The following is a 288,358-nucleotide window of genomic DNA, read 5'->3' on the forward strand; positions in this document are numbered from 1 at the left end:
GGGAGGTGCTGCTTATTATCCAAGTAAGATAAGAGAAGAAGCTACTTGGAACATAAAATAATATAAAAATACAAAATGAGGGAGATTAGAAGTAAAGGGATATCTGTCTGGAAACAAATGGGTAATGGCAAGCTCTTCTAGCATCAGGGTTTGGGGCAACTGACACGGAGGGAGAAGAAGAAAGCCCATCCTGAGGGCTGAATTCTCCGAACCAAAGCTGTTTTGTGAGAGAGGCTTAGGGACAACAGCGTGGGATAGTTTGCTCCTCGCGTCTCAGAGTCTAACCCCAGGAAATTCCAACTCGGGTCCAGCATGGTACCATGTCCAACACAAGATGGACACAATAGCAGTAATAGCCAAGGAGGTGTCTACGGGCAATGTCACAGAAGCTGCACACTAGCTTGGGGGAGGTAGAGAGGCAGAACCTTCCTGGACCCCAAGGCTTGGGTCAGGAGATAGATGCCACAGAGAACAGGGACTTCACAGAGTAAAGCGGGGACAAAGCCTTCAGCATCGGTGACCATAAATAGTTGGATGACACCCAGAAGATCACAGGTGTTATGAACATCTGAAAAGACATCCACACAAAACTGCCAGCTCTCTGGATTACACGGAGATTTACAGAAGCTCTTGGACCCTCCCCATTTCTACTTTCTTCCCTGCCACCTCCAGGACCATGAAGATCCAATGAACTCATGCCTGCACCCAGACACCGTCTTGGGGAAGAAGGAAACAGGGGCCTTTGAATGAAGAGAGAAGCAGTGTTGTTAAAGGGCTTGAGTTTAAATAATCAACTCCAACACTGCTGGGTTTGGCAGAAAGCGTAAATTCAAAATAAATTGAGTTGCTTCTAATTGGCAAGTTTAAGAATTCTTTTCTTTTTTCTTTTTTTTTTCTTTTTGCTTTGTTTTAGGGCTGTATCCAATGCATATGGAAGTTCCCAGGCTAGGGGTGGATCAGAGCTACAGCAGCTGGCCTACACCACAGCCACAGCAATGCCAGATCCGAGCCACATCTTCAACCTGCACCACAGTTCACTGCAATGCTGGATCCTTAACCCACTGAGCAAGGCCAGGGATCAAACTGCATCCTCACGGATACTAGTCAGATTCATGTCCACCGAGCCACGACAGGAACCACCAAGGATTATTTTTTTCTACCATCGTTAGCAATGTGGATGCAAAAGCAAAATCAGATCCGTTACTGTCAAAGAAAATAATGTTATCTTGCCCTTCAGTGTTGCATACAAATTGTTAATTTTCTGCTGTTATTTATCTATTCATTCTTTTATTCATCCCACAAACCTTTGCAGAGAACTTACTTTCTGTCAGGCACCGAGAGATAGGTGAATAAGGTTTTTTCCAAGCTCAAGAAGTTTCGAGTTTTGAGGGGGAGGTACCACCCAAAGTTCTAGGGCAGAGTAGGGAGCACTGTAATAGAAGCCAGCCCAGAAGAAAAGCAAAGGGCACTCAGCCCAGCCTGGGCAGAAGAGTAGGGGAGATTTGCTGGAGGAGTTGGTGCCTAACCTGTCTTTGGGATGAGTGGGAGTTGGCCATGTGGAAAAGGACAGATAGGAATGGCAACATCCATTGCTGTGTTCATTCATTCATTCATTCATTCATTTAACTAATATTTATTGGGTGCCTAGTAAATTCAAAAACTGATCTAAGCAATGAGGATACAGCAGGGGAAAAAACAGATGAAATCTCTGCCTTTGTGAAACACATTCTAGTGGAAGGAGAGGGGGGGAAATACCCAACAAAATAAATATGTAATATAGTATCAAATATTGATAAATGCAAAGAATAACAGTTGAATAAAGAGGCTCTAGTGGAAGGTGAGAAAGGGATCAGAGAATATTCTGAATAGGGTGAGAGGGGGAAGATTCTGATGAGGGGAGATTTGAATGGAGCTCCATTTGAAATCAGAGCCTTTGAGGCAGAGGGACAAACCAGGGCAAAAGTCCCAGGTCTGGAGTTTCTTTGACAAACGAAGGAACAAAGTGGCTTCAGCAGAGAGGGAAGGGAAGAGGGATAGGAAATTAGGCTGGGAAGGTATCCAGGGCCAGTTGCAGGCCATAATTAAGAGTCTGGATTTTGTCCTGAATGTGAAGCATGAGATAGTAAGGAGCATTTGGGGACTTACGAATAACTCAATATGACTATAATGTGAAGTACAAAGTAGAGCTCATAAAGGAATGAGCCAGAGAGGTAGGCTGGAAGCCGAACACAAAAGACCGAGCCAAAATAGAGCTTTACTCAGCCAAGAAAGTTGGGATCTATCTTGACTGCAGTGGAAGCACTGAATTGACATGATCACATGACGGTTTTGGAAAAACAACTTGTGGGCATTTTGGAGCATGGATTAGAACAAGACGGTAGCATAAGAGAGAGGGAACACAATAAAGGCCTGGAAAACCAGTCAAGGAGGCTGGTGTGGTCATCCAGGTGAGAGCTGAGACTGCAGGTGCACAAAACTGGGGGTGAAGAAGTGGAGTGGGGTCCAAAGCCAGAGGTGTGGAACCAAAGCTTGATTGTATTTGGGAGGGGAGGGGGGAGGAGGAGGGCGGCTCTCTTCTCCCTCCAAGTGAGCTTGTCCATGCCCATGAACTTCAACACCATCCGTAGGATAATAACTCCCAGACTTGTTATTCCCTGCCCACATCTCAGTCAACTGAGGTCCAGAAGGTACCAGAACTTCTACTTACAGTTATTACAGCATATCCTTTGTAATTTTTTGGTGTTTTATTTCATAATGTACATTATTTTTTGGCCATGCTAAAGTTCCCAGGTCAGGGAACAAAGCCAAGCCCTTAACTTCTAAGCCATCAAGGAACTTCCTCATATATACATTCTAAATTAATATGGAAAATTGATAACAATAGCCAATGCTTAATGAACACTGCTATGAACCGGACCCTGTTCTAAGCACTATCCATTATTAGCTCCTATAGTTGTCCCAACAACCAGATGAGGTTCCTATTATTGTTATAATACTTATTTTGCAAATAAAAAGACTGAGGCACAGATGTTATAAACACCACAAGACCCTGGAGCTCATAGTGCCAGTGGCAGACAGAGATGGGCAGCATTTATCCTCTTTCGGAAAAGGATTCCTCCTGCAGCTGTGAGGAGGTAATCAGCTGACAGCCTCCATTCATTCATTCCTATGGAGCCCTTAGCTGTTTTCTCAATGTGGCACCAGCCATGAGCAAGGTGGTGGCACAAGGGCCTGGCATTTCCCCCCAAAGTGGCATAGTGCTAATGGGCTCGCATCTCCAGCGCTCTCCCCTCTGGGCTAAGAGAGACAGAACCAATCTGCTTCACAGGCTAGCACCTTCCTCTGCCCAGGCCTGCTCATTCCCTTTCCTTTCACAAGGCTCCTCCTCCATAAACCTTGTGGTCCTAACTTCATCTCAGCTTCTGCTTCCCAGGAGACCCAAGAGACACAGGCAGAGCCAGGACCTGAAGCCTAGGCAGTGTAGATGAGCCATGTACCCTCACACCCTGTCCCCTCTCTCGTCTTTGCAGCTGCCACACCGTGCTGACATTTTTGGTTTCTGAGTCTGATAACGTATGTGGCAAATATATGCAACATAAAATTTGCCATTTTAATCATTTTGAAGTGTGTAATTCAGCGGCATTCATTATATTTACATTATTGCACAACCATCCCCATGCTCTTTTTCCAAAACCTTTTTTTCATTCCAAACAGAAACTCTATACCCATTAAACAATAATTTGAGTCTGCTTTGCAAACACTAAAGGTAAACTGAGCTGTCAGGACAGCAATTCTATCTCCTCACCTCTATCCATAGCTCCCAGTAGTAGTGGGCATTTACTAGGCATTGAAGATATCACATATCAAACTGGGGAATTTAAAAGAAAACTCCTACTGAGATAATCTGGGATGACTTCCATTTCTACTGAGATAATCTGGGATGACTTCCTGGAAGAGGTGACATTTTATTGGAATCTTAATTAGGTGGAAAGGCAGGATGCACATCCCAAGTGAAGGGAACAGGAGGCGAAGACAAACTTTGCTGGTAGTCAACCCAAAGTCAGTGCTGCTCTATCACAACAGCAATTTTATTTAGGCTAGCAAAGTGCACAACTAAGAAATATACACACTTCTCCCAGCCTCTCACATCAAGATGGCCATTTGACAGTTGTAGCCAATGAGATGCAAGCAAAAGACTAATGGTGATTTCTGGGAAAAGTTCACACTGCTGAAATGAGTGCTGTTAATTCCTCTTTTTTCCTCCCCTCCACTTCTTGTCTGGAATATAGATATAGTGGCTGGAGCAATTCCAACCATCTTGCAACTATTAGAGAGGTGATAAGAAAATTGTGGGGTCCTTAGTCCTGACATTGTTGAGTCACTAAATTAGCAACTCTAGACTTATGTGTGAATGAGAGAGAGACTCCTAACCAAAAAACTTGGTTGAGATTTTTTTGTTATTTGCAGTCAATATAGGTTTTACTTGATACAATGATTAAAGGCATAGGGCCTTGTACCTGAAACTGGTGTATCAGAGTCACTGTGTTGAGGAAAAATGTCTAAAAGACACAAATTAACTCACTGAACACCTACAATGGCTTGGAAATGTCAGCCTGGAAGTTTTAGGGGTGCTCTGGCTGTTGCAGAAGAGGGGGTGAAGGAAATCCCTCTAAGAGTGATTAGGATAAAGCCCACAAAGAGGCAAATAAAAGAATGTGGAAAATAAATGGACTCCTTTGGCCTGGTCAAACATTTGTTTTGAAAATAGGATTCATCTACACTGTAGCCAGGAAATGTAGAGCTAGAAATTACAAAGGGTGATCTGGTCTTAGATCAGAAGTTAAAGAATGAAGAGGGAAGAAAAAGATACATTTATAGGTAATATTTTTCACAAATTATTGAAATAAATATTGAAATAAAAACAATAGAATAAAAATACATGAAGACGATAATATATATACCAGAGGACAATGGAAGTAAAGCATTCTGAGGTCCCTGCCTCTAGACACATTGTAAAGAAACCACAGAAAACCAAAGAGAACATCTTAAATGTGGTTCCTTGGTGGTTGAGGGAAAATTCTTCCTTACTGAAGAATCTCAGCTAATAAATGCAGAAGGAAAGATATACTATTAAAAAGTCCCCATTCTCTAACTTCCTAATGAAATAATGGATCTAGTCAACAATCATCAATGGCTGCAAAAAAAATCATTAAGTGAAAAACTGATGGGAAGCATTATAATGGATCAATAAGCCTGAAACACCTGAACGCACAGATCAATCTTAACATCAGTAGAAGTTGAACAACCGGGTATTATATGGCTCCTGATGTGATGGTACAGGAAATGTTCAGCAGCCACCTATGAAATAGTGTTGCCTCCCCCCACTCCCACCCCCCAAAAAAAACCCCAACAAAACACTTGAATCTGAATCTCATCAAGCCTCTAGGTCTAACCAGCAGTTGACAGGAAATATGGAGGGCAACATCACAAAGAGATGATCAGCCAAACCCAGAATGTAGAGAAATTCTACAAGACAAATAACCCAGAGTATTCTTTAGGGTCCCGGCAGGAAACAGACGGCATGCTCAAATTAGGTAATTTGAGGAGAACTTAATAAAAGGACTATGTACAAAGATTTGGGAAGGAGATAGGAAAACCAAGAGGGAACAAGGGCTAGCACAGAACCCCGGAGCTAATTACAGCTCTAGAGACATCCCTACTCTAGGGAGAGAGGGCAGAAGGAGGGAGAAGATACTGTACCAGAGGTACATGGGGATGGAGAGGGGAGGAAAGGAGAGAAGGATTGAGAGAGAAAGAGGAGAGAGAAAAAACTACATGAAGATGGCCTCATGACAAGGACTCTGACTGTTGAAAGATACAACAAGAGAGCCAAGAAATACTGTACACCTATGGTTGGAATAGTGGTCATGGAAGTTCCCACTGTGGCTCATGGGAAATGAACCCAACTAGTACCCATAAGGATGTGGGTTTGATCTCTGGCCTTGCTCAGTGGGTTAAGGAACCAGCCTCGCCGTGAGCTGTGGTATAAGTCACAGATGAGGTGGCTTAGGCCGATTCAACCCCTAGCCCAGGAACTTCCATATGTCACAGGTATAGCCCTAAAACAAAAAGAAAAAAAAAAAAAAAAAAGAATAGTGGTTGCATTCTATTTGGAATAAAATAGAAGCAGGAGTAAGAAGACTTAATTTGCACAAAAGTAAACTTAAGACTCTATTATTTTAGGAGTTCCCGTTGTGGCTCAGTGGTTAATGAATCCAACTAGGGACCATGAGGTTGCAGGTTTGATTCCTGGCCTCACTCACTGGCGCTGCCATGAGCTGTGGTGTAGGTCACAGACAAGGCTGGGATCCTGGGTTGCTGTGGCTGTGGCATAGGTAGGCCAGCGGCTGCAGCTCCTATTAGCCCTCTAGCCTGGGAACCTCCATATGCCGCAGGTGTGGCCCTAAAAAGACAAAATAAATAAATAAATAAAATAAAAAATAAAAAAACCCTGAAACATGTGCTACATGAAAAAAAAGACTCTATTATTTTAACTACTAGTATTTCAGCTTGGATGAGTATTCATGCATAAGGTATATTTTAAATCCAGGACCAAGACAACAGATTCCAATTGAGGTTGGTACACCCACTGCTCATTCTGTCTCCACTGTAGGCTGCGTCTTTGAAAACTACAATGGCCTTGCAGTTAAACTGTTTGAAACCCTTCAGTTGCCCTTCAATGAAGGGTTTCAACATGAATCATAAGGCATTCCAGGATATATCAATTTCTTCCTCCTCCAGTCCTTCTTCCCTTGAATGGCTCCACCCCAGCGTCACTGGACATCCTTAGAATGCTACCCACTTTCTTCCTAGTAGACATTCACATATGTGGTTCCTATGGTCTATAAATTGTTTAGAGTTCAGTTGCAGGAATCAGAATCCATTCTAGTTAGCTTAAGCAGAGGGGATTTCTTATAGGGTACTGAGTGGCAGCAGAAACAAAGGCAAGCCTAGGGTAATTTCTGTTGTGGCTCAGCAGGTTAAGAACCTGGCTAGTATCCACGAGGATGTGGGTTCAATCCCTGGCCTTGCTCAGTGGGTTAAGGATCCAGCATTGCTGCAAGCTGCAGCATAGGATCTGGCGTTGCTATGACTGGGGTGTGGGGTGTAGGGTGGCAGCTGCAGCTCCAATTGGATCACTAGCCTGGGAACTTCCATGTGCCACAGGTGTGGCCCTAAAAATAAATAAGTAGAAAGTAAAAAAAAAAAAATTTAAAAAGAAACAGTGGCAAACTTGGAAAATAAAACTCTAAGAACAACCTCAAGAGCTGTGGGCAACTCTGGCCACCAGAGGAATTTTTGCCACTTCTGTCATTTAGGAGTCTTGCAGACAAACTGGGAATTTGCCCCTGCAGCCAAAGTCCACCAGGATCAGGAAAACTTTTAAAACAGCAAACCATCACAATCTAGAAACTAAAATGAGCAGGAAGTCACCACAATCAACAGGTGCCTCCGGAAAGCCAGACCTCCTGTTTACTTGCCAGCAAAAGCCCCAGAAGCACAGGGGCGAGGTCACCTTGTTACTTTCATCTTCCATATCCTAGATGAAAGCATCTGACTGCTGGAACTAATTTGCATCCAGAACTTGTGCTACAAAGTATACTGGGAGATGAAGTTTTTTTAGCTTTCCAGTCTACACAGGCTAGAAGAGTTTGGAGCAGAGGCTGAGTGCCAATGGATCACATCTGCCATAGCCTGAAACATTTTGTTCTTCTTTCCCTGGCCCAGTATTATTCATCCTTAAGGTTTTGGATTAGATTTCACTTACTTAAGAAGGCATTCCCTGCTCCCTAGTCTATTCACATGCCCCACCTCATTCTTACCCCTTGCTGAAAATATGCATGTTGTTTTGTGATTTTCCAACACCAGGAATACATTTACCATACTCCTGGTCCAAGAACTTGTCTGTCTTTGCTGCTAGGCTCCATGATAACTGTGACTATATCTATCTTGTATCTTTATTCTTTTGTGTGTGTGTGTGTGTGTCTTTTTTCTTTTTAGGGCCACACCGATGGCATATGGAGGTTCCCAGGCTAGGGGTTGAATTGAAGCTGTAGTTGCTGGACTACACCACAGTCACAGCAACACCAGATCCTTAACCCCCTGAGTGAGTCCAGGGATCAAACCTGCATTCTCATGAATGCTAGTCAAGTTCCTTTCCGCTGAGCTATAATGGGAACTCCTTGTATCTTTATTCTTATATCCTTAACAGTTTTCCCAGTGCATGGAACATTGTAGTCTCTTTACATTAAATGAAGGAGTGTATTGAATGAATAAATAAATGAATGTACAAAGGAGAGGCTTGGGATAATTACTGTGGAACAGTTTGTAATAAGGCATGTAGAGACATCAAATGGAAGAAAGTCCTCTGACATGAGCGGGGGTTTGTCTCTTTTGATTTCTTTTGCAGGAGTGGCTATGCTGACAAATATCAATATGGTAGGTCTGGATATCACCTGGAAAAATCCATCACACTCTAAATAATTATCTTTAGCAGCCTTGAATAGAACCAGATTCTCCTAAGAAAACAGCACTTCCCACTCACTGGTGTCCATCTCCAATTAGGAACAGGGTCTCCAGAGCACATGACTTTGAGGAGGCTGGAGAGGATGAGATGCTCAGGAGCCTAAGTTTCCCTCTGCCCAGTCCTTAGAACAGACAATCTCAGAGAAGGGACATTTCCATGGAGCTCCTGCACAGGTCTGTATACAGACTCACTTTTCCAAGGATTCGACCTGACAACTTGTTCACCTGGAGGATTGAATCTGTGTGAAAGCCTAGCCATAATACGGCAACGATTTCCTCCTCTGAAGAAAGAGTCTGACTGGCAGCCTTGTGTTTGGCACCTTCGTGCTAAGGTTCTGGCACATCATCAGTCTGCCGGAAGCTCCTTTCCTCTACACAGAGGGACCAGTGACACTGGACGGGCCAAAGTCTTGTCTCAAATAAATTGCCGGCCCCATTTCAGGATTTCCCTCTGCCTCTTGCTCCAAAGAACTAACTTTACCACTGAAATTATTTATGCAGTGAGTTCAGTGACAGACCAGAGGGAGGAAAGCCCAGGGGAGGAACAGGCTAGTTAAGGGGCAGCCACATGCTATGGAGTTGGTTTTGACCACTGTTGTCTAGGGTCACAGTTCCTCTGAAGATATACTACCACGGTCAGCAGAACTCAAGTTTACCACGTTGAGGGTGCACTGGAAAGAGGTGTTAATAACAAATCCATGGAGTTCCTGCTGTGGCTCAGCAGGTCAAGAACCTGACTAGAATCCGTGAGGATGTGGGTTTGATCCCTGGCCTTGCTCAGTGGGTTAAGGATCTGGCATTGCCATGAGTCATGGTGTAGGTCACAGATGTGGTTTGGATATGGCATTGCTGTGGCTGTGGAGTACGCTGGCAGCTGCAGCTCTGATTTGATGAACTTTCATATGCCAGGGTGTGGCCCTAAGAAAAAAATCCATAATGCATGTGTGGTTTGTGTGTGTATAAATATGTAATATAGCTACTTTTGAAATATCAGTGAACTGTGGTCATGAGCCTGTAGGTTGTTGAGAGTTCACTTGTGCCTCACTGTTCCTTGATCTCAGGACGGATCCCTTCAGCCCTAAATCCAGCCTACCCACGAATCCTCCTTCCTCACTGACAAATCTATGAAAAGTTTTATTTTTTTTCTTTCAGTGATTTCTTGCTTTGGAACAGTTATTAAGAGGCAGCACTCTGAAGTCCGACTTTCTCAGTTTAAATTCCAATGCCACCATTTGCTGCTGTGTGCCCTAGGAAAATTAACCTAATTTTTCTCTGTCTCAGCTTCCACTCTGTAAAATGGAGATTAAAATATCTCTAACTATGTGGGATTGCAATGGGAATTAAATAGCATTTAAAACAATGCTTGGCATATTGTAACTTTTCAATGATATACATTATCCTTCTTGTAATTATTGCTGTTAATATTCATTTGTAGCACTCTTTCACTGTTTAGAAGCATTGCTTTCACGAGTTTTCTGTAGTTAGTCAAATTTATGGTTTCAATGACAGCTGGATCAAAATTATTTCTCTTCCGTTCTCCATTCTAGGGCTTCAAATATACCAAGTGAGGCTAGGTTGTTCTCAGGATGAAATGGAACTGAAGAAACTGAACTTACCAACCATATGTCCATATTCCATAGAAAAGAACAATAGCATTAATTCAGTTGCCTTGGGCAGCAACCAAAAAATCGTGCACATATCTGGCTTAAGCTAGAGGGAAATGAATTAGTTCCCATAGCAGATATCCAACAGTAGGGTGGGCTTCAAGGTTGGATGATTCAAAGATCCAACGATGCCATTTTGGTTCTAGGTTCTTTCCATCTCTCCCCTCTGCCCTCCACAGCACTGGCTGCATCCTAAGTCTGGGTCCCCCTGTGTTCAGATGGTGGCTGTCAATGGAAATCAGGTCATGTCTTCTTTCCCATCCAGTAGGGAAGAAAAGGGCTATATATCCATACTGCTGTCTCCACTGGTGTCTCCACGAGCCTCTCCTCATGACTCAGATACCTCTCCATATCCACATACAAAGGAAGATGTTGCCGTGGTTCTCTTAGACCCGACAGCTGGAGGTGAGCGTGAGTGTGGAACAGATATTAGAGACTCAGTCGGTAGCTTCTGTAGGGATCATATGAAGATTTCCCATGGTACCTGGGCTTACCTACTTTTATGGTCTTTGAGTGTCAACAAGCAGGGCTGTCCTATTTATCTATTGCTGTACAACAAATGACCCCAAACTTAGTGGCCTGCAGGTACAATCATTTCATTATGTTGCATAACTTATAAGCCAGGAATCCAGACAGGGCTCAGCTGGGAGACCCTTGAACTTCACATGGCTTCAGCGGGGGCCACTCAGTGATACTTGGCTGGCAGCTAGGCTGCTCTGAGAGTCCTAGGATGTCATCACACATGATGGGCAACCTGGGGACAGGTAGGGTTTGGGCACAGCTGGCACCTCTCCCTCTCTGGGTTGTCCCAGAGCTTTTGCCTGTGGTCTCTCTGGAAGAGGAACTAGACCTTTCACACGGTGGCTCAGTTTGCTACTCAGGTGTAAGTGATGCAGAAATTGTGAAATAAAAGATGATGCCAAATGTTATGTTATCTTTGATACAGATAATAAAGACATGGGCATGCAGTTTTGTTTTGTTTTTCTTTTTCTTTTTTGGAAGCCCCGAGGCACATGCACTTCCCTGGTGAGGGATCAGACCCAAGCCAGAGTTGCGATCTACATTGTGGCTGCGGCAGTGCTGAATCCTTTAACCCACCATGCAGGGTCAGAGGGCAGAGGGATAAACGTGCGTCCTGGTGCTGCAGAGATATGGTGATCCCCACTGTGCCACAGTGGGAACTCCTGGGCATGCAATTTTAAATAATACTTTGTTTCCCTCCGTGTCCACTAAGTAGATGTGTCTTTGAAGAGGTGATGCTTGGTCGTGCTGCCCAGGGCACCAGTGAGCCCTGTACAGTGTGAGCTGGGAGCTCTCTTTCCTTCTCATCATCTCTGCCTGCTCTAGGGCAGCATCACATCTCCCTGTGGCCTCCAGCCCGATCTTCCTGCCACCAGTCTCATTCCTTCCATTTCTCTCCTGACCCCCATTGTTTTCCAGGGTGATTTTTTTTTTTTCTGAAAACCAAATCGCTCAGATCATTCCCTGAACTAAAATCAATACAGTGGTCCCCCCTTATCCTCAGGGCACACGTTCTAAGATCCCAGTGGATGCCTGAACTACTGGATAGTACTGAATCCTATATATACTATGCTTTTTCCTATACAGACATGTTTATGATAAACTTTGATGGACAAATTAGGCACAGTAAGAGATTAATAACAAAGAACAACTATGACAGCATACTGTAATAAGTTATGTAAATGTGGTCTCTTTCTGTCTCCGAAATATCTTATTGTTAAATGCAATGCCTTTTCCATTTTAACAAAGCACTTATCATACACTGTGGCTGTACCTCATGCTGTTTGAGGTGTGACAGAAAACCAGCACAGAATTCTCTTCCCTTCTTCACAATTTGATGGGCAAAAGAAGACTGGTTCTTACTGTAGATCTTAGCAACCCCTTTCCTTATTAAGGACAGTTGATCCGATAACAGAGACAACCACCAAGTCTAATGGGTGGGACACACAGGACAAAAAAACAATTCACATCCTAGGAGGAGCAGAGCAGGAGGGCTCGAGATTTCATCCTGTTATTCAGAACAATGAGTAATTCAAAATTTATGAGTTGTTTGTTTCTGAAGTTTTTAATCTTTTCAGATCACAGTTGACCACAGGTAACCGAAACCATGGAAAGTAAAACCGTGGATGGGGGTGGGGACTACTGTATTAGTTCCTTTTTTATCAACCCGATAAAATCCACTCTTGAGTATGGCTTAAACCTTCTTTCACAGCCCCCACCTGTCCAGTCTTGGGTCAAATCCCCCTGTTATCATGGGGCTGTAATTTCCAGGGGGTCAGGGGTTTACCCTCAGCACCAAGACCAGACTTGGCACAGAGTAAGTGCTTAATAAGCATTTGTGGAAGGAAGGAAAGATGGGAAGAAGAGAGGGACAGAGGGAGGGAGGAGAGGAGGCTCATCCTGACAGCACCCTCTACTCCACTGTCACAGTGTTCATTTCCAGGTGAATGTCTGGCTTCCCCAACAGACTGTAAGGTCCAAGGAGGCAGCAAAAACACTGCATTCACTAGTCCTAGCACAATGCCTGGAACAAGGTCAGTGCTCGACATTTTCTTTTCTTTTCTTTTCCTTTTCTTTTTATTTAATGGTTATTTCCCTCAACACACTTTTTTTTTCCTACTGTAATGGGGTCCCAGTTACACATACATGTATGCAAAATTTTTTCTCTCATTGTCATGCTGCATTGTAAGTATCTAGACACAGTTTTCAGTGCTACAGAGCAAGGATCTCATTGTAAATCTATTCCATGAGCAAGTTTGCATCCGTTAACCAAAGACTATGAATTAAGGATGGGAGTTCCCATCGTGGTGCAGCAGAAACGAATCCCACTAGGAACCGTGGGGTCTCCGGTTTGATCCCCGGCCTCGCTCAATGGGTTGGGGATCTGGCGTTGCCGTGAGCTGTGGTGTATGTTGCAGACGTGGCTTGGATCCCGTGTTGCTGTGGCTGTGGCAGAGGCCAGAAGCTACAGCTCCGACTGGACCTCTAGGCTGAGAACCTCCATATGCTGTGGATGTGGCCCTAAAATAGCAAAAAAATAAATAAAAAATAATAATTAAAAAAAAGGATGTGATAATGGTTAGGGCCCATACACCAAGGGGTGACAGCCTGAAGGAAAGGCCAGAGTTGAGGGGTGTAAAGGGGCAGGATGTGATGAGACTTTGAAGAGTGATGCCCATGGAGTCGACCTTGGGACCCCATCTCGTGGGATTCTGCTGGGTGCTTCTCTTTAAGCCTCTGGCCCTGGATGGTGTGGGTCCTTTGCTCAGTCCCTGAGAGCCCTATTCAATTTTTTTAGATTTGGCATAAATATCCAAGCCTGCCAGTGTTTTTCCGAGAGAGTGAGTGTTTTGAAGTGATGCGGGTGCACTGCCTTGCCTCAACTTCCTGGAATGTGACCTCATTCCTTCCCCAGGTCGGTCGCCTCATTAAGCAGCCTGCCCGGTCCTGCTCCAGCAGGCAGCCTGCCAGGCATGCACTTGGCACAGGAGTCCCAGTTCAGGGGCTGAGGCCACCTTTACTGTTTCAGAGCTTGGGCTTCAAAATCAAACAGACCAGGTTTTGAATCCCTGAATCATCACTTACTAGCTGCATGGTCTCGAGCAAGTTATTTATCTGTCTGAGCCTTGACCCCACCATCTGTAAAGTGGAGCTAATAATAGAGCCTACACCACATTCAATAAATGTTGAGTACTCTTTTCCAACTCAAGGACTTCTCTTGTCCTCTGGTAGGTCCTGCATTTCTCTGGGATGCAGCAGGGGTGACGAGAAATCAGGAGAAGGGAAATTAGCATGTATCAAGCTCCTAGAATGTACGAGGTACTGGGATGGCATGTCCGCCAAGCCACATGGCAGCCCATGTTGTCGTGTTAACATTAACCCCATTTTCCTGTGGATGGAATGCAGACTATAGAGTAGACGAACCTGGGCTGGAATCCAGGTTCTGAAATTCACTTGCTATGTGAGTCTGGGCAAGGCCCTTCCCCCCTTGGTGAGCCTCAGGTCCTCACCAGTAGCGGCTGCTCATACCTGAGAGGTTTGCCGTGCGGATGGTATGAGGTAACACTGTAAAAGCACGGAGCCAGGGGATGATCCATAAAGACGAGTTCCTTCATTCCAGTGGGGCCCCTGGTTGAGAGCAGGGCTTGCGTGGAGTTCATGAAGACACGCCAGGAAGAGGCACCCCAGACAGGGCATCAGGATTCTAGGGAAACACTCTTCTCTTACTCCCTAGAGAACAAAGCTACTATAAACACCGCTGGGACCTCTGTTAGGCTGACAAAAAGACTCAGATAGCTGGCCACCTCCTGACCTTTCTGGCCCTAGGGCTTGGGAGGGGTGATAATGATACTGTAGGAAAGAGTTCAAAGAGCAGTTCTAAAGGTCAGCACACCCGGCTTTAACTCTGGTTCTGCCACTTATCAGCCATGTGACTTTGGTTAAGTCCTCCTAATCCCTCTGAGCCTCCATTCCACATCCAAATGGGGATTATATCACCTGTCTTAGTTATCTCCTGTGGCATGACAAACCATCCCCAAATGTAATGGCTTACAAGAGCAATTACGACCTCTCAAAGAATTGTGCTGAGTTGGTTCAGCTGTTTGGGGTCCCACACAGTTGCAGTCAGATGGCAGCTGGGGCTGGAGTCATCTGAAAGCTGGATGAGGCTGGATGCCCAAGGTAGCTTTGTCATTCACATGTCTGGCACATGGGTTGTGGGGAGGGGGGGTGGCGTGCTGGAACAGCGGGGCTGCTGGTTGGGCACCTCTCTTGCTTTTTGGCCTCTCCACATGGCTCACAGCACAGTGGTCTTAAGGTAGTCAGATATCTCACATGAGCAAGAATTCCCCAGAGCAAGCACACCAAGAGGTCAAGGCAGAAAGGGAAAGGAGCTTCTCACCTAGGCTTGGAAGTCCCTCCACATCGCTTCCTCTGCTTTCTATTGGTTGTAAGTGGGACACATGGTCAGCCCAGATACAAAAGGAAAAGAGAGGGGTGTCACCAAATTTAACCCATCGCCACACATATCCCACCCTCACAGGGCTGTTGTGAAGACATGGAAAGATGACATGCATGAAAGCCCTTAGTATAAATTGTTAGAGACATGAGGTTATTGTTTCCAAGCCATCCCTTCCTCTCTGCCCTAAATCAGGGCCTCGTCCTTTTTACTCTGCACTAGGAGCCTCCAGAGCCATGTCTCTGACTCCTGTGTTCCCCCACCAAAAGCATCCTTCATAAATGCCAGCCTCAGTGATTTTTCCAAATCTAAAATGCATCTATGTCTATCCCCTAGTGGAAACTGGCATTAGAGGCCAAGGCCCTCCATGATGTGGCCCAATGTGGCCTTGGCTGTCCTCCAGACACCACAGCCAAATAGTCTGTTCCCCTCTTCAATATTTCAGTGCCTTGGCTGACACCACTCTTTCTCCCCACAACTCCTTTCTCTTTCTACCTCTGCCCAGACTCCCATCTTTCTGGTTACAATTGCTCATATTTTTAGGGCTCCCTTTGAAGTCATCTTTGCCAAGAAGACCACCTCAACTCTTTCCTTCAACTACTGTCTCCGTACATCTGTTGGATGAAAACACCCCTTCTGTGAGCGCCCGTAAAGCTGGTACTCACTGTAAACTGGCCTTCTTGCCATTCCCCAAGTGGGCCAAGCATGGTCCTAACTTAGCACCTTTGCAAGTGCTGTTGCCTCTGCCTGGGATGCTCATCTCCTAAATATTCTCAAAATAATTGGTTTCCTCACCTTATTCAGGTCTCCATTCAAATTGCACCTTCTCAGAAGTCTGCCCGGACAGCTTATCTAAAAGAGCAGGACTTCCATCACTCTTCATTCCTTCAACCTGCTTCTTTCTTCTCAAGGTACTTATCATCTGTTGCAGAGTCTCTGCAGTGATGTGCTGGAGTTGGCTCGCACCAGTTTGCAAAAGGTAATTGTGCACCCCTCTCCCAAATCAGTATTTAGTGGTGCCATGTTGGTAGCTTGACATTACCCATGGGAAGAGAATTTACACCAAGAAAATCACCAAATGCAAATTACGGTATTCTCTCTTTTTTTTCCCTGGAGAACCTCTTGTTAAACATCTACCTGTGCACTACTGTGTTTATATATATGTGTGTGTGTGTGTGTGTGTGTGTGTGTGTGTATCTTTACTGTTTATTTCCCCAACTATATTAGAATTTCCATAAAGGTAGAGTCTTTATTAATTCCGTATTCCCAACATCTATTGCAGTGCCTGATACAACATGCATAGTTAATAATGTTTGTTGGATGAATGAACGGATGCACAAACCAACTAATGAGTTACGCTAATCACACTGAATTGTTAAGTCAAGGTGACCCTTGAAAACAGATATTGACCTTTCTTCATCTTTTGCACCCAGCACAGAGCCTGGCCCACAGAAGGAGGTCAGAAAATGTAAGAAAAATTGAATGCACTCTCAAAGAGCTGTATCCAGCTGCATGCTGATGAGCACCAAAAAACCAGATTGGACAATCGCTTGAATATTTTCCGTTATGTGCCAAAGACAGAAACCTGCACTCACGCAGGCAGGGAAAAAGCACTAACTTGGAAGGTAGAAGCTGAGGTTTCTTTCTCTCTCTCTCTCTCTTTTTTTTTTTTTTGTCTGGCTGCACCCACCAAATGTAGACATTCCCAAGTCAGAGATCAAACCCACGACAGAGCAGCAACCCAAGCCACTGCAGTGACAACACCAGATCCTTAACCCACTGTGCCACAAGGGAACTCTGAGATTTCTAATCCCAGTGCAGCTCTGCTTGCTGTCTGATCTTGGGCAAGTCACTTCCCAATCTGGACCATAGTTTTCCTACCAGTACAATAAAGCAATTGGGAAGAATGACGGGTCCCTTCTAATTCACAAACTATAGTTGAGTTTGTGTCTGGAGCTGCCCCAGGAAAGGCTACTCTAAAATAGCGTAGGTGTGGGTAGGAGCTTGTTGATCTGGCAGAACTGCTTAGAAATAAGCTCCTCCCACTTGTCTCTGCCTCATGAGGGTGGCACCTGATTTGAGCCTTCCCTGCAAATAATGATAGAGCTTTGGCCAGTCTGCCAAAGCTGGACCTGGATGGGAAGGCCTATGCAGCAGGGAGGAGCACCTTGGTAACCTTGGCTTATTTGTGACAAACAAGTTGGCTGCGTTGATCAGCCAGTACCTTGTTTCCTGTTGTTATTTTGCTATAGGGAGGTGACCCTGGCAGCTGAAAGAGCTCTGGTTTGGAGAGCAGAAATGAGCACTTACTGAGCACTTATGGTGTACCAGGTGTTTCTCCAAGCTAAGGGTTGGCAAACTAAACCCATGGGCCAAATACTGTTTTTGTGTGACTGCTTGTTTTTGCACAGTCCATGAGCTAAGAATGTATATTACGTTTTAAAATAATTCTATAAATATCTTCATAACCGCCTTGAATTTTGCTCCTTAGTCCACAAAATCTAAAATATATATCATCTAGGCTTTTACAAAGACAGTTTGCTAACCCCTGCTCAAAGTTTTAATGTGAGGAGTTCCCATTGTGGTTCAGTAGGTTTAGAACCCGACTAGTATGCATGAATATGTGTGTTTGATCCCAGGCCTTGCTCAGTGGGTTAAGGATCTGGCATTGCCATGACCTGTGGTAAAGGTCACAGACGCAGCTTGGATCCTGCATTGCTATGGCTGTGGCTGTAGCCCCTATTTGACCCCTAGCCTGGGAACGTCCATGTGCCATAGGTGCAGCCAGCTGCCCTCACCCTCCCCCAAAAAATAGGAAAAAAAAAGTTTTAATATGGATGAACTCTTAATCTTCAAAAAAACCTTGGGAAGTAGATTGCTATTATCCCCAGTTTACGGATGAGAAAACAGAGGCATACTGAAAGTCAAATAGCTGGTAAATGCTCAGCCTAAAAGTAGAGAGTTAAGTTTTATTTGGGGACCTTACTGAGGACTATAGCTTGAGAAACAGCCTCTCAGATAGCTCTGAGGAACTGCTCCAAAGAGGCAAGGGAAGAGCCAGGATACAGAGGAGTTTTTGCTGGGAAAACAACAACAACGAACATGTAGTTGAACATTAAAAGGTTACAGCTAATCATAGAAAACAGATATCTCAGATTAATGATTTTAGTGGTTTTTCTATGTATGGGAAGATATAAGCATCTGCGCTCACTGCACTTTTCCTTAGATATGCATCTTAACTATGTAGGGCCAGTATTTAGGGCACAGAATGCTTCCTGTGTTTTTCCATCCTGAATTCCCTTCAGAGTGCATAGGGTGGTGGTGGCTGCAGTAGCTAATGGCTTGATGGCAGGGAACATTCACTGCTTACTGGAACGGCAGGGGACATTCCCTTTCCACATGGTGAAGTCAGGATTTGAACCCAAGCAGCTGGTTTTCAAGTTTCTTCTTAAAACCAAACTGCCTGATATTTTCACTAACTGGCTATGTGACCTTGAAGAAGTCATCTCATTGCCTCTGTTAAATGAGATGAAGGCAATGAACTCTATCAGAGACTCTAAATTGGGAGTGCGAGAGTCTTTGAAATGAATTAGCTTGAGGGACTCTGTGACACCCACTAGAAACTGCAAAGTTTAGTGTTTGTGCACGGTTGCATTTATTTGAGGTGAGAATCCACCACTTTCCTCAGAAATGGATTCCAATAACTCAAAATAGATTAAAACTATTGGACTAGCTTTCTTGGAAAATTGTCTCCAGCTTTAACATTTTTTGGTGTTATCAATTGGGGTTGTCATTTTTGTTCCTCAAATGTTATTTCTTCAAGTTGTCTTTTCTCCCCAGATGTTATTTATTTCAGTTGCCTTTTTTAATGCAAATATTATCTACTGGGTTCCATTCTTCTCCTTGGTTCCAAAGTTCTACATGGTCATCATTAATGATCGTGAGAAAAACACAAACTTCAGGAGTTCCCGTCGTGGCGCAGTGGTTAACGAATCCGACTAGGAACCATGAGGTTGCGGGTTCGGTCCCTGCCCTTGCTCAGTGGGTTAACGATCCGGCGTTGCCGTGAGCTGTGGTGTAGGTTGCAGACGCGGTTCGGATCCCGCGTTGCTGTGGTTCTGGCGTAGGCCGGTGGCTACAGCTCCGATTCAACCCCTAGCCTGGGAACCTCCATATGCCGCGGGAGCGGCCCAAGAAATAGCAACAACAACAACAACAAAACAACAACAAAAAAGACAAAAGACAAAAAAAAAAAAAACAAAAAAAAAAACAAAAAAAAAACAAAAAAAAAAACCCACAAACTTCAGGGCAAGTTGGGTTTTTCCACTTATGTATTCTGCAACTCTAGGTGCAAAATTCATGCTAGTGGGGAGAAGAGGAACTATGCTTTATAACCCTTGATTGTAATTATTCATATGTTTCTATGGTATTTATTCAACACATTTGTATTGAGCCCCCATTAGGCAGCCATTACTATGTGGACTGTGAGTTTCTGAGAGTCACCTAACCCCTGACTTGTCTTTTATCCTCTCAGCCTGGTACAGGGATGGTATATAGTGGGCACTCAGAAAGGGTTTGGAATGAATTAATGATGCCTGGCTGACTGGCTGAGACGATGGTGAATGGACATAGGGGAAACCAGTCATGTGGGTGGGAAAAGGAGATGCAGGATTTCCAGAAGCTTGGTTCCATTGGCTCCTGGTGGTGTTCTAATCAGCAGCCTCCATGCTGTTGGAGAAGCTGATGAGGGCAGACCTCATTTTCCCATTAGTCATGGTTCGAAAGGTTATAGCTGAAGTTGAGCTGACAGAGCCAGGGCTTCCCACATGAATCCAAAGAAATGAGTCCAATCTCTTGCAACCTACTTAGGCAAGGGGAACAATGAGGGCTTTCTGGCCCTTTGTCCTGGACCCATGCAGCCTTGCGTTGGAGAACAATGAGGTCTCCTCTCTCCCGCCCATGCATTCTCCTTAGACTTCTGAACTTTTCCTCTCTCCCTTTCCCCCTTGCCTCTACTTCCGTCCCCAGTGTGTCTAATGACTCACAACAGCTGTACCAGGCTGAGAGGATAAAAGACAAATAGCCCTAACCCCTGACTCTCAGAAACTCCCAGTCCACATAGTAATGGCTGCCTAATGGGGGCTCAATGCAAATATGTTGAACAAATACCATAGAAACATAGGAATAATTAGAACCTGCTCAGCACAAACAGACCCAGTGCCTGGAAGAAGATATTTGCAAATGATATACCTGATAAGGGGTTATACTCAAAATATACAAAGAAATTCAACATCAACAACAAAACCCCAAACCTGATTTAAAAACTGGCAAAGGACCTAAATAGACATTTTGCTAAAGCAGACATACAGATGGCCAACAGACACATGATAAAATGCTCAACATTGCTAATCATCAGGGGAATGCAAATCAAAACCACTCTGAGATATCACTTCTCACCTGCCACAATGGATATCCTCAAACAGATGACAAGTGTTGGTAAGGATGCGAGGAAAAGGGAACTCTTTTCTAATCATGGAGGCTGCTGATTAGAACACCACCAGGAGCCAATGGAACCAATGAACTCTTTTCTACTTCACTGTTAGAATTTTAAAGTGGTACAGCCACTGTGGAAACTATGTGAAATTATCTCAAAAAGTTAAACATAGAACTGTATTTACCCAAAGAAAATAAAAATACTAATTTGAAAAAGATGCATATATTCCAACGTCATTATAGCATTATTTACAACAGCCAAGCTATAGAAGTAACCTGAGTGTCCATCAATAGATAATGGATAAATAAGATATGTTATACATATATATATAATGCTATGTGTATAATGGACTATTAGCCATGAAAAAGAATGAAATCTCGCCATTAGCAACAACATAGATGGACCTAGAGGGTATTATACTAAGTGAAATTAAGTCACACAGAGAAAGACAAATCTTCATAATCTCACTTGTATGTGGAATCTAAAAAATAAAACAATATGAAAATAGGAGTTCCCATTGTGGATGAGCAGTTAAGGACCTAATGTAGTCTTGGTGAGGATGCAGGTTCAATCCCTGGCCTCGCTCAGTGGGTTAAAGATCTATGTCATCATAAGCTATGGTGTAGGTTGCAGATGCAGCTCAGATCCGATGTTGCTGTGGTGTAGGCCTCAACTACAGTTCTGATTCAGCCCCTAGCTTGGGACTTCCATATGCCACAGGTGTGGCTGGGGGGCTGGGGGAGGGTAGGTGAAACAGGTGAATAAGATATAAACCTCTAATTATATAATAAGTCATGAGGAAGTAATATACAGCATAAAAAATATGGTCAATAATACTATAATAACTCTGTGTGGGCACAGGTGATTACTAGACCTATGGTGATTATTTCATAATGTATGCAAATGTCAAATCATCATGCAGTACCTCTGAAACTAACATAATATTGTATGTCAACTATAATTTCATTTGAAAAATTAACAAAAGAATAGCCACAGAAGCAGAGAAGAGCAAAAGTGCAAACAATACAGGAGAGGGCTGGGTACTGGCTCTTATAGAAAGGGCAACACAGGAGCAAAAGAAAGTGTCTACTGGCAGGAAAACTGATGGGTTCTGTCCTGCTATCTAGCTTTGGACACTAACCTGCACTAGGCTGGACTTTCTTCATCTGCACAGTACTAATAATGCCTTTCCTGCTTCCCTAAAAGGGTGAGTTGCATCAAGAAGTCAGAGAACAAAATTCTAGGTTGTTGGATAAAATTGAAGCCATGTCATTACTGGGATTATTGAGAGATGATTTTGATGCTTTGGTTCAACAACTGCAGAAGGAAAAAAAGGTTGGGATGTAGTGTGAACTTGTACTCTAAGGGTGGTGGAGTGGAAAACCTGTGGGTTCAGGAAACATCCATGGTCTGTAGCAGCCTGGTGAAACAAAAAGAGCATAAGCTCACAACCAGACAAGATAAACGTGAATTTCGGCCCTACCGCTTACTGTCTCTGTATTCTTAGGCAACTGCCCTTTTGCCTGAGTTTCCTTAAGTGAGACTAACAGAACCAACCTCGTTTAGATGTGGCCTGCAAGGATAAAGATATAACACACATTGAGAAGCTGACCTATAATAGGTTATTAATACATTGCAGATATTAGAAGTATTGCCCAGAAACCATCCGTTCCTAGGAAAGAGGAAATTGGTAGCCAGGTAAGGGACAGTTTGGATACACTCACCTTCCTAGGCAAAGGAATAGAGGTGAGACAACAGGCACAACCCCCCTCCACAGCTTCCTGGGGACCCTCTGCTGGCATCTCCAGAGCCTTCTCAGTTACATAACATCATTTGCTTAACTGAGTCACTGGTGGAAACAACATTTCAACCCAGGGTGTGAGGTCAGCACAGGAGGAAGGATGAGGGAATGGGGGTGTCTCACCCAGACACACGCAAGGGAAGAGGCAGGGGAGAGGAGGAGAACTGGGGAGCAGGAGAGCAGGCTTCAAATGAACACCTGAGGAACCACTGAGTGGCAGGTGGAAATCACTTACTCCTTAGTGCCCTGAGAAGAGAAATTCGGATCCGTTTGGGAAGATTACAGAGGTACAGACTTTTCTTAAATATTATGATGAACTTTCTTATAAACTTGCTCAGGACTGGAATGAGCTGTCTTGTGGGGGAAGGATGGATCCCAGGTAATGCTTAAGCACATGTTTAGGGGAGTTCCAGTCGTGCCTCAGCAGTTAGCGAACCTGGCCAGTATCCTTGAGGATGTGGGTTTGATCCCAGGTCTTGCTCAGTGGGTTAAGGATCCAGTGTTGCCATGAACTGTGGTGTAGGCCACAGACATGGCTCGGATCCAGCGTTGCTATGACTGCAGCGTAGGCCTGCAGCTATAGCTCCGATTAGACCCCTAGCCTGGGAACTTCCGTATACTGTGAGTGTGGCCGTAAAAAGGCATAAGACCAAAACAACAAAAACAGCAACAACAAACCCCACCTGTTTAGGATTTGGAGAAGAGATTCCTCTCTTGGGTGGGAGACTGGGATAAATGACCTTGAGACCCGCCCTTTTTTAAAAAATAATTCTAAGGAGCATCACTTAGATCAGGACTGCCCAGAGAAGCATGTTAGTTTGGGAGTGGCAGTAACACATTTGAGATCTCACACTACCTGCTCCCTCCGACACAGCTGGAAGTGCCAAGAAACAGCATACACCCCCACACCCTTCTACAGGGTATCACACATCAGCTGGCCAGCTCTGAGAAAGGAAGCACCATGACTCATAGATGTGGGGTTCAAGAAACGTAGCTGCCTAGGGAATGTTGTGACAAGATTTCCCCATCTCCCCTCATCTGTTGCCAAATCTCTCCGGAAACCGTTGGGCCCAAGAACCAGTGAGATAGACTACAAAGTTACTGAGTGTTTTGTTGGCCTTTCCCCAGACCTAAAGACCTGAGCGACCCTAAAGACCTGGGGAAAGGAGCCAACTACCCCCTTAGGAAGAGACCAGAATGAGAGGGGAGCCGTTTATGGTTTGCCATTTTTTGTGGCAAAGGAGATCATGACAACAAGATCAGGAAGAGGCGCTACTGAAACAAAACCATGACACACACTTCTCAGGTGAGACTGCCGGCTGATGAACAATGAAAACCAAGCAGAACCATAGATGTCACAGCCAACCTCTCCTAAAAAACGGAGTTAAGTCCCACCTAGATGAGCATGTGCAAACAGAGAAACATGTTGTCTTTCCAGAAAAGTGAAAAGATCAGACATTCCATTCCCTAGGCAGCCGGGACTGAAAACACAACCCGGTCTGCCATCCCAGCATCTTGGAACTGCTCTCACTCATTCAAGACTCCTCGATGAGAGACCAAACTGCGTCATGGGAAAGTGTGGATGATCCTGTCACCAACCGGGGTTCAAATCCCTCCTCTACTGATTCTTCACTGAGTGACCTTAAGCCTTAGCTTCCTCATCAGGTGAATGGGGACAAGACTATTTTGTCGAGCTATTGGGATTACAGGGAATTTATTGATAAAGCACCTGGTATAACACTGGTGATCCCAAATGTCAGTTCATATTAATAAGAGAAATTATGGAAATAGCAAGGGGCAGGGGGGAGAGACAAGTGGAAGCAAAAACAGAAATTTACCCACAAATCCTGCCTCCAAAACTTAATATAAGGGATTAACTTGATTTAAAATTTCTGATTATAAACATTTTCATAACAGCAAACAAGAAAATACAGGGAGTATTTCCATCTCCTGGCTCTCTCAAATTCTAATAGTTTGTAATACTTATGTTATATTTTCAAAGAAATGAAACACTAAAGGTACCTCTTGTTTACTCGATTCTCTGCACCCTTGTGCTCAGACCCCTGGCCGACTTTCTATGCTTTCTATAGCTTGTTTCTTGGGGCCTCGGTCCTCTATCCAGCACTAATGACCATCACAGCCACTTCTTTCTGTGCATTTTCTGCATTCTGGCTGAAGGATCACCTGCGTCCTCCAGGACTCCAAGATCCCTCTGTGAAAGAAGGGAAACCCTGACCAGCCTTCAGGCACTGTCTGCTGTGTCCAAGGCTGCCCCTTATAGAGCCTGAAGCTGACTGTGATCAGGCCAGAAATAAGAGCATCCACTCTTCCCACCATGGCGCCCTGCAGCTTTGCAGACATTATACCACTGAATCCTCACAACATCTCTAGGAGGTAACCATTACCCCTGTTCTACAAAAAAAGGGAAACTAAAGTGAAGAACCTGCCCATAGCCTGGCAGCCCCGAATTTAAATGCAGGCTGTTTCCTTCAACAAAGCAGAGACATCAGCAACCCCTCCCACTCCAATGTGGGAGGAACTGGTGGTTAGTGGTGTGAGTCCTAGCATGTTCAGGTCTGAGCTCACTGCTGCACTCTGCACACTTAGCTCTTTTTTTTTTGCTCTTCACAAAACTAGATATTTCTAAAAAAAAAAAAAAAATACTCATACAAGTAAGGGAAAGAAAATAACAAAAGACAAGCCAAGGATCAGGAGATGCTCACCTCCTTACTCCTTTAGTCCTCGTCCATCTTCATTAATTCGCATGTACATCTGCAGTCAGGAGACCTGATTCTAGGCCTGGCCTCTCCACTTATAAGCATGTGACCATGAACAGGTCCTTCTTTTCCCCTCTCCAGGCCAATGTTTCCACATCAGTTAAATAGGGGTAATAGTATCTTCTCTGCCTATCCCCTCCTACCCCAGGGTGTTGTAGGTATTTCAAGAGAAAATGGGAGTAAAAAAGCTACAAAGTACTATTTGCCTCTAGGTATGCTCCATACTCCTGCATCCGGTGGGCGTAGGGGAATGATAAGTGTTCTTGGGCAGCTCCCGTCCCTAGCAGTGAGCTTTTTGGACCTAATCATCAGCCATCCCCACAATCACCAACTTTGTGCTTATACGATCTCAAAGCATCTTCACATTCTTGAGATGGAAGATAATGATCGCTAAGATGAATTCTACTTAGTGTATGCCAAACACTAGGTTGGGTATTTTCTTTTCTTTATCTTGAATCATTAAAATAATTAGGGATGATAAGTAGTTCATTTTTATGAACCAAACACACTTCTATTTTTGTTTTGTTTTGGTGAATGCCATCCTTAAATATAAAACTGATGTGTAGGTATTGGTCTAGCACCAGGGAAAATCAGGCAATCAACACCAGTTTGGTAAACAGAGCTCAAGAATTGACGACGAAGTTCAACTGGGGAAAAGCATGCTCCTGATAACAAGGTGGGAAATCATCTTTTCCAGATGTGGGGGAAATGTAGGCATTATTATCCCCATTTTATAATTAAAGAAATCGAGACTCAGGGAGGTGAAATAACACACAGGCAATAAGTGATGTAAAACCAGAATTTGAGGCAAAGTTTCACTAGCTTCAAAGCTCATTTTCTTGCAACCATCCCACACTGCTTGCCTCCAGAATCACTGTCTGCTCTTACCCTCATCACACTACAACCTTCCTTCTTACAGGTAATACAAGTCTGGGATCATGCATAAAAGTGAAAATAAGACTTGGGTATAATCACCCAGTATTCCTTGAAATTGGGTGTTTGGAAGGCAGGTTATAGTGGGGAGAGAGGTTTGTGGCTGGGGTAGGTGATGAGAATGGGACTAGAAGAAAAGTATTGAAATGGTCAACATGAAAACTCCTAGGAGCATATATTGATACTGCAATATTCTGGGCACAATGCAATGTCAATTAACCCAGTAAATATTACTGAACACCTATTATATGCTGGGACTGGGGCTACAGTGCTCAGATGTGGTTCCTGTCCTTGAGAGACCCTTGAGAAGCCTGAGTTCATGGAAGGCTTTTGTTAAATAATTAAAAATTAAAATAAAAAAGAGATAAAGCTAACAGGTGATATTTTGCAGACCTAGGCAAGTCACAGACAAAGGGAGAATCATAGTTGGGGCTGCTTTTAATAAACTCTTCTTTTTATTTTTATGCCTGTTGGGGAAAGGCAGCCGGAAACATACACTTTAAGAAAGCTTGTGTGTGGGAGAGGGGTTGGTCATCTTTACTTCTCTCCAACTTCCATAGAAAATATCGAGGACGGGCTCCTTTTATTCCCCTCATCACAATACATAACATGGCTTGAAGACCCAGAGGTTGGGAGACCTCAGGGCTCTAGCCCAAGTAAGGTCCAGGCATTGGGGCTGTTCTGAGCTAAGCAGACACCTCTGTATACATTCCTCAACTCTGAGACCCCCTTCCCCATCAGCTTTCCTTCTGCCAGCCTGAAATTCCTATTGGGATATCAAGAGGTGGCTCTCAGTTACAGAGGACTCAGCTACCTAGTCAGCTGGGAGGGTAAGAAGATGGATAGATATTTGATAACTAAAAAGGCAACCCATCATTTTCGCAGTGTCTTACAGTTTACAGAACTTTGGCTTGTACCATCTCATCTATTTAGGTTTGACCCTCAGAATGATTTATGGAAGAGAGAATCACTGTTATCTCTATTTTAGAGGGGAGGTCAGAAGCCCAGAAAAGTTGGTGTTGTCGGTCTGGCGTTAGGAATTAGGACCAATCAGGGAAGGCTTCTTGGAAGTGACACATGAACTGAGCAGAAAAACACAAAATTATGCACTAAATAGGTGAAGAAAGGGAGAGTCCAGGTAGACGACCTTACAGAGGTTTGAAAACATGATGAAGACTAGAGAGACGAGATGAAATAAGATGACAAAGGTGGTGACCATGACAACAGCTAACACCTATCTATGCTTACTAAGCTCAGATACTGTTAGAACACTGTACTAAGAGGTTTATTTACATTAACTGTCACACCTACCTTCTTAGGTAGGTACTTATCCCATTTTACAGATGAGGATAGGAAACTAAGGCACAGAGAAGTTAAGTGGTTAACTTCAGAACTATGCTCAAGATCCTATTCAATCTTGTGTGCATTTTATCCTAAGAGCCAAGGGCACCTCCCACTCTGTGCTTGAAAGGTTCTCAGCAAAGAGGAGATGGATACAGATTTGTGATTTAGAAAACCTTCTCTCATTCAGGGTGGACTGGATGTAGGAGAGGGGAAAGCCGAATAGGCTCCTGGGTCAAGAACCTGAACAGTGTCAGTGGAGGGTAGACAGCAGAGTTCTTGTGGGTAAGAAATTGCCCCCTACATGTCTCTGCTTTCTCCACCTGTAAAGGCAGAATAATATATATCCACCTACCCCCCTCGGGGCAATTGCTGGAAAATTAATGGGGCAGAGACCTGGCTGGCTTTCATGTGTTAAACAACACCCTTGAACCACTGCTGGTGTTCTTTAAATGCTGAACATATAAAATGTGTTTGATGGAGGAGTTGGGAATAATTATAACTTGCTAATTGTTGTTAATTTTACCACAGCTTTGAAACCCTGGACTTTCTCAATGATTCAAAAAAGAGATGGCAACTCCTCCAGCCCATTGAAGTAGCCACTCAGAGACAGACAAGCAATTTCCCACAGGCTCCACATCCTTTCATTATTTGCAGTGGTTCAAGCTACTTATATGGGACACAGTGAAAGAAAAGCAGTGATTTGCTCTTTCAGACTCAAATTGTATAAGAACACCTCATATAGTCTTGCTGGTTCTTTTAAAGAAGTTGTTCCTTTTCATCTCCCTATTCCAAGTACATGCTTAAGTATATACTATGGGTTTGCATGTGTGAAGGAGAGGGAAAAAGTGTTTAACAGATTTCTAATACATCAGCCACCAGGACCTATGATATGGTAAGAGAACTGCTCCCTAAACTTTTTTTCAGATTCTGCACCACTCCGTTTCCATAAGCATTATTCAAAGTCTCAGAATAGCCAGGCAGAGTCCCAAAGACGCCTCCGAGGACTCTAAGGAAACTGATGGCTGGGCAACTTTAAGTCTCTAAGCCTCAACTACATCACCTATAAAATGGGTCTGATAGAGCATACCTGTCAAAACCTGACATGAGGATGAGATAATGTTTATGAACTGTAAACTATATAAATCTGTCCTATTAAGGGAACTGGGGAAAGAAGCGAGGGAGTAAAGGAATTTAAAGCAGGGACAGGAGCTGGGAAAGGGAGACAGAAAAAGAAGGGTGTGTGTGTGCAAAAGCTCGACAGTCCCGCGGCATACTTCTCAGTACAGTTTCTGAGAATTCCAGCCCCAGAGAACTGCCGGCCGGGCTTCTAAGATTCTTAGCTAGAGGCGGTCCCAGGAAGGGTCCCTCCGCAGGTGCGGCCGGGCGGGCCGGGGGCGGGTCCCCGCCGCCCACAGGTGAGTATCGGTTTTCCTTTCCTGGCTTTCGGTCGGGAGGAGACAGGCAGCCTCCACTCCCCTGATCCTATCGCTGGCGGCGCAAGGCGGGCCGGGCCTTTCGTGGGACGGGACAGGACGGGGACCGGGGTGGGGGTGGTAGTGGTGCGGGATGTGTCACCCAAATACCAGCGAGTGAGTCGGCGGCCGAACCAGCCGGGCAGGTCCGGCGGAGTATAAGAGCTGAAGGGAGCGGCGGGCGGCAGACGCCTGGAAACCATCCCAGACAGCGGAGCCCGAGCCCAGCGGAGTCCCCAGCCCTCTCCAGTCCGCTCCGGGTTCGCGCTTCTCCGCCCCACCATGGCCCGGGGCCCGGGCCTCGCGCTGCTATCGCTGTCGCTGCTGCCGCCGCTCCTGCTGCTGGTGGCGGTGATCGGCCACGCAGCCGCGCAGGACAACTGTACGTGCCCCACCAACAAGATGACCATGTGCGAAAGGAGCGGCCCGGGCGGCCGCTGCCAGTGCCGCGCGCTCGGCTCAGGCCTGCTGGTCGACTGCTCCACGCTCACGTCCAAGTGTCTGCTGCTCAAGGCGCGCATGAGCGCGTCCAAGAGCGGCCGCGCGCTGGTGCGTCCGAGCGAGCACGCGCTCGTGGACAACGACGGCCTGTACGACCCGGATTGCGACCAGCAGGGCAGCTTCAAGGCGCGCCAGTGCAACCAGACGTCCGTGTGCTGGTGCGTGAACTCGGTGGGCGTGCGCCGCACCGACAAGGGCGACCAGAGCCTGCGCTGCGACGAGCTGGTGCGCACCCACCACATCCTCATCGACCTGCGCCACCGCCCGGACACCCGCGCCTTCAACCACTCGGACCTGGACGCCGAGCTGCGGCGGCTCTTCCGGGAGCGCTACCTGCTGCACCCCAAGTTCGTGGCTGCAGTGCATTACGAGCACCCCACCATTCAGATTGAGCTGCAGCAGAACGCGTCGCAGAAGGCCGCCGGCGACGTGGACATCGCCGATGCAGCCTACTACTTCGAGAGGGACGTCAAGGGCGAGTCGGTGTTCCCTGGCCGCGGCGGCCTAGACGTGCGCGTGCGCGGAGAGCCCCTGCTGCTGGAGCGGACGCTCATCTACTACCTGGACGAGAAGCCCCCCCAGTTCTCCATGAAGCGCCTCACCAGCGGCCTCATCGCCGTCATCGTCGTGGTCGCGGTGGCCCTCGTCGCCGGCGTGGTTGTCCTGGTGGTTACCAACCGGAGGAAGTCTGGGAAATACAAGAAGGTGGAGGTCAAGGAACTGGGGGAGATGAGAAAGGAACCGAGCTTGTAGGTACCGGTGGGGCTGGGGTCCGGTGGGGTATCAGATTTCAGCAAGGACCCAGACCCAAATGAGTCATGCTTCTTGCTTGATTCTTGGCCCCAAGGGGACATTTCTCCTCCCAAGCCCCTGCCCCCCACCCACATGGCTACCAAATGTTAATAGATCCTATTCTCAGGGTCACCTCTCTTTCTGACTGCTCTCCTGAAAGAAGCATTTCTAAAAACCCTTCCTTTTCAGTCCAACCAGAAACCTTATTGGAAGACTAAGGGAAGTTTGGCATAGGGTTATGTATAAGAATCTAGTGTCTGTATGACAACCCAGCATCGTTTACAAGTGACGCAATCGATGTTGAAGGCTTACATGCGTTTAGGTGGGAAACAGTGCTTTTACTGACTTGGGTTTAAGTTATTTGATTAGCTCCACTTGTATCGTGACCTTCCTGATGAGGAGTTTGCTAATTGGGCCTGTATAGTATCCTTATTTACCATCGTTTGTATTACCGACCACACATATTCGTGTCACTGGGAAAGAAGCCTGTTTCAGCTGTTTCCTTTTAGATGTCTTTGTTGGAAGGCAGACTGTGGCCCAGAAACTCAGCATCTGTTCTTCAGCTTGCCCTTCTTACAGCTGCTATTAGTAACGATTCTTTTGTAAAATGTTTGTACATAGGTTGTCTTTGATAATGCTGTTGTGATTTTTTAAAAACACGAATTTAATAAAAATATGGAAAAGACACAAACCAAAAAAGATGGAGTTTGTGAAAACTTGCTCCAAATTTATATCACTTTGGTCTCCTCTAATTTCCCAAGACTCAGATATCTTATTTCAAATTCTAATGCTTTCAGGTAGGTTGGGTCATTTCATACAGCCACTCTGGTGTTTCTGAGATCTCTTAACTGTGGTTAAGAACACAGATCTTTTCTAAGTAAGTTTATCTGGAAACCTCCCTCCGACTGCAGGAGGGTGGGTCTGAGGGAGGAGGCTAGAACTAGCAGCTATTGTTGGGAAAGTGGACCAGTCTTAGTTTATCTCTAAATAAGAATTCTTTCCTGGAGAAGGAAACCTGCACCATTTGTTTCACGAGCTGTATCTCCTTTGAATCACTGCTACACTTGGAAGTAGCTGGTACCATTCCCATTTAGCCTTTGGCAATTGACTTAATCCCAAAGTACTGTGGCTCTAAATTAAATGACTTTCCCACGCACTTACAGCCAGTCTCTAGAGGGCGCTGTGCTCTGGCTGTATGTACGCATGCCCACACGGTCTGTTTTCCTAAGATTTTATTTATCATGTGCTTTAAAAACTTTTACTTCATTTTACCTGGCAAAAATCTTGTCTCCTTCACATGTATTTTCTCGTTTTCCCTCATTCACATTCATTTATGTGAAGCGGAGTGTGTTAGAAGGTCACTGTGGGGTAGCCTGGAAGTCAACAAGTGACTGCACTTCCTGGGAAACTGCTACAACAATGGGCTTGTACACAGGAGGGTGTGGTTGGTATATCCAGCAGCAAATACCTAGATCCAGGACTTCAGTTCCTTCCCCTGGTATCCGTCTCATGTTCCTCCCCCTCCCACTTCTATTCTGCGGTCTATGCCTACCAAAGCACCAGTAAGAACTGGACGAGGGAGGCATTTCCCTTTGTGGCTCAGCGGAGATGAACCCAGCGAATAGCCAGGAGGATGTGGGTTCAATCCCTGGCCCCACTCAGTGGGTTAACGATCCCATGGTGGGATCTGGTGTTGCTGTGGCTGTGGTAAAGGCCAGCAACCATAGCTCCAATTGATTCAGCCCCTAGCCTGGGAACTTCCATATGCCTCAGGAGTGGCCCTAAAAAAAAAAAAAATTGGGTGGAGAGCGGGCCCTCAGTTGGCTTCCTTCGCAGTGCGCCTTGGGGCCATTCCTGGTGTGCACTGGTGGAATGATAACTTTATGGTCACCAAAAATCTCTGAAGTCTGTAGGCATTCCTGCTAGGGAAGAACATCAGTAGGGCTCCGAACCGCCTCTCCTCTTGGGCTAAAATGCGGCCGGGGAGAAGGCTGATGTGGGCTGCAGTGCCTGACGTTAGAATGGGAGCCTTAACAGAGAATAAGAAGCTCTCAGGCACCCCTGGTGCCGGCCACTCCCGACTCCTCCATACACTCACCTATCACTGAAGAGCCTTAGCTAAAGGGCCTTGGCAATCACCTAACCTGGCCTCTTATCTTACAGATGAAAAGGTCAGCAGCTTCTCAAAATCAATGTTTCTGTGGCTCAGCTGACAGTCTCTTGATTTCTAGCCCAGTATTCTTTTCACTACATCTCACTGCCATTGTTTCAAGAGTCATTTTACAAAACTATCACTTGACTGCCCAGAAAACAAACAGATTAAAGATGGAGTGGGTGGCTGAACAAAGGAAAAAGTCGGGAAAAACCCATTCCTTCGTCAGAATGTCACTTCTGGATAATTTCTAAATTTCTGTGTTATTTCCGGACTACAAGTCCTCGAACTTTATTACAGTTAATAGTTCTAAAAACACTTTCACACGTATCATCTCTGAGGCCTTTGCTTACGGGTACTCACCCCAGTGTGGACAAACCTGATTTTAAATCCTGCTTTACTGGACAACTACGTCACCTAACTCCCCAATTTCCTCAGATGCTGAAAACTACAAATCTCTGACTCTCACAAAAATTAAAGAATGTAATTAATAGGAGTGCCTAGAACGGTCTGGCCACTGAAGGTTCAGTCTATTTTAAATTTTCTTCTCTCCTATGGATTGTATCTATTTCACATGTCCGAAAACTGAGGGAGGCCCAGTGACTTTTTTGTTGTTTTTGTTTGTTTGTTGTTTTTTAGGGCTGCTTCTAAGGTATATGGAGATTCCCAGGCTAGGAGTCGAATCAGAGCTACGGCTGCCGGCCTACGCCACAGCCATAGCAATGCCAGATCCAAGCTGCGTCTGTGACCTACACCACAGCTCACAGCAATGCCAGATCCTTAGCCCACTGAGCAAGGCCAGGGATCGAACCCGCAACCTCATGGTTCCTAGTCAGATTCGTTTCCACTGCACCATGACAGGTACTCCCCGAGTGACTTCCGCTCACACATCCTCAATTGTGCCAGAGCCAGAGCTGAGAACCTTTGTTACAACTTTCTAGCCCAGGTTCCTCCTGCTCCCCAACCCCCACCCCATACACCAAGCAGATTGAGGCACCTTTCTTATTCACTTCTGCCAAGGAAGAGCCTCTTGTACTCTGTTCTGAAACTCACTCGCCCCTGACGCCTGCCCAGCATAGGACTATCCAGAACTGGCTGTCTCCAGGGGTTTGCCACCACTTCCAGATTTCTACCCTGCCCCCAACTTACCATTTATTGTTTTGAGAGCAGGCCTGGGGCTGCCCTTGGGAGGAATGTGAAGCGCAGGTGTGACTCACCCAGCAGGTCCCAGCTTGTCTTCGGAGTTCTGTGGGAGGCTCATCTGATTTCCTTGTTTCGGTCACCCGGGCGGGCTTTCTCCACTCTTGCTATTTCCTTAACTGGAGCAATTCCTTAAATCACCTAATTTCTCCCTGGTTACATATTTTTGGCTTCACTTTTTTTCAAATGGAATCACAGAATGTTAGAGTTGGAAAGAGGATCACTTAGCCCAAGACTCCATTCTACAGATGAAGAAATTGAGGCCCGGAGAGGAGAATGGATTTACCCAATTCTGGCAGCTAGTGGCCGAGCTGCCCTACAGCTCCAGTACCCTGACTTCTATTTTGTCTAATGTCTGCTCTGCTTGTCCTAGTTAGACTCCTGTTTATTTTCTCTCTCTCTCTTTTTTTTTTTTACTAACAAGTAGCTGCAGCTGTGGCACACGGATGTCCCGGGCCAGGGGTTGAGCCACAGCCCCTGTAGAAGCAAGCCAAGTAGTTATGCTGTGAGCCACATGGAAAGTCCTCCTGCTTATTTTCACTCAACCATTTCTGTTTAAATTGTGGAGTTCTCTGGTGGCTCAGCTGGCTAAGAGTCTGGCGTTGTCAGTACTGAGGCTCAGTTCACTGCTTTAGCATGGGTTCAGCCCCTGGGCAGGGAACTTCTGTATGACTCAGGTGAAGCCAAATAACAATGACAACCCCCCCCCCAAAAAAAACCCCACAAATAAATTGTTGTGGTTGTCCTTTTGCTTCTCAATATCATTTAAATGGGAGACTCTTTGGTTAAGTGTAAAATGTGCGGGCCTTGAAATTACCTGGCCTTTCAGATCCCTGTTTTTTATTTGTCAGATATGTCTTATCTAATATGCTTGGTTTTAAAGCTTAGACATAAGGTATGACACTATTGAGTATGTATTTAGTAAATGACCACTTTTGTTAGAATGATAGCAAGGCTCCCAAGACCCACAGGAAAAGAGATAACTAGTTATGTTTGAAGTCTCTCCAATGCAAAGCAAATAGCACTTCTAGTCTACTTCCTTAAGGGGACACCTCTGTCCCTAGGTGTCTGCTATTAGGGGGATGAAAGCAACCCTTTGAAGCTACCTGTTCACAAAGATGAAGCCACAGTCCACCTGGTTTGTATACAATGGCTGCCAAAGCCAAGTGAGACGCTCACCTTTAACTTTGATGTGAGAAAAAAATTGCACATCTTTATTTTCAAATCGCATCATTACTGAGTCTCTACAAGAGTCTTTTGTTTTATTTTAGCATAATCTTTTACCCAAATCAGTATGGGTGGCTATATTATTATTTCTGCAACAGATGAAAAAGCTAAGACAATGAAAGTTAAATTGCTTGCCTAGGATTATGCAAGTGGCATATTTGGGTTTAGAACCCAGGCGAATTGGCCCTTAAATCCAAATTCTTAACCAATGTACTATAGTACCTCCTTGAATTTGTAAATCAGCAAGCCAGAGTATACCTGTTTCTGTTACAACAAACTACCACAGATGTAGTGGCTTGAACAATACACATTTATTATCTTATAGTTCTCTAGGTCAGAAGCCTGACACAGGTCTCACTGGGCTAAAATTAAGATATGTGCAGTGCTGCAGTCCTTTTTGGGGGTGCTAGGGGAAATTTTGTTTCCTGTTCATTCAGATTATTGGTGGAATTCAGTTCCTTCTCAGTTATGAGACCCAGGCCTTTGCTTTCTCACTGGCTGTAAACCAAGTACTTCTCCCAGTTTGCAGAGACAGCTCGCATTTCTTAGCTCATAGCTTCATCTTTGAAGCCAGCAATGGTAAGTAGAGCCTTCACATTCCATCTCTCTCTGTTGTCCCATCCCTATCTGGCCCAGCCTGGGTAGTGGTCACTAGTGAGGATTCGTGTGACTAGGTTGGGTCACCCACATAATCCAGGATAAGGCTATTCCCTCTCAACCTTAATCATATCTGCAAAGTCCCTTTTGCCATGAAACATAGTCACAAATCCTAGAGATTAAGTTGTGAGCACCTTGCAGGGGAGGGCATTAATCTGTCAACCTTACAGAGACTGCTCCTCCCCTACCCAAATCCCTGCTCTTAATCATCACACTGTACCGCCTCTGTGAAATTGCAGGCCAGAGTGCATTTTTGCATTTAGTTACGAAAGAGTTACAAAAGAGTTCTTTTCTCCAAGACCCTCTCCTCTATCCCTTTTTGAACAAAAAGGATAGAAAATGCAAAGAAGAAAATGGACTCTTGGGAGAATTATTCCCATATCCCACACAGGGTCATGCAGGGTGCCCGGTGCCTCGTAGGTATTCAGCAAATGTGTGTTGAATTGAAATACCAGAGGCTGCCATTTATTGAACACACATGATGTGCTAAATGCTGTCCTACCAACTTTACCCTACTTATCTCATTCGTTTCACAACAACCCCCCTGAACATAAGGAATGTTCCATTGTTCCTTTTTTACTGATGAGGAAACCAAGGCATTAATAAAGGACTTGCTAGAAATCACATAGCTGGTTAGGAATATAGCTAGAACTTAAATCCAGGGCTACCCTCCTCAGAGTCTGTGTTTTATCACTATAGTCTACAACACTGCAGGGTAAAGAACCACGTTCCATGCCAAATAGTGATAATACGTGTTGGGAAGCAAATTTATTTTCGGGGACCTAGATGGAATCCCTCGAAGGACCACTTGGGAACTAAACAGATTTCTTTTATGATCAAGAGTGAATCCTGGTGGACATCTTTCAGTTGTAATTTCCCTCCTGGAACTATTCTCTGTCATGGCTAAATACCATTAGAGGCTTCATGATTTCTCTTTATGATGAAGACTAGGAAGGAATTGTTGGAGGGTGGAGGTGAGTACTGGGGCCTACTTTCATTCACTGTTAGGGAATTACACTGAACACAGGAGAGCTGGGTTTCCTGGCTCCAGTACAAGACAGGTATCCTCAATTTCAGCGGACATTCTCAGGTCCAGGCTGTACAAGAGGAGGAGAAAGGTAAGATGGGAAAGAGAAATGTCTCAGAACGAGTCTGAACAGCTCAGCTGACCAATACATCCTCGGAAGGATAAGGACAAGAGTTCCTTGACTAGATCAATTTAACTCTTTAGAAGCCTTATGTCCTCGTGGTTCCCACACTGGATGTGACTCAGCCCCTTTGCTGGTCCCACTACTCTCAACTCCCCTGTTAGTACTCTTGGAAGAAGTGTTCTGACCACCCAAATACTTTGATGGGAAACATTATCCTACATTATCAAAACACAACTTGATATAGAAGGTGTCAGTTCAACTAGGTCAGCAGATGAATCATGATGTCTTGGTTCTCTTTTTAGCTGTGTGACCTTGAATGTGGTAGTTTACCTCTCTGGTCCTCACATTTACAAAATGGAGCTAATAATACACATTCCCTCTAGTTCCTAGCACTCTTGTCTTCCAATCTCACCTCATTGGGACTAAAGTAAGTGTGACCACGGGACCAGTTTGACCAGTCCTGGGTATAGTTGGAATGCAGAGCTCCTGAGTGACTACAGGTGTTACCCTGAAGCTGCCGCAAGTTGGACAACATGTGTTCTTAAGGATGCTGAGGGTTTATAATTTCTCATTCCTTAAACAATTTTTTTTGTTTTATTTTATGCCAGATATTTTACTTGTTTGGGGATATGTGATGCATTGAATAGACATGGTTTCTCTGGTGTGTGTGTGTGTGTGTGTGTTTATTTGCTTACCTGGTACCCCCACAACTTTCTCAATGAGGAGACACACTCTTCATGTGAGTCTTGGTGAAAGGCTAGATGGTCCTGCTCCTGACTGATGGAATATGGGCGTGTGACCCGGCTCAGCCAATTGATCTTTCCTGCCTGGGCCACTGATCTAGAGGACAGGAAGCCATACATTAGTCACAGCAGTGTTAGCTTTGCCAACAATACACCTGCTGCACAGGTGTCCACTGTCCAGTGGCAGCAGCACCTGTGGGCCATCCCAATCAGACTGCCACATTGCTTGAGCTGGGCCATGTTTCTACTGCCTACCCAACCTAATTTCCAGACCATTGCCTGAATCTGGTTCTCTAGCCTTCCCATTGATTCTGTGTATTTATCCTAAGTCTTCCAAAAAATTCCTTTTATGCTTAAGTGTAGCTGGAGTCTGTTTCTGTTGCTTACAACCAGCAATCTGACTAGAGTCCCAACCTTTGTGGAACTGAAATGCTAGTTGCAGAGACAATCATTAAGTACATAAACATAAAGGTAAGGACACAACTGAAAAAAAAAAAAAGAGAGAGAGAGATAAGTTATTCGAAGACAAAGAGCCTATGCGGAACTTCTGACCGAGTCTTAGGGGGAGTGACATCCTTAAGGACTTGATGCGGGAGCTGAGACTCGAGGTATGAATGGTGGGAGCAAAAGCTCAGATCAAGTGTCCACCCCTTATAGCTATTGTCCACTAGCTACCTGCTGTTTGGGGACAACCGTCTGGAGAAAAGAAGAGGGTTGGGGTTTACAGTTTGAGACTAATCTGTGAGAGTGTTGAGGGAACATAAGTGGCTGAGATTTCCTGGGTGCAACTTCTGGTGAAGCTCCATGTCAGTATATGATCTTGGATCAAGTTTTTTAACCTCCCCATGCCTTAAGTTCCTCACTTGCCAAATGGGGACAATAACGTACCTGCCTCTTCCTGGGGCTGGTGAGATAAGTAACTACATTCGTACACGAAAAGCACTTAACTAGTGCCTGGTGCATAGAGAGCGCTCAAAAAAATGTTAGCTCTTGTTAATTCTGTGTACTACACTTGAATACACAGTGTCTAATGCAAGCTCCATGGAGGGAAGAGCTGTTCCCTTTTCGTCGCCTCTGCACAGTTCATGCAACATGGCAGGTGCTCAATAATTAATGCTAATTAAATGATTAGACAGATAAGGTGGGTATAGATATCTCCCAGAAAGGCTAGCTCTGGCCTGGGAGTTTAAACGGAGCCAAATCTGTCCCTTTGACATCTAGGATTAACTGTTTAAGGAGGTAAATTTCATGCCCGTACCCCTATCTCACCACTGGAAATAATGTTCAGAAGCAAAAGGAAGAAAAAGAAAGGTACTTAGAACTCCAAAAAGGGTTTTTTAAGGAAAAGCAATGTGGAACACATTTAAATAATTTATGAGTAGAACTAATACAAAACAATAAGCAGGGAAAACACAGTCAGCACAATATAATATGCAAAAAGTTAATAGCTTTACTGTATAGAGAACTGTGACAAATTGATTAGAAAAGCAATTATCTCATCAAGGTCTCAGGTAGGTACCTTTGTGCAAATTAGAAAGGGTACCCCCCTCTGGGCAGAAAAATTAGAAAAAGGCACCCTATCTGGTTGGACCCAGTCTTGTGGTGCAGCCTTGCCAAGAACAGAAGTAGATAGTTATCTTTGTAAGGAGAAAAGTGTGCCCTTCCTCAGCTGACAATGCAAAGGCAGGCGATTAGACTCAGACTTGATTTTGGCCACCACACACCTTGACCTTGGTGTAGCACATACAAAACAACTTTACAAGGTGGCCTGTCTTCAGCAGCAAATGGACAAAGGTCATGAAGAGGAAGTAGAAATGATAATATATATCTAGTGAGTTCCCTGGTGGCTCAGCAGGTTAAAGAGCCAGCATTGTCACTACTGTGACTCAGGTCACCGCTGTGGTGCAGGTTTGATCCCTGGCCCAGGAACTTCTGTATGCCACAGGTGTGACCAAAAAAATAAACTAAAAAAAAAGAAAAAACTTGACATTAAAAATGTATATATAAGAGTTCCCATTGTGGCTCAGCAGTTAACAAAACCGATTAATATCCATGAGGATGTGGGCTGGATCCCTGGCTTCACTCAGTGGGTTAAGGATCCTGTGTTGCAGTGAGCTATGGTATAGGTCGCAGACAGGGCTTGGATCCTGCACTGCTGTGGCTGTGGTGCAGGCCGGCAGCTGCAGTTCCGATTTGACCCCTACCCCAGGAAGCTCCATATGCCGCAGGTGCCCTAAAAAGACAAATAAATAAATATGTATATCTAACATCACCCAATGTGTTACTAAAATGAAATAAACATTTTTCCTCTATAAAATTAATGAAACTGGGATTACTGCTGCTGAGGGAGGTGTTAATTGGCATGCTTTTCTGGAAAACAAGTTGACAATACCTTAGAAATGTTTATTTTCTTTGACTTCCTAATTCCATGTCAAGGAATTGATTTTTAAGGAAATGAACAGTGATGTAAACCAGTGTTCACATATAAAACACGTTCCCTGCAGCAATTTTATAATAGCAAAGTGCTGAGAGCAATCTAAATATCTAACCACAGTGGAATAGTTATACCCATCCACAACTCCCTGAAACCCAGTGTATTTCAGAACTCAACATTTTTGAATTTTTTTCCCTTTTTAGGGCCGCACCTGTGGCATACGGATGTTCTCGGATCAAATCGAAACATTACCTGCTAGCCTATACTACAGCCACAGCAGCCAGATCCAAGCCACATCTATGATCCACACCGCAGCTTGCAGCATTGCTAGATCCTTTACCCACTGAGCCAGGCCAGGGATCTAACCTGCATCCTCAGAGATACTAGTTCTTAACCGACTGAGACACAGTGAGAACCTCAGAGAATTTTTGAATAATAGAAAAATAGTTCGGTGCATATATTATTTAGCACTCTCAATGAGGTTTGGAGCAACGTCACTAACAATCAAGATTTCTGCCATGAAGCTTATTAATAGGCACACTAATTGGTGTAAATAGATCATAAATAGACATAGGCCACTTCAGGTCAGTTTTGCCATCAAATGAGTTGGCATGAAACTTTCAAAACAGTTTTCAGTTTTCAGAGCATTCTGAATTTGTGGATAAGGGATTGTGGATCTGTATAAATAATGGTGTAATTTTTAAGGACTTTTTAATGTGGAAAATGTTCCCAATATACTGTTAAGTGAAGGGGGTAGAGAGAGTACCGAAATGACATAATGACCCCACTCTATTTTAGAAAAGAAAAATGGGAATAAATTTGTTAATCTAAATGCAAAATTTATTGTTTTAAATGCAAATTGCTCATCACTGTTTTTGTTTTGCACTAATCTTCAAGTGCAGTGGTATCATTTTTATCAGTGCAGAAATCAATCATTACCCCATTTGGTTTTCTTTGAATAGTCTGCTGGGGCAGGAGAAGGGGAACCTCTCCAGGGTCATGGCCACCTTCCATTGGGCAAAGCAAAGGATAAGGCTGTGCGTATACAAAGGGAGGCCCTTTGCTTGGGGGACGAGAGAAGGAACCTAAATTGCTTTGCATAAAGAAGTAGGAGGAAAGTTTTTGGAGTTGGGTGGAAGCTGGTGGGTGAGGGTGGTGTGGGGACAGTGAGGAGGCAGGGAGGGAAGGTCATTCAGTGGGGGTTGAACCCTGTATTGGTTTCCTGGGCCACCATAACTACACACAACAAATGTAGAAGCTTAAAACAACAGGAAATAATTTCTCACAGTTTCAGAGGCTAGAGTCTAAAATCAAGGTGTCAGCAGAACCATAATCTCTCTAGGAAAGCATCCTTTCCTGCATCCTCCAGCTTTCTGGTGGTTGCAGGCAATCCTTGGGGTTACTCGGCCTGTGGCAGCATAATTCCAATCTGCCTCCTTCATTCATCTAACTGTCTTTCCTCTGTGTGTGTCTATGTCCAAATTTCTCTTTTCTTATAAGACACCAGTTATTGGATTAGGATAATTTTTAACTTCGGATGACCTCATTTTAACTTGATTGCATTTCCAAATAGGGTCACATTTACAGGTTCCAGATGAACATGAATTTGTGGGAGATATTATTCAACTCCATCTAGACCTCTAAGTACATGATTTGGTTACAAAAAGGAAATTCTAATGTTACACTTATTTTTTCAAAAATTTTTTACTAAAGTATACTCCATTTACAATGTTCAATTTCTGCTGTACAGTGAAGTGACCCAGCCATATATATATATATATATATATATATATATATATGTACATTCTTTTTTTATGTATTGTCTTTCATCATTTTCTAACCCATGAGACTATACACAGTTCCCTGCACTATACAGTAGAATCCCATTACTTGTCTGTTCTAAATGTAATAGTTTGCATCTACCAACCCCAAACTCCCCGTCCATCCGTTTCTCTCTCCTCACCTCCTGGCAAACACAAACCTGCTCTCCATGTCCATGATCTGTTTCTGTTTTGTGGTCATTTGTGCCATATTTTAAATTCCACATATAAGTGATATCATACGGTATCTGTCTTTCTCTTTCTGACTTACTTTACTTTGAATGAGAATCTCTAGTTCCATCCATGTTGCTGCAAATGGCATAATTTTGTCCATTTTGTGGCTGAGTAGTATTCCATTGTGTATATGTACATCTTAATCTATCCTTCTATTGATGGACATTTGGGTTGTTTCATTGTCTTGGATACTGTGAATAGTGCTGCAATGTATCTTTTTGAATGAAAGTTTTGTCTGGATCTATGCTCAAGAGTGGGATGGCTGGGTCATATGGTAGTTCTATATTTAGTTTTCTGTTTTCCATAGTGGTTGTACCAATTTACCTGCCTACCAACAGTGTAGGAGGGTTCCCTTTTTTCCACATCCTTTCTAGCATTTGTTATTTGTTGACTTGTTAATGATGGCCATTCTGACTGGTGTGAGGTGGTACCTTATAGTAGTTTTGATTTGTTCTCTAACAGTTAGTGATGTTGAACATTTTTCCATGTGCCTGCTGGCCATCACATTTCTTTTTTTTTTCTTTTTCTTTTTTGTCTTTTTAGGGCCACATCTGCAACGTATGGAAGTTCCCAGGCTAGGGGTCGAATTGGAGCTACAGCTGCCAGCCTGTGTCACAGCTGCTGCAACGCAGGATCCGAGCTGAATCTGCAACATACACCACAGCTCACAGCAATGCGGGATTCCTGATTCACTGAGCAAGGCCAGGGATCAAACCCACATCCTCATGGATACTAGTCAGATGTATTTCTGCTGCGCCACAACAGGAACCCCCCCCATCACCTTTCTTTTAAAGTTTTTGCCTATGGAATGAATGAATGAATGAGTGAGTGAATGAATGACAAATATGAAACTGATAGAGATTTCCTGCTGTCTTTACCACCAAATTTTCAGGATAAATCAGCTATGCAAGTGTGGAAATAAAGGAAAGCCATGTCTTTGTTTCTGTGGGATAAAAACGGGGTACCCATGAGAGGTGGAATGAAGAATCTCTGAGAAGGCACTCTGAGAAGGTAAAGCAGGAATCCCTCTGGGGACAAAAGCCAGTGCCTGAACTGACATCTACAGATACACACAGAAATAAAACACAAAGTTTCATCAATGGGGATGCTGGGGCTTTCTATTTTCTCCAACTATACTTTTACATATTTTCCAAATTTTCTATGAGATTATACAATTTGCTTCAATAATCAGGGAAAAAACAAAAGTTATTTAAAAGAAGGACAGTTCAAGGTGATGCAGTATTTAGATTTGAATCCCGATGTTCAGAAAATGATTAAAGAACTGGCAAACTAAGTTCTTCCTTTCTTTGGTCTAATAAGACCGCTAAGTACTATTAAAGCAATAATCTTCATTCTCCCTGAGTATAATTATCTTCTTCAAATTATTCCCTTTGATCAGCCTGGGACTTTTCAAAAATTATTATTATAATTTTATTAAGAAATTTCTAAGTGAAAGCAATTACTAGCTTTTTTTTTTTTTTTTTTTTTTTTTTTTGTCTTTTTGTCTTTTGTTGTTGTTGCTATTTCTTGGGCCGCTCCCGCGGCATATGGAGGTTCCCAGGCTAGGGGTCCAATCGGAGCTGTAGCCGCCAGCCTACGCCAGAGCCACAGCAACTCGGGATCCGAGCCGCGTCTGCAACCTACACCACAGCTCACGGCAACGCCAGATCGTTAACCCACTGAGCAAGGGCAGGGACCGAACCTGCAACCTCATGGTTCCTAGTCGGATTCGTTAACCACTGCACCGCGACGGGAACTCCAATTACTAGCTTTTATACTAAAAACGAATCAGGACATATTACAATTGTCTAGTAGACACACACACACACACACACACACACACACCAGCCATGACTTAAACTTGGTCATAATCTCTTTTACCACACTTTTTCAAAACAAATGAAGATTCAAAGTTGTGAATGCATATACACTAGCTACCTGCTTCTTTGCATAACAATGCTAGAAACCAGAAGATAGCAAATTTTTCTGTCTTCAAAGGTCTTACATTTCAGCACAGTGGTGGTGCTGGAATAGGGGAATAGGTTAAATGGGTAATTTATGATCATGTGGGATAAGAGTTATGAGAAGGAAATGTCAGGTTCTGAGAACATCCATCAGGTAGAACTGACATAATCTGTGGTAGAGGTGAGGATCGGCTTAGGGAAGGTCTATCTGCTTGAGAAAGTTATGTTTGAACTGAGACTTGAGGATAAATAGGAATTTTTCAGGTTCATTCAAGGAAGAAAGCAAACATGCAATACTTGATTGTATCAGTAAGAACTATTTCAGCTGCAAGTGTTAGCGGCTCAACACAAACTAGTCCAGCAGAAAAAATCTGTTGACTCATGTTGCTGGAAAGTGAAGAAAAGGTGTTAGCTTCAGGCATGGCTGGATCCAAGGGCTCAAATAATGTCAGGTTTCTGTTTCTTTTTATCCTTATTCTGCTTATGGCTTAGCTTCATTTTCTAGGCCAACTTCCTCCTCATCTGGGGCAAGAGGGCTTCCAGCATCTCCAGTCTCAGATTATTCCAGTTTAAGAGCCACACAAAGTTTTTTTCTCCTTCAATTTTTTTTTTTTATAGAATTGAGGATTTATTTTTGCTTTTTAGAACCGCACTCACAGCATATGGAATTTCCCAGGTTAGGGTTGAATTAGAGCTGCAGCTGCCAGCCTACACTGCAGCCATAGATATGCAGGATCCGAGCTATGTCTGCGACCTATACCACAGCTCAGGGCAACACCAGGTCCTTGACCCACTGAGGGAAGCCAGGGATTGTATTCATATCCTCACAGAAACTAGTTGGGTTTGTTTCTGCTGCGTCACCACAGAAACTCCTTCTCCTTAAACTTACATTGGAAATAGTTTTTGTAGATGTTAACTAAGCTAAGGATCTTGAGAGAGCATCTTGACTTAGGGTGGGCCCTCAATCCAATGGCTGGTGTCCTTGTAAGAAGAGGGGGCACAGAAATACAGAGGAGTTTGCATCGTGGCACAGCAGAAACGAATCCAACTAGGAACCATGCAGGTTCAATCCTTGGCCTTGCTCGGTGGGTTAAGGATCCGGCATTGCCGTGATCTGTGGTGTAGGTCATAGATGCACCTGGGATCCTGTGTTGCTGTGGCTGTGGCTGGCAGCTGTAGCTCCAATTCAACACCTAGCCTGGGAACCTCCATGTGTGGAGGGTGTGGCCCTAAAAAGCAAAAAAAAAAAAAAAAAAATATATATATATATATATATAGAGAGAGAGAGAGAGAGAGAGAGAGAGAGAAGATGGTGATATGAAGAGAGAAACACAGATTGAAGTCATACATCTACAGGCCAAAGGGCTCATTTGTATGGGAGCATATCAGTGGTTTCATCCTGGGATTTGGAGTCAGGAGGCAACCTGGATCTCAGAGCCACTATTTACAATCTCTTAGCAGGAACGACGTAAGCACAACATGCTCCTGATAGACAGAAAAGCTGGGCAACTCACCGGGCCTGCTGCAGATGCAAGCAGGCCTTGCCAGAGTAGGTGATTTCTGCTATGTGTTTTGAAGAATGAATTAGCCAGGAGATAGTAGAAAAGGCATTTTTAGCAGGTGCCAGTGGTACCCACTCACATCTCCCTGGATGTTGGTGCCTGGCCTATATTTCTGTACATGCTGGTTCTACTTGCAACAACTAGGATCTGAATGACCTCCTTTGCTTGAGGCTTCTGGACCCCCAGGAGCATATGCAAGAGGCCGGAACTGCCAGCAAGCTCATATCTCCCAGGACAGCCCTCAACCAATGACTGGCTGGAGGTGGTAGATACATAGCCAAGCAACTTCATCCTCCAGTTGAGAAAAATCTCTGTTACAGTCTCCCCACACTCATCAGAGGGACTCCACTCCATTTGACCCCATTAATAACTAGTTAATGCATCATTTATTGGCTTCCTTCCCTTCCCCGTCTCAATTTTCTCAATTTTCTGCCTCTCAGCTGATGCTTCCTGGGATCATCTTGTAAATAAATTACTTGAATTTGATTCCTTGTATCAGGGTATCCTTCTGAGGGAATCCCAAATTAGACAACATTTTATACAGAAAGAACAGGATGTGCAAGAGCATGGGAATGTAAACATGGGCATCTCACAACAAATTGAAAGAATTATCCTAATTATTTGGGAATCTGATGCCTGGTCTATTGATCCAATGGGTCAAGAATTATCCAGTGCTGGGAGTTCCCGTCATGGCGCAGTGGTTAACGAATCTGACTAGGAACCATGAGGTTGCGGGTTCGGTCCCTGCCCTTGCTCAGTGGGTTAACGATCTGGCATTGCCATGAGCTGTGGTGTAGGTCCCAGACGCGGCTCAGATCCCACGTTGCTGTGGCCCTGGCGAAGGCCATTGGCTCCGGCGTAGGCCAGTGGCTCCAGCTCCGATTCGACCCCTAGCCTGGGAACCTCCATATGCCACGGGAGCGGCCCAAAGAAATAGCGAAAAGACAAAAAAAAAAAAAAAAAAAAAAAAAAAAAAAAAAAAAAAAAAAAAAAAAAACTATCCAGTGCTGAGATATAAATGGGTACCATGTTGTAATGGCCCCTCTTTTACTTAGGGGGTTGTTGGAGTTCAGAAAAATAGCTAGGGATTGTTCATTTTCCCTGGAACCCTCAGACCTACACAGTGCCTGGTACATAGCGTTCACTCCATAACTATTTTTTGAAGTAATGAACTTGTTTATTGTGTTGAAAATAGGGTTTGCACATTCCACTGCTTATTATACAACACACATTCAATAAATATTTGTTCGAACAGAACTGAAGGAGGGTGGAAAGCCAAAGAAAAGCCTTTCTTGAATAGGCATTGTGCCACCTGGTGGTGATTTTGAAGTGGGGGGACTTTGCAGACACCGGTTGTGTGTCCAAGAATTTAGGGGGACTTTGGTTTTAGTTAGGGCACAAGGTTGTAAGCTGAGTTATTTGTAAGAGCAAAACAAAATAGTTTAAATGTCCACTTCAGGGGAATAATAAATGATGCAATATCATTTCCACAGAACACCATGTCGTGATTGAAATGGATTAAGTTGATCATTGCATTCGATACAGAAATTTCTCCAAGACAGTGATAAACTGGAAGTCACAGAGAATACATATAATAGGATGTTATCATGCCAAAAAAAAAAAAACCCTCCAAAATTTACACTCCATATCTTTGGCTGAGAGGCAAACTCAGCAACAGATTGAGTGGGGTGATAAGATGATTTTTAAGTCCCTTCCATTTCTGAGATTCTGTAATTTTAAGATGACAAGTCAAAGTTTATAGCTCCTTTAAAAAATATGCTGCTTTGACCCAAGAAAACTGTAAAGCTTTATAAAGCGACATAAAAGAAAGACCTGGATAAATGGAGACACATGTCAGTTTCCTAGATTGAGAGTCAACACTGCAAACACATACATTTCCTCAAAATAAATCTAAGTTTAGAAACAACAGCAACAACAAAATCAAAATCTCAATGCACTTTTGGTGGGGAGGACTTGAAAAATGTTCTAAAGTTCATCTTAAAGGTCAAACGTGGAGTTCCTGCCGCGGCACAGTGGGGTAATGATCTGTTATTGCTGCAGCTGTGGTGTAGCTTGCAGCTGCAGCACATATTCAATCCCTGGCTCAGGAACTTCCATATGCTGCAGGGGCAGCCAGCCAAAAAAAAAAAAAAAAAAAAAAAAAAAAAAGGTCAAATGTGTAAGAAGAGCCAGAAAATACTTGAAAATAAAAGCTATATTTTAAAGTTATAATACATAATTGGAATCATATACTATTGCCAGAACAGACAAAGGAACGAAAGAGAAAGTCTGGAAACAGATATGGGTATTTAGTGGGATAATTTAGTACAAAACAAAACACATTTCAACTGAGTCAGGAAAGGATTGGCTATTCAATAAATTTTGGGAACAGCAGTTTGTCTCAGTGGTCCTTGTCATGGCAAGAGCATATACACTTGTTTTTTTGTAAAAGCTCCACTGGCCTACTCAGAAAATATTTTAGGTTATATTTTCCTGTCCTACTTTATACCAAAATAAATCCCTAATAGACTAAACACTTAAGAAAGAACAAAGTCATTAAACGCTAGAGGAAAATATTGGTAAATATACGATCTTGGAATTGAGACAGACTGTAAACATGACCTCAAAGGGAAAAACCCCAATGAAAAGATGTAAGATCTTTTCTGTCTATATCAAAATTTCGTCTATGTCAAAAGTTTTAAAATTATGTATATACGCAAACAAAATTGAAAGACAAATGTCAAGCTGGGGAAAAGATTGCTACATGGATGACGAGGCAATTCTTAAATACATAAAATATTTTTACAAGTCAATATGATAAAAATAAATGTTTTATAGAAAAATGGGGGAGCTCCCATTGTGGCACAGTGGAGACGAATCCGACTAGTAACCATGAGGTTTTGGGTTTGATCCCTGGCCTTGCTCAGTGGGTTAAGGATCCAGAGTTGCTGTGAGGTGTAGTGTAGGTGGCAGATGTGGCTCAGATCCTGAGTTGCTGTGGCTGTGGTGTAGGCCACTTGCTATAGCTCCAATGCAACCCCTAGCCTGGAAACCCCCATATGCCGTGGGTGTGGCCCTAAAAAAATAAAGAAAGAAAGAAAAATGGTTGAGGTATGAACAGACAATTTGCCAAAGAAATAAAAGAGTATATAAGCATGAAAAAGTGTTTACACTGTTAGGAATCCAAGGAATGCACATTAAAACAACTTTAAGAAATGTTTTATCTATCAAATCTTTAAATATTTAAAGTAACTTTATTTTGCATTTCAAGAGGGTTAACATATCAAAATAACAGTGATTATCTTTGGGTAATGAGGTCAATGGTACCTTTTTTTTTAAAATTTTCTGTGCTATTAACATTTTACTTGCGTAATAAAGAAGTGATAGTTTACCTGACTCTTTAAAAAGTACTCCACTGGAGCACTTATCTCCAGGGAGTGAGCAAGGATGCATCTAAGGCTTCTTCTTGGAATCCTCTTCAGCTGGAATCCTCTCAGCGCCCAGCTTCATGAAGTGGTAAAGGTAGCTTCTGTTTCTATAAGGGGAATGAGACAGAGGCAGGGAGACCAGTCAGAAAGCTAGCTGGCTCAATGACAATCGGGTGGAAATTTATAAAAATAATACCCTGGAATTCGGTGTGACCACTCTCTTCAGGCCGGGGGAAAAAAAAAAAAAAAGGAATTCTCCTAGTGGTGCCGCAGAAACGTATCTGACTAGTATCCATGAGGATGTATATGTGGGTTTGAACCCTGGCCTCGCTCAGTGGGTGGGGGATCTGGTGTCATCGTGAGCTGTGATGTAGGTCGAAGACGAGGTTCTGATCCCATGTTGCTCTGGCTGTGGTGTAGGCTGGCAGGTGTAGCTCCAGTTCGAACTCTAGCCTGGGAACTTCCATATGGCTCAAGGGCAGCGCTAACAAGCTAAAAAATGAAAATTCAAAAATTAAAAAAAATGAAATGACACATCTGTTCATGTTTGTGGAAAGAAGGGCTGGGATGGCAGGAGAAGAAGGTAAAGAAGTCAAACATGGTAGAAGAAAATACTGAGCTAATGTTTGTTGGAGTGGAATAGGCAAATGGAGATGTGGCAGTTGTCTACACTGGGGGGATTTCAGATGCAGAGCCAGCCAGACCCAGCTTCTGGAGTAGTCATCGCTCACACTTATTCAAGAAAAAGCAAAGACCACTTTAGTCAAGGTACTGCCCATTCCTTGCAGCCTCTCAAATATGTGACCTTAGTCAAATCGTGTGCCCATCTCACCTGGCTCTCAACCCAAATCTAGATCAGCAGAGCATACGTACTGTTGAACTTCTGTCTACACTTAGTTCTAAAACAAGTCATGCCTCATAATTCTTGTGAGTTACTCTCCTTTAACTCAGTATTCGGTTTCCGGCACTTCTCCAGGAGGTGAGAATGAAAGTCTTCCTGTTTCAAAGCAAATGCCACTTCCAGAGAAAACTGAGTGGCCTTAAGTTGGGTTCCCTGGAAACAGACTCTGAGAGAGGACTTTGCCACAGAGTTGCTGGGGGTGGGCAGGGGTGTCCGCAGGGCCAACAATAAGGGAGGAAGGGAAAGAGGACTGGGCAGAGGGTGAAGTGGGGCTTCTTCACCCAATGGAGAGCTCTGGAGCTGGGATGGCCCTGCAGGGTTGTCCTCAACGGACACACAAAGATCAGGCCTTTGCACCCCCGGATCAATTGGTCATTGCATGCGTGCTATTCCTGGGGAGAAGATGTATTTCCTGAACGAGGCAGCTGTCTTCATTCTAGAGAAATCTCCAGAGAGGAAGGCCACTGCATTGCACTGGCAGACCCTAGAAGGAAAGGAAAGCCCAAGGGAAGTGGGCTTGCTGGAATGACATATTTTGTGGAGCCGGGAGACCAGAATGAAGGTTATGTTCCATGAGAAGCCCAACGGACAGATCATCTACAAGAACAACACAAGGAATGCACTGGTGAGAGGCGTACCAGCATCACTAAGAAGTTCAGAGGGGGGCTAAGAGAAGGAACCACAGAGCTGGGCTTGATGATCATGGGCCAGAGGATGGCAGCCTGAAGTAATAGAAGCCAGGTGGTGGTTTTAAGCACCTGGAAGCTATAATTACTAGAACAGCTGATAAGGTCAAAGGGGCAGCCCAGGGGGCTTGATCCACAGGGGGTTGTGAAGGTATTTCCTTCCAGGGGTCGTTTCCCCAGACTCTGAGGAGTGCGTAATTGAGAGTATGTACTGGGCAGCTGGAGCAAGCTCCACATTAGGTCCTTGGCCTTGAGTTCTCATATGGGGACACCAACGAAAGCCTCTGAAACTGTCCTTTCCCTACCAGGTCAATAAGTCAAAACCGATATTTCGCCCAAGGCAATGCAGAGGTGATGGTGGAGTTAATGCTACCATGAAAACCTCTTTAGGTTCTTTAAAAGGTTGTCCCATCATATTTCTATTTAGTTTGCCCAACTGGCCCCTTCAGAAGCCAGGAGAATGGCTTATTGACTGTGGCAGACCTAACCATGTAGCAGCCATGATCAATGCATTGTGTCACCTCTGTGATCCATTGTAGCGCAGCCCAAAAGGACTGAGCATCCCCCAGAACAGCACACCTGTTACACTGATGGCATCATGCTAACAGGCAGGATGAGCAAGAGGTGCCTAATACACTGGAAATCTTGGTAAGACGTGCTCTTCAGAGGGTGGGAGAAAAACCCATGAAGATTCAGGGAAATGTCACTTCAGTTTTTAGGGAGCCTGTAGTCAGGGATCTACCAGGATAGTTCCCCCAGAAGAAAAGGCACATTACAAAATAGAGACAAGCAGGATAAGAGAGAAAAATTGCTTAAAAACCCTCTTAAAGTGATACCTAAAATTGTCCATAGTGTTTACATTCTTCAAGATGTTCTTCATGGTGCACAGAATATAAATATAACAAACTAATTTTGGAATTACAGGATCATACCGCTCTCTGATATCCTATTTATGTACTTGTTGGTTTCTTTCCTCACGTGATTACAAGCTTCATGAAAGTAAGTTCTCTGTCTTATTATTCTCTGCTGTATCCCTAGCACTTAGTATGCGCCTCGTGCTCTCTCTCTCTCTCTCTTTTTTTTTTTTTGGCTGCGATGAAGAGCACTACACACATTGTTTTGGGGCCGGCTACTTTCAACTGACTTCCGGATGCTTCAGGTTCCTTAATGTTCCTTAGTTCCTTAATGTTCCTTAGTGTTCCTTAAAACGTGTCTCGTGAAAGTAGAGAGTTCTCTGGCTCCAGAGATGACAACTATTAGTGCAACTTCAGAACCAATACACCGTAGCTTTTGGCAGCCCTTCCTTTTGGCCAGCACTGCCTTGGAACCTACAGCGGGCACAGCGTTGCCTGGATCACCCTTTCCAGGACCAGGTCAGCTTCCAAGACACGAGTAAGTCAAGATGGTTCTAGGCCAGCAATCCAGCCCACGGCCATGTCCCCCCGCCGACCACGCGGAGGCACTAGAGCGCCACAGTTCAGGCCTGATCCCGAGCCCGTGGAGAGGACGACTCTGGGCGGGTGTATTGACTGCCCGGTGTGGGCGGAGCAAGAGGGGCTCAGGTCTGATCCCAGGGCAGGAAGTGAAGGGGCGGGGCTTCTTCGGTGGGGTGTGCGCCTGCGCCTAGGTCGGGTCGGCGGAGTCCTTGCTTTGGCGCCTGCTACGGTCTGTCCTGGTGGGGACGCCTTTGCCTCGTCTTTACGAGTTTGGCCGGGCCCAGGGGAGGGGGCCGAGTACGGGAGTTGGGGTGCGGAGATCCTTGAAGGGGGCGCTGGGGTGAGGAGCCGGGACCCGGAATGCGGGGTTGGGGTGGCGAGGCCTGGGGTGCGGGAGGGACGCGGGGTGCCGGGGTGGGAGTGGAGGGAAGGACGAGTGTGAAAGAGCCGGTAGGAGTAAAGCCTCATGCTCCCGCCGGGTCCCCTCTTGGGGTGAAGTGCCGGACCCCAGGATGCTCCGGGGTTGCAAGTTGGCAGGTGGCTGCATTTTCAGGCAAGGCTACCTCCGTCTCCTCCCAGACGTTCCTTATTAGCGGCCCCTTTTGAAAGTTGTGTTTTGTATTAACGCAGTATCTTGCGCCTGACAGTGACACCTTCACCCAGGGAAAACCGCTTCCAACCCCTTAAGGCATCATGAGACTTAGTCTCTCTCTTTTACCTCCTCCCTCTTAAAAGTAGAGAAAAGTTTTCCTGCTTAAACCCTACAAGGAAAGATAGAAAACTCCCTGTCTAAACAGTTGCAGGAAATTTAAATAATTCTTTCATGTCTACAAAAAACTTTTTTTATGCGCTTTAAATGTTGTCACTTGCCTGGGTAAAGTAGAGCAACAGTTGTGTTGTGCCATGCAGTCGTCAATGAGAAATTTTAATCCAGGGAGATGAAAATACTTCATTGGGAATTCATGGATTGATCAGCTGTGGTGACTCCAACCAGTGCTGTGTACTCCTCTCTATAAGGTCATATCCCTCATCCTCAGCCATGGTGTCTGGGTGCCGTCTGACATTTGGAAGCTTAAGAACCAAGTCTCTTTGTGGCCTTCCAATTTATTATTATTATTATTTTTAAGCCTTCCATCATGTGTGTACTTTGCTTGAATGATTATTTAAAAGCGCATGTCCCATTTTTGCCAATCTGACAGCTGTTTCCATAGAAACCAGAGAAAAAATAGTCATTTTCAGCAGAGTTGTTAAAACTGTCTTCCAGGCTTCAGCTGTGAGTGCCAGTGAGTGCCTTACTTGCTCACTCTGAGATGGTACTTAAAGAATTAGGGATCTGAAATGTTCTTAAAGGCTAACAATCCAAATTGTTTAATTTTCTCACATTATTAATTTAGTCATCCTAGAAGTCTGCCAGCTATGTTTGTTGACCTCCAGTTCTTTGAAGAGGATGTGTCAGGCCTGGTTCTCTCTTGCTCTGTGTAGTTGAGTGATTGGCTCTTTGAAGATGTATAAATAGATTTTTTCTCCCATTCTTTACCCTTTCTTAAGGATAAAGCAGGGATTACAAAATATCAGGCACTATTTCTGTTCTCACTGACACTTGTTGATGGTATAAATGAACAGATTTTTACTTACATACGTAATACATATAGTGTTTGGGGCTTCTGCTTCTACCTTCTGTGTCAGTATACTTTTAAAAAATAATACATAAGCCATGAGGGATGAGCAGGAGTTTGCTTGTCATATGAGCGGAGATAAGCAGTGTAAATAGTTGTGCACAGACAGAGATGGAGCTTTCCTTCTCTGAGAGGTGTAAGTAAATCAGTGAGTCTGGAGCTTAGAAATGGGTGAAGGAGGAGTGGGAGGTGTTATTATTTTGAGGGGCCTGGTCTACATTATGCAGGCATTTATTGAATCTTTTGGAAACCAATGGAAATTACAAATATAGTTGCCTTTATTGGTTTGGGGCTTACAAAAGTAAGAACACATCCTGTAAAAATTTAAACAGCATAGAAATATATAAGATGGAAATACTAAATCCCTTAAAGCTGTCATCCTGCCACCCAAAATAACCACTGTGAATAGTTTGGTGAATATTCCTTTAGATTTACCTATATTTGTATATGTATGCTAGCATAATTTAGTATTGCTATTTTTGCAAATTGGGCAAAGCTTTTAGTCTCTTGGTTTCTGTGGTATGGTGTGTAGTATAGGCACTGGTGGAATATTTAGTGAATGAGTGAATAATGTAATTCAGAGATCAAAAACTGAATGGAGTCTGTGTGTCAGTAGGCGTAAACATTGCAGTCTAGGCCTATCCTCTAATTTGAGGCTGTGGAGTGCACTTATGAAAAGGGAGTGTGGTTGGATAAGTGTCCAAAGCTTGTTTACTTCAGTGAAAGAGTGTATTTGTGTCATTTGTACAGTTTTGACTTCTAGTAGAAGACATTCTATATTTGCCTTAAGTACACTTTCCTATTTGAAATAAATCTTTAAACAGTTTTTCTTTTGGAGGGCCCATCGTGGCTCAGTGGTAATGAACCCGACTAGGGTTCCATGAGGATGAGGGTTTGATCCCTGGTCTCACCCAGTGGGTTAAGGATCCTGTGTTGCTGTGAGCTGTGGTGTAGGCCAGCAGCTACAGCTCTAATTGGACCTCTAGCCTGGCAACTTCCATAGCCACAGGTGTGGCTCTTAAAAAAAACAAATTTTTTTTTCTACATTTGCCCAAATGCCATAAAAAAAATAGTAATTGCCTTTCTGAACTATTCTGCTATTCATTTAAAAAAAACAAATTTTTTTTCTACATTTGCCCAAATGCCATAAAAAAAATAGTAATTGCCTTTCTGAACTATTCTGCTATTCATTTAAAAAAAACAAATTTTTTTTTCTACATTTGCCCAAATGCCATAAAAAAATAGTAATTGCCTTTCTGAACTATTCTGCTATTCATGGATAACCTTTAATTTTTAAAATTTCATAGTACTTAGCAGTTAATGAGAAACTGTATTTTAGTATCCCCTAATAGTCTTACTAAAGTGCTTTTTTTTCCCCACTCAACTTGCAGTCAAGGATTGAATTTTATGCTGCTTCTGTAACTCACATGCCACCCAGCCAATGAAAAAATCTTACTGGCTGCTCAAATACTAATTTTAAAATGATTTCCAGGCTTAAAATATTTTATCACTTTTCAGCTGTGTTCAAGAAAGGAAAAGAAAACTAGAAAGTATCTTGTTAATAAAGTCAACTGTTATATATCAGCTTGGACTCTACTGATTTAAACTTGGCAGTAATTTTAAAAGGGTTAACTAAGAGCTAATGTTTACTTAGCACGTCCTTTATTCACATTATACATTAAAAATGCAAGGGCAGAATTATAAAGTATATTAAAAATTGAGTAATTTTCAAATAGTTTGATGTATAAATAATACTATTTGTGAAAACTGATGTTCTGAAGCATCTTTCCAGGTAATATTGTATTAGTCGAGGTTGCATTAGGTTTATGTATTTGCCCCCTTTATTATGAAGCTTTTGAACTACTCAGAAAACAGAAAAAATGTTTAATGAGCACATATAGAACCACCACGTAGGTACAAAGATTAACATTTTACTGTATTTATGTACTATGTGTATATACTTTTATTATAAAATTTGAAAGTTTTATTCATCATGAAGAGTTCAGCAGGTATTTCATGTGTAAGATATTCACGTACATAACCACATCATATCGTTTAATAAAATAAGTGATAACCTATAACCTAAAGGCAAATTCATATTCAAATTATTACGCTAGTCCCAGTTGTCTTCTAAAGCTAATTTTTTTCTTTCACACTAGGATCTAACCTAAGTTCAGAAATTAAGTTAAGTTGTCTCATTTTAGTATAATCTTAAAAATAGCATAATGTATAGTTGATATACAATAAATTGGACACACTTAAACTGTACATATGTTTTGTCGTAGGTGTATATCTGTGAAAACAACTCCACAGTCACAGTAGTGAATATTTTACTTGTCCCTCAAACTTTGTAATCTCTTATATTTACCTCTCTATCCTCTGATTTCTCCATAACTATAAATTAGTTTGCATTTTCTGTAGTTTATATTATAGAGCTGGAATCATGGAGTATGTTTTTGGGAGGGAGAGTAGTGTTTTTCCTGTACTTTTTTTTTTTTTTTCCTGTGTATGGGTCTGACTTCTATCATTGGCTAATACAGAAATCAAATTGTTTTTGTGTATTGCTCTTGTATTCTGCCACATTAAACTCATTCTAAGGGTTTTTTTTTTTGTAGATTTTTTTGGATTTTATCAATATACAATCATGTTACCTAGGAGTAAACACCCTTTTACTTCTTTATTTCTTGTCTGAATGCCATTTATTTCTTTAGTCATGTATGCGTTTATTTAATTCTATTGCACTGACTATAATCTCCAGTAAAATGTTGAATAGAAGTAGTGGGAGCAGACATCCTTTTCTTGGTCCTGATCTCAGGAGGAAAGTATAGTCTTTCATCAATAAATATGCTGCTGGCTACAGGTTTCTGTAGACGTACTAGTTTACTGAGAGTTTTTAAATCGGGGATGGATGTTGGATTTTATCAAAAATTTTTTTGTGTCTTTTGTGCTGATCATGTTGTGTTCTCTTTTTTGAGGTAATTAACTTTTAGGGTGAGTTACATTGATTAATTTATGAATTTTGATTCAACTTTGCATTCCTGGGACAAACCTAACTCTGTCATGATGTGTTGTCTTTTTAATATATTGAATTAGATTTCCTAAAATATTATGAAGATTTTTTTGTATTGATGTTCATGAGAGATACTACTCTATAGTCTTCTTGTAGTTTTTTTTTTTGAATCTGTCTTTGGCTTCGAGGTAATGCTGGTCTTATGAAATGAATTGCAAACTATTCCTTTTTAATTTCCCAGAAGGGTTTGTGTAGAGTTATTAATAATTCTTCTTTAAATGTTTGGTAGAATTCCCCAGTGAAGTCTTTTGGTTCTGAAGCTTTCCTTGTGGGAAGGTTTTTAACTACAGATTCACTTTCAAAGATTGGGTATTCAGTTTATGTCTACTTGAGTAAGCTCTGATAATTTGTATCTTTCAAGGAATGTATCCATTTAATCTAAGGTGTCAGGTTTAAGATTTTCTCTTTCATTGGTTTTTGAGAAATTTGATATACCTTGGAGTGGTTTCCTTTATGTTTCCTGAGGATATGATTTGTTAAACTTCTTAAATTTGTGGGTTTACAGGTTTTATCAGATTTGGAAAAATTTTGGTCATTATTTTTTCAAGTTTTTTTTTTTTTTTTTCTTTTAGGATCCAATTGCGTATATATTAGGTCACTTGAATTATCCCACATGTCATTAATAGTCTGCATTTTTTTTTTTTTTCTTTTTCGACTGCACCCGTGCCATATGGAACTTCTGGGTCAGGGATGGAATCCTAGCTGGAACTGTGACCTGTGCTACACCTGCAGCAACAGAGGATCCTTAACCCACTGCGCTGGGCTGGGGATCAAACCTGTGCCTTCTCAGGGACAAGCCAGATCATTAACTCACTACACTACAGGGGAGCTCTGCTCTACGCATTTTTTTTTTTTTTTTTTTTTGCTCTATGCATTTTTTAAAGGCTGTTTTCTCTGTGCATTTCATATTAGATGGTATTTATTGATTTCTCAAGTTCAAAGTCTTTATTTCTGCAATGTCTAATCTGGTACTAGTGCTAGTCTCATCCAGTGTAATTTTCATCTAAGACATTGTAGTTTTCTTATATAGAAGTTTAGTGAAGCCCTTTTGAAAAAATATATTCCATGTCACTATATAACATGCTCAGACTTTCCTTTAACTTCTTAAAAATATGCAATATAATAACTATTCAACTATTCACTATATCTTGTCTGCTAATACTGTCTCCTGTGTTATTTAGGAGTTAGTTTGTAATGATTGATGTTTCTCATAATCATGGATCACACATATTATTTAGGAGTTAGTTTATAATGATGGATGTTTCTCATAAGCATGGATCACTATCCTGCTTCTTGCATGCCTAGAAATTTTAAGTTATAAATTGTACTTTGTTATGTGGTAGGTATTTTTATATTCTTATACATGTTCTTGAGCTTTTTTTCTAGAATGTGCTTAAGTTACTTAGAAACAATTTGATCTTTCTGAGTGTTGCTTTTAATCTTTGTTAGGTAGGAGTAGAGCAGCTTTTAATCTAGGACTCATTTTTCCCTAATGTTGAGGCAGAACCCTCTGAGTACTCTACCCAGTGCCCTGTGAATTAAAAGGTTTTCCCATTGAAGGGTGGAAGCAGGCGCTCTACGCTGCACTGTGTGAGCCCTGCACATTGTTCCTGACCTGCATTGAAGGTGTTCTTTCTCAGCTTCAGGAGTAATCTTAGACACGTTTGCCCTGATCACGATTTAGCTCAATACCAGAGGTGGGTTTTCTGCACATCTCTGGAGTTGTTTCTCTGTGCAACTCTCCTTCCACCTGTCCTCTGCTCTGAGCTCTTGCCACTGTGGTCTACTTGAATTCCCAGCTTTATCTCTTTGATTTAGGGGAACCTGGGCTGTGCTAGTTTTCTCTTTTTGGCATAGTGGCCTGGAAGCTCTCTCCAGGTAGTAGCAAGCTGGGGCAGCCGTAGTGCTCGCCTTACCTGTTTCCCACCTCTCAGGGATGACTGTTCTTCATTGCCTAAGGTCCAGAATGTCAAAACCGTTGTTGTACTTGCTGTTTTATTTTTAAATTGAAGTATGGTTGATTAAAAATATTCTGTTAGTTTCATGTATAGCAAAATGATTCAGTTTTTTTAATGTGTATGTGTGTATATATATATGCCATAGAGGGAACTTCCTATTTGTAGACTTTTCGATGATAGCCATCCAGACCACTGTGGGATGGTGGGGTGGTACCTTATTATGGTTTTGACTTCCTTTTCTCTAATAATTAACCATGTTGAGCATCTTTTCATGTGTCTGTTGGCCATCTGTGTATCTTTGGGAAAATGTCTATTTAGGTCTTCATATTCTGTTTTTCAGTTGTTTTTGTCGTGTGACTAAGCATGGTCCCTCTTACTCCATCTTGCCCCAAATCAGAAGTGCCAGTATTATATTTGGAAGGAACAAAGTTTTTATTTTAAAAAAATACATTTTGTCAGATTTTACTGTTCCCTTAAATACTCTTTCCCCCATTACTGCCAATTACTGAAACTTAATGCTGTTTCTGTTTAATCCATTTCTTATTCCCCAGATAATTTAGCTGTTAAAATAAAAATAGACTCCCCCAACTAAAAACGAAAGCTGGAAAGAAGAAAAAAAAATCCAAGTTTTCAAAGTACATGTTGTTGAGTAAAAAAAAGTAAAGTAAAACTTCTTTGGTTTTTATTGCAAAGAGGCGTTGCTACAAGGGTAGTAAGTGGAAACCCAAGGTAATTTAGAGATGTGCTAAAGGAAGAACAGCGTTTTTGTAGGTGTTTTTTCCCAGTTTGGTAAATAAAGTGTTTTGCTTAGATATTTATAGTTTATATTTTGTGTTGCAGATAATCAAGCGTAACAAAGATGAGCTTCCTCTGTGGACTGCAGTCTGCTGCTAGAAACTGTGTTTTCTTCCAATTTAATTTACTGACCAACTGGAGAAAATGTAACACACTAGCTATAACCCTACTGGACTGTCATCAAGTGAAAATTAACCATATAGTGAATAAATCTCAAGGCCTGAGAATTAATCAGGGTGATCGATTGGCTTTTCTGCCTGAAAACTTTGATTTCTATCGGACTTTTATTGACAGAAGAGCAGGATGCCTCTTGGACACCAGAAGTAAGGGAATTTGGATGATTACCCGCAAACGACCTGCATGGAATGACTCTTTTTCAAGACAGCTAAGGATGAAAGGTGTTCCAGTAGTTCCTACTCCTTCAGTATCTCGCCTTCTAAACTGTTTACCCACAAGAGATGTAAGGAGTTTCCACACTTCTCCGCGGTTTCACGCTGCTCCAGTTCCTCTCTTGTTAATGATTCTTAAACCAGTGCAGAAACTACTTGCAATCATTGTGGGCAGGTAAAATGCTTTGTGAAAAATAAACTTATATTTAAAAATATCAGTGAAAGTACACTTTTAAAGAAAACTTACTAGATTTTTCTCCCATAATTTAGCTCAGAATTAAGTTTCTAAACCATTAGTTCTACCTAGTTTTGTTATGTATGGTTTAATAATCTTGAAATCATTTATCACATATAGTACAGAAATGTGATTTTTAAAAAATTATTCTCATATATCTTTTTTTTTTAAAATCTTCTCCCTAGCATTATTTATTTATTTATTTTTGTCTTTTTGCTATTTCTTGGGCCGCTCCCGCGGCATATGGAGGTTCCCAGGCTAGTGGTTGAATCGGAGCTTAGCCACCGGCCTCCGCCAGAGCCACAGCAACGCGGGATCTGAGCGGCGTCTGCAACGTACACCACAGCTCAAGGCAACGCCGGATCCTTAATCCACTGAGCAAGGGCAGGGACCGAACCCACAACCTCATGGTTCCTAGTCAGATTCGTTAACCACTGCGCCACGACGGGAACTCCTCTTCTCATATATCTTGTGTAGACACTATTGAAAATATCTTATTTATGATTACAAGAATCAGAAATGTTTCTTATAGCTCATATGTAAGAAAGTACTTAGAAACTTTAGTTCATGGAATTTGAGGCAGTGGGTCATAAATCGAAAAACTTTGCTTAAGAAAGGGCTCATTCCTAGCCAAGGTAACTCTTAATTAGTATTTATTTATTTTTCTATTCTGTTTCTAGCAAATCTTTATTTTCCCTTGGTGAGCCTTTATAATAATGTTTTTGCAGCTAAATAATACTTCATATTTTATTTAAACCTCCCTTTCATAATTAAGCCTGTTTTCTCTTTTTTGCTCTGTGAACATTTAAGAAAGGTAAAGTTAAGCGTTGTTTCCTTATAAAGCTTTCTTATGTTTGATAACTATGAAGTGCCTTCTTACTTCCATACTAACCAACCCAATTTTCTTTTTCTGAAAAATCAAGAACCTGATTGTGTTCTTTATGATTAGGCACTGGCACTGAGAAAATATGCAGCAAATTTAACTGGAATTTAAGTAACGATTGTCAAAGAAGGGTGAACTAGTTAAACTAGTAAAACAGTGAAAAACAGCAGTAAAAACAGATTTTATTCAGAACTTTTGCAGTAGGACAAGAGAGACCTCAGTAAAGAATCAAAGTCAGTTCTGAATACAGCATGGGCTGGCAGGCAGGGTGAGGCTTGGTGGAGGGAAGATTACAGAGAGGAAAAATCAGGAGCAAGGGAGATTCTACCTAAGCTGACCTACCAGGGTTCTCCCTGAAGGCAGAAGGTGATCAGACCACCCTGGGGATAATGAATGATAAGGAACAGATTAGCTGTCAAGAGTGATCAGATATAGAGGATGGGAGATGCTGGCTGAATCGACCTAGCAGAATTCTTGCTAAAATTGAACCATGCAGGTTATGAACCCAGGAGTCCAGAAGTCAAGGCGTACTTGAAAAAGAGGTCAGGGGAGTCTTGAGTAGAGTTTGGTGGAGGAGAAAATCTTTGTCACACCTCAGCCCAAATTCTTGGGCCATTAGCTTTTTTTAATTCTTGTAAATCACTTATTTTTAACTTTCTGTTGTTGTTCCTAATTGTAAACCACCTAGACTTTTCTTTTAGGATATGTTTTCATACATTTTATTTATTTTTTGTCTTTTTTTTAATGGCTGAACCTGTGTCATATGGAAATTCCCAGGCTAGGGGTTGATTCGGAGTTATAGCCGAATAGTTAGTTATAATGAGCTGCATCTGCGACCCACACCGCAGCTCATAGCAACGCCAGATCCTTAACCCACTGAGTGAGGCCAGAGATTGAACCTGTGTCCTCATGGATCCTAGTCAGATTTGTTTCCGCTAAGCCACGACAGGAACTCCTGTTTTCATACATTTTAAACAAGGAATATCATAAACTTTTAAATTGGAAAGAAGCATACTTCATAGTTTAGTCTTTTTAGGTTGAAACACTTTAAAGGCATATGAGATGTGTCACTTAACAAATGACTTGAAGTTATTTTATGAAATAAATTTTGTCAAGAGAGTGATATATATGTTTTAAATTTTTGTTGCAATTTCATAGATGAACTCATGGGGAAAAATTTTTGTCCCAGTGCTGAAAACGCTGCTGGTTGTCAAAATGTCTCTGACCCTGATAAGCAGCAGAGAGTATATTTGTATTGCTGCCTGGCAGAATTGGACCCCCTCAGATGTTATCTAGAAAATCTCTCATTTCCTTATCTCCAGTGCTTATGCTCTTATTACCTCTCCTTTGCCATGTTCTTGAGGGGTTCGTGGAGTTTCTCTACTGAGCAATATTTATTTCTAAAATGATTGCTGAGATAGTTTCCCTTGTACCTTGCTGAAGTACTAGCAGATTGTGCCAGATGTCTGATGTCTGATGAGCAGCGGGGAAGTGCTGGTGAAAGGTACAGATTTATTCTGCCATAATCCCCTCAGATGTTTATTCAGGCAGTTTATCCCTACAGCACATTGCCTTCCTTGCTTGGTTTTCCTCATGACCTCTGTGACCTTGGGCAAGTTGTGTAACTTCTCAATGTTAACTCCGTTACAGAAGGTAAAATTATTAGGAAGATTAAATGAGATGACATGTATAGCAATTAAAAGAGTACTCTGAATGGGGTAAGCAGTCAATAAATGTTAACTAGTGGTAGTTGCAGTCAAATAGCTTCTCATTTAGCAGTTACCTTTAAAATAACAGAAAATTCCAATGAGCATTAGCATTTGTAACTATCGCTGTGTATAACTGATTAATTTTCCATCATTTAGCTAAGAATTTTATAAACTGAAAAAACCATCTATACAAAGGAATATAACAATTTAGATATTTGAGCAGAAACACTGTTGGTGTGTGCTTTAAGTTTCGGTGATATGTACTGATTCTATTATCAGAACTTTGAATTTTTCTTTTTGCTCTAGGGGCATAAGGAAATGGTGGCGGGCCCTTCCTCCTAACAAGAAGGAACTATTTAAAGAAAGTGTGAGGAAGAATAAATGGAAGCTACTCCTTGGTTTGAGTAGTTTTGGATTGCTCTTTGTAGTGTTTTATTTTACTCACCTGGAAGTGAGTCCAGTCACAGGAAGGAGCAAACTACTATTATTGGGGAAAGAACATTTCAGACTTTTATCAGAACTGGAATATGAAGCAGTAAGTAGTAAGAATTGTTTTTAATTAGATTGCTTGATGTAATACTCAAAGCAGGAAAGTTTCTCAACTATGGAGAGATAAACTACTTTTTAATTTTAATCTCTGATAGGAAATTAGCATTTTTTTCCAAAAGGCCTCAGACCTTGCATACTTAGTATTCCTACTGCCTCCAATGCCTTTCCTCTCGTTCACCCAGCTAACTCCTGCTAAACGCATGTCACTTTGAATGTTGCTTTCTCAGGAAAGCCTGCCTTGATTATCCTGACTGGGTTAGGCTGGGTGGCTACATCCGACTCTAGGGGGTATCTGTCATAGACTGAATTATGAGTAAGTCACTTGTAGTTGTGCTCAGTGCTTGGCCGTATTGGGCTTAGGTCTCTTACTTTTATTTTCTGTTTGCATATTGTACTTTTCTTTTAAAACACTTACCATTAGGCTGACATAATTATTTGCATAATTATTTACTTCCTGATCTGTCTCCTTGCGACACTAGCTTCATGGGGTCGGAGACCCTGTCTGTTTTGTTTATCATTTTATCTTAAGTACTGGCACACTGTACAAAGTAATGCTTAGCATATATTTTTTTTGAATACACGTATCTGTAATTTGAATTTTTGTACCTTGAAAATAAAGTAGAATAAGATGGTTTTTTTCCCCCTCGGACTTCACTTTTGGCAGTTGATTATATTTTTTGAATGCAAAGTAAAGTTGGAATTCAAAAGCTATAACTCCTTAGAAAGTATAAACTCAAAACATTTTTTTACCAGTAGTGAGTTCCTAGAGGACAAATCACCATTCTATCTCTTATGCTTAGCACATATACGATATAGACAAACCTCATTATATTATGCTTCGCTTTATTACACTTTGCAGATACTGCATTTTTAAAAATTGGAGGTTTGTGGCAATCCTCCATTGAGCAAGTCTGTTGACACCATTTTTCCCACAGCATATGCTTACTGCAATTCATATCTCTTTGTCACATTTTGATAATTCTTGCAATAAATAGTTCAAACTTTTCATTATTTTTGCATTTGTTACAGTGATCTATCATCTGTGATCTTTTACTCTTGCAAAAGAGATTATGACTCACTCAAGGCTTAGATGATGGTTAGCATTTTTTTAGCTAGGATTCTTTAAATATGTACACTTTTTTTTTAGACAGTGCTATTGAACACAATAGACTGCATAGTATAAATATACCTTTTATATGCACTGGGAAACCAAAAAATTCATGTGGCTTTACTTTATTGAGATCCTCACTTTATTGTGGTGGTCTGGAACTAAACTCAAAACATCCCTAAGGTCTGTCTGTGTATGTTCAATGAATGTTTGTTGAATTGAAGTCTTATGTAGCCTCACTTGACAGCTTTGTCCTGGTTAGGTCTTTATATCAGTCTTTATATATTTTTACTTTAATTAGGCTTCTGAGTTTGTCAGCGGAGAGTTAATTACCATGAAAACAAAAACAACAATGGTTTTTCACTAAAAAGTTTAATAAAGACAAAACCAAATTCTTACATACAGAGTTTATACAGAGATTTGAGATGTTTCTTAGAATAGTCTAGTTGGAAGCAAGTTTGAGGAAAGTGTTAAGATTTAGAAAGGCCTGCTATTAAATTAGTGCAGCCTCTACCATTTATATCACTAAGAAACTTAAAAAAATTATATGCATGTAGATGTATGTATTCTTTTTTCTTGTTTTTTAAACTACAAATGTAACCTGCTTGATATGAAAATTCAAACACATGTTCTTATAGGATTATTATAAAGTACTATAATTACATATATTGTTTGTTATAAGTACTTCAGTGGTTTTGTTTTAGACACTTTACATTGGTGACTTGTGCTTTTAAAAATGCTAATCAAGATAAAGATTTTTAAATTCATATTCCACAAGATCATCTATCTTTAATGCATCTCAAGGAAGAAGGTGACAAATGTCCTGATTCATATGTGAAAGAAATTATACATTTTATGGAAATTTGATATTTTCAGAATATCTTTAATTTTCTAAGTATACTTGAAAGAGTGTCATGAATATAGCTTCAGAAAAAGTGTCTTCATGTGGTGGTGAGTTTTAATTGGCATGGTATAGAGAAAATGTTATGCCCATTAGTTCTAAAATTTCAGTAATTTCCTTTCAATCCATGTGAATAAACACTTTAAAATTAATGAAGTGTCCTTTTTTGGTAGATGTTTAACATTTTTATGTTAGCATGTTATGAAAGTAATTTTCTTTTGTATTTTAGTTTCTTACATGAAATCTTCATTTCTCTAGTCAATGTTTTTGTTTTCTTAAATAGGAAAGTAGAAATCATATTTAAGCATTTCATTTGTTTATGGGCTACTAGAAAAGAAGAATGACATTTTTATTTCAACCAATGCATATGAAAAATCTTAGTTATTAGAATTTATTCCATTTGCAAGAAACCAGATCGCTTTTGCATGAATAATTCAAATTTGAAAAAAATTGAGTTATTTAATATATGCAGGTTTTTACATAATTAAAAATCAAAATGTTCAACAATAAGTAGCCATATAACTCTCCTTAAAGCAAAAGAAACATTTTGTAGAGCTAACACTCTCTTAAAGACTACTTTTCTTTTTAATCTTTCAGTGGATGGAAGAATTTAAAAATGACATGCTAACTGAGAAAGACGCCCGATACCTGACTGTTAAAGAAGTGGTTCATCATTTAATTGAATGCAATAAAGATATTCCAGGGATCTCTGAGATCAATTGGGTTATTCATGTGGTTGATTCCCCAGATATAAATGCCTTTGTGCTTCCAGTAAGTCAGTGTTCCCCAGTCTAATTTTTAATTGTTACATTTAAAGTCCTTGCCTCTTATGGTGTTCTAATTGTTAATATTATTTTCTTCATGATGCAGAATGGACAAGTGTTTCTCTTCACTGGGCTTTTAAATAGTGTGACTGATATTCATCAGCTTTCCTTCCTTATGGGCCATGAAATAGCACATGCAGTACTCGGGCATGCTGTAAGTACCTCAAATAAATGTTCAGTTAGAATACTGCTTGGAAGTTATTTAGCAAGTTAAATCGTTTAGAGAACTAAATTTTTTCAGGTTTTTTTAATGAAAGAATTTTGGTTTTTAGCAGTTGATTTATTCTGTTACATGAAAAAGTATCATTGGCTAATTTTGAGAATTTTTATGGTCTTTAGTATTTGATACTGAATAATTAGTGTTTCTCTTAAATACTGTTTTTATCACCTGTCTCTTTTGCTAAAAAGTAATTATTCTCAACCTCTAATTATTTCAAATTAGATTTTAAACATTTCATAATTATTAACGTACTTGTAATCTAGTCAGAACATTAACTGTAAGAAAGTGATGTTACTATTTAAGTGGTAGATCAGTTTTCTTGCTTTTTATTCATCCTCAGAGGATAGCTTAGAGTATCTTGGAAAACGTCTAGAATAATATGCCATATAATTAATGCAGAATAATAGTAATAATACCTTGCCATTTTACAGTTTACTGAGCTTTTTAATACATACTTCTCATTTGTAATTTGATTACCATCCTCGTGGGGTAGGTATTTAATATTCCTGTGTTATATAAGAGGGTTCTCTGTTTAACAGGACCCTAAGTACCATGCTAATGTCCCAAGCTGGCAGAATTGGGACTTTAACCAAGGTCTTCTGTCTGTAAGTCCAGTGCTACCTCCTTTACCACAGCTACCTGGTTGTTGGCAGTACTCTTCTGGTAGATCATGGGGTTCAGGTTGATTTATGCTCTTGTGAATACGCATCTGTTTGATTGGTACGAATCTGGAAAAATCGTATATTTGTTTAGTCATAGTTTTATTTTTATTCATTAAAAATATGCCTGGCTCATTTGTCCACATGATTAGAGAGAGGTATATTTTCTAACTGAAAACACAAAGGTAAATAGTGAAAGGATTGTGAAATACTGTATCAGAACTGCAAGTAATATTAGCTTCAAGTGGAAATGAAAATGTTATTAATCCCTCTAAAAGTCATCTCAGATTCTCTCTACCTTAGAGTATTACTAAGGTGAAGTGGGCCAGAGTTGTGCTGTTCTGGAGCATGAATAGTAATTGTCTACTTTATTTCTTCTAAGTTACAGGAAAATTTTTTGAAATGTTTTCCTTAAGCAGATACATAGAAGAATAAATCTGAGCAGTTGAAATACATTGTTTTTCTAGAAATGGCTTCATAACTGCAAAATCAATCAATTTTAGCCACTTGTATTTAAAAGGTGTTCATTTCACCTTTTAAATGTAATGTCTGTACATTAATTTTTCTGACATCTAGATCAGTGCCTTATTTGGCCTAATGTTATCATCTCATTGCAAGAACAATAATTAGATGAGACACGAAAAGCAAATCACAGCCTTAAAAGTAGGAAATAGTTGTTAATATTTCTTTGTTAGAGATCTTAGACATTGTTAACACTGTTTTCTCTTTTGGGAGTCTCCATTTTGCTTAGGTCTAGCTTTTTTTTGTTATTTTCATTATTTATTACATGAATATAGATTTTAAAAATTTTGGGGTCTCTTAAGCTTATGTAATAGCAATTATATTGTTTATTAATTCATTATAAGAACTTTCTCTTCTGTAATGACTTCCATCATTTGGAGTTCTACTCTTTAGTGCTAAAATAATTCCGTAATTGTTTTTCATGAATCATAGTTCTTACAATGAAGTGAAGAACACTTTGCAAGGGCGGATTATATTAAGAAGTGTTCTGGATGATCATTTTCAATTGTCAGCCATGTTTCATACATTCAAGTAATGATTCCTGTATTATCAGTATCAGTGTTACAATAACATTTATTAATCAGCTTTGGTTGTGAGCAGTGAATAGTCCAGTGCATTAAACTTGTATTAAGATATTATTACTCAAAACAATTTTAAGTGAAACCTTTTTTTTGACTACCTGCTGTAAGTAGTTACAAGAAAATCATATAACTAAATTTCCTAGTCCTAGGCTGATAAAATTGTACACTTGCATAAATCCTCATAGATTAGGTCATGAAGTCCAAAAGACATTTATTTAAAATAAATTTCTGGTATTTTTCTGAATTGTTCCTTGTTTTAATTGCTTCATATGTTAGGCAGTATTTGGTCTTTGCCCAAAAGTATAAGCATAGTAAACATGTGTATTTGATTTTTTAGAAAGATTTAATGACTATTAGAAACTGTAGCTTCCTGGATTTGATTTCCTTTGTTCTTTTACTAATAGCTGTATGAATTTGGGCACCTCTTTTAACTTTGCTTCATCTTAGTTTATCTAAAAAATAGAGAACAATTGTACCTATTTTGCAAGGTTATTGTGCTTCTTAATATAAGAAACTGTAGGTTAATGAACCTATCGCTGTGTCTGAATGATGGTAATGGCTCAAGTGTGTGTTAGTTGAATGAATGAATGAATGGAATGAACGTAAATTTGTAAGAGATGGGAGAAGCAGACTGGGAGGGGATAAAGCACACAGAAGAAAAAGAACTTGTAGTTTTACTTGGTGAAGTTCAGTTAAACACATGTAATTATTTCATGTTATTACACACGATGAACTAGAAAATGTAAGCATGTACTGTCTAAATTTATTAAGTGTAATTTTCATTGTTTTGATTTTTCTCAGGCAGAAAAGGCTAGCTTGGTTCATTTACTGGATTTCCTAGGTCTGATTTTTCTCACAATGATTTGGGCCATTTGTCCTCGGGATAGTTTGGCCCTTTTGGGCCAGTGGATACAGTCTAAATTGCAAGAGGTAAGTCTGAGACAATAACTTGAATTTTCAGGGGCCTGTGGTGAGGATATTTTAATATTACTGTAAAGCAAAAAATACCGGAGGTGTTTTCACATCTTGTCATGAATCTTATTGCAAAATATCGGTACTAATTTTTAGTGTCTTAGGTTTTCTTATTTCTAGGGGATGTGAGCTTTCAAATTAGAAAATATTGGATTTCTCAAATGATGGAGCTAGATGAATTAGAAGGACTTAGCAGCTTGTGGCTACTATAATTGTTTTGTTGTTTTTCATAGTTATTGTTCTTACAGAGAGAAAACCCAGTCACAAAACCTTTCTCTCCTTCTGTTGCTTTATCTTCAAACTGTACGCTTTTGTTTCTCAGTAACAGTGGTGTACTTACTGGATGACTCTTCTTCCCCCCAAATATTTGCATTTTGATGGAGAACTCTTAAAACCTGTAAACTTTAATGGGCACAGGGTTGGCAGAAGCTGCTTGCCTACCTCACTTCCTCACTCCCAGTTAAAGTAATATTGCCTGAAAAATATTGCAAGGACAGTCTTTTTAGTGTCTGCACCTGGCACGTACAAGTTCCTAGGATAGGGGTCAGATCAGAGCTGCAGCTGCTGCCTGAACCACAGCCACAGCAGCACTGGATCCAAGCCACATCTATGAGGCAGCTTGGAGCAACACGGGATCCCTAACCCACTGAGCAAGGCCAGGAATCAAACCCGCATCGTCATGGAGACTACATTTGGTTCTTAACCCACTGAGCCACAACAGGAACTCCTGAAGGGACAGTCTTAATCGGTGTTAACTTTTCTTTAGTACTTAGATATAATGAATAGTCATCTGATAAAATATGCCGAATCCTCCATTTTTTTCAGAACAGTACACCACCGAAAGTCGTTCTTGCAGTCTTGATAATTGCTTTGTTAACTAAGATTAATTATTTTATTTTACATCTTTCATCAGATATTTCCTCTTGTCCTAGGAGGTTTGGTTATTTAGGAACAATCTGTTATTTGTTTATTCTGTGATTTGTGGAGCACCCATCAGAGTGCCATCTGGGTGCTGTTTAAATCTAACGTGTAAAATTCTTTTAGACAAATTGCTTTTGAAATTGAATAAGTCTTTTATTCAGTGTTGCCATATCATTTGGTTTCATTTATAGTGAAATAAGAGTTCTTAAAGGGAAAAAGAAGGAATGGTTACTGCTTAGGTTATATAGAATCTCATATTTAAATTTTATTTTTATCATTGATATGCTGGGAAGTCAAAGAAGGTAGTGTAGTTTTTTTCCCATTTATCAATAGATTGCTTTTTTTTTTGTAATGTAATCAGAAGATTAGATTATAAGGAAGATAACTTAAAGCTGTTTCTTCCTTGACATACATGATAATCCTGCTACATTGGTACAATTCTTTAACAGTTGAACTGAGGACCTCCCTTTGTGGCTCAGCGATTAACGAATCTGACTAAGATCCATGAGGATTCAGGTTGGACCCCTGGCCTCGCTCAGTGGGTTAAGGATCCGGCACTGCCATGAGCTGTGGTACAGGTGGCAGACGCAGCTCAGATCCCGCGTTGCTCTGGCTGTGGTGTAGGCCAGCAGCTGTAGTTCTGATTCAATTTGATTCGATCCCTAACCTGGGAAATTCCATATGACGCGGGTGTGGCCCTAAAAAAGCAAAAAAAAAAAAAAACTGAAAATGAAGTAAGGATTACTTCTGTTTGAACCCTCCCCCACCAAATCAAGGCCCCTCCCGATATTGGTGACAAGGAAATATTTCTCTTTTTGTGACTGGAGAGCAGAGGGGGATGCTGGTAGTAAAGTTATTGAGGGGGAACTGCTGAAATTTTTTTTTTTTTTGGTCGGAGAAGGGAAGAAGTAGGGGCCCTCCCTTAACTGTTTTGGTGTAATGTAACAGGCTTAATAGAGCACTACCAGGTAGGGTTTTTAGAGCTGTTAGTAATAACCATAGTAGCTAACATTTATTGAGTACTTACTATGTGTTTGGTACTAGGATAAACACTATATATTAATTTTGTACAGGGGTTAAGAATACAAGCTCTGATCAGATGGATCTGCATTTGAATTTAAACTCTCTTAGACCTAAATTCTGTAGAATTTTAGCAGATTACTTATTAGAGGTCTCAGTTTCTTTATTTGTAAATTTGGATAATAATAGTGGCTAACTCAAAACGTGGGTATGGGTTTAATGATGCATTTAAAGCAAGATTTCTCAATATAAGCATGATTGATATTTTGGACTGATGATTCGTTGTTATAGAGAGTTGTCCTCTGCATTGCAGAATGTTTAGTAGCCTCTAAATATCTAGATGCCTGTGTACATCTGGCCTCTACCCCCCAGTAGCTCTCCTCTCTTTTCCTCAACATCGGTTGTGACAATCAAAAATATCTTCAGACATTTCCAGATGTCCCTGAGGGACAAAATCACATCCACTTGAGAACCACTGACAAAGCATTTAGCACAGTACCTGCTACAAAGTAAGGACTCAATAAATAGGAGTTATTATTATTGTTTGCTCATTTTATCATCTCTGCAACTCTAGGGGTTTGGTACTCTTAATGCTTCATTTTACATATGATGCTACTGGGCTTAGGGGGGTTAAAAAATTAGCCCAGAGCTCATAGTTAATAAATGTTGGCATTTGGGCTCGAACATAAGTTTTTCTGCTTTTAAAGCCAATTTTTTAAATCAGTTATACTACCAGTAGATTTACTGGGACACCTGCAGACTGTTCATGGAGAGCAAACACACTGTTTAATAGAGTTCAACAACTTGAAACAGACATGATCTAGAAGGAAGTAGGTCATATCTGATGGCCATGTATGGTGGATTAAGTCGATTATATTATTTCTAGCCATTGCTGACATGTAGCTAGCTACCTCTGAATAATTGCTTCTCCAGTTAATAGTCCTTTTCTCAAAAATCCTGTCTATTGATCTATCGTCTACAAAGTTTTAGTACTTACTGAAAATTAGAATTTAACTGGAAAGTGTTCACATAAATACAAGTAATTAGGACAATTAAAGTTATATCTATTTGTATTTTTTTATTGAAGTTGGAAGAAAAGTCCATTTTCCTAACTAATCAATAATTAGAAAACAGAGGAAATTAAGAAATTAAGATAATATATCAAAATAAGAACATTCTGCTATATGGTTATTTCTCTAACTGAAATAAATCCTTTAGTGTCAGTGGCTATTATATAGCTATATTTTTTCAATTTTCTTTCCAAACTGCAAGATCAGAATGTTCCTTGGCCATATTAAAAGCCTGTGTCAATAAGCTTTCTTAGGGAATCCTCTACCTAGCAAGTGGAGAGTATAATTGGAAAAATAGAAATACTCTGTATGATACTGTGGACTCTCCAGAAGTTTGTAGGTGTAGTTTTTTCCTATTCTTTTTATGTTTTTAAAATATTAATCTCTAATGGAGGAAATAGAGGCTGCACTTTCTTTTATACTCTGGTGTTCTTTAACTGTTAGTCATGGAGAGCATAAAAACTATGTCCTAGATACTCCGTGAAATAAATTTTTAAAATCTCATGATGTTGCTCCTTTTGTTATGAAATAGTCTTAATGGAACTTTTCTTTCTTATTTCTTCTTAGTTTATATTTGATAGACCATATAGTAGAACGCTGGAGGCTGAAGCTGACAAAATTGGACTAGAGCTTGCTGCAAAGGTAAAATGTTTAGTAGTTGAGAATACACAGTGTCCTTCACATAGTAAAAGATAAATAGGTGTTGTCTTAAGATTTGGCATGAACGAGAATGAGAGTTGGACTGTATACGATTATTCATTAATACCTTTTTAAGTCTGTGCCTTCTGGAAGCTATTGCTATCTTTATTTTACTCCTCTCCTTTGTTTTGCTGAACTAAGGAGGCTTTTTGTATAAGTAAGATGATGTGTAGCAGTCTTTCCCCAGTTGAAGAAAGGTTCATCCTGTTGTAGCTATAATTCTGGCTGAGTCAAATTGAATTTTTACTATTTAAATAAACGGCAGAAGTGCAGTCTTATTACTGTATCTTTCAGATTATTTTTGTTGCAACAGATGGCTTATTTTTGCTAGCCATCATGGGAAGCTCTGGGCCTTTACTGTGGTTTAAGTTGGCTTTGTTCTTGTCTGCTTAACAGGTCACTTCATGCCTGCCTGCTATTTTTAATCACCTGTGATAATTGCATATTATTAGTAGGATTTACATTGGAAGTAAAACTGCATTTTAAAAATGACTGAAAACAATGCTACTTTAATATTAAATTCAAATTGTATTTGATTCTTTATTGAGTTTTCAGTAGTTATTAAAAGTCCTAACTATTGAAAATTACTATTATCTGAGTTTCTTATGAATTTTTATGGATTTAATTTTATAAATCAAGATAACATTCGCTTACAAAAGCATTATTCTTTGAATGTTATATAAGTAGAATTAAGTGAATTATCAGACTGCATAGATTAAGAGGTTCCTAAAAAATGGGCTGTTGATTGACTCTATCAAGAATTTCCTAATTTTAATGTACTACAGTCTGAAATTTTCCCTCTACTTAAGTGCATTCTGTGTTCTGATTAAGAAACTTTTGCATATTTCAATAGGCTGTTTCCTGTTTTATTTCCAAGAAGTTTTATTGTTTTGTCAAATAAAATATAAAGAAGAGGTCAAGATAATTTTTTTCCCATGTGGGTATCTAATAGACTCAGAACTGTTTATTGAAGAGTTATCTTTTCTCTGCTATACTTCAGTGTCTCTTTTCATCACTGTGGGAAGCTGTATGTAGGTCTCTTTCTGGACCCCCTGTTGTATTCCACTGGCCTGCTAGTTATCTTTCAGCCAGTACCACATTGTCATTGCAGCTAATGAATCTTAATGTCTGATATCTTGATGTCTTGATTTCTGTCCTCCGATGTTCTGCAATATTAACTGGGTTATTATTCTTGGTCCTTTGCTTTTTCATGTAGATTTCAGAATCAGTTTGTCAGATTACACATCTGTACAAAAACATGCCTGATACTTTGATTGGAATTGTATGTATCAAATATAGATCAATTAATTTGACTACTGTCAACAGTTGACTACTGTCAACAGTATTGAGTCTTCCAATCCATGAATGGTATATTTGTCAATTCATGTAGATGTTCTTTAATTTCTTTCAGTGATGTTTTGAAATTTTTTTTTTTTTTTTCTTTTTTCTTTTTGCTATTTCTTGGGCCGCTCCTGCAGCATATGGAGGTTCCCAGGTTAGGGGTCAAATCGGAGCTGTAGCCACCGGCCTACGCCAGAGCCACAGCAACGCAGGATCCGAGCCGTGTCTGCAACCTACACCACAGCTCACGGCAACGCCGGGTCCTTAACCCACTGAGCAAGGGCAGGGATCGAACCCGCAACCTCATGGTTCCTAGTCGGATTCGTTAACCACTGCGCCACGACGGGAACTCCTGAAATTTTTTCTTTGTAAAGGACTTAGACCTTTTGTTAGATTTATTGTTAAGTTTTGACATTTTTATTATAAACAGTATTATTGAAAAAATAAACTTGCTTCTATAGAAATAATTTTGATAATTGACTTTATAACCAGCAACCTTATTAAATTCACTTAATTTTGTGTAGATTGTTTTAGGTTTTACATACACGATTATGTTGTCTGTGAAAAACTACAGCTTTATTGCTTCCTTTCCATTCCATATACTTTCTTTTTTTTTTTTTTTTTCTTAACATTACGGTAATGGCCAGAAACTTCAGTACAATGTGAACGGTGGGCAGCTTTGTTTTTTTCTGATCTTAGTGGAAAAGCATTCATTATTTCATCACTAATTCTGATGTATGTTATAAGCTTTTTAAAAATCTGACTTTTGTCCTATAAGAGTTTCCCTTCTATTCTAATATGCTTAGGATATTTTTTTAAATTATGAGTCAGTATTAAATTTTATCACATGGCTTTTCTACATTTATTGATGATTATATAGTTTTACCTCTTTTAATCTGTTAATATTGGCACATTACATTCACTTTTTTTAAACATTAGGACAACTTTTTATTTTTGGAATAAATAATTTTTGTTATTAACTTTTTAATTTATTGCTAGCATTGGTCTACTAGTGCTTAGTTTGGAATGTTTCTATGTTCACAGGAGGTACTGGCTTGGAATTTTCTTATAATGTCTTACCAGGTTTTGGTATCAACATTATGCTGACCTCATAAAATGACATTTTCTTTTCAGAGTATCTTGTCATATTGCAAGCATTGATATGTTATGGTTTTCTTCAGTTTAAAATATATTCTTTTCATTGTACTTTCTTCTACGACCTATGGGTTATTTAGAAGTATATTCCTTAGGTTCTGAACATTTGATGATTTTATAGTTACCTTTTGTTTTTGATTTCTAGCGTAATTACACTCTGATAGGAGAATATATTGAATTTTGAATCCTTTCAAATTTGTTGGGATTTGCTTTATGGCTCAGCTTGTTACCACATTTGTTAAAATGGCACGCACCTGAAGGTGGATTCTGCCGTTGTGGGTGCACTGTTCTTCATATGTCAGTTCTGTCAAGCAAATTCTGTTGTTTCAGATCATCTATATCCTTGCTGAATTTTTTTCTCGTAATAAAGAAAGGTGTCTCATTTTGGTTCTGGATTTTTCTGGTTTTGCTTTTAGTTCTATTAATTTTTAATTTTTTGGCCACACCTGAGTCATGCAGAAGTTCCTGGGCCAGGGATTAAACGCATGCCATAGCAGTGACCCAAGCCACAGCTGTGACAATGCCAGATCCTTAACCCACTGAGCCACCAGGGAACTCCATTCATTTTTGTTTTGTATATTTTAATGCTATTTTTAGTATACATAGCTAGTATTGTTGGATCTTACTGGTGGCTTTATCCTTTGATCAGTATGTAATCCCTCTTTGTCTTTAGTAATGCTTCTTGCCTTAAGTTCATTTTTTCCTTTATTAGCATTGTTATGACAGCTTTCTTTTGGTTAGTGCTTGCTTAGCATATCTTATTCCATTATTTTATTGTCAGATTTTTTGTGTTCTTATGAGTTTCTTATAATTAGCACATGGTATTGTTTCATTTTGTTCTTTGCCTTTGCCCTTTTGGAAATGTTTTCAGTCTGTTTACATTTTAAATTTGCATTTCTTAATGACTGATGCTGTGGAGCATATTTTCATGTGTGTACTGGTCATTTGTGCATCTTCTTTTGTTAATTGTCTTTTTAGATACTTAACTCATTTTAAAATTGAGTTGTTTTCTTTTTTTGCTTTTTTAGGGCCGCACCTGCAGCATATGGAGGTTTCCAGGCTAGGGATCTAATCGGAGATACAGCTGCTGGCCTACACCAGAGCCACAGCAATGCCAGATCCGAGCCACATCTTCGACCTATACCATAGTTCACGGCAACACCATATCCTTAACCCACTGAGAGAGGCCAGGGATCAAACCTGCAACCTCGTGGTTCCTAGTCAGATTTGTTTCCACTGTGCCACAACAGGAACTCCCCTAAAATAGAGTTGTCTTACTCTTATATTGTAAGAGTTCATTATACATATGCTGGATACAAATCCTGTCAAACATTTGTGCACATATTTTCTCTCATTTTATAATTTGCTTAATTAGTTTTTAATAGAGTGTTTTGAAGGGTAAGTTTAAACTTTCTCCACTTTGTGTTTAATTTACTCTTCTTTTTTTTCTAGTTTTCTAAGGTAGGAGCTTGGATAATTGGTTTTAGATTTTCTTCTTTAGAATAATAATTTGAAGCTCTCAGTTTCCCACTCTGCATTATTTTAACTGGACACAAATTTTGATATGTTGTATTTTTATTTTCAGTTTAGTCAGAATATTTTCTAAAATTTCCTTTGTGATTTCTTCTTTCACCCATGTGTTGTGCAGAAGTGAATCATTTAATATCCAGGTATTTGGAGTTTGTCTAAGTGTTTACTTCTAATTAATTCTTTTGTGGTCAGAGAAATACTCTGTGAGATTTTAATTTTTTCAGATCTGTTAGGACTTGTTTTATGGTACATCATTTGATCTATTTTGGTGAATGTTCCATCACTTGAAAAAAAATGCGTATTCAGTTTTTGAGTGTATATTTTATAAATTTCAATTAAGTTAAGGTAGTGTGTAGTGTCAGTCAAATCTTTTGTATCCTGATTTGTCTGCTTGTTTCTGAGAAAGGAATTTTGAACTCTCTAACTGTATTAAAGATTGTGTATTTTTCTGTTTTAACTTCAAGTTCTGTTTGTTTCAGCCTCATGAATTTTGAAGCTATTAGATGCATACATATGTGGATTTCTTTTATCCTCTTATTGACTCGATTGGTTGTTATGAGGTATTCCTGTTTATCTCTAGCAATACTGAAAATTTTTTCTTTGGAATTGATTTTGTTTGACATTCTTTTTTTTTTTTTTTTTTTTTTTTTTTTTGTCTTTTTGCTATTTCTTTGGGCCGCTCCCGCGGCATATGGAGGTTCCCAGGCTAGGGGTCTAATCGGAGCTGTAGCCACTGGCCTACGCCAGAGCCACAGCAACGCAGTATCCGAGCCGCGTCTGCAACCTACACCACAGCTCACGGCAACGCCGGATCGTTAACCCACTGAGCAAGGGCAGGGACCGAACCCGCAACCTCATGGTTCCTAGTCGGATTCGTTAACCACTGCGCCACGACGGGAACTCCTGTTTGACATTCTTTTATTTGACATTAATATAGATATTCTGGCTCTCATGTTACTGTTCACTTTGAGTGTCATTTTTCTACTCATTTGCTTTCAAACTGGTTTTTGTATTTAAAATGCATCTTTCACAGATGGCATAAACTAGATTCTTGCTTTTTATTGTTTGACAGACTCTGCCTTTATTTTGAAGTGTATAGTCCATTTATATTGAATGTTACTGATATGGTTGTATTTAGGTCTGCCATTTGCTTTTATTTTATTTGTCTTTTGTCTTTTTAGGGTCATAACTGCAGCATATGGAAGTTCCCAGTCTAGGAGTCTAATCAGAGCTATAGTTGCTGACCTGTGCCACAGCCACACCAGATCTGAGCCTCGTCTGTGACCTACACCACATCTCATGGCAATGCTGGATCCTTAACCCACTGAGTGAGGCCAAGGATCGAACCCACAACCTCATGGTTCCTGGTCAGATTCGTTTCTGCTGTGCCATGATGGGAACCCCATTTTTTTTTTTTATTTTTGGTCACTTGCCTTTTTTTTTAAATTTGCCTTATCTATTTTTTGATTTCTCTGTTCCTCCTTTTCTGCCTTCTTTTGAGTTCATCACATTTTTCTTAAGTATTCCACTTATTGGCTTTTTAGCTATATAACTCTTTGCATTGTTTTTAATGGGTCCTCTTATAATTAAAATATGCATCTTTAACCTAATCAAACCTACTTTAGGTTAATATTGAGTAATTTCTGTTGAAATATATGAACTTTGCAGTAGTGTATTTGGCAGTCATGGATTTAAACTAAGATGGTGAAATAACCTTCCGTGTTACTTCCTTGCTCCTGAGGATTTCTTAATTTCCATTTGTGCTACTGGCTGGTCTTTGCTTGCTTTTCTACAACCACTCTCCTTGTATCTCCTACCTTAAGTGTAGTTTAGATGCTAGTCAGGGATTTGGATGGCATTTATATAGTTTTTCATTCCTTTTATAGTGCTCTCATTCTCACTGGAATTCCTCTTTTAGATTTCTCACTGCTCTAGTATCCCTGAACTATGATCTCTGGCACTTTGTTTGGTAAGGCTGTTGTTTTCTAGTAGCATTTTCTGCAGCTTTGTCAGTGGGAGATGGGCAACACCTTCAGGCCAGAAAGCAAGAATTCTTGTCTTACCTCTTATGTTGAAGTTTTGGAGGATTAAATTTTCTGCTGGCTTCTGTTTTTGTACACTTTCTATTATCTTTAAATAGTTAGATTTGTAATTGTTACATGCTAGAGGGTTCACATGATTACTTTCTTTTTCTTCCATTATTCAAAATTTAAGCTTTCCTGAAATAATATTTTTGAAGAGTGTAAAATTTTAAATTGTTAGTTTTTTTTTCCAGCGTGTTCATGACATTCTGATGTTCTCTTTTTGTTCCTGTTAAAGTTTCAACTGTCAGTCTTTTTGTTGTTCTTTTGAAGGCAGTGAGTCTTTTCTCCATGACAACTAAAATTTTCTACTTATCTTTGCTTTTCTATAGTTTGACTGTGTATCTAAGTATGCTTTTCTTTGTATTTATTGTACTTACTGTAGCTAATAATATTTCATTAGTTTGTGAAATTCTCAGGCATTATTTCTTTAACATTGCTTTTGCAACAATTTTCTCTTTTCCACTGTGGCTTTGGAATTTACATGTATGTTTTTTTTTTTTTTTTTGTCTTTTGTCTTTTTGTTGTTGTTGCTATTTCTTGGGCCACTCCCGCGGCATATGGAGGTTCCCAGGCTAGGGGTTGAATCGGAGCTGTAGCCACCGGCCTACGCCAGAGCCACAGCAACTCGGGATCCGAGCCGCGTCTGCAACCTACACCACAGCTCACGGCAACGCCGCATCGTTAACCCACTGAGCAAGGGCAGGGATTGAACCCGCAACCTCATGGTTCCTAGTCGGATTCATTAACCACTGCGCCACGACGGGAACTCCCATGTATGTTATGTTTTTATGCGTATCTTGTGTTCCCTTTTCTTTCTTTTTTTTTAAATTTTCCATCCTCATCTCTTCACTACCCACCATTTATGTTTTCCACTTCTGTCTGTGGTATACTGACCTAATTTTGAGCTGTGTCCATTCTGCCATTAAACTTACTTTTGAGCTTTTAATTTCACTTATTTTTCTAGAATTTTATTTTCTTTCATTCTTTCTTTTCTTTTTTTTTTTTTTTTGTGTGTGTGTGTGTGTGTTTTTAGGGCTGCACTCATGGCACATGGAAGTTCCCAGGCTAGAGGCCAAATAAAGCCTCAGCTGTCAGCTATGCCACAGCCACAGCAACGCCAGATCGGAGCTGTGTCTGCAACCTACACCACAGCTCATGGCAATGCTGGATCCTTAGCCCAGTGAGCAAGGCCAGATGTTGAACCCGCCTCCTCATGAATACTGGTTGGGTTCATTACTGCTAAGCCACAAGGGGAACTCCTCATTCTTCTTTATAAAGTTCAATTATTTGTGAAATTCTCCATTTTTTCATAATTTTCTTTATCTTTTCCTGAACGAGTTAATCACAATGTTTTTTAAAACATTCATGTTGGTTGTTTTTATTATCTGAGTCTATTTTTGTTGTGTTTTTGCTTTTGGTCTTATTCTTGGTCTGCTTGCTTATTTTTTAGTTAGAACTTTATATTAGATCTCTTTTATTGAAGTATATTTATTGAATATATACACACGCATACATGTGCACACACACACATATTCTTTTTCAGATTCTTTCCCATTATAGGTTATTATAAGATACTGAATATAGTTCCCTATACTATACAGTAGGACTTTTTGTTTATTTTATATATAGTAATATGCATCTCTTAATCCCAAATCCTTAATGTATCCCTCTTTCCACTTTCCCCTTTGCTAACCATCATTTCCTATGTCTCTGAGTCTATGTCTGTTTTGTAAACAAGTTCATTTGTATCATTTTTTAAGGTTCCACATGTAAATATTATCATATGATGTTTATCTTCCTCTTTCAACTTCACTTGGTATGATAGTCTCTAGGACCATCTGTGTTGTTGCAAATGGCATTATTTCATTCTTTTTTATGACTGTGTAGTATTCCATTGTATGTATGTACCACATCTTCTTTATCCATTTATCTGTTTATGGACATTTAGATTGCTTCCATGTCTTGGCTATTGAAAATAGTGCTGCAGTGCACATTTGTGTGCATGTGTCTTTTTGAATTAGTTTTATTTGGATATATGCCCAGGAGTCAGATTGCAGGAGTATTTGTTAACTCTGTTTTCAGTTTTTTAAAGGACTGTCTATACCATTCTCCATAGTGGCTGCACCAGATTACAGTCTCACCAACAATGTATGAGGGTTTTCTTTTTTCCATACCATCTTCAGTATTTATTATTTATAGATTTGTTTTTTATATTGGCTATTGTGACTGGTGTAAGGTAGTACCTCACTATAGTTTTGATTCGCATTTCTCTAATGATTAGTGATATTAAGCATCTTTTTTATGTGCTTGTTGTCTGCATATCTTCTTGGGAGAAATGTCTGTTTAGGTCTTCTGCTTGTTTTTTCGACATTGAGTTGTTTAAGTTGTTTGTATATTTTGGAAATTAATGCTTGCATATTTTTGATTGAATGCTGGGCATTTTGAATAAACAGTACTGTTGACTCTGAGTGGTAATTTCTTCCATCATATGGGATTCTCCTTGTAGTCTAGAGGACAGCTGGAATAGAATAGATCATGTCAGTCAGTCAGAGCCAGAGCTGAGTCCTTCTAAGTTTCAGTTTACCCCTACTTCATCTTTGTTCATAAGGTATTACTATCTAGATAATCCTAATGAAGGCTTGGATTATATAAGTTGCTTCTGTGTCATGGTTTCTGAGCTTCAGTTTTTATTTTCCTGGTGCCATAAGATTGTAGAAATCTTTACTCAGTTTTTCATCTACTTTTTGTTTAAAATAATGCCCTCTTGGAGTTCTTGAGTGGTTTGGTGAATTAAGGACCTGGCATTGTCACTGCTGTGGCTCAGGTCGATGATGTGGCCTCAGTTCCATCCCACGCCGGGGAATTTTCCCATGCTGTGGGCATAGCCAAAAAGAAAAAAAAAAAAAAAAAAGGTGCACAGTGAAGCTTAAGAATCAATAGATACTTTAGTGAACTGGCATCAAGTGTTGTCTCTTTATGATGTGACTGCCTTGTCAAGCTTAACTTCTAAGGTTTGGCTCTCTAGCTCTTATAAATAGTCAAAAGCTCTTCTTAGTCACCTCCTTCTGCTTGGATTTCTTGCTATTTGTGTTTGTATTCTCAGACTCTTGCTCTTAACTGCTTAAAATTTAGTAGATTTGCTGGAAGAAAGAGCAAAATGGATAATCAGATTCACCTCAGTGAGCTTTCCTTCTTTTTGGGATTTTGGCTTTTCTAGTCTTGACTGACTTGGTAACTCTCCAGTACCTTTGAACAAATATTATTTATGCTTTATCCAGATTTGCTAATCATTTTTGACAGGATCACTGGTCTGCTGTAATAAGCTACTGATTCCAGCCCTGTTAGAAGTCCCTAATTTAGTCTTTTTAATAACTACCTAATATTCTATAATATGGACAACTCATTCAATTATGTACTTCTTAATGAGCTTTTGGGTTATTTCCAAGTTTTTTTTTTTTGGCTTGTTTTTATTGCTAATAGTTCTGAAATTGGCAACCTTATACACATATCCTTATGGTCCTTAAACTTTCATAGCTATAGGGTGAGATTGCTGGCATTTTAAATTCAATTTTAAAAGGTACTCTCAATTATTCCAAACTGTTAACAGCAAATCTTAATAGTGATAAATCAGAATGCCTTTTTTTCAGTACCCATATCAGCACCATTTTCAGTCTCTTTAATTTTTGTTAATTTGAACAACAAAAAAATAGAATCTCATTGCTTTTAAAACTTGAATTTTTCCTGCTTAATAGTAAAGTTGAGCATAATGTTTCATTTTTACTGGCTGTTTTATTTCTTCTTTTGCAGATTGTTTTTTATTATGCTTTGCTGGGTAGAATTTAAAAATACATATTCTAGGTTCCCCCCTTGGAAATTCTGAATCAGTAACTAGATGATGAAGGTTGAAATCTGAATATGTTTAGGAGCTGCCCAGTGATTCTGATATCCAGGCAGATTTGCAATTACTGCTTTGATTAATCAAATTCCTGTTTTGTTTTTTGGGGTGATTTGGTAAGTTAAATTTTCTGTTTTATTAAAAAAGAGGAATGAAATTAGATAAGTTATTACAGAAATATTGATATTCCTTTTATTATTTATAATATACAAGCCATATTTATTTTGAAGAGCCTATCTGGATAAATAATGATTTTGTTTTCAAAAGTACACTAAATGTTGTGTTGTGAACTAGGTGACCTTTTGCCAGTTGTGATATTAGGGTTTGTTTAGTTCAAAGGAGAAAATGATTTTGCCACAGATGTTAAGTCATGAATTCATAGTGATACAGGTAATATCTTTGTTATGGAGCACTAGAATGTAAAAATGCCGTCTCTGAATGCGGGTATTTCTTTTCTGCTAAAGGGAAAAACAGTCTGAAAACCTCAGATGTTATATTTATACTACCATTTATTCTGTATCACCTTTTTAGATAATGCCACTATTATCTGCCATATAATACTAATTATATTCCAATACTGTGCTTAGTATTTTATGTGCATTGTCTGTCTCACTCTGTATAGTTATTCCATGAAGCAGTTGTTATCTTTACCTCTGTGTAAAAAGGAACTGAAGCCCAGATAGGTTTAAGTTTCTTTCTCATTCTCAGATACAGATGGTAACGCCAAGATTCACACTTGAGTGTTGGATTTCAGAATCATGCTCCAGTTTGCTATCCCTCTACCACAATTAACATTTCTCAGGGTCAGCTTGTCTACCTGTATGGTGTCATATCCCATGTTACTTTGCCACCTCTGTCTTGTTCTTTCTCTCAGTAGCATTTGCTACTATGAGCTGTACTCCCCTTTTAAAAAAATGTGTACGTACTTATTTGTGTGTGTAGTCGCACATTTCATTATAGCATAGAAAGTCATTTAGTGTTATAAACTCTACGTGGGAAATAAGAGCCCTCTCTGTCCCCTGCCTTCTATCCCAGAGTGAAAATCACCTTAACTTCTTTCAGCTATTTATCTCTATATTTCTATACAATAAGTTTATTTTGTAATTTCTTAACTCATTAGGTTTAGACATTATTGATTTCTTGTTAGAAAAGATGTAGTTTGTTTTCTTGCTTTTGACTTTAGAGCGTTCTTTATATAAAGTCATTTATTGGATATATGATTTCAAAATAGCTTTTCTTTATCAGTGGCTTGTCTTTTCTTTTTCTTAACAGGGATTTTTTTTTTTTTTTTTTTTTTTTTTTTTTTTTTTTTTTTTTTTTGGCAGAGCAAGGATTTTTAATTTTGATGAAATCCAGTGTAAAAAAATCTTTAAGTAAACTCTACACCAATTTTTGGGACCAGCTTCTTTCTTATATCTTGCCCCATAAATTCCAGCCATCCATGGAGGCTTAGACTCCTGTCTTCTAACACCTTAGCTCAAGCTCACCATGCTCTGCTTGGGTTCTGACTCCCTGTGTCGTGGTCAGGAAACTGCCCTCAGGCAGAGAACTTGGGAAAATCCAGAGATCACACATGTGTTTCTCTTCTTTAAGGGATCAGAGGCTTGTCCTGCCTGTTGTCCAGTACCTGAAAATGCCTTTTAGATTCTGTTTTGTTTTATAGTTATTCGTGTTGGGAAGACAGATATACTACTTGTTACTCTCATGGATAGAAGTATAAATCCCCAAATTTGTGAGTCATGATTTTCCATCCACATTTTATAAGAAGGCCTTAAGAAACTTTCCAGAAGTGGTGTATACATAGGTTGGGATGGTGGACTTCACTGTAAGATTGTAGGGCACCGAGCTAGCTCTTTCTTTGAGAACCTCCACATGGAATATATATACACATATATGAATATATCTTTTCTCTGCAGCTATTCAAGTGTCTTTGCAGGAGACTCTTGTAAATTGTCTAATGGTTGAGAGGGGAGAAGGAGGTGTGAGTTTTCCCATACATTGTGGAAAATTTTACTCAGCTCTCTATTTGAGTCTTATACCTCAGCCCTTCTTTCCTGGGTACCAGATGCTGAACTTTTCTGGAGTCCCCATAGCATGAGGTTGTCAGTCAGCTGCCAGAGAAGCAATATAGTATATTGATAGTGAGTGAGCTCTGGAACCAAATTGTCTAAGTTCGAGAGTCTGCTTTGCCAGAGAGAGTACTAGCTCTGTGATTTTGGGCAAGCCGTTTATCCTTTCTATACTTCGGTTTTCCTCATCAGTGTGATGTGAACAATAATAGGGTCTATCTCCCGGAGGTAATACAGTGAAAGTCCCCCAAAATGTGAATCTCTTAATCATTTATTTTCAAATATCTGCTTGTTTTTTCCTCTGTTTCACAAGTATCTCAAACCTGATTTATTCAATGTTAAACCCTTAATTTCTCCTCACACCTATTTCTCTTTAGTCTTCCTTTTCCCAAAATTATGCCAACTTCTATTCAGTTGCTTTTGGAAAAAGTCTGGAGTCCTCCTTAGTACTTCCTTTTTCTTTATCATTTATGTGTAATCTTTCACCAAGTCCTAGTAGTTTTCTCTAAAATATACCTCACTATGTTTCCATTTTCACTGTCAGAATCTTACACATGGACTTCTGCACCAACTGCATTATCGCTTCCATTGACTCCATACTCACCTGCATCCCATTCTCCACCCTGCCACAAATAAGAGTCAGGTCCGGTGAGCTAGGATGCTCACTTCCTCAAGTTAAGACTTGGATAGACATTGGCCAGCATTTGCTACCAGATGCTTCAGGTTCTTCACTAATCCCCTATGTCTGATTGACATATTTCTTTGTCCTTTTTTGGGAGGTGGTGGTGCTGCCCCTGTGGCATATGTAAGTTCCCAGGCTAGGGGTCAAATCAGAGCTACAGCTGCCAGTCTACACCAAAGCCACAGCAACACAGGATCTGAACCACATCTGTGACATACACCACAGCTCACAGCAACACTGGATACTTAACACACTGGGTGAGGCCAGGGGTCAAATGCTTGTCTTCATGGATACTAGTTGGGTTCATTACCACTGAGCCATGATGGTAACTCTCATATTTCTTTTTCGTATTTGTTAACAGAAGCAATTAGAAGACAGATATTTGAGGCCCAGGTGTCACTCTCTTAAACTAATGTACACAGCTCTTCTCTGACTTGTGTTGATTTTAATTTATTAGATCATCATATATTTAGTTTGTGTATACCATTTACTAGAATGTAGGGATACAGAATACTTACACAGCCTGGTGAAGATGTCGAGTGGAATGTTTTCACCATGGTGAAGGGCATGTTCAAAGGCAAGAGAAGTGATGGTCTAGTCCAGTAGTTGAAAATTCTGTATAGCTAAAATGTAGGTAGAGTTCAGGAGCACCAGTGCCAGGAAGTAAAACTGAAAGGTAGGCAGAGACTTCTCATTAGCAATTTTGAGGATTTCATACCTTGTCTCGCACAGTGGTCGAGATCTTGGACTCCAGGGTCAGATCTGTTGTTTGAACCTTATCTCCTCGACGTGACTTGTAGGTAAATCCTTTAACTTCTTCAAGTCTATTTTCTATTCTGGAAAATAGGAATAATGATAGTACCTACTTCAAAGGTTAATTTCAGTATCCTGAACTTGATACTTGTTTGTGGCTTATGTCTTCTTTTTGGACATTGATGCATCAGATTCCTTTGACTTCTTGTCATTCAGTGTTCATACCACATAACGTAAGTTCTCTTATTCCTAATTCTGTCCTTCCTAGACTGCCTTCTGATTACAGCCTGACTTCCTTTGTCCCATGCTTATGAGGGAGAGAACATGCTGACCTGAGGACGCAAATGCCCTGTGCCCCTGTAGTTTGGGCACTTAGAGTTCCTGCTGTAACTCAGTAAGCTGGCATTCTGATTTTATGTCAGTCTTGTGAGCTTGGCTAATAAGAACTATTCCTGAGAGATGGATCTATTGATCATGTGCTGTCCCATTGGATTTATGAGCTTTTAAGGCCAAGGGCTAAACAGAATATGGAAAATTCATTAAAATCAAGTTCATGAGGCTTGTTTCAAAATAGGCAGCTTGCCTTCGCTAGAGCCCTTTCTGTGTCCATTCTACTGTTGGCTGTGAGTGAGTTTATTTTGTATATTTACATTCTTAGAGGTTTAATTTTTCATTTATGAGATGTGTTTCATTGTATGGGTAATCAGAAGAATGACAACTATAGTATGAAAACTAGTAGGACTGAGATGTCCTAAGCACAGAAAAACAACTCGCTGTCCAGTTACAGCTGACAAAAGATGTCCCGGGAAGTATTTGATACTGTGGTGTGTGTATTCATTTGTCACTGTAAAAGATAATTGACCTGACGGTCATTTCCAGAAACTACCTTTGTTTATTTAAATTCACAAACAACTAAATCATACATTTTTATTTTTGAGTATCTCCTTCTTAAATATGAAAAAGAACTTAATTTTCTTTTAGTGGTCCTGAGCTGGGGAATGGTTCCTTAGTAGGACACTGTATAGGATTGGTTTTGATTGTCACAGTGACTGGGGAGGTGGAGATTTCTGGTGTTTAGTGGGCGTGGTGGGCAGCGCGGGGATGTTAAATATCCTATAGTGCCTGGAGCACCTTCCAGAGGGAGGAATTGTCCATCCCAAGTGCTTTTAAGTACCCCTCTTGAGAGAGAGAGCTGGCCGGTTTCTTCAAGTAGCCTGAATAACTATGCGGATAGCACCATCTAGTGAGGGAAACAGGTAATAAGTGAAATCTACTTTTCATTGCAGAAATGAGAGAAAATTCAAAATTCTAAACTCTCTGTAAAATAATATAGAATCACAGGCTTTTGGAGCAGAGAGGAAAATTAGAGACAACCTAATACACTTTCTCGTTTTACAGATTAGGAAGTCAGGGTCCAAAGAGGTCCAGTGATTTGTCGGATAACATACACCTAGTTAGTAGCAAGAACCAAGGCTAGAATTCAAGTCTCAGAATTTTCCAGGTTAGTAATCTAAGCCTTTGTCACAGTAAACTATCTTTATGTCCTATTTGGGCTAATATCTTAGGTTCTTTTTTAGTGCTTCATTTAAGAAAGAAAAAGTAATAAATGAGAACATCTCCAACTATAATGGAAAAAATAAAAATCATTAAAAAAACTGACAGAATACTGTAAACCAACTCTAATGGAAAAAATAAAAATCATTTAAAAAATAAATGAGAACATCTCATTTAACAGGTGTGTTATGAAGTAAACTTGCATAATGAATTATATCTCGTTTGAACCTGATTGTTTTACCTAGAGAAATGAGAATGCTTCTCTGTATTCATTTAGTCTTTTTTAGTTTCTATAATTTTAGCACTACTATTAAGTCTTATGATAAAACTTTAGGAGAGAGAAATATATATACATGACAATTTATTAAAATTATGTTGATGAACTGACATGCTGACAATCAGAAATGCAGAAAACTTTAAAATATGAAGTGAATTATAAAATAGTGGAAGATGCCTCATTTCTCCTCTTTTTAGGGTACATAAAATAAAATAGTTTTGATACATCGAAGTTTTATCCTTTTTCAGTTAGAGGGATGGGCACATAGTGAGAATGGTTTAACTGAAACCATCCCAAGAAACTATCACATTTAGTTGGAAAAGAGCAGTTTTTAATTATTGCCTGAAAAAATGTTGTTTAGACAAGAAGTGTGTTAGAAGGTAAAGTGAGCTTTAACAAGTGATGCCACCAGTGGTATTGGGAAAATGAGCCTGTACAGGTGAGAGACTGAGGTAGACCAGTTTCCTGGTTGATGATGACGACAGCGATAACAATGGTGCTAATGACACTGAGGATGGTTTTGACAACAACAGTAGTAGTTAATGATTCATTGTGTGCTGCACATGTTCCGAGTGTTTAAAATACGCTAACTCTTTTCATCTTTATAGCAAACCTGTGAAGTATAGGTATGTTATTATCCTCATTTTACTGATGAAACTGAGGGATAGAGAAAACAAGTAACTTGTCAAAGGGCTCCCAGAGAGTAAGATTTTTCACTCCCAGGATGATGATTTTTACATTCATTTCTAAAGCAAAACTTTCTATAATACTTTAATCTGGTAGAAACAAGTTTGACCTTCTGCAGTATTGCCCCTAAGAGGACCATTTTTATATCTGCTTTAGTTTGTTTAAATCTCATTTTATTTTGAGGTTTTTAAATTAACTTTTTATTAGAGTCTAGTTGATGTACAGTATTGTGTCATGTTTCTTCTGTACAGCATAGCGACCTGTCATACATGTATAAATATACATGTAAAATTTTTATTGGAGTTGATTTACAATGTTGTGTTAGTTTCAGGTGTATAGCAAAGTGAATCAGTTATACATACACATATATCTATTCCTTTTCAGAGTCTTTTATTAGTTATTATAGAATATTGAGTAGATTTCCCTGTTCTATAAAGTAGGTCCTTGTTAACTTACCTATTTTATATATAGTAGTGTGAAAATATTAATCCAAGCCTCCTAATTTATCCCTCCCTCCTAATGTTACCCCTTTGGTAGCTATAAGTTTGGTTTCTAAATCTTTGAGTCTGTTTCTGTTTTGTAAGTTCTTTTATATAGTTTTTTAATTACATTCCACATATTAGTTATCTCATATGGTATTTGTCTTTCTCTGTCTGACTTATTTAACTTAGTATGATAATTTCTGTGTCCACCCATGTTGCTGCAAATGGCATTATTTCGTTCTTTTTTGTGGCTGAGTAATATTCCATTGTATATATGTACCATTTCTTCTTTATCCATTTGTCTATTGATGGACATTTAAGTTGCTTCCATGCTTTGGCTATTGTAAACAGTGATTCAGTGGACATTGGGGTGCATGCATCTTTTTGAATTTTGGTGTTCTCTAGATAGAGGCCCAAGAGTGGGATTGCCAGATCATGTGGTAGTTCTATATTAAGTTTTTTAAGGAACCTTCATACTGTTCTCCATCTTGCATTCCCACCAACAGTGTGGGAGGGTTCCCTTTTCTCCACACCTCTCCAGCATTTATTATATGTAGATTTTGTGATGATGGACATTCCGCCTGGTGTGAGGTGATATCTCATTACAGTTTTGATTTGTATTTCTCTAATAATTAGTGATATTGAGCATCATTTCATGTGCTTTTTGGCCATCTGTCTTCTTTGGAGAAATGTTTGTTTAGATCTTCTGACAATTTTTAAAAATTTTTTTTTAGTATAAAGCTATATGAGCTATTTTTATATTTTGAGAGTAATCCCTTGTTGATCACTTCATTTGCAAATATTTTCTACCAGTCTATGGGGTGTCTTTTTGTTTTGTTTATAGTTTCCTTTGCTGTGAAAGTGCTTTTAGGTTTAATTAAGTCCCATTGGTTTATTTTTGTTTTTATTTTCATTACTCTAGGAGGTAGGTCAGAAAATATATTGCTACAATTTGTGTCATGTTTTTTGCCTATGTTTTCCTCTGAGAGTTTTATATTATCCAGTCTTATGTTTAGGTCTTTAATTCATTTTGAGTTTATTTTTGTGTATGGTGTTAGAGAGTGTTCAATATCATTCTTTTACGTGAAGCTGCCCAGTTTTTCCAGCATCACTTTTTGAAGAAACTGTCTTTTCTGCATTGTGTATTCTTGTCTCCTTTGTCGTCATAGGGTGTAGATTTATTTTTGGCCTTTTTATGCTGTTCCACTGATCTATATTTCTGTTTTTATGTTGGTATCATACTGCTTTGATGATTGTAGCTTTGTAGTGAAGTCAGGAGGCTGATTCCTCCAGTTCTTTTTTTTCCCTGAAGATTGCTGTTCAGGGTATTTTGTGTTTCCATAGACTCTCAAGCCATTATATGAAGCCACCATCACTCTAATACCAGACAAAGACACCACAAAAAAAGAAAATTATAGGCCAGTAGCACTGATGATCATAGATGGAAAAATCCTCAACAAAATATCAGCCAGTTGAATATAATGATACATCAAAAGGATTCTGTACCATGATCAAGTGGGATTTATCCCAGATGTGCAAGGATTTTTCAATATCCACAAATCAGTTAATATTATACACTACATTAACAAACTAGAGAATAAAAACTATATGATAATTTTTACAAAATTCAACATCCATTTATGATAAAAAAAAAAAAACTCTCCAGAAAGTGAGCATAGAAAGAACCTACCTCCACATAATAAAGCCCTTATATGACAAATCTACAGCTAACATCATTCTCAGTGGTGAAAAGCTGGAAGCATTTCTGCTAAGATCAGGAACAAAACAAGGACAAGACACTCTCACCATTTTATTCAACACGGTTTTGGAAATCCTAGCTATGGCAGTCAGAGAAAAAAAGAAGACATAAAAGGAATCCAAAGGGACAAGAAATAAAATTGTTACTGTTTTCAGATGATATGATACAATACCCAGAAAATCCTAAAGATGTTACCAGAAAACTCTTAGAGCTCATGAATGAATTCAGTAACGTTGCAGGATATGAAATTAATACATAGAAATCTCTTGCATTCCTATACACTAAGAATGAAAGATCAGAAAAAGAAATTAAGGAAATAATTCCATTTACGTCACATAAAAGAGAGTAAAATACCTAAGGAGGCAAAAGACCTATACTCTGAAAACTGTAAGACACTGATGAAGGAAATCAAATGAAACACAAACAGATGGATAGATATACCATGTTCTTGGATTGGAAGAGTCAGTATTGTCAAAATAACTCTACTGACTAAGGCAATCTACAGATTCAGTGCAAGCCTATAAATGACCAATGACATTTTTCACAGAACTGAAAAATTGTAAAATCTCATTTTAAAATAGCCTCAGTGTGTTCTTCTACCTGTAGGTGTCCAGTTACCCTCTGCCACAGTCCTTTGTAGTATTACCTATTTTTATCTACCACACATCTTTGTGGAATACAGGAGAGAACACCAGAATGACTGGAACAAGTGTAGGGTGTTAATACCATTCCAAAGAAAAATTTGGAGCTGCTAGTGTCAGAATTTACCTCTTGGATAAGGTGATGGCTGGTGGGAGTTTGGTTGGATAGTCTAGGTGAATGGAAATAGCAAAATTCAGAGACACTTTTCATCTTTGTACTTCTAATGATAATTTTGGCTACAGGTAGGGTCTACTAGGTATAGACCTCATTCCATATTTTTCTCTAACATTGTTTTGACGTTGGGAAAAGTTCAAATTACAAGAACAGCTCTTATACTCTTACGAATATCATATACTGCTTAGTTTCCAATTGAATAGTAGCAAATTCTTCATCAATTAATATGTCTCAGTGCAGATTCCTGCATATTGATATTATAGGCTGAATAAACTAGATCCTTATTTAGTTGTAAATTCATGACATTATCACTTACGACTAGACTGAGGCTCCTGCAATACTCATAGGCCTCTGGTTGCTCACCAGGAGAAAGGAAGAGTAAAAATCATGTCTACCATGTTCTAGATTATGGGCTGGCTACCGTGTAAGAGTTCTCACATTTAAACCCAATGATCCACTGCTTTAATTTCATTTACATTTAAATTTGAGACTCCTGGAGACTAAATTATTGGCCCAGGATGGAATTGGTCCCCTTTGGTGTAAATTGTAGCTCTGTTGCTTACTGGCTCTATTACCTTAAGCAAATTTCTTGACCTGTGGGCCTTGGTTTCTTCACCTGATCTGTAAAATGAGCATAATAATAGTATATACCTCATGAGGTTGTTGTGATATATAAATGAGTTAATACTTGGTACATAATGTCATGTAAGTGATTATTAATTAAATAAAATAAATAACTGGTATGTTGAACCCAATCTCCCTGGTTCTAAAACCCCTGGTCTTCCCATTACCTCAACATAATATCTCAAAAAGTATTCCAGGACCCAAGTATTCCAAAAAAACGTATTTTCTTATGTTTCCCTTGGACAGCTGAGGCCATTACTAGATCTGTTTATAAGAGGAAATGTCTAGAAGGTGACCATCCTTCCCTCTTGATGTACTTCCAGACACTTGATAAACACGAATTCCTTACTTTGTCGTAATTTTTATTGAGGCAAGTGAGTTATGCTTGTGATAGCCTAAATATTTATTTTTAAAATTTTGATATCACTTCTTTTTCTTATTGTGGTAGGAACATTAAACATGATATCTGCCCTCCTAACAAACTTTTACTTGTATAATGCAGTACTGTTAACCACAGGCATGATGTTGTACAGCAGATCTTCAGAATTTATTTACCTTGTGTAATCGAAAATTTATGCCTATTGAGTAGCAATTTTCCCTTTCTCCCTACCCTCAGCTCCTGGCAAGCACCATCTGCCTTCTGCTCTATGAGTTTGACTCTTTTAAATACTTCATCCATATAAGTGAAATTGTAAAGTATTTGTCGTTCTGTGACTGGCTTATTTCACTTATGACGAATGTCCTCAAGGTTTATCCACGTTGTTTTGTATGGCAGTATTTCTTTCTTTTTAAAGACTAAGTAATACTCCATTTTGTGCATATGCCACATTTCATTATCCATTTTTAATTAATGAACACACATTATCTCCACTTCTTGATGGTTGTAAATAATGTTGCCAGGAACATAGCAGTGATAATATCTCTTCAAGCTCCTGATTCAGATTCTTTAAGGTAAATATCCATATGTAATAGTTGTATTTTTAATCTTTGAGGAACCTCCATGTATTTTCTATAGTGGCTCTTCTGTTTTACATTTCCACTGATGGTGTTTTAGAGATCCAGTTTCCCCACATCCTTGTCTTGCCAACAGTTACTTTTTTTTTTTTTTTTTTGATAATAGATGAATAGATATCCTGACACATGTGAGGTGACATCTTCTTGTGGTTTTGATTTGCATTATCCTATGATTAATGCTGTTGGCCATTTTTTAATATACCTGTTGGCCATTTTTATATTGTCTTAGAAAAATGTTTATTCAGTCCTTTGCCCATTTTTAATCGGCTATTTGATTTTTGCTGTTGAGTTGTAGGATTTTCTTATATTTTTTGAATATTAACCCCTTATCAAATACATGGATTGCAGATATTTTTCCTATTCTGTAGGTTGTCTTTTACTCTGTTAAGTATTTCCTTTACTATGTGGAAGTGTTTTAGTTTGATGTAGTCCCACAAGTCTCTTTTTGTTTTTGATGCCTGTTCTTTTGATGTCAGATCCAAGAAATTGTGGCCAAGACCAATGTCATTAAACTTTCCCCATATGTTTTCTTCTAGGACTTTCATGGTTTCAAGTTTTATGTTTAAGTTTTTTATTTTGAGTTGATTTTTGTCTGTGGTATAAAAGTAAGGTCCAGTTTCATTCTTGCATGTGGATGTCTAGTTTTGCTGACACCATTTGTTGAAGTGACTATCCTTAGCCCGTTATATATTCATGGCACCCTTGTTGAATATCATTTGCCTGTGTTTGCTTGAATTTGTGTCTGTGCCGTCTATTCTGACCAGTTGTTCTATATGTCTGTCTTTATGCCAATAACATTATGTTTTAATTACTGTAGTTTTGTATTATATTTTGAAATTAGGAAGTTTGATGAGTCTACCTTTGTTTTTCTTTCTCAAGATTCGTTTGGTTATTTGGGGACTGTTGTGTATGAATTTTAAGATTTTTTTTCTATTTCTGTTAAAAATGCCTTTGGGATTTTGATAGTGATTATATTCTGTAGATTCTTTTGGGTACAGTGGGGATTTTAACAGTATTAATTCTTCCAGTCCGTGAACATGGGCTGTCTTTCCATTTATTTATATTTCCTTTAATTTCTTTTATCAGCATTTTGTACTTTTTATTATACAAATCTTGGAAGTTTATTCCTAGGTATTTTATTATTTTTGATGCTATCATATGTAGAATTATTTTCTTAATTTCCTTTTTGGATAGTTTGTTTTTGGTGTTTAGAAACACAACTGATTTTTGTATGTTTACTTTTGTATCCTGAAACATTTGTGAATTCATTCTGGCAGTTTTCTTTTGTAACATATTTAGAGTTTTCTTTTTTCTTTTTTCCTTTTTTTTCCACAGCTGCACTTGTGACATATGGAGGTTTGGCTGAGGCATACACTATAGCCATGGCACCACCAGATCCAAGCTGAATCTGGCACAACTGGATCCTTAACCCATTGAGCAATGCCAGGGATCAAACCCATATTCACACAGAGACATTGTTGAGTCCTTAACTTGCCGAGCCACAATGGGAACTCCTATTTAGGGTTTTCCACACACAAGACTATGTCATCTGCAGAGATAATTTTACTTCCTTTCTGAGTTGTATGACCTTTTTTCTCCTTCTGCCCATAATTGCACTTGCTAGGACTTCCAGTACTGTGTTGGATAGAAATGTCAAGAGTGAGCATCTTTGTCTTGTTCTTTTTTATTTTTGCTTTTTAGGGCCACACCTGCGGCATGTGGAAGTTCCCAGGCTAGGGGTTGAATTGGAGCCATAGCTGCAGGCCTGCACCACAATCACAGCAACACCAGATCTGAGCTGTGTCTGCGACCTACACCACAGCTCATGGCAAGGCCGGCTCTTTAGCCCGCTGAATGAGGCCAGGGAATGAATCTGCATCCTCATGGATCCTGGTCAGGTTTCTTAACCACTGAGCCATGAAGGGCACTCCATCTCTGTCTTGTTCTTAGAGGAAAAACTTTCACTTTTTCATTGTTAAATATGGTGTTCACTGTTGTTCTTTTTTTTTTTTTTTTCCATGTATAGCTTTTATTATGGTAAAGTAATTCCTTCTGTTCCTAGTTTGTTGTTTTGTTTGGTTTTTTTACATTAAAGTGTGTTGAATTAAAAAAATTTTTTTGCTCTAACTGATATGATCATATTAGTTTTATCCCTCATTCTGTTAGTGAAGTGTATCACATTACTTGGTCTTTCTTTGTATGTTGAACTATCCTTGCATCCCAGGGATAGAGCCCACGTGGTCATGATATGCTGTTTTTTTAATGTGCTATTGAATTTGGCTTGCTTATATTTTGTTGAGGGATTTTGCATCTATGTTCGTCAGGAATATTGGTCTATAGTTTTCTTAGTGTTTTTGTCTGGCTTTGGTATCAGGGTAATGCTGACCTTGTGAAATGAGTTTGGAAGTGTTACCTCCTGATCATTTTTTTTGGATGAATTTGAGAAGAATTCACATTAATTCTTCTTTAAATGTTTGACAGAATTAACTAATGAAACCTCCTGGTCTAGAATTTTCTTTGTTGAAAGATTTTTTTTTTTTATTACTGATTTAATCTCTTAGCAGTTTTGGATCTGTTCAGATATTCTGTTTCTTTATGATTTAGTCTCTGTAGGTTGAAAATTTCTAGGATTTATCCATTTCTTCTGATTTATCCAATTTGTTGCCATATAACTATTCACAGTGGTCTCCTAGGATCCTTTTTATTTCTATAGCTTCAATTGTAATGTCTCCTTTTCAATGTGTGATTTTGACTGTTTTTTTTCTTAGTCTAGGTAATGGTTTTTCAATTTTGCTTATCTTAAAAAATCATCTCTTAGTTCTTTGATTTTCTTCCTATAGCTTTTCTATCCTCTATTTTGTTTGTTTCTCTTATAATCATTATTCTAACTTCTCTGAACTTTGGGCATAGTTTGGCCTTTTTATACCTCCTTAAGGGGTACATTTAGGTTACTTATTTGAAATCTCTTTTAATGTAAATGTTCATTGCTATAAATTTCTCTCTTAATACTCTTTTTGCTGTAGGTTTTAGTATGCTTTGTATTTTTTTGTTTTGTAGTATCTTGCTCAAGGTATTTTATATTTTTCCTTTGATTCCCTCTTTTACCCATTGGTACTAGGAATGTGTTATTTCATTTGCACACATTTATGAATATTTAGTTTTCCTTTAGGCTGTTGATTTCAAGTTGCATTTCATTGTGGCTGGAAAAGATAGTTGTTTTGTCACCTAACATGAGTTCTATCCTGGAGAATGTTCCGTGTGCTCCTGAGAAATTTTTGAGGCTGAGTGACAGAAAGAAAAAAGATTAGAGTACCCATTGTGGCTCAGTGGGTTAAGGACCCATCATTGTGGGGTTCTATCCCTGGCCTTGCTTGTTCAGTGGGTTAAGGATCTGGGAATTCCACAAGCTGTGGTGTAGGTTGCAGATGTGGCTCAGATATGGTGTTACTGTGGCTGTGTCATAGGCCACAGCTGCAACTCTCATTCAGCCCCCAGTCTGGAAACTCCCCTATGCCACAGATGCGGACATAAAAAGAAAAAATATCCTTTCATCCCTGGGATAAATCCCACTTGATTATGGCTTATGATTTTTTTTTTAACATTTCATTGGATTTGGTTTGCTAGTATTTGTTGAGGATTTTTGCATTTATGTTCAGTGATATTGGACTGTAATTTTCTTTTTTGAGTGATATCTTTGGTTTTGGTGTCGGGGTGGGGCAGGCTTCATAGAATGATATCAAAAGTTTGTTCTTTCCTCTGCAATTTTTCGGGATAGTTTCAGAAGGATAGGTGTTAACTAGAAGGTCAGTTTTATGTTTGGTAGAATTCCCCTGTGAAGCCATCTGGTCCTAGACTTTTGTTTGTTGGGAGTTTTTAAATTATTCAATTTAGTTACTGGTAATTGGTCTGCTTTTCTGTTTCTTCTTGGTTCAGTCCTCAGAGATTGCAACTTTCTAAGAGTTTGTCTATTATATTGATATATCTTCCTAATAGTCTCTTGTGATACTTTTTATTTCTGTGGTGTCAGTTTAACTTCTCTTTTTTTCATTTATGATTTTATTGATTTGGGCCCTCTCCCTTTTTTTTTCTTAATGGGTCTGACTAAAGATTTATCAATTTCGTTTATCTTTTCAAAGAACAAAGTTTTAGTTTCATTGATCTTTTCTACTTTTTTTTTTTTTTTTTTAGTTTCTATTTCATTTATTTCTGCTCTTTTTTTTTTTGGCTTTTTGGCTTTTTGCCATTTTTTGGGCTGCTCCCGCGGCATATGGAGGTTCCCAGGTTAGGGGTCTAATCGGAGCTGTAGCCACCGGCCTACGCCAGAGCCACAGCAACGCGGGATCCGAGCCGCATCTGAAACCTACACCACAGCTCACAGCAACGCCGGATCGTTAACCCACTGAGCAAGGGTAGGGATCGAACCTGCAGCCTCATGGTTCCTAGTCGGATTTGTTAACCACTGTGCCACGATGGGAACTCCTATTTCTGCTCTATCTTTATGATTCCTTTGCTTTTACTGACTTTGGGTTTTGTTGTTCTTTCTCTAATTCCTTTAGGTGTAGGATTAAGTTGTTTATTTGAGATTTTTCTTGTTTCCTGAGATAAGCTTTTATTGCCATAAACTTCCCACAGCTTTTCCTGTGTCTGATAGGTTTTGGATTGCTGTGTTTTCATTTTCATTTGTCTCTTGGTTTTTTTTTTTTTTTTTGATGTATTCAATGATCCATTGGTTCTTTAGTAGCATATCGCTTAGACTCTCTATTAAGTAGGGAAAAATCAGTAAAACCAAAAATTTGTTCTTTGAAAAGATAAAATTAACAGACCTTGAGCTAGCTGGACTAATCAACTCAAATTACTAAACTCAGAAGTGAAGGTGGGGACCCTTACTACTGATTATACAGAAATAAAAAGGATTGTAAGAGAGTGCTACACAATTGTATACCAAACAATTGGATAACCTAGATGAAACGGACAAATTTCTAGAAAGGCAAAACCTACCAAGACTAAATCATGAAGAAATAGAAAACCTGGATAAACCTATAATTAGTAATTAGATTGAATCAGTAATCAAATATCATCCAGCAGAGAAGAGTCCTGGATCTGACAGCGTCACTGGTGAATGATTTAAAGAATCCTTTTCTAACTTCCCACAAATTTAAAGAAGCAGGAACACTTCCTAACTCATTCTGTGAATACAGTGCAACTTTAATACCAAAGCTAGACAGAGATACTGTATAAGAAAAGAAAGCTATGACTGATATCCCCTATGAACATTGATGTAAAAATTCTCAACAGAAAACCAGCAAGTAGAATTCAGCAGCATTTTGAAAGGATTATACACCATAACTAAGTAGCATTTATCCCTGGAATGCAAGAATAGTTCAACATATAGCATATTACTTTAATCAATTGCTATGTCAACAAAATGAAGGGGAAAAGCTATTTGATTATCTTAATTGACACAGGAAAAGCATTTGACAAAATTCAATACCCTTTCATGATAAGGAACACTCAGCAAAATAAGGGTAGAAAGAAATTACATCACCACAATAAAAACCACATATGAAAAACCCACAGCAGCAAAGGCTGAAAACTTTTCCTTTAGGATCAGGAATGAGGCAAGGATGCCCACTTTCACTTCTATTCAGCATAGTACTGGAAGATTCTAGCCATAGCATGAAAAAGGCATCCAAATTGGAAAGGAAGAAGTAGAATTATCTCTCTTTGCAGATGAAATGATCATATATGGAGAAAACCCTGAAGACCCTGCCAAAAAAAGGTGTTTAAACTAATAAACGATTTTAAATTTAACAAAGTAGCAGGATATGAAATCACACAAAAATCAGTTGTATTTCTATACATGAACAGTGAACAATTTGAAAAGGAAATTACCAAAATAATTCCATTTACAATAGCATCAACAAGAATAAAAGACTTGGAAATTAACCGGGGAGGAAAAAGACTTGTACAATGAAAACTACAAAAAAATTTCTGGAACAATTTAAAGAATACATAAATGAGTGGAAGAACATATTATGTTCGTGGATTGGAAAACTTAATGTTGATAAACTGTCAGCACCCAAACCAATCTACAGATTCAATGTAATCACTATCAAAATTCCAATGACTTTTTTTTTTTTTCTGCAGAAATAGTAAAACCCATTCAAAAATCCATATGCAATCTTAAGGGACCTGAATAGACAAAATAATCTTGAAAAAGAACAAAACTAGAGGACTCACACTTCCTGATTTCAAAACTTACTACAGATTTGCAGTAATCAAAAAGTGTAGTATAGACATAAAAGACAAAGATCAATGGAATAGATAAGCCCACAGTAAACCCTCACGCATATGGTCAAATGGTTTTTTTGTCAAGGGTGGAAAATGGGTAAAGGACAGTGTTTCGAGGAAATAGTGCTGGGAAAAACAGGATATCCACATACAAAAGAATGAAGTTGGAACTTTACATAACACTGTATATAAAAGTTAACTTAAAATTTAAGGACCTAAGTATAAAAGACCTAAAACAATGAGACTCTTAGGAAAACACTTAGGACAGAGCTTTACAACATTGGTTTTGGTAATGGTTTCTTAGATATGATCCAAAGGTATAGTTGACAGAAGAAAAATTAGACAAATTGGACTTCATGAAAATAATAAAAAAAAAATTGCCTCAAAAGACACCACCCACATCTCCATCCTGTTGGCAGACACTGAGGCTGAGGGTAACTTTGGTGCCACATGCAATTCTGAGGATGTGGTGCCTCAGAGACTTCCACTCCGTTCCCTGAGGACTCCTTGTGTCTCTGTTGTTCATCTCTCCGTGGTACATGTGGTCTCCTGGCTTAGAGATGCCCAGTTTTCTTTTGTAAGGAGCAGGACATTGATGTCAGACTGACTGCAATTCCAGACTCTGTGGTCCACTCAGCAGAACACTCTGAGAGGCTACGGTGGGTGAATCAGATGTTGTTCCTGCCCTCAAAAAGCTCACAAAACAGTGAAAAGAGACTGTCTATTGATCTGTTTACCAATAAGCACAATAAAGTGTTAACTAAGAAACAAACAAAAAAGACACCATCCAAAGAGTTTACTCACAGAATGGGAGGAAATATTTGCAAATCATATATCTGATAAGGAAATAATATCATTACATAGGGAACTTCTAAAACTGAACAACAACAACAAAACCTGACTCAAAAGTGGACAAAAGACTTGAATAAACATTTCTCCAGAGAAGAAATGTGAATGGCCAATGATAAGCACATGAAAAGAGGTTAACATCGCTAATCATTAGGGAAATGAAAATCAAAACTACAGTGAGATACCACCTCACACTCATTAGGATTACTAGTATCAAAATAGCATGAAATAATAAGTGCTGGCAAAGATGTGAAGGAAATGTGGAGAACTCTTGGGAGTTCCCTGGTGGTCTAGTGCTTAGGATTTGGTGCTTTCATCACTGTGGCCTGGGTTAATTCCCTAGTCTGGGAACTGAGGTCCTACATCAAGTGGTTTCATGCTGTAGCCACAAAACAAAAACAAAAACAAACAAACAAACCTACCAAAAAACCCAAAACAAGAAACCAATAGCAACAATAAAAAAAACAGAACTCTTGTACATCGCTGATGGAAATGTAAAATGGCATGGCTACTGTGTAAATTGTATGGTGGTTTTTCAAAAAATTAAAAAATAAAATTACCTATGATCCAGCATTTCCACTCATGGATATATCCCCCAGAGAATTGAAGCCTAGGTTTTGAAAAGGTATTTGTACACTCATATTCAAGCAACATTATTCACAATAGCTAATGTAGAAGCAACCCAAATGTCCATTGACTGATGGATGGATAAGAAAAATGTGTTATATACAGCCCTAAAAAGAAGGAAATTCTGTAATATGCTGTAACATGGATGAACCTTGAGGATATTATGCAGAGTAAGATAAGTCAGTCACAAAAGGACAAATAACCATGTGATTCCATTTATTTGAGGTCCTTAGAGGTAGTCAAAGTTGTAAAGACAGAATTGTAATGGTGGTTGCCAGGAGCTGTGGTGAGGGAAGAATAGTTATCGTTTAATGGGTATAGAGTTTTAGTTTTACTAGATGAAAAGAGCTATAGGTATAGGTGATGGTTATGGCACCACAATGTGAGTGTGTTCAGTACCACTGAGACACACACTTAAAAATGGTTAGGTGGTAAAATTTATGTTATGTGTATTTTACCACAATAAAAAAGAATTGTATTGCTTTAAACATTGAGTTAAATTTACTTGAATTTCAAATTATTTTTCTTTTCATTTTCCAGTATTTGAAAATGATATTAATGTTTGTGAAAAATAATGTGGCGTGGATCTTGACTACCTAGAGTAGCATATGATGTTCTTTATTTGCGTTTTTAGCTGTTGTCGTTGCACTGTTTTAAGGCCGATAGCATATTCAGACTTTTGACAGCATGTTTCAGTCAATGCAGTGTAATTTTTTTCCTTAATTGTTTTACTCAAGAGTAAAAATATTTGGGAAATTCACTTTTCTCCCAGTCGTATTTCATAGAAAAAGTTAAGAAATGTGAAAAAATTGAACAGGCATTTAGTAACACTTACTAAATCACCTTATGTATGACTTAGAAAATAGTTTACTATAAAAATAACATGCTTAAATGTAGTTCAGAAGTGAAAGTCCACCATTAAACATCTCAGTTATACTCTTAAGGCAGCTACTATTAATGGTTTCTTGGAGTTCCCATCATGGTATAGCAGAAACAAATCTGACTAGGAACCATGAGGTTGCAGGTTCGATCCCTGGCCTTGCTCAGTGGGTTAAGGATCCAGAATGAGCTGGGGTGTAGGTTGCAGACTTGGCTTGGATCTAGTGTTGCTGTGGCTGTGGTGTAGGCCGGCAGCTGTGGCTCCAGTTGGACCCCTAGCCTGGGAACCTCCATGTGCTGCCAGTGAGCCCTAAAAAGAAAAAAAAAAAAAACAAAAAGAAACAGAAAACTGTTTCTTAAATAGCTTTCCAGACATATTCTTTGCATAAATAAGTGTATGTATATGATGAAATTGTACATATGTATACAGAGATTATACACCCCCTTTTTAAAAAAGACACTAATGCTTTTGTAAGGTATTTTAACTGACTTAAATATGTTCTTCAGTAAACTGATTAAGGAAAAGTAGATAAATTGATGTGCACATTGAAAATATAACTGTCTTTATATTTATTTGAAGTCTTCTAATTATTCTAGTGGTATGGATTAAGACTATAATTTCTTTAGTATAGTTTAATAACAGATTAGATTTTAAAATCTTTTAATGAAAACAAAAAATTTTAATTTGCATGGAGGAGTTTTGCTCTTGATACATGTTCTTAATATCCATCATATTGAAAACAGTGGGTTGTCTTTGGGAGTGGGATTATTGTGAATGCTGTATAGGGCGAGGAGGGAAGGAGGGTTCTTTTGGGTTTTATAATACCATATTTAAAAAATTTTTAAAAAATAAAAGCCATGAGCATGTTCCACTTGTATTAAAATGGTAAAAAAGTATTTTAAAAACATGTAGTGACATAAAGGCAAATTTAAAATAATGTTTTCATAAATAGGCTTACTTTGTGCTTTTATTAATTTTGGCTTTAGGCTTGTGTGGACGTCAGAGCCAGTTCAGTGTTTTGGCAGCAGATGGAATTTGCCGATAGCCTCTATGGTCATGCCAAGCTGCCAGAGTGGTTATCTACACACCCTTCTCATGGCAATCGAGCTGAGTACTTGGATACACTCATACCCCAGGTGAGCTAACGCTATATAAGGCAAGACATTATTTTTACTGTCATTTAGTTTTAACACTGTTGCTTGTGCTTAGAACAAGAGCACTACCCTGTCAACTATTTTGACTGCTCTCAGTTTTCAAAGGATTTGACTGAAAAGTAAATCCTGCTAGTCCACAAGTCTTGAGGAATAGATTGGTGTGTCCAGTGTAATATTTTAAAATTTTAAATGATTTGGTGAAAGTCTAAAACTCAAGGCATATTTTTCAACAGACTGATCATATTTTTTCTGTGTGATATCACTAAAAATACCCATTAATGCTGTTAATGAATGGTGCAAAAATTGGGGGTCAACTGGATATTAATTCTAGTAGGGATTCTGGAATTTGCTTTCTTAGGAGAAAAGAAAATCTCTTTCAGATTAGTTTGCTTTCTGGTTATTTCTTTAAAAAGATAAAATAAAGCATGTACTGTGTGGCTCTTTTTTTTTTTTTTTTTTTTTCTGTAGAATTCATTAATGGATCAAGCTGAAGCAGCTTTCTCCCAAGTAGTATTCACTATCTTCTAAAAATATTTTGATTTAACATAATTCACAGTGTTTTCTGTGGTTTCCATACAGGTACAAAATGAATGTCCCACATCTATAAGCCAGGGTACATGCTTTCTTCTATATTACTTGCAGTAAATTTTCTGATTGATTATAAAAGCAGGATATTCTTTAGCAATTTAAGAATTTGTTTTGGGCTATTTGCTAAAGGATAACATAATAGATAAAAGTATATTATAAAAGTATCTTTACATATGACTTCAAATTCAGGTTAATAAACATTGAGTACATATTATAAGAAAGGAATGATGTTAAATATGGAGATATAAAAGAAGTAATACATGGTCTTGATACTTTCAGGATACTAAGATAAGTACAAAATGATTTTTAGTATAACAGGAAATATGATTTATCATATGAAACATAAGAAATATTGAGGTATACATTTTGAGGTATAATTTTGCTTCTTGTTTGGGGTAAGATTCATTTATTCATTTAAATGGTCAAAACTTATTAATATTCATTTGTTAATCTACCATTCTGTCTGCATTCTTTTGCTAGGGAATGAGCAAAGAACAAAGCAGTCTCTGTTTTCTTGGAGCTAATATTCTAGTTAGGTAATGCAAATAATAAACAAAAACAAAGATCCATACAGGAGTTCCCTGGTGGCCTTGTGTATTAAGGATCTAGCTTTGTCACTGCAGCAGCTTGGGTCACTGCTGTGGTGAGTTCAATTCCTGGCCCAGGAACTTAGGCATGATGCAGGTATGGCCAAATAAACAACAAAACCAAACATACATATAGTCTGTCAAGCAGTGATAACCACGTTGGGGGAAAACAAAGCAGGTTAAAGTCAGTAGGGAGGGCTGGGCAGCATGGCAGCTGTGCTAGTCTGTGTTGGTTTGTCAAGGAAGGCCACACTGAACAGGATCTGGAATGAAGCCAGGGAGCAAGTCTTGTGGATATCTGGGAAAAGAGTCTTTTAGGCTGAGGAAGCAACAGATGCCCTGGACTTGAAGTGAGAGTATGCTCAGTGTGTTCAAAGAATAGCCAGGAGGACTTTGAGACTGAATGGAGTAAGAGAGGGGAGCATGGTTGAGATGGAGCAGGAGCTGAACCATGAAGGGTCTTTTGTACGTTCATAAGGACTTGACTTTTGTTTCAAGTGATTTGGGAAGCTGAGAGAGGGTTTTGAGCAGAAGAGGGGCTTGATCTGACTCACGCATCTTGCAGTGATCACTGGGGCTCCTGTGTGGAGAGTAGACTGTAGCGGAGCAGAGATGGACTCGGGAGACTATTTAAGCATCTTGCAATGATCCTGATAAGAGATTCTGGAGGCAGAGCAGAAGGAGAGAACTGGTTAGATTTTGAATATGTTTTGAAAGGAATGATGATAGGATTTGTTGATAATTTGGGCATGTTTTGTGCCTTTTATGAGTAGTGGGGACAACCAGGCAAGGGTTCTTGAGACTATCATAAATGTATTCCATTTATACTCTTAATTTGAAGAAAAAACATGTCAGAAAGAAACAGCAGTGAAGTTTACTTGATATAGTCTGTAGCAATTACTCATCCTAAAAGGCAGCACAAGACTGGGACAGTATGTGTTTGGTTAGTACCTGACTTGTGTTGAAGAGCGCTGACTCCGGTCAGTGTTGTCTTAGTGCTCCTAAGCCCAGGGACCGCATACCACCCAGGGAGCCTTCACCTGTCTCCAAAGCCACAGTAGCCACATGGATTTCTCTTGGCATTTCCTTTCTTTGTAATTGTTTCCAGTGAAATTCCAAATATATATGATTTGCTTAAACTGGATAATGAATTCTACCCAACTTTTATCTGAAGCCTGTCCTAAATTCTGAGTTTTTGTTTCATCATCAGATAACTGAGGATCTTGAGAGAAGTAATAAATATGCTTTAGAGAAGTCTTTAAAATAATAATGGCGATCCCGTTGTGGCTCAGTGGAAATGAACCTGAGTAGTATTCATGAGGACGCGGGTTCAATCCCTGGCCTTGCTCAGTGTGTTAAGGATGCAGCATTGTGTTCCTGTGAGCTGCAGTGTAGGTCACAGACGTGGCTCGGATCCTGCATTGCTATGGCTGTGGTATAGGCCAGCAACTGCAGCTCTGATTCAACCCCTAGCCTGGTAACTTCCATATGCTGTGGGTGTGGCCCTAGAAAAGACTAATAATAATGATAGTATTAATATTAATGAGTTGATTAGTGCGTATGAAGAAAAATGGTTGGAGAAACAGATATGTTATTTGGAAACCAATGACAAAAGAAAAAAGAGAGATATTTTTCTTCTAAAAATAAACTATCCTAAGTTCAGAAACTTAATTTGAAAGCCTCATATAATTTCTTGTATTTTCCCCCCAAGTGATTGAATTCAATTTGAAAGTAATAAAACTCTACTACAATATTGGGAATAATTCAGTGGGTTGAAGTGAAACTGATAGTTAGTGCAGGAGTATATTGTTAATTAGAATACATAGTCATAATTCAGAGATTGGAATTCCCTACTATCATAGGTCTAATTTCTGTAATGAAAGAAGCAATTCCTCAGGCGATATATAGAGTTATGTGAGTCTGTACTACTGAAGACTAGGTTTTGGGGGTTAGATTTTATTTAAGGTTTTTTCGCACTTAAGTGAGGACAATGTTGTATTCTACTTAAAGCTCCTGTCGTTTGATGTTCTGACAGTGTGCATGAGGCGATGTCCATCTCAAAGGTAGATGGGAACATAGCACCAGAATACAGAGGTATCTACTCAGAGAAGAGGATTTCAGAGTCACCCAAAAAAGGTGATCATTTCAGGAGTAGGATTAGGTGAGCTCCCCTAGAAAGTAAGCAGAGAAAATGATCCCGGACAGCTAACAGGATCATTAGGTGGGCTCCACATTTAATTGGTAGGAGGAAGACAGATATTGAAGCAGATCAGGTTTGTAGGAGGAGAAAAGACCAAGAAAATCAGGAAAATAAGATTCTTTGGTTCTATGAGAATATGAATCTTATTAATTTTGATTTTTTAAAATTTAACTTATTGACACATTTTTTAATCTTTTATATATTAAAGATATATATTTGATTCCTCGAATATTATCACAGAAGTATATTATTTCTTACTGTAGCATATCAACATTTAAGATGTTTTAAATGTATACTTTATGCATTCAACAAATATTTATTACCTGTTATGTGCCAGATTGTAGGTATTGTAGGTGCTGTGAACAAAAGAGACAAAAAAGCCTGCCCATGTCTTCTGCAGTAAAGGATAACAGATAATGAGTAAAATAAATTAGAAGTGTACAGAATAAATCACCAATATATTGTATGTTAGTAATGAGAGGGAGGAAAATAAAGGAAGAGGTATTGTGTGTTAGCTTGGGCTGTCATAACAGAATACCATAAACTGGGTAAGCTTAAACAACAGCAATTCATTTCTTCATAGGTTTGAAGGCTAGAAGTACAAGATCAAGGTTCTGTCTTAAGCAACAGAAATTCCCTTTTCTCAATTCTGAGGGCTGGAAGTCCAATAATAAGGTCCTGGCTGATTCAGTTTCTGGGGTGTCTCTTCATGGCTGCAGACAGCTGCCTTCTCGCTGTGTCCCATGTGGTAGAGAGTGATTGCTCTAGTGTCTCGTCCTCTTCTGTTAAGGACACTATGACATCATGAGGGCCCCATCCTCATGACCTCGTCTAAACACAATTACCTCCCCAAAGCCCCATCTTTAAGTACTATCACACTGGAAATTAGAGCTTAGCATATGAATTCGGAGAGGTCACAGTTCATTCCATAGCTGATAGGTAGTGTGTGAGCAGCGGTGGTCATGCACTGGAATAGCTGTTTGAAATGGGGTTGGTCCAAGAACCTTGCACTGAGAGGATGGTATTTGAATAAGACTTGAAATGAGTGAGAGTGAGTCACATGGCTGTCTACGAGGAAGATCCTTCAGGCAGAGGGAGGAGTGAGTCCAAGTCCCTGAGGCAGGAGTGAGCCTGGTGTAGTCGAGGACCAGCAGGAAACAGGTGTATCTGGATGCAGTAAATGGAGGGGGCGGGTTTTGTTGCCCTGCAGAAAGAAAGGATTTTGGCTTCTGCTTAGATAGGGAACACCAGTGGAGGGTTTTAAGCAGAGAACTGGAAGAGAACGGGGTCTGAATTACGTTTGAAAAGAATGTGATCCACGGCTCCTACAAGGCAGTGCAATCATGTAATTTTGGAGTGTTTTAGTATAGTGTATTGTTTTGAAAATAGATTGGTTCCTTTTTGTTCTGTTTTGTTTCTAAATCAAGAAAACACCCCCAAATTAGAAAAAAGTATATGCTTTTCTAAATGTGAATTCTGAGATAAAGTGTGTATAAATGCCCAAATATAATCCTGTGATCCACTAGCATTTAAAAAGGATAAATATAGGGTTATAATAATACTGTTATTTGTAGTTAATAATATGATACGTTATAATTTTATTTACTTGAAAAAATCAGTTAAATTTAGGAAACACATAGCCCACATACTTGGTTACCATAACAACTTGGGTGATAAATTGAAGAACAGATGTTATGTCAACCTGTTGATGTTTAATAGTATGACAGATTTGAGATTATAGTGGTAATTTCAGATTTCAAATTTATATGTACCATACATTGTCCTTGAAAGAGATACCTCATTGAATTTTCTTTTTGTAAGTATTGTTACACAATACGAATAGATGTGAATAAGAGAAATTGTATGATAACCCAGGGTCGAAATTTACTTGAAAGATTTATTTTACAACTGAAAGCATTTACGCTGAATTTTTTTTATTATTTTTTCCCTCACCAACTCTGTGCCATCCTTTCCTTGGCAAAAGGGAAGGGGATGGAGGATAATGGAATATGAAAAAAAAATTTAATTTGGACTTAACTAGTTATCTGCTGTTATGTTATTGTAATTGTGATTTTTAATAGGATTTATTTTTTGATGTTCTTAGAATTTTTAATGTCAGCTTTATTTGTAAACTGTTTTTTAATTCTTGAGTTTCAAATTTACTACATTTAATTTTTAGATAGGAGAATCACTCCGTGGCAGACTGTAAATGTGTTCCTTTTAATTTCATTTTATTTCAAATTCTTTGAACTTTGAGGAGGCTGGAGGTTTTCACTCATGTGTAAATCATTCTTAAGCATTTATAATTGGACAAAGTAAATGCATAAATCATTAATATTATACATCTTATGAGTAGAAAATATGGGAGTGTTTAACATGACGTGAATGTAGTTGTTGCCAATGCACACAAACATTCACTGTTCACCTTGCAGAATTTCATTTTGTCTGTCATGAGGAGTGTTGAGGAAAAGGCAAATATCATAGCAGCTACCGTAATTGAATTGGCCTCTGAATCCTATAAAGCCGGGAAGCCTGACAGTAACATTGTCTAAAACCTTAAAAAAATATTATGGTGCATATGATGTGTATCTACTTGAGACTGAAATAAATGGGCTGTTGGAAAAAAAATCACTTTTGAGGGAAAGGGGAGAAAAGTAATGATATTTTTAGAAAAATGGAGGTGACTTTTTTCGCTTGAAGTGTCTTGGGTTCTATTTTCAAAGGAAGCTTTTCATCTAATCACAGGCTTCTTTGTCATTATTTTTGTTTTCTTTTTAAAATTTAATTATTATAGTTTGTTTCTTATGAATAAGTAATTGCTGTTTTACTTGATAATGTGGTACCTAGAAGAATTCTGATACATATCAGCAGTTTTATAATTACTTCAGTTGTCACTGGGCATAAATACAGCCATTTCTTAATACACGATTCTCATATGTTAGGAATGGTTGATTATAAAATTTTATTTGAAAACATTTTCTTATTTTATCATTTCAGGGGATACTTTTTTCTGTGTCAAGATGGCTTTAATTTTTAATTTTTTATGTTTATTTACTTAAAATTATCAGTTACTTATACTTACCTTAGACCACCTCAAAAATTAGTCAGACTCATATTTCCTGTTGTGGCTCTGCAGGGTAAGGACCTGACGTTGTCTCTGTGAGGATGTGGGTTCGATCCCTGGCTTTACTCAGTGGATTAGGGATCTGGTGTTGCCACAGGCTGCATAGGTCGCAGGTGCAGTTTGGATCTGATATTGTTGTAGCTGTGGCATAGGCCTCAGCTGCAGCTCCAATTCAACCTTGGGAACTTCCATATTTCCATATGCTGCAGGTGCAGCTGTAAAAAAAAAAAAAAAAAAAAATTAGACTCCCCATTGCAGTTTTAGAAAAGAAATGAGTTAGAGGGGGAAAGAAATATTTTTAAGGTAAAATCATGACCTATACAAATATAAAATGAACTCTATCTGAAATTTAATTTGGTTATTATTAATGAGGGAGCCAGTAATAGCTTACAACTAGCTCAGATGGTGTAAAATATACAAATATGAGCAAAACTGACAGAAGGTAATAATTGGTTGCATTCCACCAGACATAGTTCATTTCTTTTTCTGTGGACAAGTTTCATTTGCATTGCTTCAAGTTTTCTGTAACATACAGAGTGATAAAATAGCTCTAAGGCCTTGAAATGCAGATGCACTTGACGGGACACCACATTATCTTTTATGCCCGTTTCAAATTCTTTCACAGTTTTCTTTGTTTTTGTTTATTATTGCCTTCCAAGTAGATACCAATCAAATCATCCTGTCAGACTAACACATAAACATAAATTCTTGTTTTGTTATTTTTAAGTAGCTATATAGGTATTCTTCTGTTTTCTCTCTCCTTAAGTGGTAACCTACTAGTCTCATTAGTTTCTGTTAAATTTATTCTGGTGAGTTTTTTGCATTGAGGTTATTGATACTAATATTCTAGATCTTTTGAAAAGTACATGTCTGCCTTCAGAAATTACGGGAGACATTTGGAAATTGAGAGTGTATAAAGGGACTGGTTTCATTTTTCAGGAGAAATATTTAAGCTTCTCATGAGCGTTTTAGAACTAAAGATATAGATGTAAAATCAAGAATGAAGTTACAGAAATGCCAAAATGTTAGAGGAGAAAGGTTTTTTTTTTAAGAACTTTTTTTAGTTTTATTTTTGATTACAAAAAGTTTCTTTTGCTTGTTTTGTTTTCTGTTTGGGCCTTACCTGTGGCATGTGGAAGTTTCCAGGCCAGGGAAAGAACCTGAACTGCAATAGCGACCCAAGCCGCTGCAGTGACAATGTCAGATCCTTAACCTGCTATGCTACAAGGGAACTCCTACTTTTGATTACAAAATTATAAAAACAAATGTAAAGATAGAGAATAATTTTAATAATTTAATGAGCCCCCATTTTTACTTACTCAATTCAGAAGTATCAGCTTTTTTATATACATGCTTCATCTGACCTTTCTCTTATTTCTTTCCCCAGAGGTATTTTAATGCAAATTCTAGACATGAGGGCTTTTCTTCCTAATTACTATTGCATTTTAGAAAGTAGTATCATTTTCTTCCATAATCATATCATTATCATAGCTAGGAAAATTAAGTAATTCCTTAATAAAATTAAATATCCTGTGCATATTCAGATTTCTCTGTCTTATAGTCCTACGATTGGTTTTTTTTCAAAGCACAGTCTGTTAAGACTCATATATTACATTTGGTTGTTATATTCCTTCAGTTTCTGACTTTAGAATAGTACCCCTCCCCTTTGTTTTGTTTGTTTTTAAACATGCCATTGACCTGTTGAATAAATCTAGTCCCACATTCTAGATTTATCTGGTTGCTTCTTTGTGATATTGACTAACTTCTTTCCCTGTATACCTATAAATGGAAGTTAAATTTTAGCAAGAATATTTTATAGGTGGTACAACTTTGCTTCATATTGCTTCACATTAGGATTTTTTTAATCTGGCTGCTCCGCATTTAGTGATGCCACATTTGATCAGGAGTTTGGAAGGTGATGGCCTAACCGGTTACTTGCTTTGAAAACGTGGTTTTCCCCCTTATGGCCAACAAGTGGTTGTGGGATAGTGATTTGGCTCTCTGCGAAAGAGGGAGTTCTTCAGCAACCTGAGGAATGTTTTTGATTGAGGAAATATCATCCTCCTCTGTCTCAAAGGCTAAGCTGAATGTGTGTCTTCAGGAGGAGTCTATGAGCAGTGAAGAAGAAACTCAGACCAGCCAAGTCAACTCTAATGGGGTAAAAGATGTTGCAGCCACATCTTTCTTCTATTCAAGAATAGATTTAAGATGTATGTAAGAGAGATTTTATAAAAATCTAAATGATGATGAGTGCATAAGAGTTGAAAAGAAAGGAGAGATGATCATAGGTAATTGTATTTAAAAGACTATGTAGTTTCTGAGTATCCTTAACTATAAACACCACAAGGACCCTCATCTAAACTAAATCCAACAGTAATAACAACGAGAATAAGTACCCTGAACTGTCCATTTTCCCCAGTAAGATAAGCTTCAAGGGGTAAAAAAATCTAAAAAACAAAGCCAAATCTTAAGTCTCAGGTTTTTTAATTTTTACTGCTTTGGAGGGATGGCCTGAGTGATGAGGAGAACTACAGAGGTGACACCACCTGAAGCTGCCATGGGAAGGGTGATTTCCCTACGTGGAGAGTGGCAGAAGATGAAAGAACCACTTCTCAAGTGTAAGATACATCCATTTCAGAATATTGCTAAACTCGTGAATACGGCAGAAAAGCTGTAAAACTTCCACTAGAGGCTGTAAAGAGCAAAATTGATGCCCCAGAGCAAAGACTTATTGATGCTTGAAGATAGAGAGGAACATAACACAACCAAATTAAAACATTCAAAGCTAAAAAGTAATGTCTGAAAAAATGGAAGAATATTGAAGGCAAGAGGAAATCCAGGCTGCCATGTGACAGTGGTAAGGACCAGTTCATTCATTCATGTCTTCGTTTCCTTGAGTATAGTTACTATATCACATTTTTTGATTTCTCAAGATAGGTTTCTAGAAGAATCTCAGAGCATCATGCATGAAAGGCCAGATGTGAACATTCCTAGTTAAAGTTATCAAGTGTTTAATCTTTATTACAAAGGAAGGCTCTTACAGGATGCCAAAGCATAAAGAAAAAAATTTTAAATGCTTAAGAATAAGAATGACTTTGGATCTGACTTTTCAGACTTCGGAGAAGTGTAAGAGTTTAAGGGAGAAAGAAACAAAACAAACAAAAAACAATTGAACTAATACACTTTGCTATGGTATCTAGCCAAACCAACTTTTCTTTAAAACAGAAGATCCCTTAATAAACGAAACATGTAAAAAAATATATCAGTAAAGTGCACTACCAGTGCTTCTTTCCAAAATTCACTGGCATGCAAGAATTATACAAAATATATAGTTTAGTTTACGTAGGATTGTGATTATAGCTCACACCCTGCTATTCTTAGAAAATCACAGATCACTTAAGGAACTAACAAAGAATTGAGTTGAATGTACAAAAAGTAAGATTTAACTGACATTAAATGCTTGGAATTAGATGTGTATTTTCTTCTCAAATGTGCATAAATCTTTTATAACAATATTGGTCAAATAACTTTCTTGGACAAAAACTTGTGTATGTAATATAAACAATTTACGGTTCAAATTGTCAGAACACAGTAAAAATTAAAAGATGTTTGACCATAAGAAAATTACAAATGTGTATGTATAAGGCAAGAGAGAAATCCATAAATAATCAGAATAGTGATGTAGTTATATTTTCATGGGTTGCTGTCAAACCTATATATAAAGAAAATTTTATCCATTTAAATCTCTGCATGAGTAATATAGAAAAAGAGAAAAGTAATGTGCCTTGGACAGGGAAAATTCCATTAATAAAAACCAAAAATAAAGCAAAATGATAGTAGTTAGTTCTTTGGGAAATTTAGTCAATGTGAAAATCATTAGACAATAAAATATAAATATGATCAGGAGAGAAGCTACAATAATTAACACACAGGAAAACCAAACTGTTTAGGAGAATGTTAGATATTAATTACTGGGCCAGGTCAAAATCAGAAATAATTAAAGTGTGTGCATGTGTAAGTGTAGGTGTGTGAGAATTGCCAAAGTGGATGCAGCGGGAAGTAGAAATTATAACGAAAATGAACCTCCTCAGATTAATTTTTAAGGAAGGAGGTAAGGTGTAATTAAATAAATAAAAAGCATATTAGAAACCCAAAGAGTCATAACAAATTGGCAAAGAAAAGGACAACTAGTCCCAATGGGGATTAACTCTGGAGAATTTTTTCAAAAGTTCAAAGAGTTAGTGAATAATTCAAAGTTCAGTGAATAATTAATTCTAACATCAGACTATAGAAAGGAACATTGTTGATTATTCAGTGAGCAAAATGTTAATCATTTTCTAAGCAAAAATGATTTTGTTTTGACAATTTGAAAAGAACAACACCTTTAAAAGGATTTATGGACTCGTGTCATTAACCAGCAAACAAGACAGTACTGCTTAATAGTAATTACTTACTCTGAGCACGTCAGTTATCCTTAGATGCATGGGTAGCATAATAAAAGCTGTAAACACAGAGGAAGACATTTAGGACTCACCTTTAATTCCTCTCTTCTTTTCCCCTCTGACTAGAAAATTCTGTTGACCTCTTCCACCAGGCATCGGTCTCTGTTAACACTGCTGCTGCCCCAGTCAAAGCCACCATCCTCTCTCCCCTAGGTTCACTGGAGTCAGATCTCCTATTTTAATTTTCTTGTTCAATTTTTCAACTCAATCCCTAACAACCTTTTTTTTTTTTAATCCATATTTTGTCTTTTCAGGACCACACCTGTGGCATATGGAGGGTCCCAGGCTAGGGGTTGTATCAGAACTGTAGCTGCCCGCCTACGCCAGAGCCACAGCAACGTGGGATCTGAGCCGCATCTGCCACCCACACCACAGCTCATGGCAACGCCAGATCCTTAACCCACTGATCGAGGCCAAGGATCGAACCTGCGTCCTCATGGATACAGTCGGGTTCGTTAACCACTGAGCCATGATGGGAACTCCATATTTTCAATACAGTAGTTAGAATGCTCTTTTTAATGTCATTTCCATGGTTAAAATCTTTCAATGACTTCTCATTTAACTTTGAATAAAAATCCAAACTCCTTATTCAATCTTAAAATCATGTAATTTGACCACTCCCTGCCTGCTTCTCCAGCTTTTTTCACATGTTGCTCTCCTCAGGTTTTCCATGATTCCAGCTATTTTACATGGAGCTTATTTCCTCCTTACAGCTCTGCTGTTGGCTGATTTCTCTACCTGGAACATTCTTCCCTCAGCTCTTTACACAAATGTCCCCTCCTTGGGGAGGCTTTTCCTGATGCTTCAGTCTCAAATGTCTTCTCTTGCATGCAGTCATTGTCTAACACAACTTACTGGGTAATATCTTCTTGCACTTAAGTTCCCTTGTGTTCTTGTTTATTCTGTCCCCTCCTTTAGAATGTCAGGCCCTTCTTCTCTGCTGTATCCATAGTGCACAGGATCGTTTCCGAAATGCTTAGCAAATATTTGTTAAATTATTGTGTGATGGGTAATAATAGGAAAGATAAGTAATAGAATACTGGATTAAAAATAGAAAAATTGGGCAGTGCAATTGAGTAACAGTTATATTCTCTCATAGAAGTTTAGCATAAAACAAATTAATAATTCATAATGGGGAAAGGCTGCTTATAGAAAGTAGTGAAAAAAATAGCAGTAGTCTATGAAGTTTGGGGTTTTAATTCGACCCACCTACCTAACTTTGAGGGAACTACCTAATCTAACATTCAGTGTTCCGGGATAGCAGTACCTCCTGGATGTTTTAAGTATGCACTTGTATATTTGTGTGGGTGAGGTCCTGCCTCCTACCCTCTCTCCCTTATAAGACACTTGAATGATAAGTGTTCTACACTGAGCTCAAGATTTCAAAAGTGGTTCAAAGCATAACCAATTTAGATAACATGTAAAATACCTGCACAGTGCAGGGCACATAGAAAGTGAACAGTAAACATTAATTCCTTCCACTCCCAGCTAGAATCTTTAGGCTGGCTAATTCTGTATTTAACCCAGATCTTCCATGGGACTCTTAGAACTGTATATTCTTGCTATTAGAGTACGTTCCTGCTTTCTCGTAGATTGTAAACTCTTACAAGTGTTTTTCCTGTGACATTTATCATAATGACTTATTCATAGCTTGTGCTCTATAATGTTTGTTTAAAATTCAGCATGCATTTATTAAGTGCCTATTATGTGCAGTGCATGAAGTTAAACAAAGAAAAAGTAAAGGAAATGGAAAGGCGTATTCTAGCTGTACAGTGAGAAGATGTTTCTTACTTTTAAAGGGAAGAAGGCAAGGTAGATTTGAATTTATAAAAATAAAAGATGTTGACACCATGAAATATAATAAAATAAATGTGAAAGGGAAGGTGAACAAAGAATATTTTACCAACATGTGATAAAATCTTACTATGCAAAATAGGTGAAGATTTGTTGGAAATAGGATATATTTTATAACAGAATTCTGCTTGATAGGTAGAGGAGGAAAAAAAATCACACATGAAGAAGTAGTAGTAGAAAGCCTTTATGAAGTTTAGTTTTTTTAGAAATTAAGGAAATGTAGCTCAGACATCTCCAAAGTATGTTTTATCCAGAAAAGATTTACTCAGGAAACATTTTTCTGGTGCCAAAAAAATTAGGACAAACACATGTAATGCAAAAATATTAAAAACAACAACAACAACAAAAATGGGTTCTAATCTCTTTTTTCCTAGAAGGACTTTTTACTTCCATGCCAGCTTTTTAAAAAGCAAACTCTGACTTTTAAGAGCAATTTTAGATTCATAGCAAATGGAAGGTGCCACAGCATTCATACCTTAAGTGGAAGGTGCAGAGATTTTCCATATACCTCTGGCTTGCATTTGACACAGCCTCTCCTGCTGTCACAGTCTAGCACCAAGGGTACATTTGTTAGAGCAGATGAACCTACACTGTCCCATCGTTGTGACCCAAAGTCCATAGCTTACTTTACTGTTCACTCTTAGTGTTGAACATTCTGAGTTTTGATAAATGCACAATGACATGTACTTATCATTATAGTGCCACAGAGAGTATTTTCATTGTCCTGTGACTACTCTGCTCTGCATGTTCATCCCTCTTTTCCCCCTAACGTCTGACAACCATGGATCTTTTTAGTATCTCCATACTAACGCTAGGTATTGTAAGTGGAATTATAAACCATGTAGTCTTTTCAGATGGGCTTTCTCCACTCAGGAACATGCATTTAAGGTTCCTCCATGTCTTTTTATGGCATGATGACTGCTTCTTCTTAGCACCGAGTAATAGTCCATTGTCAGCTTGTCACACAGTTTATTTATCCATTCACCTACTAAATGACATCCTGGTTGCTTCTTAGTTTGGGCAAGTGCAAGTAAATAAACAAACAAGCACTGAGCAGTTTCTTGTTTCCTGCCAGTCGCTTAACCTGTTTAGGGCTCAATTTCCTTCTCTGTAAAATTTAACAGATGATTTCTAGGGATCCTAAGATTAAAAATTACGTGGTTATCTAGATAACAATCATGAAATCTTACATTATACTGACTACGAATAACTCAGATGTCAGGTGTGCCTTATGCTGATGAATTTATAAGTTGATAGAGCCTTTCTGGTGAAAACAGTTTGGTCCTATTTAATAAAAATCATTCTCTCTTTCTTACTCTTTGATCAGATCAGTCTGTTGGGGTGGGGGGTGGGGGTGGGGTTGTCCTTCAAGTAAACCAAAATAGAGGTTAAAAAAAAAAAATCTTTTTTTAAAAGTTTTCATAGCGTGATGGTTGATATAAGCCAAATATAGCAAAACAAAACTATGGAAACAATTCAGATGCCCGGTAGTAGAGAAATGCAGAGTAAATTCTGTGAGGGCAGGGATCATGACTCTTTGTTCTGATCAGTGTGTACCCAGCATCTTCTAGTGTGGCCTAAGTATGTGTTGAGTGTAAAAATTCTGAAGAAAATAACTTAAGGGAAATAGAGCTTTACTGAACATAGACTGTAGGTGAGGGCCTTCTCGTCTTCTTGTGCTTGCTGCTTTGCACCTCTCCTTGCTAAACTGCTGTGCCAGCTGTTACCTGCTGAACTCCACACTGATACCAGTGCAGGCCTTGAGCCTGTGATATAGCAGCCGTGACAGACTGGCTTCTCACGGGGGAAAGAACATCAACAAGGGTGTAAAGGAGTTAACCAAGAGTAGACCACACGTCCCAGTTTTGCCAGGACCGTCTCAGTTTCTGCCTGATGTCTCAGTGTAAATCTTCCTTTCATAGCATTTCCTTTCACTCTCAGAGCTATCCTGGTTTGGACGGTGGGTCACCATTTAGCTGAGGGTCTGACTTTCTGCTACTTCAGTGCTATATAGTTGGGCAACATTTTCTTGTATTTTCAGTTCAGTTTACTTTAACAGATATTTACTGAACACTCCGTAGATGTAAGATACACATTACATCTATTTCGAGATAAAAAGAAAAGACAAGGCCCCTGTCACCATCACCAAAGAATTTCACTTTAATGCTTTTTCCTCTCTAGTTTATTATGGTAACTCCTTAGCCTCACTCAGAGTCAGAGTTCTCCTAGAGCCAAGCTCTTGCCCTGGCCTCAACCATTGAATATGAAATACACTCTTCTGGCTTGCCTCTGGTTGCATACCCCCCTCTCTCCTGTGGGACCCAAGGAACTATACCCACTTAAGAACCTGCGCCTTCACCACATGGCACGCTAATATTTGGAATAATGGAATCCTCGCCCAAGCACTTTTGAGGCTGCTTCCGGGGCCCGCGTGGACCTCTCCCCTTGGATACATGCAAACAGGACCCCTCACAGTGCCAGGTAAGCAGGGATGGGAGGAAAAGGGAGGAGCAGCAGGCCAGTGGTGGCAGCTGGGGTAGACCCCCTGTAACCTCACACATTCCAAAATCCAGGAATTTGAGTTCCGTTCCTGGCAGTTGGGGTCATTTCAAATGTCTGTTCCTCAAAGTAGAATAGAATGTTTTCCATGTAGTCATTTTAGATGTTTAAACATATGGTTTCTGAGCTTCCATTTGCATTCTTGCCATGGACCCCACAAATATCAGGAATAGCCCACTCAGAGTAAAACTTAGAATCTGTATTATGAGTTGTGAGATCCCACAGTCTGCTCCTGCCTCCTTCCCTGCTCTGCTGCGGCTGTGCTGGCTTCTAAAACACCCAGTCACGCTCCCATCTCAGGTCCTTGCACTCACTGCTGCTGCTTGGAATTTTCTCCTAGTGCCCATGGGACTTCTCCGTCGAGTTCTTGTCCTTAAGTCTTCTCCTCTCCCTATCAAGGAGACCTTGTATTTCTAGAATTTTACTACTCACCCAAATGCCAACTGCCCCCTTCCCTGCTTTACTTAAATTTAGAAGTAGTAAAAAAACTTTTTCTCCTAAATATCTTTTTTTAAAAAAAAACCTTAGGTGTTAAGACTTTTTTCCCTTTAAAATTTAGATAATGTCGTTATATTGCTATTTCCTAACTTTTCGGGTTTAGGTATTGTCTATTTATTCTCCCCCATAGAGAATGAGAACTAAACGGTCCTTTAACCAGTATCACAGCCTCTGCTTGCACACACGCATACCCAGCTCTCCTCCTTCCCAATAGAGTTAAGTTGTGATTTTGGTTAAAAACTGTAAACATTAGTCACAGCTGAGCCATATAGTATACTGTGATTACATTTCTTTTCCCTGCAGCATGTTATTTTTCCTGGAGTTGTAAATTGTCATGATTTCCATTTGCTTACTTTTCTAGGTTATTAGCATCAGTTCCACCCTGGACTGTCCCAATTATGTGTCTTCTTTCAGTATGTTCATATGTATTTACTTTTGTTTTCTTTTCCTTGAAAAAAGTCTGAGTCTTCAACCTCCAAGAAGGCTTGTTTATCCCCAGCAGGACAGTGGACAGTCCTTGCAAATATAGTTGTTTTTGCAAATTTCTCATTATATGAACAAATCATGAAAATGTTACTATTTACTATGAATTTATATATGGCTCTCTTTCAGCTGTTTTAATAAGATACCTTTTTTTCCAGAAGTACAGAATATGTTTTTATATTTAATTATTTTGCATAGAGCATGCTAGGAATTACTGGAATAATCTTGATAAATTTATTTATTTGTATATAATTTGTATTGTATTCTTTCCTTGTAGGCTCTCAAAATTAGAGAGGTCTGTAATTGCCCACCACTTTCTGGGCCAGACCCTCGATTACTATTCAAACTCAGCATGAAGCATTTTCTTGAAGAAGCAGAGAAAGAAGACCTGAATATCACTGTTAAACAGAAAATGGATACTCTTCCCATTCAAAACCAGAAGCAAATACCATTAACATGTATAGTTGAGAAATGAACTGCCAAATGAATTAAAATTTATGAGATACAGGATATATGAAGAATGTGGCAATCCTTATCATTTTTATGTTACTTTTTTAAAATGATGTTTGAAATAAAAAAGATACTCAGGGTCAAATCATGTATATTATAAGTATTATCTAAATTCTTATACTATGTATTTATTTTTCATGAAATATTGATAACATTTTAATCTATTTTAAAATATCTTCAGTGAGGAAAATGTCAGAGAATAAATTTATATTACACATTTTATGCTGTCTTATACTTTTGATTTGAAAGGCAGACTTCTCGTGGATGAAAAATCAGAATGTGCAGTAACTGTTGTTGTCGAGAGAGTTCCAGCTGAGCCTAAACTGGGTTTCAGAGTCTGGATGGCTGTGGTGAACTGGGAAACTGACAGTCTGAAATATGCAGAAACTGGCTTGCATAAGGGTGGGATTATGTGAAAAAGAAGGAGGACCTTGGGCTACAGACTTTCCTGGTCCTCACTTACGGCCTTTGAGGGATTAAGATAAAGTTGAAGAAGCTTCATCCATAGGGAGGCACAGATAGTGCTGCTAGTGGTCCAAGCGGCAAAGTGAGAAACAAGGGGAGTGTACTCCTGGTGCACTGAAGTCTTCAGAGGAAGTCAAGTCATCTTGGCTCCCTGAAGATGTTACAGTTTGGGGATCTCTGGGGTTCTCAGGGAAGGCAGACACCCTGTTTGTTCTCACTGAGCTATCACCAGGAGAGGTGGGCAAGGCCCCCAAGCTGATCTTCCTAAGCATCAGACACTGACAAAGGGCTGGATGAAGATGAGAGAAGCACAAGATACGTCGCTGGTGAGACCCAGAAATTACTGTATTATCTGAATGTGGAAATAGGTTTTAAAATTGTATTATTACTTATATATTATTTGTACTCCCAAACTGGTGAATTCTAGTAATGTTGAGATTATATTCCTAGAGGAACATTTTTCTTGAAACACGTTATATCAAATAAATAGTTTCTTAGAGAATTAAAGGGTTAAGAACCCACCTCTTGTTGAGTTTCTTCTATGAGCTGCTCTCATTTAATTCAACAACCTTATGAAGTAGGTTTTATTTAGGCAGACCTCAGAGATAGTGTAGATTTGGTTCCAGACTATCACAGTCAAGTAAATATCACAATAAAGCAAGTCATGAACTTTTTTGCTTCCCATTGCATATATAAAAGTGATGTTTATACTGTATTGTAGTCTATAGCATTATCTAAGAAATAATGTTATTGGGAAAATGGTACCAATAGGCTTGCTCAGTGGAGGGTTGCCACAAACCTTCACTTTGTAAAAACAGGGTATCTGCGAAGTGTGATAAAGTGAAGCACAATAAAATGAGGTATGCCTATATTTTCATTTTAAAATGAAAAACAGGCTTGGGGAGGTTATATGATATATCCAGTATCTCTTACCCAGAAAGTTCACAGCTAGGTCTATCTGACTACAAATCTGTCCACTTATACATGCTAAGATAGCTGAAAGCTAATCTAGCAAAAGAAAAGGAACAAGCTCTATTCTCAGTTGCTAGTTAGCTTCCTCATGTTCCTCATGACTTTGAGACAGGTAAAAATTTCCTTAGTATAAAATCAAGGATCATGTATATTATCCGTAGGACAATCTTCCAGGTGCCCCTCTCAGACCCTTTTATCAGACTTTACATGAAAAGCCTGGAGTGAGGCAGGATGGGAGTGGAACCTCTCGCCGTGCCTGTGAAAGCCTGTGACTTTCATTGGGGATGTATCCTGACACGACTACATTTTCTTAGATAAAATATTTACCTTGCTGTTAGGAAGACAAGTTCAGAACCTCTTTCTCTTTTCCAGGGCTTGATATACATTGCTCGAAAGGAATTTCTTGATCTGCACGCAAGACCACACGTGTAAGACAGAGATTCAGATTAATTGTTCACCATGCAGTCATTTTTTCCTCCCCTCGTGATGAGAGTTCTGTCACAGGCACTCTGTACATGTAAAGTCTTGTGGAGAATGTCACCTAGAGGTAAACAGTAAAACACACCATTAGATTTCCCTGTAGATTTCCTAAGAAACTTATGTTGTGGAGACCCTAGTCTATCTTTTTCTTCCATTCCCTTTTCACATCTAATTATATTGTTTGGACTTCCTAGAAAACATATGAAAGTGGACCTGGTGTCAGTGAAGAGAAAGCCTAGAGATGATTCCTTTATTGTGCAGAGGGAAAAGATTATTTTTAAACCCATGGAATCAATAAATATGAAAGAAGTGTCACATTTCAGCTCAGGGTTTTAGGGGAAATTACATAGCAATTGGTATGCAATATGGGTATATATGCTGTAAGCTGTATATGGAAATGACTTTTGTATATTCCGAGTTTAGTCGTGTAACTTCGTTTTAGTGCTTTTTACGTGCTCGTGGAATTTAGATGTTGTTGGTTGGTTAGCTTAGCTGTAAGGAGCGTGCTACTGATAAATTCAAGGCACAGATTCAGTCTAATCGTTTTTATGATCCAGATAGTTGTAAGACTATATCCTCTAAAACTAAGCTCAAAGAAAGTAAGTATGTTTAGTGCTGTGTCCCTAATACCTAATCAATTTTTGGCATATTAGCATTTTACTGATGAGGTACACTCAACATCATCTGGTCAAAGGATCAAAAGAAAAAGAAAAGGAGAAATAATAGCACATGGTGAAATTTCTGCCTTTTGATAGCCATGGGTCCCTGGGCGAGTCACTTAGACTTTCTAACCCTCATTTCTTCATTTGTAAAATGGGAATAATACATTCTTACCTCATAGGTTAACATGATGATTAAGGGAAATCATGTCCTGAAAGCATTCAGCACAATGTCTAGAGCTCCAGACATAATAAAAATAGCTACAATTTATTGAGTTCTTACTTCGTACTAAGCACTGTGCTAAGCATTTTTCAAGCACTGTTGAATCTCACTGCAACCCTATATATGATAGATATTATATTATCCCCCATTATAGATCAAGAAACTGACGTTTAGGGGGTTAATGAAACTGACTGAAGGTTACATGGTGTATTTCTTAAGATTATTTTACTTGCAAGAACAGAAAAACCAACTCAAACTCAGTCAAGAAAATGTATTGCCTTACCTAACAGAAAAGCCCACAAATACACTAGCTTTGGACACAGTGTAGTCCAGAGGGTCACGATATCATTAGAGCAATGGCTCTTTTTCGCTGTGATTTTTCTCAGTTCTGGCTTCACTCTTCCCCAGATGGTATCAGGGTCACATTCAGGTGGGAAGAGTGACTCATCTTGAAACTCTTGAAACAAAGCCTTCAACACAAACAGTCACACTGTGGTCCTGCTTCCAGGGCTCAGAGAATCTCAGAAGCAGTCACTGTGGCAGGGGATGGGATTATCCTGACTGGCTGAGGATGCATACAGACGACAGCACCCAAATAGAGCACTACGCTGTGGTGGGGGACATGCAACCGCAGGCTTTGTTAAGCAATAAAAACCTGTTACTTTGTCCTCTTTGAGCAGGCAAAGAAACAAAACCATTCCTTAAAGATTGGTCTGAAATGGTATTTCATCTGAACAAAAACAATGTTGCATAAATTTTACATTAATATCAAAGTGAATTTGCATTGATATTATTTGCTTTACCATTTACAAGATCTTTTTTTATTTGTTTTTTGACTTGAACTTTCTCGTGTCCTCAGAACCAAGCTATGAGATTGGAAGGACAAGTGGTATTTAATCATAGGGGAGAATGCTCACATTGGGGGAATCAGGAAGTTATCCAAGCAGGCACTTCAAGTAATGGCTGAACTGGTGTTGGAAGAAAAGGATTCCTTGATTTGTAATCGTGTGCTCCACATGTGTAGAGGTCTCGTAATACCACATTCTTGGGAGAGAGAGGTAGTACTTGTATCTTTTTATCTGGAAACCCAAGCTCAAAGGTATTAACCAACTGTGCACCCAGAACTGCTCAGCAAGTAAAGGCAGAACTGAGACTCCAACCCTCATTTTCTGACCCAGAGTCTGTGCTCCTCATCTGTTTGCTGATTCAGTTGGCTAGTCTCATAAAGGAAGCAGGAATGAAAAGGATTCCTTTCCCATCCCCCTTCACTTGTAAACAGCAGGGCCAATAACCTCTCTTCCCTCACTTAAAAGCACTCATTTTAATATGCTGTGGCAGGTGGTAAAAACATCTATTTCAGGTATATTCATATACATTAAAGATAAAATTACTGATAATTGTCTTTTTTTTTTTTTTTTTTTTTGAGATCTAGAGAGTTCCTTAATCTATGGTGGGAAATACCCCTCATTTCATTGTGGAAAGGAAACCCTATCAGTGTACTCCCCCTTTACACCACACCCCCTAATTTCCATCAGAAAACCAATAGCCCTCAAAGGTAGGTCAGCAGCTCCCAGCCTTTTAATCACTAAGAACTCCTTTATACCACCTGGCTCTGTGGGTGTGGACCATTACGCCACCGAGTTGTGTCTGCCCTGAAGGGTTGGAGGTCTAGATGCATGACCAGGGTCTCCTGCTGTACTCCTGCTGTTTAAGAGTTGGGCATGCAGCACAAGTCACATTGCGGTCCTGCTTCCAGGTCTCAGAATTTTCATGACATCATCAAAGACCAATCAGGACCACCACCAGTCATCATGTGATCTCTAGTGTTACCAAATTCCAGCCAAAAGAAAGATTTGTGATTTTAATTAGCCTGAGTGGCCTAATTATATGAGAAAATATAAAATTTTTAGTTAGGTTCTTTGAAATATTAAGCATCACTGGCAGGTTTCAGTGTCATCTTCAGAGGCCACAAGGGGCCTGGGACCTCTTCCTGGGCAGCACGGGTTTATAAGCAGCTTTGCTTTTCTCTTACCAGAATATAAAAGAAAAATTAACGTGTATTAATTTTGACCAATATATCAAATTATGCCCGTATTTTTGTAGGTTAGAGATGATGGATGGCCAGCTCAAATCTTCTGCTGTGCTATATTTAAGGAAATATATTTTAAGTGTTATTTTTGCAGAGAAACAAGTAGAATTTAATTTTTTCCAAAACTCTTCTCCTCTGATGTGAGAATACCTTGAGAAAAATCAAGGGCAGCATGAGTAGTTTTACTTTTTATTTGGGAAAATGGGATGGTAACATTTGCTCTGCCTCCTTCCCAGGTTTGTTGTGGGTTTTAAATACAGTAATGAAGATCTGCTTTGTACAACATCCAAAATGCTGCACCCGGGCTTATTTTCATATTTTAGCATTGTCTTAGTCTGGGTAATAAGATTATTATTTAGAAGAAGTCATTTCCAAAAGAATGATCCATTGATGGGACACAACCCAGAATTGTTGGTGGTCCTTTCTTACCCAAGCGTGATAAAAAGGGAAAATTATTTGCAGCGTATTTTGTTTTAGTCTGATTTATGAGTGTGTATGTGTGTGTGTTTGACCTAGTTATCCTGTTAATCCTGTTATAGCTCTGGTCTAGACAGTGTCTAGACAGTTGTTCCATCAACTTCTACGTTCTGATGCCTAAATCTAGAGAAGTAAGGTCAACCTTTCCTAGAAGGAGCAGCCCATTCCCCAGATGATGGAGCGGGAGGATGGGAGCTATGTTTGCCCTGCTAAGGACAAGATGTTCCTACCTTCTTCTCCTTTTAATCTTGGCCAAGCTCTCAAAGCATGGGGTGTTCTCCCTCTTACAGATAAGGATATGGAGGTTCCCAGGACTGAGTATCGTGGTCAAGCTCACACAGGGAGTCCAGGGATTTAACTGGGTTTGTGAGACTCACGTGATTTTACTGCCTTTCACATCCTTTGCCTCACATGCAAAAAATGAAAGCCGTTGTCAGGGCATCATGGGAAACATGTATTTGGGGCCCTAACTTTGTTCTAGCACCCAGGGCTTTTCTCCAGCTCCGTAATCCCTGAAACATCCCCTGATCTTGCCTCTCAACACTCATTTCTTGCCATAAGCCAACCTGCTAATGACTTCAAGATGTTCACGACAAATGCCCAGCAGCCCTTGGGAACACAAACTGGCACACAGAGCTCAGAGAATTCAAGTCCAAGTATTGAAAGAAAGAATGAGTGAATGAAGGGAGGTATAGATGAGTCCAAACAAGCAAGTAATAGGAGTCACTTGGATGCTTGGAACAGCTTTGGGGTGAGCTTTTTTCTATGATGTAGTGAAGGGAAAGTAGCACCCATGCACCCAGGGGTATTTCTCCATCACCTCCTCCCAGTCCCAGGCTTATCGAAGCCTTGGGTCTACCGCAAACACTCCTTGGCAGGGTATAGACAAATCCCACCAGTTTTGCACCCTCTAACCACTGTCTTTCCCTGTGCTCTGCTTTATGTTTCTTCATAGGACTTTTCTCCATGAAAAGTGATAGACCTCTTGGACCCTATGGCTACCCAAGGTCATAGGGGTCACCAGCTTTGATCTGAGCTGATCGCAATGAGCCAACTACTCCTCTCAAGGGAATGAGTTTAGGAAACACTGAGGATTCAGGGGCTAAGGATGTGGGTTCAGATCCTTCCTTCCTCAGCAGCTTTGTAATGGATCAGGTCACTCTGCCTCTCTGGGCCTCAGTGCATCCTGACTGTACATTGTGAGGCTGGAAAGAGCCTTGCCACTGCCCTTGCCACATTGCATGGCAAGCCACCCTCTGCTCAGGGCCTCCTCCAGGGCAGGGATTCTGTTACAGCCTTCTGGCTTCCATCCTGGAGCCAAAGTGCTGCTCAATATGTGTTTCCTAAGTCAGTGTAAAGAATAGTAGCTAGAATTACCTTTTTAAAAATTGTAGTTAATTTACAGTGTTGTGTTAGTTTCAAGTATACAGAAAAGTGTATATTCTTTTCATATTCTTTTCCTTTATAGGTTATTCCAAGATATTGAGGATATTGAGGATATTTTCCTACGCCACACAGTAGGTCCTTGTTTATCTATTTCATATATACTAGTATTACCTTTAATGTTGTCTGGCAAATTCCTCACAGTGGGAGTCTCCATCTTTTGTGAAACAGGCTTATTTTCTTCTTAGGTTTGCTCTAAAGTTTGCCCTTAACAGCTTAGCCTCTGCAGCCAGACAGACCTGGATCTGAGGCTGGCTCATTCTGGAGTGAGTTACTTTACTCTGTGAGGCTCAATTTGCCTCCTCCGGAAAATGGGGACAGCAACAGTTGATGCTTCTGGGGGGTTGATGTGAGGACCAGATGTGTGTCCAGTACTGGGCCATTTACCGGCATAGAGGGAGTAAGTGTCAGGAGTGAGTGGCGGGTCACTGGTGCAGCCACACCCACAAGCCCTCAGCCCCCTGAGCTGGCCGACAGCAGCAGAGACGAGTTCCCACTGCTCTCCCCACCTCCTGCCTCCTTCTATCCTGGGGGATTTCTCTGGCACTGCAGGGTTTTGCTCAGCCACAAGCAGGGGTTGGGGTATTCCCCAGGGTAGCCTACAACTGGTGGGGACTCGGAGTCAGTGAATAAGTATCTCATCCTCTTGGATGATTCTGGGTTGTGACTCTTCGTTAGTGAGAAGATCCCTGTGGGACTGAGCCCCAGCTGTCCACAGCTCTAACCCACTCATCAATGTGTACTCTCTTGGCTCTCTCCCTTCCCTGCTCTCTTTGTCCACTTCCTTATGTGAACATCCTGAGAGCGATGTCAAATAAACACCTAGGGCCAAATAAACACCTACCCTGGTGCCAATCTTAGGGCTGGCTTTGGTGGGGACCCACATTGGGAAGTTAGCTATCAAATGTCATCATTATCATTATTGTTATTGCCGTTGTTGTTGAATTCCCATGACAACCCCGCTTAACAGATGATAAAACTGAAGTTCAGAGAAGTGGTAACTGGCCTATGGTTACACAGCACATAGCTCTATAATCCTTACCTCTTGGGGTTGTTTTAAAGAACAAACAACTTATACAGCTCAACAGCAAAAAAAAAATAAAAAAAAAAAATAAAAACCCAACAACCCAATTGAAAAATGGGCAAAAGACCTGAATAGACATTTCTACAAAGAAGATATACAGATGGCCAACAAGCACATGAAAAAATGCTCAACATCACTAATTATTAGAGAAATGTAAATCAAAACTGCTGTGAGATACCACCTCACACCAGTCAGAATGGCCATCATTTAACAAGTCCACAAATAACAAATGCTGGAGAGGGTGTGGAGAAGAGGGAACCCTCCTACACTGCTGGTGGGAATGTAAATTGGTACAACCACTATGGAAAACAGTATGGAGGTAACATCACAAAACTAAATATAGAACTACCATATGACCCAGAAATCCCACTCTTGGGCATATATCCATACAATACTTTCCTTAAAAAAGACACATGCACCTGCATGTTCATTGCAGCACTATTCACAATAGCCAAGACAAGACATGGAAACAACCTAATTGTCCATCAACAAATGATTGGATGAAGAAGAGGTGGTATGTATACACAATGGAATACTACTCAGCCATAAAAAAACAACAAAATAATGCCATTTGCAGCAACATGGATGGAACTAGAGACTCTCATACTAAGTGAAGAAAGTCAGAAAGAGAAAGACAAATACCACGTTATCACTTACATTTGGAATCTAACATATGGCACAAATGAAACTTTCCAAAGAAAAGAAACTCATGGACTTGGAGAACAGACTTGTGGTTGCAGAGGTGGAGGGAGTGAGATGGACTGGGAGTCTGGGGTTAACAGATGCAAACTGTTGCATTTGGAGTGGATAAGCAATGAGATCCTGCTGTATAGCATAGGGAACTATATCTAGTCACTTGTGATGGAACATGATGGAGGATAATGTAAGAAAAAGAATATGTGTATATATATATACACATATATATGTATGACTGGGTCATTTTGCCATACAGTAGAAATTGATAGAACACTGTAAATCAACTACAATGGAAAAAATAAAAATCATTTTTAAAGAAAGGAATGAATGAGTCAACTCTCAGATACAAACAGGCTTTGTAAACTGTAATGTTAGGCACAAGTTGCTTGCTTATCGTCTCTTCATAATGACACCTCTTCTAAGTGATCCTCTGATGCCCACAGTTGCCATAAACATGCCCGAGAACAATAGCTAATCATTCCTTGTTCAGATCCCATAATCAGTCCCCCAGAGCAGCCTTGGAGTTTGAATCTATTATCTGTGATTCACAGGCTCTGGATCTGGAGTGACCCTAATAGCTGCCTGTGCAGTGGGGGTTTTGACTTGGATGTCACAGTCCAGGCGTAGAGTGGGTTTTATGCATACGTGACAGTCCATCTGGGAGCAGAAGTCTGCTCAGCAGCCAGAGCAGACTGCAGAGCAACACTCAGCGGCCCCATCCAGAACACAGAAATGCAAAGGCTGGGGAGACAAACCAGTGCTGGGGAAGCCTGCTCAGAAGCACTCTAACTTTGCAGGGGCATTCAGCTTGGATTGTTCTGGAAATATGGTCACTAGAGCTTATCAAGGTCCAGTCAGTGACAAGAAGACCAGGAACCAGTGCAATTATAAGAGCCACCATTCGTTAGTGAATGGATAATGAATCACCTCTCACAAGCCAGGCCCTGGAAGCTCTTAACATGCAGGAGATGGTTTGATATCTGCAGTCATTACAGGGGGTGGAATGATCGTAGTGCTTTATATATGAATGCAGAAATCAGAGCCTGGAGAGCTTGAGTGACTTGACTCAGACCTCACAGTTTGGACTACCCCCTCTTCCAAGCTTGTGGGCCCCACATTTAACACCATCTAGAGGCATTAGTTGTGGGTAGGTTGACTGGCTGGTTGGTTGTTTTTTGTTTTGGTTTTTTACATTTTTTGTTAGAGTTAATTTATAATGTTCTGTCAATTTCTACAGCATATATATATTCTTTTTCTCATATTATCTTTCATTAGGTTCCATCCAAAGTGATTGGGTATAGGTCCTTGGGCTACACAGCAGGTTCTCATTGCTTATCCACTCCATATGTAGTAGTTAACACCTACTAACCCCAAAGCCCCAGTCCATCTCACTGCCTCCCTCTCCCCGTCAGCAACCATAAGTCTGTTCTCTGTGTCCATGAGTTTTTTTTTCTTTTCCGTAGATAGGTTCGTATGGGTGGGATGGTTTATAATGCACAAAAATACATTGTGATATGTATATTGAATAAGATAGATCTTAGACAAATTCCTTCACTTTCCACTTTTGTCTTCAACCCTACCAGTAATTGGTAAAACCGGCTTCACAGAGCAGCTATGAAAAGGAAGTAGGTTTATGCATGTAGGTGCCTGGCACATGGTAACGGATAACAACTTGCTCTTTCTCTTCTCCTTTCAAACTAATGGCTTATAGTCCTCTTACTTCCAATGACGATTTGCAAAGAAAAGTTTGGGGTCAAAATCTGACACTTGTGCCAGGCCTCAAGTGATTTAAGAGATTCTTTTGTAAAGGCAGAGACTATCAAGAGACAATTACAAGAAGGATTGTTCAACAAGGGCCTCTGTTTTCTTCTCAAGATAGCATTAAGTAGCTTTCGGACAGTTCCTGCCCTGATTTCTCTGCCCTTTGCTGGGGAGGTCTCTCCCATTGAACTATTTCAAATGTTGCAGCAGAGCTGGAGAGCTGTTCTTAGCCCCAGCCCCACTGACAATGTGAAGGGCAGATAGAATCCCGTGGTCAAGTTCAATGACCACAACTAGGCACTGACTCTCTCCCTTAAAGAGAACTGCCTCTCCCTGTTTTTACTCAAGATGTTGATAAGATGTTGATCTAGACTAAATTTCTTATTTTATTTTATTATTTTTTTTTTGTCTTTTTAGGTCCGTATCCACGGCATATGAAGGTTCCCAGGCTAGTGGGTTAAATCAAGCTGTAGCCGCTGGCCTACACCACAGCCTCAACAATACAGGATCTGAGCTGCATCTGCTACCTATACCACAGCTCACGGCAACGCCAGATCCTTAACCCACTGAACAAGGCCAGGGATACAACCTGCATCCTCGTGGACAGTAGTTGGATTTGTTTCCGCCGAACCACAATGGGAACTCCCTAGGCTAAATTTCTAGGTGAGACTTATGAAAAGTAATAATGATAAAAACAAAACAAAAAATTACAACCAAAGTTTTGTTAGGGCCCCAAATACCAAGAACAGGAGGGGACCACTTCTGGGAGAAGATGTTATGGTGAAGATGGATGACATAGAAAGAACTGTTTCACTCAGAATGGCACTGAGGCTTATAGTCACACAAGTTATACATTGCACACCTCCAGAGGGTGCCATCCACCCGGAGTACTATATGAACAACACCTGGTAGAATTATGTGACAGGGAAGCCCTACCTGTGATGCTTTTATCCTTTCTGTCAAGGACATTGTCATCAAGATAGGGCATAAATAAGGGTGAAAGGAAGTTCTAGGTGGAAGAAGAGATGGTCAGAGAAAACCTGAATACTTTTATTATTGTTTATAGTAACAGTGGGCAATAGAAATAGTTAACACTTAAGAAGTAAAACATGTCAGAAACTCTACTAAACACTTTGCATATATCATCCCATTTTACTCCCAAGTATAATATCGTTGCTGTCCAGCCTACAGTCATTCTTCCTCTTCCTTTACAGCAAAGCTTCATTTTGCTTAGGTGGCAGTGTGCCTGGCTTAATGGAATAAATCAGGATCCTCTAAGCTGATATGGCAATGCTACCCCCTAAGCCAGTGATTGGTCTGGATGTGACCAGATCTGGTCCATGAGAAATAGAGAAAAGTCTAATATTTTCCTGGGATGGCAAATATTTTTCTTCCTGATAGGAGAGAGGCCATAGAAAAGACTGACTCTTTGTTATTGGTGGTTTGCTTATTTTATTTTTTTAAACCTATGTCTTCTATCCCTGTTTTGCAAGTATGGTGTTAAGATGGAATGCTTGTTGATGTTGTGACCTTGTATGAACATAAGGGAAGGCCAAGAGAATCGTGAAGATACCAACCAGAATCCCACCATCACTGTATTGTTGAGACAATACTGGCACTGCCTCTGGCAGTGAGGTGAGATAATTAGACATCCAGACTGTTTATGTCCCTGTTAATTGAATATTCTCTTACCTGCACCCGAAAGAATTCCTACTGATAAAATATTGTTGGTTCCATTTTGCAAATTAGTTAACTTTCCAGCTAGTAAGTGGAAAGGCCACACTTCAAGCCAGGTATGCCTAGACCTGAGGTTTTCACTGCTGCTCTTCTGCCTAGGGGCACGTCTGTAATGTCCAGGGGAATTACATTCCAAGGGTACTATGCTGACCCTATCAAATCAGAAGAGCTCTCATCAGGGGAGAGCTCTGCTGGGAGGGGGAACTCTTGGTTCCTGGAAATGCTCAAGCGGAGGCAAGACTACATCTCGAACCATCAGTAACGTTGAGTATCATTTCATATATTTTTGTCTTCTTTAGAGAAATGTCTGTTTAGATCTTCTGCTCATTTTTTGATAGGGTTTATTGTTTTTTGATATAAAGCTTCATAAGACGTTTGTACATTTTAGAGATTAATCCCTTGTCAGTTGCTTCATTACTGAGTAAGTAAGCCAGACAGAGAAAGCGAATATCACTTACATGTGGAATCTATTAAAAAGTGATAACAAAAGAATTTTTTAAAAACAGAAAACAACTCATAGGTTTCAAAACTAATCTTATGGTTACCATAGGTGAAACCGTTGATGAGAAGGAAGAACTGGGAGGGTGAGAATAACATATACACACTACTGTATAAAATAGATGATTAATGAGAACCTACTGTATAGCCCAGGAAAATCTACTCAATAGTTTGTAATAACCTATGTGGGGAAAAGGAATGGGTATATTTATATATATGACTGATTCACTTTGCTGTGCACCTGAAACTAATACTAAAACTAATTGTAAATCAACTGGTTATACTCCAATAAAATTAAATTTATTTAAAAAAAGACTATCATCCATAGGGTTTGTTGGAGAGGAGAATCTGGCTCTGGGCAGGCAGAGATGAGGAGGAGGGATGGTGAGTGAGAGGCAGACGTTCTTTGAATGTGTTCTGGAGTAGAACTAAGTGGATTCAAAGACTAAGTTAAAAGATGCTGCAGCCTTGGCTAACCAGGTTTTCACTCTGAGACAACGTCTCAGGCTTCTGTGCTCAAGGAATAGGTGTGGTGGCTCTCCTCCTGGACCACCAAGGGCAATGGTGTGGTGACTGGTCAAGGTCAGGTCAGGTCTATCAGGGTTCTAGCCCTGCCATTTCTTACCTGTGAACCTCAGCTTCCCCCTTTGTCAAATGGGACAAATGGACTCGATGGACTTCACAGGGCCACTGCGAGGATTAAATGAAGTGATTGTGCATCTCCACAAATATTTATTGAGGACCTACTATGTGCCTGGCCCTGATATCTATGCCAGCTGGAAAGAACTCCCCAAATTTAAAGTGTTAAGTATTATTCTTTATTATTATTATTTAAAAAACTGTCCAATTCCTCTCTCCTTCACACCCCACCAAGGGAATAAAAAAGGACCCCATTTATCTATTTTGAAATAAATTGAGCTCTTATCCTGGAAAATAGAAGAAATGGCTCCAACAGACAGAGTTTCCAGCAAGACAAATCCCCCAATGGCCTCTCTCTGCCACCGCTCAATAATGGTGTTTGCTATAAATCAGAGAGCTTCTTTATCAAGTTCCCTGGAAGCGCTGGGGACTGATTTAGCCCTTGAGTGAGATTAATCACAAATGCTGCTTTAGAAAGAGTGATGGGTGTGAATAAGAAGGGTCAGGGGAGATCATTCCAATTCACCCCAATTGCGGCAGGTGACTGGAGTCAGCAGAACAAGGGCTCTAAGTGTTTTAACATTTCTGTTTGAGAAAAATTGTTGCATCCAAGAATAAGTTTCTACACTCCTAACCATGGCCTAGAGGGACAGGGGAAGGAACGAATGGTTTTTGTTTTTTTTTTTAAATTAAAGCACCTACAATGTGCACCAGACACCATTTACATAATCTCTTTTAATCTCCGTAATAACTCCATGAGATCAGTGGGTTATCCTAGGTTATTTTTGAGACCTACTGCAGAGAAATGCTTATACAAATGATCATGTGGCAATGATGAGAATGAGATGTAGGTCTGTATGAGTCCAAAATCTTATCCTGGAGCCTCTCGGGACCTCTGCAATAGATCCCTGGCAGCAGAGCTCCATGCAGTCACCCAGACAAAAATGGAAGTGTCTTCCTGAGACTGCTGGCCCCAGCAATGAATGATGTCTGAGACAGTCCTCCAGGACCCAGCTCTCATGGCACAGTTCTGCAATGACTTTCTCAAACATCTTCCTCTTTTTTTTTTTTCATAAGATAGAGAATGAATGAATGAATGAATGACGAGTAGGGATATACCTCCTCCCTGTTCATGCACAATGTGGCAGCCATGGAGGGTCTGGACCCACTCAGCCCCCGACCCAGTACCCCCTCCTTCAAGAGAACCTGCTGTGGGGAGCAGGGCTGACTAATGCTCCAGCTGCCACACCTTCAGACTCACTGTCACATTTCACCTGGATGGCTCCCAGCAAGTGACCAGGCAGGGCAGGGGTCTTAGCGCTGGGCTTGACCATTCCCACCTCACAGGAGGCAAATCTAGTGGACAGTCTTTGCTTGGGGACCCCCTGTTAGCCTAGCTGGAAATTTCTTCAAACTTCACTAGTTAGAAGTCCTCTCCTTCCTTCTCACTCTCCTCTCCTCTGTGTCCAACCAGCATCATGGTCGGAAGACCCCACCTGCACGTGCACATCATTCACCTGCATTTCTCCAGTGCATCTCCTGCACATCTAATCCCATCTTGGTGTCTGCTTCTTGGAAGACTCTAGTAGACACAGTGTTTCTGTGTCCCCCACCCAAATGTCTATCACTCAGAAAACGAATCAACACTGTAACATTGTCATGCAATGGACCATTAAGGTGCAGTGAAAAATGAATGAATTAGAGATAAAGGCATCAACACAGATACATCTTAAAAACGCAATATTGTGCAAAAACAAAATAAAAAGGGATACAGAGTGATACATTCTGGATGTAACATTTATATAAAGTTTTAAAACACACACAACAAAGCAATACATCATTTGTAGATGTGTACATGTATAATAAAAACATAAAAACACACTAGGGAGTGATAAGCACCAACTTCGGGAGTGAGAAAGAAGGGAGAGAAAGAAAGCAGAACCCAGTCAGCTTTTCTGTTTTAAGTTGGGTGGTTTTTACATCATTGCTCATTGCGCTTGAGTTTTTATTTGCCTAAAGTATTCCATGATAAAAAAAATTACTACATATTAAATCATACCCAACAAATTGCCTCTTTTCAAAATATATTAAAACAATTTGAAATTGGTTCTGCTTTGGAAAATCTTGGATCTATGCTGTCACATACCAGCAGTTGGGTCTTAGTCTCTTGTGGCTTTTCCTGCACTGAGTAGCCATTTCTTACTTTTTCTGCCCTTTTCTAGTCCCTTTCTTTTCCCGACCCTCACTGGACCATGAGATCTAAGAAAGAAGATTCTCACCTCCTTATTTCTAAATCCCCAGTGGTTATAACCATAGTGGGGGAGCAATACGTATTCATTATGTTTTTAGTCATCAGGAGGTGAGAAAACCAGGGACTGGGAAGAGAGAAGGCAGATAGAGCAGATGGTAGAGAATGTTCTAATAATATTTCAAAATCTGGGAAGGCAGAGCTTCTGCCCTTGTCTGCATGTGGGTGATGGGTGTGCAGTGGGGGCCTGGGGTTCAGGTCGGAGGGTCTGAGGCTTGAGTTCCTACTACTGTGCCAGCCACTGTGTTAAATGCCTCACGTGTTTTATTTTCAGTCTTTACAACTTGGAGTGTTGGGCATTGAAACCTGTTTTTAAAGATCAGAAAACTGAGGCTCAGCAAAGTTGAGAAGTGCCAGAGCCACCCATCTGCTAACTAGCAGAGCCAGGTTCACCCAAAATTCTTTCCGGTTCCAGTGGTCCCCTGTGGGGCTCTGTCTCCAGATGCTGTGTCTTGTTTTACACAAAGTAAGTGATGTGTTTTTCTGCTGTGAGTTTACTCATCCATTTATTAATGTGTTCAGGCATTTATTCACCAGTCCAATGATACAGGCACCAGAATCAAGATAGACAGCACAGACTCAGGCCCACTGTCTATCAGGGGGCACAGAGGCATGAACAGGTGTCTGTGCAGTGGCATGAGTTCCATGATGGGTGAAGGTCGGGGGGCAGAGGCAGCGCAAAAAGTGGCACATCACCCAGGGTCAAGGTGTCAAGTCTTCTTGGAGGTAATGACCTCCAGATGAGACCCAGGTGGAGCAGGTAAAGGGAAGAGAGGAGGGTGTGTGGCAGGGGAGGGAGATTGTTCCTTCAAGAAAGAAGAGCCTTGGAGTCCCCGTCGTGGCTCAGTGGAAACAAATCTGACTGGTATCCATGAGGATGTAGGTTCAATACCTGACCTTGCTCAGTGGGTTAAGGATCTAGCATTGCTGTGGCTCTGGTGTGGGTTGGTGGTACAGCTCCGATTTGACCCCTAGCCTGGGAACCTCCATATGCTATGGGTGTGGCCCTAAAAAGACAAGCAAGAAAGCAAGAAAGCAAAGAAGGAAGGAAGGAAGGAAGGAAGGAAGGAAGGAAAGAAAGGAAAGAAAGAAAGAAAGAAAGAAAGAAAGAAAGAAAGAAAGAAAGAAAGAAAGAAAAAGAAAGAAAGAAAGAAAGAAAGAAAGAAAGAAAGAAAGAAAGAAAAAGAAAGAAAGAAAGAAAGAAAAAAGAAAAAGAGCGAGCCTTGGGTGGAGGGAGGTATACTTTAGGATTTGGGACTAACATATGCGCACTATTATATATAAAATGGATAATCAACAAGGACCTACTGTATAGCACAGGGAACTCTACTCAATATTTTGTAATAACCTATAAGGGAAAAGATTCTGAAAAAGAAGATAAATAGATGATAGATAGATAGATAGATAGATAGATAGATAGACAGACAGACAGACAGACAGACAGACAGATAAAACTGAATCTCTGTGCTATATTCCTAAAATTAACACAGTATTGTAAATGGATTATAATTCAATTTCAAAAACTGAAAGAAAGAGCCTTTCCAAGTCCTGAGGAAGTGAAAGTGACAGGGCTTCAAGTGACAACCACTTGGAGATCCCCCCTTGCCTCTGCCTTCCAGGTTCAGATTCTAAGTCTCCAGGGACTTCGGCTGGACACCTGCATTGCTTCTCCTCACACTTATTCAGTCTTTGTTAGTCCAGGCCCTCAGAGGAAGCAGAAAGAAGAAATTGAGACAGAACTGAACATGCAGGAAGTCTGGAACAAGAGAGAAAATGAGGGGGAAGCCAGGAGAAGGTGGCGTGTAGCATGTGGAGCTGATGTGGCCCTGAGCGAAGGACAGAGGAAGGCAGGAGGGTGGGGTGGAAATGCCCTGGACAATCCCAAGTTTGGCAGGGCTGCCCAGGGGTCCTTGAGTCCAAATTGCCCTGCTGGGCTCTGCCACCGGCTGGGAGCAGCCAGGGACCAGGGTGGTGCACAGGCAGTTCCAAGCTTCAGAGAGCAGTTGGTGGGACCTCTGGTCAGTTATGCACCCTGAGGTTGGACACCTGAGAAGCACATTCTAGTAGCTACTTCACTGCCCTTGGTCTGCTCATCCCCAGAGTCCAGCTTCTCCCTTGGCCTCTGGTCCTGAGTGCTGATGGGGGAAAACATCTGATCAGAGGTGGTGAGGGGGCACAGGTGGAGCCATCATTCCAGCCAGGAGAGGACATACACCAGCTAAGCACTTTAGTCAAACTACTTACACCACCCCACCCCCACCCCCCATTTTCTCATCTGAGAATGTGGATACCAATGTGATGTCATAGGGTTGTTGTAGGATTAAGTGAATTTAAACACATGGCAAGTGCTCAATAAATGTTATCTGTTATGACTTTAATGGAGCCATTTTGATTCGGAGGCTATTTCAATGCATCGTTTGACGGGCTGCATCCAAACGTCAAACATTGTGTCCTGCCACTGCTGTGTCAGATAGACCTGGCCTCACTCAGCCCATCTGTCTGCAAAGCTTCTCCTGACCCCAAGGCTCGGTGTGGGGTCCTCTTCTGATCCTGCAGTCTTCCTCTCCCCTGGAACTTTCCACAATGATTGGTTGTAATTTTGTCCTTGTTGTTTCCTCCACTAAACTGAGAGCTCCTGCTGTGCCTTCAGAGCCTGGCCTGCTGGCTGGTCACTATGCTAGCAAAGCTCAGACACAGTGCCTCTCTGCACCATCATGCAGGGCATCTGCTTGAGAGGGGAGAGGGGCTGCATCCTTGCCTGTGTCTGGATGCTGAGCTGTGCACTGACAGGTGATGATTTTGCCCAGAAGAGGCACGGTGTTCCAACCCACCTTCACTCCAGCTCCCCAAGTTGGGCACCCTACCCAGAGGAAGGTCCTTTTCTTATTTGAAAAAGGTGCTGTCAGCTAAGAGCATATCTGCCAATCAGTAGGGCTTAGAATATGTCCAAAACATGGCACAGTGCCTCACGTGGTGTTAGCTCCTCCTTCCAGAAACTTCTGGAAAGTCTTTCCTGAGACCTTCTGAGTCTGTGTCTGCCTCTGTAACATGAGAAGTTGGATTAGTGTTCCTCTAAGGTCCTTTGCTGCCCTGACATTCAAGGCTTCAAGGGAGCAGGGGTTTGGATCTTGCTAAGGTCTTGAAGACAAGAGCTGACTCATCTTGGTCTGGAGTCCCCACATCCTCTCATCAGCCCATCACCTGTCCAGTTCCCTCCTCTTCTTCCAAGGAGCCTGCCTGACCAAGCCCCAATCTGCCACATTTGCTTTATACTTTATACTTTGTTAGGTGACTTCAAATTCCTTACTTCCTTTAATCCTCACAATAGCCTACTCGTATTTATATTATGACCTCATCTTATTGATGAGGGAAAGGAAACTCAGAGAGGTTGAATCATTTGCCCAAGACCACAGAGCTAGGAAAAGGCAGAGTTCAGACTTGAACACAAATCTGAAAAGTAGAATCCCTACCCACTTTTACATTGCCTATCATTTTTCTCTGCATGGTGTGTTTCATTCTTCTGTTTAGAACCTTAAGCTCAGGGGACATGCTTCCACTTCATTTTAGTCCTTCCCAAATACTTTGTGTATACAGTAGGTGCTATCTAAGTGCACCTGAGTAAAAGCCAAGATTCTTGAGATGCAATCACATCGTATGTCCACTTCTAGAGAAGCCCTGTGTAAGTACAGACCCCATGTGTGCATCACAGCCCTCAAACTGATACTCTGCGCACACTCAGGGTGGCTGGTATGGCCCCTTTAAGGAGACAACTCTGGTTAAAAAACAAGATACTCTCCTGCCTGTACCTGCTCAGCGGCAGGGCATTTGTCTACCCGATGCCCTGCTTCCCCATTTCTGCCCTGTGTTCTTCTCTGTTCTCTCCTTCCTGCAGCCCAACCTATACGTTTCCCCTCATTTAGATCTGCTCTTCCTTGACCCCTCTGGCTATGAGCTCAGTTTCTCCCAGCCACACCTTCCCGCCTTTTCCTAGCTTCAGGGCATTTGCCCAGAGTCTCCCTGATGCAGCTCCACAGATATCCTATGGGTGGAAGCTCCATAGCCCATGCCCAGCACCACCGAGATGCATGGCAAGCGTCTGTACCGACTCAAGATGCCTGTGATGCCAGAAACATACACAGATGGGTCCACCTCGCAACACAGATCTGTGTCCACTGGGCTAAGAGCAGAGACACAGGCCTGTGTTTGTGCCCATGGGGACTGACACGGGGCTCGTGTGCATACCTACCCAGATGTGCAGGTACACGCAACCACTGCCTCTCTAGAATGTGTTACCTTGTAAGGCCGAGTCTGTGGTGCTCACACTCCTCAGTATGTGGATAGAAGGGTGTGCAAACTCAGTGCCATGTGCCCTCCCATGGAGACAGACAGACAGACAGACAGACACACGCAAGGGCATGGAAGGCAGCCCTTTCCTCCCAGTTTCTTCCCCTGGGAGGATGCCAGCACAGCTCATGGCCTTTCCAAAGACTCAGATTCACCTCCTTGGGGTCAGCTTTGCCCATGTGAAGCTGTCTGGCCCTGGGAACAGAGCTGGGGCTGCTTGTCTGGGGTCCCCCAGGTGCACACACCACGGCCTGTCACCTCCACACTCAGCCACCCCTCCCACCAGGAGCTCACTGCTCCCAGCGGGGAAGGCACTAAGGCTGAAGTAATTAAATATCTCTTTTCACTTCGCCAACATTGATCTATACAGGGACACACTCTGATTCCAGAGGAACAAAGCTTTTCATTTCCCGACTGGAATGGGCTGTTCTTTGACTCGTTTCATGTGTAAGTCAGAAGAGTGAAAAGTACAACACACTCTCTCATCTTCAGAGCATGCTGTAGCTTGTAAGGCACTTTTGTACCATTTCATTTGAGCCTTATAATAAGCCTGTGGGGGTAGGTAGTATATGAAATCACCCCTTTTACTGACGAGGAAACTGAGGTGAAACCACCACAGCTGTCACTGATTTTCCACTATGTGTCAGGCACTGTTCTAAGTACTTTGCATGTTTTGATTTTCTGAAAGTGAAGTATAGTTGATTTACAATGTGTTAGTTTCAGGTTATAACACAGTGAATCAGATTCTTTCCCCTTATAGGTTATTACGTAACTGAGTACAGTTCCCTGTGCTAGACAGTAGGTCCTTGGTGGGTATCTATTTTATATATAGGACTGTGTATATGTTAATCTCGGCCTCCTAATTTATTCCCGCCTTTCCCCTTTGGTGACCATAAGTTTGTTTTCTATGTCTGTGGGTCTATTTCTATTCTACAAATGATTTCGTTTGTGTATTTTCTTTTCAGCTTCCACCTATAAATGATATCATATGCCTTTCTCTGTCTAGCTTACTTCACTTAGTAGGACAATCTCTAGGTCCACCCATGTTGCTGCAAATGGTATTATTTCATTCTTTTTTATGGCTGAGTAATAGTCCATTATATATATATATATATCTCACATTTTCTTTATCCTTTCCTCTGTTGATAGACATTAAAGTTGCTTCCATGTCTTGGCTATTATAAATGGTGCTGAAATAAATATTGGGGTACATGTATTTTTTTGAATTAGAGTTTTCTCTGGATATATACCCAGGAGGAGGATTGTAGAAATCATGTGGTAACTCTATTTTTAGATTTTTAAGGAATCTCCACACTCTTCTCTATAGTGGCTGCACCAATATACATTCCCACCAGCAGTGTATGAGGGTTCCTTTTACATATTTTGATTTTTTAAAAAATCCCTACAATAACACTTAGAGGTAGGTCTGTCTTCACACCTGTTTTATAGTTAAGGAAACTGAACACAAGGAAGTCTTATTAACAGCCTGAGGTCACTTACTTAACAACCAGTCTGAGTTCACCAGATGCTATATGAAGTTAAAGGGACTTGACACAGAATATTTGTCTTTTTGGTAAAAATCTAAAGCAATAACTTCCCCCCTTCTATTTTTTTAAGAGCTGTGAAATGAGTTTTATTTAATGCCTATTCTGACCACCAATAACCACATATATTATTTCCATGTGTAGACTCCACCCTTGAAAGATTTTACCCAGTACAAGCCCTGTATGTTTTAAGCAATAACCTGTCATATGCTATTTTATGAGACTTTTTGAAGTTTTAAGATTATCTACGGGGTAACCTGAACCTCTGAAACATTGCTACTGACAGAAATGCCTTGGGATTGAGGAAATCCCGGCTGGAGACCCTTTAGATGTGGGGGAGAGTTTCATTAAGGGTCTTCCTCTGATTGACGTGGGCCTGCCATTTACCCCTGATGTGTTTTGGGACCAGTAACATACCTGTCTGAGCCTAGGTTCAATTCCCTGCAGTGTCAGATGGGAAAAAATAGCACCCATAGCTGTAGCATCCAGGGCACAGCAGGGGGGTCATGCCCCACAACACTGTAGAGTGAGGAAGGGCGTATTTGTAATCGTCAGAAATACGATGCAGCTGGCAGGGGTATATGAATCAGTTATGGAAACTGAACTATATGTCAAAGTTCTATTTGTCCTGAGACAGGGTGAAAATCAGCACATTTCTCATCAAGATCGAAAATAAAAACAGAGAAAAATCAGAAGCCCTTTGGAATAACTCAGCCACAGAGAAAGCTCATTTTCTTCATGGGTGCTCTGTTGGGGCACCCACAGGACTACCATTGTTCATCTTGATGCTTGCCTGCCTCTGTATCCCTTGATGACTTTCTCTTTTAAGCTCCTTAGTAGTTTAGCTGGGGTCAATTGTGATTTTTGTCCTTGGTTACTGTGCTAATACGAAATCAACTTCAGAACAAATCTTGCTTTCTCCTTGGCAGTCCCTGAGAAGCTCTGCCTCTCAAAAACTTCCATCTCTTGTGTGTCTCTATCTTTTCTCTCTTCTCTCTCACCCTTTCTGCCATCTCCTGACTTAGAAATGTTTCAAGAGAATGAGCACAAGTCTCAGCCACATTAAGAGAGACAACTGGGCTCTAGATCAATCCTTTTTTGATCATCAGCCTGTATTGGCATTGGAAACTTTGAGCATCCAGTGTCAATGTATGCATATTTCCTTGTTTACAAAGTTTATTGTTGCATATGTACTAATATTTTATGTAAGACATACACGGAGATTTTTAAGATGGGGATTTTTTTAAAGTATAAGATAAAAATAATTTTAACAATTTATTAACGAGGCAGAAATACTTGCTCACACTAAAATATTACAATTTTGAACATCTTGCTTTAACAGTTTTTGAAATATTTATTTAAAAGTTTGGTCCAAAGTTTAATTTATATGCAAGGTTGAATTTAAGCATTGTCTTAGCTGTAAGGGACTGACCACAGCTAGTTTCATCATAGAAAATGTTAATGAATTGCAAACCTTTGTCTTTTTTTTTTTTTTTTAAATTCACATCTCACCTTTATTCTAGACAACTCTTTAAAGTTCTCAGCTCTGGGGTAACTAGTGAACCTCTTTTTGGTATAGAAGATATTCATCGTCTTCACCCAACTCTAGTATTTCAGATAATATCATCTATAAAGCCACTTAGCTATGCACATGTCAGCTACAGCAAACCTTGTTGAAATGGTGAAAACCAAAAATTGAATGAGGACCCTGTGGGTAACCTTTCTGCACTGTGAGACACTTAACACTTTCCTCCGGATCTCTCACAGAGTGCAGGTGACAACTAGACCAAGTAAGGCATCATGGTCCATCTGTACATTACATCTTAATAAATGTTAATATTTTATTTATGTTTAAACATCTAAGTAGAGGGCTAATATGTTCCCCCCCCCCCCCACAACTTCTTTAAAGCATTATGGGGAGGTCAACTTCCTTTTGGAGACCACTCAGAGAACAATGAGACTCAGGACTACAGATATCTACATACACAAGAGGGAGGACGAGGTATTTTAATCTGTCTTTGACACCTATCTGATAGGATCTTTGTAAGAAATAAACAAGTAAATGTTCTTTCCTTCTGTCCCCTTTTCTGCTGTTCAACCTGAGGCCAAGTGAAGGAAAGGAGATGGACTAAGGGAAGATGCTCTGACCAAAAATAAAACAATGCAATTTTGGAAAGGTTTCTGGTGCCTCGCTCCCCAACACAATGCCCCCATTAGAAGAAAGGAAATAGAAAGGAATAGAGTAAGTTCATATCCCATTATAATACAGAAGATATGCCCTCCCTTCCCTGCCTCAAACGTATGCATGTATATTACTGATAGCATACATACATAACATATGGGATATATATATATGTGTGTGTGTGTGTGTGTGTGTATATGTATGCATATATATTTCCACTGGTGCCAATATCTTCATCTGATAAGGCCTTTGCTATCCTCCCAGATCTGACTCAAGCTCCTGGATGGTAATTTGGGTTTATAAGCTTAGACTTTTTCTCCTTGACTCTTGTGATCCATCCTTGCCCTCTGTTCAAAGGGAACCCTGGACACTCGGCCTAGTTTATGCTAGTGGTAGTCTTTGCTGCTCCTTCTTAGAAGATGTGGAGATTAACTCCTCTCTCAGACTAATGTGGCCTGGATTCAGTAACTTGCGCCTAATGAATAGAATATGGCAAAAGTGGTGTTATGTTATTATGAGATTAGATTGTAAAAAGACCATGGATCCTCTCTTTCACTTGCACCCCATCCCCCACCTTAAGTTGATTGCTCTGGGAAAAGCCAGCTTTTCAGGGGGCCTTGTGTAGAGGCCCATGTGGTGAAGATTTGAGATGACCAAATAGCAGCCAGAGAGATAGCCAGGTCTCTTGCTTCATTTAGAGACATAAATGTGACTAAACCCTCTTTCATATTGATTCTCCTTCTCCAGTCAAACCTTCAGATATTATAGCCTCAGCCAAATAACTTGACAGCATCCTGGTAAGAGATCTTGAGCCAGAGCCACGCAGCTAAACTGCTTCTAGATTCACAACCCTCAGAAACTATGAGATAATTAATGCTTATTGTTTTAAGGCATTAAGCATTTGGGTAATTCATTACACAGCAATAGACAAATAATATACTGCTCAAAATCCTAGGCTCATCTTCCTTGTTCTTCCCTGGTTTTATTTTTTCCCTTCTTTAGGTTTTCCAAAACAAATGATTTTCTTTTCTCTCTCTCTTTTTGTCTTATTAGGGTCACACCCATGGCATATGGAGGTTCCCAGGCTAGAGGTTTAATCAGAGCTATAGTCAGCAGCCTATACCACAGCCACAGCAATAACAGATCCAGGCTGTGTCTGCAACCTACACCACAGCTCATGGCAACTCTGAATCCTTAACCCACTGAGCGAGGCCAGGGATTGAACCTGCGCCCTCATGGGTATTAGTCAGATTTGTTTCTGCTGAGCCATGATGGGAACTCTACAAATGATTTCTCAGTGTCTTTTTTATTTCTTATTTTAAATCACTATACAGTGACCCAGTATACATTTATACCATGTATACATTCTTTTTTCTCACATTATCATACTCCATCATAAGTGACTAGACATACTTCCCAGGGCTACACAGCAGGATCTCATTGTTAATCCATTCCAAAGGCAGCAGTCTGCATCTGTTAACCCCGAGCTCCATATATCCCTGGAAGGGGATAAATGCTCGGTATATGGTGGTTAATGTTACTTCTATTATTTATAGCCCAGCTTCCTCATCCAAAACAACATTAACTACCATATACTGAGCGTTTATCCCCTTCCAGGGATGTACACACGTACATTATCTTACCACTCATCTCTACAAGAATGTGAAGTGACCCTATGATTGTCCCCATCTAGTAAATAAATTGAGGCGCAGAACAGTTAAAAAAAACCTGGCCCAAATTGATACTTACAGTTTAATAGGTCACACTGCAAGCCACATGCTGTAAACCACTTTGCCATTCTACCTGTAGCTTGGAACTTGTTTCCTTATAGGTTACTTATAGGTTTTGGTGTAGGAGAAGCCTGGGTTCAAACCCTGTCTCCACGGCTGACCATCTGATCACTGTTCCTCTTCTCTAAAATGGGGGTAAGTGCACTTACTGCAAAGATTCTGTGAGGGATACATAAAAGAATATACAGAAAGTGTCTGCTTGTCCCACTAGACCTGTGCTGTCCAACTGAACTTTCTATGAAGATGGAAATGTTTCCTGTCTACCCAGTATTGGTAGACCCTAGCCGTGTGTAGCTACTAAGAGCCTGAAAGGTGGCTAGTACACAGGAGGACCAAATTTTGGATTGCATTTAATTTAAATCAACTTAAATTTAAAGAGCCACCTGTGGCTAGTGGCCACCGTATTGGATAGCACAGAACGGGACCAGAAGCTCCAGGTTTCTTTGTACATCATCAGAATATTATTAAGCACTTAGTACAGAGCCTGGCACCAAAGAGGCTCCTGTAATTAATTTTTCAACAGACAAATGTATACAAAAATGAGTGGCCCATTGTGGGCATTCGATGAATAGCATGTATCAGCCGGGCAGAGCCCTGATGTTCAGCGGACCCCTCCCAACTGTGTGCTTCTTGCCTTTTCTCACCTCATCCACAGCAGCCAATTATGCTCTCCTGAAGAAATGTCATTTGAGCCAAGAATTGGACAGAGACTAGATTTCAGGTGACTGAGGGAGGAGGGAGAGAAGCCCCCTGCATCTCTAATGGGCCACAGAGGACAAGACACCCCCTCCTCATCCCTCCAAGGCTGACTAGGAAGTTTGTCTGTAACAGAGATGGTTAAATTAATGATGAGGCACCATGACAGGAAGGCCAGCGCGGCCCCCTAAATGTCACCTTCGTTATTTTTCAAGCCCACACAACGGTCGGCCTTCCCAGTCAGCGACCATGTTGTTATTGTTCTGCCTCAGGGTGGAGGGATTTTTTTCCCCCTAATCCCTACGACACGAGCCATGTAAGTTCAGCAGGGGCAGGCGAGGAGATGGCACAGGCCACTTAATAAGGGTTTGGGCTGTCACTGAGCAGGAGCTATTGTGTAGACCCGGGGAGGTGGCAGGGCGAGGGTGGCCGGCTGGGGCTCCCTTTCTCTCTGCTTCCCTGTAGTATAGAGTCTGCCTTCCCAGACTCGAGATTGACGGAGGATCCTCTGAACTCTGCCCCAGCACTCGGGTGATTTTCCTGGCTGCTGCTTCTCTGCATCAATATTCGAATCTAAGCAGAACTCAGCCTGGTGAGGAGGAGTGAGTTCTGGGCTGGGGGTCCAGAGATCCAGGTAGGAGTCTGGACTCTGACATGGCTGGTGTGGGTGACTTCTGGCAATTCACTTCCCCCTCCCTGGACCTCTGTTTTCTGCTCTGTGAAATGAGAGTGCACATGGCAATCCCAAAGACCTCTTTAAACCTCTAAACTTGCAGACTTTGCAGTAGATGTAAACTAAAGTTTGAACCCTGGCTCTGCTCTTTCCTGGCTATTACTTCTCAGCTTCTCTGTGACAATGATGGTAGAACCTCATAGGGATGCTGTGAACGTTAAATGAGATGGTGAATTCCAGTGGGCTCAGTCCTGGCCGCATAACAGAATCACCTGGGATGCTTCTTAAAAATGTGGATGCTCACAGCATCAGCCCCAGAGATACTTATTACCTGTGTTGAGGTCTACGTGCTGGGATTTTGAAAATAAACTTCTCAAGTGCTTCTAAATCATACTTAAGGCTTGGTGGGGGTTTTCATATTTAGCAGAAGCTTAATGAGTATTTGGTGATTCAGTGGATAATTTTAAGATCATTTGTGTCATCCTTTTTCCCTAAATCTAGCTCTCCAGTCCCAAGTTACATGTGCCAAAAAAAGCCCCCAGCCTGCAAAATACAAATACTCATTGATTCCCCCTTTCTTCCCCTTTTCCTAAACCTCATCCTCTTCCAATGCCGTGGCTCCCCTAGCCATGCCTCCATTCCAATTCCACCCGTGCCTGCGCTGCTCTGGACCACCCATCATTATTGCACTTCTGGATGCTTTCAGTAGCCTATTAGATTATCTTTCTGCTTCCAGTATTCATTCTCAGATGAATCAGTAAAACATCCTGATTACAAGCATAGACTCTGGAGCCACACTGTCTGGCCTCTAATCCCAGCTGAGCCGTTTATTAGCTGTGTGACCTTGGATATTCTTCTTAACCTCTCTGTGCTCTGTATCCTCATTACTGCTCACTGGGGATTCCAAAGATCCCAATCTTTGTTTGAAATCAGTTCTTCTCCCTCACTTGACCCACTTACAGCATTACTTATATTGGGGGAAGGACAGAAAACTGAGAGTGTTGAGCACAATGTTGAATGATTTCCCTACCTTATGTCATTTCATCTCTACAGAGTAAGTAGGTACACACACCCATCTTACAGACAACAAAAGCAAGGCATAGAAAAGTTGTTTAACCAAAATTAGGCAGTGAGTAGAGGCAGAGCCGTTGTCCTGCCCAAGACTCTCTGACTCCAGAGTCTGTTGTGTGCCTCTGATCGAAGAAGGGCCCTCCCTTTGGGGACATTTCTCTGCATTGATTGACCTCACAGCATGGGAGGGATGCTGGGGGCACAGAGAGGGGGAGGAAGGGGACACCCACCCACAGATGCTCACCCATAGTTTCCCACCCATAGGTGCACAATTTCTGTACTACTGCCCACTGGGTGACATATATCAAATTAGAGGATATATTTGTGGCTTTTTAAAAGAAATCTTTTCAAATTTTTAACATTTTTTTCTTTTTAGGGCCACATCCGCAGCCTATGAAAATTCCCAGGCTAGGGGTTGAGTCGGAGCTGTAGCTTCCAGCCTATACCAGAGCCACAGCCACACAGATCTGAGCCGCATCTGAGACCTACACCACAGCACACAGCAATGCCGGATCCTTAACCCACTGAGCGGGGCCAGGGATCAAACCCTCGTCTTCATGGATACTTGTAGGGTTTGTTACCATTGAGCCACAACAGAAATTCCTATTTTTAAAATTTTTATTGAAATATAGTTGTTTTACAATGTTGTGTCAGTTTCAAGTATACAGCGGAAGGACAGGAGGAAATAGAACACTCAAGTAACCATACCATGATCTCTTGGCAAGAATTAAATATGAAGAATTAAGTATAATAGCATTGCTTGCTTTTCGATACCACTGTGTGGTGATACAAAAGCTGATTCCTGAGGAGCTCTGAGCAAACTTAATCGACCATAATGCGGTTGATGTTTGTGAAGCTGCAAGGTCTCACCCACAGCACACCCCCCCCCAAGACTTCCTTTTCAGTTGTATCATGTTCCACCGGGCAGCGCCTGCCTGTCTCTGCCAGGGGCTTTCTCTGACTGCCAAAGCCTGCCTTGCCTGTCCTGGTGGTGGGCTGTAATCCCAGGAATTAGGACCCCTAGCAGCAGCCCTGGCTCTATGACTGATAGCGTTGGAGTATAATGACAGCTCCTTGCTCCCTCTGGTGCAGTAACTCTGAGAGTAAATGCAACCCTTCTAAAGCTTCCCCCAGGATTAAGCTCCAGTTGTCCACAGTGGTGGCTGGTTTAATGGACCCTTCCACTGGCAGATTCCCCTTCCTTTCCTCTCTTACTCCCCCAACCCTGCAAATGTCTCCTGGGATTCCCTCACAAAGGAATTACTTGCCCTCAAATCTACATCTCAGAATCCCTTCTGCAGGAACCCAAATGCAGATGCTACTCAGAATTGTGCTAAGTGATGAGGAAACACATGAAACAGATGCATGATGTCTGAGGGGCTCAGGAAGCAGTAAGGGAGAGGAACGCACACAAACACAACTCAGGGAGTTCCCGTCGTGGCTCAGTGGTTAACGAATCCGAGTAGGAACCATGAGGTTGCTGGCCTTGCTCAGTGGGTTAAGGATCCGGCGTTGCCGGGAGCTGTGGTATAGGTTGCAGATGTGGCTCAGATCTGGTGTTGCTGTGGCTGTGGTGAAGGCCAGCGGCTGCAGCTCTGGTTAGACCCCTAGCCTGGGAACCTCCATGTGCTGCGGGAGCAGCCTTAGAAAAGGCAAAAAGACAAAAAAAAAAAAAAAAAAAAAAAAAAAAAAAAAGACAAACAAAACTCAGGATGCTACAAGTCACTTGAGGTGCAGCCTGGTCACCAGGGGCAGGCTGTCTCAGCTCTGCTTTTGAGGCAGCAGGGAAGGAGAAGGATTGGAGTTTTATAGAATACATAGCTCTCGAGAGGTGGGAAGAGAGTGTGACAAAATATTCCCTTTCCTCAGAAAGGAGGAAAGCACTGTACTATCACCAACTGGGTCTGGAGGATTGTGTCTGGGGAGCAATCTCAGAAAGGTCTGGAACAGAGGTGACAGGGCGGTAGGCTCCCCTTCAAGAGGTGAGTGGAGGGAAGATCCTGAGGTCAAGGAAGGAGGAGGCTGACACTGCAGGAGGTTGGCCCTAGGACGCCCATTGCCTCTCCCCTGGTCCTCCAGAGCCCTGGCATCTGCCTGCCCTTCACAGACACGCCTCCCACACCCTCCCCTGTCCAGCCCCTTCATCTGTCGACAGAGCTATTCTGCATGGCCTCTGCTCAAGGTGAACTCTGAGTCTAGGTCAGCGACTGCTCCAGGCATTCTGCACCAGCAGGCCTCCTGACCTTGCTGTCTCCATGTCCTCATGCCCTGGCTTGTCTGAAAGGAATTCTGGTCACCAGGCAGGCAGCTGGACCATGCATCTTGATGCTGAGGCTCCGCTGGCTGCTCCCAAACTGCAGCTGCCCCTATAGCTAGACACACACATAGCTCTGACGTTGGGCTGGAGGGGGAGTTGTGTGTCTATAGCCTGACACATCAATGGATTTACTACAGCAGCACAATTTTTAAAAAAAATTATTTTATTGAAGTATAATTTATTGCAATGTGGTATTAATTTTTGCTATACAGCAGAGTCAGCTATACTTATATATCATTCTCTTTCATATTCTTTTCCATTATGGTATATGGCAACACTTTGAGTAGTGCCTGTCCTTGTCACAGCTCCTGGAAGGAGCAGCTCACAGGGCATTTGGTCATGTCCTTTACCCACATGCTCACTGGGTCAGAGGTAGACACATAACCTAAGTCCAGAATCGTGTGGCAAAGTTAAACAGTTGGGCTGAGCCGGTGGATTTCTGTCCCCAGAGTTTGGAATTGGAAACATAAGAGTGTTGCCAGTGTGTGATGGGTCCTGGACCAGGAAGTTTGTGTCGACCAGGAGTTGGAAGAACTGGGGGGGCCACATGCAAGCTCGTGCTCAACTGTAAAAAAGCAGGGTGAGTCTGGAGGAGGAGCAGACCCGTGGAGAGGAACAGAGGGCCTCAGGCTGTGGGAGAGATGTCAGGTCTCAGTCTCCTGGGATTGGCTCTGTTTAATTCTCTCTCATAGGTTCTCCAAGGCCTCTGAGAAGCCCTGTGGTTAATGCCTTTCCCCCAGGCTGGCTTGAGTGGGTTTCTCTTTCTTGCAGTCAAGAATCTTGATGGAAACAGAGCCCCAGGGTAGCTTCACACTGACATGCAGCATCCCTGGAGGGCACCCAGAGGGAGGTGAGGCTGGACTCCCACCAGCACACCAGAGAAGCTGACCCCAGAGTGGCTTATTGCACCAGGTCTTTCCCACATCTTGGCAGCACCCCCCAGGCTATAAGGAACTGCTGAGATGCACAAAGCGAGGCATCCTGAGAGGTGGGATTCCAGGTAATTAGTGGAGATGGCCAGAGATTCATATAGGCTGAGAGGAAGGAAGAAAATCCTTTCTGAGTTGGGGTGGCATGAGCAAAGACATGAGAATATGAATACATACATTCAATTATTATTGCCGTTATTATTATAAATCTACGTATAGTCGAACGGATTTCCTTTTTCTCGGTGCCCAGCTCTAGGGGTTTTAATACGTGTACAGGTTTATATACTCATCATCACAACCAGAATACAGAACAGCTCATCATCTCAAACATTCCTTTGTGCTCCTTTGTGGTCAAACCTTGCTCCCACCTCTAACCCCTGGTAACCACTGACTATTCCCCATCACGGTACTTTTACTTTTCCCAAAATGTCATCTAAATGGGATCATACAGTATGTAAGCTTTTTTGAGACCAACTTCTTTCACTCAGCATAATGCCTTTGACATTCATCCCTGTTATTATTTGTTGTTATTGATTGCTAAATAGTATTTAATGGGAGTCCCATACTTTGTTTATCTGATCTCCATGGGTTCCTATTTTGGGTAACTATGAATAGAGCTGCCATAACATTTATGTACAGGGCTTTGTGTGAAGATTTTTTATTTCTCCATAGTAAATACCTAGGAGTGGGGCTGCTGGGTCATGTGATAATTATAGGTTTATCTTTATGAGAAAGTGCAGACCATTTTGTGGGGTGGCTGTACCATTTTGCATTTCTACTAGCAATGAATGGAAGTTCCAGTTGATCCACATCCGCATCAACACTTGGTTTTGTCATTCATTTAAATAATCCTTGGCGGTGGGAGTTCCTGTTGTGGCTCAGCAGAAACAAACCCAACTAGTATCCACGAGGGTGTGGGTTTGATCCCTGGACCCACTCAGTGGGTTAAGGATCCAGTGTGGCTGCAAGCTGTGGCACAGGTATGCAGCTGCAGCTCTGATTCGACCCCTAGCCTGGGAACTTCCATATGCTGCACCTGCAGCCCTAACAAATAAATGAATAAATAAAAAATCCTTGGTGGATCAGCGGGTTAAGGACCTGGCATTGTCACTGCAGTGGCACAGGTCACTGCTGTGGCATGGGTTTGATATCTGGCCTGGGAACTTCAGCATGCTGTGGGTGTAGCCAAAAACAAACAAAAGAAATAAACAACTCTCCGCAAATTTTAGGCATTTACTGTTGTCTGAGTATTTGTGTCCTCCCAGACTTTCTGCAAAATCCATCTGTCGAAACCCTAATGATTGTGATGTAATCCTAAGGAATATGATAGTACTGCTAGGAACTTTGGGAGGTGATTAAGTCATGAGTGATTAGGTTGTGAGGGCAGGGCTCTTCTGAATGACAGTAATTGCCTAATAAAAGAGACCCCATGTTGCTTATTTGCTATGTGGAAAATTGGAGTCTTTGTTTCTTCTCAAACCAGAATTAGAAGGAGATTCACATTCTTCCAATGCGTGGTCTAGATTTCAGGCTGCTGTCAAGTTTAGGCTGGGAAATACTGAAGAAAAAATCGACAAGAAACTCACCACTAGTTTGATGTCAGTTGAATCTCTATTCCTTTTGCTACCACGTGCTTTTCAGAGTCCTCAGAGAGCTCTCTCCTTCTTTTTTTCTGGAGTTTTTGGTTGCTTTCAGTGGGAGTAAGACAGAGTGGAAAGTGCCTTGACTCCATCTTGACTGGAACCAGAAAACACTCATTCACTTTTTTATTCACTAATTCTTTCACTCACCCACTAATATTCACTCATTTCCTTATCCTTCACTTGTGAATTCTTTTATTTATTATTACTTATTTGCTCAGAAAAAATTATGTATATTTTAATCAACATACCTGCTTTGAGCACTTACTATTAATCAGGTGCTATGTTAGTCACTGCAAATACAGACATGAAATAGATATGGCTCCTGTCTAAAAATAATCTTCAGAGTTCCAATCATGGTTCAATGAGTTAAAAACCTGATTAATATCCAGGAGGATGCTGGTTCAATCCCTGGCTTTGCTCAGTGTGTTAAGGATCTGGTGTTGCAGTGAGCTAAGGTATAGGCTGGCAGCTGCAGTTCCAATTCAACCCCTAACCTGGGAACTTCCATATGTTGCAGGTACAGTCCTAAAAAGAAAAAAAAAATGATCTTGGCCTAGAGAGAAAGGAAATTAATTAGCAGATAAATATATAGTGGAATGAGTGCTGTGATAATGTGGGGGCCCAATAAACTGCCTTAGGTGAAAGGACCCATAAGAAGGCAGCCTGGCTTCAGGAAGTTGTCTCTTAGAGACAGGTACATTTGAGGTAAGCAGGCCCTTCACTTTAAAAGGCCAGCATGTGTATAAAGCAAGGGGTTGGAAAATCAAGGGGGGCATGTTTGAAGAGGTGATATCTCTGGCCTTTGACCTTGACACTCCTAGGATTTCAGGACAGGGATGTGACTGAAGATAATCCTAGAGTAGAACATAGGGACTCCTCCAAGATAATCCTTGAGTTTAGAAAATTGGTGTTTGGTGATCTCTCCTCTTATTTTTACTCATCCTGGTGGTTCTATCTGCTTGGTATTCTATATTTGCAAAAAAATATATGCTTTGTTCCAAGGAGCCTGCCCAGTCTGTCTGAGGGCACACACTCATTGGTAAAGAGCAGGGAAGCAATAGAGCCTGCCTCTGCCGCTGCATTTGGATAATGTGTTTCGGGCTTGGGTGGGGGGATGGTAGCCTGACTCCTACTGATGTTCAGATTCAAGAGGTGCCAAGTTCTGAAATTTCTCAGTCATCTTCAATTATCTTCCATCTCCCCTTTCTCTCCTGGATCCCAACTCCCAGGAGCTCAGAGCCCCCCTTATTCATCCCCTGATATATACAGTACCTGCATCCTATGTGGCATTTTCCTTATATTTGCTCATTTATTCATTGAGTCATGTATTCATTCACACATGCATAGATGCATCCAAATGTATTCCACTCATATGCTATGCCAGATCTTGGTTTACTATCTTTTTTCCTATAAAATCTTGTTCTTCCTTCTAGTCTATTCCCATTCTTTTTCTATTTTCCTGACCATTCTTTCCTGTCTCTTTTGATGGGTTCTTTTTCTTTCTCCACTTGACAAGTGTGGATGGCTTGCCTTTGAACCATTCTTATGATCTGCTCTGACCCATCCTCCTCTGGTCCTCTTGTCCTCACAGCTGAGGCAGCTGCGCAATCTAGTGCTGAAATTGCGGAAGCACAAAAGGGTTTTACTCAGTCACTGAGCCCAGCAGCTAGGCCTTCAATTCTAATAGCTTTGACTTTTGCTTCATTTCTGAAACCCTAAGAGAGGTCTCATTACAGCAGTTTCTTACTCCCTTGAAAGTGTGTTGGGGCCTCTCTGCTCTCAGCATCTTTTCTCCACCCACAACTGGGGCTCCTCCACCTGCTGGCTCAATAGCAGGAGCAGCCCCATACCCTGGGGAATAGCATGAAACCTCCCTGGATCTAGTCTATTCTTCATGGCATGTTTGGATGGAGGAGAATTCATGAAATCAGAGTCAGATTCATCCATGCTCCAATTTAAAGTCATGCAAAGGAAAGATACATGCACCCCTATGTTCACAGCAGCACTATTCACAATAGTCAAGACATGGAAACAACCTAAATGTCCATCAACAGATGAATGGATTAAGAAGATGTGGTACATATACACAGTAGAATCTACTCAGCCATTAAAGGGCAAAATAATGCCATTTGCAGCAATATGGATGCAACTAGAGATTATCATACTAAGTGAAGTAAGTCAGAAAAAGAAAAATACCATATGATATCACTTATATGTGAAATCTAAAATGTGGCACAAATGAACCTATCTACAAAACAGAAACAGACTCACAGACATAGAGAACAGACTTGTGGTAGTCAAGGGAGAGGGGGAGGTAGTAGGATGGACTGGGAGTTTGGGGTTAGTAAATGCAAACTATTACATTTAGAATGGATGAGCAATGAAGCCCTTCTGTAAAGCACAGGGAACTATATCCTATCTCTTGGGACAGACCATGATAGAAGAGAGTATGAGAAAAAAATGTATGTGTATGTATGATTGGGTCATTATGCTGTATAGCAGAAATGGTCACAGCACTGAAAATCAACTCTAATAAAAATACATATATAAAAATAAAGTCATATAAGCCAAGTTGTTTGACTCTATAATATCAGTTTTCTCACAGTAAAATTGATTGTGAGCAAAATTCTTATCTTCTGTCATACTAATAAAATCCTGTCTTTGTTTAAATACAAAGCAACCACAAACTTCTGGGGAGTGGGAGTTAAAGTCTTGATGTAAGAGGATTGTGTTGGCAATTCCTTTCATTTCACCAGTGATAAGTTTAGGAAAGAACATGGGATGAAATTCTGGTCAATGAGGCATGAGAAGGATGTCTGCTGGGGGCTTTGGAAAAGGATTTTTTCAATGGAAAAAGCCTCAGGGGAGGAAACCCTCACCCTTCTGCCTCAGAATGCCGTCCCTCATGTGATGCTTAGAGCTGTAACAGCCATTGCATGAGGCTAAGTGATGCAAACCAAAGGACAAGACCTGCTGGGGAAGACAGCAGGGTGCAAAGATGGACAAACCTCATTCTGGATGACATTTTCAAGCTACTTAATTGAGCAACCCAGGAACTCTGCTTCTTCCGGTCTTCTATAACATAAATTTCCTTAGGCTTACAGCATTTTTAGTTGCATTTGTTTCTTCTCACAGCCAAAAAGACTTCCTGGTATGTGGCATTGTAATGCTTATCTCACAAAGTTCAACGACAGACTTTCGGCTCACTTTTTGGAGCTCAGCCCGGAATGTCACCTCTTCAAGGAAGCCTCCTCTGATTGCTCATATTAGGTCGTATCTTCTTATATATTAGTCACCAGCACCAGGTATCTTTCTATCTTTTCCTTTATTGCACTTGTCACAGTACGACTACCCAATTATTTATGCTCTCCCTCACTGATGTGTAGGCCCTGTAAAGGCAGAAGTGGTGTTTTGTTGGCTGACCACTGTGTTTCCCATGGGAACTTGCCTAGTGCCCAACATATAATCGACCCTCAATGAATCTTTGTTGAATGAAAGAATTAACACATGAACGTGTGTAGAATAGAGCTGGCATAGCAGGAAAGTCTACCTCCTACCTTCCTGCCCTTTCTGAGAATGAAAAGTTGATCAACTCTCTCCTTACTTTTCATCTTGACAAATGAGTTTGTACCCCATCATTGGCTGATATATTTCAAAACAGTTTTAAATTTACTTTGAAATGCAGCATTATTTCATCCCCTCAGGAACAGGTGCTATTTATTCCTCCCCACCTCCTCTCACTACAGTTCTTTTAGCATTCATGACAGCTAAGCAAACCCATTCTTTGATTTCTCTTCTTCTACAGACTCTAGGTGACTGATCAGTCATTACATGTGAATAATGACTTGGGAGGTTGCTAAGCCATATAGGAGTCTAGCTACCTCACCACTGAGCACTCAGCTCTTAGCTAGTGAAATGAAGTTTGGTCACAAATTCCAATCTGATGAGATGTCCAAAGAGCTGCCTTTCACTTTCCAAGAGTGGTCATGGGGCCCATGATTGCAGGGGAATATGGGGTCTGTAGGAAGAACAGCTGGAATAGCCTTGTCATCCCATAGGAGTATTTGGGGGAAACAAGCCAGCATATCATGGTGATTTATTTTTAGGGAGCATTAGCTTGCTTTGGAAGGTGAAGGAGATTGGAGAGTCAGGGCTTATTGGGAAAGAGGCCAAGCTTATCTTCTTCTTTCTCTTGTCCATTGACAAGGAACAACAATGAGGGTACCAATAATAGCAGTAATGACTGCAGCCTCAGGGGAGACTGGAAATGGAGTTGGCAGCAAGCACACATGTTTGCTTAACTATTAAGTTTAGTTTAGTTATAGATGTTTAATTATCTATTCCAATATTTCTCAAAAGATATTTTTTCAGAGCTTAAGTTTCCCAAATGCTTTGATAAAAGAGCTCATATTTAAACTGTTTGGAAAATACAGCATACACTTGACTCAGTAAACACCAAAGTCCCTGCAAAATAAAGAAATCTGATAGATTCCATTTAACCTAGAGTTCTGGTACCTATTTCACCAAGGAAACAAATTTTTTGTAACTAATATTAACAACTCCTGGAAGGAAGACATTTTGGGGAATGCCAGTCTGAGCAAAGGTGGGTTACTAAGGTATCCTCTTATAACAAATATGTACTGAGTTCATTCATTCATTCATGTATGTAATTATTTATTTGAGGAAGATCTATTGAGAGACTCCTCTGCATAATGTAATGCGCTAGGAGAAAGGGATGCAGATTTGGTCATTGCTTGCTTCCAGCTATAGTCTAGTGGACAAGACAAAGTTAAATAACACATTCCACCATGGACTGCTTAATTACAGCTGTAATGAATGCTACAACAGAGAAGCATAGGATGCATATAAATGTATGTAACAGGAGAAGGGAGGTGGTTTGGGAGGCAGTCAGGAAAGCCGTGGACTAACCATCCTGGTTTGTGCAGTGCTAGGAGTGTCCTGTGATAGGTGACTTTAACAGCTAAAATTGGCAAACCAGGATGATTGGTCACCTTAGCAGAACATGACTTCTGAGGAGCCATCTGTGGTGCTAACTATGGCAGAAAGAACTCTGGTAGAATGGAGACCTGTCTGGGGCTGCTTCACCTGCATGGGCCTGACTTTCCTTATCTGAAGAATGAAGGGGGTGATGGCTTCTGCCTCTTCACGAGTTATTGGGACTGGCAAGTGGGGTGATTGCTATGGAAGACCTTTGCCAGGTATAATGGGCATCCTAAGTGCAAGAGATTACTATTCCTTCAGGGGAACTGTAATTCATCACTCCCTGAAGGGAGGTCCCCATCCCTCCAGGAAAGGTTTTTATGAAAGTATCATGAGTGGTGCAGCTAGGTTTCTAAATCCAACAGCAAGAGGCATTTCCCACAGATACAAGAACAGGAGCACATGCAAGCTAGGTGCAGGAGGTGTAAATCACAGAGAGGCAAAAAAAAAAAAAAAAATCTGAATGTTGCAGGGAAACACTTTTATTGCATGTAAGTATTTATTACAATTGCATTGGGCAGGGCCATGCCCAGGACAGTGTCAGATCTCTGCAGCCCAGTGAACAGACTTGCACATATGTGGACTTGTGCACCTCAGGTGAGTCTCATCACCTGCTGGGGTTTCAAGGTTGTCATCTATAAAGTGGAAATGATGGTGTTTTATGATATCCTCAGAATGTGAGGAATTTTCCATGCCCAAGGAACTGTGCTGTGTTTACACATATATTTAATCCCCATGTAAAAGTAGGTTTTAGGAGTTCCTGTTGCAGTGTAGCAAAAATGAATTCCACTAGTACCCATGAGGATGCAGGTTCAATCCCTCGCCTCACTCAGTGGGTTAAAGGATCCAGCATTGCTGTGAGCTATGATGTAGGTCTCAGGCACTTCTCAGATCCCTCGTTGTTGTGGCTGTGGTGTAGGTTGGCAGCTGTAGCTCCAATTTGACCTCTAGCCTGGGAACTTCCATATGCTTCAGGTGTGGCCCTAAAAAAAAAAAAAAAAAAAAACATTAAAAAGAAGATTTTTTTTATGATCTTCCATCTTCCACATTGAAAATGTAGAAAATGGGCTAAGGGAGGTTAAGAGACTTGTCAAAGTAGGGTGACCAACTGTTCTGGTTTCCTGAGACTGTTTTGATTTTAGCACTAAAAGTCCCGTGTTTTTTGGGAACCTTCAGTCCCAGGCAGCTGGGAACAGTTGTCCTGTTAGATGGTCACACAATTAGTAAGTGGCAGAGCTTGTAAAATCTGAGGAAGAGGATTATTTGTTAAATTGCTAACAAAAATTATAACAACAAAAGCTATTTGATATAATTATACATTCTATAATAATATGGTAATAATCATTATTAAATCAACTTCCATTCCCATATAAACCAAGTGCTTCTATCCTTTTAAGAAAACCCCTCTATTTTAATAGCACTCACGAGACATTTGTGCTACTCACCAGTAACTGTAGTTTTCTTCCTTCAGGGCCCAGAGCATTTGATGTTAGATTTGACCAAAAGACTTGTTTTGGCCGATGGCATATGATTGGCAGTGATATTCATCGCTTCGGGGCAGAAACATGTCTCCCTCGTGGTGGGTGCTGGGGGTGCCTCTCCCAGACCCCTCTTGCTGGCTGGTATGCTTAACCTCCAGGTACTGTGAGAGTTGAAGCACCAACAGCTCACAGCTGCCCTTCCTTGCTCATCAGGGCTGAGGACCAGATCTGAAGCCAGACCAGCTGGTTCAAGCCCAACTCAATCAGGAATCACCGTGGGTACTTATCGTCTCTGAACCTTAGTTTCCTCATCTTTAAAAGGGACTCCTTACCTCATATGCTGATGTGAGGATTAAACAAGTAATGTATGTAAGGCTCTTATGACAGTTTGGCAGATAATAAAGCACTCTGGCTATTTTTATTTCTCCTGCTTTACTCTATCTCTAGAGAAACATGACAACATATACCCATGGAGCTAATGCTGTCATTGAAGATGGTTTTGAGCAACAGATAAGAAACAAAAGTCCAGAGATATTTAATCATTTTATTAGTGTTGGAGTTGGATTAAGAACCAATATAGGTGGAGTTTCCGTTGTGGCTCAGTGGTTAACGAATCCGACTAGGAACTATGAGGTTGTGGGTTCAATCCCTGGCCTTGCTCGGTGGGTTAAGGATCCAGCATTGCGGTGAGCTGTGGTGTAGGTTGCAGATGTGGCTCGGATCCTGCGTTGCTGTGGCTGTGGCATAGGCTGGCGGCTACAGCTCTGATTCGACGCCTAGCCTGGGAACCTCCATATGCCACGGGAGCGGCCCAAGAAATGGAAAAAAAAAAAAAAAAGAATCAATATAGGGGAATGATAATAACACTAACTAGTACTTGGGATTGGCTAGGCACTTCATAATCCCATTCAATCTTCACTATAATGTTTGGAAATTATTATAATCCCAATTTTACAGGTGTGGAAATAGAGGCAGGAGAGGTGAAAAGAGCTAGAAAGAGGTGGCATATGCACACCACCGTATATGGAACAGATAGATGGTCATGGAGACCCGCCGTATGGCACAGAAAACTCTCCTCAATATTCTGGGATAACTTATATGGGAAAAGAATCTGAAAAAGAATGGATATGTGTATATGTATAACTGAATCACATCGTTGTATGGCAGAAATTAACACTTTATTATAAGTCAACTATGTAAGTCAACTTCAATAAAACTTAAAGATTCAAAAAAAAAAAGTAGCAGAGTCAGAAGAAAATAGAATGAAACATTTTGAGGTGAACTTTTTTTGGCAACAAAAATTATAACTGATTATACGTTTAAACTATGAAAGGTATTGGTTATTTAAGAGTTCTTAAGGAAGAACAAACACATTTGTTCATTTATTTACACAATGTTACACATGATATCTCCTACTCTATACCTTGTCTTTTAAAAAATGAATTCTTTGTTTTAGAATAACTTTAAAGAGCACTTGCAAAGACAGTATAGGGAGCTCCCACATACCTATCTCCTAGCTTTTCCTCATTTTAACATCCTGCTTTGCTCTAATATATTTGTCAAAAGTATCGATACATTGTTGTTAACGGAACTCCAGACCTTTTTTTTTTTTTTTTTTTTTTCAGATTTCATCAGTTTTCCCACTAATGTTATTTGTCGAGGATCCAGTCCAGGGCTTACTGAATTTTAGGTGAAAAAAAGCCTTGGAAATGGTGGAAAAGTTTGTTTGCCAATGGAATAAGGACTTTATATTAGGACAATAGAATTATAGATGATTTTTTTTCCTGGGTTCAAAACTTTAACACTCATGCTGCATTAACTATATGGGAAATGTTATTAAAAGAAGGCTCCTGGACTTGTGGGCATTTGGCGTTGTTGAGGACAAACCAAGTTATGGATTTAGAAGTCCTTAAATTATCTACTGGCTCCATGGGGTAAGGGAGAAGGGTTTATGTGTGTGTTCCAGGAGAAGCAGGGGATAGGTAACTGAGCCATCATTGTCTCCTGGAGAGGACAGGAAGAAAGAGGGCCTGGATGCATTTAAATTTTCCCTTGCGAGTTCATAACCAGCCACTGGTAAATCTAGGAGAGTGACTCCAAAGGGATTTTTTGTTTGTTTATTTGTTTCTTTTCAGACTGAGATTCTGTGAATCTTTGAACAAATATGCATTAAGTATAATGTGCTGGGCCCTTTTCTGGCTGCTTTATTTATGCTGTTTCCTGTAATCCTCAAAATAAGATCTTCTTACACATTAAAAGAGTGAGGTCAGAGAGGCTAAGTGACTTGCCCAAGGACACACAGCTTGTCAGTGGCAGAGGAAGGATTAGAACTAGGTCTTTATGGCACTGCGGTCTTTTATGCCCCAAATTGTACTTGTTTGACATCCTCTCAAAAAAGCTCCTTTGGAGTTGGGCATCAAAAAAAGGACCCTTCTCTTTGGATGGGCATTTGGCAAGGGACCCTGAAGTGATGCCTAGAGAAGGGAGACAGAAGCTTTAGGAGGTGCAGTGAGGTTGTGTGTGTGAATGCTGTCAGCAATGTACTGCAGTACATTTCACCCTCTCCTTCCTCTTCCTCAGTTGAGTAATAATAAGGAATCTTGTGTCAGCTCTTGGTTCAAACTAGCATTATGGAGTTTTTGGCAGAAGACCAGTACTGGCAGGAAGGAGCAGGGCCCGGGCAGCCTCCAGATCCTGCCAGGGGTTCCCCTGGGACTGGTCAAGTTGGTTTTCCTGGGCCAGATGCTTGGGAAACTTCCAACTTGGCTTTGGGGGTTCACACACACATGTGCACGCACACACAGCAAAACAAAATAAATAAAGTGGAATAAAAAAGCTGGAGGCATCCCAGCGTGCCCTATTTACAAACTGCTCTAGTTCCTTCTGGGTTGTATTTGATTTTCTCCTTCACTGAGAAATGGGGAGACATCAGAATGGCTTATGTGCCAAGGAGACGACTCCCAGCCATCCCTCAGCCCCCCTCACCCCCTCAGTCCCTTTCCTATGACAGGATGCCCTCAATTACTCTCTCTGGGGGGGTCTCCATCAGAAAAGAGATGGAGCCAACCATCTGTTACCAACTCCAGTGAGCAGTTTAATTTTCGCTTGTTCCCAACGAGGAGGATTTTGTAAGAACATAAATTACCATCAGTCCTGGTTAATCAGGAGCTTGCTTTCTGAAGGGGCGGAGATAGTCAAGCCAGGGACACCTACTGACCTGGCCTTACCAGGAGGGCACCCTGAACTTTGCTGAAGAAGCCACATGAAAGGAGCAAAGACTTTCAGACAGGAAACTTCCATAGATATCATCCAATCTGACATCCCCTTTTATAAATTAGGGGCTTGAACTAAGGAACCCCCATTTCAAACTCAGTCTTTTCAAGACAACAAAGGTGGAAGGAATGACTTGACTATTTGCCCTTGGGGTTAATCTCTAAAGGCGGGACCAAAGAGCGATAATCATGATGGCAATGGCAGCCGCTACAAGAGCCACACTTTATGTGACCAGCAATTTAGAAGCAGCAGTTTAGCGTGGAGTTAACAAAATGGGCTCTAGAGCCAGGTTGCCTGGGTTCAAATCTCCATTCTGTTACTTAACCTCTGGGACCTACAGCAGATATTGTGAGTTCTTGGTGCCAATCCCTCCATATGTCCCTTGTATTCTCATTCACTCCAGCCCAACTTTCCATGGCCGGCCTCTGCACCTTTGTTGGAGGACTATCCTTGGGCCTCCAGAAGCCAGTTTTTCAATATTCATTGCATGCCCAGAATTTCCTAGGGGCAGCCTTTGACCAACAACTGAGAGATATGGGGGTATAAATGCCCCAGCTCCCTTCCCTCTTGTCCCAGATCTGCTTTGAACCATTTTCCAGCGTTCCCTGCAGGATTAAGTTCTATTCACCCACTATCGGAGCGAGCTTAATAATGCACCTGGTATGGCTGCCTTCTTTTCCCCCACTGCTCTCGTGTTTATTGCACCTCTCCACAAATTATTGGCAATCAAATCTATGTCTCAAGATCTGCATCAAGTTTATGCATTCAAGCTAAGACAATGCCTCAACTTTCTCATCTATAAAATGGTGTGAATGATAGATTCTATACCAAAGTGTTGTTAGAATTAAGTGGGTTGCAAATACAAAGAACAGTGCCTGACTCTCGGTGAAAATTCTACGGATAGCTATGTGGCTGGTAAATACTTAGCTCATTAATTATCTCATCAATTCTGTGCTGTACACACAATTACCCCCATTATATAAGTAAGATCATTCAAGCACATAGAGGTTAAGTAATTTCCCCAAAGTCATGCAGCTTAATAAGGAATAATGTCAAGATCCTAAAACAAATCCATCTTTGAAGTTCCTGCCATTCCAAACCCCTGTTTCAGGAGATTTTCCCAGATTCTATGCCATGGATCCTGAACCCACTGAGCAAGGCCAGGGATAGAACCTGCATCCTAATGGACACTATGTTGGGTTCTTAACCTGCTGAGCCACAATGGGAAGTCCTCAATGTTGTTTCAGAGGCTGAGTTCTAAAGTCGATGTTGCCTCGACCTGAATCTTTCTTACTAGCTCTGTGGTCTTAGGTGAATTATTTCGTTTCTCCGAGCCTCACTTGTTTTATTTATAAAATAGGTGTAATGTGTACCTTCCTCACAGGATTGTCATAAGTTTTTTAAAAAGCATGTGAAATGCTTGGGACAGTGGCCTGACACATCGTAAGCAGGTAGGCAATTGTTAGTTTTTACTAGGCCCTGAATAAGACATTAAGGAATAAAGGGTGAGAAGTTTGAGCTCTCAAGAAGCTCAGGATCTTGGGTTGAGGTCACTAAACTTTTTTGATCACTTGCCCCATCTGTAATGAAATGTTTGAGCAAGTTCCCCCAACAAGGGCCCATTTGCTGAAGGGAGTGAATGATGAAAGTAAGAAGAGGATGCTGGGGAAACACAGAGAAGCAGCATCTAGTCCAGTGCTGGGTGGGGCAGTGAATGTGACTGATGTAGGTCAGGGAAGGCTTCCTGGAGGAAGCAATACTTGAAATGAGTCTCAAGGGACACATAAAGTTACCCGAGTAGAGAGGTAGGAGAGGGCTTTTCAAGTAAAGGGAAGACCGAGGCCAAAGCCGACAAGTGGGTTGTGAAAGGGCCATCTGAGAAATGCTGAAAAGTTTGGAGCCTACAGCACCAAATGGGGGAGTGGGGAAACCTGGGGATTGGTAACAGATGGTTAGAAACCCAGGGATTTCTGCTGCTTGAAATCCCTCAGTGGTAACCCACTGCTCTTGGGATATAGACCAGGATTCTATATCCAAAAAAAAAAAGTCGAAGCCCCGGCCCGCCAACTCTTAACCCTGCCCCTGCCCTGCCTCTCTCTGCTTCAGCCACAGTGGCTGTCCTAGCCTGGTTCTCCTCAAGTGGATTCTGAGCCAAAGATCTGATGCAGGTGATTTCTTCTCCAAGTATCCTTGGGAGGAACCTTTATGGAAACAGAAGAAGCAAGATAGGGAATAGGAAGAAGCCAAGAAAGTGCGATTTCAGGTGTTGCAGACTGTTCCTGATCTCACAGGAATCACTGGAGGTAGGTTCTATCTCTGGAGTGAGGTATAATTTATAAGGCAGAGTTTTCTAGTTATTGATTCATTTTTTGGCTGCACCTGCAGCATGCAGAAGTTTCTGGGCCAGGGATCAAACCTGTGCCACAGCTGAAAGCAGAACCACAGCAGTGACAATGCTAGATCCTGAATCTGCTGAGCCAGGAGGGAACTTCAAGCACATTAATAATTATAAATGTCTCATATGAAATGTGTTCTGGAGAAAAACAAAGCAGGGTACAGAAGAGAGGGCATGCTGAGGGGACACCATGTTCCATAGGGTGGTCAGAGACAGGAACTTTAAGGATGGGGCTGGCAGGTACAATATGATAGGAATCTCTACTATGGGACTGTGAATTCAAGCCTCAGGCCAGGTCTGGTTGCTTGCCTTCCTTCCTTCCTTTCCTCTTTTCTTTCTTCTTTTTTTTTTTGTCTGAGCCTGTGGCATGAGGAAGTTCCTGGGCCAGAGATTGGACCCATGCCACAGCAGCCACCCAAGCCACTACAGTGACAACGCTGGATCTTTAACCCACTATGCCACAAGGGAACACCTCCATCTTTTCTTAAACTGAAGTCTCTTGACTGTATGGTAGGAACAAGATATTTGTTAAAAATATAGGTACTCGCAGTTCCCGTCATGGCGCAGTGGTTAACGAATCCGACTAGGAACCATGAGGTTGCGGGTTCGGTCCCTGCCCTTGCTCAGTGGGTTAAGGATCTGGCGTTGCCGTGAGCTGTGGTGTAGGTTGCAGACGCGGCTCGGATCCCACGTTGCTGTGGCTCTGGTCTAGGCCGGCAGCTACAGCTCCGATTAGACCCCTAGCCTGGGAACCTCCATATACCGCGGGAGCGGCCCAAGAAATGGCAAAAAGACTATATACATATATATATATATATACACATATACATATATATATATATATACACATATACATATATACATATACATACATACATATATACATATATACATATATATATACATATACACATATATATACACACATATATATACATACACACATATATATACATACATATATATATATATATGTATATATATATATACTCAAGCTTCTCCCCAAACCCACATCCTCATGGATACTAGTCAGATTAGTTACTGCTGAGCCACTGTGGGAACTCCTATAGTTGTATTTAATAATGTATAAGGTGCGTAGTAGCTAAAGCCATGGGGTAAAACAAGGTTATCAACAGCTGGTGGTGTGAGGAAAGAAAAGAAAACTGGTGACGATGGAATCCCAGCATTTAGGGCACAGGGAAAGGATGATCCAGTCATAGAAACTGAGACAAAAAAGCTAAAACCAGTAGAAGAAAAAGTTCTGCCATTGCTCAGTGAGGACTGCAGTCCTGAAGGAGGTGGATGCAGCCATTGCCAGCTATGGGGAAAGAAAACAGGGAGAAAGCAGAGAAAAAAATGAACCCTGACTTCCCTCTCCTTCTGCCCACCAGTCTCCCCTTGGATGGACCCAATCTGAAGTCAACCAACCAGGGGTCCCAAGTGATGTAATCCACAGCGTTAGACTCTCAAAGATATGAAGGCTTGTGGTCACATTTTATTTCCTCTATTAGGGAGATGAGAGTTTTGGAAAGGTAGGAGTGCTTATAAAAGTGTTGAATGACACTGAGGATCCTTCACTGGAAGTCTTTGATGCTTTGGAGAAAGAAGGTTCAGAGACAGATTTAGAGCCAAAGCTAGATTTCAAAACGGGGAGAAAGTGGGCACTGTGAAGTTAGATTATTTTTCAAGAAGATTGAGAAAGGAGCGGGTGAGGTAGAGCATGCAGAAAATACACTTTGTTCAATTTTCCCAGTGTGTCTAATTTCTCTTGGATGTCCATGCAACCTCCTAATGCTAGATAGTACCAGGCTAGGCTTTCCTTCTTTTCTCCACCTAAACTCACCATATTCATATGGCATTAAATGCCACCTATATTGGGGATGAATCCCAAATTTGTATCTTCCACTCAGGTCTCTATCCTAAACCCCAGATTCATAAGCCTCCCAGATTGAACAAGTGAAATTGGAACTTAATTTTCCCTCCTCTTCACTCTTCCATTCACTGCTTCCTCTGTCTCAATGCACAGCATCTTCATTTTTTTCTTTTTTTCTCTTGCAAAATCATAGGATCATCCATTTTTTTTTATTTTCCCACTGTACAGCAAGGGGGTCAGGTTATCCTTATATGTATACATTACAATTACAGTTTTTCCCCCACCCTTTGTTCTGTTGCAACATGAGTATCTAGACATAGTTCTCAATGCTATTCAGCAGGATCTCCTTGTAAATCTAAGTTGTGTCGTGTGTGTGTGTGTGTGTGTGTGTGTGTGTGTTTTAAATCTTGCTTTCCTACCCCAGTTTCAGTACCTCAGGAAGTCCTGTCGGCACTACCTTCCATATGCAGAATGCTGCTACTTGTCACTTTCTCTGCTGCCATCACCCTGTCCAAGCCACCATCCATGCTGCCCTTGCTTGGATCATCCTATGGCCCTTTTACATTCGTTCTGCCTTTCGTTGTCCCCCTATAGTCTGTTCTCCACCCAGCAGCAATCGCGATCCTTTGGAAATGCAGCTCAGATTGTGTCTTCCCTCTGCTCCGAACCTCTCCGCGGACACCATTTCACTCAATCAAAGCCAGAATCCTTCAGTGCCTCGCATGATCTGTTCCCTCAACCTCTCCTCTGACATCACCGCCTATGACTCTTGCCCGCATTCACTCCGCTGCCACCTCGCTGACCTCCCGGCTGGTCATACACTCTAGGAAGTGCCCACCTTGGGTTTTGGCACCATTGCGTCTGCCTGAAATGTTCTTCCGACAGGTGTTCGTGTGGTTAACGCCCTCACTTCCTTGACATTCCTTCTTCTGTGTCACCATCTCAGCGAGTACCCTGCCACCCTCTTTACAATCACAACCTATTCACACATCCCCTTCCCACGCTGCCAACCTGCCTTAAGCTCCACCCTTTAAACTCCTAAGGTTGGTTGTTAAGAGTCCTAGTTGACATCTATGTGATGTACCTCGAGTGGGCAATCCTGCACTGAGAGAAGCCCTCCAGTCTGGCTGGTGCCTGGGGAGCAAATGAAGAAGATGGGGGAAGGTGGGGAGTGTGGGGGTGCTTCTCTTGGCTGCTCAAACACTGCTTTCTCACACAGCCTACAACCTCATTATCCACAGCTTGAAGGAGCACAGGCAATGGCCTCTGGGTATAATTCCACTTGCAAAGAGGAGAGTCTGTGAGGCAGACAGGATGCAGAGGCAGAGCTGACAATCAGCAGAAGGGACCAGCCCTGCTTTCCTTAAGTCATCAACAACAAGGGAGCTGGGACCACAGTGCAGGAACCCTAGCCATGGAGCCCCAAAGGAAGCCCTTTTCATCCAGTCTCTCCTCCCACAGGATGCAGAGGGTGGTGTGATTTAGAGCTCACAGAACATGTCCACCCTCCTCCCACCACCTGGGAAAACATTCCTGTTATGAGGGCAAAGTGTCACTGGACTGGCAAGACTGATGACCTCGGCCTTTAGGGAGCTCTCAGTTGGGGCAGAGAGAGCAAGCAAATAAAGGCTTTCGATTTTATGTTCGCAGTAAGTGCTAGGATCAGGTAAGAACAGGCATTAAGGAGACACACAGAGGAAAGGGACAGCTGTTCCAGACTCAACATGTGGAAGGCTGGTGGAAGAGGTGGCCTCTAAACTGAATCTTAACTCACTCATTCATTCACTCACTCATTCGCTGAACCAGCCAGCATTGGTTGAGGATCAGCAATGCACAAAGAGGCACTTGGTCAGGGATGGAGGGTGCAGCCATGAATCAAAAAAAAATTTTTTTTCCTCTGATTTCTAGGAACTTAGAGTGTAAGAGAAAAGGCAGTTATAATAAATTTAAAGATGTAAGTTAAATCATTTTTGTTGTTTTTGTTAAAGGCCATAAAGAAAAATAGCAGAAACATTAGATGGAGTGTTTATGTGTGTCTCTCTATCATTTCCAAGGAAGGGAAATTTACATCAAGAGCTGTAGGATGCTGATGAGGCAGGGAATGGGTGGGGGAGGATGGAGGGGGGGCTGTTCCAACAGAGACCCTGAGGCAAGAAGTCCCAGGGAACCAGTGTTAAGTAGGGGCAGTCTGCAGGGGGAAGGGAAGAGGTGTCCTGGCATGGCAGGGTTTTGAGTGTGGAGTGTAGGCCTTTCCACATCTGTCCCAAACTCACCCACTCAGGACATGAGTCTCAAAGGACCGGAGGCTCAAAGCCCACAAGTTCAGATCCCCCCCTCACAGCACTGGCTCATGGTACCTCAGGTCAAATGCCACTTGTCCTTCAGGGCTGGCTCAAATAGCAGCCCCTCCATGGCTCTTCCAGAGAGCCCGCAGGCCGGCATGGCCACACTCAACTCCAAATTCCCAGTGTGGAGGTGTAGCTCATCTGTCCACCTGTCTCCCCAGTCAGGCTGTCAGGTCTCAAACACCTGGGCTGTGCAGCCTCTGTGTGTGGAACCCATGGCTTAACCTGTGGTAGGTGCTCAATAAATGTGTACACGTAGAAGGGAGGAAAACAAGAAGGGAAGAAGGGAGAAGAGAGTTTTATTTTTCTCTTTTTTCTTTCTTTCTTTCTTTTTTTTTTTAGGGCCATACCTGCTGCATATGGAGGTTCCAAGGCTAGGGGTCCAATCAGAGCTGTAGCTGCCAGCCTACACCACAGCCACAGCAATGCCAGATCCAAGCCATGGCTCACGACAATGCCGGATCCTTAACCCACTGAGTGAGGCCAGGTATTGAACCTGTGTCCTCATGGATACTAGCAGATTTGTTTTTGCTGAGCCATGACGGGAACTCCAAGAGCTAGCTTTTAAAAAGCAATGTAGATATTTAACCCTCACAAAGGATATATTCAGAAACCCTTGTAAAGCTAGATACTACTTGCACATGTCAATCCAGAACATATTATTTTTGCCAGAAACCTTTTCCTTCCTAAGAGCCATTGCTTCCCTAATTCTCATTGCTTTTCCTTCCCCTCCAGCATTGTCTGTTGGCTTTCCTTTTTAGATGTGTGATTCAGAGAAACCATTTTTTTTCAACATTTTTAGAATTCAATTCATGAGCATTACCTTGTAAACCTCAAAAGCCATGCCAAGATATGAATGCTGGGATTCTCAAACCCACTCACTCGCAAAGCAAATGGCTCTCAAAAACCAAATTAATGATGCTGCAAAATGACAAATTACTATGTGTCATGGACCTCAGGGATCCCCAGAGAACAGTGCACATGGAGGATGTGAAAGCCGGATGCTAATGGCCACTGAACTCACCTGCAAGGGGGAGGGGCCCTCTGGGAAAGGCTTGGCAACTAGTTCTTCTCTCCAGATGCTGCTCGTTCTCGCTCACACTGGGCTACAGGTTTAGCTAAGTACTCAGTTACTAAGGAAACCCAAGTTGTCATTCCTGAGCCATATGGGAATAATGGTGATTTATTTAGGAAAAGCAAGATTTGTCACTTTAAGCTTACTGTTACAAAATTGCTTTTTGATTACCTCCCTCCTTATTGCATTGTCTTGTCAGAACAAACTACGGAAACAAGTGGCAAAGTTAATAATTACGGGCTCCGTGCTTGTCACTCTCAGAGCCCAGCAAGGTCATGGCTGCTGCCTGTGTGGCAGGCAGGCTTCTTCTACAAACCTTCTTCTGGGGAAGAGGACTTCACAGATAGACAAGGGCATGCCAAGTGGCCCTTACTCTTGACTCTCCATGGCCCCAGCAGTCCTGGAACAGAGAGTCCCTAAAATCCAGCCCTCCCAGTTGGAATCCCACCCATCCTTCAAACTCCATCTCCTCTCTGGTTGCAACCGTTGGACCTTTTTTGCCCAAACAGTTGGTACCCTCAGTCAAGACAGCTAATTGAGTAATGACCAGGTGCCATGCCCAGAGCTAGACTTTTCACATGGCTTACCTCGTTCTTCCCTCAGCCACCTACGTGATGGTCATTACCACCCTTCGTTATGCATTGTCTCTCATGTTGGCTCCATTTTCTTAGACTGGCTTCTCCATGATTTTCTGGCTGCCCATATCTCTAGCTCACAATCACCGTAAAAAGGGAGAAAAGATGCTTCTTTGCTTGCCCAGGCTGGAAAATCCTAGTGAAGAATTCAGACTGGTTCACTCTGACTCAAGGACCTACCTCTTCCTGAATGAATGGAGTCAGGTCAGCAGAATCTCAGACAAAGATATCAGCTTCCATCCAGATTGATTACTTAGAACAATATCTGAAACCAGAATGGACTTCTCTTCTCATCAGAAGGGGGCTTTGGATACGAAATGACGAATGGTCATTACAGAGCCATATATATGCTTCATTATCTACTAGATATCTGACGAAAAACACCTCCCAACTGTATTTACCACTTAAACACTCTGCCTCACTGAGTGACACCCTCATTTTTACAGCCCTTCTCAAACCAAGTGGCTTAGGACGTATCCTGGATGCCCATTTCTCCCTTGTATTTATTAGACTGGTCACCAAGTCCTATTGTTCTCCTTCTAAAATCCTTCTTGATCCCCTTTCTCTCTCCTTCATCCCCACTGCTACTATCATAATTTAGAGCTGCCACCCTTTCATCTCAGGACATTTGCCACAGCTCCCAACTGGCCTCCCTGTCTTCTGTCTTGCTCCCTATAACAGTCAGGGTCCAGCTAGAAAATAGAAACTACTCTAGGTTTTTTTCTGTGTTATTTAAACAGAGTTTGGGGTTAGTAGATGCAAACTATTGCATTTGGAGTGGATAAGCAATGAGATCCTGCTGTGCAGTCTAATCACTTGTGATGGAACATGATGGAGGATAATGTGAGAAAAAGAATGTGTGTGTGTGTGTATATATACGTATACATATATATATATATGTATGTATGTATAACTGGGTCACTTTGTTGTATGGCAGCAACTGACAGAACATGGTAAATCAACTATAACAATTTTTTTTTTAAAAAGTAAAAAAATAAACAGAGGCAATGTGATCTAGGGAATAAATCCAGTGGCAAGTATTGCATGGTTGCCTTTAAGCATTCTTTTTCCAATTTTTCTAGAGGCTCTCACTGGATGGGAGGAAGCTAGGCAGGGTGCAGGCACAAAGATTCCCAATAATAGGTGGCTCTTCCATGTTGGACTGCACGAACTCCTTTTAACTTCCTGCCATAAGCCTGGTGAAACCTCCATGATGCTGGACTATGATGGTTTAGTAGCAATGCTTATTAATGCTTCTGGATGTTTGTTTGATAATGATGCACAAGGAAGGGGCCAGGTGGCTACTGTGCATAGATTCTGCATGATGCCAAGAAGAATCTATGGACCTCAAAAGGGAGACAGATTGACCCCTTCCACTGAGACTGACAACAGCAAAATCAGGAAATGAAGACACAGAACCCAAAGTCATGGACTTCTGCTGTGTGTTGGCAGTCAAGATGGAACAGATCTTCTAACTTAGGACTGTACTTGGAGTGAGTCCATAAGCAAAGCCTAGTCTCAGGGAGGGGTGTTCAGGGAGGGGTGTTCAGGCAGTGATGGGCCAGAGAGTCTTCATGGACTTTACCATTATTCTCTAGCTTGGTCTTCACAACAGTCTGTGAGCAAAATATCGTAGGAGTCACGAATTTTAATGATGGGAAACCTGAGGGTTCAGAGTAGTTCTGAAACTTGCCCAGGGTCGGTGGCTCCCCAGTGGCAGAGCGAGGTTTAAGTCTAGGTCATTCTTGACCTTTTTCTTATTGAGGAGGGTGTGGAGAGTGATGCAGGTGCCACCGTTTCTCTTTACATACATAGGTATACAATTCTCTCTACAGGCTGGAGATTTACTATTTCTCATCCTTTGATCATCTTTCAAAAGTTCTGGATTCAAAACCCCTTTCAGGAATTGCTCTACAGTTATTTGCTGGACTAAATAGATCCTACTTTTCTTTTCATTTTTTTTTTTTTTTTGGTCTTTTTGTCTTTTCAGGGCTGTACCCGCTACATATGGAAGTTCCCAGTCTAGGGGTCAAATCGGAGCTATAGTTGCTGACCTACGCCACAGCCACAACAACGCAGGATCCGAGCCGGGTCTGCCATCTACACCATAGCCCACGGCAATGCTGGATCCACTGAGCGAGGCCAGGGATCGAATCCGAAACCTCATGGTTCCTAGTCGGATTCATTTCCACTGTGCCACGATGGGAACTCCCTTACTTTTCTATTAAAGACAAAATTGTGCCCGGAGCATCAAAGCCTGATGAGTCCCCTCCCCTTCCCCAGAATGTGCCTTCTAAATATTTTCTGTCTTGCCATACACTATGTTCACATTAAAAAAGACTGTATTGAGCTTACTTACTATGTGATAAGCACGTACTGAATTCTTCATAGAAATTATTCTTTTAAACCTTATTAACAATCTTAAAAGATAGGTATTATTATCATCACCATTATTTCAGGGGGGAAAATTGAGGCACAGAATAATTGACTTGTTTGCCCAGCATCACAGACTCTGGGGCTTGGATTTGGACTCAGATCATCTGTTTACGGAGTTCAGTACTTAATCATATGTTATCCTGCCTGTCATTGTTTGATTTCTGGATTAAGGGACAAAGGAGGGAAGGAAAGAGGGCAGGGAACCATCATGCACTGGTGCTGGGCTAAACCCTGGAGGCCTGCAAGCCTTGTAGTGGTCCAGCCTTGAGACTGAAGAGAAAGCCCAGAGATGGCGATAGAGACATCAGTGGTTTATTGGACGGATCTTAAGCAAAAATTCTTGGAGCGACAGCCCCCACCATTACTTTTTTTTTTTTCCAGGGCAGTTAAGACATGAAGCTTGTGGCCACAAAACCCTTTTTCTTTTTAAAATTATCTTTATTTTTTCCATTACAGTTGGTTTACAGTATTCTGTCAATTTTCTCCTGTACAGCAAAGTGACCCAGTCACACATACATATATACAATCTTTTTCTCACATTGTCCTCCATCATGTTCCATCACACGTAACTAGAAATAGTTCCCAGTGCTATACAGCAGGATCTCATTGCTCATCCATTCCAAATGCAATAGTTTGCATCTATTAACCCCAGATTCTCTTTTTAATTTTTAGGGCTGCACCTGTGGCATATGGAAGTTCCTAGGCTTGGGGTCGAATCAAAGCCACATCTGTGACCTACACTGCAGCTCACAGCAATGCTGGATCCTTAACCCACTGAGTGAGGCCAGGGATTGAACCCACATCCTCATGGATACTAGTTGGATTATTAACCCACTGAGCCATAAACTCCTAAAAATCATTTTTTAAATGAAGAGTTTCTGTACCTTTATGGTTATCACTGACAAGATTAGAGAAATGCTATCCTTTTAGTACATTTTACATAACAATGGTTAAAAGGGGAAATATGGCTTAAATCAGGCATTTATAAACTCTTACTGCAGTAGCAGCCCTTTCTTCAGATGAGGTGCTTTGTGGCAGGCAGGACACAGCAGCAGTCCTTGCTCCTGGGGGGAGAAGGAGGCTACTACTTCTAGGGGGAATTGACATCAAGTGGGCTCATCAGTTAGTCCTGTAATTAAGAGGATTAGATAGTCATGTGAGTGAATCAGGGCCTGCTTGAGCAGGGGAGGTACAGAGAGCAAGAGAACAGCCAGCTTGGTGGCCTGACCATACTGTTGGGCACTGAGCAGGTGCCAGCTCTCTGCACCCAGAGATGACTTATATGTCATCCCACTTTATTCTTCTAAACACATGTTGCCTGAACACTCTATTTCTAAGGGAACCTAAGAAATCCTCGTGACCTTTCACTTTTCTACTAGGAGAGAAGACCTCTGATACAGCCAAGGCACATGGGGGAGCTCCTTTGGAAAGGAATCAAGACTTTAGTGGGAGGAGTAGAAGGAATATAAATTAAGTTTTGAGAAAAGGGGAAATAACCTGTCTTAAATGGCCTTTCCTTGCAGCCTGTATTAGTGAGAAACCCTGTAGAGAATAGTATTTAACTGAAGAGAATTTAATAATAGAATTGAATAGAATTAGGGGTGGGGCTAAATGAACCAGCAGGTGATGTTGATGTAGGCAGGGACTAGAAACCATGGAAAGTCATTACTTCCCTGAGGCTTTAGGATGGAAAGGAAGAAGGGCTAGAGAGCCCCAGGAAGTAGGGTCACCTGGCAGGAGCCATAGCCTCAGAAGGACACAGACACTGTCAGAACTTCAATGCTGAGAGCTGGAGGAGGCAAGGAAGAAACACCCTCTCTCTCCTGTTGCCTTTGGTTTTCTGCCACTACCTCCCACTGAACAAGCTCAACTGGAAGAGTCAAGGTAAGGAGCTCTGGTGATGTTCATCTTGCAGGTCAGCCTCCTGGTAGAAGAAAGGCAGAGAGTGGATCAGAAAGGTTGTGACTGACCAATGGAGGGTGACCAGCAGGGGGCTGGGGCCATAGGACAAGCCTAATTTGGCCTCTAATTGGGAGCGTCCCTTCACTCTTCCCCTTGCTTGGAGCACAAACAGGATCACAAAAGGGGAAATTGACATGACATTCAGGAGATCAGCTCTGTGCTTTATAAATATTCTCTTTTTGGGGATTGGACTTGGCAGGGTTTCTCCTCCTGTGAGAATGACAAGATCTAGAGGTCTAAGATTGGGATATGATCAAGGAAAAGGCCCAGAAAGCTGTTATTTGTCTGAGTTCCTGTCAGGTTCTTAAGTTGAAGAAGATTTTTCAGGCTTTTGGGGGGGGGCCTCTGGGGCTAATGTCCTGGCCAGTAGTAGACAGTATGTTTTCCTAGCAGGTGGTCTCTTGACCTTGGAACAGCGCAGAGGAGGCATGACAGGTAAGGTGAATTAGAACGCAGCATTCATTCTACCCTCCTCCTAGTGTGCTTTTCTGCACTGCAGTATTTTGGAAGGTCCATTTCAAGACTCCTGCCCCAGACTCCCCTACAAGTGGGGTTCTAAATGTCTTTGGAGTTTGGCCAGATGTGTGAGATTTAGAAGTGAAGGAGGGCTTGCTTCTGCTACTTCTGCTGGAAACTGTGATTGTAGAGTCTTGACTTTTTTTCTGCAGCAGCAGTAGCAAAGGCTCCACTGTCTATCAACCAGCTTCATGGATGCTGAGTTGCAGGGTGTCTGTGGCAGTGCAGTGGTTGGAGATTGCAATAGATATCATGTGTCTCTGCAGCTGGCAGCAGTAATAAGAGCCTCCTCATCGTGGCAGTTTCCTGATCACAGTGGCTTCCTCTATGGCCATGAAGATGGATTTATTGCTGGGTGGCTTCCAGATGGTAGAAGAGGTAGCAGGTCTTTTGGGACCTGTAGCATGGCCTTGGGTATTTATTCCTGAAAGTTCAACCTTTAGTACTCAATAATCCTCCTGGGACAGTTAATCCCTGTAATAGGCTCCATTTCTGCCTCAATTTGCTAGGGTGGTTATTTTCCTCTGAGGTTGAACCTTGAACAAAAGACGCGGCCATGGTACTAAGAATACTAGCTAACATGAAGTACTATGTGCTGAGTGCTCCGAGCACCTGACATGAATTATTTTATTCATGCGGTTCTCATGAGAACCCTGTGTTAGGTGTGTATTAATCTTCATTTTATAGGTGAGAAATCTGAGCTCCACAGGGATCCAATAACTTGCCCCACCTCACCAGATTTTAAGTGGTGAGAATAGGTATGCAATGGAGTCTACATCTCGTGCCTGGGTTGTCAAACCTTGGTTTCATGAGGCAGGAAGGATGAGGATTCTGGGATTCCAGATCTCAGGCATCGTCTCCTGTTTGGAAGATAACATTAATCCAATCCAAACAGGAAATGGAGGCTGAGAGACACAGCGTATTTGGCCTAAGGTCAGGTGGATCATAAGTGGCCAACCTGGGATTCCAGCACATCCCCTTGACTTGAAAGTCTCTGCTATTGTCCACTTCAGAGTCTGCACCTGCTGCCCCGTAATAGCCCTTTAAGACAGCTCTCCTATGTCAGTGACTCTTGTCTGCAAATTAAACACGCTAGGTACTTTCAGCTGTACCTCTGTGAGCTCCCTCTCCATCTGGATCACCCTCCTCAGTTGGTGAATGTCCCTCTTCAAGTCCGTCACCCAGGACAGATCACAGAGCTCTCTGAGTGGTCTCACAAGCACAGCAAAGCCCCCAGCATGAAGGCTCTTAATCTCGGCTGGACTCTTGAAGTTGAGAGGAGCCAGTATCTCTCCTGCCGCTGCTGTCTTCCCTCGAAAGCCTTCCCAGTGGGACCCCTTCACTTTGCCTTTGAGGAAGACGTGACATATCTATTTCCACACAAATTAAGAGTTTTTTTTTTTTTTTTTGCTGGGCCATTCCAAGCAGGCAGTTGTGTTCATTCTCCCTTCTGCTCCAGAGATGGAGTGGACTTTTGAAGAGTTATTTATGGGCAGAATGCTAATTACTTAACTCCAAATATGTAAATACTTTGAGAATAAATTCATCACAATATATTAGGCATCACATTGTAATTAAGCTCAATTAGGTATTATTAGTGGTATTAATGTCATGTTGCTCGTGCATGTTCCTAATGAATACACTAACCCAGCCTTGCTGCCACCATCCATGTGGGTGCATTATGATGATGACGATAATAGACACATAATTAGAGCATTATTGCTTTGCTTGCAAATTGCGGAGAGAAATGTCATTGTCTTTGGAATCTGAATGACTGGCCTGACTGGTTATGTGAGGTGTGCCCTGGGGACTGTGTGGTCTGGAAACAAGCTTTAACATCTTGCCATCTTAGCTTGGAGCCCTTGAAAGAGAGTGGTTTCTGGTTTTACTTTGGTGGATTAGGGTAAATCATATAACTGGGGTATGGAGTGGGGAACAACCAGGAAGGTGTTTGGTATAACAGGGTGGTGGGTTTATCATTCCAAGTCACAGTAGGGGAGAGGAGCCAGATCTGGACATAAAACAGGAGAGGGAATGATGATGAGGCCAGGTACAAATCTTCAAGGAGGCCAGGGTTCAAGAAGAGGGCAATAAAATATCCCTCAGCTCCATCTTCACTTTTTTTTTTTTTTGTCTTTGCTATTTCTTTGGGCTGTTCCCATGGCATATGGAGGTTCCCAGGCTAGGGGTCCAATCGGAGCTGTAGCCACCGGCCTATGCCAGAGCCACAGCAATATGGGATCTGAGCCGCTTCTGTAACCTACACCACAGCTCATGGCAACGCCGGATCCTTAACCTGCTGAGCAAGTCCAGGGATAGAACCCGCAACCTCATGGTTCCTAGTCGGATTTGTTAAACACTGAGCCATGACGGGAACTCCAGCTCCATCTATCCTTACAATAACCCTGTGAGGTAGGTACCAGTTCCCCAAATATGCAGAGCAGGCAACATCTCAAAGACATTAGAGTTGTCCCAGGTCAAAAAGTAACAGGATTTGAACTCAGTTTGTCTGGAAATAATTCATAAAAAGTTCAAGGTAGGACACTCTAAAAAGGTTCAAACAGATCTATGATGTGCCAAATATTTATTTACCAAACTCTTAGCAAGTACTTTCTGTGAACCCTTGCTCTGGGATAGATTTCAAAAGACTCTGCAAACACACCTAGCCAAAGTGCTTACCATCTGCCTCTAAAAGGATGAGAGAAAGATCATCTGGGCTGATGCAGAACAAAGAGAAAGATACAGTAAAATTATTTACTTATGATTTGGGGCTGGGTTGGGAGAAGGTTGATGTTACGTAGTCACGTTTTGAGTATCAGTGGAGTATCGGTGATGTTACGTAGTCAAGTTTTGAGTATCGGTCAAGTTTTGAGTATCTGTGAGTATAGTCAAGTTTTGAGTATCGGTGGAGTATCGGTGATGTTACATAGTCAAGTTTTGAGTATCAGTCAAGTTTTGAGTATCGGTGAGTATGCAGAACAAAGAGAAAGATACAGTAAAATTGTTTACTTATGATTCGGGGCTGGGTTGGGAGAAGGTTGATGTTACATAGTCAAGTTTTGAGTATCTGATTTGGAGCAAATTCATGGAACCAGCGAGATAGCTGTGGCTAGAAAGAGAAAGAATTTAGCAGGAGAGGTAGATGTGGCCAACTGTGAAATTCCTTGGGACAGACTCATAGAATGTTAAGAGTGGAAGATGTCTTAGAGATTAAGATCATTCACTGGCTTCCTTTTACTAATGAAATAGCTCACCTGAATTATTAGTTAGGGTTCAGATAGTAAAACTATTCTAGACATAGAAGAAACTAGAAGCCAATTGGGATAGAGAGGCAAATGAGAGATTCTCCAAAGCATTAACAGAAGCCAGAAGCCAGGACCATCTGGTAGGAGCTAGAACTTCAGGACTTTGGAAACTTAGAACTCTTGGAAGGTGGCAAGATCTGGAGCTATGTTGGATACACAACAGCTGCAAGACAGAGCACTTGAGGCAGAGCAAGAGAGGAGATGCCTTGACTTTTCCCCTTCTCCTGCCTCCAGTCTTTTGCAAGAGCATCTCAATGGCTGCACCTGCTGGAAAGCCAGACGTTATAGGAGCCTGGAAATTATAGTTCCTTACATAGAGAAAAGAGCAGAGAAAGGGCTAGGGAAGGGATCTGAAAGGAAAAGGACAGAACTGGGACTGGAATTCAGGTTTTCTCAATTCCAATACAGTATGTTTCACATTGAGATGAGTGCGGCTTTATTTATCATGCGTGATTCTTACTAAGAAGTAAGAGGGAAATAATGGTGGTAAAAATGATGATCTTAGAAATGCTTGACTATTTCCCATAATATTTTATGAGAACATTTGCCAAGAACTTTCTCATAAAATATTTCATTGAATCCTTATGAGTCTTATGATAGACAATATTCATTCTATTTTATAGATGAGGAAATAGAAGCTAGAAGAATCTTATAGCTTCACACCAGGTATAGTTTCAGACCAGAACTTACCCTTAGAAATATTTTACTCCAAACCCCAGGAACTCATGGAAAGGAAGGAGGAGATGCCAAAATCCAGGGGTCCCTGAATCTGCATAAGCAGAAGGCTGGAAGCAGAGCTAGCAAAGACAAATGTAGGCTGCCATTTTGCCAAAGGAAGAGCAAGGCTGACATGCTCTTGGCATTTACCTAGAGCCACTAGGGTGCTCTTAAGAACTCTCCCCCTAACCCCTGTCTCCACAATACACTGCAGTTTTCCAAAGATGTTCACAAAGAATTACATTTCATTTTCCCGACTACCCCTAGAGGTAGGGAGGTTGAGGACAAATGGTGGAAGAGAATCAGAGAAATCATAGAAGGGAATCGTGACTTGGAGCCCATCATTTATCACCCCCTCATGCAACTTATGCTTCGCAAACTTACTTCCACTCTCCAAACAAATAACATCTCCCAGCTTTGCATTTGCTCTTCCCTCCTCTGCCTAGGCTGATCTTCTCCCTCAAAGAACTTTTCCAGGTTGAGTTCCTTGGTTCCTCCTGTAACGATTTGCCCTTGCTTCTGTTGTAGTGCTGTGTGTTATTTGCTTACTTGTCGGTCTGTAGTAAACTCTAGAGACTGTGAACACTTGGTCTTAATCATTTCCCTTGAATGTGCTAAATAAATGAATGAATGGATGCATGCATAACTGAGACATAAAGCCTGTTCTCATGGATCTTCTTGCTGCCTGTCTCTTTTTCAAAGCAGCAGTTTCGCAAGCAAATGAGGAAGCTCTTGACTAAGGAGTATAACTGAGCCTGGTAGGATGGCTTTTTATAAAGCTCTAAACCATTTTTTCTTTCCCTTTTAAGAAGAGAGGTCATGCCAGGAATTAAGTTCTCTTCCTGAGACTTAAGTTTTGCTGAATTAGCAATTCCTGATCAATTAGACTAAAGAATTTTTCTCTAAACATGTCAGCCCTTGATTTTTTTTTTTTCAGCAAAGCTATGAGAGAGGGTAAGAGAGCATGTGGCAGAGGGCCGCAGGCACACATAAGAGAGTGGTAGAATTGTAGTGCCATAGTGGGAGATGGGGTGGGAATGGGCTGTAGCCAGAACTGAGTCTTCTTCCTTTTCCAAAAGGGTACAGAGCCCACCTAGTTTCTCCAGGTGGGGTCCATCCCAGAGAAGAACAAGAATAAGAGTTGAGGAGATTGTGACAGTTTCACAGTAAGAGGGAATCCAACACACATACCTTTCTCCCATTTTCTAGCTGAGGAAATAAGGTATAAAGAGACAGTGACTCAGTGTCAGAGCAGAGGCTCACTGACTCCTTATTATAGCTCTTGAGCATTTTTCCAGTACCCAGGCCACTATGCTAAGTAACATCTGTGGCTCTTGCCTCCCAGGATCATTTTCTTTCCTCTAGCACCCTGATTCTCCTTTGGGGAATTCTCTTCTCCACTAGATGCGATGTTAGTTGGTCTGTCAATCAAAGTGACTTCCCTTCCCGCTATCATCCCCAGCCAGGGGGCTAGCAAATGAGTCATACGTAGGCAATTAGAGCCTTTTTCCCTGGAATTTTTAGTGTTTTATCATAGAGATAGAAAACAGACACCTGCATCCACGAGGCAGGGATGACTTTTGTATCCTGCTTCTGAACTCCTGCGCTGAATCTTTTCCCAGGCCTGCTGCTTCAGCTTTTTCTTAGGGCCCATGAGTATTCTCATCCTTCCTTACCTGCTTAAGATACCAGAGCTTATTTTTACCGGCTGTGACCAAAGGATCCTAAATGATCCATCTTCCCATTTAGCACTCAAGAACAGCCAGAAGGCAAGAAGAGGAAGGAGGATAACCTCCCCTCGTGTGTATGGCCCTTTACTAGGGCACTTCAATAGACCTATCAAGTGACAAAATAGGACATTAAAACTGTTCTGTAGCCACATCAAAAAAGTACAAAGAAAAAGATGAAATTCTGTTATTAAATACATTTTAACTCAATATGTCTCCAAGATTATGATTTCAAAATGTAGCCAGTGTAAGACGATTTTAAAAATACTAAGTATTTGAAATCCTCTATGTATTTTACACTTTTACATTTCTGTTTGGATGCTAAATTTGCACCAGCAGCACTCGATCTGTATTATGATTTCATTAGATGGATAGTTGAAAAAGTAGATTCATACACCCAAATTGTGAATACTTGGAAGTTTTTCAGTAACTGAACAGAGTATTAGTTTTTATATTTAAATTTAATTCAACTGAAATTAAAGATTCAGTATTTCAGTCATGCCAGCCACACTTTAAGTGCTCAGAGCCACCTGTAGTTAGTGTAGACAGTGTAGAGTTTTACAGTTCCTCTTCCATTATCACAGCTAATATCTCCTTAGAGCCTCCTAACTGTGAGGGAAGAATTATTACTATTATTCATACTGTCATCATCAGTAGCAATGTCATACCCATTCTCCAGATGGGAAAATGGAGGTTCAAATAAATTTCTTAGGAGAAGAAGACTGCAAAGAGCTAGATTCAGAGCCTGAAGCCAGGACTGTGTGACTAGCTATGCCAGGCCGGGGTCTTTGGAGTCATCCACATATTAGTGGCCTTGGGTCTGAGTAAAGCTGAGGCTCTGTGACCTGGGACACACTGCTTGTCTCCTCTGAGCTATCATTTCCCTGTCGGTATAATAGGAGGGTGTACAGTTCTCTTGTGATGTACTGGGTGGGTTAAGGATCCAGCATTGACATTGCTGTGGCTGGGGTTGCTGCTGTGGTGTGGATTTAATCCTCAGCCCAGGAACTTCTGCTTGCTGCAGGCTTTGCAAAAAAAAAAAAGGTAAAATAGGAGAGTGGATTGCACCCTCATTGAGGCTGCTGGCTGCTTTAGCATCTACGTCTGAGGGTATATGGGGTGGGAAAAATAATGTAATAGAAGCTGGCGTTCATTGAGGCTTACCCCAAGCTACACACTGCTATAAGCATTTCAGTTGAATGCTTCATTTGGTCCTCACAATAGCACTCTGAGGAGGGGCCTAATTGTGCCCCCATTTAATAGGGTAAGAAACTGAAGCCAAGCAACTTGCCCAAATTCAATAGCCAGTTGGTGGCAGAAGTGAGATGAGATCCCTTGCTGCCTGGCTGCAGTGCAAGTGCCTTGTTGGAAAGCAACACAGACCCTGAAATGTAGACTCATTGAGGGCAGGGGTTCTGTTTTGTTCATTGCTGTGATCCTGGTGCCTGGCACAAGTTGGCACTCAATAAATAATTGTCGAAAGAATAAACACATGAATAGATGGGGAGAAGAAGGAGCCCGATGTTGTGCAAATTTAGTTCTTGAATGTTTTGGTCTCTGGGGCGTTTCACAAGTGCAAGTAGGTATTTGGTATTCTAAATAAACAAATTCCTGAATGCATTTATCTTTTCCGATGAAGTAGAGATAGGATTTCTGCATCTGCTTCATTTGTTTTTGTCTTCTCTCCTGCACATGCATATACCCCAAGGGCAGCCAGAGACTGTGAGAAAGCCCAGTGGAGCCCACATCTAAGTGGAAAATTGATTTCTTTTCTTTTGCTGAAACCTAGATAAAGAAAATCATAAAGGTTGTGGTGCCAGGTATTACAACCCACACAAACTGGTAATAAATTTTTTACCTGAATATTTTCTGTTATTAACACTTTTTATTTTTTTCAGACACTCTTTCCTCAGATTTTTCCTTAGCCTAGATTTTTGGCTATATATGGGCAAATACTTTGCTATGGAATAGTGCTAAACTTGGAATGGAAAAGCCTCTTTTCTTTCCTAGACTTGCCATATCCTTGCTGTGTGACCTTTGGTAAGATTTTTCACTTCTTCGGTGCTCTTTTTTCATCTCTAAAATGAACAGAAGGGCTAAAAGTCCTCTTAATTTGCCACCTTCTATAATTCTGGCTTTCCTTATAGTTGTAGAAATAAAACATTACTGCTTGTACATGGTTCTTGAATATGTCATTCACTCAAGAAACATGGAATACCTGCTCTATGCCAGGCATCATTCTAGGTATGGGGGATATAGAAATACAACAAAACAAAGCACAATCTTTGCCCTTAAGTTGTTCCCAGTCTTGATGGGGAGAATGAGAAGAAAGCAGACAAGTGTAATGCAGTGCCCTGAGCTTCTGCTGGAAGATGCCACAGGAGCACATGTCAGTGTTACCCAGTCTGGGGGTCTGGGAAGTCTTATTAGGGTAAGATAACATGTGAGCTGCTCCTGAGGGATGAGTGTGAGTTAGAAGAAACGTGAAAAGAAAGCATTTCAGGCAGAGTAACATGCACTACTGGGAGAAATGAGAGATTCCAGAATCCACAAGGGTAGTTCCGAATGGCTGGAGCACAGGGGTGTGAGGTGAGTAGCAGGAGGTGAGGTGGAGTTGGGGGAGTGGATCAGAGGCCAGATCCCCAAGGCCCAGAGGACAGAGCAGAGGTGTTTGGACTCAGCAATAGGCAAATGGGCAGCCACTGACAAGTTTTAAGTAAGGGAGTGGCATGGATGGGTTTGTATCCGAGGATGACTCCCTCGCCTGCAGTGTGGAAGAGGACCCACAGGGCATCTCAGGAAGCAAGAAGACCAGTTAGAAGTTGTAAACATAGTGTAGGGGAGTGGTGACAGGTTCTGAAGTAGGAAAGAAGCAGAGGAATTGGAGAGAAGGCAGATTTGGGAGGTAAAGCCTATGGGATGTGGGGATGCAGGCTGAAGAGGCATCATGTTTGCAGGATGGGCCGTAGATGGATGAAGGTATTTTCCACTAAGACAGGGAGTGTGAAATAGAGGTCCTATGATTCCCTAACGTTGAGAGACAGGTTCCTAGCAGCTCTGAATCTGTTCTGTTTGGGGGGTGTTTCCATTCCACTTAGCTTCAGAATATGTTCTATATTAAATACTGTCAGTGTAATTACAGAATATGATACACTGTAATTATGCTCTATAATTACATTTTCTTCCATTAGCAGCATGGCATTCCCACTCAACACAGGCCCCCGACACCCCGGACTGTTAAATGCAGGGGACTGCAGAGGCCACCTGGAGCAGATAGAGGTCTATCTCCGGCAGCCTTTGACAGGTGATACAGTGGGAGTCATAGGGAGGCCGTGCAGCATAATGGTTAAGAACATGGGTTTCGGAAGCAAGCTGCCCAGGCTTAAAGGACAACATTACCACTTCCTAGATGCGGGGCTCAGACAAATTACTTAATGTTTCTGTGCCCTGGTTTTTCGGTGTTTACAAAGAAAAGAATAGATCCTACCTCAGAGAGTTATTTTTAAGAATAAATGAGATGGGGGTTTCTGTTGTAGCTCAGTGGGTTACATCCTAACTAGTATCCATGAGGATGCAGGTGTGATCCCTGGCCTTGCTCAGTGGGTTAAGGATCCGGTATTGCCATGAGTTTCAGTGTAGGTTACAGACATGGCTTGGACCCCACATTGCTATGGCTGTGGCATAGGCTGGCAGCTGTAGCTCAGATTCCACCCCTAGTCTGGGAACTTCCATATGCCATGGGTGCAGCCCTAAAAAGTAAAAAAAAAAAAAAAAAAAAATTCCGGATTCCTTATTCTTTGATTAGCACTAGGGACCAAAAATTTATCTTCTTGAAATAAGCATGGTATGATGTGATAAATGCCATTTGGCTACTGCAGACGGGAGTGTTCCAAGGGTAAAAGGAATGTGGTGGGATGGGGGAAAGTGGCTGATGCTTCTGGCTGAGATGATCATGGAAGAGTTGGTGACTAAGCTAAACCACGGCAGGTGATAAAGGGGTCAGGAAGTGAATTAGTAGAACGCTTTTTGATTTGAAGTGGTAAGAACCTAATTCACAGTAGTTTAAGAAAAAAGAGGGAGAGAATTATTTGGCTGACATATCTGAGATGTCCAAGAGGGGAAACTGGTTCTACTCAGCTATCAATCAAGGGACTCAAATGATACAGTCTCACCTCTGTCTCTTCTACCAACTCATGGCTCCTCTTCTCCCTACTTGGCATTATTCCTCAGAATGACTCCTTTTGAGAGGCAGGCAAGATGGTTTGGCAGCCCCCAACTCATGTTCTTCCAATTAAGCAACATCATGGGAATGGCAGCTCCAGTGGAAAAGTCAAGAGAGAACTCTAGATGGCTCTGTTGGGTTTTGTGTCCATCCCTGAAGCCATTACTATGGCCAGAGAGTGGGCTGTTCTTTGTGGGATATGGTCTAGAGGTGGGATTAGATCAGGATGAGCCTTCCTGAATCACATGGAATGGGTGACCCATAAGAAAGAGAGATTCTGTTAGCGAAAGATATTATGAACGGGTCCTGAAAAAGATCCAGACTCCAAATGCCCACTCTAGGAACTATTCCTAAGAGAGAAACAGCATAAGCAAAGGCTTAGATCTTGTTTGACATATGAATAGTGCAAAATTGAGAGATAATTTGCAAAAGTAAGTTAGGGCCATGTATAACTGATTCACTTTACTGTAAACCTGAAGCTAATACATTATAAATCAACCATAGCCCAATAAAATAAAATAAAATAAAATAAAACAAAATACCCTATAGGGAAAAAAAAAAGAAAGTTAGGGCCAATCTGCAAAAGTCTTTTAGGTGCCATGCCAGAGATTATAAGAGATCATCATCAAGTTCTCTTAAAAGGAACTATGGTTAGCTCATATCCTTATCTTGTCTTCTCTGCTCCAGGTAAATTCTTAGAATGCTTTGAACACTCTATGCCTTCTGTTTGTTCCAGGACAGTGTATAGAGTTCCGTTTCTTCTTCCTGAAGTTGTGTTCTCCTTTGCTTGTGTGAGTCCTGCTTAGAAATCTCACTTAGAGGTCACAGCCTCCAGTAAGCCCTTCTGGGTCACCATCCCCAGTGAATTAGATGCTCCCATAGAGTTGCTTGTACTCTATACACCTGTTTACTTATCTATGTCACTTGCTCCCATGTATTCAGTGTTAACAGAGTACCAGGTTGATAGGATTTTTATCCTCATTTTATATCCAGGAAAATTGAGCCAAAGAGAGGTTAAGTAATTTCCCAAGGTTATGCAGTAACCTAAGTGATGGAGCCAGAATCTGAATTCAGGCTCTTGGCCTTTAGAACTTCTCTTTTAATCACTACTGTTGAAGCGTGTTATTCAGGATTATATTCCCAGACTTAACTCTTTGACTATCCAGTAAATATCTGTCATATCGATTTAAAAAAAGGCAAGTGAGGAGTTCCTGTTGTGGCTCAACAGGTTAAGAACCTGACTGGTGTCCATGAGGACGTGGGTTTGATCCCTGGCTTCTCTTGGTTAAGGATCCAGCATTGCTGCAAGCTGCAGTGTAGCTTGCAGATGCGACTCAGATGTGGTATTGCTGTGGCTGTGGTGTAGGCCTGCAGCTGCAGCTCTGATTCAATCCCTAACTTGGGAGCCTCCATATGCCATAGGTGCAGCCATAAAAAAAAAAAAAAAAAAAGGCAAGAAAAATAAAAGAAAAAAAAGTATAATGAGATCCCCATCACTGGAGTTATCCAAGCAGGGGTGTGATATCAGCATGGTAGAGCACATGATTGTATAGCTTAGAGTGTTGGATTAAATGGTCTCCAAGTTTCCTTCCAACTCAGTAAATTTCCCTTTAGACAAAAGGGACACTGAAAGCTTCTGAACAATCAATTGGCTCAGTCCTACTCACCCTTGGAAGAAGCAGCTCTGGCAGCACCATATGAAGTGGATTAAAGAGGATAGCAAATATTTGGCTAATAAGTTTACCACTTCGATCTACTGGCGGCTGTGGGGTTAGGAAGGAGGACAGGTCTCCCTCATTATCATGTGACAATTAGCTTTTAATTCTTGGCCTATCATTTTAGAAGTTCAGCCCTTCCAACACATGTCCTGTTCTGAACTTGAGAAGAGAAATGAGGCCACACAGTAAGTAGCGGGACGCTATGGCATGTTGGAAAGGGCCTTGGACTTGGAATGGGAAGACATGTTTTTGAATCCTGCTCTGTTGGATCCTCAGTATCCTCATCTGGAAAATGTGACTAATAATACCTGCTCAGCCTGTTTCTAGCCTCTTCATGAGGATGGAATGACATTATGTATGTGAAAGTGCTTTGTAGGTACAGAGAGCCGTGCCTGTAGAGGAACTATACGCATTAGGTAGTGGAGATGATCAGTTCAGCTCCTTCTCCTCCTGCCCCCTTTACTTGATCTTCCAAGAAAAGGGTTGGGAGGGGGAAGGCAAAAGAAAGAGCCCCATTAGGAAGAAGGAACCGTTTCCCACCATCACAAACAATCTTAGGACATCAGTAGACTCTCAAATTGTCATCTGAAGACTGGAAGTGATTTAGCAAAAAACAAAAAACTCCCCTTCCACTGCAGAAAGCATCCTTAAAGATCTCATATGTAATTTTATAGAGCTGCATGGCATCTTTTTAATTCTGTCACAGAGCTGGGTGGGCCCAGAGCCCAGCATGCTGATGAAGGGGAGGGTTGGCTGAGGCTTAACAGGAGAAAAATCCAATTACGTTTGCCTTGGGATAAAGGAATTCTGGGGATTTGAGATCACTGGAGCATAACTGGAATTCTAATAAAAAGAGCATTTTGAAGGGTGGTGTGGAGGGAAGTACAGGTTCCCAAGCCAGCTGTGGGAATGGCTCCAAAAGACTTTGTCATCACACCAGTCATTTGCTGCCTGGAATTTTCCATAATATGGGCTTACTTGTGGGGAGCTGGAGGCAAAAAATGGGAAAGGAGTTCATTTCAAAGCTCCCAGGTTCCTTGGCTAAACAACGACCCTCACTGAGGTTTGTGAAAAGCCTGGCTGGAGCTCAGCCATCCTGCCTTCTACATCCACCCTGGGAACCTTTGAGGGCAGCGTCTGGACGGAACTTTAAAGGTTGTATAATCCCATGATGTGAAGATGAGGTCCAAAGAGAAGGACCATTCTAAGTCCATGTATCTAGGAAAGAAATCATGAGATTGCACATCCAGAGATTGAGACGTCATCATTTCCACATCCCTCTCATCATAGAAGTCATGGCATTATCTCAGATGCATGATTGGTTTCTGGCTGGGTACCTAAAGCAACAGAGAGCTTATCCTTGGAAAGTTTTTCTTACATGAAGCTGAAAATTGTTTCCACTTAACATCCTGTGGGAATGGGGTCCCTGGGGTTTTTGTTGCTGTTGTTATTTGTCTGCTCGTTTGTTTTGAACAATGGTGCTCTATCTGTTTGTATGAATCATTTCAGTTGTCTGAGACTAAATTTTCTCATCTGTGGAAAAGGGCCTCTGGTAGTTAACTCCTCCTGGGAGTGTTGTGAAAGTTCAATGAGAATTGCTTTTTTTTAGGGCCCCACCTGTGGCATACAGAGGTTCCCAGGCTAGGGGTCGCATTGGAGCTACAGCTGCCAGCCTACACCACAGTCACAGAAATGCAGGATCTGAGCCACGTCTTCAACCTACACCACAGCTCAGGGCAACGCCGGATCCCCGACCCTCTGAGCGAGGCCAGGAATCAAACCCAGATCTTCATGGATACTAGTTGGATTCACTTCCGCTCTCTACACCACAACGAGAACTCACAATGAGAATTCTTAAAGAGCCTTTAGCTTAAAACAGACCAGAATCTCAACAAGTGTTATTTTTTTTTTATTCTCATCTGTCAAAGGGGGATACTTGAGTTTCTGTGGCTATGACATGTGATATTTTATGGAAAGCGCCAAGGAGATCCTTCACATAGAGAAAGAAGGTAATCAGTACATTTCTCTGCTTAGCGCTGGCTGTCTTTGTACATGATACTGCTGTGTGTGTCTTAGCTGCCAGGTCGAAGGTTAAGTTTCTTGAAGACAGGGTTCCATATAGTTCTCTGCGTTCTCTAAAAGCCAAGTCTCTTAAAGAGGGCACGCAGGAAGTTCATGTGTAAATCTTTTCAATCCCAGAACCCCCCTTCACCTCTGCATGAGGTCACATTCAACCCAGGACAGGTCAGCAGCTGGGGGGAACTGAATCTGTACTGTGTGTCATGCAGCCTGTAACACCTCTCCAGACTCTCTTTTCTCCTTCTCAAGCCTCCATTCCTTTTATTTCTCCATGGCCAAAATTGTTTTAAATACCCCAGTTTAAGTATTTTGTCTTTCCTTCCTTCCATGCCCCCACTTCTCATTATAATATAAATTGATACCCTCTTTTGTTTCTCTTTTAGTTTCTCTCTGCTCCCCATTAATTAGATTTTCCACTTACTTATTCATTCCTTTAGTAAATATTTTGACAGGCACTGCTCTGAGCGCTAGGGATAGAGAGATGAACGAGGCAGACAAGGTTCCTGCTCTCCAAGAAAGCTTACATTATAGTAGAGCAGAGAGAAAATAAATACAAATGAATGACTATTACAATTTAATAACATGATGCCTGTAATGAAGTAATGTGATATTACCTTGGGTCAGAGGACAGTTTTACATAGAGTGTTCTCAGAAGGCTTGTGTGAGGAAGTATCAATTGAATTGAGGTTTGAATGGTAAGGGTTTAACCATATGAAGATCTGGGGGAATAACACCCTAGACAAGAAGAAGAGCAAGTGCAAGGGTCCTGAGGTAGAGATGGGCTCCCTATTGGGTCTTTGGGTCTCATCCTTGGGCATGCATCAGGATCACCTAGAGGTCTTGTTAAACCACAGATTGGTAGCCTGATACCTGGAGTTTCCTTTCAGTAGTTCTGAGGTGGGGCTGGAGAGTCTGCAGGTCTAACCAGTCTCAGGGGATGCTAATGCTGCTGGACCATGGACCACCAATTAGAGAAGCAGAAAATCTGTGTGAATGGAGCTGAGTGAGGAGGCAGGTGGTGGGAATCAAAGACAGAGAAGCCGCTGAAAGCCAAATCCTGCAGGGCTCTGTAAAACACAGTAAGGGGTTGGGTTTTCTCCAGAAGACAATGGGAAGCCATGGGTTTTCTGAAAGATTCTTGGTAGGAAACTGACTTGATTTTTTTAAAATGTTACTTTGGCTGCTCCATGGAGAGTGGATTTCAGCCGACAAGGGAGGATGCCTCTGATAGGTGGATGTTGCCAGGAAACAAGTGAAAAATGACAGTCTTGGCCCCTTGGTCACAGAGCAGATGTTGGATGGAGAACTGACTGGGCTTGGAGTCGGGTAGGGCTTCTCAGCCTTGACACTCTTGATGTTTGGGCTGGATAATACTTGGCTGTGGGCTAATTCTGTCCGGTGCATTGCAGGACGTCTAGCAGCATCCCTGGCCTCTACGCACTTGAGGCCAGTGGCAACCCCTCCCCGGTGCGACAACCCAGAACATTTCAGACGTTTTCAACAATCCTCTGGGGGCAGGGGCAAAATCAGCCCTGGTTGAGAAACCATTGTGTCATGGAGTCATTTGTCTTTTTTTTTTTTTACTTATTCAACACACACTTACCGAAGCTCACAAACATCTACACCTTGGGATCATAGCAGAAGCTGGGACATGGCTGTGAACAAAACAGTCCTAAGTCCCTGCTGTCATGGAGTTTCCATCTCTGGGAGAGAGAAAAGAGCTAGAAGGTCACCAAAGGCCTCAGAGAGGCGGCGGTGTTTGAGTACTAACTGTTCTCTCAGATCTGCAGCGTGGAAATCTAACAAAGCCAGGAGTCTCCCAGGGGGTTGGGGCCAGGGGAAGCTGGATGTATAAAGACAGCGCATTTTCTTTAGCAGGTAGGGGATGTGGGGGAGGTGGGAGGTGGGAGAGGAGTGCAGGGAGAAGGCAGGAACACTTAGGGATTAATAAGGTTGGCGCACAGGCAGGAATGAACTTTTGGAGACCAGAAGTATATAATAACATGAAGTCAGGAGTTTCCATTGTATCTCAGTGGGTTAAGAACCCAGACATACCGTCTGTGAAGATGCAGGTTCGATCCCTGGCCTTGCTCAGTGAATTGAGGATCCAATGTTGCCCCAAGCTGCGGATCCAGTGTTGCTGTGGCTAGCCTGGGTACTTCTCCTAGCCCAGGAACTTCCATACGCCACAGATGCACCTGTAGAGAAAAAATAATTCAAAGTCAAATGTCAGTCTTTCTTTCTCTGCTACTAGCAATGACACCATTGGCACACTCAAGGCACTGTCACTGACATTCTAGATGAACCACCAAATGGGTATGATTTGATATTTGTTTCTCCAGCTGAGGAAATGGGTCCAGAAAGGTTAAGCAACATGTTTAAGGTCACACAGCAGGTGAGGAGCATGGCCAAGCTTCCTATTCCAAGCCCACAGTACTTTCATTAACCTTGGCTACTAAGAATAATTCTTTTCTGCAGCGTCCCTGGGGTGGGAGGTGGAGGTCTGTGAGATGGTGGGGGGTGGCGGGGGGGTATACGATCTCTCTTTCATAATTATCTTGGAGCAGAGCGTCAGAGAGAATCAGAGCAGGTGCCAGAGGAGCTGACCTTGAAGGCCACGTCTCCTGAAGAGCCCCGGGCCAGCGGGCCATTGTCGTCGGTGGCAGATGTTTCTAGTGCAATTATCCTGTCGTCCTCTTACAACTCTCTCAGAAGTTCCTTCCGTGATCATTAAAACTGGCTCTGGGCTGCGGCTTTGAAAGCGGCTGGAACCGCCCAGGGCTGGCTCGTGTCCTCGTTAGGCAGGGACGGCCTTCTAGGGACTTCAACAGGATTTCTGCCTCGTGACAAATTGAGGGCGATGTGACTGGGCCATGCCAATTACAGGTGGGCGCCTCTCAAAAGCGCTCCTTCCCTTTGGCTTTCCAAGATTCTAAGATTTCCGGCTCCATTTAGGCTCAAAGGCAATCCTGTGTCTCACAGGGTCTGTCATAGGCCCCCGGGTCACCAGAGCTTACGCTGAGTGAGAACAAAGGAGGGGGCAGGGCGGAGAGGAGGCAGCCTCGAGCCGTGGTGCCCTGACGTGGAGGTCAGACGGTCTTGGGTTTGCAGTCCGACATCTGTGCTATTTCACAGGAGGCACTTGACCTCTCTGTGCCTCAGTTTCCCTTTCTGAGATGCTTAGAGGGTGATGGTGGGGACAAGGTAATAGCATACACATCAGGCAGAGCACAGCTCCTGGGACTTGGTGGCACTAAGAAATTCTTCATTCCTAAGGCTCTGGGCCAGGGACACTCTCCAGAGATCTGACCTTTCTTTGCCCTGAGTCCTTTTCAGTTGCCAGCCTCTGAAAGCAAAGCAAAAGCTGCACAGGGTTTGTGAGAAGAGAGCCACACAGTCCTGTGAGAGATGGGTGAGTCTCTACTGAGCCTCAGTTTCCTCATCCATAAAATGGAATGCTAATGACACCATTCATTTGTACATTCACGCAGTCACACATTTATCCCGCTCTGAGCATGCCCAATCTGCCCGGCTCTGGAATGTGGCAGTGAACAAGAGAGATGGCAGTTTACACTCGGAAAGGGCAGCCTTACAATAAACATAACTTTGCGGAGTTTACACTCGGAAAGGGCAGCCTGGCAATAAACAAGTCCACACAGAATGAATCTATAGGTTACGCTCAGCGCTCTGAGAATCAAAATAAGATGACATGACAGAAAGTGCTGGGGTAGTCAGAGAAGGTCTCTTTGAGGTGCAGAATCTGGGGGAGGGCAGGGCTGTGAGGAGGATCCAGCTGTGAGAAGAATGGGTTTCGGGACAGATTCCAGGCAGAGGGGATAGCAAGTGGTGCAAAGACTCCAGGTAATTAAAAGCCTTGGCGTGTTTGGTGGTGGGTGTGATTGGGAGGGAGGTGGGGAGGCAGGCAGGGCGGTGGGGGGAAATGAGCCTGCAGGATTAAGTGCAATCAGCCGTGTGAATGGTGCTTTACAAACTGTAAAGCACTGACCACAGGGAGTCAAGATGATCATTATGGTGCAAGAGGCTGCCAGGCCCAGCTGGAACCACCAGCCCAAGTGGAAGATTAATATGGGCTGAAGGGTCTTGGAAACTGGAGGAAGAGGAAAAGCAAGGAGGGGTGAGGAGAGTGAGGTGGGAGGGTGGAGGGGCCGCCACCCTCTGGGCATCCACTGTCCCCTGGGCTTTGTGCGAAGGGCGTTGCCTCCCATTTCATCTTCCCTGCCACCCTGGGTGTCACTGAGAAGGAAAGTAACCATGGAGAGGTGTCGTGATGCTCGGGAGGTAGGCAAAGTTGGATTTGAACTTTGATGCTTAGGGTCACTGAGAGAGGGCTTGCACACTGCTTCCCACTTCAAAGCCATGGCTCTTGGTCAAAGGGAGGCTATTTTTCCTGGACTGCTCACTCTTCTTGGTAGTTTGTGAAGGAGACAAACTTAATCCAGGTCCTTCGGGCTGATAAGGGACATTAATACTGCTGACCACAGCTGCTCTGGGGACTGGGTAATGATCATGATTAGTCCTGATTATCAGGGAGATGAGGAACCCGGGATCACATCAAAGCCAATAAATGGCCCAGCCCTTCCCTTCATCTTATAACAGGCCACTAAGGCCTTGGCCTTTTCGACAGGAACTTACTGCTTGTGAAATCTGACCCCCAAGAGACACAGACACTTGTCTGACAACCCGAAATATACATCTTGTACCCAAAAGCTCTTAAGGACCTCAGGGCTGGAGGAACGTACATCTCTCCTTCCTGCCTTCTGTCTGACATGCCTTCCAAGCAGGTCACTCATTTGGCTTGCTCAGTGACAGGGACGGGAGTCTCACTACCTCTCCAGAAGGTTGCATATGCTGGCCTGAGAAAGCTCTTTACAGTAAGAAAAACCTTACCTATCACTTGTTGGCTAGTTCTGCTTCTGGGAATTCACAGAGCACATCTGTTCTCTATTCCCTGTGATAAATCCTTCAAGTGTTCTTTCAAATCTTCTTTTTGAAAGAAGACAAGACCAAATAAGCCCAAGTTTTTCTCATAATGTAGACCTCAGTGTCCCCACCATCCTATTTGGAGCTTGGGGGTAATAAAAAGAGTGAAAATTCTGGAGTCAAAAGCCCAAAGTTCAAACCCTGTCCAAGTCATTCGTGTGTGTGTACGTGTGTGTGCAATTGTGTGCATGTGAACATGTGAATTAACATTTGCAAACCGATACCAGGGGTGGGAGGGTAGTATCAGGGTAGGCTGAGCACCTGGGAAGCCATCGAGCTCCACTCTGAGGTCAGAACTTTGCACTGAACCCCGTAAGGGTCTCATAATGGTCTCTCCCCATTTCACACCCGAGGAACCTGAGACTCAGAGGTGATAAACAACCTGCTCAGATCACACAGTGGGTGATCGTGCTTGAGTTTAAACCAAAGTCTCTCTGATCTCAAAAGACTGACATAACAGCATTACAAAGGGGAGGATTCTGCAACTGCAGATGACAGTAAATAATGATGCCTTCTTTCCAGATGCTGGGATGTTAAAAAGAAGTGGTGCAGGGAGAAGTATTATGAAAATCCTGAAGTGCTATAGATTTTAGGTCTTTTTTTTTTTTTCCCTGCTTATCTCCACTCTCCAGAGAGTTGAGGAAATGCTTTTGTCTTAGTGAAGTTTGGATTGCAAAAACAAATCCTAATTTTGGTTAGCTTATGCAAAAAGGAAAATGTTCACGTGGATCCTGGGGAAGCTTCAGGGCCTAAAAGAATCAGCTCCCCAAGCCTCAGGATGGGCCAGACAGGGACAGGCTTTGCACTTCAGCGGCAGGAATTCTAAAAGCTTATTCTAAAAGTTTAACACACCTCAATCTCAGCGAATCTCAGTCTCTGTGTCTCGGGTCAGAATTTCCACTTCTTGCTAGAGAGATAGCACAGCTTAGCCAAGATGTGGAGTTGCCTAGAGAGAAATCACATTTGGGAACACATCCTGAGAACCAGAGGTAGTTTGCAGGGCCGAGCAGGTATTGTAGCTGGGCGGTTTGTCCCCAAGAGGTCCAGAAATTGGTTCCATAGCCTTCCCGGGCATTCCTCATGGAAGCGTTTGACTTAAAGCAAGTCATAATTTGTTTGTTGTTTACATCCTCCGCTAGAAGGTAAGCTCCTGTAGAGTAAGAAATTCGTTCACTTCCAGTGTTAGCTCCTAGTACCTATGGTACCACCCCCATAAATCAGTGCAGAAAAAAAAATAAGTGTTTGGATCTGGATACAAATGAAGTCACCAGTTTACTCTCTTCCTCTCCTTCAATAATTCCCTCAACATTTATTGTGTCAGCAACTGACCCAAAGACTGGAATAGAGCCGATTTTGCTTTTGTTCTCTCTCTCTCTCAGCTCTATCTCTCATCTCTTCTCTCTCTGTGTTTCTCACTTTCTCTCCCATTGCAGACTTTCTTAGTGCAGCAGAAAAGATGGCTGCCTGTGGTCCCTGATACAAATCTTTCCATCTTCATTACATTAAAAAAAGCAACAGTCTTACCCTGCTAGTTAAATATATTTAGGGCAGGAGAGGCATATGATTGGGCCACTATAGGGCCATGCACTGCTCCTGAGGAAAGGGACACTCACTATAAATGGGCCCAGAGGGGAGGGCAGAGGGCAGGACAGGTCCAAAGATTGGCAGCTCTTCTGGAATGATCCAACTGGCATGGAGAGTTGTAACTCTTCTGAGGGAGCTCGACGAACAAAAAAGCAGATGTGCACTCCAGGAGCCTAAGAATACAGGACCTTCCTCATGCTTGATGCTAAAGACACACTCATCTTCATCTCCTCTCAGCATATGGACTTCTCAGTGTCATCAAGATTCTGTCAAGAATGGATCATTGCGAGTGTTACCAGTTGTAGATAAACATTTATTTTATTTCCATTCCTGAGCCTTGGATAAACAAGTCAATTCAGCAAATATGTATGCGGGACCTTCTACATGCATGCAACACATTAAAAAGGCAAGGATAGAACTCCAGAGAAGAGAAAAACCCCTGACATATGGGCAGTCTGAATATGGAATCATGCTATGTGTTTAAAGAAAATATCAGCTGCAGCTAATATCCAACTGAAACCTGAAGAAAAGCAATCATTTCAGAAGATGTGGAAGGAAGTGATATTGACTACCTACTGTCTGGTGAGATTTCCTCTAGGTGCCTTTATGTATTCATGTATTCACTCATTCCTTCTATATCTCTCTAGTTGCTTACTCTGTGTTTCAGATGCTGATCCCTTGCAGTAAATAAATAAAACAGATAGATCAAAATCCATGCCTTCATGAAGACTATGTGCTGATAGGGAAAGACAGACAACAAGTAAAATAAATAAATTATACAGTCAATTAAAGAGGATATGTATATTAGAGAAAAAGCAGGAGAGAGGGGATGGGATGGGCTGAAGAGAAGGGGAGCAATTTTAAATAGGGTGGTCAGAGAAGATGACTTTTCAGCAAAAACTTGAGGATCAGTGGTGAGTCTTAAGGGTGGCAGGGGGAAGGGCTGCCAGGCAGAGATGGAACAACAGTTGTCAACCCCGATGTGGGAGCCAGCATGGAGTGTTGGAGAGACAGTGAGGATGCCCACATAAACAGAGGGGAGACAACGAGGGAACAGAGGATGAGGACAGATGTATGATGGCACAGTGTGGCTGGGGAAGATCACGCTGGACCTTGCCAGGCATGGGAAGGACTTTGGCCTTTACTCGGAGGCCTTTGAGCAGAAGAGTGTAATGATCTGACTCACAGTGGTTCTGCAGTCAGTATTTTCAAGGACCCTAAGAGCCTGGTATCATTGGCCAGCTTTGTGTTGAGAAATCAGAAGAAGACAGGATGTATAACCTTCCTAGCATCACACCGCTTGTAAATTTCAGAGCTGGATTTCAAATGCACATGTTTCAGATAACAGTTCCATTAGACCACACTGCCTCCCTGGTCCTTGCCCTCTTATTTAATTGTGGCAAAACCCTAAAAACCCATCTGGTCTATCTTTTAAGTTTTATATGTTAATTTTTTATAGCAAAACATTAATGTAATTCTCTCCAAAATTCTAAATAATAACCTTTAGTAGTGAATGTCAAAGAAATGTGTTTTCATAATCTAAAATTAGAATGATAATAAAATTGGTTTAGTAGTTTTTGGTATATATATGCATACACTCCACAGTATGTAAAACGTTACTGCCTCTGAAATTCTGATGGGTTTTTTGGTGTGTAATGGTTAAAAGAGTTGCCTTTCTTGCTTTTCCTTGGCAAAGTTGATGGCTCCCCACCCCAGGCTATCTCAGCGCTGTACACACACTTCTTTTAGGGCCCGTACAAGGCAGCACGGGGATTATGTGTATGTCTGCCTGTCTCACTTGCTAACTCTAGTTCTTCAAGGGCCAGGATCTCACCAGCTGGGAAAACCTTCAGAGTGTGTCTTATTTCTTCTTCTTTCCTCTGATGTAAGGAGGGTGACGCCTCTTCCTTACTCTAAGGGCTGCTCCCTTCCCATAATCAAGTCTGAATTAAGGTGTCCTCCTTCTAATGGCCACTGTTGCTTAGACCAAGGATGGGTGCTGATCCAAGCTGGGACACTCAGATGATCTTTTGGAACTTGAAGGCAGCCTCAGGGATCCTGTCTCTGTCCGGATTGGACTCTTGACAGACTCTCAACGTAGACCCAAGGACATCTATCTGGCCATCCTCTGCCTGCCATGCAGACTGGGAAACGTGGGAGGCTGGTTAGTAGAGGGAGAAGCCAGGTGCAGAGGAACTCAGATATCAGGGACAAGAGACACCCGGGTGGGTTTGCTGATAGACCTTTCGTTCCTCGCTGCAGCCTTTCAAAAGGCTGGCTGCATTTTCGATTTCAAAAACCATGCCATATTCTTATAATAACTTCCTCTTTTTTGCCTATGTTAGCATGAGTTGGTTTCTGTTACTTACAACCAAAGAGTCCTGAGTAATCCTATGTCTAGCTCCCTTTTATCACCTAGGGCCCTAACCTAGTATTTCACTTATGCACAAAGCTTGGGTTTGGCTTTTCACAGACCTGGGTTCCAGGCCTGTCCTTGAAGATCACCTTGGCAAATTATGTCATCGCTTGGGGCCTCTGTTTCCTCATCTGTGAAATAGGGATAATAAAGCCTTCCTGACAGGGTCATTGTGAGACTAGAGGAAAGGATATGGTGTGTATTATTCATGGCTCAGTAGCTGGAAGTTTCTATTATTCATGCATGTTATGAAATCAATGAAAAGGTAGGTGATTCTTACCCACCATCCTGACCCAGAGTTGACCTAGACAGGATATGAATAGTTAGAACTTGGGCTCCAGAATTTGACTACAGGAGCTTGGTTCTCAGACTCACTCTTTACTATGCATGAACCTGGGCAAGTTACTGACTTGGAAAAGACTTGATTTTCCTATCTGAAAAGGGAGAGATTTAACCTTTTTCTATCTTTGGCACTGAAAGCACATAGACATAGTCCGTTCTGACTCTCAAATAGCCAAACAGACCTAAGAGGTAGAAGCCCCTGTTTCTGTCCCTTCCTGTGTAACCTCAGACAAGTCATGAGATCTCCATGGACCTGAGTTAGGAAAGTACTTTTCTTCCAGAAGGAATTGAATCTCTGTTCTGCCTGCTTCACAAGGTTGTCATGGATCAAAAATAAACAAAATGCATCATCTTGGATACTGTAAAGTGCTTTATAAATGCAAATTAATATTATGTGAATATTCAGATGAATGTCTATCTCCCACACTGACCTTCTATTTCTCATCTGTAAAATGGGACTAATAATGCCAGTACTGCATGGCTATGATTAAGCTGAATTGCCGCAATGAATGGAAACACAATTCCAGTGCCCGGCACTTAGTTGTAGCTCAATACATGATGGTCTTCCCTTCTTCTTTGAGTTTTACAAAGCAGTTCAGTAGCTTTTTTTTTCCCCTACTTGATCCTCAGCCTGGCCTTGCAGTTCAGGCAGTCTGGTGTTATCTCCATTTCACAGATGAGGAAGTTGAGGCTCTGAGATACTAAGTGATGCAATGAAGTTGCATGGCAGGGGTAGGGGTAGGACTGGAAACCTGTTCTCCACTCACCCTTCTCAGCAGGACAGGAAGTACACTCTGGAGTCAGTCTGCCTACGTTTTTCCATCCCAGCTTCCAACGTGGTAACTTGAGCAAGTTACTCAACCTCTCTGTGCCCTGGTTTCCTGATCTGCAAAATAGGGAGAGTAAGAATCCCTGCAAACTAGTACCTGCCTTATAGGATGATCGGGAGGAGTAAACAAGGTAACGCAGGTGACGCTTAGCGGGTACCTGAGACACTGTAACCGCTTTATACAAGGAAGCTGTTATTTTTGTACTATCTGTTGGCCACATGGCGCAGTGGGTGCAGCCCTGGGAGCAGAGGGCCTTGGGATTAAGTCCAGGCTCTGCCTCTTATAACTGTGTGACTTAAGCCGTGGAGCCTCCCTTCCTTCTCTACAGGGAAGCGACAATGCCTATCTTGGGATGATTAGAAATGCTATACAGGGAGTTCTCGCCATGGCTCAGTGGTTAACGAACCTGACTAGTATCCACGAGGACATGGGTTTGATCTCTGACCCCGTTCAGTGGGTTAAGGATCCGGCATTGCTGCAAGCTGTGGTGTGAGTTGCAGATGCGGCTCGGATTTGGTGTTGCTGTGGCTGTGGCTTAGGCCAGTGGCTACAGCTCCAATTCAACCCCTGGCCTGGGAACCTCCATATGCCGTGAGTGTGGCCCTAAAAAAAAAAAAAAGACAAAAAAAAGAAATGATATACATACATAAAATGCTCGGCACATGTGGACACTTGAGAAATGGTATAGTTGGAGCTTTGGGAGGAGGAAACGTATTTCAAGAAGAAAGAACAGCAGAAACAATGGCAGGGAGGCTGAGAACAGCCTGGTGTGCACAGATGAGGGATGAGGCATGACAGGAACAAAGGGGTGAGACGTGGAGAAGTCCAGAACCCGGAGGACCCTTTGTGCCAGGCACCCTGTCCTGCATCCACATGGGCTCCCTGAATACTTTTGGGGGGATGGTGGGAAGAGAGTTGCCCTGTTGGGCTATCACCCTGGTGGCTGTGGAGGATGAATTGAAATCCCTGTGCCTGGGGCCAGGGGCTCAGTCAGGGAGTGTGATGGCTGCAGAGGTGAAGGAGGGCCGAGGCAGCAAACTGGAAGGAAAGACTTGTGCAACTACTAACCACCAGCTGATACGGATTATTTCCTCTAGGCTAGGCTTTCATTGTTGCCAGTGCTTCACATACATTAATGCATTCAATTATCTTAACACTTCAATGGGAAGGTACTGTTGTTACCTTTAAGTTTCAGATGTAGACTTGGAGGCCCAGAGAGGCTAAGAAATGTTGAGGAGATCAAATCCTGAGGGCATGGCCTGTGACTTGGTGTGGAGTGACAGAGGGGTGATCCCCCTGGGTTTCCAGCTTGGAGCCCAAGCACCCAGGGGGAAGGGACGGGTTGGAGTGGGCGGTGGGAAGATGATGATTGTGTCTGTTGTTGGCAGTGGAGACTCGGCTGAGAGGCAGTGGGACATCAGTGGATCGGGACATTGGAGCTTCATCTGCAGAGCTCAGAGGGCTGTGCCAAATGTGGAGATTTGGGTGTCACATGTTATTTCAGAGTCTTGAAGCTGAAGGAGAGAGAAACTCTCGGAAATGGGAGGGGGTGGCCTCTCACGTCCAAAGCCTGTTCTGATCTCAGTGCTAGGACCCAAAGTGTGGGGCAGGGTCTGGCTGCCTCTCAGAAGCCCTCGTTTCCAGTTGTGGGGGGATTAACACAGTTTCTAAGTAAAAGAGCAGAACGACCAATCTCCATACACTGGGGAACAGGGATCTTGTGCCTGGCTGTGTCTGGGGCTGCACACGGGTTCCTCATGAACCCTCTCAGCCCCTGGACCCCTAGTGCTACTGGCTTCCTCTCATCCCCTCCTCTCCTTCCTTTCTGTCTCTTGTCACCTGCTTCTCTCCTGTCATCTCTTCTTTATTTCCCTGCTGCTTTGTTTCTGCCTGTCGCTGTCCTGCTATTGTTCTGTCTCTCCTTTCTCTCCCTCTGTCTCTCCCATGTGGAGACTTTTAGCATAAAGGGTCAAAATAGAGACTTTTTTTTTTTTTTGGTCTCTATTTGCTTTTCTCTCCCTCAGTCTCTGAGTCTCTCTGCTGCTTCCAATTGACTGTGTGCCTGTTTCTTGCTCACTGTCTTTGTATCTCTGTTTTTCCCTTTGTCTCTCCCCATCTCTTGTCTTTGTATCTATGTCTGCCTCCCTCCTCACTGCCGCTGTGTTTTCATCCTCTCCTTCCCCTCCTCCTGCCCCCTCCCCTGCCTCTAGGAAGAGGGCATAGATCACGGGTAGGATTGGATGTCATTAAAAGAAAAAAAAAAAAAAGCGGAGAAAGGACTCCTCTTCTCTTGCTTGCCCCTGGGGAATGCCTAACAATGAGAGGCACTTTGGTGGGTAATCGATAGGAACAAGATGCAACAAGACATCTTTGTTGGGCAGCGGCAGCCTGCAGTTCCACTGACCAGAGCCCCTGGGAATGGCTGGCTGCTGGACCAGGCTCAACCAGAGTGTATCACAGTGGAGTGACTTGAAGTGTAAGCCCAGCACATCCTGACCCAGGGGGCACCTCATTTCCATCCCCTCCTCCCCTCCCTCCAGGCACCCTCCTCCCTGTCCATGCTCCTAGATGAATATCAGGAATAGAAAGAGACACTGCAACGGACAGGGCATAGATTGTATTCAGCACAGGTTGTACGGTTGGCTAAGAATCAGAGTCTCTAACTGGAACAAGACTTTTAATCCTTCTAAGCCCAGATTTCCTTATGTGTAAAATTCAGGAGATTTATACCTATGATCCATTCTAGACAAGGCAGCCAGAAAACTAAAAGTTAAAAAAATTAAAAATTAAATCTGATTAGTGCCTCCCCAACTTAAACTCCCACAGCATGGGTCACATCTGTCTTTTTCACTGCTTGATCCTAGCACTAGGCTCGCAGGAGGTACTTGATGCCTATGTGGTGTCTTACACGGTAGCTGTTCTGCTAGTGTTAGTCAAATGGAGATACCTGCTTCTAGACCTGGACTACCTGGCTGGCTTCAGAGAAGGAACTCTAACCCAAAGTTGTGAGGTCCGGGCAAGACTCTAGATGTTTGTCCTTTCTGGCCAGCTCAGTCTTCCTTGCTTTGTTTTCCTTATCCCTGTATGTGACCCTTGGATGTTCAGAGAATGAAGAGAAAAAGCAATGAGACAAGAATTCAGAGCACTGGTCTCTTTCTTAAAAATTGAAATATAGTTGCTATATAATATTACATAGGGCAGTTCCTGTTGTGGCTCAGTGGTAACAAACCCAACCAGTATCCATGAGGATGCACGTTCGATCCCTGGTTTCACTCAGTGGGTTAAGGATCTGGAGTTGCTGTGAGCTGTCATGTAGGGATCTGGCATTGCTGTGGCTGTGGTGTAGGCTGGCAGCTATAGCTCAGATTCGACCCTAGGGAACTTCCATGTGCTGTGGGTGTGGCCCTTAAAAGACAAAAGAATTATGTAAATTGCAGGTATACAATGTAGTGATTCACAATTATATAAAAGTTAAATTCAGTTTATATTACTATAAAATATCAGCTATATTCTCCGCATTGTACAATACATACTTGCAGCTTATTTTATACATATTAGTTGGTATCTTTTACTCCCCTCCCTCCACTCCTCTGCTCACTGGTAACCACTAGTTTGTTCTATCAGTGAGTCTGTGTTTTTTTGTTATATTAACTAGTGTGTTGTGTTTTTTTAGATTCCATATATAAGTGATATCAAATAGTACTTTTCTTTCTCTATCTGACTTATTCCATGTAGCATAGTGTCCTCTAAGTCCATCCACATTGCTGCAAATGGCAAAATTTCATTCATTTTTATGTCTGAGTAATATTCTGTTGTGTCTATATTAGCACATTTCCTTTATCCAGTCCTCTGTTGATGGTCATTTAGGTTGCTTCCATATCTTGACTAATGTAAATAGTGTTGCAGTGAACCAATATTGGAGTGCCTGGATCTTTTCAAATTAGAGAACATTGACCTCTTGGGCATAACAAACCCAGCAGAAGAGTGCATGTCCAGTAACAGTCCAGAAAGCTGTGTCACAGAGGGAAGGTATAGAAGGAAGAGATTATCTTGTCAACTCCTTCCCCTCCTGTTTAACAGGTGGTCATACTGTGCCCAGAGAAGGAGAAGGACTTTCCCAAAGTCCGATGACATGTCCTTGTGACAGATGGGAAGAAGAGGCAAGAGCTCTGCAGTCTAAGTTCCTCACGCATTTCTACACAACCTTATGCACTTGTAATTAAAGGACTGCCATGCCCCATTCTGTTTTGGCCTTAAGAATGGAACTCACCAAACCTCCCTACCCTCCCAACTGCAGTCTAATATTGGGACCCATTCCTAGTCCTCAGACAATGGAGGCAAATGCAGAACCAGCCATGAGGAATACTTTCTGCCTGGCTCATGCCTACTTATAGCCAATCTTTTGGGATAGAACATGATGGAAGATAGTATGAGAAAAAGAACATATTTTTTTTTATGACTAGGTCACTATGCTGTACAGCAGAAATTGGCACAATACTGTAAATCAACTATACTTTTATTTAAAAAAAATGAAAAAAAAACTCAGCTAGACTGTCAAAAGCCTTCCATGAAGGCTTTCATTCTAAGGTATGCTATGTTTTTGCTCCCTTTATATCATATACAAAGTTTTCATTGGACTTTGCATATATTTTTATCAGCTTTATGATATATAATTTATACACAATAAAATTCATCAACTTTACATATAGAGTTCATTGAATTTTGGCAGATATGTCCACCACCACAACCAAGATAGAAGACTCATTCCCCCAGAGTAACCTCATATATCCTTGCAGTCAATTCCCTGCCATAGTCATCCCTCGGCAAACATTGATCTGATTTCAGCTGCTATAGCTTTGCCTTTTCTAAAAGTTTATATAATTACAATCATTTTGTATCTGGTTGCTTTCACTTAGCATAATGTTTTTGTGATTGGTCAATGGTGTTACATGTGTCACCAGTCTCTTCCTTTTTATTGCATTAAAATGATTATCCACTTGTTCCAGCATCATTTAATTAGAAGGCCATTTTTTCCCCATTGTACAGATATACCACAATTTATTAAACTTTTCATCAGATAATGGACATTTGAAATGTTCCCACCTCTTTGGCTGTTGTGAATAAAACTGCTACCAAGAGAGCATATTTCTGTATACCCTCATTTCTCTTGAATAAATACTTAGTGCTTAGATTGCTATCAAATGGCAAGTGCATGGTTAGTTTTATAAGAAAATACCAAATAGTCTTCCAAAGTGCCTGACAATTCTCTATCAGCACTAGAAATGAGTGAGAGTTCCTGTTGTTCTAATCTGTCAACACTTGGTATTATCAGTCTTTTGACTTTTAACCATGCTAGGATGAAGACATAGGTAGTTCACTGTGGTTTTGATTTACATTGGAATAATGACTATGATGTTGCGAATCTTTTCTTTGGTGAAGTATCTATTCAAATATTCTGTCCATTTTTATCAGGTTGGTTGCATTCTCATTATTCAGTAGCAACCATTTTTTTGTATTTTCAATACAAGTTCTTTAGGATAAATATGTTTGCCAAATATTTTCTCCCATTCTATAATTTGCCTTTTCAAGGCATGTCTAGTATCATTTACTTCATCATGGCTAGACTTGAGATTTATTATCCCTCTAAATCTCAGTTTTCTTGTCTGTAAAATGGTGCTAAAATGCATCTGCTTCTGAGAGTTGTGAGGATTCAAGAGGCAGTGCACATAAAACTCTTAGCTTAATGCTGAGAACTTAAGAGCTTGAAAATCATTGGCTAAATGTTATTAGGTATTTATTCATTCCATCTCTGCTCACTTAAAGAATGGTTCTCTTTGGGCATCATCTCTGTGGACCATTGGTAGCTGAAATAACTGTCTGGAGCTCAGGAAAGAAATCTGGACTAGAAATAAAGATTAGGAAGTAATTAGCAAGTAGACATATTAGAAGTCCTAGGGATGGGTGGGCTCACTGAGTGAAAATGTGTATATTAAGCTATCTGACCAATCCCAACTTCTAAGGGATGAACAAAGATACAGGATCATGAGATTGTACAGTCTGAGAAGAGGAGGGAAGTCAGGAGAGAAGAGAGTTATAGAAGCCAAGGAAGGAGTGAACTCCAAGACAGAAAGAATCATTAACAATGTCAAATGCTATGGAGGGGGTGAGCCCTGAAGAAGGAACTTAGGGTTAGCCCAGAGCAGGATATCATTACCCAGTGGGGTAGACCTTTCACTGGGGAGGCAGGCAGGAATTTCAGTGACAGAAGGTTAAGAAACAAGTGGTTAGGTTTGGGGAGCATAGTTTATTCCATTTCTTCTCCAACTCAAATTTTTGGTGGAAATTGGGAGTGGTAAGAGAGGAGGTAGCAGCTTTTTTAGAGGGTAGCAGTTGTGTAGGGAAGTTTTTTATCATGTGGGAAACACTGAGCATGTTTTTTGACAGATGAGAAAGAACCAATGGAGAGTGAATAGTTGAAAGTACAGGAAAGAGAGGGTTTAATCTAGAATATGAGTCTCCAGAGGAAGGGATGGCATCCAGATGGTGGGATTAGCCTGGCATAGGGGAGTGGGGTGGCTTCAATCTGTGTCAACTGGCTGATCTGGAGCAATGTTACACATTATGGTTCTGGGTTAGAGCTGGACAAAGGAGAAATTTGTACTTGGTTTGGAAGATGCAAGTGCAGCAGTAGCTATTACTTCATGAAGGTCATCTTGGTTAAATGAGTGAGCGGTACCTACAAAAGTACAGGCAGACTTCAGCTTTGTTTTTACTCTTTCATGGTGAGAGTTAAATGCAGAAGTGTCAGAAAATTCCAGCTTGTCCTTCCTATCCTCAACTCTGTGCTGGTTCTCCTTCCTGCCTCTTGCCCGGCTCACCAACCTCATTCCCAGATCCACAACCAGATGTAGACTCTTCCATCAGTTTTCCTTTGCAGATCAACTCCAGCAAGTAGATGTGCCTGGCTGCCCACATTCCTTTACGAGCTCCAATTTGCCTACCCATCCCAGTATCTGAGAAGGGCTGCTTAGTGACTTTTGTTTGCTCCTCTAATTCTCCCCTTTGGGCTCTTCCTAGTCTTTCCCACAGTTATAGAAAGTGTTTTTCCTACAATAAATCTTTTATTGTGATGGAACATGATGTAAGATATTATAAGAGTTTCAGCTTTCCAAACTGAACCCTGACAGACATGGGATGGATGGGGCACTCTCTTTCACATTGGTAGAAGGCACTTGGAGTGGGTGCAGAAAAGGAAGAGGGTGGACGTCAAAGGAATTGTCACATGGTCTTGAGGCCATATGCATACATGGGAACACAGTCAACTGCAGAAAGAAGTGAGGGTAGAGTGTGAGGCTTGAAAATACTGGAAAAGCTCTGTAAAATATAAGTAGAACAAAGAGTAAAGAGAATCCTTTGTTGGACAGTCAAGGGATTAGGAAGCATCCAGAGGGATAAAAAGTTAGGAGACCTGAACTCAAATCCCAGAACGATGGCTCATTAGCTGGATGGCCTTGAATAAGTCGCGTATTTTCTTTCCTATGGCTGTTGTTTGCCCATTCTCTCCCCTCTTCTGCTCTGCCCTATATTTCAAGAAACTACGTTCTCCAAGTTCCAGTTAGGCCTGGTCAGTGCATGGTACAACAGAAGAATGGATGAGGGAGTAGGGAAGTCAGGACTTCTGTTAGCCTGCAGTCCCGCTGAACTTTCTTCAGGTGCTGACTCTCAACAGGCTCTTCCTCGAGGGTCCCAGTTTCTGTCTGGCTTGTTCTTGATCCAGCTAGAAGGCCTGGAAATGGTAGCAATTTCATGTTACTACTTTCGATAATCACTTCAGCTCTTTTGTAATTGCAGATGAGTTCCCTGTATTCAGTTTTCTGTGTTTGAAGTCCTAGAGCGGTTTTGTTTTGTTTTTTACTTGGCATAGAGGCAATTTTATTTTATTTTTAAATTTTTATATAAAAATATTTTTATTATAGTTGATTTACAGAAATTCTGTCAATTTCTGCTGTGTAGCCCAGTGACCCAGTTTTATGTATATATAAAATATATTCTTTTTCTTATATTATCTCCCATCATGTTCCATCACAAGTGATTGGACATAGTTCCTTGTGCTCTACAGCAGAATCTCATTGCTTATCCATTCCAAATGCTATAGTTTGCATCAACTAACCCCAAAGAAATCCCAGTCCATCCCACACCATCCCCCTCCCCGTGGGCACATCAGTTCTCTAGGTCCGTGTGTTTGTTTCTTTTTCTTTTTTCTTTTTTTTTTTCGTCTTTTTGCCTTTTCTAGGGCCGCACCCGTGGCATGAGGAGGTTCCCAGGCTAGGGGTCTAATCAGAGCTGTAGCTGCCAGCCTCCGCCAGAGCCACAGCAACACGTGATCTGAGCCGCGTTTGCAACCTACACCACAGCTCACGGCAACGCCGGATCCTTAACCCACTGAACAAGGCCAGGGATCGAACTGCAACCTCATGGTTCCTAGTCACTGCACCACGATGGGAACTCCTGTTTCTGTTCTATAGATAGGTTCAGTGAGGTACCACCTCACACTGGTCAGAATGGCTATCATTAATAACTCTACAAATAACAAATGCTAGAGCAGATGTGGAGAAAAGGGAACCATCCTACAAGGCTGGTGGGAGTGTAAATTGGTACAACCACTAGGGAAAACAATATGGAGGTATCTCAGAAAACTAAATATAAAACTACCATAGGATCCAGAAATCCCACTCCTGGTCATATCTCCAGACAGAGTTTTCATTAAAAAAGATACATGCACTCCTATGCTCATTGTTTTCTTGACCAGTACATTCATCTGTATTGATACTGCTCACCTCCCAGGGTTAGTGAGAGCTGATGGGTGTATCATTATGGTGTCTGGGGGAAAAGGAAGGAAGGTAAGAAGGCCTGCTCTATTAATGTAGGTGCACCTCCCTGGGTTAGCTACCACTGAGTGAATCCCACTGCATGCCTGACGGCTTTTTATTGTACCTTATTCTTGCTCTCTGTGTGACTCCAGGTGACTTACTTCACCTCCATGGGCCTCAGTTTCCTCATCTGTAAAATAGGTGGGGAATTCTGGGGACAATAGAATGCCTACCTCACAGGCTTTTTGGGAGAAAGGGATATATATATATATATATATATATATTGCTGTACCAGCTCTCCTCGCTCTCTCTCTCTCTATATATATAATTTTTTTTTCCTTTTTAGAGCTGTACCAGCAGCATATGGAATTTGTCAGGCTAGGTGTCAAATTGGAGTTGCAGCTGCCACTGGCCATAGCCACAGCCACAGCAATGCCATATCCAAGCCACGTCTGTGGCCCATACCACAGCTCCTTGGCAATGCCACATCCTGGACTCACTGAGCAAGGCCAGGGGTGGGACCCGCATCCTCATGGATACCAGTTGGGTTTGTAACCCACTGAGCCACAACGGGACCTCCTGTGTCTATGTTTAAGCACAAGTGCAATACATGCAGGGCCCTAAGAGAGGATGGACTCCATCCTGGTGATCGGTTCCCTGAGAGGCCTCGGCCACCAGAGGGGCAGCTGGAGGGTCACAGAGGAGGGCAGCCACGCTGGGGAAGGGGGACTCCCCCTCGGCAGATTCCTCCAAAGGAGCTGTGTGCTTTCTGGAGGCTTATATTACCAACAGGGAGCATTGAGCTGGGCTCCCCCCTCCCCCAACCTCTCTTCAGCCCCAAATATATTGAGTTGTGTTGGAGGCAAAGTATATTTGTAGCTCTCCTGGGCCCTCAGGGAGATGCCTACTGGAGAGAAGAGCCTGACAGCAGTGTAGGACTTTGAACCCCTTTTCCAGCACCCACCCCCATCCTCCCAAGTGCCACTGCCCAGCAGGGAGCTACTACCTCCCCAGCTAAGTGGTCAGGTCTGCTTCAAGGCTAACATTGACCTAAATAACCTCCAACCATGGTTCTTTGCAGACCAGTGATTCTGTGTACTTGGAATTCAATTTATGGCCACAACCAACTCTTCCCTGCCCTGCCCTGCCTTCCCCTCCCTTCCCTGCCAGCACTGGGCTTATGAATCTACCAGAGTGAATAATACAAATATCAGGAGTAATGAGACTGTGCAGGCTGAGCACATTCACCTGTGTTATCACATTGGAGCCTCTTGACAACCTCTGTGAGGTCAGTGTTCCAGACAAGGAAGAAATCCAACCTCAGAGGGGTGATGGAATCCACCTCAGGTTATGTAAACAGAAAGAGATGGTACAAGAATTCAAACCTGGAGGTCTCTGGCCCCAAAGACAGACCTCTTAAATCCTATGCCATGCTGCCTCTGAGGCTGTTGACATTAATTTAGATGCCAAAATTCTGGCTTAGTGGCTTGTGAGGTAAGTTTTACTGTCCTATATAGTACTGCATCAAAACAGGGTTTGACACAACAAAACAACATAAAACCCCCAAAAACAAAAACCAGAAAACATATTTTCACTAAGGACTCAGGCGCATGACACTAGAATCCAGATCAGAACCTTGAAATGCTGTTAGCATCTCCTGTGCCCCCAGCCAAAGCACCATAACCATTTGTTGAATTCTTAATATGCACCATGCCCTCTTCATGTACAACTCACTGTGAAATGGAAAGTGCTGTTGTTGTTTTACAGTTATGATCCTGTTTAGGATTACACAGCTAGTTAATAACAGCCATAGAATTCTAAATTAAGCTTCTTTAGGTCTAAGAGTCACTTGTGAAATATCTGGCTCTTCCTGCTATGTCATACCACATGGCTTTCCTTAATGACTCCAAAGATGAAATTGTAGTAAAGAGTCTGAGAAGGCATTTTAACACTTCTCTTGTGGCTGTGATTAACACCTGTTGTCAAGGAGGATTGTGCTTGGCTGCATGTAATAGAAACTGGACTGCAGTGGCTTAAACAGATATAGCTTTATTTTTCTAAGGGAACAAGAGTCAGAGAGATGATCTAGAGCTAGTACAACTGCTTGAGCAAATACTCCAGGACCCAGCCTCCTTCTTGTTTTCTGCTCCAACATTCTAAATATATGGCTTTTGTCTTATGGTTGCAAGACGGATGTCTAATCTCTAAGCATCAAGTCTGTACTCCAAACAGAAGTAAAGGGAAGAAGGGTAGGGGATAAAAAACTGCCTAACTGTAGAGCCTGTCTCTTTCTATCACAGAAACAATAGCTTTTCTAGAATCTCTGCTCAGTAGACTTTAGCTTCTGATTGGCTAGATATGGTCATGTGGCTATGTGTGGCTATAAGGGATCTAACTAAGTACATGGCCTCCTGAAGTAGAAGCAGAATTTTGTTAATATAATAAAGAAAGGAGAATGGGTATGGGCAAGAGCTCGTAGCATTCGCCACCAATTTGCACTAGGCTATGCAGTAACAACCGCAATAATCCCTTACATTGACCCAGGCTTTTAATTTTCCAAAAACACTTTCATGTGCATTATCCCTTTAATCTCCCTCCATTAAAACCTTTTAAAGTAGGTAGGGTATGAATCACCAGGAGTCATGCCGGTCTGACTTCAATATTTCCCATTTTACAAAAGGGGAAACTGAGGCTCAAAGGGGTTAAATGACCTCTCCAAGTCATTGAACTAGTAAGTGATAAAACCTGGAATGGATTCAGTATCCTGGGGCCTACGGTGACTTTAGATGAGTCATTTAATACCCTCTGCCTATCATTTATCCACTGAATAGCAATAATAGTCCTACTATCTTTATAAGGTTCTGAGGGATCAATGATCCCCAGTGCCTGCATATCTTCTGTGCTCAGAAAAATGACAACGAACATTTTATGAACTCTAATAATGTTTTCCTGATCATCTCCAAAGCAGGTTAGTATGCTTCCTGCCACTTAGCATTTCTCATTACGCTGGGGTAAAGAATTTATCAAACACCTTTGCCCTGTGCACAAGGAAAACACAATCCTCGTTAAACTGAGAGATTCCCCGAGGGCATGTTTTGAGGGGAATCTGTTTCTTAGGGCTTATATTTCACTAGGGATTGCCACTTCACTTCTTTTCTTTTTTTCTTTTTTAGGGCCACATCTGTGGCATATGGAGGTTCCTGGCTAAGGGTCGAATTGGAGCTGCAGCTACCAGCCTACACCACAGCTCATGGCAATGCTGGATCCTTAACCCACTGAACGAGGCCAGGGATCAAACCCACAACGTCATGGATACTAGTCAGGTCATAACCCGCTAAGCCACAATGGGAACTCCTCCACCTCATTTCTTAGGAGGAAAGAATACTTGAGAAACACTTTGTCCTCACTCTTTACCTTTTAATCACCTCACTCAATGAAGGAGCACTAACTTCCTTCCTTTGTCCCTTTGTTCCTTCATGCCTTCCTGGATTCTTTCATTCCTTCCTTCCTTTTCCCCTCCCTCCTTCCCTTTGACCCAAGTTCAGATCAAAGCCTTGAAATTCTGTTAGCATCTTCTCTGCCCTCACCCAAAACACCACAATCTTTTGTTGAATACCTATATGTGCCATATGCCATTTTATGCCCTCCCTCCCTCCCAATCACGTTCCTTCCTTCTCCTTTCCAATTTTTATTCAGTGGTACAGAAGAAATTCTTCTTGATTGGATAGAGTTAATATGTTTTAAATGGCACTTTTGGGTACAAGGCAGGTGCTGTTTCTGATGTAGTTGACTAAATAAATATCCATTCCATAGAATTTTTCCTTGGCCAGATCTCAAGGGCTATACTTGGTGGTAGGGCAGGAAGTGGTCTTGGAGGAAACCTGATTCTGATGTTTGATTCAGTGTTTACCCTGTGGCTCTGCAAGCAGAACTGTTGGTACCTTGATCTCCATTCAACTTCCTTGTCTTCTTCTCATTTGTTCAGGACCGAACAGCAGAGTAAAATCTACAGCAGGCATGGCTGCTTTCCTTTGCTTCCCTGGCACATGGGAACAATACTAAAAAAATGAATGATCAAGTGTATCATGGGAGTGAAAGCACCTTGTTAGCCATTAAGTGCTATTAGATAGAAATTGTTAGTATTACTTTGTGTTGAATACAAATCCTCCTGTTGCTGAGAGAAACAGTCCTGGTTTTAGATAGAACATAATCTCTTCAGGAAGTCTTAGCAATGTGGTGAGGGCAAGGGATTTGCAGAGAAAAAGGTAGAAGATGTGATTTCAACACGTTCAACTGATACAAACGAGGCATTTTTGTGGGGAGTGAATAAAACCTAGTCAATAGGAGGCTAGTGGGGAGGCAGACAAATGCAAGGGTAACTCTAAGGTAAGACATTAAAAAGTGCTGTAAAGCAATTGCTATGAAAGCACAGAACAGAGGAAGGTTAATTTTCACCTTGAGGTAGATGTAAGTATGGAGTTAGGGAAGCCTTGGAGAAGATATTCAAGCTGAGGTTAAGAAATGAATAGGCATTTTAACAGGTAGTAGTTTTTAATAATACTAACAACAATATCATTGAGTATTGTGTCAGCACTCTCCTAGAAAATGAATATATGCAAATGGGGTAATGCACCCAGTGACACTACATGGTAGGTATTCTTTTCATTGCTTTTTTTTTAATTTTTAATTTTTTTTTCTTTTTAGGGCTGCACCTTCAGCATATGGAAGTTCCTAGGCTAGGGGCTGAATCGGAGCTGCAGCTGCAGGCCTACACCACAGCCACGGCAATGCAGGATCAGAGCTGCATCTGTGAACTACAACACTGCTGACGGCAACACCGGATCCTTAACCCACTGAGCAAGGCCAGGAATCAAACCCACATCCTCATGGATACTAGTCAGTTTTGTTACCCACTGAGCAACAACAGGAACTCATCGCCTTTTTTTTTTTTTAAGATAAGAAAAACTATATTCAGTAGAGAATATTCAAAAAGGAAGGACATCGTTAAAGGTGTGCAAGCCAGTAAATGGTATAATTCTTATACAGGGATTGATACAGGGACTACAGTATATTAAACACCTACTTTATGTCACTGTTTTGGGGTCTCAGGAGTTCAGTGTGGGCTCTAGGAAGGATCTGCGGAAATATAGTACTCTTGGCAGGATTCTAAAGTCTGGGTCTTAAAATCAATGAAATATGGTATTGTCTTTGTTTTAGTTGTCCCAGAAGTAAATCCTGAGACAAAGATGCTAGTACTTAATTTGGGAGATAATACAGGACACACTAGTAAAGAAGAGGGAGGGTGCAGCAGGAAAGGAAAGAAAGACAATAAAGGTTTTTTTTTTTTTTTTTTTTTATCAAATACATTACTTCTGTGGGAAAATAGAGCATAATTCCACTGGGAAATTCTAGGATTCAGTGTTGAATACCCTCCTCAATTATTCCCTCTGAGGTACAAGGGAGCTAGGATATTTAGGCACCAACTTCTGTTTGCCTTGCTTGAAGGCTACTTTGGGGGGCCTCATAATCCCCTGGTATTTCCATCTGTACAATGCATGGACAGAGATGTTCCCAATGGCCAAAGGAGACATCATGTAAAGTTGCAGATGCTGGCATTTGGACAGTGGGCTAGCCTCTGTGAAAATGGTAAGGCTGAGTTAGTAAGAGTAGGACACCAATACTATATGCTATCATCCACCCCTTGGACTTCCCAGGTCCACTTCTGCCCGAGTTCACTGCACCTTCTCACTATTCTGCAAGAGTGCGGCCCGCCATTATTCTGCAAGCAAACAAATGAATGAACAAGCAAAAACACTGCAACAGAAAGATCAACGGGATATGGTCTCTACCACTGAGTTGTCCTTAAGGCCATATTGATCATCATCATTCCCTTCTCTCATTCTAACTTGCACTTACCCTTCTACTTACATCGCTTTCCCAGTATGGTGACTCTGCTGCTTGTCCCAGAGGTATCAGAACTCTTAATTACCATGCTTTTCTCAGTCTGGCATTGATGTTGCTAATTCACTGATCTCACTGGGTATACAGGTACTAAGAAATGTTCCTATAAATCCTCTGAATTCTGGATGTATTACTCCATGCCCCTAATACGTGGCACCAATTGTGTCTCTTTGTGATGACAGCAGTCATTCACAACTGGCACCATAGTAACTCCTTTTAAAAGTCTGCTTACCTACTGGCAGGGGGAGTTCAAAAATCAAGAGAGCAAACATTTTGCCCAAGTTCTCTAAGTGTGTCACTGGGAGTAATTGTGACAAAAGCCATCTCTTCCATGTTTTTCTTCTTGGATTCATGTATTCTACCGGTCAGGCATTCAATACCATAGAATGGGCCTTTGTTCAAAGTATAAACTACATCTAGCAAGACAACACGGCAAAGTATCATCACAAAGCTGGTGCTTTAGCTGTGCCTCTAAGAGACATGCCAACATTCTATCCAGGGCTAGAAGCTTTCCATGGTGAGATATATAACTGCATCAGTGGAGCTCCTGGTCCTGTGATATGACCATCATTTATATCTGTTGACATAAATTAGTTGTCTGGTTCCAAGATTTTGTTATGCAAAATCCCATGAATCCCTTGGGCGGTGGTACTGTCTGAAAAACTGTGGGAAAGAAAGGCAAACTTATACCTGGAATGTGCATCAATCCTAATTAGAACAAATCACTTCCCCCTCCAGGATGGAAGGGGGCAGATTATAATTAACTTGCCACCAAGTAGCTGATTAGTCTACTCAAGAGATGGTACCCTACTGAATGCTCAGATTTGGTCTCTGCTCTCTCCAAGGCAGACATTCAGGAGCAGCTGTGGCTCAGTCAGCCTTGAGGAGAGGAGCCTGTGCTGTGGGCATGGGTTCCACCTGCCACATAGACACTTGGTTTCTGAGTCTATCAGGCAAGTCCTGGGGTGGCTGACAGAAGCTGGCTGTCTTCATGGGGTAAATTGTGCTATCTATTTGGTCATTTGGTGTGTTCTCCACAGTGGATGATTTCTTGTGGGGGTTGATATGAAACATCCAAGCAGAGCTGTTGGGCAGAAATAATATATTTTCAGTCTGTACCAATATATGAAGTTGACACCTAATGAAGAGTCCTGGGTTCATACTACTCTCTTGGTAATAGGTATTCCCCAGGAAATTCATAGGTGTGAATTAGGGAACAGTGTTGGTGTAATTCACTGTTGCTAATTCACTGCTATCACTGGGCATAAAGGTATTCAGAAATGTAGCAGGTGTCATGGTTATTACAATAAGTATGAAACTTCACCTTGGAAAAGATATGAAGTTGCTTATGGATGTGGCCATTAGAAAGCTGCAGCTTATGAACAATTGTGATGTAGTAGATAGAGGATGATTTGAAATTGGACATAAGGTTTTATACCATATATGGACAGGTGTGGCTCATGACATGCAGTGAAATGAGATAGGTGTTGCATATTTGAAGTGTGTACACATGTACATTTTGTTTATTCCTGTGTATCTTGGTTCGCCTGGGTGTTCTTCTAGTTCACGTAGTGTTTCTTGCAGGACAAAAACATTCATAAGCAAATGTGAAATTTTTGTTATGTTCAAATTGTCCCTACTATGTCAATCACATTGGAGCAGATTTGTTTTCAAAATAAGCATAAAAGAACTGACTGTTTCTCCAACAACTTTGATTATGTAGCAGGCCTAGAATCTTCTTCAGGTTTATTTCCCATCCTCTATTTTGCATGTGTCATTGGAGCACATCTGGGAGGTTTGTCATTTTTTTGCCCTGGAGTTCTGATTAACATGAGGTCATGAATATAGTGGTCCAGTATGACATGCCAAGGAATGGCCAGATGATCAACTTACCTCTTGGTAATGGCATCTCCCATAGTAAAAGTTAATGGAAAATGTCAGTATCAGAGTTCCTGCTGTGGCTCAGTAGGTTAAGAACCCAGTGTGATATCCACGAAGATGCAGGTTTGATTGCTGGTCTTGCTCAGTGGGTTAAGGATCAGTGTTGCCACAAGCAGTGGTGTAGGTTGCAGATGCAGCCCAGATCTGGTGTTGCTGTGGCTGTGGTGTAGGCCTCAGCTGCAGCTCTGATTTGACTCCTAGCCTGGAAACTTCCATATGTCATACATTCAGCCATGAAAAGAAAAAATATGTCAGTATGCGAAGTAAGACAGGACAGATGATTCAGACTCCTCAAAAATGAAGATTTAGGTCACACTATCAGGTAAAGATCCCAATCATTTGAGGCCCTGGCTGAGAACAAAGGAAACAAAGAATAATAGAGAAGAAAGATGTTATAAATACCAACTATGGTCTTTGACCAGTTAACAAAGCAAGGCTAGTCTCAAGTATTAGTGTTTTCTTCTTTGTTTGTTATGAATACATACACATACTCATACATACTCCCATGTATATAAGTATACACAAACTATTTTTTCCCCTCTCTCTTTCCTTTCCCATCATTATTTTACATAAGGATTGATGTTATTGATTAACATTACAATGTAGTGTTTAATTTAGAGAGTATCCAGGAGTGGCTGTTGATTACATTTGAGAAATTCAAGTATTTGTAGAAAGATAGGTGTGGATACTGAGTAGGCAAAGAGGTAAACTCTATCAATTATTAAGCTATATTTTCTCTCAGCTCCAATCCTACCATCTCTTGCTCTGTTTTACAGCACGGGGATTGGGATAGAAAAATGCATTTCTCTGTTGTTAGCTGACTTCCTGCTAATTTCTGCAAGCCTAGAAGATCTAAAAAGGAGGTTTCCTGCTCCTAGTTTGTTTGCTATCCCTGCCATGTTAGCCCAGCCTAGCTCCTTCCCCGGGATGCAGTGATTGGTTCCAGTAGCAGGTGGTTTCAGCTTCTATCCTCTTTGCACACTCCCAGAGCCAAACTCATCCCCTCTCCTCACAGGTACTGAGTCCAGAACAACCGTGCAACCCTCCCTGGTGGTTTGAATCTTGGTTTTAGCATCGCAGAGCAGTGTATTAAAGGCGTATTTGGAGTTGGGAGGTAATGATTTAATAACCTGAGCATTCTACTTATAAAAACATTCCCCAAATGTTTGTTCTTCAGAAATAACTCCCTCTTGGGTGATAAAGTGAGTTTGCTGACTCTAGAAAGAGGGTGAACTTCTGTCTCTAGGCATATTGCTACTTTCCTCTGCTCCTGCTGGAAGCAGAAAATACTCTGTCCCAGCAGGGTTTTGTGGAAAGCCCCAGGGGAGAAAGGGTTACCCCTGAGGCTCCTCAGTACAACAGAAAACAAAAGGGTGGGAGAAGGCTGGATGCTGCTACCCGCGGCCCCCAGTCTGAGATAAGAAAGTGAGGCAGTGGTCCATGCTGACCTTTCTTTCCAGCCATCTGGCAGGCTTTCCCCTGGAAAATGAAACTTTCCACAGTGTCTGTCTTAATTATGCATGGACACAGTTGATTTACATATCCAAACACTCAAGGCCATGGCGTGAACGAATAATTGCTGCCCGGTGGTTGGCTACAGAAGGATTTAAAAAAAAAATAGGCAAAACTTGCAGTATCCTCTAGCCTGTGTACTACTCTGTCTGGTTACCTCCTCCTAACAAAACTGTGAGGTTTGCAGAATTGGCTAAAGGCAAATGTCTTTACTTTTTTACCCTTGCTCTCACCCATTACCAGGGCACACCAGTAGCCTCCTTGCAGCCTCACATACTTATCGATGCCTTTAAATTTTCTTAGCCTTTCAGAGAATAATCTGGTGGGTAAAATCAGCCACTAGGTCATGATGGGCCCTTAAAAAATCTCTATTATTTTCTTGGGCCTTAAATTCCCCACTTGTCAACAAGGAATTTGGGCTAGATGATCTTTAAAGATAATTCCAATCCTATAAATTCTAAAGCTGGGAGTTCCCATCATGGCTCAGCAGAAAACATATCTGATTAGTATCCATGAGGATGCAGGTTCGATCCCTGGCCTTGCTCAGTGGGTTAAGGATCCAGCATTGCCATGAGCTGCAGTATAGTTTGCAGATGTGGCTCAAATCTGGCGTTGCTGTGGCTTCAGTGTAGGCCAGCAGCTGCAGCTCTGATTTGACCCCTAGCTTGGGAATCTCTATATGCCACAGGCCCTAAAAAGACCAAAAAAAAAAAAAAAATTCTAAAGCTATATATTATGAGCTAAACTGTGTGCCCTTAAAATTCATATATTGAAGTCCCAGCCTCTAATGTTATGGAATTTGGAAATGGGGCCTTTGGGTGGTAATTATGGTTATGAGAGGAAATCATGAAGGTGGGGCCCTGGTATGACAGGATTAGTGCCCTTTGAAGAAGAGATGTGAGACACAGCAGGTAGCCAGCCATCTATAAGCCAGGCAGAGCCTTCACATGAAACAAAACCCTACTACTAGACCTTGATCTTGGACTTCTCCCCTCCAGAACTGTGAGAAAATAAATTTATTAAGCCACTCAGCCTATGGCAGTTTGTTACGACAGCCTGAGCTAAAGCACTGTGACTCTGCTTTTCCCACAGTGATCTGGGCAAGCACTCTCTCCTCCTAGTACTGAAGTTTTCTCACTAGTTTGGATTTGATTCAATTAGATTTAAGGACCTTTCCACATTTGCAGTTCTCTGATTCTAATTTAGATGACACTGGTGGAAGACATTGACCCTTCTGTGGATACTCTCAATCAAAGAATTGAAGTAATAACCTTCCCTTCCCTTCTCTTTACTTCTCCCTCCCCTCCCCTCCTCTCCCTTCCCCTTCTCTTCCTCTCCTCCTTCTTCTTCCTTCATCCCTCCTCCTCCTCTGATATAAGCAAACTTGAATGTAAAAAAAGAGAGGCATTTATTGGTCCAGGGAATCTGAGGAACGTAGAAACTATGGATGTCCAGGAAGGACAGGAACTCTAGAATATGGCCTCAAAAGCTGGATGACGCATCATTCACTTTTGCTCTTTTCTATGTGTTAACTTCATTTGCTCTCAATATAGGTCTGTCTTTTTCCTCCGCAAGATGAGGGACATAATAGGAAACTTGTTGAGTTTTGCAAGTTATAGCATCTGCCACAAGGAGGGACCAACCTTGGCATTCTGGACTTTTTTTTTTTTTTTTTTTTGTCTTTTTGTTGTTGTTGTTGCTATCTCTTGGGCCGCTTCCGCGGCATATGGAGGTTCCCAGGCTAGGGGTTGAATCGGAGCTGTAGCCACCGGCCTACGCCAGAGCCACAGCAACTTGGGATCCGAGCCGCGTCTGCAGCCTACACCACAGCTCACGGCAACGCCGGATCGTTAACCCACTGAGCAAGGGCAGGGACCGAACCCGCAACCTCATGGTTCCTAGTCGGATTCGTTAACCACTGCGCCACGACGGGAACTCCGGCATTCTGGACTTATACTTCAAAAATCCCAGAGAAGGGAGTCTGTAGTGAAGCTTGGTTCAAGTGCCTCCTCTGGTCCAATGTGTTGTAGCTAGGAGTCAGAGGAATTTAAAAAACAAGTCTTACTTAGTATCCATGGAGCCCAGATCAGGGCAGCTCCCAGTGGAAGGGGCATGTGTGTGCTGGTTCCCTATTCCAAAGGAATAGAATTATCATAAAGGGATGGATTTGTAATGGTGGAATTTTAGGCTACAATGAAGGGACCACAAGAATGGACCCATTAGTCTCAAAGCTTAAGAACAGCTGACGGGTGGGTAGGAACGATGGTTCTCTTCATTTTATTAATGACACAGCTGAGGCTTAGAGAGTTAAATCCCCCAAAAATGGTAGAGCTGAGACAAACACAGCGAGTCTGATGTTAAAGGTCATGTGTTTAACATAGAGGTTATCATGCCCAGAGCTAGAAAATTCCTGCCACTTTTTTTCCCCACAAACACTAGGCCCCATGGTCGATGCAGAGATGAACAACAAAGACAAAAATCTCTGCCTTGAAGAAACAGCCTTGTAAGGATACAAAGAAGCACGTGGGCCATTGTGCATAGTGGGGTTTTGTGGACACAAGGAAAGACTCAGTGTTCTGATCTGCTGGAGAGCAGAAAGCATCTAGTGGGAACACCCCCAGACTTAGCTGTAGAGCCGAGCCATGGAGTTACTTCTCTCCAACCACATAACTTTGACTATGCCAGCCTGAGGGCCTCTTAGTATTGAGGAAGCAGGTGGGAAGGGCTAAGGCTGTGCTTAGTCAGAGGGGCCATGGCCTGCCTCTTGCGGGTCAGTAGCCACAGCAATCAGACTCCAGGGCTTCAAAAATGTCTGCAGCATTTCACTTTTTAGGCTGGGATGTAGATACATGGGTATTTATTACATTCTCTGAATCACACTGCAATCTTAGGAAAAAAAATCACGTTTCTGAGGAATTTCATATCATGAGAAGATATTCACAAGACAATCTTAATTGGAGTTGGTCAGTTTACAAAGCAATTTAGAATAATTCTAATTTTGGGAAAAAAAGTAAAAGGCATCAAAGTTATTTGCCTAAATAATGAGATTTGAGGGTATTATTATTTTTTGTATTACCAAGTATTCAAAAAGGAATATGTATTATTTGTATAATTTGTTTATTTGTTTATTTTATTTTTTTCCTTTTCAGGGCCACACCTGTGGCATATGGAAGTTCCCCGGCTAGGGGTCAAATTGGAGCTATAGCTGCCAGCCTACACCACAGCCACAGCAACACCAGATCCTTAACCCACTGAGTGAGGCCAGGAATCAAACCTGTGTCCTTATAGATACTAGTCAGGTTCTTAACCTGCTGAGCCACAGTGGAAACTCCTTATTTGCATAATTTGGAAATAAGTTATTAGAGTTCCTAATGTGATTTCTCTGAAGTCTGAAGTCCTCTCAGTTCAGTATTTGACTTTGCTCAAGCCCACTTGACTGCTCCTGATGGTGACTTGACAGCCACCTTCTTGCAGTGTGTCTCTGAGTGATTCCTCTGCAGCCTTCACAAAATCTTATGTTCCTATCTTCTTTGCTTGGAGGAGTCCAGCCCCGTGGCTGTGGAAGGCAGGCTGTGTTTTTGCAGAAAACATTGCAGAAAGTAGGGTAAAGGCAGATATAAGATGGAAAGGCTGCAAGACGAGATGTAGCCTCAGTGCTTCAGGCTGATCATGGATCCATATTTGCAAAACATATCCCTGAGTGTGCAGAGATGGTGCTTTATGGAGTATAGAATGCCTTCACATCTACAAACACATTTCCTAGTCACAATGGAAGCTGGCTGTTCCCAACGTAAGCTTCTCTGTCAAGTTCCTCTGCCTTTTCATTCACTGGTCTCTCTCCTCCACCTGCAAACACTCTGCATGGTTCATCTGGAGCCCTCATGAAGCCCCTCAAGCTCTCTCTTGACTCCAGGAAGAATTAATCATCCCTTCCCCTGTGCTCCCAGAGCTCATTGTGCACCTCTGCCATTTTCATAGGTGCCTTACAGTAGGTATTAGATTGTAGCTCTATTCCCCTAGCCCCTACCTGCCTCCCCCAGAACATGGCCTCCTCACGGGAAGAAGTGGAGTCTTAGTCGTCTTCATGTTCTCAGCATTTAGCACCATGCTTAGCACAGAATAGGTGGTCAATTGTAGATGTGATGCAAAAGCAGTTAATGTCACCTCCATTTGAGAGAGGAATAAACTGATGCTCCAAGATGGATGCATGGCCTTATCTAAAATCCTTTGGCTAGTAAGTGATGAAGATGGTCTTTGAACCTAGTTAGTCTGACTTCCAAACCTGTGCTCTTTCTGCTCTGTGATTGACAGCCACCCCCATTATCATCACTATCATCTTTCCGGTAACAGCACTGGGCCTGGAACATAAGAAATACTAGTGGGGATTGGAAAAATCAATATTGTAAAAATGGCCATACTACCCAAAGCAATCTACAGATTCAATGCAATCCTTATCAAATTACCCAGGACATTTTTCACAGAACTAGAACAAACAATCCAAACATTTATATGGAACAACAAAAGACCCAGAATCGCCAAAGCAATCCTGAGAAACAAAAACCAAGCAGGAGGCATAACTCTCCCAGACTTCAAGAAATATTACAAAGCCACAGTCATCAAAACAGTGTGGTACTGGTATCAAAACAGACAGACAGACCAATGGAACAGAATAGAGAACCCAGAAATAAACCCTGACACCTATGGTCAATTAATCTTTGACAAGGGAGGCAAGAACATCAAATGGGAAAAAGAAAGTCTATTCAGCAAGCATTGCTGGGAAACCTGGACAGCTGCATGCAAAGCAATGAAACTAGAACACACCCTCACACCATGCACAAAAATAAACTCCAAATGGCTGAAAGACTTAAATATAAGACAGGACACCATCAAACTCCTAGAAGAGAACATAGGCAAAACACTCTCTGACATCAACATCATGAATATTTTCTCAGGTCAGTCTCCCAAAGCAATAGAAACTAGAGCAAAAATAAACCCATGGGACCTCATCAAACTGAAAAGCTTTTGCACAGCAAAGGAAACCCAAAAGAAAACAAAAAGAAAACTTACAGAATGGGAGAAAATAGTTTCAAATGATGCAACAGACAAGGGCTTAATCTCCAGAATATACAAGCAACTTATACAACCCAACAGCAAAAAAGCCAATCAATCAATGGAAAAATGGGCAAAAGTCCTGAATAGACTGTTCTCCAAGGAAGATATGCAAATGGCCAGCAAACACATGAAAAAATGCTCAACATCGCTGATTATAAGAGAAACGCAAATCAAAACTACCATGAGATACCACCTCACACCAGTCAGAATGGCCATCATTAATAAATCGACAAATAACAAGTGCTGGAGGAGCTGTGGAGAAAAGGGAACCCTCCTGCACTGCTGGTGGGAATGTAAACTGGTACAGCTACTATGGAGAACAGTTTGGAGATACCTTCGAAATCTATACATAGAACTTCCATATGACCCCGCAATCCCACTCTTGGGCATCTATCTGGACAAAACTCTACTTAAAAGAGACACATGCACCCGCATGTTCATTGCAGCACTATTCACAATAGCCAGGACATGGAAACAACCCAAATGTCCATCGACAGATGATTGGATTCGGAAGAAGTGGTATATATACACAATGGAATACTACTCAGCCATAAAAAAGAATGGCATAATGCCATTTGCAGCAACATGGATGGAACTAGAGAATCTCATCCTGAGTGAAATGAGCCAGAAAGACAAAGACAAATACCATATGATATCACTTATAACTGGAATCTAATATCCAGCACAAATGAACATCTCCTCAGAAAAGAAAATCATGGACTTGGAGAAGAGACTTGTGGTTGCCTGATGGGAGGGGGAGGGAGTGGGAGGGATCGGGAGCTTGGGTTTATCAGACACAACTTAGAATAGATTTACAAGGAGATCCTGCTGAATAGCATTGAGAACTTTGTCTAGATACTCATGTTGCAACAGAACAAAGCATGGGGGAAGAATGTAATTGTAATGTATACGTGTAAGGATAACTTGATCCCCTTGCTGTACAGTGGGAAAATTAAAAAAAAAAAAAAAGAAAGAAATACTAGTGGAATGAATCCATGCACTATTGGCATCATTGTTATTATCACTCCCCCCTCCCCCCACTACCAAACATAACTTTTCTCTTATACCTTCTACCATAAGCATGTGTTGACTACTAAAGCATGCCAATGCATCTTTTTTTTTTAGATTAGTTTTATTTTATTTTTTTCCATTTTTTTGTTACTCAAAAGAATTTATCACATCTGTAGTTGTATAATGATCATAACAATCTGATTTCACAGGATTTCCTTTCCACAGCCCAGGCACATCCCCTCACCCCCCAAACTGTCTCCTCTGGAGACCATAAGTTTTTCAATGTCTGTGAGTCAGCACCTGTTCTGCAAAGAAGTTCAGTCTGTCCTTTTTTCACATTCCACATGTCAGTGAAAGCATTTGATGTTGGTGTCTCATTGTATGGCTGACCTCACTTAGCATGATAGTTTCTAGGTTCATCCATGTTGCAAAAAATGCTGGTATTTCGTTCTTTTTAATGGCTGAGTAATATTCCATTGTGTATATGTACCACATCTTCTGGATCCACTCTTCCATCGATGGACATTTAGGTTGTTTCCATGTCTTGGCTATAGTAAATAGTGCTGCAATGAACATTGGAGTACATGTGTCTTTGCGAGTCATGGTTTTCTCTGGATAGATGCCCAGGAGTGGGATTGCTGGATCAAATAGTAGTTCTATGTTTAGTTTTCTGAGAAATCTTCATACTGCTTTCCACAGTGGTTGCACCAATTGACAATCCCACCAACAGTGTACTAGGGTTCCTTTTTCTCCATACCCTCTCCAGCACTTATTGTTTGTAGACTTTTGGATGATGGCCATTCTGGCTGGTGTAAGGTGGTACCTCATCGTGGTTTTGATTTGCATTTCTCTAATAATGAGTGATGCTGAACATCTTTTCATGTGTTTCTCAGCCATCTGTATGTCTTCTTTGGAGAATTGATTGTTTAGATCTTCAGCATGCCAATGCATCTTAAGTTCCTCAGTCAGTCCTATACTAGTTAGCACAGTTCTGACCTGTCAGCACTTAACAATGGACTCATTGGCTTGACTTGTTGGCCCTCACATTCTGGAATGAGGAAATGCCCCTCCCCAGCTGAGAACTCAGCTCATTTCAGGGAAGAAGGTACACAGCTTGATCATATCCTGAAGACAAAGCTGTCTCTCTTCACATCCCCAACCAAAAGTTTAAAGCTAGGTAAACTTTTTATAGTAAAAAGAACCCTGAACTTGAGAGCCGAAACTCTTTTTTATGTCCATTTTCACTGATTTGCAAAGTCATTTTGGACAAGTGCCATTTTATCTCTGAGCCTCTTTCTTCGTGTATGAAAACAAGAGAGATAATATTTCTGACTTCCTTCATAGGTGTGGTATGAAGAATTATAGAGGATCATGTGTGTGAAATTGCTTTCACTCTGGGAAGTCTTCCACATGAGCAAGAGATTCATGTTATTAAAAATAGAAGGAAGAGAGTCATGGACTAATGAAACAACCTATTCTTTTCCCACTCCACCTAATATTTTGCTAAATCATAGGTCTCTAGTTCACTTTCACCTCATTAGAGCCATCCTAGATTCTCACATCCTTTGCCTGCATGTGTGTGTGAAGGAAAATGACAAGGAGACCAGTTATATTTTTCTGAAATTCTGGAAAGTATGTCCAAATGGGATCTCAGGATTTGACTTGGACACACACAGCTCTTATTTGATGGTGCTATTTTAAACAGTTCTCAGCTGGGAGGCTGGCAGCTCTGATTGCTTTTCAAAGCCCTCTCTTTTATCACCATCACTTTCGTCATACATATATCCAGTCTGTGTCCCCACCTTCTGTTTCCTTTCTATCTTTGGGTTGAGAAGTAAGCAAGAAGCAATTTAGAAGCTGGGCTGGAGGGGGACTGGATTGCTTCAGAGACATCCTTGGTTTAATTGACTTGTTTGCTTTTGGATGAGTCATGTTCTCATGTTCAGTCTAAGTTGTTTTCCCTTAACTAGATGGTGGTGGTGGGCTTCTTTTTTTCTTGTTATGCTTCTTTTCTATTTTTGCTCCTTTGTCAAGCACAATCAGTGTTGGTTCTGATGGAGCATAGAACTGACTTTGAAGGAAACAGTCTTTCTCTTCTTTCCTGAAATTAGAAGGAGGTATTCCACACTTGGCTGCATTTGGATGATGGCTGAACTTCTAAATCCCCAGCTATTCTCATCCCCAAGGTCAAGCTTAGCCAAATCTTTCTATCCCCCCATTCTCCTGCTCCGCCTGCCTCATCTGCACAGAGTTAGTTAAGGCTCCTGAGGGAATCCTTTCAAACAGGTGTTTACATTCTTAAATTTCTAATCTTGGTATTTCTGGAAACAGGTAAACAGGACCTCTGAGTTCAACTGAAAGGTCTTAGCAGCAGGGGGTGGGAAATTTACCTGAATTAAGGTTTGGCAATCTTTGATAGAGGAACACAAACTGCTCAACACAGCTCCTGACACCTTCTTGATCTCCTAAATGTTTAAGGGTGAAGGAAGGGAGGGAGGATGGAAAGAATTGAGGGGAGAAGAGGAGGGATGTCTGCTTTGCTGCTCCTTCTTTACCTAATGGAGATGCTAGATTTTATAGGTCTCTGTCCTGGCCCACATTTTCTATCTGCCCATCCTCTCTAGACTCTTCCTACACAAGATGAGGTCTGAGCCTGCATCACCTAAGAGCTGGTTGGTTCTGTATACTATCGGGCTCTCCCCCAGACCCAGTAAATGCTCAGGAATTTTGGACTCATGCCTCTGAATATCTACTGCCTCTTGGACTTTCTTACCTGAAAGCCAACATGAAGTCATCTCAGATTTTCCATAACTGGAGTTCCCATCATGGTGCAGTGGTTAACGAATCCGACTAGGAACCATGAGGTTGCGGGTTTAGTCCCTGCCCTTGCTCAGTGGGTTAACGATCTGGCGTTGCCGTGAGCTGTGGTGTAGGTTGCAGACGAGGCTTGGATCCCACGTTGCTGTGGCTCTGGCGTAGGCCGGTAGCTGCAGCTCCGATTCAACCCCTAGCCTGGGAACCTCCATATGCCACGGGAGCGGTCCAAGAAATAGCAAAAAAAAAAAAAAAAAAAAAAGATTTTCCATAACTAAGACGTCTCTTGACCCTCAAAACAACTGCTTCCGCCCCCTTCTCCAGAAATGACACTGCCATCCACAAAGTTCCTCAAGCCAAAAACGTGCATGGTACTTTTGATTTTTCTCTTTTCCTTACCTCCAGAATCCAATTTATCAGCTAGTCATGTGGATTATTCTCCTAAGCAGACATTCAGTTCTCCCACGTCTCTCTAGTCTCACTGCTCTAGAATTAGCCCAAACCACCCATCATTTTTGGTTTGAATTACTGTTTACTTATACTTTTACCCCATGCAACCCCATTTTCAAAAAAGCTGCTCAAGAAATATTTTTAAAATATCTATCCTATTACTTCACTGCTTAAAATCTTTCAATGGTTTCCCATTTCATCTGTAGCACAATAAAAAATCTTCAGTGGAAAAATCCCAAGAAAGCTAAGGCCTATCTATCTATCTGACCCAAACTTGTATCATTTGCCCATTTTTCTACTGGGCTTTACCCACACAGGTCTTCATTTAGGGCTTTTGGATGAGCTATTCTGTCTTGAAAGTTATGTCTTGATTTTACCATACTGGCTCTTTCCTTTTTAACTCAAATTGAAGGTGCAATGTCATCTCTTTAGAACAACCTTTCTTGATCATGTAATCTCAATGTTCTTAAGCTACTTCCTATGATAATAACCTGCATAGCACTTGTCACTGACTTCGTATTGTTTTTTATGTATGCTTACATTTTTTGTACTTCTTTCTTAGAATGGAAGCACCTTTTAAGCAGACCTTGCTTGTCTTATACAAGCTATGGTGTCATGGCACACACAAAAGCAAGGTTCCTTCAGATTTCAGACAATTTATAGGCCAGTACTGTCATTCTACATGTATGTTATTGAACAGGACTTTTCTGGTTGCCCAGGATTGGCAATTAGAACCCAAAGTTATGGTCAACAGGAATCAAGTGCCAAGTGAATGAGAGCAGACACTACTTTGAGGACTTTGGAAACCTCAGCCTTCATCCCAGTTTTCATCTCCATCTTTTTCTGCAAAGCTTGTGTAATTAAGACTGAAAAAGAAATGAGGATAGCCAGGATTAAAAGTTGTTAGCTTGGAAGGAATACTGTGGTCTTTTCTCTCCTTCCCCAATAGATACTCCCTCCAGTTTAGTGAGGAGATTTCCATGACAAGTACTTATAGAGACTGGAATGCTTTCAAGAGGGGAGACTGGTATCTCCTTCTTGGTTATGTTATTTATTATTGCAGTGGACTGGCTAATCTCACCCCTCCCTATCTAAGCATGGTGTCCTTAAGACTTTACATTTGCCTAAGATAGAGGCATTTCTAGTTTCCTTATCACACAGGAGGTATTAATAGCAACGTAGTGTTAGGGAAAGAGGGAAGCAGTCCTATGTAAGAGATATTTATACTGTCTCTTTGGGTACCACACCATCCCAGAGGAGGAAGGGAATGGTGGGAAGAGGAGGTGGCCAGGGAGCATCCAAGCCTTCTTTTCATCCTCAAGTCCCTCATGCCTAAGACTGCCTAGGACACGATTGAGAGGAAGAAGCGAGCATCAAACTGGGACAAGATAACTGATCCAACCTGTGCTGGACATTTTAATCTGTGAAAGGGACCAGGAAGGTTGGGGTCTGTCAGACAGTTCTTAAGGGATAGATTCGTCCAAGAAATAGATTTTGAGGGAAATGAGTGAGAGGAGAAAAATAGAATTCTTCCATGGTTGCATCCCATCAAGTTCAATCTGGTCAACAAACTAGCTGCACATTTCCGTTGATAGACCACACAGTGTATAGACTATCTAGAGATAATTAAGTGTTGAGCCATAGGACCTTATCATTCACATTCATCATTGTATGGAAACCCTGAAATTGAACTGTTCCATTTTACAGATGGAGATTGGCTGCTGGATTTGGCTAAAAGCTCTCAGGAGGATTGTGTGAAGGAAAGCTGAGTTGTGCATCTGCTTCTTTGTTTCCTTTTAAGTTTCTCTGAAGTAAGTATAACATCTCCTGACAACCTGGGAACACTTCAGATCAGAAACCACTTCTCAGTTATTTTGTAATTTTTTAGAACACCTAAGAAAGGACCTGGCACACAGGAGATACTCAGTAACTATCCATTGAGTTAATCAGAAAAAATATCTATCTATTCAGTTTGATTGTTATAGCTAGACTTTGACCAGGTGAGTTTTGGGTGAAAATTCAACTAATTGAGGGTAGGAAGGTTAGGGTGTGGATTCCAATGATGCTATTCCCCAGCGGTGTGAATGTGGACAAGTTAGACATTTTTCTGAGCCTTGGCCTTCTCGCCCATAAAGTAGCAATATCTATTCCTGTGTCACAGGTTGTTGTGTGAACATACTGAGCACACAGCCCTTATCCCAAATGTGCTTTTGAAGCTGTAGACTCAAGCACAATCTTCCTGGACTCTACTCTCCACGACTGTTTGACAAACATCCCCTACTCCCTCTTTCTTCCTTCTCTCTGTCCTCCTAGATTATAAATGCAGGCTGAATCCACCCTCTCAGACACGTGTGAGTAGGCCGAAAGACCTTTAAGAAAAGACCAATATTTGCATATCTATTATAACTACTCACTGTTCGACTTGTTTCATTACAATTTCTATTTGGATAATATGTAAGGTCAATACTGTCACTGTTCTGGAAAATTCATTTTTTATTAAAGCAAAATGCACTGTATTTATAGAGATAACACCTTAAATGCTACGAGAAGGTGCACCAATTACACTGGTTCCCCTGATGGGGCAAGTTTACCTGCTCCGTGTTTGATAATATGTTACAGGAAGAGGGATCTCTTCCTGTGTTGATGTGTCTCAAGTGTTATCCTTCGGCTGAATTTTAATAGGGTTGATACCTTGATTAAACTTCCTTTTAGACCTCCTGGTACTGAGATAACCCCACCAAGAAAAGAAAAGGAAAAACAAAGCTAAGAAAGGTCCCTTGTCTGCACCACTACATCTGTTTATTCCCACTGCCTTTCTATTAGTGTCCCCATGAGCTGCTTGTTTGTCTCTCCCGTTAGAGCATAAACTACCAGGTATAACAGGCACAGTGCCTGACACATACTAGAGGCTCAATAAATATTTGTTGAACAGGGGAAAATGAATGCCTGACACAGAGCAGGAGCTTGGTAATTGTTGAACTGTTTTTTTCTTGAGGAGACAAAATGGCATAATGAAGGAAAAATACACATAGACTTTAAGCCGGGAAATCTTGAATTCAAATCCTGATTTTTATTACTCACTAGACAAGTGGCAATTTGTTCAGCTAAATGAAATTCAGTTTCCTTTTTTGTTAAACAAGGGAAATACCTGGAATGATTACAGTTCCTGGCACACAGTAGATTTAAAAAAAATGCATTATAATTCTAATTCACTTCACTTCTTTCTTTTTGACTAACAAAAAAGAAAGTAGAATTGTTGGTATTTTCTTATTTGTCATTCTGTTCGGCCCATGTTCAAATGAAGATATGGAAAATCTTTTTGTGTATGTGTTTTGTGATATTTTCTATAAATGCTTTAACTTCTGTTTTCTTTTTTCCCCCGTTCCATTAATTTCAAACTCAATAAACAATTGAGCAGCCTTGTTATTTTGGTATAGTAAAGTCTAGGGTTCCTAAAGCAGGATCTTACGGACAGCTAAAGTCTGTGAAGGCACTGATATCAAGGTAGCAGTGGGATTCTCTAGTTATTTTTAATATGTCAAGAGGCCTGATGGGAGGGAAATGTTTACCTGTTTTAAGGTTTCACGTTTGCTGACTCAAATGTCAATTCTATGTGTGTTTGGCTAGAGTGATATCAACTCAAAACTATAACCTTGGTTATCACCTGGTAATCAAAACCTCAATAGATGTTTTGCTGTATTTTGAATCGTTTAAAACAATGGGAATATGATTTCTTTGAACCTTAAAAGTGAGGTTTATATGAGAAATGAAATATTTCAAAGTGGAATTTTTTTCCACGGAATTCATAAAGTGGGCATAAGAATAGAGAGGAGACTTTGGAAAATGAGGCGTGGGGGCTTCCTAGGGTAGATCCATTGTCGCAGCATCTTATCACTCCAGGCAGTGATGTTTATGTAGACTACACTGTGCAGGGTATCTTCTGGAATTATGTAATGTGTCAGTCTTAGATTCATTTTTTTCTGATAGTCTCTTGTTACTGTGCTAGAATGAGGTAGAAAGAGCAGAGTTTGAAGAGTTAGAACTGGCATCCCTTAGCTGTTGCCCTCAATCAAATCTCTAAAGTCTAAGTTCATTCATCCCTAAGCAGGGTAGTTCCTTTTCTTTACAAATGTTAGAAGCACACCTGATGTCTGTTTACTCAGAGTCTGAGCACATTGACAGGTGACAAATTCTATTTCTTCATCAGCATTTTTCAATCTTCAAGAGCCATGTATTACTAATGCTAACAGGAAGGTTGGATGACAGACTTAATTTTAAGTATGGCACTTGGAAGAAAATAGCAGCATGTAGCCACGAATCACCTTTCCCCTACTTTGCTCCCCCAGCACAGATGAATTCAGAGGAGGCAAGGAAGGTCTCTGGGCGCAAAAGGAAGACTGAAGGTCTCTGGAGAGGAAATCAGTGCTTCCTGTGTGTGTCCACTGGAGGATGTGTCTTGCATGTGCCATCACAGTAACCCTGTGGGTTGGACTGAAACATGTCTGGGATAAGTGGGTACCCTGGGCAGGCCAACAACAAGGCATTCCCTAAAACTGATGGAGTGAAAGGATTTAAACAGCATCCCTTCAAACTGATGGATTTGCAAGGAGGAGGAGCAGAGAAAGAGAACCAGTGGTGGAAGCAGCCAGTTGCTCCTCATTTTCCCTGAACCATTCAGTAGTTTCCCTCTGGCACTTAACTTGCAAGCCCTCCCTGCTGTCTTCCTCACTTCCTTCCCCACCTCTAGGCACAGCCCTGTAGTTACCCAGATTCACCTTCTTTAGAAGCGTTTATCTAGTAAGACTCTAGCCATCCCTTTATGGATCTCAACAGCCCCTACTCCTTCCCAAGAAGATCAGAATCGAACTTCCTGCCTTGTATAGTGCTCCGGTTTTTAACTCCAGTGTATAAGCATTCTGATTAATCTAAAGTGTTCTTGCTTCTAGCAGGGCCCTGGTTGTCTAGTGTGGCCCTTGCTCCCAGAGTTCTTGCAGATGAGAGTGAGGAGGCCAAGAACTCTTTTATCCTAACATTTGCCTTTGACCTTTCTCAGTTGTTTCTTTTATTTGACTCTGAAGGTAGGGGCCATGGTTCTGTATGGGCCTGTGCAAGAACTCTGCTTAGGCTTGTGCAAGAACTCTGCTTAAGCTAAAGGTGTGAGTCCTGCTCTTTAAAAGGATACCTGTTCTCTTCAAGCTGTCAGGTCCAGATGTTGAGCTGGAGATCTTCTCTTTGGATAGGGCTTAGAGAGCTATTGTGGACAGTTGCTATGGACTACACTTACCCCAGTGGGCACTGGCTCAGGCGCTTTGTCTTGCATCCTCCTGGGATGTAAGAATATGATTCAGGTATGGGCACCAGAGCAATGACTATGACACTTGGGTATCACTTCATGAAACTAAGGGAAAATCAGGGGCTCAGGCTAAGGAGCTCAGATACTTGAACTAAGACAAAGGTTCTAGCATGATCAGCACCCTACTGTTATGTGCCATTAAAAGCCTGGGCTCATAAATTTCTCCTGAGTAGGAAGAGTATACGTTTCCAAAGACTTGGGTGGGGCTTGTATTGCAGGTGGGTTACCAGGTGACCTCTTAGAAATGAAAAAGCCTGTGGGGTAGAAGCCAGATATTCTTGTCACTCAGATCCCTATTCTGAACTCATCTTTTCCATGAAACTTTCCCAGATGAGCTGCAGCCAGCCAAGCATTCCGGTCTCCCTAATGGCATCTTGACGCTCTAAATCCAGGTCAGCCACCTTTCTGAAGTATCCTGCCAAGTCTTCCTTTGTTCATTCTAATCCAGGGTCTAAAACCTTTCAAGAATGGTATGCCAAAGACCTCACTTATTCACTTTAATTTAGGGTTCCTATACCCAAAAAATATTCCAATAAAAATTGTAGTGTGAAGCAAAAATCACTGTGTCCACACAACTAGAATCATCAAAATGTCAGATAGGAGTTCCTGTCACGGTTCAGTGGTTAATGAACCTGCTAGTATATATGAGGTTGCAGGTTTGATCCCTGGCCTTGTTTAGTGGGTTAAGGATCCAGTGTTGTCATGAACTGTGGTGTAGTTTGCAGATGCGGCTCGGATCTGGCATTTCTGTGGTTGTGGTGTAGGCCAGTGATTACAGCTCCAGTTCAACTCCTAACCTGGGAACCTCCATATACTGGGGGTGTGGCCCTAAAAAGACAAAAAAAAAAAAAAAAAAAAAAAGTCCGATAACTGAGTCCTAACTGAGACTTCATTTTAAAGATAAGGAAACTGGACTCCCAAGAGGACAAGGGTGTTACCTGAGGTCTCACAGCTAAGTCAGGGACAGACCTAAGACCTTCAGTTTGAAGCCCACCTAATCTTCAGTTTTCTTTTTATTATATCATGACCTGTTTTTAAAAAGCAAATTTGAGCCTCAAACAATAGAGCATCTGCTATCAATACCCCGACTCTGACCCAATAAAAAACCTGAAAGAAAATTAGGAGGTGTTTTGTTTTTTTTGTCTTGTTTTTGTTTGGTAACTTTTAACATGGATTCCTCCAGCATTGAGAGACTTCTAGGTTCATGTGATTTTAACTCATCTCAAGAAAAGGCTTATGATTTGGTAGAAAGAACATAGGCTTCCTTAGAAGTCTCAGAGACTGAGTTTGGATTCAGTTTAGCCGCTCAATTTTGTAATCTTGAGTACATTATTTAACTTCTTTGAGACTCAGTTCATTCACAGGCAAACGGGGAAAATAATAACTTCATAGAGTTGTTAGGGGTTGTACTCGTTAGGGTTTTGTAGGAAACAGACCTCATGTTGGATGGTTCGATAAAAGGACTTTAATATGATTGGCCATGGAATGGTAGAATGAGCAGCACAGGGACCTGGGGAAGGTGAAGAAATCTCAGGATTTGAAAGGGCAGGAAACCACTAGACTAAAGGTAGTGTTTATCAGAGCTCTGGCATCAGAGCCCAGTGGGAGCCAAGACCTTGGAAGATGGCCATTCTCAGGGCAGTCAGTCAGGATCTGGATGGACTGGAGAGGCTGCTGGCAGGAGCTCAGATCAAGGTTTGAAGGGGTGACCTGGGAGCTGCCGCCACTGCCAGAGGCTCTGACTAAAGCCAAGAGAGTGAGGTGAGAAATGCTCTGACTCCTCTTTTCCTCCCTTCCTCCAATCTCCCTCCATTGTCTCCAACTGATTAAACCTTGCCTTTTGGCAACAAGCCTTGGACTTGTAGTTTGCAGGGGTTAGCTTCCCTGTGATAAAGAGTGAGCTGGGGAAGGGTGAGAACAGACCTAAGAGCAAACTGGGTTAAATGATTTCCTGCCTTTAAAGCACCTAGCCTTATGCATAAAGTTGTTTTGTTTTTGGTTTTGTTTTCCAAATAATATCTTCTCTGGTATCTCAATGCAGGAGATAAATGAAAATGGAACTTCTCTGAATAGATAACCTTCTTCAGAAACTTGGTGTTCCAGAGAAAGCCCTTTGAAATGCAGTGGTTCGTTCTAATAAACAAGCATTCGTAGGTATCTATTCCACCATATCCCAGCATGCAACCACCGCCTTGATTAGCTTTAATGGTAAGAAGCTCATTGGACTGGGTTACAAATAACATTTTTGTCCTAGAACCTCTACTAATGAGTTATGCGATAATGGGCAAGTCATTTAACCTCAGTAGATCTCAGCATCCTCATGTAAAAATGGTGATTTTCTTCCCCCCCTTGCGATACAATTACAGTGCTCCTGGACACCTGACTGAGCCTCAGAGGATTGTCCTTACCCGCAGGCTCAGAAAGGCTTTGGTCTGGCTTTCTAGGCACACCCTGTTCATAGTAATTATCATTAGCCCCTGTGTTTTATAAAGATGCATTTCTATCATATAGTTAATCTTCAGACAACTCGGTGAATCATACGGCAAACTTGATGACAAAACTGAAGCACAGAGAGGTTAGAAGTTAGGTAAGTTGTCCCTACTAGGTGGCAGATTCAGGTATGAATTGCAATCTGATTCCAAGTTCCATCTGTTCACTCACAGATTGTTCTCTGCCCCACCAGCGTATCTACTGAATATTTGAGTTTTAGCTGTTTCCACACATGATATTTCAACTTTTCCTTCTTTTTTTTTTTTTTTGTCTTTTTGGGGCAGCACTCTTGGCATATGGTAGGTTCCCAGACTAGGGTTGGATTTGGAGCTGAGATGCCGGCCTATACACCACAGCCACAGCAGTGCCAGATCCGAGCCACATCCACGACCTACCCCTTAGCCCACAGCAACACCGGATCCTCAACCCACTGAGCAAGGCCAGGAATTGAACCTGTGTCCCCGTGGATGCCAGTCAGATTCGCTTCCACTGAGCCACGGTGGGAACTCCTCAACTTTTCCTTCTAGCCGGCAGTTGTTCTTATTTTCCTTCATTTTAACATGAGATTACTGAGGACTAGTGAGGTTAAACGACTTGCCCATTGCTGCACAACTTATTAGTAAGAGATTTTAGGACAGGAATGACATTATTTTCAACCCAGTGAGCATCTCCTCACTAGAACTAATCAAGCTAGTGGTTGCATGTGGGGATATGGTTGAACAGATGCCTACGTATGCTTGATAACTGGAATGAACCACTGCGTTTCAGAGGGCTTTCTCTGGAACCCCAAGTTTCTGTAGAAGGTTATTTATTCAGAGAAGCTCCATTTTCATCTATTTCCTGCATTGAGATACCAGGTAAGTTATTTGCAGAAAATGGTTTCAATGCTTTAAAACCATTTTGACTCTACTGACCAAGGGGCCTTTAAAGTTTTTTGTTTATTTGTTTGTTTGTTTTAACACATTGCTATTGAAACCAAAACACAAGGGTCCTATCTAAAGTATAGGATCCTATCATAAAAGCCAAATAAACAGCTATTCAGAGTTCAGTGGGTGATGACACAAAGGCCTTCATTTCTGCTTGCAGCCAAGGAAAATTTTGATCAGGCTGCAGGCCACCTGCCTATTCATCTGAGGCTGGAAATGGATTTAGTGTCTGTGTGGGCCGGACTCCCATATTTATCATTCGGTTAGGCCTAATCAAAATGTTTTCCGTTTCACCTGCTAAGTGCAAAGGGCTCGGGGGAGGGTCTGAGTGATGGTGGTGGGGCCCCAATCCCTTTCTCATCACTGAGCTGCAGTTGCTAAAAGTCCCATTTCTCCTCAGTGTCTCATTCAGAGCTTAGACAGGCAATCTCTCCCACACCCACCCTCCCCAGCTCCCTGGAAGCTGCTCTTGGCAGAAGCAAAAATCTATGGAATTGAACCAGAAGGGGAGAGGGGGGAAGGGCAGACTGTGACCCAAGAAAGGCTCAGGCCAGAGGTGAAGCTCAGAACTGATAGATGAAATGAACCTCTGAGCGGGAGCCTCCTTGGATAATGAGGGGCTGCAACCTCCTGGGATGGGGAAAGGAGGGAGAGGGGAGGCCAGAGGTCCTCTTAAACATGGGGGGAGCTTGGGAGGGAGATTGGAGTACCTCTGGTCCCTTGAGTTAAGAGGAGGTGGGGGGAAGCGGCTGCTGACTGGAACGAAAATGTGACAGTCATGCAAAGCTTCCAGTTGGATTTATGCATCCTTTGCCAGGATGCCGGGAGGAGGGTGTTTGACAGCCCCTATTAGAGGAGGAGAAATGGAGGAAATTAAGTATTTTTCTGTTAGGGGAACCCCTGAGACTAGGGGATGGAGGAGCCCCTGCTGACTTCATTACTGAGGGAGGAGTATTGCTTTCATGAGAAAAACAAATAAGGCAGACATTCTCCCACTCTGATGCAGCAAATTCTGACTTGGACTGCATCAGGGTGAAATATCCCCATGTGGCTTTCAATATCCAAAAGCAGACATGATTCTTTTCTTTTGCTGGATGTTATAGGTGGCATGGGGGTGCTGGAAAAGCAGGAGCCTGTGGTTCACTTGGGTTCGGCTGGGCAATGGGTTGTTCCAAGCAGTGGTGAATTAAAACTTCTGAGATAGGCTAAGTACTGTGGTCCTCATTTTAGGGTGATGGAAAGAGCCACAGATGTCTTTGAAGGAGAGGAATGACAAGATCAGAGCTGTGCTTCTGAGATAATCCTGATAGCTCAGTGGAAGATGGGTTAAAGGGGCTGAATGGAGGCTTTTCCCCTTTTCATTCATTGATGAGCAAATGCTCTCTTGGACTCCAGGCTGGGGGCCCTAAGATGCTCGTCGCAGCAGTAGGGTACGGGAAAGGTTGAGTCCCAGATGACTGGGGAAGGATGATGAGAGGGTGGTAGAGAAGAGAATATTCTGAGTGTTTAACAAGATCCTACATTGTGTCCCACATATATCACCTCATTTGAGCCTTGCAACCACCCTGCAAGGTAGGTATTAATATTCCCAGTTACAGGTGAGAACACAGGCTCAGTGATGTTAATTAACCTCTCAACATGACTGTAACTGATATACATGCTTTCATCTGCCAAGGGAAGAGAAAATCTTTCTCTTCCATCCACTCACTTCAGCCGGCCATCATTTTTCCTCTCAAGACATGGGATGTGGCATCCAGAAGGGGCTTTTTGGATTACCCGGTTCCTCCTCCCCGTTTCAGAGATAAGAGGACTGAGGCAGGGAGTGGGGACAGAGGCAGCTCAGATCTGTGGCTTCTGTTCCGCCAAGAATCCTCTCCTTCTCAGTTGTTAATATGAGTCCTCCTCTCATCTGAGGCTCACGCTACAATCCCAACAGGCAGGAGATTGACTTCCAGCCAGCCGTTATTGCCAGGAGCATGTCAAAATGAGGTGATCGTGGAGAACCCCAACCCATTTTTCTCCACCCTGCTGGACCACCACTGTCATCCCTTTACCTCTGATGCTTGATGATCTTCCTTCATCTATATCACAAGAGGTACTTTCTTTAAATCACCTACTGTGTGCTCAGGAGCTTCCTTCTATAACACTGATTAATGTAATCCTCACACCAGCTTTATAAACAGACAAACATTGTTGCTTTTTCTGGTCTATCCATGTTATTCTATAATTCTTTTTTACATTGTAGTATAGTTAATTTACAATACTGCATTAATTTTAGGTGTATAGCAAAGTGATTCAGTTTTATGTATGTATACAGATGTATACATATATATTACATATTCTTTTTAAGGCTTTTTCCATTTAAGTTTATTATAAGACATTGAATGTAGTTCCCTATATTATTCAGTAGGTCCTTCTCATTTATCTATTTTATATAATGTCTATCTGTTAATCTCAAACTCCTTATTTATTCCTCCCTCAACTTTCTCCTTTGGTAAACCTAAGTTTGTTTTCTATGTCTGTGGGCCTGTTTTGTGAATAAATTCATTTGTATCATTTTTTATATTCCATATGTAAGTGACATCATAAGATATTTGTCTTTCTTTGTCTGACATACTTCACTTAGCTTGATAATCTCTATGTCCATTCATGTTGTAGCAAATGGCATGTATATATCACATCTTCTTTATTCATTCGTATGTTGATGGACATCCAGGTTGTTTCCATACTTGGCTATTGCAAATATTGCCAGCAGCATTGCTTTGACAGTTGAGAAAACTGGGGCTTAAGGGGTGAAATAATTTGCCTGTGGTCACACCGCTAGAAAGTGGCACAGCAGGATTCAGACTTAGGTTGGTCTCATTCCAAAGCCTCCTTTTGGAATGAGACCGTTTTATTATAAAGCAAATATTTTGGCATATCCACGACATCTCAAGTACAGTGACAAGCACTGGAGAACTTGCCCCAAAGGCGGGCGATTCATCCTGTGCCCTCCCTGAAACCCTAAAAGGAAGGACAGAGGCTAAACAGCAGTGTCTCTATTCTCTCTTATTTATGGATAGAGCTTGTGTTCATAGCACTTGAAAGTTCACAGAGCATTTCATATTCATTATCATAGCACATACACACAGCCGCCCTAAGAAGCCAGGATTTCTGTCCCTCTCTTCCCATGTAGAACATATGGGAACTAGAGTAAATAGCCTCACAGAAGCTGGGTGGAGTGTGTAAAGCCACACAGCTGGTGGTGTAGTCTGACTTCTTGCCCACCCCTCTTCACACAACACAACACGGATTCATTCTCTTCTTTCTTCTCCCAACCTTCTGTCTGAAAAATCTGACTCCTCCTTTCACCTCTGCTGACACTTCCTCTACAGCCTCCTTTGTGGCTACAAGCTGACGTCATATTTTCCTCACTCTAAATCAGGCTGTCTGTATTCCTGTTTTTCAGACCTGTGATTCCTTATGTGGCCTTCTTTTCTCCTTTAGAGTTATGTGACTCCCGTGACCCCTGAAAACCATTCTGCTCCATTTCAAAAGTGTAGCTCTAAGGAATGAAAGCACATTCTCTAGTGCACAGAGTTCTCTTTCATTCTCTTATTCTTTATCTGTCCATCCACCCATCTGGACATCCATCCATTTTTTTCAACTACCCATCCATACGTACATACATTCTTCCATCTTCCCTCCCACTGCCTCTTGACTTTCCCCCTTTCCTCCCTCTTTTCCATTTCAGTTCTCCTTTCTTCCTCTCTTCCAGTCATCTATACATCCATCGACTAATATATGTATACATATATATATACATATATACACACGCACTGATAATCTACTAATATTGGACATTGTTCTAAGCACTAGGAACAGATCAGAGATCAAGACATACAACTTTGTTATTCTTACAGATACTATGGTAGGGCAGACTATAAGTAAGAAAACACCTCAGAGGAGTTCCCGTCGTGGCACAGTGGTTGAGGAATCTGACTAGGAACCATGAAGTTGCAGGTTGGATCCCTGGCCTTGCTCAGTGGGTTAAGGATCCGGTGTTGCTGTGAGCTGTGGTGTAGGTTGCAGACGTGGCTGGGATGGGGCATGTAGTAGAAAGTGATCTGATGGAATCCATAAGTCCAAGGTCATGTGAGGTCTGCCAGGAGGGATCAATGTCTGACTCTAACCCTTTGTGAGGCAGACTTGGGAGGAAAAGGGAGAACATTGAAATGGGACATAGTGGACTCTCTCCAGACCACCTCTACGAATGCTTTCTCCTCTTTTGTTCAGCCTAGATGCAGTTTCCTCTCTCCGGTTTTCCAAAATGACATTACCACACTGGTTCATGGGCACCAAAGGATCCCTTTTCTACCCTGGGTAAAAAAAGCACAGGTTTTCTTAGTTCCACTGAAGTGAGGTTGGCAGGGCATGTGGTGTGGTGATTAAGCTCACGGATTCTGAAGTCAGACTGCACGGATTTAAAGCCCGGCTATCTCTATCATAGCTTCTTATCTTGAGTGACTTTTAACCTCTCCAGTCCTTAGTTTCCTCATCATAATGAGGATAACATATTAACATAACACATGTGGCTGTTAAAAGCTATTAAAAAATTAAATGTGATAATACACATAAAGCACTTAACATATTGACTGACATTTGGTAACTGCTCAGTAAACAGTTAGTCTTTTTTTTTTTTAATGGAGCAGATATTAGAAAGGAAGAGAAAATGGTGCTTTTTACTTAATATATATGCCTTATCAAGATTTAACTAAACTTTGATCCCATATAGGGTTGGTTGGTGCAGCTTACATTTAGTTCATTTATTTAAAAATTACTGAATGCTAATAATTAGCAGGAACTTGGCCAATGTGGAACATACAAAAACAAACAAACAAACAAACAAAAAAACAAAAACCAAACCAAACAAACATCATTTTACCCCACCCATTCCTCTTTCTTGCTTTGCTCTCTCTCACTTGCCATTTTTTCTCTTTCTTTGAGTATTACCCATGCAGTGAGGTAGAAAGGGTAACAGCCTCAGAGTTAAGAAACCTGGCTATAGATATAAATTTAGTTTTGATGATTATGTGACCCTGAATGAATAACAAAACCTCTTGGGGTTTCAATTTACCCATCTGTAGAGTTTTGGACTGACACCAAAAATCACTTCCAATCCAAAGATTCTATGATCCCACGATTTCCTCAAATGGCAATTAACATGGAGCTGAACTCACCAATGATCTCTAGTGTTGCCTTTGATAACTTTCATTACCTAATCCCTAGACATGATTAGATGCTCCTGGAGCAAAAGCCAGTTATCATCAAAAGTAGTTAAGTGGTGTTTCTAGAGCCGTCAGACCTAGGTTCAAATCCAGATTACACCAGGTAGCAGCCATGTGACTTTAGAGAAGTTATTTCCACACTCTGAGCTTTAATTTTCTAAACTTAAAAATAAAGACAATAAATATATTTATCAGATATAGTTGTTGTAAGGACTGAATGAAATAATGCATATTAAATATTGAATGCAGTGTTAAACTTTAATATATGTCACCCTACCATGATTTCCCCACAGATACATTTGCATACCTCCTCTATCCCTTAATTACATTACATTCTAATAACTTACTTGTATATCTGCATCTTCCTTTAACTGTGAGCTCTTGGAGGGTACAGACTCTTTCCTCCTTTATTTTGCCTAGAGCCTTACCCAGTGCTACCAGCATATGTACAGATAATAAGTATTTATAGAAACCAACTAGAACATGTTGGTACATAGATTTGTAAATGTGTCTCCTCATTGTATTTTTCTAAACACTAAAAACAGGAAAGAAATACAGAACTGCGTAAGCCAAATATGTAAACATGAAAAGGTTTGTTTTGTTGTTGTTGTTTTTGTTGTGTAACACATTTCAAAGGCTTCATCAGGCAAGGAAAACTTAGGAGTTCTAGGAGCATTTGGACAAGACTGTCCAGCATACCAGTAATGAAAACGCCAATAGTCAATAAGTTGATGCAGCACCCTGGACAGTCACACCAGCATTTCAGTGATGCTAAGCCTCTGGAAATGGGAAAGAGTTGGGGCTGGAACATGGGGGACTATTGATGGATGAATCTAGAGAAGTATGCAGGAGCCAAGTCATGATGACAAGATAGAGGTTTGGACATAAGCGTGTACATAAAGGAGGTATGGATAGACTTTCTGCAGGGAACGACATGACCAGATTTTAATCTTAGAAAGAACACTCTGGGTGTAGTGTGGAGACAGTATTTGAACAGTCATTGTTAGACTATAAGGGATTGTTTAAGAGAGAGGTGCAAAAGTTTAAGCAGTTAGGAGGGCCTGAGCCAGGTATACTGATGGAGGAATATGAGAAAAACTGAAGATATACGAGATAATAAGGATAGAGAATCAGTGTGTTTTAAAGGAAGGAGACTGAGGGAAGTCTAAGATGCCTTCAGGACTTCTGTTTGGGCTATGAGTTTTGATAAAAGAATACTGGAGAAATAATGACATTGAGAGCTAAAAATGTTGAAGTCAGATCTGAGACATTGAGTTTAAGGTGCGAGTGTGACATTTATATGGAAATATCCAGTGAGTAGTTAAGTATATGGATTTGGCGTTCAGAAGAAAGGATGATATATAATGAACACCGAATGAAAACCTGTTGTGTTGCTATATTATGCTAATCTTGCTCAAACCCTAATTATTGATTCATCCACGTTCTCATTAGGATGTTGCTGATCACTGGAGCCCACAAGCATTGCCTATTGATTGTAAATCCATAGTGCCTGAGGTTGTAAATCCATGCTGACTAATTCACTAAGACACTTTTTAATCTTTTGGACTCTTCCAAGATTAGCCATCTCCAAGGTTTCTCAGATTCTTCCTGAGCTCTGCCCTCTTCCACTTACAGATATCTACTTTCCTTGTCCTTTCTTTGCTATAAACTCAAGTTCTGCTGTCTTTAATAACTATGTACATGGACATTCAGAAAGATGCAACTAACATCTCTCTGGCCATCCCCAAATCAAAATTCAGAGAATCTCAGAGTAGAAAGTGCTCTTGCAGAAAAGTACAACTTTTCCATTTTATAAATGGAAAACAGAGACAATAACTTACTGAGGTTTCTTTCACTCAATAAAATGTTTATTGAGTGCCGACCACATGCCAAGCATTTTCCGAGATCCTGGAAATACAATGTTGAAGCTGAAAGAGGTGGATCCTGCTCTGTTTTAGTAAGTTTATAGTTAACCAGGATGGCATAAACACCTCTAACAAGGATACTGCCACACAGCCTAGAGGAAGTAATCACTAAATAAGATTAGTTATCCTTCCCTACTGCATAAAGAAAAAGAATCTCTTGGTGAGTAGCAGTGTGCGGCAGAGCAAGGATTCTGGTATCAGGTTCTTCTAACCCTAATCCCAAGTCCTTTCCTCCTTTATTAACAGGCAATAGAATTTGCTTAAATCATGGTTGAGGAGTAGTTAAGGTCATGAATCAGATTACCTAGATTCAAATTTCACCTCCTCACTTACTGCCTCTGTGACCTTGGATAAGTTACTCACCCCATCTGAGCATTAAGTTCTACTCACCTGTCCAATACTGATAATCCCTACTTCAGAGGGCATGCTATGTTTAATAAATGATACTAATTTCTGTTTTAGATAAACTCCAAGGTTCTTCCCAACTAAAAAAATAATATCCTCTAATTGCTCTCTGCTAAGGGAAGCTGAGGATTGGAGTAGAGAGCAAATGATTGGGAATTAGGATGATGCTGGTGGTGGTGGTGGTGATGCTGATTTAGTTTGAGCTTTGTCCTAAGTAGCTGTCACTTTGGGGCAATCAGGTGACTTTTCTGGGCCACAGTTTTTCCATCCTCTAGTTGTAGTTCAGGTTACGTAACCTCTTAGGTACCTTCTTATTAACTCATAGACTGTCATTAGGAAAATGGGTCTTATTTTGGATATTATAAGAAGACACTTGTAAAACTTAAGCTCAACTGTCATATAACACACTTTCCTCCTCTCTCTTAACTCCTGATTTCTATGCCTCAATTTTCTGAAGATTGTTTTTATCCAATAAATGGTACCTATGTGGGTAATGCACTAACATTAGCTGGTCCTGTATGGGGCCCAGAAAATCTGGACATGAACTGAGAAAAAGGTACTGGTAGCCACCCAGTTGTTTTTTAATCAACACAGCCCTCAAACGTACAACATTTTGAATTTGTAATCTGTAGCCAGGTAGAAATTTCAACAAACATCTGCTGAGATTCATCTTTTTCTAGTACTTACTATGTGCCAACGTTTTCCACTTGTGGAAGACAACCCTGAGGAATGGGTATTCCCTTTTGCTGATGAGGAAACTAAGCTTTGAAGCAAAGTGATTTGATTTGAGGCTACACTAAGAAGTAAGGCCATATACAGATTTCAACTCAACTTCCAATGTCCAATTTAGTCCATCCTTGCCCTAAAATTTGATTTCTGTTTTTGTCTGGAGTAGTCACAGCAAACCATCCCTGTGAAATGTGGTTTTGTGACTTGGGAAGTTGAGAAGCCCCACACTCCTTTCTGTCTAGGCTCTTCTTATATCTTTTTGAGATGACGGGGAGACTGGTGATTAAAAGGCACAGCTCCACCTTAACCCAGCTGCAGCCCCTCATGAATCTGGGGTTCTGAAATTCTATTGTTGTTCTAATGACCTAACCACCTATGTGTCTCTTCATGGGGAGTGAGTTTTGGGGAGGTATTGGTAGTGGGAACCAAAGGATGCCCGGTTCAATACAAGCTGAACATCAGGGACTCCTGAGCTGGAGGACTTTTGGTTCCAGGAGCCTGGCTCATTAGGGTGATATGTTTTCCCCTCTTTTCCTTCATGCCTGCTCTTTTATGGTTGTCCTAGAAAAACTGGGGGATGGGTGTCTCTAGTACCTAATACAGAACAATAGAAAGAATTTGTGAGTGGATTGGGGGAAGAACAGAGAAAAGCAGGTTATGGCAGAAAGCAGGAAACTCTAAGATTTTACGACAAATACACGAAAGCAACAGTCTTTAGAGGAAAGCACCAGAATGTATTTGGTCAGAGATATTTTTCTTTTACTGATCAGCTCTCTCCTTAATTTTTTATAGCTTTTCCCACAGTAATAAAATCAATGTTAGTTTGTTTCATGGAGTAGAAATATTCTTAAAAAATAGATAGCTGTGATTAGAACTTCTAAAAGCAAATCCTCTTCTTCCCTCTTAAATCAAATTATAAAATGGGAGAAGTATTCAGTGGAAAAAATCTTGGCCTAGGATATCACAAAATAACTCAAGATTTATATCGTATAAAATCCTGCATTTAAATGTTTAAATATTAATTTTTAAACCAATAGCACTGTAACATCTTCAGTGAACAGCCACCAGAATGTTTCTGTTTGGAAAATTATCTTAAAGTCTTACAGACTAGGAGCAAGCTAAGAATAGCACTGAAGTTTTATCTTGACAGAGAACATTAACTGAGGTCAGGAATAAAAGAGAAAGATTAGGATGGCTCAGGATGGGGAAGAGACACCAGCTCTTCACATACAAGTAGAAAGAATTGTATAAGGTTTAGTGAAAATGTCAGACTCTCTCCTCGCCTCTGAACATTTTTCCTTTTGTCTGGATAATTCTGCTGTATTGCAACATTCTCTGGAGTTCCCCAAGCCCCTGCCTGACTCGAATATATTTTTCTGCAGCACTTTTACATGGTATAGAATACTTCTATTTGCCTCTCCTATGCTCTCTTGCCAAACATGAGCTCCATAAGGACAGGGAAGTTGCCTGCGGTCATCACAGTTGTATCCACATCACCTAGAACATATCCTGCTGTGGAGAGAAGCTTTGATAAATATTTGTGGGGTGGGACGTTCTGGTTGTGGCTCAGCGGTAACAAGCCCAACTAGTATCCATGAAGATGCAGGTTTGATCCCTGGCCTTGCTCAGTGGGTTAAGGATCCAGTGTTGCCATGAGCTGTGGTGTAGGTCACAGACACAGCTCAGATCCCATGTTGCTGATGCTGTGGTGTAGGCTGGCGGCTGTAGCTCTGGTTCAACCCCCAGCCTGGGAACTTCCATATGCTGTGGGTGCATCCTTAAAAAATAAACAAAAACAAACAAACATTTCTGGAGTGGATGAAAACTACACCTCATAGGTCATCTCCTCCATGAAACTTACCCTAAACAAGTGCCATCTTGCACTTATTCTATTATGACACTTTTTGCACCTTACATTTAAAAAACATGATGTGAAGTTCACGTAACATAAAATTAACCGTTTTAAAGTGCACAGTCCAGTGGTGCATTCACAATGTTAGTAGACTTAGTACATTCATGGTATGATACCAACACTCCCCCAATCTAGCTCCAGAAACTATTCACCAGCCTAAGAGAAAGCCTTGTGGCCATTGAGCAATTACCCCTCGCTTCCCCTACTCCCTAGAACCTGCCAACCAACAATCTACTTTCTGTGTCTATATAGTTACCTATTCCGAGTATTTCATATAAATGGAATGGCACCATACGTGATCTTTAGTGTGTGGCTTCTTTCAGTTAGCACAGTGTTTTCAAGGTTCGTCCATGGTATGGCATGTATCAGATCTGCATTCCTTCTGAAGTTGGAGTAATATTCTATAGGCTTTATAGAGGATATTTTGCTTTCCCATTCATCTGTCGATGGCCACATGGGTTGTTTCCAACTTTTGGCTATTGTGAACAGTGCTGCTGTGAATAGTTCTGTGCAATAATTTCTTCCCACCATGTTTTGATTGATTCTTTTCTGTCTCCCCTACAAAATCATGGACTTTTTCAGGGCAGGGATTGAGTCTGTCTTGTTCACAAATATATTCCCAAATGGAGCTGTGGCCTGGAAAGCATGTGTTCACTAAGCGACTAGAATAGAAAATGTCCAATTCTCTTCAATTTTTAATTAGAAGGGAATGATTGGAATTTCCTCAGTTAATAGGGATACCACTGTTTTCAAAAATTCAATAATGCCACAAATGTGAAAGAATATCAGTGCCTTAATTCTGTGTAAAGGCTAGCTGCAGGGGAGGGGAGGGGAATGAGAGTGGCTGAGAGGAATGAAGAATTCAGGTGGGGCCAGGGAGGAGGGAGCCGCTGTTGGAGTGAAAAAGTATGGGGGAAGATAGGGTGGACAGAGGTCTCAGGCAGGGGCAGGAGGGGGCAGGGGACTCAGAGATGAAGGACACAGGCCAGCTCTCAGGTTGCTGTTTGCCTCTCAAGCTGAGAGAAGCTGAGAGAAGTCCTCTCTGCCCCCAAGAAACAGCTTTTTGTCTTTCATTTTCCAACATCAAAGTTTATTTCTGAAATAAAGGTTTGCTTTTGTGTGGAATTCTGAAGGTGTTCCCCAGGTGTTCAAGAGTGACTTTGGCTTTTAGAAGAAACTTTTGAAATGGAGAGTTGTCTTCCCATTGTAGTCACTATTTTTTTTAAATTGTGTTAGCAAAACACATAACAAATTTACCCTTTTAACAATCATTAAGTGTACAGGGCAGGATTGTTAACTACATGCATGTTGTTTTAAAACAAATCCGTGGAACTTTTCCTTCATGCGAGACCGAAAGTATATCTATTGAACTTAAGTAAGCATTTATTGGACACCTATTATGCGCCTGTAATAAAAGGAAACCATTGTCTCTATTGGTAATTTGCCCTTTCATTCACTTACATTGGGAATTCCGTGTTCATTTCCACACACCAGTAATGATTGTTCATATATTTTTATATTGCTTCATAATTTGTAAGACTTCCCTTATATTTTCTTACAAGTACCTTATACCTTGGGTACTTACTGTTTATCCCATTATTTGATTCTCTCCCAAGCTGTCATTTGGATTTTACAGATGATGAAAGTAAGGTTAAGAGAAGATCAGAAGTTTATCCAACGTTATAGGACCAGTGAGTTGTAGAGCTAAACCAGCTAAGAAGTTGGTTTTTGAAGGCAAGTTCTTCCCCATTGTATTTTGCTACAGTGATTCATTCCAAAAAACATTGAAGAGTGACTCTAGCATTGGCTCTGGGGTTGCTTAGAAAAAAAGAAAAATGCTTATAAAATAAATTTCATTATCTGGTTCAAAATATCTAAAAAAAATCATCATGTAAGCTGCTTTTATTTTTCCTCTTAACCAATCCCTCTGATTCAAAACATTTTTCTTATTTCGCTTTTATTTATTGTTATGAGCATTATTAATGTGCAAGTTTTAGCCATTGCATTGGAAAAGTGCTAAGGTGTTGGAGCCACATATGAACTCGAATCCTGGATTTGCTACTAACCTGGTTGTACGATCTTGGGGAAGTCATTGACCCTAAGTGCATGGGCCCGTCTGTAAAACTGTGATTATAATAGCAGCTACCTCATTCTATACTAATGAGTAGTAGATAGGATGACGCATTGGATGCGCTGGATGAGAAATTGCTTAGCATATTTCTCTGGCCCATTGCAAGCACTTAACAAATCGGAGATATTATTACTATCCCACTTATAGAAATGAATATTTTATCCAGTTAAACACGTTTTTAGTAAAGGACAGAATTCTTACAGCGAGAAAGTATGGAAAGAGTCCAGAATTTGTAGCCAAGTTGGATTAAGTGCCAATCCCCTTTCTGCCAGTTAGGAGCAGCATGGATTTTGTTTCCTCATTGCAAAATTGGGATGGTAATACCTAGCTCACTGGATTCTTGGGAGGAGATTTATAAAGATCCTGAGACATAATAAGTGTTCAATAAATAGAATCTACTGTTATTATTATAAATATTATTTCAAATAAAAAATCCCAGTTTCACGGATCAAGAGACCTAGATACTCAGAGAAGACACCCAAAGTGAATGCCAGCTAAGCATAAGATTCTATCTTTTGGATCAGAACTCAGATAACCCTTTAAAAGTAGACCAGAGTTCCTATCATGGCTCAGCAGGTTAAGAAACCAACATAGTGTCCATGAGGAGCAGGTTCGATCCCTGGCCTTGCTCAGTTGGTTAAGGATCTGGCATTGCCACAAGCTGTGGCATAGGTCTCGGATGTGGCTCGGATCCATGCTCTGGCTGTGACATAGGCCAGCAGCTAAAGCTCTGATTTGCCCCCTAGTCTGGAACTTCCATGAACCACAGGTGCAGCCCTAAAAAGAAAACAAACAAACAAACAAACAAACACCAAGGCCAGATTATAAACTCAGGTCTGCCTGACTCCAAAGCAAATACTTTCTCCACTGTAACGGGGAGGGGGATGGCAGGTGGTGGAGTGGACAGGATGTACAGGGTAGAGGGTGGGGGAAGGGCATGGGGGTTAGAACCAAGCACTGATATTTACCATGCACTAAGAACTAAAAAAAAAAAAAGAAAAAAGACACCATCACTTATTATTAGAGAAATGACCCCAAGATACCACTTCACACCAGTCAGAATGGCCATCATTAATAAGTCCACAAATAACAAATGCTGGAGAGGGTGTGGAGAAAAGGGAACCCTCCTGCACTGTTGGTGGGAATGTAAGCTGGTACAACCACTATGGAAAACAGTATGCAGTTACTTTAGAAAACTATGCATAGAACTACCATATGACCCAGCAATCCCATTCTTGGGCATATATCCTGACAAAACTTTCCTTGAAAAAGACACATGCACCTGCATGTTCATTACAGCACTATTCACAATAGCCAAGACATGGAAACAACCTAAATGTCCATCGGCAGATGATTGGATTACCAAGATGTGGTATATACGCACAATGGAATACTACTCAGCCATAAAAAGGAACAAAATAATGCCATTTGCAGAAACCTGGATGGAACTAGAGACTCTCATACTAAGTGAAGTAAGTCAGAAAGAGAAAGACAAATACCATATGACATCACTTATATCTGGATTCTAATATATGGCACAAATGAACCTTTCTACAGAAAAGAAAATCATGGACTTGGAGAATAGACTTATGGTTGCCAAGGGGGAGGAGGAAGGAGTGGGATTGATTGGGAGCTTGGGGTTAATAGATGCAGACTCTTGCCTTTGGAATGGATTAGCAATGAGATCCTGCTGTATAGCACTAGGAACTATGTCTAGTCACTTATGACAGAGCATGATAATGTGAGAAAAAAGAATGTATACATGTATGTGTAACTGGGTCACATTGCTGTATAGTAGAAAACTGACAGAACACTGAAAACCAGCTATAATGAAAAAATAAAAATCATTACATAAAAAAAGAAAAAAAAAGTAGACTGGAACACAACAATGACAATTAACAAGATGCATCTTATAGGCTGACTGCAAAATGCCAAGGTCATTTTAATGTCATGGATGTTTGCCTCTGCATCTCTTCCTTTCTTACTCCTCCTTCTAGTCCAATGCTTTTACATCCAATTTAATGATCATTTATTGAGCATCCACTGCATGCCTGATCCTGCACTAGTCACTGTAGGAAATACAAAGACAAATGGGCTGAGCCTTGGGTCTCTTCTTGATTGATATAACCAGGAAGGGTTTTACTCAATTCCTTGGTTTTAAATGTACCTATATGCTGGTGGATACCAGTTTATTTCTTCAGTCCCATCCTCTCCTCTTGACCTTCAGACTCATCTCCATTTGCCTATTTTCCATGTTCATTTAGTTTATTTCTTTAGTCCCATCCTCTCCTCTTGACCTTCAGACTCATCTCCATTTGCCTATTTTCCATGTTCATTTAGGTGTGAAGCATCTCAAAAGTAATGAGGCTAAAACAGAACTGTTGACATATTCTCCTCCCGCCTTCCATAAACCTACCCTTCCTCCAGTATGTCACATTTCAACAAATGGCACCGAAAGTCATCCAATTACTTAGTCCAGAGTTGGAGTAATCTCTGACCTTTGCTTTTCTTTCACAACTTATATCCAGTGTATCAGCAAATATCAGCTTTACATTCAGAATATAATCTCAGTCCAACCACTTCTCCTTGACATCCTCCACTACCACCCCAGCCCCAAATACCCATCTTTTGCCTGGCCTATTGCACTATTGACTGAACCTCCCACTTCCACCCTTGCCCCCAGGCCAATGCCTGTGATCACACACCTCACACAGCACAGCTCCAGGGACTCCATCCACATAGACTTCAGTGTGAAGACACCCCTGGAGTCATGCTGATCTTACATGCTTTCCTCCAGTCTACTCTCCACGGAGCAGAATTTTCAAATTTAAGTCAAAGCCTGCCTCTGCTTTGTTCAGAACTCCTTAGCAGTGACTTTCATGCGTATAATAAAGCCTGAATTTCTATAAGATGCTGCAGAATCTGGCTCAGCCCACACCATCTCATTTAATTCTCTTCCATGCATTCACTCTCCTCTGGCCACACAATTCTCCCTGCCTTTCCTCGACCATCTTAAGTAACTTCCTCTCAGGGCCTTTGACCTTGTCCATCCTTCTCTCTGAAGGTATTTGCATGATATGTACCCTCATTTAAGTTAAGTCTTTGCTTAAATATTCCTTCTCAGAGAGGGCTTTCTTGATCATCTGATGATTTAATGCCATATCATTATACCCTGCTTTATTTTTCTTTATAGAACTTATTCTACCTTGCATGATGTATTTATTATTTATTTGGCTGTTCTCTATCTCTCCCATGAGCATTTAATCTTTATGAGGGTAGGGATTTTTTTTCCATGTTATTCAACACTCTATTCCAGGAAGGGCTAGTGCGTAATAAGTGTTCAGTAAATATTTAGAGACTGAATGAATAGAATTTGAAATATATTCATTGGTTCATGAATTCCTCCCTTCCTTCACTGAATATCATTCACTAATAATCTATGCTGTGCTAGCATCTCACATACATCATTTTCTTTCATCTTTATAATAATATGGTCTTCATTTTTACAGGCTAACTAACAGTTTTGTGGAGAGGAAGAATCTGGGCTATGTGAAGTAGCAATCTGATGGGCTGCATTGCCTAGGAGCCTTCCACTCTTGCAAATAATCACCTACCTAACTCATGCTGGCTAATGGTTACACATGGCACTTGATGTAATAAAAAAAAATAGGAGATTATTTAATTATGTCAATGTGTAGAGTTATTTAGGTAGAGTATTAGTCAGGTTTTGCTGCAATAATAAACAATTCCCATATCTCAGAGGCTCATGACAACAAATATTTATTTCTTATTCACATTACATGAAGGCTATGGATCAGCTGGGTGCAACTTAGATCATGTGTCTTCTCATGCTGCAACTCAAACCAAAGGAGCAGCTATCTGGAAAATGCTCTTTTCATGGTTGAAGTTGGGAGTGAGAGGGTGCAAGCACATCTAAGCTCCTGATTGGTTACAGTAAGTGTCACATGTTCCTAATATCCCATTGGTCAAAGTATGTCACATGACCAAGATCATCATCAATGAGGCAGGGATGTATATTCCTCCCTCAGTTTGTGCAGGTACATCACATGCCCAGTGGGCATATATAATCTTTTTACAGAGTAACAGAATAGTTTAGAAAAATAATCCTCAATCTATGAGAGAAAAGGAAGATATTTTTAAAAAGGAGGTCCATGGGGCAAAAATAACATAAGCCCTCTTTAGATATCCTTGTAGGAGAGATGTCACCATGATTTAGGGTCTGTCTTCATGTTGGCAAATTTGGATCAGCACTATTATTATTTCCACTAGCAAGAATGGCTTCAGAGGGGCTTCACTCATGCTTCTTTTTGCGCATTCCCTCTGTGAAGACTTTGCGACCTTAAGCTGTGCTAGACCCTGTGGAAACAAGATGAACTTTCCAAAAGATTGGTATGAAAACCAGCTGTTACATTATTTGTTTACAATTGGAGCTGTACATTTTTTAGCAGCCAAAACCTTTGGTACGCTGTCCAAAAAATCTTTTTTTTTTTTCTCATGAATCCAGGGACACCAAATTAGCCTTCACAAACAGGGCATTAGAATAAAGGGAATTAAAATGTCTCATCAGAGTTTTCACTGAGGCATTGACTCTCAAATGAACAAATGCGTTATAACACTCGTGTATATTTCAATCTCTCTCTCTCTATCTCTCTCTCACACACACTCACACACAGTGTTGTAAATGTCCTGACATATGCACCCTTTTTTGCATCTTTTCCTCTAGACTTTTTTTTTTTTTTGTCTTTTTGCCTTTTCTAGAGCCGCTCCCATGGCATACGGAGGTTCCCAGGCTAGAGGTCTAATCAGAGCTGTAACCGCTGGCCTACACCACAGTCACAGCAATGCGGGATCTGAGCCGAGTCTGCAGCCAACCCTACACCGCTCACGGCAATGCCAGATCCTTAACTCACTGAGCAAGGCCAGGGATTGAACCTGCGACCTCTTGTTTCCTAGTCGGATTTGTTAACCACTGCGCCACGATGGGAACTCCATCCTCTAGACTTTCTGTATCACTCTTTAGCTAACAACCTTTATCACAGTTTTAGTGGACAGTTATAGTTTTATTTATTCAACAGAACCCCTATCATTTTTCTGGGAAGAGACTTTTCTTTCTTCTGTGAACTATGTCTTTCCCTTCCCCTGCTACAACTATGCAATCTGCAGAACCACTACCTGGTGACATCTGGGATTCTGATCTAAGCCTGGCCATTACAAGTTCCTGCTTTATACTTTTAGGAGCTGGGATTAGGAGAATGCATCAATTCCTCTCTCCAGGAATAAAATGGGTGATATGAGCCTGAGAAGGTTTAGGCTTCTGTGCTTCCTCTCTTGTGAGGGAAGACAGCCTGGATGAGGGAAAATAAATCTGACACATAGAGAGTCAACATGTCATCATGGATAGTTTTCAAATACCATCAAGTCCAATTGTTCTTGATGTCCAGCAGTATTACTTTCCTGATCGTATCTCATTATCCATCCCTTTTTTGGATCCTGTGAATAATAATTGGAGTATAATGGCACTTTTAAAATGGTCCTTGGAAAAAAGAGATACTGAAAGGAAACGTAAATAAATGTTTCAGGGAAGGGCAGGGGTAAAGGGGCCCTGGCAGAGAAGCAAGAGGAAAATCAGCAGGAAGTGGGGTCATAGGTGATATAGATGGGAGGGTTCTGAGAAGGAAAGTATAATCCACAATAGTCACACACACTTCTGAGAGAATTGGCAAGGTGGGGACCAAAAAGTATTGACTGTCATCACAAGGAGATCACATAAAGCCTATACAGAGGAAAGGTGAATGCAGAAACCATCCAACATGGATTAGGGAGTAAAAGGGGGCTGAGAAGAATTTTCAGACTGTGAGTGGAAAGAATGTTAAGAGATTTGACAGTAAAGAAAAGGCAAGAAATAAAGTCAGTGTCAGTCTCTTCCTTTGAAGAAGTTTTTTTTCCCCCTTCTTAATATGGAAGAGATACGATCAATAAACATTTACTGGGAATGCAGGGTATTTCAGATACTATGCTACGTGTTGGAATAAAAAGATGAATAAAACACAAGCCAGATTGAATAAATTATGGTTAATTCATAAAATGGAAAGCTAGCAGCCCTAAAAATGATGCTGTAAAAAAGGACAATTTAAATAATAAAATCTGTTGGAGTATTAACTTTAAAAAATCAGATTAAAAACAGCACATACATAGTCCAATGTTTGCTGTCTACATTAAAATAGATAGGTACACACAGAAAAATAAGCCTTGAAGAATATACAGAAAAATAGAAATTGTAGTTAATAGTGGTGTTGAGATTTATAGGCAGCTTTCATTTTGTTCTTTTGCTTATCTGCATTTTTTAATTTTCTACACTTAACCGATGCTACTTCTGTAGTAAGAAAAATATATAAGGATAACATATATCAGAAAACAGATGTAGGAATTCCTGTTGTGGCTCAGAGGTTAGGAACCCAACTAGAATCCATGAGGAGGCGGGTTTGATCCCTGGCCTAAGATCCGGTGTTTCCATGAGCTGTGGTGTAGGTCAAAGACAAGGCTCAGATCCCATGTTCGTGTGGCTGTAGCGTAGGCCGGTAGCTGCAGCTCTGATTCAGACCCTAGCCTGGAAACTTCCATATGCCGCAGGTGCAGCCCTTAAAAAAAAAAAAAAAAAAAAAAGATGTAATGTTGACGCTGAAATTGGTCACCAACTAATAGAAGAAACAGTAGATTAAACAAACAAGTGCATGCAACCACTATTTATTTAATCCAAAGACAACTGTCTACATGAGCTGAGAGTAATTATACCTGCCCAGTGGTACTAGGGAGACCTCACAGAGGAAGTGATATTTCAGTTAGAACTTGAAAAACGTGCAAGAATTGGTCTGCTAAGAAGGCGAGAAAACAAGCATAAAATACAGAAGTCCATGAAGTATCCAAGAACCTTTAAACAGTCTGGGGTCAAAGGGCAGGCACAGAGGGAGGGTAGCTGCTGGAGCAAAAGGAGTCTGATGCCCATTAAGGACTAGAAGATTATCCTGTAGTGCAGGCGATGAAGGAGGAGCAGAGAGTCAAGCATGTCTTCAGAGAGAACAATTGCATAGACATAGATGCAGACGGAGAGGTTGCATCAGAGGATGAGAAGATCTGGGAGGAGGCTGAAAGTCCAGGTGTGAAAGGGTAAGGATCTGAGCCAGGAAATTGGTAGTAGGACTGGCGAAGCAGGGCTGTGTTTGAGAGTCATTTAGGAAGAGAAAAGGATAGGGATTCATAACAAGAGTAATAGCTATTGCAGGATGGGTGCTCTGGAAGCTGACCCAGTTGAGATGCATTTTGGGGTGCAAGATGTTTATTAGGGATCTGTACACATGAAGGGAAGGGATAGAACCATGAAGGGTGGTCAGTAGGAGAAGTCAGACTGCACTGCAGGGCTGACAAAGCCTTAGCTCAAACTGCAGGAGCTCGGGAGCAATATTGCACATTAGAGCTGTACTGCACCGGACCAAAACAGCCATGCCTTTCTACCCCTGCCTCACTCATAGGATATGAACATGCCAGAAAGGATGTGACCTCAAGTGAGGTAGCTCTCTGTAGGCAGACCCAGAAGGAACGGACAGCTGGAGGCTGGGCAACAAGTCTTTCCTTGGAGGGAGGGGCTTGGGGCCACATCTCTGTGTTTAAGGAGCTTTCAACTGTGGACTGCATACTGGTATTACACTGCCCATTTCGTCTTCACTCTACAATGTGGTCACTGACGTCATCCCCCTCTTACAAATGGAGGAAAATGCACAAAGCAATCAAGACATTTGCCCAAGTTCATTCAGCTAATAAACAGCAGAGTTAGGATTTAAATATGCTGAATTTGGCTTTAGTAGGGACTCTGTACTGAATTCACACTGCCTGTCACTGAGCCTGTGTGGGGAGAGGGAATTGTGATCAGGGGGTGTGGCTGGGCTGGGCCCCATAGTTCCTGCAGCAGTGTAGAGCGAGGACTTTGAGGTTGACTGCCTTCTTCTCTCCCCTCCGCGTGACCCTTTTCTTCCCTTGATCCTCCCCTCCCTCCTTCCTTCCAACCCTCCCTCCCTCCCTTTCTTTTTCCGTCATACACTGTTTATTATCATAGGAAGGAAAGTCAAAGTCAATAGAGTGGACACTAATTTATTCAACAAAGTCCAACACGGGGATTAATAACATAAACACAGACCTCAGTGAAATTGTGCCCCAGCGCTTATTTCTAAAGCCACGTTTCAAAAAGTTATCCATCAGAGTTATGGATAATTTTTTATCAGATGACAAGAATGATACTAGTTAGCAATGGTAAATTTTTGTGTCCTTCGATTTTGTGTAGGTATTCAGGATATTTCCTTCCCCTTTTTTTCTAAGTGACATGATCGCTGGAAAGCAGGGTTCACAGGGGGAGTGTTTTAAAGCACATAAACCCTGTTTGGTGGCTTCTAAAACAAAGCCCTTGAGTGATTTGTGTGATGTTTTCGCTTAAGCTGGAGCTGGCAGAGTGTCTGGGGTGAGGCAAAATGCTGAGGGGTTTGGAGGTGGGCTGTGGGAATGTGGGGACCTAAGAGACAGATAACGAGGAAGGAGAAGGTGTGAGCCCATCCCTCATAGGCTCGGACCAGAGTACCTGGAGGTAAGAGTCAGCATCTCTCGCTCACTGGCTCTGTGATGAGTGAGGTCACCTCATGTTCCTGAGCCTCATTTTCCATAAATGCAAGTGCCTGTGTCATCAGATTGTTGTCATAAAGGAGATAGTGCCTATGAAAGAGCCTAGCTCCCTGCAGGTACAAAGAAGCACCATCTGAATGGGAATCAGAAAAAACTTTTTTCCTTTGAGGCATTTCCCATTCAAGGTAGCCTCTGTCTGCCCCTCATCTTTCTCCTCCTCCCATCTGTCCTCCTGCAAGTTGGGGATTTCTGCCTTTGGGGTCTCCCCAGAGCTTCTGGCATGGAGCATTGGCCAAGAGGACAATTCCTCCCTTGCACTCAATCAACCTGGCATTCATCTGCAGCCAGGGAGAACAGCCAGACTGATTTCTTGACATAAACACACCAAACAAGCAAGACAGGCCCCACGGAGTTATTTAAAACCCTGATCTGTGAGAGAGAGCATCTTGAATCTAAAGTTCTTGCCTAAATATAAACGGCAGAGCTTATTCAACATCAAATCAAATCAATGATAATTTGAGGACTAATTAGCATTTGGGCTTTTTTTCTTTTTTTTTTTTTTTCTTTTTCCCCCGGCAGCATGGTGATGTGGTGTATAATGCTACGTGATTGGGGAGAAGCATGTAATTACGAAGCTGAATACACTGTCTCCTGGAGACTCAGGGAGGAGCACCCCCTGGCCAAAGAGCCCTGCCACTGGCCAGAGGGTGGATGAGGGTGCAGGTGTCTGGAGGCGACTGAGTGGCAGAGTCAGTATCCGAATCCTCTGAGTGCAGGACATTACGATGGCAGTGTCCTTGGGGGTCTCGCCTCCTCTCTGACAGGCTTTACTTCTACTCAGATCAACAAAGCTTCACCTCTCACTTTAATTCTGGGAGGTAAGAGAGGAGATGAGATTATTTCAGAGAAAAAGTAAAAAAGGGGAGCAAAATTTGGTCTATGCTTGCTAGCAGCCAGGTGTCAAAATAATCAGAGCATATGGCGTACTTTCCATATGATTAGGTAGAAGCCCTTTACGCACAGAACCAATTTGATCTTACAATTGCCCTGGGAGATCGGTACTTTTCTTTTTAATGGAAAAACTGAGTCTCTGAAGGGTTAAGAACCTTCCTAAAGTGTTAACAGATAGAAACTGGCAGATGAGAGCTCGATATAATAAATATACCTCTGGTTCCAATTTTTGTGCTGCTAATTCCTATCCTGTAAGTTATATTGTTTATTTAATCTCAAGAAACATATGGAAGGAGATGTGTTCTTAGAGCTGAGGTAGCCCTAGCTTATTAGAGAGGCAAAGAGACTCACCCAGCATCACCGGGTTGTAGGTGGCCTGGTCTGAAGTCTACAAAAAATGGTCAGAACAGAGAAAATAATTATAAAGAAATATTAGCTCTGATTAAAAAAGAAAAAAGATAAAATCCAAAGAGCACATAGCCCTTGTGCGAGCCATTCACATGAGGCGAATAGTCCTCTTGAAGAAGGAGACTTGCCTGAAATGCAATATCTACAATTACAATCTGTTCCTCTGTCTTTTTTTTTTTTTAGGGCCTCACCCACTGTCTATGGAAGTTCCCAGGCTAGGGGTTTAATTGGAGCTGCAGCCACTGGCCTATGCCACAGCCACAGCAACACTGAATCCAAGCCACATCTGCAACCTAGACCACAGCTCACAGCAATGCCAGATCCTTCAACCCACTGAGTGAGACCAGAGGTCAAACCTACATCCTCATGGATACTAGTCAGGTTCCTTACCGCTGTGCCAGAATGGGAACTCCTTGTTCTCCTGTGTACTTGAATCAAATCCTTGAGGCCTGGGGATTATTGCCAGATGTCCCAAGATTCAGGTGCCCAAGGCAAGACTCTTTCAGAGCTATAAGCAGAAGAGGACAACACAAAAGAATCTCTCATCTACTGAAACTGACCCACTGGTAGTGGCTACTTGGGTGTTGGGTTAAGAAAGATTCTGAGGCCCTTAATGGCTCAGTAGGAAAGAGAGATATGTTGGTTAGGGGTGTTTATGCTGGTGACAGCGCAGTGGAATGGTGACATACATGCTAAGCACTGGCCATGATTATCTCACATTCTGATTATTTCAGCGGCTTCTCTAGTTCTCTTGTGCACTGGATGCATATGGGGGATATAGTCTAATGAGACTCAGGTTGAAACAGCTTAATTCTGTAGGTGTCCCCAGCGTGAACATGCAGCACCCCCAGCAGTTAACCTCATCCCGTTTCTTCAAGGGGTTCTAAGATGCTTCATTTTAGCATTTAGACATGATCAACAAAGAGGAAGGTGTCTTCGAACAGAAAACACAGTAAGAAAAATAAAACTCTTTGGATTGAACTTTTCCCCCCAGATTAATATTAAGAGGCCAGAGAGTGCTGCTTTTCCAAGCATGATGAGGGTGATTCAAATTATACTCAATCAACCAGGGATGGCCTGATGGGGGTCCAATTGCTGAGTACCATGTTGGACATAAAAAGTGAGATAATTAGTACAAGCTGTCAAGATGGCTTAATTGGCACCAGGAAAGAAGAGCGCTCTCTCTCTCTCTCTCTCTCTCTCTCTCTCTCTCTCTATTTCTTTATATGATGAGGAAAACCTGAAAAGGCTGAGGCCTGAGGATATTGGCACAAACAATTGCTATGAAAATATTAGCAATTGCATTAGATTATGCTCTAGAATATTATCTGATTCTGGCAATAACTTAATCGCTTCTTTATTGAGCATCTATTATATACCTACATACTAGATATTCATACAAAGAGGGATTATGTATTATTTATAATATGTACTCAGTCTACATGGAGTAGAAGGTATTTGAGGGCCCCTACCATCAAAAATATGTATAAAAAGCATTGTTAAAATAGATTTAGACAATTTATGTGGAAGGTAGCAGAGGCAAAATCACTAATTTTATAGGCTAATGCAGTTACTATGATTGAGGATTAAGATTAGCTTTTGGTTGCCTGGAAACACAGGTAAAATGGATATTTTGATAGGTGCATGTTTGTACTACCAGATAAAATAAAATTAAAAAAAAAACATTGGAAGTGTAAAATTTTGCTATGCTAAGTTCCAAAAGAATTTGGAAGGCAGCTTCCTGAGGGTAGTGACTGAGTCTTACTTATCTTAAGATCTTGGTCACATACTAGATATATAATAAAAGAGAGTTCATTGAATTTATTCCACTGATACACTGGTTGATGGGTATGTGGAGGCTGGGAAAGGCTTTCAAGACAGACTAGTATTATAATCTATGTTGTGGAAGTTTACGTGGGTGTCTAAGCTAAGTTAAAGCAACTGTACAGCTTTCTGGTGATCTGCCTAGATACAAAGGTAAAACTTGGAATACTAAAAGGAGCATAAGTATAGAGGAAGATCATTGAATAGTTTGGCAGCAGCAAATTATAATTCATCCAGAAACCCCTGGCGGGTGTACCATAATGTTTACTCTACCACCAAATAGTGACAAAGGGCAAAAAGAGTGATGGGTATGTAAGGGCTTTGGCTACACACTACTGTAGTTGATGGACGGTGAAGCTATATCAGTCAGGGTCCAAACCAGAAACAAGAGTCATTCTAAGTATGTAAACTGCAGGGTATTTAACATAGGGAATTAGGTGCATAGGTAATGAAGGATCTGAGAATGCAAGAGGGGCCAGTGAGGCAACTCAGAGATCATCAACACCAGGAGCCACTACAACTTCTAAACCAGAGAGGCGGGAGTGGTATTGCTTGAGCTGGGGTCACCTGGGAGGATATGAAACCATAGCATGCCACTCCAGGTGGGATCTAGAGCTATGCTGGGGAGGTAACTGCTGCCAGAGATGCTGACCTAAGAAGAGAGAAGGGGGAGAAAAAGCTGGCTTTTCCCTCCCATACCCTCTAATTTCTTGCCTCCTACTGACTGAGCTCATTTGAAATCAGCCCATGTGGGAATCTAAGAATCACAGTATCAGGTCATATAGCAATGAGCAGAGGAAAGGTAAAGATGGATTTGAGGGTGAATGACCCAGGATTGGCACAGGGACAGATAGGAATCTGGTATATCTGTGCTCAACTTGTCCCAAGCCTTGAATCATGAGCATTGCAAGGATACCAGAGTATCTGATGTCCGATTTGTTTTTCACAATTTCATTCATAGAAAATTCTTGGGCTTCTAATCATCTATCTATAAGATGTTCAAGAATGTGATTTGATTGTAAACAGGTCTAGTTTTAAAGCCCAGCACTGTCACTTAAGCCACACTGAGAACTTGGGCAAGTTACCCCAATTCTCCGAGCCCTGGTCTCTGAATCTCTGAAATGGAAATGATAGTACCTACTTCACAGAGCCACTCTGAGGATTAAATGAGAAAATAAATGTAGAACACATAGCACAATGCCTGACACATAGGGAAAGCTGAGCCCTTGGCCACTCTCAGCTAATTATCAAGAGTTGGAGACTGTTCCACACTCACCTGGCTACTGCTTTCAGCAGAACCTGCTTGGCTTTTAAGATTCAATTTAAATGTCTTCACTTCCTTGAGGCCTTTCTGGGGCATCCTTCTTGTGTGTCTCTGAAGCTCTCTGGAGGTGCCTCTATCCAGGCACATCTCATGCCATCTTGGAATTATCTGTTTATACTCTGTTTCATTTACTAAAGGAAAGTACCAGGCAGGAGAGTATGGACAGCTCTCCCATATCATACCTGGCATGATTCTTGGCAAAGAATATAAGCTCAGCGAATGCTGTTTGAAAGAATGAATCAATAATTGCTATCTTTCACTTACGAAAAGTAAGATGAACAATTTTCCCGGCCATGGTCTTCTGCCTTCTCTAGCTGCCTCTTCATTTTAGGCATCTTTTCCTGGTCTCTAAGTCAGTTCTGAACAATGCAGTGAGTCTATGATCATCCACTGAACAGCAGATGGGAGAAAATTAATGAAACACTAGAGTTGGCTAGAGCAAGTTGGGAGAAATATAGTAGACATCTCTTGGATGGCAGGTAAGCACTTCTTTCCTAGAAAAAGTGATCCTGGGAAGCTTCCATGTTTGTATAAAGAGCCCTTGGGCACAGTTCTTTTTTTTTTTTTTTTGTCTTTTCAGGGCTGTACTCGCAGCCTATGGAGTTTCCCAGGCTAGGGTCGAATTGGAGCTACAGCTGCCAGCCTACACCAATGCTAGATCTGAATCGTGTCTGCAAACTACATCACAGCTCATGGCAACACCGGATCCTTAACCCACTGAGCAAGGCAAGGGATTGAACCTGCAACCTCATGCTTCCTAGTCAGATTCGTTTCCGCTGCGCCAAGATGGGAACGCGCGTGCTCTCTCTCTCTCTTTTTTTTTTTTTTTTTTTTTGTGGGCACTGTTTTTAGGTTATTGCCCCAGTGGAAGGAGATGCAAATTGGGCCAGTTTTGATCGCTTGTAGTTTTACAACAGAAGCCTATAAAGTGAAGCCAATAACTTACCAGTGACTCCAGTTGGCAGCCATACTTTTTCTTTCTGCGATATACAGAGCAATCATTCTATACAAAGAGAAATAAATAAAGAAATTACTCAGAGTGGAGTGGAAAGGAGAGAGGGAAGAGTCCTAAGCGTATTTGAATCCCTCGTTCAAACTGTCCCTGTCACATTTCTGTCCATGGATTCCATGAGTCATAACGAAACTTTTATTCTAAAGCCCCTTTTTTGTTTATGCTTGTTCAAGTTTGGTTTCTGTTTTGTGCAAACAAAAACATCCTAATACAAAAGGGACATAAAAATAAAATCTGAAGCAGAAAATTTATTTGAGACTAAAATAAAATAGACATAGAGGCCAGGATATAACCTTTGAATTTTATTCTACAGACAAAGTAGAGTCTGTGCTAGCTTTTGAGGAAGGAAATCAAATGGATTATTCTGTGTTAAATAGAAAGGCCCTAGCTGACACCTAAAGGAAGTGTGTATCTCTTGACCTGTCATCTCTGTAGCTGAAAAGAAATAATCAGTTAATAATTCTCCGGATGTGCTCTTCCCAATCCCCTTCCCTCCCCCCAAATACCTCTGACCTACATGAATACCCAGGACACTTCTCTCTAATCCCAAAACCTTCTTTTCTTGCAAATTTGTTGTTTTACAGTGATCTTCTCTCTGGCTATGAGAAAATTGTTCTTCTAGAACCAATACATCACCATGGAAAGATGCCAAATATCTCTTAGCTGCAGAGAGGGTTATAGTCAACACATCAGAAAGAAGACCAAGATTTACAATGCATGCTTGGATTAGGTAAAAATTCATTCTTTCTGCCTTTCAGGTCTTAAATTTTGAGGTGAGTAAAGATGGAGATTCCCTGGGGAAGAATAAGAGCCTGAGGCCATTAATCACATGGATGCTGGGAGGCAGTGATATGGAGATTAGGGAATCAGAAACCCTGGACTATAGACCCAGCTTTTATACTAATTTGCTCATTAGGCATGAGCTACTTATGTCCTTTCTCTGCTCCCCAGTTTTCTCATCTGTAAACTAGAGGAGTTAGTATAGAAAAGTCTCATAGTTGAAGATTCTGTGTGTCTTAATATGCCTTGGAGGGCAGGAATATGGCTCTGGGTCTGGGTTACAATCTCCAAGGATGCCCACCTTGGACAGCTCCATATACCAGACCTGTAAATAGAAGGAGTCTCTCCTAGGTTTCATCACAACCACTGGAGGCTAGCATGTCTGGGTCGTCCACTCAGAATGCAACCTCAACAAAGACTTCTAAGTGATGCTCTGCAGGTCAATCTGGAGCTTTCAGGAGGACCCATCTCCTCCAACATCCAGCTTAGATTCAGTCTGCCTTAGTAGGAACAATGTGTCTAACATGAGGTGACAAGTGAGGAGGTGTTTAATTAAATACATAACAGGCTAATCTTCCCTTTCAACCCACACTCAACTCAAACCTCCCATGACAGTTATGGGAGCTCTTGGTCACTTCTTCTCTTGAAATACCACCTTGTTTTTTGTGTGTTCCATTCAGATCCCAAACTTTACCTGAGTTCATTTAAGTTCAAGGGCACACGTTTACTGGGAACCTATTCTCTGCCAGGCATTGTACTGCTCATAAAGCAACACAAGGCACAGTCCTGGCCTTTGAAGAACTCACCATCTAGTGAGGGAGGCATACAAGTAAACAGATGTTTACACAGAGGGTGGTAAGATTGAGGGATATATTCACTTTCTGTTTTTGTGTAACAAAGCACCACAAATTTAGCAGCTGAAGATCATCCTCACGTCTTTGCTCACAGTTTGTCGGTCAGCATCTAGACGGGCTCAAGTGGGTTTTCTGCTCAGGGTCTCACAAGGCCAAAATCTGGGTGTCAGCTGGACTAGGTTCTTACATGGAGGCTCAGGAGAAGAATCCATATCCAAGCTCATTCTGATTGGAGGCAGAATCCAGTTCCTTGATGCTGTAGGCCTAAGGTTCTTGTTTCTTTGCTGGCTGTCAAGCCAGGGGCTGCTCACTATTCATAGAGGTCAACTACATTCCTTCTCAGGTGGCCCCTTCCCTCCATCTCCAGACGAGCGGAGGATGGAGTCCTTCTCACGCTTTGACCCTCTGCTTTTCTCTTCTGTCTTTTCCTTCTGCCTCCAGCCTGAGAACATGCTTTACTTTTAGGGGTGCCTGTAATGTGCTCTTGCTCACATGGTCACTCTCCCTCTTTAAAATTCAGCTGTGTCTTCTAACGTTACACAGTCGTAGGAGTGATATCACATTCACAGATTCAAGGGCTTAGGGTGTGGGATTTTGAGGGCCAGTCCAAGAAAGTCTTCCTCCTGCAAGGGGTGTAGAGGAGGTAAGGGAGCTCTCAGTGGGTGGGAGCAAACATCCTGAGTCCCTCAAGGTCTTTGGAGGGCCTTTGGCCGAGGAGTTACCTGATTGGCTTTTGGGAGGATGAGTTAGACTTAAGTAATGAGAGAAAGAGAGTGAAGGGAGCTGTTTGGAAAAGACAAATGGAAGATCTCTGTATCAATACTGTATCAAGCTCAATACTCTCTTTCCTCCCCAGCATCTCACCCATCGCTCTATGCAGTAGAGATTTTGAACATTTGCTGATTGGTTATAGGTTGTTGTAAGGATTACATAAGATAAAGCTCAGGAAGTACTTAGAATTACACTTGGAATAAATGAAATGAGTACTATGTACTAGCTGATATTATTATACAACTCAAAATAGGAAACCTCTTGCAAATATACCTGAAATATTTATTCAGTTCATTTAACAACTATTTATTAAAAAGAAACCGAAGTCTGTTGTGAGGCTCTGGGAGGACAGTGGAGAGCAAAGCAGATGATCCTGACCTCACGGAATTTACTGTTCAGTGTTCAGAGACAGACAGACACAGGGGCAGCTATAACAAGTGTGTCAAGTGCTACAATGGTCGGGTGTTACCCTGGTCATGTGCCTGGTGTTTGGAAGATTGTCTGCCTTCTTGTCTGCCTAATTACTGAGCATAAGCATCCTTGCTTAGGTTGTCATTACTCTCCAATCCTAAGCCCTCCTCATTCACATGTGTAGTCTCTTCCTCTCCCTCTCTCTCTCTCTCTCTATTAATTCCTTGTGGTCTTGCCTGCCTTCTCCCCTGGGTTTGCACACCACCAGGGCAGAGACTCAAGCCTCTTCCCTATGTGTTCCCAGTGCTCAGCACCATGCCTGGGTCATGGACACTCTCAGTAAATCAATGCTGAATCAATTAGCTCTTAGCTCAGACTCTGGTTTTTTTTTGTTTGGATGAAACCCACCACTTTAGTCATTTTAAATAAACATTTGCATAGCACCTGTCACATGCCAGTAAGTAAGCAAAGAATGCAGCAGAGCCAAGATTCAAACCCAGACAGTCTGTTGCACTTGACACAGGTAAGTATGTAGTTTCAGACCTTCCTGCCCCACTTTGTACATATTATGACTAACAACAACAAATGAACAAAAACAATCACCACAACCACTTATGAGTATTGTATTACAGTTCCTATATTGAATTTATAGCCCAGATTCCTACAATAACACTGAGGAGTAAGAATTATTATCTTCATTTTAGAGAGAAAGATTCTGCCTCTCAGGGAGGTTAAGTCACTTGCATATGATGATGTCACCCTGATCTAACAGAGAAAAAGATCAGGTTCACTGTGACTCTCAGCTTGTGCCCTGTCTCCTGAGTCCCCATCTCAGGACTGCAGTCCTATACCTATGATGATGAAAGAAATGGTACTTTTCCAGGGCACCACAGAGAGCCTGAGTGACTCCATCAGCCCACTCTCCACAGATAAGACTTTTCCTGAAATCATTTGTTATTCAAAAGATGGCCATGAACATGCGGATACACCAAGTAAAATGTAAACTCCAAAGGTCAGCCTGTACAGGCAAAGCCCCATTTTATCGTATGTACTCCAGTACCCAACAAAGGACGTGGCACATAGAAATTTCTCAGTGAATGCTTGTTGGATGAAAGAAGAAAGGAACCAAAACAATGAAAGCTCACACTCCCCTTTTGCTTAGCAGTAGGCCTGAGCCTGAAAGAAGGAGAATGGTGTGTTAGAATTTGGCACAAATGGAGTAAATTAGAGCAATACCTATCAAACTCTCTGTGGGGAAAACCTAGGTTCCTCTTTGATCTCTAATCATCTGAGGATCCATCCATGGTCTTACTACCAACATGTGTTTTTTTACCACCAGCAACTTGTCTCTGCAAATTCAACCACACCCTACTCAGCATCTTGTGCCATAAGATAGGACACTGGTCACACACTGGAAAGCCACAGCCATGTGAAGTTGCTCTTATAAGAACTTCTTAAAGCTCACCTTCAGTTTTTGTACCAATCACAGACCAGAAACAAACAATTCACAGTCCAGCCTTGGTTCCTGAATCACACTGAGACAGTACCCCTCAGAGAATGGCCTGGGACTCAGAACTGGGCTAGAGTCTAACTAGAAGGGGGAAGTTACTTACCCTCTCTCAACCTCCAAATTTTTCTCACCTCTAGAATGAGAGGAAAGCTCTTATGGGGTTGTAATGAGGTTCTAATGGAATCATTCATCCAATAAACATTTACTGAGCTCCTGTTGTGACAGATACTCCTGTAAGCACTAGAGAAACAGTTGTGAACAAAACAGACAAAAATCCCTGTTGTCATGGAGCTTATATTGTGGTAAGCTGATCTATATAAAGAAGGTAGCCTAGTACCTAGTAGTTACCAGCTGGGTGTCACTTGGCAGGTCACTTCACTTTACCGAGAGTCAGTTTACTAAAAATGGAGCAAAAATAACACACACCTCATATGATTGTTTTGAAGATCCAGTGTGATCAGAGAGATGCTCACTTGCTGTGATAGTGAGTAAATACAACTCAAAGTTAAGTGCAAAATATCATGTTTCTGGATCTTGAGGCTCAGCATTGTGGACTGTCCCAGCAGCTGCTAGATTCAAGGTAGTGGGGAGCACTAAGGGGGAGGGCACAAAGCTGAGGTATCCAGCAGCACCTTAGGAACCACAGGAGAAGCCAACATGTAATGCTAGATGCATGGCTAGCTGCACCCAAAGAAGAGCACATCAAAAGAACTGAAGGAAGATGTCAAGGCCAAAGAATATAATCAGGTTTTTGGAATCAGACAGATTAGGAACCATTGCAGAATAGACAACACAATTGTTGGCTTGCTTTAAGTGCATGCTGGGCCATATTGTATGGGCATGAGGCAGAGTTTAAGGAGATGGGTTAGAATAGACACTTCCAAGAGATATTAAGAACACAACCAGAGGGCCCAATCTGTAATCAGGTCCATGGAGTAAGATTAAAGTTGGGTCTTAAAGCCAGCAGTTCAGGAACCACAAAAAGTTAAGAAGGGAGAATAAAGCAAAGAACAGCTTATGCTGTGAGGCTGAAACTTCTGCTAGCTCTTTTAGACCTGCTCTCTACCATTCTTCATCCCCGTTCTGGGCCCCTGGAGGCAGACCAACACTGAAAGAAAATGAGTCTGTTATCATCTGGTTTCTGAATGCATAGAGCTAATGGGAAAGCCAGGCAGGAGACTGGAAGGAGGACAGGGAGGAGGGAGAGGGAGGTCAAGGGGTTTGTTTCTCAGATCCCTCTCTTCAGACCATTATGGGATGTCTGCCTCCCTTAACCACTGGTCTTCCTCCCTGCTGTGCTCTCCAGTTTTGTTAATCGATCCTTCTCTTTGCCTCTTCAGACCTAGAGATGTCAGCAAGCCCCACCTATTACTAGCCCCAGGGTGCCACACTATCCCCTGTGGTTTCCCTGTATGCTGCCCACAACTTTGTAAATAATACTATTATCCTAATGGAGTATGCCATCTGTTTTCTGCTGGAACCCTGACTAGATACTCCAGGGCTTTTTGTCCAAAGCTCTGTCTTATTAGGTTCTTTTTGATGAACTATGGGTGGGTCAGCCTCATTTAAAGAGATGCCATCGGGCTGATCCAAAGTAGTGAGTAAGGCAGGCTGGGGTCAAGACTTGAAGTTGTCATGCTGGGGTCTTGGGTGATCACCAAGATAGATCCCAGAGGATGAAAAAACCTTAGTATTTAACATAGCATTTCATGCATGCAGGCACTGTCTCAGTGCAGTGTATTGGTGAACTCCTTTTATCCTCAGAACAACACCATTCAGTAGGAAGGGCTGCTACCACTGTTTTACAAAATGAGGAAACTGAGGGAGGTCAGGTAACTTGCCCGAAATCACACAACTTAGCTGCAGCTGGACCTAAACTCCTAAAGCATCCAGTCCCATTCCAGAATCTGTGGTCCTAACCACTAGTCCTCAACTCTCCATAAACATTCATTACTCATTTCCAAGTCCTGGGTCTGTCCCTTCTGTGTACTCCTTTTTAGCAGTTTAATAAGCTTTAGCACATTCTGAATCTCGTCCTTATGTCTCAATTTTTACAGGTTCCAGAGTGCTTTACATTCATCACAAAGTTGAACATTCAGCCCATGATCCTGTAGCCAATGAATGGACGACCTTAAGTTCAACCTTTCTAAGCTTTTCTATTCTATCTCATAACCCTTGGAAGTCCCCACAGGGTAGGGCAGTGGCTGTTTTTTCAACTGTTGTATCCCAGTGGCTTCATGAAAGTAACATGATAAACATTTGAATGAATGAATGAATGGTTTTGACATATCCTTTAAAATTCAGAACTTACCAAAGAGTGTCCAGGAAGACAATATTATTTTCTTTACGTATTCTCTTTTATTGGAACCCATCACTCTGGAAGCATCAGAACTATTTTTTCACATGTTCCATCATTCTTGAGCCATTTTCCTTTCTTAGAGCCACACACAGAGCAGGAGTTATGCTTGCTAGGTAGATCTCATCTGCATCTTAAGTTTCTTAACTAGTGATCCCAGGATCTGATGGGGGCATTTGCCTGCTTCTTCTTCTTCTTTTTTTCTTTTAAGGGCAGCTCCCATGACAAGTGGAGGTTCCCAGGCTAGGGGTCCAATCTGAGCTGTAGCTGCTGCCTACACCACAGCCACAGCAATTTAGGATCTGAGCTGCGTCTGCAACTTACACTGAAGCTCACAGCAATGCCGGATCCTTAACCCACTGAGCGAGACCAGGGATCGAACCTGAGTCCTCATAGATACTAGTCAGATTTGTTTCCACTGAGCCACGATGGGAACTCCTTGCTTGCTTCTTTATCTCACATTAATTATAGAAGGAGTTAGATGCTAATGCTTTTATTACAGTAAATCATGCTTGGATTTGAATCTCTGCTTTGTCATTTCATTTAACTGTGCATGGCTTCCCTAATCTTTGTGTCTCAATTTCTTTATATATAAAATTTTTATGTCTGTGAGTCTGTTAATGTTTTGTAAATAAGTTAGTTTTTATCTTTTTTTTTAGATTCCACATATAAGTGATATCAGATGATATTTGTTTTTCTCTGACTTACATCACTTAGTATGATAATCTCTAGGTCCATTTATGTTGCTGCAAATGACGTTGTTTTATTATTTTTAATGGATGAGTAATATTCCATTGCATATATATGTAACATTTTCTTTTTTATAATGATTTTTATTTTTTTCATAAAGCCTGGTTTACAGTGTTCTATCAATTTTCTACTTTATAGCATGGTGATCCAGTTACACATACATGTATATGTTCTTTTGTTCTCACATTACCATGCTCCATCATAAGTGACTAGAAATAATTCCCAGTGCTATACAGCAGGATCTCATTGCTTATCCCTTCCAAAGGCAATAGTTTGCATCTATTAACCCCAAATTCCCAATCTATCCCACTCCCTCCCCCTCCCCCTTGGCAACCACAAGTCTGTTGTTGCCCATATCCATGATTTTCTTTTCTGTGGAAAGGTTCATTTGTGCCATATATTACATTCTAGATATAAGTGATATCATATGGTATTTGCCTTTCTCTTTCTGACTTACTTCACTTAGTATGAGAGTCTCTAGTTCCATCCCTGTTGCTGCAAATGGCATCATTTTGTTGTTTTTAATGGCTGAGTAGTATTCCATTGTGTATATATATACCACTTCTTCCTAATCCAATCATCTGTCAATGGACATGTGGGTTGTTTCCATGTCTTGGCCATTGTGAATAGTGCTGCAATAAACATACAGGTGCATGTGTCTTTTTTAAGGAAAGATTTGTCCAGATATATGCCCAAGAGTGGGATTCCTGGGTCATATGGTAGTTCTATGCATAGTTTTCTATGGTACCTCCATACTATTTTCCATAGTGGTTGTACCAATTTACATTCCCACCAAAAGTTTTGGAAGGTTCCCTTTTCTCCACACCCTCTCTAGTGTTTGGTATTTGTGGACATATTAATGATGGCCATTCTGACTGGTGTGAGGTGGTATCTCATGGTAGTTTTGATTTGCATTTCTCTAATAATCAGCGATGTTGAGCATTTTTTCATGTGCTTGTTGGCCATCTGTATATCATCTTTGGAGAAATGTCTATCAGGTCTTTTGCCTGTTTTTCAGTTGGGTTGTTGGCTTTTTTGCTGTTGAGTTGTATAAGTTGTTTGTATATTTCGGAGATTAAACCCTTGTTTGTTGCATTGCTTGAAACTATTTTCTCCCATTCTGTAACTTGTCTTTTTTTATGATTTCCTTTGCTGCGAAAAATCTTTTCATCTTTGTTAGGTCCCATTGGTTTATTTTTGCTTTTATTTCCATTGTTTTGTGAGACTGACCTGAGAAAATATTCATAAGGTTGATATCAGAGAATGTTTTGCCTATGTTCTCTTCTAGGAGTTTAATGGTGTCTTGTCTTATATTTAAGTCTTTAAGCCATTTTAAGTTTATTTTTGTGCATGGTGTGAGGATGTGTTTCAGTTTCATCGATTTACATGCAGCTATCCAGGTTTCCCAGCACCACTTGCTGAAAAGACTGTCTTTTTCCCATTTGATATTCTTGCCTCCTTTGTCAAAGATTAATTGACTATAGGTGTCTGGGTTTATTTCTGGGTTCTCTATTCTGTTCCATTGGTCTGTCTGTCTGTTTTGGTGCAAGTATCACACTATCTTGATGACTGTGGCTTTGTAATATTGCCTGACGTCTGAGAGATGCCTCCTGCTTGGTTTTTGTTCCTCAGGATTGCCTTGGCAATTCTGGGTCTTTTGTGGTTCCATATAAATTTTTGGATTGTTTGTTCTAGTTCTGTGAAAAAATGTCATGGGTAATTTGATAGGAATTGCATTGAATCTGTAGATTGCTTTGAGTAGTATGGCCATTTTTACAATATTGATTTTTCCAATCCAGGAGCATGGAATATTTTTCCATTTCTTTACATCTTTAATTTTCTTGATTATTGTTTTATAGTTCTCAGCATATAAGTCTTTCACTTACTTGGTCAAGTTTATGCCCAGGTATTTGATTTTTTGGGGGTGAAATTTTAAAAGATATTGTATTTCTTTTCTAATATTTCATTATTAGTATACAGAGATGTGGCTGATTTCTGAATGTTAATCTTATATCCTGCTACTTTGTTGAATTTGTTGATCAGTTCAAGCAGTTTTGGGATTGAGTCCTTAGGGTTTTCTATGTATAGTATCATGTCATCTGCATACAGTGACAGTTTTACCTCTTCTCTTCCTATTTGGTTAACTTTATTTTCTTTTGTTTGTCTGATTGCTGTGGCTAGGACTTCCAATACTATGTTGAATAACAGTGGTGAGAGTGGGCATACTTGTCTTGTTCCAGATTTTAGTGGGAAGTCTTTCAGCTTTTCTCCATTGAGTATTATATTTGCTGTGGGTTTGTCATAAATGGCTTTTATTATGTTAAGGTATATTCCCTCTATACCCACTTTGGTAAGAGTTTTTATCATGAATGGATGTTGGACTTTGTCAAATGCTTTTTCTGCATCTATTGAGATGATCATGTGGTTTTTAACTTTTATTAATGTGGTGTATGACATTGATTGATTTCCATATGTTGAACCATCCATGTGCACCTGGAATGAATCCCACCTGGTTGTGTTGTATGACCTTTTTTGTATGTTGTTGGATTAAGTTGGCTAAAATTTTGTTGAGAATTTTTGCATCTAAATTCGTCAAAGATATTGGTTGATAGTTTTCTCTTTTGGTGGTGCCTTTGTCTGGTTTGAGAATTAGGGTGATGGTGGCATCATAGAATGTCTTTAGGAGTGTTCCTTCTTCTTCAAACTTTTGGAAAAGTTTAATGAGGATGGGTATAAGTTCTTCTTTGTATGTTTGGTATAATTCACCTGTGAAGCCATCTGGTCAATTTCATTTCTAGTGATCAGTCTGTTCAGTTGATCTATTTCTTCTTGATTCAGTTTTGGTAGGCTGTAAGTCTCTAGACAGTTGTCCATTTCTTCTAGGTTGTCAAATTTGTTGGCATACAATTGTTCATAGTATTCTCTTATAGTTTTTTGTATTTCTGCAATATCCATTGTGATTTCTCCCTTTTCATTTCTTATTTTGTTTATTGGGGTTTTTCTCTCCTCTTCTTGATGAATCTGGCCAGAGGTTTGTCAATTTTTTTAACTTTTCAAAGAACCAGCTCTTGGTTTTATCCATTTTTTTCTGTTTTTTTTTTTGAATGTCTATTTTATTGATTTCCTCTCTGATCTTTATGGTTTGCCTTCCTTCTGCTCACTTTAGGTTTTGTTTATTTTTCTTTTTCTAATTCATTTCCGTTAAGTTGTTGATTTGAGATTTTTCTTCTTTTTTGAGGAAGGCCTGTATTGCTATGAACTTCCCTCTGAGAACTGCTTTTGCAGCATCCCATAGATTTTGAGTGGTTGCGTCTTCATTATCCTTTGTCTTGAGGTATTTTTAAATTTCCTTCTTGATTTCCTCATTGACCCATTGGTATTTTAGTAGCATATTGTTTAGTCTCCATGTAGTTAGTTTTTTCTCATTTATTTTCCTGTGATTGATTTCTAGTTTCATGCCATTGTGGTCAGAGAGGATACTTGAAATAATTTCTATACTCTTAAATTTATTGAGGTTAGCTTTGTGCCCCAGTATGTGATTGATCCTTGAGAATGTTCCATGTGCACTTGAGAAGAATATATATTCTGATTTTTTTGGATGTAATGTCCTGAAAATGGTGATTAAATCTAACTTTTCTTTTGTGTCATTTAGGATCTCTCTTGCCTTATTGACTTTCTGTCTAGAGGATCTGTCTATTGATGTGAGTGGGGTGTTAAAGTCTCCTACTATGATTGTATTCCCTTTAATTCCTCCTTTTATGTCTGTTAGTATTTGTTGTAGGTATCTGGGTGCTCCTACGTTAACATTTTTTTATCCATTCATTTTTTGATAGACACTAAAGTTGCTTCCATGTCTTGGCTCTTTGGACAACAGACTCAGAGACATGGAAAACAAACTTATGTTTACCAAAGGAGAGAGAGGGATAGGAGGGATAAAGAAGGAGTTTGGGATTAATACATAAAATAAACAATAAGAACCTACTCTATACAGGGAACTATATATTCAATATCTTGTAATAACCTATAATGGAAAGAATCTGAAAATATATTTGTACATACATATATAGGTAACTTATACTGAAGCACTTTGCTATACATTTGAGACTAACACATTATATATCCAGTATACTTCAACAAAAATTTTTATAACAGCAGTATACACTTCACAAGATTGTGGTAAGGAATAAATGAGATAATTTATATTTATTAGCTCAGATCAACCAGATATGAATATGGAGTTAGACGTACAAGAGAATTATTGTGGGTGATGCCTGTAAAATACAAAGGGGGAAGGGAACAGGAGCTCTCAGCAAGAACTTCAGACTATGATGCAGTTCTGACACATGTGAAAGGAGAGGAGGAAAGAAGAGTGTTGGGTAGGAAGAACCCCAGACTATGACTCACCTCTGAGTAGTCTTGGTCAGACTGAGAGGGCTCTCTGACACAAAGATTGCTTAGAGAGGATTTTTACATTTGGCAGAAATGGCTGGGTCCTAGTCTCCCCAGTGGTCAGTCTTTAACTAGAGCTGCCACGAACTAAGGCTGCTAGAGCACGCAGAGTTCTCAGAACAGTGCCTGGCCCCAAATAATACCCAACAAATGTTAGCTCTTGGTATTGTCACTTTTATTAGGAGACCACGGAATGGAAACAAGTGTTATTAATTATTGCACTATGTTTAGCTGTGTATAGGCCTATGTTTAATAGAAATCATTTACTGGACACATTAAAAATGGAAAGACATTTTATTTGAGCTACTATAATAGGGGAAGGAGAGCTCCCCTTACAGGATTGGGCTCAACTCTGAATACAGCAAAGACAGCTAGAGATTTATGGTCAAGAAGCAGAGTGAGAAGGTTGGTGGATGGAAATTTACTAAGACATCAAGGGTAAGGGGATTCTTGCTAAATTAGTTTAATAGGATTATTGCTAAATGAAGGTCAAGGACTTAGATATCAATAATGGAGGATAAGGAACTTGATTGTATATCAAGTGTGGGGGAATCTTACTAGACAGACTTAGCAGGCCTCTTTGCTAAAACTTGGATTGGCCATCCAAGGTTAAGGCCCAAGGTCAAGGCCTAGTAAAGAAGAGGGCTCAGAGAAGCCTGACTAAAATTTGGACAAGAAGAGAGTCATTGCCATTTGCCACCTCTCCCACATGAAGGACACCTTCAAAAGGAATCATACCCAGGCCATCTTTTCACTCAACCTCCACCTCTCCCCCAGTGCCCAATGCATAGGAGGACGCAGTAAAGGTTTATGGAATATGAGTTCATGTAAGAAGCAGACTTACTAAATGGAAGCTGATGGTGAGGACCAGCACATGGTGTATGTGGATGATACCTGTGGGTCAGTGAGCCTTCTGAGTCTCTCAATTTGCAACAAACAGAGTTCTCATGGGCCTGAACTAAGATTTGAACAAATGGACAATGTGTGTTCATAAGACCCCTAGAAGCCTTATGTTTGAGTGGAGACAATGCAATATGCTCTAAGGAGCTATAGGCAAAGGTTTTGTTGGGTCAAGAGAAGGTCAGAATTCTAATGTCCAAATTCTTAAGTCTAAACTTAACTTCTTTTCAGCAAGTAATTCAGCATATTGAAATATCTACACACATTTTACCTCCTTTAATATTGTCTTCTGGGGACCATCTTAAATTCCCATAATATAGTGTCCATTATATTCCAGCTTCATTCTGCCTACCCTTCTATATAAAATTGTATGAAAGCAAACTTTTTTTTTGGATATCCTCCCTAAATTTATATAAGGATAAATAGATGCTTATTAAGGGCATAGGTCTTTTCCCCAAGGTTAAAAAGTAAGTGCATGGAAGAATTAGAAGTTAGATGCCACGCCTCTGACACATTCTCTTTGGAGTGTGTGTGTGTGTGTGTGTGTGTGTGTGTGTGTGTGTGTGTGTAGACTGATATGATCAGTCAAATAGTCATTTGACCAATTACCTTGATCCACCTTGACCTGAGTGAGGGCTTGGGGTTGGGGAGCACATTATTTTTATTATTTTTTTATTTTTTAATATTTTTTTTTATTTTCCCACTGTACAGCAAGGGGGTCAGGTTATCCTTACATGTATACATTACAATTACATTTTTTCCCCCACCCTTTCTTCTGTTGCAACATGAGTATCTAGACAAAGTTCTCAATGCTATTCAGCAGGATCTCCTTGTAAATCTATTCTAAGTTGTGTCTGATAAGCCCAAGCTCCCAATCCCTCCCACTCCCTCCCTCTCCCATCAGGCAGCCACAAGTCTCTTCTCCAAGTCCATGATTTTCTTTTCTGAGGAGATGTTCATTTGTGCTGGATATTAGATTCCAGTTATAAGTGATATCATATGGTATTTGTCTTTGTCTTTCTGGCTCATTTCACTCAGGATGAGATTCTCTAGTTCCATCCATGTTGCTGCAAATGGCATTATGTCATTCTTTTTTATGGCTGAGTAGTATTCCATTGTGTATATATACCACTTCTTCCGAATCCAATCATCTGTCGATGGACATTTGGGTTGTTTCCATGTCCTGGCTATTGTGAATAGTGCTGCAATGAACATGCGGGTGCACGTGTCTCTTTTAAGTAGAGTTTTGTCCGGATAGATGCCCAAGAGTGGGATTGCGGGGTCATATGGAAGTTCTATGTATAGATTTCTAAGATATCTCCAAACTGTTCTCCATGGTGGCTGTACCAGTTTACATTCCCACCAACAGTGCAGGAGGGTTCCTTTTTCTCCACAGCCCCTCCAGCACTTGTTATTTGTGGATTTATAAATGATGGCCATTCTGACTGGTGTGAGGTGTAGTAGTTTCGATTTGCATTTCTTTTATAATCAGCGATGTTGAGCATTTTTTCATGTGTTTGCTGGCCATCTGCATATCTTCTTTGGAGAAAGGTCTATTCAGGTCTTTTGTCCATTTTTCCATTGATTGATTGGTTTTTTTGCTGTTGAGTTGTATAAATTGCTTATATATTCTAGAGATTAAGCCCTTGTCGGTTGCATCATCTGAAACTATTTTCTCCCATTCTGTAAGTTGTCTTTTTGGTTTATTTTGGGTTTCCTTTGCTGTGCAAAAGCTTTTCAGTTTGATGAGGTCCCATGGGTTTATTTTTGCTCTAGTTTCTATTGCTTTGGGAGACTGACCTGAGAAAATATTCCTGATGTTGATGTCAGAGAGTGTTTTGCCTATGTTTTCTTCTAGGAGTTTGATGGTGTCCTGTCGTATATTTAAGTCTTTCAGCCATTTGGAGTTTATTTTTGTGCATGGTGTGAGGGTGTGTTCTAGTTTCATTGCTTTGCATGCGGCTGTCCAGGTTTCCCAGCAATGCTTGCTGAATAGACTTCCTTTTTCCCATTTTATGTTCTTGCCTCCCTTGTCAAAGATTAATTGACCATAGGTGTCAGGGTTTATTTCTGGGTTCTCTATTCTGTTCCATTGGTCTGTCTGTCTGTTTTGATACCAGTACCACACTGTTTTGATGACTGTGGCTTTGTAGTATTTCTTGAAGTCTGGGAGAGTTATGCCTCCTGCTTGGTTTTTGTTTCTCAGGATTGCTTTGGCGATTCTCGGTCTTTTGTTGTTCCATATAAATGTTTGGATTGTTTGTTCTAGTTCTGTGAAAAATGTCCTGGGTAATTTGATAGGGATTGCATTGAATCTGTGGATTGCTTTGGGTAGGATGGCCATTTTTACAATATTGATTTTCCCAATCCAGGAACACGGAATATCTTTCCATTTCTTTACATCTTCTTTGATTTCTTTGATTAAAGTTTTATAGTTCTTGGCATATAGGTCCTTTACCTCCTTGGTCAGGTGTATTCTGAGGTATTTGATTTTGTGAGGTACAATTTTAAAAGGTATCGTATTTTTGTATTCCTTTTCTAATGTTTCATTGCTGGTATACAGAAATGCAACTGACTTCTGAATGTTAATCTTGTATCCTGCTACTTTGCTGAATTTATTAATCAGTGCAAGTAGTTATGGGGTTGAGTCCTTAGGGTTTTCTATGTATAGTATCATGTCATCTGCATACAGTGACAGTTTTATCTCTTCTCTTCCTATATGGATGCCTTTTATTTCTTTTGTTTGTCTAATTGCTGTGGCTAGGACTTCCAAAATGATGTTGAAGAGCAGTGGTGAGAGTGGGCATCCCTGTCTTGTTCCAGATTTGAGTGAGAAGGCTTTCAGTTTTTCCCCATTGAGGATTATATTTGCTGTGGGTTTATCATAAATGGCTTTGATTATATTCAGGAATGTTCCCTCTATACCCACTTTGGCGAGGGTCTTGATCATGAATGGATGTTGGACTTTGTCAAATGCTTTTTCTGCGTCTATTGAGATGATCATATGATTTTTGACTTTTTTTTTTGTTAATTTGGTGTATGATGCTGATTGATTTGCGTATGTTGAACCATCCTTGTGAACCTGGGATGAACCCAACCTGGTCATGGTGGATAATTTTTTTGGTATGTTGTTGGATTCGGTTGGCTAAGATTTTGTTGAGAATTTTTGCATCTATATTCATCAATGATATTGGCCGATAGTTTTCTTTTTTGGTGGTATCTCTGTCTGGTTTTGGAATGAGGGTGATGGTGGCGTCATAGAATGTCTTTGGGAGTATTCCTTCTTTTGAAAGAGTTTAAGGAGGATGGGAACCAATTCCTCTTTATATGTTTGATAGAATTCACCTGTGAAGCCATCTGGTCCTGGATTTTTATTTGTAGGGAGTGATTTTATGACCTCTTCAATTTCATTTCTAGTGATCGGTCTGTTCAGTTGGTCTGTTTCTACTTGATTCAGTTTGGCAGGCTGTAAGATTCTAGAAAATTGTCCATTTCTTCCAGATTGTCAAACTTCACATTATTTTTAAAATCAATATATTGGAAATAATTAAGCAAGATCTGAGCAGGAATCATCAAAATTCACATATCTCCAGCTGTCTTCCAATCCTACTTTCTTTATCAGTCTCTAATGTGAGCTTTCCTTCCCCAACTTTTGCTAAGCTGGTAACTTTGAATTTCATTGCTTCTCTGGGCAGTTCCAGGTCTGCTCTTATCATCTGCACATAGATCTAAGATGCTTATACCACGTATTGAAGCCCCATTAGTACTCCTGGGTCAATTACAGGGCCAGGACCTTCATTTTCATTGGGAAAGAAGCCCACTGCAGGGTAATGTACACTTCACCCCATTTCAAGATTAACACTTGCATCTGCCTAGAATAAGGAGAGTAGCAAGGGAAAGGAAGAAAGCTGTGAGCTCATAGTTGGAAGACCTGGGTTTGAATATACACCATATAGATATAGATATGGATATGGATATGGATATAGATATAGACATAGATATAGACATATATATATGGTAGCTATGTATTCTGGGATCCCTAGTTTATAAAAACGAAGGAAGGATTGGGAGTAAGGCTTAAGGTCTCCAGTCCCAGCTCCCACCCCTTCCAGTCACCCAGAGGAAGGAGGGACTAAACATTTGGGCACATTCATAAAGTGTTTGTAGCCATGCAGTGGACAAGAGCTGCTCTATTGAAATGCAAGCACTCCATGGAAGGGGTGAAAGGCTACACCAAATATTTCTGGCCCCTAAAGTGAAGCTTATATAGTCTATACAAACCTTTCAACCGTCTCATCCACTCAAGATCCATCATGGACAGAACATTTATCTCTCCATCCTGTTTTATGTAACATTATCTCAAATTCCAACAGCAACTTTGAAAAGAAACAATATAATCTCTGTTTCACAGTGTAGAAAACTAATGGTCAAAGAGGCTCTATGCCTTTTCCTATTACTATTTTTCTTCAGTTTACTTCTGTTTTCTCCCATCTGATACCTTAGGGCAACTATTCATTCACTCACTTGACTCCTGAGGCACTCTTTGGGGCTGTGCCCACAGTAGGTACTCAATAACGTCTTGTAAAATAAATGAGATAATCAACACTTCCTTTCTATCTGGAGATTTGACCAGAAAGATGCCCAAATGTGGGGAGTGGCTGAGATTCATTTTAGAAATTAAGTCCTTGTCCAGCTATAGTTAGTAAAACAGGATACTTCCTATTGGGCAAGACCCACAGCCTAGTGGTCTAGAGATTTCTGCAAAGAAAGATGGCAACGTGGTAGCAAGGGTGGTCCAAGGCTAATAAGCAGGTTGCTGAGCCCAGCAAGTGGTAATTTGAGGACAAGTACTCAGAGCAACTTGAAGCCTGGTTATCCAAAAAAGGGATCCTCAGAGGTTGTCAAGGTGGTTGGATGCTGAGTGTGTCTGCTTAAATCCTTCTAGCTTGAGACTCAGATGCATTCTAGAAGCTGTGTGTTTTGAGCGGGGTGGGGGTGGAGAGTGGGGAGGGGGGCACAATAGTGGTCAAGCGCCTCAATTATGGAAGGAAGAGAGAGGAAAATAATAAGGAATAGGTTGGGTCTCCTAGTTCTAGGCCTCCAAATGATCCAGACAGTTGATGTGATGTCATGTATCAAGACTGCCCCTCCACCCTGCATATTGGCATTTAAAAAGCCTTATTGAAGAGCAACTAGTTCAATCCAAAGGAATCTCATTGGATGCCTTATAGAGGGAGATCCCTCCTGAGGTCAAGCCTTCCCATGGTGAGCCCACTATTTTTAGTTGTGTAGGTTTTTAGTTGTCTAGGGTGCCATACAACTCTATGTGACATCCTGAATTGTCTAGGTGACATCCTGAACTGTCTAGGTGACATCCTGAGTCTCATTCTGGGGAAGTGTTTCCTGGATGAAGGTTGGCTGGATTGTCATTGCACATGTACAGAGAACAGGATTTGCACTGTAGAATAAGCCAAATTTTTCTAGAGTTTCCTTTTCTCCTTCTGTGTGGAACTAAATCTCATCTGTTTTTCAAAGTCCAGCTCCAACACTGACGCTTCTTTTAAGCTCTCCCTGACAGCCTACTCCACTCCCCACAGAATGAATCACCTCCTCTCCTTCCATTACATTCCTATAGTGACTTCTTTTCTGAAGTGGTCCCTGGCCAGCTCTGCAGCTCATTTCTTGGCATTCTCTCCTCTCATTTATGCTCCAGCAATGCTATTCCCACCCCACGCCTGCCCAACACACATACAGCAAAAACACCTCGTGTTCCCCCCCCCCCCCACCGCCTCCAGTGCTGCTTCATGCTTCCCTGGCTATGCAGATACTGCTTGCTCCATCTGGAAGGCTTTCCCCACGCCTCTCTCTTTCTGGCTAGCTTTCAGACACTTTCCAAGATGTCTGGCCTGAGGCAAGGACTAGAGCTATTTGATTCATCAGTATAATCCAAGCTCCTTGTATGCCACCTGGAATGCAGTAAAAACTCAGGGAATATTGGTTGCAGACCTGAATGAATGACTCTCCTTCAAGAAGCATTTTCTCTGATACTCATCCACTCCCCCACATCTGAGTTAGGTGTCAATCCTCTTTGCTTCTGTATTATCCAGCACTGTGTTCTCAGTTAGCACTGTATATTGAAAAGTGTCTCTGTGTGTATCTAGCTTCCCCACTCCTCCCCCACCACTAGAAGCTAACATTCCCAAGGGCAAGGGCCAGGTTTCACTCAACTTTAGGGTCTCTATGACCAGCAAAATTCCTGGCACAGCATGTGGTGGGCCCTAGATACATTCTGAATAATAAATAATGGAATTGAACTAGATGACTGCTACTCCTAAGATATTGCATTATAGTAAATAATTTTCTCTGTCTCTTTCTCTGACCTGGGGTTCCCAGTACCCCACGTCATGCCTAATAGGTATTCATTACATAGTTATCATCTGATTTGGAGGATAAATGACCTTGGAGAGTAGGGAGAACATGCACTGAAGATTTAGCTTCTGGTTCTGATGTTGCCAGATGGCAGCTGGGGACCTTGAAAAAGTCATTGCAGCCCTTTGAAACTCAGTCTTCTAATCTGCTAAATGGGTAGAAAAATTGCTACTACCTTAGTTTAGTTCTCCCATAAGACGTTTGGACAAGGGCTTGGGTTATGTAGTTTATTTGGGAGGTGATGTTGGAAAGTATAAATGAGAGGAGGGCAAGTGAGACAGGGAAGGAAGGTTAGCCAATAACATGTGCATTAATGCTGGGTTGCTGCTGTGGACAGGGTGGGCCCAATCCCACTGGATACATTCTGAGAAACCCTATAGCATATGTCTCAGAACTATCTCCAGAGATGAGCCAGGAGCTGGGAGTTTTGCTCCATTACCCTTATTTGCCACTGGTTGAAATTTGTCTCTGGGGAGTTAATTTCCTCTCAGTTCTTAAGCCAAGAAAATTCCACTAGGTCCTGGAGAAAACCTCAGGCAGAGGAGCAGTGAGATGCAGGGAGTTGAGTTGGGAAGCTGTTAGTATGCATAAAACCTCCCAACACACCTGAGATACAGGTGTCTCAGAAAAGGGCCAAGGAGAGGCAGGGTGGGTCATGAATCACATCTATCCACCAGCTTGTAGTGTCCTGAGATTATCAGCCAGATTCTTAGAAGGTAAGATGCATTATCAATTTAACACATGTAATTAAAGACTGGGTACTTAAAATGTACTATTTCTTTATGTTCCAACATCCCCATTCACAGCCTCACCTTTCCTCCCCCTGGTGCACTGTTATTGAATTAGCCTAATCAAACCCAGCATGCCTGCTCCTGAAGGGTCCTTAAGGAATCCACGGAGCACTGGTGGCACTCATTGTTTCTCCAAGATAATCCAAGACCTCCAATAATGTGTGCTTGCTCAGAGGGAGTTCTTTTCTCTTTCTGTTGAAGAGCCAGCTCCTCTGTTCCCACCCTGTCTCCCACACAGGTGAGCCATGCCCAGTGAGAAGTCACCCTGGGAAAAGGGATGATTCTTTCCTCCACAAAGAGAGCACTGCAGTGGGGGTGCTCCTATCACAGACCCTCCCTACCCAGTTCTGGAATTCTAGAAATTTCCTCATGATGTAGCTTTCCCATGCATGTCAGCTTCTTAGCAAGGACACCTCAGATGCAGCCATATAATGAGACTTCTGCATAGTTTGTTCAAGGATTTCTTTGCATCCTAGAGATGTTTTCCCTAGCAGAATTAGTTTTAGTTTTGTAGAATAGAATTAAATATGCCAGGAACAGAGATGCTTAGGGAATAAGCTGACTTATTTGAAAGAACTTTTTAGGTAAATTATGATTTGATCTTTTTTGAAAAAGGAAAGTCTTAAATATTCATTTGCTTTGATCCAGTAACTTTATTTCTTGGCATGTATTGTAAGGAAATACTCCAATGTAAAATACTTTACACAGAGAGGTGTTTGTCACAAAATTATTTGTAGTGTAATGACAGAGCAGTGGTCAGCTATCATGAGGTTTGTAATAGTGTGGGAAAAATCATCTTATCACAATGCTCAGATGAGGCATACATATAATAATTTCAATATTATATGCATGCCTCAATCACCCCAAAGAAGGAAAACCAATTAACAATGATGCTAGAAAAAAAGATAAGAATTTTATATTAAAATGTATATATATATTTTTCTTTTTAGGGCCACACCCGTGGCACACGGAGTTTCCCAGGCTAGGGGTCGAATTGGAGCTGGAGCGGCCAGCCTACACCACAGCCACAACAACTCAGGATCTGAGCCATGTCTGGGAACTATACCACAGCTCCCAACAATGCCAGATGCCCAACCCACTGAGCAAGGCCAGGGATCGAACCTGCAACCTCATGGTTCCGGTCGGATTCACTTCCGCTGCTCCATGACGGGAACTCCTTATATCAAAATACTAATGGTGGTTGTCTAAGGAGATTTTATTTCTTCTCTCAACTTCCCTGTGTTTTTATATTGAGCAGACATTTCAGTTCAAAGAACACTTACTTTTCAAAGCTGCATAAAAATATTGGTGTCCAAAGTTGAGTATCTTTACACTAGTGTAAACTTATGCATGTGAAAAAAGCCTGGAGGGGAATACAAAGATGATCACTGTTTACTGTGATAAATAGGTGGTGACTTCCACTTCAGCTGCACATGAGAGCCTCTGGGGAGCAAGGGGAAAACATGGGATCCCAAATTTCATTCTCAGAGATTTGGTAGGTCAGGTAGAGTCTCTAACAGTGGCCTTGGGAAGCTGCTGTCATTTACAGTCTTGGAGATCTTTTTTCTATATCCTAAGTGTTTTGTACTGTTGCCAAATTATTTTTACAATTACAAAACACAAAAGCACATGTGAGTCTAAGTGTTCAGCAATATGGAAATGGCTTCCTTCCAATTTTGTAATCTGCTCTTGTCTTTCAGCATTTAAGAGTTTCCCTTCCTGCTTCAGAGGGATTATTTTAGTGGTTACATATTATTCTACCTAGTGTGTATACTGTAACTCATTAACCAGTCCTCTGCTCCAGAAGAAGTGTCACAGGAGGAATGGCTGAAGAAATTAGAAATTTTCATTTTAAGAGAAAAGATATCTAAAAATAGACAGAGTGAATCTCGGGGAGCAAATGTGTTTCCTGTGGTCCCAGCAGGTAAAACCATGACCAGGGAGTGGAAATTACCATTAGAGGAATAATGGCTTTCAAAGCTATACTTGGCACATGCTTGTCTAGGGTGTTTCAAATAGGACCTGAGTACAGGAGTTCAGATTACTCCTACAGATTACTCCTGACTGCTCTAGGTATTTTCGGCTCTGATATATTCTGGAATCATGATGTCTTTTCTTCCCCTTTACTTAGCCAGAATATACTGCTACTCACCCTGGGCAAGCCTATTTGCAAGGCTAATATAATCAAAATTTTACTAAACTGATTGTGGCTTATTCCAAACAGTGCCTAATTCAAAGCAACTGCTCATCCCCAGCTGAGTTGGGCCCTATTGTTTCTGGATATAAATAAATAAATAATCCCAATATATGAAAATCCAAACATAAACAAATAAATTAGGGGGATAATTATTTACATAACAAAAAGATTCCCCACAGGGCTCCTTTACATTTTGATTTTTCCTACAGTATAATGAAATTAACCAAAATGTGGTTTACATCCAACCCTCCAGAGTCTCTAAGGCCTTGTCTAGTTCCATCTTCCCCTTCTAGACCAAATCTCTTGATCTCCACCTGAGGGCTTAGTCCTGCCCCAAGATTTGGTACCAACATGCTTCATGAAGGAGTCCACCTATGCTCAATGCCTAGGTGTCCGGTGTCAGGTCACCTTGCTTTGTTTTGGACTTCACTTTTTTGGTCTCAGCTATGATGAATGTGTTCCTAAGTCCTTGTCCTGTTAATCCATTTAGGATCAGGCCTGATTTTGTTCTTACCTGTTCTATTCATCTCCATAACTCTACTTACGTCAGCCAGGATCTAAGCAGCCCAAAGATAGGCAAGAATTCAATATGATGAACTGGTCACAAAAGTCTGTCAGAAGAACTTCAAAGCCAAAAGGGGCCAAGTAAGGCAACCTAGAAATTTGCAACAGCAAGAAGCAACCTCCAACTTTAGACTGGGCTGATGAAGAGAAAGATCATGCAGGTTGCAGTTCTCAGAGCCCAGGAGCAGGAACCATCCAGCAGGAACTGGAACCTGGGATGGAGGCTGCTAGGAGGAAGATGGGACCACAGAAGGGGAAGACATCAATTGAGAGCTGGAGGAGGTAGGGCCACCTCTTCCTGCCCTGCAGTCTCTAGCCTGTGCTTCTTGCTGACTGAATTCAGCTGAGGGCCAGTTAGCAAGTGATCCTTCTGAATATAATCTATAGGATTCCTCCGCCATTGATAAGAGCAGAACAGAGGAAAGGTGAGGGACAGAAGTGGATGCCAGTGGGCAATATACCTGGTACAACATCCAAGAAACTAGAACTGGTAAGATGGAAGCCCTCTAGGGCAAGGATAGGGACAGCAATTTTTAAAAAGTGTAAAAATAACAACACCTAATATTTATTAGTTACTTTCATGTAGTCACGTTATGTTCTAAGCACTTTATATATACAAATTGAATAGCTCACAGCACATGGAAGTTCCCAGGCTAGGGATCGAATCTGAGCTGCAGTTGCTGGCCTAAGCCACAGCCACAGCAATGTAGGATCCAAGCCACATCTGCGACCTACACGATAGCTCATGGCAACACTGGATCCTTAACCCACTGAGTGAGGCCAAGGATCAAACCTGCATCCTCATGGGTATTAGTAGTTTGTAACCTGCTGAGCCACAACAGAAACTCCTGGAAGTATTTTCTAATATCATCATCTCACTTTACAGATGAGGAAGTGTAGACTCAGAAAAATTAAGTAGTTTTCTCTGGGTTACACAGAAAATGGCTGAGTCTAGACTTGAACATAGGCAGCTTGACTTAAGAGGCCCTCTGCTTAACTGTGCTACCCTTTTTCTGGAGTCCTCTGCCCTAACCCAATAGTTGTTTGACTTTGCAAAATTCTTAGCAGTTTCTCTAATCATCAACTTCTTTATTTTAGAAAAACTCTATAATATTACCTGTTTCACTGAGCTGTTGTGAAGATTAAACAACATAATGCAAATAGGCTAGGAACACAATGCCTGGCACATAGATGATATTAAAAATATATTGGAATTTCTAGCTTTGATGGATTTCTACCACCCTCAGAAAGGAAAAGTACATGAGTGGTTTGCTAGGTCAGATCCAGCTCAGTTTCTCCCTGTGTGTCCCCTACTCTCCTCTACCCTCCTCATGCCTCTCTCTAGGCCCTACTTCTGGATCAGGACCTCTTTAGGGCTCATAACCACCATTTGGTGTCTCTCTTTGGCACATCGTGACCACTGTCCTCCTTGGTGTAGAGAACATTCTCAAGAAAATAGATTTTTTTTGGACTAGTGGGTATGTGTTATTCTCTTGCTCTGTCTTAATGCAATGTTTATAATGAGAAGGGATCAAGTTTGTTCCATTCTCAAGGCCTAAGTATATATATATATATATATCAGCCTCAGAATTGTCACTTGGTTTCCCTGATGGCAAATTCTCTGATAACCCAGCCCCTCTTTTCTCTCTCTTTAAGCTACAGTGTCCTGAACGGTAAAATAAGAAGACCAGACCCTTCCTTGCCTAGCTGCCAAGGTAGTGGTGAGGATTAAATAAGATCATAGGAGGCAAAATAATAACAAGAAAAGCTAACATAGCCATAGTGCTTGCTATGATAGCCATATATGTAAAATTATTACCACGACATGTTGAGTAGATTCTACTATTGTCCTCATTTTGCAGATGAGAAACCTGAGGTATAGTCAGATTAATTATTTTGGCCAAGGTTACAGGGCGAACTTGAACCCAGGGTAGTCTAAGTCCAGAGTCAAATAAGGTGTGGTAGTTGCTCTGAATCTCCGTTTCCTTGTGTTTGGCTCTTTCCAGGCTACATTTTTATGTCAGCAGAGAATTTAGGCCTCAATTGTCTGCAGAAAAAAGGAGCACAAATGCCCCTACAGTAACCCAGAAGTCTTATTGCCTTTTCCTTTGTCTCAGAGGTTAAGGGAAACTTGGATCAAATCTACCAGTCTTATAGCTTGTGTGAGTCTAGTACCTTCCCCAGAACTTCTGTGAATTCCTGACTTAATTTATTTTATGATTTGTTCTGCCTACACTCTTCTGTTAGTCTTGAAACTGATACAGGCCAACAAGAGTTCACAGCTTCACCCTTTGCAGGCTTCCATATGCAATTCAGTAATTCCTAGCACACCTTTTCTGTAATTTTCCTAAATTTTTTTTTCTTTTTTCTTTTAGCATTTTAGGGTCACTCCTGAGGCATATGAAGTTCCCAGGCTAGGGGTCAAATTGGAGCTATAGCTGCTGGCCTCTGCCACTGCCACAACCACAGCAACATGGTATCTGAGCTGCATCTGCAACCAATACCACAGGTCATGGCAATGCTGGAGCCAATGAAAGAGGCCAGGGATCGAACCTGCGTCCTCATGGGTACTAGTTGGATTCATTACTGCTGAGCCATGACAGGAACTCCCTAAATATTTTTGGGTCATATTGTGGACTCACATGGTGAGTGAGGCCTTTGATCCATAGCTGCCAGGTGACCACACTGCACCTTTGTGCAAATTAGGAAAAAAATCCCCCATCCCACCAATTCCTGGGACCAACTAGAAAAATGATCCCATCTGAGCAGACAAGTGAGGAAAATCTATCCCTTCTTTGCTAACA

The 288,358-nt window shown here is 41.3% G+C and overlaps 2 protein-coding genes and 1 long non-coding RNA gene across 23 annotated transcripts; 2 read left to right on the plus strand and 1 right to left on the minus strand.

The window, feature by feature from the left end:
- Nucleotides 1-29,235: 29,235 nt before the first annotated feature.
- Nucleotides 29,236-31,041, plus strand: TACSTD2 (tumor associated calcium signal transducer 2). The gene has a single exon (XM_003127967.5). The coding sequence runs from the start codon at nucleotides 29,332-29,334 to the stop codon at nucleotides 30,301-30,303; it is 972 nt and encodes a 323-aa protein (XP_003128015.1). The 5' UTR covers nucleotides 29,236-29,331; the 3' UTR covers nucleotides 30,304-31,041.
- A 2,670-nt stretch (nucleotides 31,042-33,711) lies between these two features.
- LOC146402936 (uncharacterized) lies at nucleotides 33,712-53,094 on the minus strand. 3 transcript variants are annotated; one of them, XR_014808196.1, is made up of 4 exons: nucleotides 52,808-53,094; nucleotides 48,879-49,021; nucleotides 37,425-37,569; nucleotides 33,712-33,813 (listed from the first exon to the last, which is right to left on the minus strand). It is a non-coding gene; the product is annotated as an uncharacterized LOC146402936 (long non-coding RNA). The 3 variants fall into 3 exon arrangements; XR_014808195.1 differs by lacking the exon at nucleotides 33,712-33,813 and having other exon boundaries at nucleotides 34,098-37,569; nucleotides 52,808-53,061; XR_014808197.1 differs by lacking the exons at nucleotides 33,712-33,813; nucleotides 52,808-53,094 and adding an exon at nucleotides 51,434-52,023.
- OMA1 (OMA1 zinc metallopeptidase) lies at nucleotides 52,108-229,261 on the plus strand. 19 transcript variants are annotated; one of them, XR_014808186.1, is made up of 11 exons: nucleotides 52,108-52,277; nucleotides 59,482-60,000; nucleotides 62,959-63,187; nucleotides 65,808-65,981; nucleotides 66,081-66,188; nucleotides 68,818-68,946; nucleotides 72,567-72,641; nucleotides 103,054-103,203; nucleotides 112,225-112,577; nucleotides 118,258-118,557; nucleotides 119,894-120,346. XR_014808186.1 is itself a non-coding variant. In XM_084964976.1 (10 exons), exons 2-9 carry the CDS (start codon nucleotides 59,501-59,503, stop codon nucleotides 126,975-126,977), a joined length of 1,383 nt encoding a protein of 460 aa, XP_084821102.1. In that variant the 5' UTR covers nucleotides 52,108-52,166; nucleotides 59,482-59,500; the 3' UTR covers nucleotides 126,978-127,008; nucleotides 229,158-229,261. The 19 variants fall into 19 exon arrangements, 10 of the variants coding, with proteins under 10 accessions (XP_084821102.1, XP_084821100.1, XP_084821103.1 ...); XR_014808191.1 differs by having other exon boundaries at nucleotides 52,108-52,176; XR_014808192.1 differs by having other exon boundaries at nucleotides 52,108-52,166.
- The last annotated feature ends 59,097 nt before the right edge of the window (nucleotides 229,262-288,358 follow it).

Source organism: Sus scrofa, chromosome 6 (genome assembly GCF_054392235.1).
Source record: "Sus scrofa isolate SSC_HxYL_T2T_F1_AM1 chromosome 6, Sscrofa_HxYL_maternal_Yorkshire_Landrace_v2.0, whole genome shotgun sequence".
In the NCBI taxonomy this organism is placed as follows: domain Eukaryota; kingdom Metazoa; phylum Chordata; class Mammalia; order Artiodactyla; family Suidae; genus Sus; species Sus scrofa.

Coding starts and splice junctions, on each gene's coding strand:
- TACSTD2 (XM_003127967.5), top strand. CDS start 29,332: ATGGCCCGGGGCCCGGGCCTCGCGCTGCTATCGCTGTCGCTGCTGCCG.
- OMA1 (XM_005665385.4), top strand. CDS start 59,501: ATGAGCTTCCTCTGTGGACTGCAGTCTGCTGCTAGAAACTGTGTTTTC. Junction 68,947..72,566: donor TACAGTCTAAATTGCAAGAG/GTAAGTCTGAGA, acceptor ATTTCTTCTTAG/TTTATATTTGATAGACCATA. Junction 103,204..119,893: donor TGGATACACTCATACCCCAG/GTGAGCTAACGC, acceptor CTTTCCTTGTAG/GCTCTCAAAATTAGAGAGGT.